This window comes from Heterodontus francisci, chromosome 4 (assembly GCF_036365525.1).
Source record: "Heterodontus francisci isolate sHetFra1 chromosome 4, sHetFra1.hap1, whole genome shotgun sequence".
In the NCBI taxonomy this organism is placed as follows: Eukaryota; Metazoa; Chordata; class Chondrichthyes; order Heterodontiformes; family Heterodontidae; genus Heterodontus; species Heterodontus francisci.
In genome coordinates, this window is record NC_090374.1 from 146,239,702 (window position 1) to 146,528,059 (window position 288,358).

The window sequence follows — 288,358 nt, forward strand, 5'->3', positions numbered from 1 at the left end:
CACAAAATTGGTGTCATATTTGACCCTGAGTTGAGTTTCCAATCACATATCCGGTCCATCATTAACACCACCTGTTTCCCCCTCCATAACATTGCTTGACTCCGGCCCTGCCTCAGCTCATCACTGCTGAAACCCTCATCCATGCTTTTATTACCACTAGACTTGACCATTCCAACACATTCCTGGCTGGCCACCCATATTCTACCTTCTGAAAACTTGAGTTCATCCAAAACACTGCTGCCTGTGTCCTTACTCGCACCAAGTCCCATTCACCCATCACCCCTGCACTCGCTGACCTACAGTGGTTCCCAGTCAAGCATTGCCTCAATTTGAAAATTCTCATCCTTTCTTAAAATCCCTCCATGGCCTCACCCCTCCCTATCTCTGTAATCTCCTCCAGCTGCACAACCCTCTAAGATATCTGCACTCTTCTAATTTTGACCTCTTGAGCATCTCCGATTTTAATCGCACCCCCCCCCCCCCCCCCCACATCGTTAATGGCTACACCTTCAGCTGCCTAGATCCTAAGCTCTGGAATTGCCTCCCTAAACCTCTCCGACTCTCTGCTTCTTTTCCTCCTTTAAAATGCTCCATAAAACCTATCTCTTTTGGCCATCTACCCTAATATTGCCTTACATGGTTTGGTGTCAAACTTTATAGCACTCCTGTGAAGTCGCTTGGGATATTTCATTATGTTATAGTGGTGGTGATCTGCCTAAGGGCAGGTTCTCTGCTCAACTTCTCCATGCCTCACAGACCTGCACTTTCCTCTTTAGATGCTCATAAGAGCCTCCCATTTTTAGCTTCCATGAGAAATCAGCAATATGGCTAGGGAAACAGTGCATGAGGTGTTTTCCCATTGTTTTCCTCATGCGTGCTTTAAAGAAAATACAAGTCCTCTTCCTGAAGGATCCTCTGCATGTAAGAGACCGTTGTCCCTCAAGGTTCTAGCCCTTCTGTCACCACCACTGAAAATTTGCTGGTTCTTTGTTTTATTTGTTTATGAGATGTGGGCATCGCTGGCAAGGCCAGCATTTGTTGCCTAACCTTAATTGCCTTTGACAACTGAGTGCCTTGCTAGGCCATTTCAGAGGGCAGTTAAGAGTCAACCACATTGCTGTGGGTCTGGAGTCACATGCAGGCCAGGCCAGTTAAGCTCGGCAGATTTCCTTCCCTAAAGGACATTAGTGAACTAGATGTTTTTTATGACAATCGATGAGACTAGCTTTCAATTCCAGGTTATTATTAGTTAATTGAATTTAAATACCACCAGCTGCTATGGTGGGATTTGAACTCGTGTCCACAGGGCATTAGCCTGGGCCTCTGGATTACTAGCTCAGCGACATTACCACTATGCCACCATCTCCCCTTGGTTGACCATGGCTCGTAACCCTGATAATTAAAGCCGGAGATCTGTAAAATACAGGACAGTTCCCCAGGCTAGGCGGAAGTGGCTTCGCCACCGACTTTCACGTCGGAATCCGGCTCCCATCCATCCACTGTAAAATTCCGGCCTATATGTTAAAGACACTATATAAATACCAGTTATTGTTGTTTCTGTCCACAGTGGATTATCCTGACTTCTGTCACTGCTAATGAAAGGCCTGGTTCCTCATCACACAGTGTGACTGAATTTGGCCTCCTGCCATTATGTTCACCGGGGGAAATCAGACACGTTCACTGAAAAGGTCATTATCACTTCACAGGATCAGTCCTGCATTTCAAATCTCTGAGCGAATATATGCCAAAGAAATCAGTCACCAGGTACCATTCAGAGTGCCAGAACAAGAAGAAACAACTCTCCAGAAAATAAGACAGAAAGGTAGTACATAATTTCAATTATAATTCTACTTTAGTTTCTATCAATATTGCTCTATCTACATGCTCCTCATGGAACAGGCTTGAGGGGTGGAATGACCTACTTCTGTTCCGATGTTTCCCCTCCACAGGAGCAATTTCATGCAGGTCTGTATAAGGTGCCAAGGGAGCTATCACAACGCTTTTATCGTGAGGCAGTTTACCATTCCCCCGCCAATATTCAACCCTGTGAGGAACGTGACAGGATGGCTGCAGAGGGACAAGAGATACTGTTATGGATGGGGGAGATGGGATGGATGACTTCCACTTTTCACTTCCCAATTGACCGTAGACAGTGTTTTTAAAAAAAAATATTGTTTTAGTCCCTGAGTGTTTCAGAGGTCAAATAAACAGACAAACGATACGTTTTCTCTTAGAATTAGAAGAAAGATAAATTATTTACTCAACAATACCTGAAAAAATTTGCTACCTTACCCACTCACACATGCACACATTCAAGAAGAGATAGAGATTAGAGGATAGCATGCATTTAAGTCTGACTGCAGAAAAAGAGTTTAATTTGAAACTTTCATGATTTTCTGGAAGGATTTTTTTAAACAGCAGTGTATGCCGGGTGTTCCTTTTCTTGATTCACTGAAATATTGCAGATTCCTTTAGTTAGAATTCAAATCAAACTCAGTGGCCAGAAATCCTGTTATGATTTCTCAAGTGGGGAGTTTCCAAGGGCACCTTGCAGTATCTGCCTCTGTGGTTTAAAGATGATATAGGCAGGGTTTTTGTCTTGGCTAGAATGGATCTCTCAGCTGCCTGGCTGGCTGGCTTTCTGACTCTGTCTTTCAGAGAGCTCTTAAGAAAAAGAACTTGCCAGGCTCCTTTTGGTCAGGTGACCATAGATGCTCTCCCCTGGTGTGTTCATACAATGGGCTGGATTTGGTTCTCCCCCAGGCGTCGGGTTTTGTGGTGGGGGAGGGGCCTGAAGATGACTCTGGATGAGGCTCGCCATGGACCTTGATGCTTTGAGGGCCCGGCCCAATCCTCCCTGTGGCAGCAAGGCCCAACGGCGGCTCCCCCCCCCCCAACCGCCGCTGGGTCACGGGACCTCAATTCAAATATTCAAATCAATAAAATGAATACATTTAAATAGTCTTACCTGTGATCTTGAGGGCTCAGCGGGATCTTCGGCACGGCGGCAGGCAATCCCGTGCCTTCAGGTCCCCGTCCGGGTAAACGCGGCGCAACACTGGTGGGGAGGTGGGAGGAGATAAGATTTTCAGTGCGGGAGGGGGGAGGGACAGGGTCAACTAAACGTAATGAGTGTAGGGGATGGTGGGAAGGGTTGACCTTTAACTTTTGTGCAGTGTGTTGGGGGTGGGGGAAGGTCAGATATAAAAGGTAACTGTTTTGGGGGGAAAGGGCAAACAGTTACTGTAATTGTTATTGGGGGTGGGGAAGGGGTGTTATGAATTTATTTATTGAATTTTGGTGGGTTACTGCTTTAAAAATCTAAATGTGCTGGCAGGGCTGTCTGCCCTGTAAAAATGGCGCCAATGCCTGTGCACAGGGAGCTAACGCCATTGCCAGTGACAAACAGCCCACATGATTGGGTGGGGGAGCGGGCCACTCTGGTTATTTAAATGAACCGCTGCACGGGAGACTGCGGCGGCTCTTTGGCGGGCCGTCAGTTTTTGAACCCGCTGCCGATCTCGGCAGCAGGCTCTTAAAATCCAGCCCAATGTCTTTGAGCGTGTGACCATTGTTACACAATGGGGATTGAATGTGGCTTATCTTGATAAAGTGGTGTTATGTCCCACCTATTATCTTGGCTTTGAATTTGGATTCTCCCTGTCTGTGAGGGCCTTTGTCAAAACAATTCTTAAAGGTAGGAGCCATTTATCATTGATTGGGCTGTTTAGCATCTTATGTGCTTTGCCCAGGACTAGTCCAGATGTGATGATGAGTTTATTCTCCATCAGTCACTATGTATATTTGCAGTACAGGATAGGTCACCTGACCTATTCCTCCATCTTGTTATGCAGCAAATGTGTGTACACTTTTTGGAGTTTAGTTCATCAGTTCATTTTTGCAGTTCATAATTGTTCCAGTTCACTTTAGTTCATAACTGTTCCTCGCGTGAGCATGACATTATCCCACTTACTGACCTGGCTGATGACACTCCTGAGCAATCCCACCACACCCGAGCAGCACATACAATTGAAATCAGGGTAAAACCAGGGTCATCATACAGCATACTAGATTGATGCTGAAGCAGAGCTTCTGGTGTCTTGATGACACAGGCAGGTCCCTGCAATTTGGCCCAGATATCTCACAGTGTAATGCATCACTGTAGTGTACTATATATTGCACAACATTGCATTGCAGGGAGGCCTAAATTTGAAGGAGGCAGTGCAGCAGCAGCAGTGCTCATTGGACAAGGAAGAGCATGAAAATGAGAGGAAACAGGAGAGGGAGAGGGAACTAGCTCAATGCTTTGCAGCAAGAAAGCTGAGAGAACAGCTCGTAGTTCAATGATTCCGCTGAGCAGCTTACACCTCTGTCCTAAGAGCTTAGGCAGCACATTCATGTGTTACAGTTCTTGTGATATCCTTCATCCCCACTTCAGCCTGCATTGAAGCATAGACACTATTCAAACAACTTCTATATCAATGGTATTCTGACAATTCATATCAGTAAGATGTGCAGGAGGCTAATGTGTTGTGTAATTGCCTTTAAGAGTGATGGCCCTTTAAGATCTTAGTATGCTAATGAGCTGAGTACCAGGGTGTAGTCCAGTTCCGAAGAAGGGTCACTGACCCGAAACGTTAACTCTGCTTCTCTTTCCACAGATGCTGCCAGACCTGCTGAGTATTTCCAGCATTTCTTGTTTTTATTTCAGATTTCCAGCATCCGCAGTATTTTGCTTTTATTATACCAGGATGTAGTCATCTGACTACATGCCAGTCTCACTCTGCTACTGTGATACCAAGCGGCAAGCCCTGTAAATAGATAGCACTGCACTGTATATACTTGTTAGCTGTTAATAAACCTGTTTGAGTTCTGAAATCAACTGAACTCCACGCATCTCATTTATGTTGCATCAGACAACCTATAAAGTTTCTCATTATATGATGGCAGTAGTGGGATTTTTCTTTAATAATACCGTAGAAATCATCCTGGAGGAAGTGAAGCAGAGGATGGGGCCCCTCTACAGCAGTAAGTGTTACAGATGCACAGCAAGAGTGGCCCAGGGCAAAATAAAAGCAGATGTGTAACAGCATGGATACCATGAGCAACATCCCACATACTGGGAGGCAACGTAGGGATTGATGGCATGCATTTTGCAGTCAGCAGTGAAGCAAGAATACTCGCCGTTGACCTTGAAGAAAGCCTTGCTGAATGACCCATGATTGCTGGCAAAAACTTTACCTCTCTCACCATGTAATTGATTGTAGTGTTCTTTAATTCTGAGCATGGAGCTGCAGTGATGTCATCAAGCTTTCCAAGCAGCCAATCTCACAGACAGCCAACCAGGAAATGAAAAGCACTTTTCAAAATTTTACATTGAGCAAAGTAACAATTGGGACATACACATGGGATTGAGATAGAAGGTAGGTTGAAAAAAATCTAGTAATTAATCAAATAGAGATATTTAGCAACACTCCACAACTATAAAATTATTTTTTTCTGGGCCAGGTCTGTTGTCAGAAATAGTTATTACTCAGATCACCATTAAAAACCCAGTTACACCTGATTGAAAAAGGCATAATTTTTTTATGGGATTTCCAACAGCAATGTGAGGGTGGAAAAGGGAAAGTTCGCACACATCAACAGATCTCAATGATTGCTGGCTCTGGGGGGTGGAGTGGGGGAGGGGTGTCTTTTACAGTGCAGTCTGTGGTGGAGCAGTAAGTGACAGCCCACAACTTCAGGATTTCTGTGTTAATCTGCCGCTGTCCTAAATCCGAAAGTTGCGATCACTTTCAGGGAGGGTAGTGATGGCGAATGCTGACAATTTGCCGTCAAGAACCTTCACAAAATCCCAGCTAATATAATGACCTTATTAAGTCAGCCAAGGTAGGAGAGAACACCTTTCACAAATATAGTGTAAGTAGTGCATGGAATTTACAATTACCGCACCTGGTATTGGAGCCAAAAATCTGTAATAATTTCTTTGCATTTCTGCAGCAACTCTGGTGGGGGTCTGGCAGAACAGTGGCAAATTCAGAGTAATCCAGCTCCCAGCCCTGCAATGAAACTGCACTGTGCAGAACAAAATGACAACCAATGACTTAATGGAAAACATAATAAATTCCTTCCATTCAGTTCTCATCCAGGTGACCACCTCATAGCACTTGCCTTTAAATAAGATTTTCTAACTCTACTGCTCCTAACAGGTGCTTCTGCAGTGGCTTGAGCTGAGTTGATGGAAGGGACTGTTCCTCATGTGGGGGCCCACAAGGTGATCATGCTGATGATTTCTGCCTGCTCAAACCTGTAGAAGTCTTGCTGCTGACTGCCGGATCTCAGCTGCCCCCGGAACAATCTGGCACAGCTGACTTGCCAGCTTCGTGGCAGGTTTTGATTGAGGTGGGGTGGGGGTGAAGGTGTTACTGTGCACATGTGCCGACATCCTGATGGATGCTAACATGTACATCAAACTATCAAACCCAGATCCCAAACATCTTGGTTTAGAAGTTACTCAAACATGCCTTGAAATTGTCCCCCTCCTTCCTCCCCAAGGAAACTACATGGATTTTTTTAATAAACGGAGAACTACAGGACCATCTCAGCTCTAAAATTTAAAAAACTGCAAAGTATTTGCTTTACAACCCATACTCTGAATTAAGTAATATTGTATGAATGGCGCTATTTCTCAATCTGTTTTATAATGCTCAATTTAGATGTTCCATGACAAAAAACAGCAAAGGACTCAATAATGAAAAGGTTGAGGAAACATGTTAAACCATGTGTTTCACAGACCCTACTATTTAATCTTTCTGAACGAACTATGAAGGGAGGCTAATGAAAATAGGGTGCAGTGATTGAAAATACAAGAACGCAACCTGAAGAGTTATAAAAATGGACTTTTATTTTAAAAGGTGGCAAGGTGCTTCAACATGGCCACCGAAGGTCAAAAGACCTGGCCTTGTATATTCAAACTGTCTACTGTCTGGCAAGGACAGGAGGATACAGTCCAAAGCTAAGAGGTGTCAATTACACCCATCCTGAACCCATCAAGAGACATTTTGAATTTAATAGGTTCTTCTGAAACAAAGAAGGTGTGAAGTAGCCACATCTTGGGCCATTGTCGATCACCACAGGGAGGAAGATCTGTGTCTCCCAACAGAGGCAAGAAACTTTTAGCTTAAAAGGTTGCTCTCTGGGGGGAGAGAGAGACCCAGAAAAACCATCACCAAACTTGTGCAGCTGAGAGCTGGAGAAAATCCAGCAAGCCAAACACAAGGCGCTCTGCTGTGAATTCTACATTACAACTTGTGCAGCAGAGAACTGGGAGTGATCCCCTGTCTTCAAACTGAACTTTCAACCAACAGAGAAATCTACAAACACCCAGGCCTGCAACTAAAGAGAAATTGACCTCTGAGAAAATTCAACAAATTTACCCTGAACCCCAAAACCCCCTATCTCATTTACCATCCAAGTATAAGAGGTAGGTTCATAAATTAATGCAACATTTATAAATTGTATTCCACAGGTAGACAATTTTGCAACCTTCCATTCTACCCCAAAATATGTTTTCACTGTGGCCAATTTTAATTTTTATTAATAATTTTAGACATAAGAGATATATTTCCTGTAACTAGAACATACCACCTGCATTGGTGACAGTTTTATTTTTATTTTTTTATTTAGAGATACAGCACTGAAACAGGCCCTTCGGCCCACCGGGTCTGTGCCAACCATCAACCACCCATTTATACTAATTCTACACTAATTCCATATTCCTACCACATCCCCACATTTCCCTACCACCTACCTACACTAGGGGCAATTTATAATGGCCAATTTACCTATCAACCTGCAAGTCTTTAGCATGTGGGAGGAAACCGGAACACTCGGAGGAAACCCACGCAGACACAGGGAGAACTTGCAAACTCCACACAGGCAGTACCCAGAATTGAACCCGGGTCGCTGGAACTGTGAGGCTGCGGTGCTAACCACAGCGCCACTGTGTTATCAGAGGACTGGGGCTTTTGTACCCTGAAATAAATCTTTTAATTTTGAAAATCATTTGAGTATCTTGAGTGATAAGAAGATTGGAAGATAGGAACAGGAGTAGGCCACTCAGCCCCTCGAGCCTGTCCCGCCATTCAATGAGATCATGGCTTATCCGCGGCCTAACTCCATATACCTGCCTTTGGCCCATATCCCTTAATATCTTCACTTAACAAGAATCTATCTATCTCAGATTTAAAATTAACAACTGTTCTAGCTTCAACTGCTGTTTGTGGGAGCGAGTTCCAAACCTCTACCATCCTTTGCATGAAGAAGTGCTTCCTAACATCTCTTCTGAATGGTCTGGCCCTAATTTTTAGACTATGCCCCCTAGTTTTAGAATCTCCAACCAGTGGAAATAGTTTATCTTTATCTAGCCTGCCTTTTCCTGTTAGTAGCTTGAAGACGTCGATCCGGCTCTTTCCCGGCTCCCAGCAGTGATGGCAGAAGAACGACCGAGGCCGGATTGAGGCCCTGAAGCCTCGACGATCGCCTCATGGGCACTCGGCCCACCTCTTTTTTTCAGCACAAGGTACTCCTTCAATAAAAGAACCATCCACTCCTCATCTTATTTGCTGATCGAGACTATAACTCATCTGTTGAAAGGAAAGTGGCTTCTGAACCCACAGTAATGCTCAAATCCTCACCAGCATTCAGATCATTGCAGGACAATGCTGGGAGCTGATGAAATATTTTATTACCTGCACCCCCTTCCTCCACCCCCGCTCCCCCTTCCCAGCTCCCCCCTCGTGCCCCCCTCCCAGCTCACCCCCCTCGCACCCCCTTCCACCCACCCCTTCGCATCCCCTCCCCCTAGCACCATCGTCCCCTCGCACCCCCTTCCCATGCACCCCATCCCCCACCTCCCTGCAGCCCCCTTTCCAGCTCCCCCTCACACTCCCTTCCCTCCACCCCCTCCCCTCGCACCCCCTCCCCCCCCCGCACCCTCTTCCCCCCACCTCCTCCCACCAGCATCCAACTATCCCTGAGAAGGAGCCCTAACAACCCCACTGCCGTGTGGGCGTCTCAGGAGAGACCAAGACTGAGGGAGTAAACCCTAACAGGAGCGGAACCCCAAAGGCGGTCATGTGTCACCTTTGGCATGTTTCCGGCAGTTCCTGCAGCCATACCGGTGCCAAACGTCGTGCTCTGCACTCCTTTGGACCCCACCAGGAAGGCCAAGAGGGGGGTTATGACGCTTGGGCAACTCACAACCTCCATACATCCGCCCAGGCATGCGCCATGGAGAGGTCACTCCATAGTCACCTCACAGCGACCAAAACAACACGGAAGGCAGCAGCTATGGGTTATAAGTCCAGCTCAATTGGCGTAGAGATTGGGCGTCATGGGTTGCCTTTGTTGGTGGGAGAGGTCATCGCATCTCACTGGGCAGCTACCGCCCGCCTCAAACTGGGCAGCCCCCTGATCAGTAAGGTTCTGTCCCGCCACAGTCCACCTGCTTCAATGGGTGCTTGGAGCTCAGGGTCATTGCCCGACAAGTGGACTGTAACACCACACCGAACAGCACGAAAAAAGGAAAGAAGGTACCAGCCCTTCGTTTTGCAAGCTGGAACATCAGAACTATGTGTCCTTGCCTGTCGGAAGACCTTACACAAATCAACGATTCTCGGAAGCTTGCCATCATTAACAATGAGTTCAGTAGACTAAATGTGGACATTGCAGCACTTCAGGAGACACGCCTCCCTGCGAGCGGATCTCTAAGACAGCAAGACTACACCTTCCATTGGCAGGGTAGGGATCCTGAAGAACCAAGACAGTTTGGAGTGTGCTTCGCCATTAGAAACTCTTTGCTCTGCATGATAGAGCCATCTTCAAATGGCTTGGAACGCATACCGTCCATCCGACTGCTCACCGCCTCTGGTCTAGTACACCTACTCAGCATCTATGCTCTAACACACTGCTCCCCACCTGAAGTTAAAGACCAGTTCTACGAGGAACTCCATGATATCATTAGTAGCATCCCCAATACCGAACATCTGTTCCTGCTGGGGGACTTTAATGCCAGGGTTGGGGCCGACCATGACTCATGGCCCTCCTGCCTTGGGCACTATGGCATTGGAAGGATGAATGGACAGAGACTGCTGGAGTTGTGTACCTGTCACAACCTCTGCATCACCAACTCGTTCTTTCATACTAAACCCTGTCACCAGGTTTCTTGGAGGCACCCAAGATCACTTCGTTGGCACCAGCTGGACCTCATCGTTACAAGACGAGTCTCTTTAAACAGGGTTCAAATCACACACAGCTTCCACAGTGCAGACTGCGACACCGACCACTCCCTGGTGTGCAGCAAGGTTAGACTCAAACCAAAGAAGCTGCATCACTCCAAGCAGAAGGGCCGCCCACACATCAACACTAGCAGAATTTATTATCCACAGTTGTTACATAAGTTTCATTTGAAAAAGCCCTTCAAAACACTTCTACAGGGGATGCAGAGACGACATGGGCCCACATCAGATGCGCCATCTATGACTCAGCAATGACCATCTATGGCAAACGTGTGAAGCAGAATGCAGACGGGTTTCAATCTCACTTTGAAGAGCTAGAACCTGTCATAGCCGCTAAGCATATTGCGCTGTTGAACTACAAGAAAGCCCCCAGCGAGTTAACATCCATAGTACTTAAAGCAGCCAGAAGCACTGCACAAGGAACAGCCAGGTGCTGCGCAAATGACTACTGGCAACACCTATGCAGTCATATTCAGCTGGCCTCCGACAACGGAAACATCAGAGGAATGTATGATGGCAGTAAGAGAGCTTTTGGGCCAACCATCAGGACGATCGCCCCCCTGAAATCTAGATCAGGGGACACAATCACTGACCAATGCAAGCAAATGGACCGCTGGGTTGAGCACTACCTAGAACTGTACTCCAGGGAAAATGTTGTCACTGAGACCGCCCTCAATGCAGCCCAGTCTCTGCCAGTCATGGATGAGCTGGACATACAGCCAACAAAATCGGAACTCAGTGATGCCATTGAATCTCTAGCCAGTGGAAAAGCCCCTGGGAAGGATAGCATTATCCCTGAAATAATCAAGAGTGCCAAGCCTGCTATACTTTCATCACCCCTTTCCAATCCTGAGTGGTGTGAAACAGGGCTGTGTTCTCGTACCTACACTGTTCAGCATCTTCTTCTCCCTGCTGCCCTAACTTGCTTTCAAGTCTTCAGAAGAAGGAATTTTCCTTCACACAAGATCAGGGGGCAGGTTGTTCAACCTTGCCCGTCTAAAAGCGAAGACCAAAGTATGGAAAGTCCTCATCAGGGAACTCCTCTTTGCTGACGATGCTGCATTAACATCTCACACTGAGGAGTGTCTGCAGAGACTCATCGACAGGTTTGCGGCTGCCTGCAATGAATTTGGCCTAACCATCAGCCTCAAGAAAACAAACATCATGGGACAGGACGTCAGAAATGCCCCATCCATCAATATCAGCAACCACACTCTGGAAGTGGTTCAAGAGTTCACCTAGCTAGGCTCAACTATCACCAGTAACCTGTCTCTTGATGCAGAATTAAACAAGCGCATGGGAAAGGCTTCCTCTGCTATGTCCAGACTGGCCAAGAGAGTGTGGGACACAAAACACAGAACACACAAGTCCAAGTGTATCAAGCCTGTGTCCTCAGTACCTTGCTCTACGGCAGCGAGGCCTGGACAACGTACGTCAGCCAAGAGCGACGTCTCAATTCATTCCATCTTCGCTGCCTCCGGAGAATCCTTGGCATCAGGTGGCAGGACCTCCAACACAGAAGTCCTCAAGGTGGCCAACATCCCCAGCATATACACCCTACTAAGCCAGCGGCGCCTGAGATGGCTTGGCCATGTGAGCCGCATGGAAGATGGCAGGATCCCCAAGGACTCATTGTACAGCGAGCTCGTCACTGGTATCAGACCCATCGGCCGTCCATGTCTCCGCTTTAAAGACGTCTGCAAACATGACATGAAGTCCTGTGACATTGATCACAAGTTGTGGGAGTCAGTTGCCAGTGATCGCCAGAGCTGGCGGGCAACCATAAAGGCGGGGCTAAAGCACGGCGAGTCGAAGAGACTTAGCAGTTGGCAGGAAAAAAGACAGAAGCGCAAGGAGAGAGACAACTGTGGAACAGCCCCAACAACCAATTTTATCTGCAGCACCTGTGGAAGAGTCTGTCACTCTAGAATTGGCCTTTATAGCCACTCCAGGCGCTGCTTCACAAACTACTGACCACCTCCAGGTGCTTACCCATTGTCTCCCGAGACAAGGAGGCCAAAGAAGAAGAACTCTACGAACTGCTTTGCCTGTGCTGGGATGAGGGAGCAGTACCACAGGACATGCGCAATGCCAATATCATCACCCTGTATAAGAACAAGGGTGACTGCGATGACTGCGATGACTGCAACAACTACCATGGAATCTCCCTGCTCAGCATAGTGGGGAAAGTCTTTGCTCGAGTCGCTTTAAACAGGCGCCAGAAGCTGGCTGAGCATGTCTACCCTGAGGCACAGTGTGGCTTTCGTGCAGAGAGATCCACCATTGACATGCTGTTCTCCCTTCGCCAGCTACAGGAGAAATGCCACGAACAACAGATGCCCCTCTACGTTGTTTTAATTGATCTCACCAAAGCCTTTGACCTGATCAGCAGACGTGGTCTCTTCAGACTACTAGCAAAGATCGGATGGCCACCAAAGCTACTAAGTATCATCACCTCATTCCATGTCAATATGAAAGGCACAATTCAGCATAGCGGTGCCTCATCAGACCCCTTTCCTATCCTGAGTGGCGTGAAACAGGGCTGTGTTCTCGCACCTACACTGTTTGGGATCTTCTTCTCCCTGCTGCTCTCACATGCGTTCAAGTCTTCAGAAAAAGGAATTTTCCTCCACACAGGATCAGATGGCAGGTTGTTCAACCTTGTTCGTCTAAGAGCGAAGACCAAAGTACGGAAAGTCCTCATCAGGGAACTCCTCTTTGCTGACGATGCTGCATTAACATCTCACACTGAAGAGTGTCTGCAGAGACTCACTGACAATGGACAACTTCCATTTGTCCAGCATGTTTTAGCAATAAGTGTATCTCCAACTTTGGTTAAATGCCTGCAGTTTTGGTATTTAATCAGCGAAGGAACTCTTTATTGCCTTGTATATACTGATACATGGAGGGTTATTGCATAATTCACTCAGCCCTTAGGATTCATGGAAAGATTGCAATTTTGCTGCTGAATTAAATTATTTGCTGATAGGAATTGTGCATGTTACTAGTAATTCCAAGGAGTCAGTATAGCTAATTTCAGAGAACCATAATTGATCATATTTTATGTTCAATGTGCGTGCTTTTAAAAAAGAACAATGAGCTTAAAATACAGAAAAATGCTAGTTATCCATGTATCAGTCAGCAGTATGACATCATATCTGGTGGCAAAAGATTCTTAATAATCTAATCAGTGATTGGTGTCACTGAAAGGAAAATGTCCAACTGGAAACTTATTTTAACTGTATATATGTTATAATAAAAAATATGTTATCAATGGAATTTCATGATAATGCAGTTGAAAGCAATAATCACAGTGTAGTCCCCTGGAACTCTGTCCCTTGCATCACTTGCAGGAGATAGTATTAGAGCATGGGCACTCTGTTGTCTGTAGTACCCAGTCCAATTCCTTGAAATCCTATTGTTTTCTCAACAATTTCATGAGATATCTATTCTTGTTCAGAAAAAAAGGCAAGTGAATCATGAATTTAACTAATACAAAAACAAAATAATGTGAATGCTGGAAATCTGAAATAAAATCAGAAAATGCTGGAAATACTCAGTCGGCATCACTGGACAGAGAATTTAACTGTGATAGATGCCAGCAACAAAGAAAGACAAAGAGAAATTGTAATGGATGCTCTAACAACTTTGTGTCATGAAGCGATAGTTAACTTTGCATATAAAGTACATACAAGGGAAAAAGTTTCAGGAATCTGACAGGGAGAACCAAGTGCAGGTAAAATGATTTCTGAAGCTTCACTGCTAATATTCCATGTGGACTTTTTAATTTGATATAGAAGGTGGTGTTGTGGTAATGTCACTGATCTAGTAATCCAGAGGCCCAGGCTAATGGCCTGGGTACACGGGTTCACATCCGATCATGGCAAATGGTGGAATTTAAATTCAATCAATTAATAAAAATCTGGAATTGAAAGCTCGCCTCAGTAAGGGCACTGTGAAACTATCATTGATTATCATAAAAACCTATCTGGTCTCTTTCAGAAAGGAAATCTGCTGTCTTTACCTGGTCTGGCCTACATATGATTATAGACCAACAGCAATGTGTTTGACTCTAACCTGCCCTCTGAAACGGCCTAGTGAGCCACTCGGTTGTCAAGGGCAATTAGGGATGGGCAACACATACTGGCCTTGCCAGTGATGCCAACATCCCATGATAGAGTAAAAGAAATTATGTGAAATGTTGCAGTGCTTGTTATTTTGTAAGATTCTGACCAATTGGGCCAATTAAATCTTTTGCATTCATATGTATTGATGGGTATTGATGACGCAACTGAAGCGTAGCAAAAAAGGGGTCTATTTAAAGGTGGGAAATCCACGATGCACTGTACTATCATTCAAGTGAGGAGGAAGGGTCTGCTCAAAAAGAGTTGCATTTGGACATGGTACACATACAAGAGCTCTTTTGTGCCAATAAGTCCTGTTCCAGAAATGTTAGTGTAGAAAGAAAGCAATGAGTAAGATTTAGATTTTTTGAGTCTTGGGCTATTGATTTTTAGTAGAATACCCACCTCCTAGTTTGTTTGTTTGATTTTGATGGACAAGGTACAAGTTGTTCATTCTGTCTGGAATGTAGTATATAATTGTTAGCTGGTGGCCTAAGCAGAGAAGCCATTGTGGCTTTTCCACCAAGTGAAGTTAACCGGAAGAAGAGCCAGGGCTAGGAACGCCTAAAGTGGTTAAAAAAAACGTTTTTTTTAAAAACTTTTCTTGCAGAGCCAGAAGGAGCAGAATTTCTCCTTTAGGCAAAAAAAGGAAAGTTTGGACCTCTCCTGTCCCATGTTCCCCCTTTCCTGATCTTGAGACTCTTCTAAAACTCTCTCCCTGTGATTTACCTGAGTGCTGGAGACCCTTCCTTCAGACCCAGTCTGCGATCTCCTGCCATCCAACATTCTGCTCACAGGCCTGCTGCCTGAGGGCATGCAGCTGAGGTCCGGAAGTTAAAAATGCCCAGTTCTTACGCTGTCGATCAAAGGATAGATTCTGCAAGTTGCCTTAATTGACTGATTGATTACAATATCAGCACTGCAGCTGTACCTCCTTCTAACCACTCCACCAGATGATGCCTCAGTGAACTTCTTTAGCCCAGCATGACTTTGTTGTAAAGCATCAGTGGAGTGAAAACAAATGAGCGCCAAACAATTACTTCCTTTTCTGAAAGACTATTGTGACCATCAATAATAATCAGTAATAGAGCATGACATAACTGCAAAGTGTATTTCTAACAAAACATTTCTTTTATTTACAGAAAACAATATTTGTGTCCAAACTATAAGACTCCCTGCTCTTTCTTAGAAGTGTGCTTCACCCTCATGCCTATCTGTGCTTTCCTATCTCCTCTTCTAGTGCTGCGTCTAAGTACTCCCTGAGGGGCTGTAGTTCAAGAGGTGTTTGGCTGCTCAGGCTGTACAATGACATTATGAGACTGAGGCAGGCCTTGACTCATGGCCACAAGCTCACAAGAGGGAGCTGCTGCTTGCTGCATTTTCAATCAGCCTGTTCTTGTCCACCACCATGTACAAACATACTCTGTGGGGAACTGCTGAAGTTCTGGTATCTTTTGATGTGCTGGGAGTTGGTATAATCGAGCACAAGGACTCCAGCCATCCCTGGATCTGCTGCACGCCCTGCCAATCAGTTGGATGGCTGGTCCAATGGCAGTTCTCAGATCTGTCCAGCCCCGAGACAAGTCAGTGGCCACTGTCTGGAAGCTGTGATCCACGCTCCCACTCCAATTAGTCCCCAGTTGCCTCCAGAGCTGCCTTTTGTGCCCAACTGGTCTCTGGCTTCATGTCATCTGAGGCTCTGCTGCAAGGCAAAGGCATTTTGGAATAAAGAAGTCTGCTGTGTTGTGGCTGCCATTTACTTCTTTTGCCTGTGAGGAAGAGAAATCTTTTGAGGTGTTGCTGCAAAAGAGAGCTGCAGATTCGACTGTCACACCTGCCAATTGCTGCACATCCTTTGCATTTGTCCTCAGCGCGCAGTTTGATATTCCTCGAAGATCATTTTTTTGAGGCAAGCTCTGGGTCCATTTTTATGAAGTCATCAGCAGCCACCAAGAGGAAGATGGCAGATGCTTGCTCATTTCCCACTTCACTGGTTCCTCCATGCCCAATGATTCAGTCAGTGGTAATTCTTCACTATCACTATCTAAATTCCCCGGATGAAATTCCCTGGGCTGGTTGCTGGGCAAGATGAAGCTAGAGATACTGTGGTAATCTAGGAGAGGAGTTTGAGAGGACTAGAGGTTCTCAGGCCAGGCCAGGATGGCTTGGTTTTCCCCATTGCAATAGCTTGTTGTCCTCCTCTATCTCTTCATAAGCATTACACTGCGAAGGAGGGGCACATTTCCCTCGTGGCTATGGATCAGATGTATAGCACTAGATCGCACTAGATAGGATGGTAGATGTTGAGAAAGAGTGAGGTTAACATTATTGGGATGAAGGAGAGAAGAGGTGGAGTGTGCGTGCTTGCATTCATATATGTGTGTTCAATTAGACCTACTAGGGCATCATTGCTGGTGCTGATTTTCTCAACTGGCCCTAAGGAACACTGATCTTTATCTCCAGCACATCTGCAATGGCTTCATCTCCATGATGCCTCATGGCAGATGAGATGACCCAGTTTTGGGATGCCGCTTCCAGTGGCCTGCCTCTGTCTTGAGTTGTGTGCCAGTTTCTCCTGCAACAACATAAGTAAATAGGGTATGGTTGACAGTGGAATAATGTGTGGTGAGTGTGATAGGAGTGGAGTGAAAGATATTGGGGAGTAAAGATATTAGAGTGAAGACCACCAAAAATTATATCATGGCAATGTTCTATTTTTTCTGAAGAACACACCAACAAAGAGCAAAAAGCAGGCTGCCTACCTGAAATGCCTGAGGAGACTGGACAGCAGTCAGCAAGAGACCCCACAACAGTGCAGTGAGCTAGACTACAGACAAGAGTTTCAACACCTCCCGGTGTTGAAACTCTGTGAGTACAGCAAGCAATTTGCCAGGAGACCAGAGCATTCACCTATCTTGCAGTGGGTTGAAAAATTTGAAAACAGTGACTGAAGCCATTACTGTTGTAGTTTTCCCAGTTGTTTTTTGCTTCATGGGCAATGTATAAGCTGAAAAGTGCGGGAGAACTCAGCAGCGCCACTGGAGTCCAGCACAAAGTAAAAGGCTGGTTATGGCAGCAGCCAGTACTGCAAGCTCCAGCCCTTTTTAACAAGGCAGCTCATAGTTTGAAAAAAAAGAACCAGCCCGTGAAAATATAGCTGTTGCTCTGTTTAAAAAAAATGATGTAGTCACACACCCAAAAGGTGCAAGTCTGTAAAAATGAATCTGTCTTAAAAAGGGAACAAAAAGAAAACCTGTGAAAAAGCCTGTATTTGTAAACACTTGGGGTCATTAAGACAGGTATCCAGGTATCCAGTTATGGACTGGAAGGTGTCAGACATAGCGTCTGAATTTAAACTGATCCGACAGCAAGTGGATCTGTGTTTCCTAGATCAAGAAGTGAGAGAACCAAAGAAACAAGCTACCAATATTAAGATCGCACTGTGCAACAAGGGCTTGCAATGGATCAGTATGTCAGGATTGTCAGCTGAGGATCTGAAGGACCCTAGCAAGATATGGGCATAACTGGAGCAGCAACTCAAATTGAAGTTAAATTTTCACGTACATAGGCTTGAGCCTTTGACTTACTGGCAAAGACAAGATGAATCCATTGACCAGTTTGTTGCAAGGTGCTGAGATAAAGCTCAATATTGTCGCAGATTTTGAATTATCGGAACTAGTAATCGCATTTACCTCACTACAGCCCTTTCAAAAAGACCTGCTAGAAAAGAAGAAAGGACACACCGTAGACGTATGACTTAATGATGGAAGAAAGCTTGAAGCCATCATGGCTGGGCACCAGCAGTTACGAGCAGTGGGGGCGGTTACAACAATTGGAATGGTAACCAAGGCTCAGAGGTCTGCTAAGCCTGATGGCAAATGTGGCTTGAATCACCCAATTTGCAGCTGTCCAGTGTACCAGAACCACTGCAAAGCTTGTGGCATGCAAGGACATTGAGCAAGGTAGTACAGAAGGCTGAGCTCAGATACTGTGCACAGGAATGGTGGCTGATCACATGCAGAGAGATTGTTTGCAAGAAAGAATGACCAGATTGTCGGGAGGACACAGCTGAAGAATGCACACGTGCGAACAGCGAGCAGCATTTCACACAGTCAATTTGGATCAATATGTCAATACTATTACGCACTCTGAGGCATTCGCCACGATTGGGATTATATGCCCACAGAAGTGACAAGCATAATCTGAGAGTGATGGTACAACCCACTACAGCTAGGCTGACTGTCCACAATGGTTCTCCAATCAAGTGCATGGGAACAATAACTTTACTGTGCAGCTATGGGAGCTCCGAATGGCTACCACAAATGTTTTATATTGTAGTCACAACTGGACCAACTGTCGCAGGACTTCCAGTATGCTGAGGTCTACAAATTGTCACAATACATTAGTTCAGTAACATACCAAAGATGGTAGGAAATACCCAGGTTGAGCATACCCCACATAAATACCACATAAGAGATTAGCATGTAAAATTAAAGCACATGGGATTGGGGGTAGTGTATTGCGATGGCTAGAAAATTGGTTGGCAGACAGGAAACAAAGAGTAGGGATAAATGGGTCTTTTTCTGAATGGCAGGTAGTGACAAGTGGGGTACCACAGGGATCGGCGCTAGGACCCCAGCTATTCACAATATACATTAATTATTTAGATGAGGGAACCAAATGTAATATCTCCAAATTTGCAGATGACACAAAACTGGGTGGGAGGGTGAGCTGTGAGGGGGATGCAGAGAGGCTTCAGGGTGATTTGGACAAGTTGAGTGAGTGGGCTAATGCATGGCAGATGCAGTATAATGTGGATAAATGTGAGGTTATCCACTTTGGTAGCAAAAAACAGGAAGGCAGATTATTATCTGAACGACTATAAACTGAGAGAGGGAAATATGCGGTGAGATCTGGGTGTTCTCGTACACCAGTCGCTGAAGGTAAGCATGCAGGTGAAACAGGCGGTAAAAAAGGCAAATGATATGTTGGCCTTCATGGCGAGAGGATTCGAGTACAGGGGCAGCGATGTCTTGCTGCAATTATATAGGGCCTTGGTGAGACCATACCTGGAATATTGTGTGCAGTTTTGGTCCCCTTATCTGAGGAAGAATGCTCTTGCTATAGAGGGAATGCAGCGAAGGTTTACCAGACTGATTCCTGGGATAGCGGGACTTACGTAAGAGGAGAGATTGGGTCAGTTAGGATTATATTCGCTGGAGTTCAAAAGAGTGAGGGGGGATCTCATAGAAACCTATAAAATTCTAACAGGAATTGACAGGGTAGATGCAGGAAGGATGTTCCTGATAGTGGGGGAGTCCAGAACCAGGGGTCATAGTCTAAGGATACGGGGTAAACCTTTCAGGACTGAGATGAGGAGAAATTTCTTCACCCAGGGAGTGGTGAGCCTGTGGAATTCACTACCACAGAAAGCAGTTGAGGCCAAAACATTGTATGTTTTCAAGAAGGAGTTAGATATAGCTCTTGGGGCGAAAGGGATCAAAGGGTAAGGGGCGAAAGCGGGAACAGGCTACTGAGTTGGATGATCAGCTATGATCATAATGAATGGCGGAGCAGGCTCAAAGGGCCGAATGGCCTACTCCTGCTCCTATTTTCTATGTTTCTGTGTTTCTATATCGGGTTGGTCCATGTAAAGGATGACACAAAGGCTGAGAGTCTTGACACGAAGAGGTGATATGACTGAAGTCTCTCCTCGGGCTTCAGTTCATTTCAGCAAGTACCCAGAGGTCAGTGGATTGGTGATGTTGCCAGTCATCATTTTCTAATCTTCTGAACAAGGGAAAAGGTTGACGATAACAAGATCGGGATGAATAAGAAAACCTCCTCTACGTTTTAGGGACTGTTAAATTTGCTTACCTGTAAAATATGTTTTGTTTTAATTACGTATAGTTTTTCCAAACTGCAAAATCATTGTTTATTGTACATATGTTTTAATCTTTGGAAAAAAGGGAGATTGTGTGGGACAAAGAGCAGACCCACTAAAGAGCTGTAAGTGAAGATCACCAGAGGAAGTGCTGTCATGTCATACATGACCAGTTAGTTGTGAGTGGAGCCATGTTTAGATGTAGCAGTAACTGTTTGTATCTTTATGTTCCAGTCAAAATTTAATAAAACCCACGTTTACTTTGGATATTACTGTAGTCCTGTGAGTCTTACAATAGATCGCACACCAAAGGAACAAGTAATATTACAATATCCACCCAGGGGCCTCGGGGAGAAATTCTCGAACCTGAACCTCAGTGAGGAAGAGTGTGTCAAATGTCACCACTTCACTAAGGACATCTTCACTGGATTCTACCACCTGCTGCAGCCACAACTGAAACCTCAGAACAACTTGAGGATGACATTGCGGTGGCTATGAAGGTGACCGTGGTGATAAACTTTTATTCATCGGGTTCATTCCCGGCTGGAGCTAGGGATATTTGCAGTTTCTCCCAGTTTGCCACCACTGTTGCATAAGAGTGGTCACTGAGGCTCTGTATTCTAAGAGAACTGAATATATTTCATTCTCTCTTACCAGAGAGAAGCAGATGGAACGAGCATGTGACATGGTGAGGATTGCCAGCTTCCCCATAGTGCAGCGTGCCATGGACCTCGCGCAAGTCACTTTGTGGGCGCCGTATGTCAACTATGCCTATGTGGTTCTTCATAATTCATGAATTTTTCAATGAACAGCAATAATCACTATCTTGCGCAGAGACTCCATCCCCATTAAATATAGTGCATCCGCCGTGGCTCTCCACCAGTTCTAAAGCCTCTTCCTAGGCCTGGCTTAGAGAATGGATATCAGTGACCCCTCCACGAGTCCTGGCCACCTCCCTCCTATAATGGGCTCTCTTCTGCTGCAAGAGGAAGGATGGATAAATTATAAACTGGCATAAGTATCACCATGACAGTTCTGCTACTATGGGCCCCTCGTCATCAACTGGGAGATCTGATGTATCTCATGCTCTCTGGAATTTACTGGGGTTGAGCTATGAATGAGGGTAGCGTGTGTCCCAGATGCAGCATGCATCTGTCATGATCAGGTTATAACCTCGCTGCCGTTGTGCTGGCAGTGGCAGCCTTACCATGTCGCACACCCTATAGTCACATGCAAACCCCAGAAAAGAGCATTGGAATGTACCACTCACCTTGGCCAAACGCAGGAGGTCGTGGACTGTTTTCCTGCACTGCAGCCAGTTGCGTCGGGTGACTCCATGGCTGCTGACCTCCTCTGCAATCTCCACCCAGGCTTGCTTGGTCAGGCGGGCGGACCTCTTCTTGCCATTGATGGTGAAGAGAACCTCCCGCCTTTCCCTTGCAGCCTGCAGGAGAATCTGCAGGAAGGAATCACATAAGCGTGGGGCCACCCTTGGCCTACTCTCTGCCATCCTGTCCACTCTTCCTAGGGGAGTTGGGTGGTGTAGAAAACAGTGCTGTGAATTTTTATGCCTCACAGAGCTTCTATTGACAGCAAGGCAGGAGTGATTGCAGAGCTGGCAGGCTTTTAAAGATGGTGCCAGCACATGATCCTCTGTCTGCTGCCCCCGCAATCGGCGTCTCGACTGCCACCCCACCACAGGAATGGGTGTGACCAGCACCTCCATTATGCTAAATGGTTGCCCAGATAATTGCGGCAGCATGGTTGCACACGTGACACACAGGAATGCCGCCCTATTCCGTCTCCTCTATTGGGTAACGACATGCAGCCGTACATGTCCCTCACTGGTTAGGTTCTGTTGCCTGTGGTTAAGTACTGAGTTCTCCCACACTTTTCGGCTTATACGTTGCCCAAGAGAGAGGGAAGTGTGTTAGTGAGTGGGGTGCAATGCGTTTGAGTGATGTGGCAGTCATGGTTGAATATCTGGCAATGTGTGAAATATGGGTATGAGGCTCAAAGCAAAGTTAAACAGGTGAGGGTGTATTGATACTTTGAATGTTAGGTATGAGTCATAATTGTTAGAGATTGTTGATGGGTTAGTACATTGAGCAGTGTCTGAGGCTCATGGTGCAGTTGGTGGGATATGGCATTTGAAGATACTGTTACGATCAGGTGAGGAGGGGTCAAAGGGCTCTCCTCTTGTCCCTCTCCTTGTTTGACCACAACAGATTTATTTCATTTTTAAGTGGATATACTTGCCAATTTAGTGAATGTTTAACTGTTTACATGCCATGATCATTAAAAGAGCCAATCGGACAGGGTTTCTCGAGTTTAACAAAGAAAGAGGTTAACTTTATTGTACTTAAACCGATTTTAGTAAAATAATAAAATACACTCCAACTTTCACACACTCACACACACAATAACACACACACAAATAGGTTACAGAGTGGGGAAGGATAGATTGGTTGAATTAGAGTCCAGAGAAATTAAAGGGGAATACAGTCTGTGGAGGTTGCTGACTCAGCTGGCTTCAGGCTGAATTTGATGGTCCTGGTTTGAAGAAGTGGGCACTAATTCAGTGATTCTCTGGGAGACAACAATGCAGTTGAATTCCTTCAAGGAAGGTCTCTGTCTGTTCTTTCTGGAAAGTTCTCTCTAAACTGTGTAGCTGAAAGAGGTTTCTGTCTGTTCTTTCCAAAAGGTTCTCTACTATGTAGCTGAAGGAGGTTTCTCTATGCTCTTTCCGGAAGGTTCTCTCTCTCTCCAGCTCCCTCCTCAGGCTTAAATGGAAGTTGGTGACTCGGCTGGCTTCAGGCCGAATTCATTGGTCCTGAGGCTTCTGGTTTGAAGAGGTGGATGCTGATTCAGTGGTTCTCTAAGAGAGAGCAGTGCAGCTGAATTTCTTCGAAGGAGGTCTCTGTCTGTTCTGTCCAGAAAGTTCTCTACTGTGTCGCTGAAGGAGACTTCTGTCTGGTCCTTCTGGAAAGTCCTCACTAAACTGTATAGCTGAAGGAGGTCTGCTCTTTCCAGAAAGTTCTCTACTGTGTAGCTGAAGGTGGTTTCTATCTGATCTTTCCAGAAAGTTCTCTCTCTAAAGCTCCCTCCTCAAGCTTAAGTACAGTCAGCAGATAGAGTTCAAAGCTTGCAAGGTTTGAGTGGTTCATCTCCACCAATTAAATAGTCAGGTTTCCAGCCAGTGGATTAAAAAAATCATCCTTCGACCTAGCACGTCTTCATGACAATACAATCACTGACCTTGACCACTAATATGAGGTCATTCAACTTTTTGCGGCACTGTATCCAGGTCTTTGGGGCTAGACTCCTGGCATTGACTGCAACAGCTATTGGGGTCACTGCCTTTACAAAGTTTGTTTGGAGGGCCTCCTGTGGATTTCTCACATCTTTCATCCTTTCCACTTGCTGCACCAAGGTCTCCAGTTCAGCATTGGAAAGTCTTAGACTTACTCTTTGCCATATAGTGCCATTATTGAATGTTCCCCACTTCAAAATCACTTTTATAATAACTTCCAGCACCTGCTCCAGCCACAATGTACCTCCCCTTTAAGAGTGGCAGGCTGGCTTGAATTCATGTTTGCCTCTCATGATCTTGTGCCCCCAGCTCAGGCAGGTAGCCATTCAACAGCACAATTAGCATAGGATGCATGCTACAATCTTATAAATTAGCAGGCAGCACAAAGTTGGCATGCTGCCTGCATCAGAAGCAACAGACAAGGAGTAATCCTGCATTGCGGTGCCTGCGCACATTTTTGGGCCTGTCCAATTTCACGCCCCCATTATCTTCTCTCTCCTAAGAGATATCAAGGTATTGCTCAGTGAAGTTCACTTTTCCTCTCCCAAACCTCTGTATGGTCACCTAATGGGCACAGATGCATTGCCATCCTGCTGCTAACAAAGAATAAACATGTGAATTAGAGATGCCATAGAGAGATTTGAGGACAAGTGAGAGAAAATGCTTTCTGCAACCTTACCTGTAAGTCTCCCATTTTGTGTTGAACACAGGAGTCTGCAGACTGCTTTTAAACAGTAACTTCATTATTGCACACAAGTTTCCTGGGGTTTAGCTGTTTACACTCATTTTACGATTTATGTTGCATTATGCCAGTTCATATGCAAATTAACTATCCAGCAAACCTGCCTGTATCTCTATCTGCTGAGAACTGACATAACTTTCCTGCTGAACTATGGTGTAACAACGGCTTTTTTTGGGTGTGGGTGAGGTTTTTTTAAGTGAGACAAACAGGAAACTTAGCGATTCAGCCCAATATACTTACGAAAGAAGCAACCAAAATGAGCAAAGGTCAGCAGACATAGATTTAATTAAGTATGGCACAACAATATTTCACTGCGGAACATGAGCAGGAAAGATGACTTTTTAACGTACAATGCAGTGATTGCATTAAACAAATTGTGCAAGCATTAGCCTAAGGCAAAGTTAGGTCTCTAACCATTGATGACTTTCTAGGACATTAACCAATATTATTGTGGTGCATTGCTATGGATGAGGTAAACTGAGTTCCAATTACTGAAGAACACGGTTTGTCTTTTGAGAATTATTAAATGCTGCCAATAATTTGGTGCAACTGTAAGTGCCTCTGCTGGGACTGGAGTACAAGAGAATGCTTCACAGCACAGAATTTTAATTGTGTGCTGTAAGTGGTGTTAAAGCAGATGGAAATGTTCATAACAAAAAGTGACTACTAAGCTCTGCGGTAGAGGGGTCATTTGAGAACTTTGAGAAACCTAGGACTGAAAACTGCCAACAACTTTTTTATTGCTGATACAGTGTTGAGTCTCAACTAGAAGTGAAAGCATTTCTGTGAATCTGCAAGACAAACAGAAACATTTTTATCAATTATTGAAAGATGGGCGGCACAGTGGCGGCACAGGCACAGTGGGCGGCACAGTGGTGCAGTGGTTAGCACCGCAGCCTCACAGCTCCAGCGACCCGGGTTCAATTCTGGGTACTGCCTGTGTGGAGTTTGCAAGTTCTCCCTGTGTCTGCGTGGGTTTCCTCCGGGTGCTCCGGTTTCCTCCCACATGCCAAAGACTTGCAGGTTGATAGGTTAATTGGCCATTATAAATTGCCCCTAGTATAGGTAGGTGGTAGGGAAATATAGGGACAGGTGGGGATGTGGTAGGAATATGGGATTAGTGTAGGATTAGTATAAATGGGTGATTAGTGTAGGATTAGTATAAATGGGTGGTTGATGGTCGGCACAGACTCGGTGGGCCGAAGGGCCTGTTTCAGTGCTGTATCTCTAAACTAAACTAAACTAAATATCAAAGTGCCATTGTAAGTGTTTGTAAATAAAAACATTCTGACAGAACTCAGAGGAAAAATACTTGCCAGCAATTCCTTGCAAGTCGTGATTTTCTGCAAGAAATAAGAAAATGTTCAAAGCAGCACAAGAAACAAGAGCTTTTTCATTTTTGTGAGAAACACAAGCATCACAAACCTCACAATGAATCCACGTAGGAAATGAGAATATTACTAAAATGCCAGTGAATCCATGCAAAAAATAACAATATCACTAACCAGAGACACAGATGAATCTCTGACAAAAAAAACTTGAACCTTACCAACATGGTGGTTGGTAAGTGGTTGGAAATGAAAGCCTAGTGATTAATCTCTCTTACTTGTTGAAAACAAGGTCATTTGGGGGAGGAATCAATTTTGCAGGAGTTTGAAAGAATCTTGCAATGTAAAAGAAAGGGAAGTTTTACATTTGCCACTTCTCAGCTTGACCAAATGTCCTGAAAGTTCCTTGTGTTGGCCTTAATTATATCCACAGACAAGCTCTCAGCCCCTATTGTGATTTTGCTGGAGCTCAACAAAGGAGGGGGAGAGGGGGTGGGTTTAAAACTGCAATCCAAAACTGACTGAAGGGAAAACTTAAGATAAGTGGGGTATACATTTGTTAACATTTTAAAGTCTGTAAGTGCTTTAAATTGATAGTTCGATCTTTCAAAAAGCTGCTTAGAGCAAACAAGTGGCTGACATGAAAAGGCAGAAAGCACAGTCTGTGGGAAAATGATGGATTGGAACAGCCCTTTTGATAGATAGCACACATGAGGTGGGTGCAAGGAGGGTTGTCCAGTGTGCTAATCTAGGGCACCCTCCCCAAAGGGCAAGAGCACAGTATGAAAGTAGTGGCAAAATGTTGAGGGCAAAGCTAACCTTGACCGTCACTGACCATGCCTTTATTATGATGCAGGTGTCTTTAAAGCAAATAGCCTAGAGATATTGGTTGCATAACTAGGGAGTCAGTTTGGCTCAGTTAGTAACACTGTTGCCTGCGTCTGAAGATCATGTGGGTAAATTTCCTCACTGTGTTTGTTATACTTACCGTGCAGGAATAGAGCAGGAAGCTTTTTTTTGGTGGAAGCTCTTTCTCGCTCCACAAGACTCTGTAGCTACCACAAGTGCACCGAGTTTCCAAGTGCTTTTTGAGCCTTCCTGTGATCTGCCCATTGTGTCCTCACTGGTTTCATTTGCATATGTCAAAGTGAGAGGCAGTGGCCTGACAGCTCTGGGTTTCCTGGGTTTGGGCCTGCTATTACACTCTGGCTAAGTTGGACTGAGATTTATGAGATGCAGAAGCCACCAAGATCAGCTGACTGAGGCAAAATAAGCATTTTTTGAAGTTGAAGAGTCTGAAAACTTTGCACAGTGATTTTGCAAATTGAAAATACTTTTTGAATTTGTTTTTTGCTGCCAAGACCTACACTTAATTCTATCCATTTCCCACTGGAACATTTTCAGCCTCAGCCTCAGCTGGGAAGGTAGCACAACTATCCCCACTTCCCACTCCTTTGGGTCCCTCCTGCTCTGTGTCTAATCTAGTACCTTCCGCCATCCTCACTGACACTGTCTAATTCCCCACCCAGGGAGAGAAAAGCGGAACTGGTGCCCGGGAGTGAGGAAGCAATGCTTGTAGTTGGCACTGGTTTGGACAGATGAAGATGGAGCAGGATGAAACAGCTGCATGTCAAGGGCCTCCAGTTTCCACACCCACTTGCTTCAGTGTTCTTAACATAAGGTGAGATGAGGGAAGCATTTGTCCCCAGCCCCTCCACCTCCTGCTCCTCCTATGTCCCATGTTGTTGTGAATGATCTGCAGGAGAAGAGGGTCAAAGTCAAGAATGGGTGAGCATCATTTCCTTGGAATTAAGGAGACAGAGAAGTTGGTGGAAGGTCATGGCTTTGTGGTGCTTCACAGGGGTGCCAGGGCAACAATGCAGTTGTTCACTAAAAAACCTGCTACTGGCAAGTTGACACCAAGAGCTGAGCAAGTGCCCAAGAGCTGCATGGGCTTGTCCCAAAAGGGAATGAGGGGTTTAAAGGTGGATATGTTCCTGCCTTTGTGGGGGCACTGTGCACCACATGTTTCTGAAAGAAGATAGAGTAAATGAGGAATGTGTGGAAATTCTTACTGCAGTGAAGGAAAAGATGTGGGGTATGAGGCTATTAAAGTGGAGGAAGGGGATTTTGTGTTGTGCATGCCAGTTCTTGGTCTTAGTAGAACTGTGTAGCCATAGTGCAGGATACAGAGATGGAGCCCCCCCATAACCAAAGTGCAATGTGAAGAGTTAGTTGTGTAAGTGTTGCTTTAAGAGGGTGAAGAATGTGTTGGTATCCAGGAAAACAAGGAGGAAAGAAAGACAGAGTCCAGTGTGATACCTTGCCAATCCTGGTGATGTCATTGAACTTTTTACAATGCTGGTCTGTAGTTCTGGGGATGAATGATGGACATTCAGGACAACAGGCAACACAATTTATACATCTGGTTGGCTTGGTGGAACCCACACCCTGGAGTCTGGATACCCTTCTATCAATCGCCTCGAGGAGGTCAAGGAGGTCCAAATCGGAGACTTCTGCTTCTCTGGCTTGATGCCTGGCCCTGCTGCCCTTTGGTTCCAGATGGTATGTGAAATCATAATTCTGTGAAAATGTAATTAAACTATTACTAAGGCATGCAGTGAAGATATTTAAGAGTGGAAGGAAAGAGACAAGCACTGTTGTTCTCTTATCTATTTTTCCCCACAGTCTGCTGCTGAGTAATGGGGTTGGATTTTCCCTCTGGGGGCGGGAAGCAGACATCAGGACTGTTTCTGGGTCCTGAACCTGCTCCAGAGGAAAACAGTCACTCATTGGGGTTTTGACGGGGGCATTCCCTTAATTGGTATGGAGACAGGTTCACTGTCCAATTAAGGATGATGGGTGGGCTGTTGAGCGGGAGAACCAATCAAAGGCTCAAAGGGGAGCAGCGGCCTGCAATGGATAATAAGTAACTGAGAGCGTTCTCACCAACATTTTTAGAACCTTAATTTAAAAAATGGTTCCTGCAGCCAGACCACCACTGTGGAGTGGAGCCTCTCTACTGCCCCTCTGCACCCAGACAGGCAGGGAGGGTCTCTAGGCCTGCCTGGAGTACTAGGTCCCCGGTTTGCCGCCGGGTGCTCACCTCCAGGCACCTAAACTAACCCCCGCCAGTGGGGGTTTTTATCATATATAGATTTATCTCGTTAGTAGTTAAGACCTATTTTTTCTTTTCTAATAAGTAGTTAATGTTGTTGTTGTTGTTTAAAGAAACCTGGTTTGGTGTGCTTTATCCTGGGGGGAAAACACAGTGTTTAATTTGGCTCTTCTTCAATAGGTGGGAAACTTTATTTGATATGCTATGACCTGTGGAGTAATGGGACTGAATTACCAGTGCATTACTCCCACCTTGGTCATAACAAATATTTAAAGGAAGCAGTGACTCATTTTCACTGAGAGCACTGTTGGCCTGCTGGGAAAACTGATTTCAGCACAAAAGAGATGCAAACCTGGGTACTATGGAGTTTAGCTGTTTTCCTGATTCCTCAGCACCTGTTTTGCTCCTGTGCCCCAGCCTTAGGACTAGAAAATCAACTCTATTGTGAAAAATGAAAATACAGTGAGTTGTCGTGAAAACTGAAAATGTCATAGCAGTAACTCCAGGAAGTAAGTGCACAGCTCCAAAACACTGTGAAAAATGAAGCTGTTATAAGTATGCAGAATCCCCAGAGATGGTAGCAACATGGTGTATTGTGAAAGGCGAATGTATCCCTGGAGGCTGTTGAAAAAAAAGAGCGCTTCAGTGAGTGATTGCCAAAAAAACATGACTCTCACAAGTGAATTATTGAATGCAGCTGAAAATCCTTGAAAAGTGATAAATTGTTATAGGGAGTGATAGTGTTAGAAGCATCCAAGGTACCAATGATGAACAGTGGAAACATTCTGTTATTTTTAAAAATGATCTAACATGATCAAAGTCAAATCTTCGTCCTGCTTCTTTGAATTCAAGATGCCAGCCAGCTCTGACCAGCTAAAATTTCTGAGTTAGAATTGGAGCATTGATTTAAAAAGCAGCTGTATTTGTTGAGTGACATGATTTTATTTCTATTCCTGTAGAGGCAAAAATGTTGTATGTTTGATGATAGAATTAGAGGACTGCGGATATCATGTGGGGCCGGAGGAGATTACAGAGATAGGGAGGGGCGAAGCCATGGAGGGAATTAAAAAAAAGATGAGAATTTTAAAATCAAGACATTGCTTGACCTGGAGCCAATGTAGGTGAGCGAGCACATGAGTGATAGGGGAACAGGACTTGGTGCAAGTTAAGACATGAGCAGCAGAGTTTTGGATGACCTCAAGTTTACCGAGGGTAGAATGTACATGGGAGAATAAGCGGGAGCGTGTTGGAATAGTCACAGGGTTGAAGTCAGGTAATGTTATGGAGGTAGAAATAGGCGGTCTTAGTGATCGCATGACCATGAGATCAGAAGCTCATCTCGGGGTCAAATGTGACACCAAAGTTGTGAACAGACTGGCTTAACTTTAGGATGTTGACAGGGGAGAAGGATGAAATCGGTACCTTGAGAATGGAGTTTGGAGGGGGGACCAAAAACAATGGTTTCAGTCTTCCCTATATTTAATTGGAGGAAATTTTTGCTCATCCAGTATTGGATGTTGGATAAGCAGTCTAATAATTTAGCAACAGTGGAGGGGTCGGGAAAGGTGAGGTACAGCTGGGTGTTGTCAGTGTACATGTGAAAACTAACACTGTGCTTTCGGAGGATGTCACTGAAGGGCAGCATGTAGATGAGAAATAGGAGAGGACCAAGGATAGATCTTTGGGGGACACCAGTGATCGTGGTGCAGGTGCAGGAAGAGAAGCCATTGCAAGTGATTAGATAGATAAGAATGGAACAGGTGAAAGCAGTCCCACCCAGCTGGACAACAGTGCAGAGGCGTTGGAGGAGGATGGTTTGGTCAACTGTGTGAAAGCCTGCAAACAGGTTGAGATGGGCGAGGAGGGAAAGTTTACCTTTGTCAGACTCACATAGGACTTAATTTGTGACTTTGATAAGAGCCATTTCGGTACTGTAGTGAGGCGGTGACCTGATTGCAGGGATTTAAACATTGAGTAACAGGAAAGATGGGCACAGATTTGGGAAGCAACACACCCTCAAGGCATTTGGAGGGGAAAGGGAGGTTGGAACAGTAGTTTGCAAGGACAGTGGGGTCAAGGGTTGGCTTTTTTGAGGCAAGGCGTGGCAACAACAGATTTAAAGGAGAGAGGGACAGCAGCTGAAGAGAGAGAAACATTAACAATATTGTGAAAAGAAGGATGTTTGAGGAACATTGTACCTATCTGAGGGCTGAGAGTTCAGTCACCGAGGATGCGCAGCAACTGACATTCAGGTCTACAGCTATCCATTGTGGCACATGCCATAAGCGTTTGTCATCCTTGGAGGTACCAATACAACAAATTGCAGGTTCATTGGAATCTGCAGCAGGCCTTCACCTTAGAAAGAGTAAAGGACCAGTCAGATGCCAACTCTTTTTATTTATTTATTCGTTCATGGGATGTGGGTGTCACTGGCAAGGCCAGCATTTATTGCCCATCCCTAATTGCCCTTGAGAAGGTGGTGGTGAGCTGCCTTCTTGAACCATTGTGGTCCTAGGGGTGTAGTTACACCCACAGTGCCATTAGGAAGGGAGTTCCAGGATGTTCACCCAGCGATAGTAACAGAATGGCGAGACAGTTCCAAGTCAGGATGGTATGTGGCTTGGAGGGGAACTTGCAGGTGGTGGTGTTCCCATGCATCTGCTGCCCTTGTCCTTCTAGGTGGTAGAGGTTGCAGGTTTGGAAGGTGCTGTCGAAGGAGCCTTGGTTAGTTCCGGTAGTGCATCTTGTAGATGGTACACACTGCTGCCACTGTGCATCGGTGGTGAAGGGAATGAATGTTGAAGGTGGTGTATGAGGTGCCGATCAAGCGGGCTGCTTTGTTCCAGATGGTGTTGAGCTTCTTGAGTGTTGTTGGAGCTGCACCCATCCAGGCAAGTGGAGAGTATTCCATCACACTCCTGACTTGTGCCTTGTAGATGGTGAATAGGCTTTGGGGAATCAGGAGGTGAGTTACTCGCCACAGAATTGCCAGCCTCAGACCTGCTCTTGTAGCCACAGTATTTATGTGGCTGGTCCAGTTCAGTTTCTGGTCAATGGTAACCCCCAGGATGTTGATAAGGAGAGTAAAGACCTGTCTGCAAAGCAGATTCCATATCAAGGTAGCTGAAATGCTTCTGTCTCTGAGGGTTTTCAGGATCTGGTAGCTGCCATTGGGCCAGCCATTTCCCTGTTCATTGGAGACATGGATCCAGGGCTCAGAGGAACAATGACAGTTGGAATTCACCTGCCTGATGATGCCCTCTCTTAAGATAACTGTACATGGCAGAGTTTCAGCTTTTTACCTTAGGGTGTCATACCAATGGAACATTAAGGCAGGGCAACACCAGGCTGCCCAGTCATAAGCTCCATGGATGCAGCCAATAGCATCTCTCCAGCAGGAGCAAACTGCCATAAGAGGACCATCTCAGTCCCATGACCCTTTTCTAGAACATGAATAACCAACCACTTATTGCGTAATTGGGCCTCAGGTTGTACCTAGGAGAAGCATTAGTATATGTGAAAGAAAGGCATGTGTACTCACCCAGGAGAAACATGGGGATAGGAAAGAATCAGTTGGCTACTGTTCAATTCAGAATTCATTGTAATTAGATGACATTGTGATTTGTTATTCATGGAGATTAGAGTTATACAGGAAAGGGCCCACTCATTTGGTACTGACCTATTCACTCAGATAATAATTATTGACATGCTCATGTAGGGCCAGAGGGCTAATGTACTGGTAGATTGTAGGATGGGTAATGGGTTGAGGGAATGTTTTTTATTTGAAAGTAATGCAAAAGCAGGTAAAGCTTGAATATTAAAGGTAGACGATTTTGCACCGAAGAGAAGACTTCAGTAATCAGCTGTGCTCTTATGCTCCTTGCAGGAGACGCTGAGGAGGCCTCTAGGTGTAGGTCATCATGGCGCTCTCCTCCATGTTGTTCTGGTTCTGTTTTGCTGGGGCCTCCTCACCAACAATGTCAAAGACCATATCAACTTGAATAACAATTGTATGAAGGGCACAACAAGCTAAAACTATTTATTTATTTATTATTTATTTATTTAGAGATACAGCACTAAAACAGGCCCTTCGGCCCACCGAGTCTGTGCCGACCATCAACCACCCATTTATACTAATCCTACACTAATCCCATATTCCTACCACATCCTCACCTGTCCCTCTATTCCCCTACCACCTACCTATACTAGGGGCAATTTATAATGGCCAATTTACCTATCAATCTGCAAGTCTTTTGGTGGTGGGAGGAAACCGGAGCACCCGGCGAAAACCCACACAGACACAGGGAGAACTTGCAAACTCCACACAGGCAGTACCCAGAATTGAACCCGGGTCGCTGGAGCTGTGAGGCTGCGGTGCTAAGTGGCACATGATCTGGAGCATATTGTAGAAAATCTCCCGACATGTTCAGGCAGCAAAAACATGCCTTTAAGACCCTAATGGTTCACCCAATGACCAAATTAGTAGTGCCTATTGCATTGCTTCTTTGTGGCTGTTTTAACCATTCTTAATGAGGTTATTATTTACGGGAGGAGAGGGTAGCCTTTGTCACACAGAAGCCATCTGTTGATCTGATTTTGTTCCCTGAAAAAGTCAAGATACATTTTGGTAGGAAAAATGAAGAGAGGCAATATAAAATAAAGGATACAATTCCAAAGGGGGTGCAGGAGCAAACGGACCTCTGGTTATATGTGCACAACTCATTGTGAAGATGGTGTGGTTGAGAAACCAGTTAATAAAGCATACGAGATCCGTCGGGAACTTGGTATCTTGCAGAGGTTGCTAGGATATGTGACCAGCCCAGATCGTACAAGCTCCAGACACCCAATGGTGCGATTCTCAGATAGAACCAAAGTCAACTCACAGAACTGTACGATAACACTACATGTGACAACCCTGTGGCATCACAGGCACATTCCACTTAAGGTCCCACATAACAGGTTAGTGAGCAAAATTAAAGCACATGGGATTGGGAGTAATATAATGGCATGGATAGAGAATTGGTTGACAAACAGGAAACAGAGAATAAGTGGGTCTTTTTCCGGGTGGCAGTGACTAGTGGGGTACCGCAGGGACCAGTGTTTGGGCCCCAGCTATTCACAATATATATTAATGACTTGGGTGAGGGAACTAAATGTAACATTTCCAAGTTTGCAGACAACACAAAGCTGGGGGGTAAAGTGTGCTGTGAGGAGGATGCAAAGAGGCTCCAATGTGATTTGGACAAGTTGGGTGAGTGGGCAAATGCATGGCAGATGCAGTATAACATGGATAATTGTGAGGTTATCCACTTTGGTTGTAAAAACAGAAAGGCAGATTATTATCTGAATGGTGATCGATTGGGAAAGGGGGAGGTGCAACGAGATCTGGATGTCCTTGTATACCAGTCGCTGAAAGCAAGCATTCAGGTGCAGCAAGCAATTAGGAAGGCGAATGGTATGTTGGCCTTCATTGCAAGAGGATTTGAGTACAGTAGCAAGGATGTCTTACTGCAGTTATACAGGGCCTTGGTGAGACCACATCTGGAGTATTGTGTGCAGTTTTAGTTTCCTTATCTGAGGAAGGATGTTCTTTCTATGGAGGTAGTGCAATGAAGATTTACTCGGCTGATTCCTGGGATGGCAGGATTGACCTATGAGGAGAGGTTGGTTCAACTAGGCCTATATATTCACTAGAGTTTAGAAGAATGAGAAGGGATCTCATAGAAACCTATAAAATTCTAACAGGACTAGACAGGCTAGATGCAGGGAGGATGTTCCCGATGGCTGGGGAGTCCAGAACCAGGAGTCACAGTCTCAGGATACGGGATATGCCATTTAGAACCGAGATGAGGAGAAATTTCTTCACTCAGAGGGTAGTGAACCTGTGGAATTCTATACCTCAGAAGGCAGTGGAGGCCAAATCATTAAATATATTCAAGAAGGAGATAGATATATTTCTTAATGCCAAAGGGATCAAGGGATATGGGAGAAAGCAGGAACACGGTACTGAATTAGTCAATCAGCCATGATCTTTTTTGAATGGCAGAGCAGGCCCGAAGGGCTGAATGGCCTGCTCCTGCTCCTATTTTCTATGTTTCTAAAGGCAAAGTCTGAATATGAATGTACAGAGACTACGAGCACAGAAGAAGAACATGCCAACCAGAGCTCTGAGTCACCAGAGCCTCAGAGGAATCATCAAGACGAGCTCAGCTCTGGAAAGAGGTTTACGATAGCAAGATTGGGAGGAATAAGCAAGCCTCCCCTACATTTTAGAGAGTGTTAAACTTACTCACTTGTAAATAACATTTTGTTTTAATCATGTATAGCTAGTTCGAACTGCAACATCATTGTTTATTGTACATATGTTGTTACCTTTGGAGAAAGGGGATGTTGTGGGATGACCTAAAGAGTGGACCACCTTTAGAAGCTGTAAGTGAAGGTCACCAGAGGAATTGATATCACATCACACATGACCAGTTAGTTATGGATGTAGCTCGACAGAGTGAGATATGTTTAGAATTGGCTTGTGCAATAACTGTTTGCACATATATGTTCCAGTTAAGTTATAATAAAAACCCACATTTTCTTTGGATATTACTTGTAGTCCTGTGACTCTTACAATTGTTCACACACCAAAGGAACAAGTAATATTGCAGTGAACCTTTATAAAACACTCAGCCTCAACTGAAGTATTATGTCCAATTCTGGGCACCACACTTTATAGAGGATGTGAAGGCATTGGAGAGGGTACAGAAAAGATTTACAAGAATGGTTCCAGGGATGCGAGACTTCAGTTACAAGGATAGATTGGTGAAGTTGGGGCTGTTCTCCTTAGAGAAGAGATGGTTGAGAGGAGATTTGATAGAGGTGTTCAAAATCATAAGGGGTCTGGATAGAGTAGATAGAGAGAAATTTTTCCCATTGGCGGAATGGTAGAGAACTAGACGACAGCAATTTAAGGTGGTTGACAAAAGAATCAAAGGCGACATGAGGAAAAACCTTTTTACGCAGCAAGTGGTTAGGATCTAGAATGCACTGCCTGAAAGTGAGGCAGATTCAATCGAGGCCTTCAAAAGTGAATTGGATAATTATCTAAAAAGAAAAAATCTGCAGGACTATAGTGAAAAGGCAGGGGAGTAGGTCTTGTAGAGAGCTGGCATGGACACGACGGGCTGAATTGCCTCATTCTCTGTTATAACCATTCTATGATTCTATTCTAACTGAGGCTGAATTCTGAAGAATGAATGCAGTATGACAAGTTTCAGCCTATCTGGTGTCAACTTGTAGAATCATCTGCATGTTCTCACGCACAATTGAGAGCGTGTCCTGTTGTGATATTTGAGGGTGTTTTCTGTGAGGGCTGGCAAAGCAACCTGGGTGCTGTCAGTTGTACTCTGGACCGTGAGGAAAGCAACAGCCCCATAAAGGTGGATGAGCATATCTTGTTGCTGCCTGTTGTGATGCCAAAGGAGATGAATTTGTTAGCTTCCCTGTAAAGTGCCTCAGTCACCTGATGAGTGCATTCCCAAATAGCAGTCTGGCTGATATCACTGAGATCATCTGCAGCTACTGAAATCAGCTAGTGTCATGAAAGTTGAGTGTTGTGGTCACCTTAAGAGCCACTGAAAGAGCAGTGTGGGCAGATGACTGTGGCTGCAGGTTGTCAAGCAGTAGGTGGCAGCACTGCCCTATTGCCTTTTTGATGAAGCGCAGAATGTTTTGGTTGTCTTAAGTTATTTGCTTGGTTATTGAATGGTTATAGATATTTGCTAAATAAATATAGACATGTGAACTGCATTTACTTGTATTGTGTGAATGTTTTCTGAGTGTGGAAGTAAGGTATTTTCTACTAAAATTAGTCATGTGTCGAAAGCAGTGCTGCCATAGCCGCACCTGTGGCTAGTCAGCAATTTCTATTGGACAATAACTGTCTGAAGAGACAATCCGAAATAGGCCAAAATAGTTTCTCTGTCATACACCTATTTTAAATTTGTGAGGTGCCTCCATCAGTCATATTTTGCCTAAATTTTGGATTTAAATGAGGCTCACACGTACCCAGAGTGCAGTCTGTTTGTTCACCTGAGATTGTAGCCCACAAAATGTTGAGCATTGTGTATGAGGTGTGTACAGTGAAAGGCACCAGCTTTCAATCAGGTACCTGGCACCAGTGAGACTCCAACAACCTTTTCAAATTGGGGCTAAAAATGTAATACATGGATCCTCTTTGTCATGCTCTCCAATTGGGAGGACAACATTCTCAAATTGATGCTACATGCCAGAGTGATTTTAATAATAGGATGAACGTTGGAGACCAAACTAAAGGCAGCCAACTCACAAAAAACATGCTGCGTTGATAATGATTTCCTTTCCAGGGTGGGTGGCTCAAGATCAGCCCCAGGCTGTTTCAACAGAGCAGCTCCCATCAAAATCAATGAAAATGCTCTGGGATACAAGCAAAAACCAGCTTTGTCTATTAAAAAATTGAAGTTAATTATTGTGAGCATCATAACTGCTCCAGAAGTCATCTAATTCATGCCTTAAAAATCAATGAGGAGTTTAAAAACACCTATATTTCATTCTGTGCTTCGGAGTGTGACCTCTGAAGTGACAAATTTAACTCATGATTTTATTTTTATTATGACCTGTCTGCTTTGGCTCTTTCACTGTCATAGGTTTTATGGAAATACTGCAGTCCCTAAAAGGTTTTCTTCTTTCAGAAGTGCCAGGACCTATCATGTTCACAGGACTTTTCCATAAAAAGTTTGGACATTTTTTGCAAAGGCTTCTTTCTGTCACATTGTGAAATAGTTCATGTTATGTCTGATGCAATGCTAGGATTAAAAGTGCTAAAACTAATGACGCAGCAATGGAGCAACTTAATGGACACAATAAGAGAGATGTACAGTTTCTGCCTAAGAACCCTTAAAGGAACAGACTTCTTTTGATTTTAGCACTTGTATGTGTTACCGTAGCAGTGATGTGTAGATTAATGCAACAGACTAGCAGTTGAGAAAAGTATGATCACTTGCTATGGAAAGTAAATGTTAAATTTTAGGAAAAGAAAGACTTATGAAATGGTTTGTGGAACTTCAACCTTAGCTTTTCAATGCATGCATTAACTACCAATATGAAGCACTAGAAACATATGTGCATTCACCCCTGTGAGAATGGTAAGGAGAGAAAGGACTGGCTGAGCTCTTATATATACTTGTAACTCTGATTGGGAAATTGCATTTCCGCTATTATGAAACTGAAAGTTTGTGAGTCAGTCACCCATTGGGATTGGAGCTCAGTGAAGATTGGCTAGTTTGATAGATTTTGATTGACAACATAGTGTGAGGTATAATGGCAGATGCAATCCAAAAGCTATGCTTTCCATCTTGAGCAGTATATTGAAGCTGCTTTTACATTATATGAGACTCAGGTCTTCTTAGCACCAAATCTGAGCAGTCCAAGCAGTTTTATATCCGGCTTGCAACCAGCTATGTGAGACTCGGAATTTTGGAATCAGCTGCGCTATCATGGGTCTCGTACAATGTAAAATCTACATAATGTTATAATTTACTCTGGTGCATTGACTCCTGAAGTGCTGTGGTCGCCCACTTGACAGCAATGTAAACTTGTCAGTTCCACCTAATACCTTCTTCTCTGGCCTCCTTGTCTCGAGAGACAATGGGTAAGCGCCTGGAGGTGGTCAGTGGATTGTGAAGCAGCGCCTGGAGTGGCTATAAAGGCCAATTTTAGAGTGACAGACTCTTCCACAGGTGCTACAGATAAAATTGGTTGTCGGGGCTGTTACACAGTTAGCTCCCCCCTTGCGCTTCAGTCTTTTTTCCTGCCAACTGCTACGTCTCTTCGACTCGCCACACTTTAGCCCTGCCTTTATGGCTGCCCGCCAGCTCTGGCGATCACTGGCAACTGACTCCCACGACTTGTGATCAATGTCACAGGACTTCATGTCGTGTTTGCAGACGTCTTTAAAGCGGAGACATGGACGGCCGGTGGGTCTGATACCAGTGATGAGCTCACTGTACAATGTGTCCTTGGGGATCCTGCCATCTTCCATGTGGTTCACATGGCCAAGCCATCTCAAGTGCCGCTGACTCGGTAGGGTGTATAAGCTGGGGATGTTGGCCGCCTTGAGGACTTCTGTGTTGGAGATACGGTCCTGCCACCTGATGCCAAGGATGTGTGTACCTTTAAAACATTCTTGCATGGCTTAAAGCGGGTAGATTGTGAACAGACTGCATGGTACCTTCATGAACGCTGTGCGGCCAGACACACCACAGCTTAAAGGTAACACTGGTCAGCATATTTTCATTGTGAAATAAAAGCAGGCATGGTGCAAGTGTGTGTAATGCACTGCCATTGGTTCAGCATCTTTATTATCCTTTAGCTCCACTTTTTTTGTAGAGCTACTGCACATGGGCAATAGGGTGAGTATTTTGTGTATAACTTCTAAATTTGGGCTATAGAACTAGAATAGAGGATAATTAAACACAGAGCAGCATATAGAAGTCATTTTGCCATCACTCTTCTGCACCTGAAATAAATAAGGCATATCATAACATAGCGTATGCTGATCATAGTGCAATGATGTGTCAATGTCATCCTGTAAATTTACAGTTCAGGCCCTAGAAGCATAACGATCATGCAGTCCTTTCCCTAATTTATTTTGCAATCTGTCACCTGTGCAAATCATGGTCAGATTTAGGCCAGTTTGCAAACTGGTGACCCTCTTAATTGTGCACGTATGCGACCATTTTACTATGCATGCGCATTACCTCTGGAATTGTCTTTTTTTATTAATTCATGGGATGTGGGCATCGCTGGCCAGGCCAGCATTTATTGCCCATCCCTAATGGCCCTTGAGAAGGTGGTGGTGAGCTGCCTTCTTGAACCGCTGCAGACCATGTGGGGTAGGTACATCCACAGTGCTGTTAGGAAGGGAGTTACAAGATTTTGACCCAGTGACAGTGAAGGAACGGCGATATAGTTCCAAGTCAGGATGATATGTGACTTGGAGGGGAAGTTGCAAGTGGTGGTGTTCCCATGCATTTGCTGCCCTTCTCCTTCTAGTTGGTAGTGGTCATGGGTTTGGAAGGTGCTGCCTAAGGAGCCCTTGTGCATTGCTGCAGTGCATCTTGTAGATGATACACACTGCTGCCACTGTGCGTTGATGGTGGAGGGAGTGAATGTTTGTAGATGGGGTGCCAATAAAGCGGGCTGTTTTGTCCTGGATGTTGTCGAGCTTCTTGAGTGTTGCTGGAGCTGCACCCATCCAGGCAAGTGGAGTGTATTCCATCATACTGCTGACTTGTGCCTTGTAGATGGTGAACAGACAATGGGGAGTCAGGAGGTGAGTTATTCGCCGCAGGATTCCTGGCCTCTGACCTGCTCTTGTAGCCACAGTATTTATATGGATACTCCAGTTCAGTTTCTGGTGAATGATAGCCCCTAAGATGTTGAATGTCAAGGGGAGATGGTTAGACTCTCTCTGGTTGGAAATGGTCATTGCCTGGCACTTGTGTAGCGCGAATGTTACTTGCCACTTATCAGCCCAAGCCTGGATGTTGTCCAGTTCTTGCTGCATTTCTACATGGACTGCTTCAGTATCTGAGGAGTCACAAATGGTGCTGAACATTGTGCAATCATCAGCGAACATCCCCACTTCTGACCTTATGATTGAAGGGAGGTCATTAATGAAGCAGCTGAAGATGGTTGGGCCTAGGGCACTACCCTGAGGAACTCCTGCAGTGATGTCCTGGAGCTCAGATGATTGACCTCCAACAACCACAACCATCTTCCTTTGCGCTAGGTATGACACCAGCCAGCGGAGGGTTTTCCCCCGATTCCCATTGACCTCAGTTTTGCTAGGGCTCCTTGATGCCATGCTCGGTCAAATACTGCCTTGGTGTCAAGGGACTCTTACCTCACCTCCTGAGTTCAGCTCTTTTGTCCATGTTTGAACCAAGGCTGTAATGAGGTCAGGAGCTGAGTGGCACTGGCAGAACCCAAACTGAGCATCACTGAGCAGGTTGTTGCTAAGCAAGTGCCGCTTGATGGCACTGTTGATGACTCCTTCCATCACTTTGCTAATGATTGAGAGTAGGCTGATGGGGCGGTAATTGGCCGGGTTGGACTTGTCCTGCTTTTTGTGTACAGGACATATCTAGCAGATAGGACTCGGCCAGCTCGGTCAGTAGTGGTGCTACCGAGCCACTCTTAGTGATGGACATTGAAGTACCCCACCCAGAGTTCATTCTGCACCCTTTCCACTCTCAGTGCTTCCTCCAAGTGCTGTTCAACATGGAGGAGTACTGACTCATCAGCAGGAGGTTTCCTTGTCCATGTTTGACCTGATGCCATGAGACTTCATGGGGTCCAGAGTCAATGTTGAGGACTCCCAGGGCAACTCCCTCACTACTGTATACCACTATGCCGCCACCTCTGGTGGGTCTGTCCTGCTGGTAGGGATGGTGATGGCAGTGCCTGGGACATTGTCTGTCAAGTATGATTCCGTGAGTATGACTATGCCTGACTAGTCTGTGGGACAGCTCTCCCAACTTTGGCACAAGATCCCAGATGTTAATAAGGAGGACTTTGCTTGGTCGACAGGGCTGGGTTTGCTGTTGTTGTTTCCGGTGCCTATGTCGATGCCAGGTGGTCCGTCCGGTTTCATTCCTTTTTATTGACTTCGTAGCGGTTAGATACAACTGAGTGGCTTGGTAGGCCATTTCATAGGGGATGTAAGAGTCAACCACATTAAAGGACATTAGTGAACCAGATGGGGTTTTTTTACAACAATCGACAATGGTTTCATGGTCATCATTAGACTAGCTTTTTAATTCCAGATTTATTAACTGAATTCTGCTGTGGTAGGATTCGAACCCATGTCCTCAGAGCAATACCCTGGATCTCTGGGTTGCTAGTCCAGTGACAATACCACTAAGCCACCGCCTCCCCTGAAGTTAAAACCACCTTACATAAGTGTGAGTGTACATTTGATGCAATGTTAATGTCATAGAGTGCCTGAAAAATATCACAGAAATGTATGACATTCATTTCTGTTAAAAGAAAATTATCCCTGAACTTATACCAGAGGCTCTCAGGGCAGTCCTGAGAATTGACACAGGGGGAATTCTGTGCATAGGATTGCTTGCATCATGATGGAAGGTGCAGAGACACACAAAACCAGCTCCACATCTGGTACAGTACTCTGGAGGTTATGATATTGAACTAGCAAGCAATTCTGTGAGCTTAAATTCCACAAAGGCAAGCTGCAAAATTAAATTCAATAAATCTGGTCATTTGAAAACAATAAAAACCTATAATGGTTCAGTACAGGAAAAGGAACTTGCCATCCCTACCTGGTCTTGTCTATATGTGACTCCAATCCCACATTATGTGATTGACTCTTATTGCATCAGGGCAACTAAGGATTGTCAATGTTGCCCACATCCATTGAACATTTTTTTAAAAGAATTGAGCAAATAGCATAGAAAACAGCTAATTTAACAGCAACCTGTGACAGTCATGAAAAAGTAAGCCTCTGATGTCAGTGGAACTTTGTATGTTTTTGAGACCCACTGATAAACTGCTTTTCTCAATGCTCACCCAACAGCTCAGTGATTAACTGAGTCATACAGAGCAGAAGGAACCAGGTTGGGTCAACTGGTGAAATTATCTCAGCCCGGTGGAAAAAGGGAACTACCCAGGGTTAGGGTGGGAGAAATCAACTGTGATTCCTGCTCCTGATCACTATCCAGTGACTCAAGCTGGATATGAGAGTCTGTGGATTTCAGAGAGGGATAGGAGAGTTCAGCTGTGGCTCTTTCTTTTGTAGAATAGTCTGCCAACACCTGCTTTCAATGTTCACAAATTAGTAACGACCATTTAGTCAAGATATTGGTGGTTGACTGGTGTCATCAGAAATATATCTCAGCAGGGAGAATATGCATTCAGGACAGAAATGAAGCAGTGAAAACTGTCAAAGAAAAGATAACCTGCTTTCTTCCTGCTCAACTGTGTCCATTGCTCTGCCTGAACCTGATAATAGGAAATAGGGCAGCCATATCTTCTGAAGATTTCCATCCATTAGGCTATGAAACATCCTGTTCCACTTACCCAAATAATCTATTCAGCTCCCTTGCCCACCCAGCCAAACCACCTCCAGTATCCTCTGTCTTAACTATGATCCTGTCTTTCTCCACTTTCTCTCCTATCTCCTTTCCTGCTCTCTTCAAGCTCATTTTCTCCATGAGACATACCTACTGTTTCTTTGACCCCATTCCCACTAACCTTCTGACCATCTACTTCCAGGCCCCTATACCAGCTGATAGGAAATGGTTCCTTCTCTTCAGGTACTGTCCCTTCCCCATCAAAATCACCAGTATCATCCTCCTTCTCAAAAAAATTACCCTTGACCCCTCTTCTTGCAAACAACTGCCCCATCTCAAATCTCCATTTCCTCACCAAAGCCCTTGAACTTGTCACCTTCCAAATTAGTGACCATCGGTTCATCAACTCCATGTTTGAATTTCTCCAAACAAGTGTCCATCCCTGCCACAGCACTGGAATGACCTTAAACAAAGTCAGAAATGATGTCCACTGTGAATGTGACCATGATGCGTTTTGCTTCCTCATCCTCCTCGACCACCGTGTAGCCTTTGACACTGTTGGCCACACCATCCTCCTGCAATGCCTCTCCTCCATTGTGTAGCTGAATAGGGTGGCTCAATTCTCCAATCTTGGCCACAACATCTCCAGCAATAGCTTCTCTTGCCAATGACATCCACACCCCGTGCCATTACCTGTGGAGTTGCCCATGGATCTATCCTTGGTCCCTCCTCTCCTCATTTACATGCTGTCCCTAGGCGATATCATCCAAAGATATGAGGTCAGCTTCCACATGTACGTTGATGACAACCAGCTTCACCTCTTGACAGCTTCTCTAAACTCCTGCACTGCCTCTGAGCTGTCAGACTGTTTGCCTGACATCCAGTTTTGAATGAGCTACAATTATTATCTGTGCCCTGCTACAAACTCTCTATCCTCCCAATTGATTCCATCCTAAGCTTTGCTGTTCAACCCCGAGCCGAGCTTCTAACCCCATATTCGCTCCATCAAAAATCCACCTACTTCCAGCTCTGTAACATCGTCTGCCTACAGCTGCCTCAGAACACTTGCTTCTGAAACTCTCACCCAAGGCTTTGTAACAGCCAAACTCAACTATTTCAATGCTCTCCTTCCATCCTCCACACTCTGTAAGTTTTAGCTTATCCAAAACTTCTCTGAATAGCCAATTCTTCACCAAGCCACTCTCACACATCATGTCAGTAGTTATTGCTGTACATTAGCTCCACATCACCCAGTGAATATAATTATAAATTCTCATCCTAATATTTAAATCCCCTCATTGCCTTCTTCTTTTCTCTAACTTCCGCTAGCCCTAAAACCCCTCAAAATACATTGTTCCTCCGACTCAGGTCTCTTGAATGTTCCCTCCCCCTCACCATACCATTGTCAGCTGTGCTTTCAGCAGTCTAGGCTCCACTCTATGAAATTCCCTTTCTAAAATCGTCAGCCTCTTCGCTTCCCTCTCCTCACTTAGGACCCACCTCAAAACCAAGCTCTTTGACCAAGTTTTTGGTTATCCACTCCTGATATCTCCTTTTTTGGCTTGGTGCCCATTTTTACCTAATTGTGCCTATTTTCTACATTAAAGATAAAGTTGTTGTACAACAAGTAAGGCTGCTTTTACTTATGGGCAAAAAGCCAGGATCTAAGTCTCAAACCTTCTCTTTTGAGCTTATATTGAAAAAATATCTTAAATCAATAAAGCCAGCGACGCCCACAACCCACGAACAAATAAAAAAAACTAAACTATTTATTTGTAATAAAACTTGCCCCTAAAGTATCTGTTTCATGCCAGAATACTTAAAGCAGATAGAACAAAGAACAAAGAACAAAGATAATTACAGCACAGGAACAGGCCCTTCGGCCCTCCAAGCCTGCGCCGATCCAGATCCTCTCTCTAAACATGTCGCCTATTTTCTAAGGTTCTGTATCTCTTTTCTTCCTGCCCATTCATGTATCTGTCTAGATACATCTTAAAAGACTCCATCGTGCCCGCGTCTACCACCTCCGCTGGCAACGCGTTCCAGGTGCCCACCACCCTCTGCGTAAAGAACTTTCCACGCATATCCCCCCTAAACATTTCCCCTTTCACTTTGAACTCGTGTCCTCTAGTAATTGAAACCCCCACTCTGGGAAAAAGCCTCTTGCTGTCCACCCTGTCTATACCTCTCATGATTTTGTACACCTCAATCAGGTCCCCCCTCAACCTCCGTCTTTCTAATGAAAATAATCCTAATCTACTCAACCTCTCTTCATAGCTAGCGCCCTCCATACCAGGCAACATCCTGGTGAACCTCCTCTGCACCCTCTCCAAAGCATCCACATCCTTTTGATAATGTGGCGACCAGAACTGTACGCAGTATTCCAAATGTGGCCGAACCAAAGTCCTATACAACTGTAACATGACCTGCCAACTCTTGTACTCAATGCCCCGTCCGATGAAGGAAAGCATGCCGTATGCCTTCTTGACCACTCTATTTACCTGCGTTGCCACCTTCAGGGAACAGTGGACCTGAACACCCAAATCTCTCTGGACATCAATTTTCCCCAGGACTTTTCCATTTACTGTATAGTTCACTCTTGAATTGGATCTTCCAAAATGCATCACCTCGCATTTGCCCTGATTGAACTCCATCTGCCATTTCTCTGTCCAACTCTCTAATCTATCTATATTCTGCTGTATTCTCTGACAGTCCCCTTCACTATCTGCTACTCCACCAATCTTAGTGTCGTCTGCAAACTTGCTAATCAGTCCACCTATACTTTCCTCCAAATCATTAATGTATATCACAAACAACAGTGGTCCCAGCACGGATCCCTGTGGAACACCACTGGTCACACGTCTCCATTTTGAGAAACTCAGTTGATATTAGAATATGCTCTACTCATAATACAAATGCAGGATTATGTTTTCTAAGCCAGGAAGATTAAACCAGAATGTTTCACAAACCTGTTAGAATCTGCTTTTGATCGTATGTTGGAAGTCCCATTATTTTTTCCATATGCTAAGCTTTAAAAGAGATTTTATAAATGGGCTCTTACTGATGTTCAGAAGTAGTTCACCAAGGATGATACAATACTGTGACTCTTAGTATAAAACTACTTCAATTGCTGTGAAACGGAAATAAAAATTATTCAGCTCTTCACATCAATATGCCTGACATTTTAGTACAATGGCATGAGGAGCACAGGGATTAGGGGATTTGTGAATAATTCATTCATTAGGATGGAGTAAAACCAAAGGCATATTTATATTTTTATATATAGAACGTATGGGGGTAGTTTCCTGTGTTCATGCTACTGTCAGGAAGTCTGCCTCCTGGCTGTATACACCAGAAAATCACAGATACATCACCACAGTTTCCACACTGGTCGAGGCGACAGACCTTGTCTGCCACCCACATTTATTGGGCACTCGTGTAACACTGCCTACCATTTTCCAACCATTAAATTTAATAGACTGGAAACCATGGGTGGTGAATCAGTGCGAACAGCAATTTTTGCTCACTGCCAATAACTCAAGTACAGGAAATCGGCTGACACACATGCAGATCTTCAATCTGGGCTTTCAACTGGGAATTATCATGCAGTATACTTACTTAAAAAAAATTTACCCCTCATCCCCTGAAGATGATGGCTTATGCCTCTGCACAATTCCACAGATACACAGACATTCATGTACAACAGACATTTTGCAGCATGTTTCACCAACTAGTAATCAGCCACAAGGACCCTGTTTGTTCCCTTCCTGAGTCAAGAACAATCAGTTTAGCTGTAGCACTGTCCCATCACACATAGCACAGACCAACAACTTCCTGATCCTACATAAAAGCAAAATACTGCAGATGTAGGAAATCTGAAGTAAAAACAGAGATTGCTGGAAATACTCAGCAGGTCGGCAGCATCTGTGGAGAGAGAAATAGAGTTAACAATGACATTTCAGCAGTACTGGAAAAAGTTAAAGATGTAACAGGTTTTCAGCAAGTACAGAAGCAGGGAGAGGGGGGAAAAGAAGAAAAGGGAAGATCTGTGATAGAGTAGAAGGCAGGAGAGATTAAATGATAAAAGGGATGATGCTGCAAGGCAAAGGCCTGAACTATTAATGGGCAAACATACAGACAAAGAGTGAGACGTATTCAAAGAAGTATTTACCTCTAAAAGTTGAGCTAAAGAGAGCATACACTGAAAGGCAGGATGTGACGTGTGGTGTTTCCCATAGGCCTATACTGAGGGCTCAACTTTTCACGATATACATCAATGGCTTGGGTGGATATTATGTGGAGTTTTATATCCAAATTTGTAGCTAACACTGAGTTAGGAGGCACAATATGTTGTGTAAATCGGAGCAGCAAGTTACAAAGAGACAGATTAAGTGTTGGGCAAAACTGTGGCAGATGGAATTCAATATGGGGAAGTGTGAGTTTGGATCTGAGAAATATAAATGTGAATATTTTCCAAATGTTATGAGACTAGAAGATAGCGAGGAGGGAATTGGGTGTACAGATGCACAAAACACTAAAAGCTATTGCACAGGTACAAATTGTAATCAAAAATGCTAATGAAATTTTGGCCTTATCTCAAGGGGCTGGAATACAGTGGAGATGAAGTTATGCTACCCTTGTGTAGAGCCTTGGCCAGAGCCCATCTGGAGCACTGCATTTAGTTTTGGGCACTGTATGTCAGGATTGGCCTTGGAGGGGTTACAGCACAGATTCCCCAGCGTATAGAGCTGAAAGGGATAAATTATGGGAACATAATTTGTATTCCCTTGAGTTTAGAAAGTTGAGTGGAGGAATAATTGAGGCTTTTAAAATGATCAAGAGATTTGGTAGGATAGATACAGTGAAATTATTTCCTCTGGAGGGGGAACCAAGAGGAAGGGAGCATTATCTTAAAATTAGAGCATTTAGTGATAAAGTAGTGATGAGGCAGGCGTTATGTGTCAAAGAATTTTGCAAGAGCTGGGCTATCAATCACACATTTTGGGTCAGTTCGGGCACTTCACTCAACAATTACCAGAGAAGCAACACTAGAGGATGTGCCTATCATACCGCTTCGGTCCTGTCCATAGAGCCAGGAAACAGCTGATGTGTAGTTGGTTGAGATCGCCAACTATTTATTGTGGCTCAGATCTTCTGCACATGTGCAACAATTCAATGAGTTGAATTGAGCCACGGTAGCTTATTGGACAAGTTCAAACAACTTCAGATCAGTGTATTTTGTAACACCATTGCAAACAGCATGAACTATTTTGAATATACAGCACAGAAAGAGGCCATTTGATCCAACTAGTCTGTGTTGGCGTTTGTACACCACTCAAATTTCTTCCAATTTCGTTTATATCATCTCAGCCTTTCAGCATATTTCCCATTTCTCTCATGTATTCGTCTAGTTTCCTTTTGAAAGCACCTAGCTATTTGCCTCAACCACTTTCTGTGGTTGCAAGTTCCACAATCTAACCACTCTCTGAGTAAAGAAATTGCTCTTTATTTCCCTATTGGATTTATTAGTAACTTGCCTGTAATTATGGCCCCTAGTTTTGGATTCACCCGCAAGTGGAAACATTCTCTTCACATCCACTCTATCCAACGCATTCATAATTTTAAAGACCACTATCAGGTCTCCTCTAAGTCTTCTCTTTTCTAAAGAAAAAAGCCTCAAACTGTTCAATCTTTCCTGATAGTTGTAATCTCTGAGTTCTGGTACCAACTTTATAAATCTTTGTTACACTTTCTACAGTTCTTCTATGTCCTTTTTGTAGTATGATCCATCTCCAAAGTCCTTGAACATGCTGTCACCTTTCAAATCTGTGTCCACCTTTCCCAGAACTGTATGTTTAAATCCCTCGAATTAGGTTTCTGCCCCTGCCACAGTAATGAAATAGCTGCTATCAAAGTAACAAATGACATCCAATGTGACTGTGACAAAGGAAACTATCCCTGCACGTCCTTCTCTACCTGTCTGCAGCCTTTGACACAGTTCACCACACCACCCTCCTCCAACGCCTCTTCTCTGTCAATCAGTTGGGTGGGACTGCACTCACCTGATTCCATTCTTATCTATCCACTCATAGCAAGAGAATCATCTGCAATAACTTCCCTTCCCCCTCCCACTGTTACGTCTGGAGTTCCCCCAAGGTGGCTCCCTCCTATTTCTCACCTACATGCTACCCCTCGATGACATGATCTGAGAACATGACTGAAGACATCCTGTTTTACCTCATCATCACATCTCTCAAGCCCTCCACGATGTCTAAATTGTCAGACTACTTGTCCAATTTGAGCAGAAATTTCCTCCAGCGAAACATTTGGCGGGCAGAAGTCATTGTCTTCGGTTCATTCCACAAACTCTGTTCCATGGCCACCAATTCCATCCCTCTCCTGGGAGACTGTCTGAGGCTGAATCCGACTGTTTGCAACCTTGGTGTCATCCAAAACTCTGATGCCCCTGTCCTAACTTGTCCCAAGTCCCATTCACCTATCACCCCTGTGCTATTGACCCACATTGGCTCCCAGTTGAGCAATGCTTGATTTTAAAATTCTCATCCTTGCTTTCAAATTCCTCCATGGCTTTGCTCCTCCTTATCTTTGTAACCTCCTCCAACCCTACAACTCTCAGAGATATCTGCCCTCCTCCAATTCTGACCTTTTGCACACCCCCAATTTTACTTGCTCTGCCATTGGCATGGCTTCAGCTGCCAAGGCCTTTAGCTCCAGAATTCCCTCCCTGAACCTCTCTGCCTCACTACCTCTTTAAAATGCTACTTAATCCTCACCACCCTGAGCAATCTTTTGACCATCTGCCCTAACATCACCTTATGTGGCTCAGTGACAGATTTGTTTGATAACATTCCTGTGAAGTGCTTTGGGATGTTTTACTATTTACAAAGCCACTATATAAATGCAAGTTGTTGTTGTTGGAGATTGGCACTGTGCACAGTACTCCGACCAGAGTTCTATTCAAGTTTAACATAACTTCACTACTTGTTAACTCTATACCCCTATAAATAAATCCCAGTGTTTTGTTAGCATTGTCATTGATTTGCTGACACGTGATGCTGCTTTTAATGATTTATTCACATGTATCCCCAGATTCCCTTACTGTTCTACCCCATTCAGTTTTAATTTTCGAAGGTGTAGGTGATGTTTCTGTTTCTTGTGCCAAAGTGCGTCACCTCACATTTATCTATGTTACAGTTAATTTACCACTTAACTGCCCAGTCTGCACATTTTCTCATGTCGTCTTGTATTATGTTGCATTCTTCCTCAGCATTTCCTATACCTCCCAGTTTAGTATCATCTGCAGATTTTGACATTGAGCTCCTTTTTACTAAGAAACACTCAGTAGGTCTGGCAGCATCTGTGGAGAAAGGAATAGAGTTAATGGGCAGAATCTTCTCACCTTAGTCCCTGCTAAAATGGTAAGGAACCCATTGAACTCTCCAGTGGGCTTTGCCGAGGCTCCTTAACTGAGCCATAGCATTATCATCTTGCTTCCACGTTTCCTAGTCAAACAAAGAGGGTGGGTGGGATGACACTTCAGTTCTGTCAAAGGATTTCTAATTAAAGGGACCACAGCATGGGTTAGAATGGGTTAACTGGACATTGAATTTTAAGGCTGCAGCAACCACAGGAATGGAGAAGAGACCTCACCTGGAAGCCCTGCTGCAGGAGCTGACGGGCTGCAGTGAGCTGAGCTCTTCCAAGGATGAGAGGAAGAGGGCAACCTCTTCAACCAAGCAGGCGTGGATGGAATGGCCGAGGAAGTCAGCAGGGAAGTGTAGTCCGTCCAATCTGGAGACAGTGCACTTAGAGGATCCAGGACCTCAGGAGGGCATAACAGGTGAGTGGCATAACACTTACAGGTTCCAAGCCCCACACTCTGATGCCCAGCATTCTCCGACACAGCACTCCTCAGCACAACATAGCTTGCAGTTCCACTCATTCCTCTGTCTCCAGGCATCTCACATCCCCATCCAAATAGCTGACACTCACTCTTGCCCTCACCTTATTCCCTCACAGTCATCCTCCACAATTACAAGAGCAAAATACTACGAATGCTGGGAATCTGAAATAAAAGCAGAAAGTGCTGGAAATACTCAGCAGGTCTGGCAGCATCTGTGGAGAGAGAAGCAGAGTAAACATTTCAGGTCTGTGACTTTTCCTCAGAACCCTCATCACCCTCCACAAATGTTGTCCTTCCCTGATACCCACATAAGCCTCTCTGCTTTCTGTCCCTAAGAAGACAGCACGGCAACCTCGTGGAGAGGCAGAGACCCAGGAGTGTGGTGGAGGGGTTGGCCTTCCAGTGACAGGCACATTATTAGCCACTGGCAATGCATAGCCATCTGGCCCACTGGGAAGGAGGTTTTTTGTTCCAGGAGGCTGCTGATGTTAGCAACGACCTGCCATGAAAACCTGATCCTCCTGAGACACTGGTGCTGACATATGTCGAGAGAGCTGATCCTCTGGGGTTCTTGTTTCCTTGGAGCTGGATCTCTGGATCTATCCCCTCTGCCCTCTGGAGCTACATGTGGCTGAGGAATAGGCAGCTGGTTCTGGTGTTGGTGTTGCTCCTGCTGGTGCTGTTGTTGGTGGTGTTCCTCTTCCTCATCAGAAGTGCAAGGCAGAGCTGCATAAGCTGTGGTGAATGCTGGCCTCAGGGGAGTGCACCTGAAGGTGAGTGAAGTACTAGACAGGTGAAGTGACTTCCAAGAAGTTGTCAATCACCTGTCAAGCAGTGATAGCACACTCTAAGAAGGAATGCAATGAACAGAAGCCTCTCACCTGGCCATGGCTGCAGCATTTCAGTTTCACTGGTCAAAGGCTCCCCAGCCTGTCAGTTTCACTGAAGAAGCTCTTCCTGCTGTGCAGTCATCTCGCTGACCCAGGCGAGTTGCTGACGGCTCGGAGAATAGGTCCACTGGCTGTTAAAGCCAGAATCTTTGGTTAAAACTCAAGTTAATGAGCTTTTGAATATTTAAATATCTGACCAGACAGCTGCACTGGTTCCCCGCTTGCCTTCATACCCGGCGGGAGAAGTTGGGATGATGTTAGGATCTCAAGCCGATGTTACTTTTAGGGGATTTAACTCCCCACAGGCACCCAAACCCATCTCCCCTTGCCTGGGAGAACTGCCCCCAATGTTTCATGTCGATGACCTTTCATCAGTACAGATGCTGCCAGACCTGCTGAATGTTTCCAGCATTTTCTGTTTTTATTTCAGATTTCCAGCATCAACAATATTTTGTTTTTGTACTTATTGCTAAGTTCAGATCGTAAATGTAATTTGTGAATAACGGTGGTCCAGAACTGGTTTGGCTGAAACAACTAGCCTCCCAATCTAATCCCACCTTCCAGCACTTGGTCTGTAGCCTTGCAGGTTACAGGATTTCAGATGCAGGTCCAGGTACCTTTTAAATGAGTTGAGGGTTTCTGTCTCAACCACCGATCCAGTGGTTGGGAGCTGAGGGTGCTGCAGACTGGCTGAAGGCAGACAAGTAGGTTAAAATTTTAACTTTTACACCCCTTTTCCCTAGAATATTTAGAGGCAATCGGACCTTCTGGCTGTTGATTTCCATCAAATTCCCTCCCCTTCTGCTGGTAGCACTCCCTGTAAATGACCGAGAACAGGAAAAGTTGGTGTTCTGGGCCTTAACAGTAACCATGCACTTCAGGTGTGCTGTTTCTGTCCAGTGCTGAGTAATGGGGACTAAAGAAAATAGAGTTATAGGGCATTTATGGCACAGAAGGAGGCCATTTGGCTCACTGAATGAATAACAATTCTCCACAGAGCACTCCAGCCAGTCCTATTCTCCCGCTCGATCCCCATAGCTCTGAAAGTTTATTTCCTTCAAGTGTCCATCCAATTTCCTTTTGAAATCGTTGATCCAGTGAATTCCAGATACCCACCACCCTCTGGGTGAAAAAGATTTTCCTCATGTCCCCTCTAATCCTTCTGCCAATTGCCCTCTGGTATTGACCTCTCTGCTTGGGGAAACAGGTCCTTCCTGTGTACTCTATCTAGGCCCCTCATAATTTTGTACACCTCAATTAAGTCACCCGTCAGCTTCCTCAGTTCCAAGGCAAACAACCCTAGCCGATCCAATCTTTCCTCATAGCTGCAACTTTCAAACCCTGGCAATAGTCTTGTAAATCTCCTCTGTACTCTCTCCAGAGCAATTATGTCCTTCCTGTAATGCGGTGACCAAGCTTTATGCAGTGCTCCAGCTATGGCCTAACCTGCAGAGATTCTTTACTACAAAGCAATGGAAAGGGGAATAAGATACTTCAGCACAGATGTACTCCCTTTTTCCCAGACCTTTGCATCTGGGTAAATTACAATTCCCCGAGGAACAAAAATCACCAAAACAGATCCCAAACACGTAGCTGCTGTAATACCATTTCATTAAAAATAATTCAGAGCACTTATATAATTGTGGTATCATCACCCATTTTTAATAACACTTTGTATTATTTTTGAAACTTTGTATTGCCAGTGAAAAAGGTGCCAAAATAACAAATGTTTTGCTGAATTTTACTGACGTTTTTAAACGGGTGTCGAGACATATGCAGGTCCCGGCCTGAATGGTATCCGAGTCTGCCTGCCTGCACAATAATCCCGGAGGTGGCCTGTTAATTGGCCACCTCTGGGAGCCCTGTTCAATTAGGGACAATGGGTATGCTATGCAGATGGGAGGACCAATTGGAGCACCTGAGGCTATGGGCGGTCGACAGTCCAACAGGAGAAGTGGGCGCTACTGATGTAGGTGGGAGACCATGAGGGCACCTCAAGATGGTGGCACCATCTGAAGACTTCAAAAGATAATAAAATTAAGTGTGGCCACAGCTGCCAGACCATCATTGCGGAGGGGAAACCTCTCCATAGGATGGTCTGCAGCCACAGATGTGGCCCTCAGGTATGTGCAGCTCCAGGGGGGGAGGGAATTAGAGGAGGTCTCGCTGGCCCCCAGCCTGCCGCAGAGAGGCCGCCTCCAGGTACCTGCCGGGCTTCAGCCTCAGTGGGGGGCATATCGGCCACCGGGAAGATCCCGGTGATGTCACCAATTTGCTCCCAAGTGGACACAATTGATCTTAATTAGCTACCTGTCGCTGCTGGGGGGAGTAGGGGCCAGGGTAGGCCATGCAAATCAGACCCCCACCTCCAGCAAGATCGCTCAGAGATGGGGTCTATCCGACACAGAACTTTCCGAAATTCCCCACCCTCCCACCTCCAAAGTCGCCTTTGTGCAGCTCATAAGTTTCCACCCATTGACATTTTGCAAAAAATATCATGAAACATTTTGTTACTTCTTTCAGGAAAGTGCATTAATCAGCATGGAACAAATAATGTATATAGAAGAAGCATTTAAGTTTTATCTGGCTAATTCATTTAATCATCAAATAATAACCAGCATTGGTTAATCAATATGGGCAGCACAGTGGTGCAGTGGTTAGCACCACAGCCTCACAGCTCCAGCGACCCGGGTTCACTTCTGGGTTAAGCCTGTGCGGAGTTTGCAAGTTCTCCCTGTGACTGCGTGGGTTTTCGCCGGGTGCTTCGGTTTCCTCCCACAGCCAAAGACTTGCAGGTTGATAGGTAAATTGGCCATTATAAATTGCCCCTAGTATAGGTAGGTGGTGTGGGGTTGTGGTAGGAATATGGGATTAATGTAGGATTAGTATAAATGGGTGGTTGATGGTCGCACAGACTCGGTGGGGCGAAGGGCCTGTTTCAGTACTGCATCTCTAAATAAAATAAAAAAATATAGAGAACACTTTCTGGTTTACCTCCACATAGGCTGTGTCTTTATAGTCTGTATTTACTTCATCAGTCGAACTCACCTGCCAGTGCAAGGAAAAGGATTAGCTTAGTGTGTGGATTCAGTGCCCCCTATAGCTCTAATGAATGTAATAATTTAAAATCCAGTTTTAATCCTCATATACTATCCCATAGAATGGAGATTGTGATTTTACACAGATTTTTGCTCTCAATTGTCTGGAATTCATCAATCATATTTCCTCTTTTCCCTGGCAATCGGTTTTGGCATATTTGTAGATTCACTTAACTTCTTATTTAATGGTTTTCATGACAATGTTGAGGAGCAAAATGCAAGAGTTAAAATTACCAACAGCCTAAGCTGTCCTGCATTACCGTGAATCAGGACTGAAAATGAATCACAAGGGGAGACCAAGTAGCGATAAAGGATGGCAGAAGCCTGGGAGCAAGTCAATTAAGATCAAGAAAAGAACTAAAAATTACCAGTGGATTTAACCTGATGATCATGAAACAACCATGAAACAACAGTAAACAAAATAAATAGAAAGGCCATCAACTTGAAACGTTGGGGACAATTTTTAATCTTGCCTGCCCACCCATTGGCAAACTGATAGGATTGGGTGCAACGCTGGATTTACACCCAACCCAATTTTTAATGATGTAAGTGGAAAGTAATATTGAGCTGTGTTGCTCCAGGACAGTTAGCTCCCTAGGGAGTTCTTTGCTGTGCAACTCTATCCTTGGCAATCTGCTGCCATCCTTTGCCCTTTCTCCTCTAATCCTCTCCTCCACTGTTTGAGTGCCCCTGCCTCTAATAGTGGGTGGATTTTAGCCTTAACTACAAATTAGCTGCTAGATTTAGAGTGACCTGGGGCAACTGCCTGATGCCCATTCCCCTGACCATGCCTGCTCTTTGCTTTTCTTAGTGAGCACTGGATCTTTTCTTAAACTTGACTTCCAAATTTCGGGACTTCTCTGAACATCAATACTATGCTTCTGCACTGGATTATACTGTAAGACAAAGCTGCTGTTTTTCTGACCTGCGGCTCAGTTGTTTAAAATGTAAACTACTTTTGTCTAGCCTACCATTCCGTCACCACTGCTGTCCCCTGCTGAAACTGTGACTGCCCTACTGGTTCTACTGGTTTTTCAGTGTTACGACCAGGTGAGGAAGGGGTCGCAGGCTCCCCTCTCACCCCTTCTCTGGTTTGGCCATAGCAGGGTTTATCTTTGATTTTAGCTTACCACCTCAGTGAGCAGTTCACTGCACTCTAATTGCAATTGCAAATGAACCAATCCGACAGGTTTTCTTGAGTTTAAACAAGAAAGATGTAAGTTTATTAGCCTTATCACTCTAACCCAGTTAAAATTACTGAAATACGCAACGCATCCACGCTCATGGGCATACGAGAGGCACACACACACACAGACAAATAGATACAGAGGGGAAGAAAGACCTGGGGGGGTTGCAGTAGAGTTTGTAATAAATGGAATACAGATATGGTTGTTAATGTCCTTGGTATAATGTCCTCAATTGAAGTTAAGGTCTTGGAGTCCTCGCTGTGGTCACGTGCACAATTCCAGGCTTGCTTCTCTGGTACCAGAAGGCCGAAGAGAGGCTTTGTCTGTAGTCTTGAAGTATAGAAGCTACCACCATGGTTTTCCTGAGACTTTGCAGGACAGAGAGACAAAGAGAGATGTCTTCTTCTTGAGGTTCAGAATTTCAGTCTGTTTCCTTTCTGTGAGGCACAATTTAAAAGCCCCAGTCTTCCCAGCAGGTAGGTCATGTGACCATGTTTTCAGCTGTTCAGTTCTGCTTTTTAAAAATGTTATTTGCAATGTCCAGCAAAAAGTTTCAAGCAGTGTCCCATATGATGAAATTAATATGTTTCCATTTGGCAGGTGTAATTTCTGTCACACCAGCTTCAGTTACAGACTGGTTGCGCAAAGGAGAAGAAGGTGCCAGGGGAGCAGGAGTACAGACCAGACGGCATGCTTTCCTTCATCGGACGGGGTATTGAGTACAAGGGTTGGCAGGTCATGTTACAGTTGTATAAGACTTTGGTTCGGCCACATTTGGAATACTGCGTGCAGTTCTGGTCGCCACATTACCAAAAGGATGTAGATACTTTGGAGAGGGTGCAGAGGAGGTTCACCAGGATGTTGCCTGGTATGGAGGGCACTAGCTATGAAGAGAGGTTGAGTAGATTAGCATTATTTTCATTAGAAAGACGAAGGTTGAGGGGGGACCTGATTGAGGTGTACAAAATCATGAGAGGTATAGACAGGGTGGATAACAAGAAGCTTTTTCCCAGAGTGGGGGATTCAATTACTAGGGGTCACGAGTTCAAAGTGAGAGGGGAAAAGTTTAGGGGGGATATGTGTGGAAAGTTCTTTACGCAGAGGGTGGTGGGTGCCTGGAATGCGTTGCCAGCGGAGGTGGTAGACGCGGGCACGATAGCGTCTTTTAAGATGTATCTAGACAGATACATGAATGGGCAGGAAGCAAAGAGATACAGACCCTTAGAAAATAGGCGACATGTTTAGATAGAGGATCTGGATCGGCGCAGGCTTGGAGGGCCGAAGGGCCTGTTCCTGTGCTGTAATTTTCTTTGTTCTTTGTTCTTTCTTTGGTTCCTGGCCGGAGATTCACTCTCCTGAGGTGAAGTCTGTGCCTTCGCTGGCTCTGAATCTTATGGTGACCTTTAACTTTGCCACCATCTTTCTACCCCTTGATTTTTCTGACTCTTCATTCCCATGGATATACTTCCAGCACTGTGTCCTCTGATATTCTACTCTTCAAACAGCTTCTTGTCCTCCACACCTGTCTCCAAACCTGGAGAACAGTTCGCCACTGCTTCATGCTGACTCCACCCTAACTACGTCAACTTTATCCTGCCACAGGACCTTCGACTGTAACTCTGGACTCCCTCCTCTTGTCTCCTTGCTATTCCTCATTTACCAGGATGTAGGTATCCTAATCTTACTATGTATCCAGGGCTATGAAACTTGAGTTTTCCCTCTGTCCATTGGCATGCTCATTTTGGTTGCCACTCCAGACCCCATCCCATCACTTCTATTTTCACTTTTTTCTTCGTCTTTTTTTCCTTCTTTTCTCTTTACCCCTGCTAAACTTCTCTCTCTTGTCATTATGCCCCCTTTCAGTTCTCCCCTCTAGGGTGCCCTTCCCTTCCAAATCCTTATCCGAACTTGTCAGCAGTCCTTGACCCTCCTACTCTCCTGCCACTGTTCCAGGCTTGACTCCCTCTTAACTAAGCCTGCCGCTTTCCTTTGTGTCTCTCTTGGCATCCTCCATAGGGCCCCATCAAGGCATTCATCACTGCCTCCTTACGAACAGGAACTTCAATTGCTTTATCCTACTCTCTCTCGATGACCTTCCTGCCCAGCACACCTGCTGGGAGCTAATCTTTCCTAACTCCTTCCCATCCAATTCACCCCTTCCAGTGATGCTCTGGTTCAGCTTACCCCATTCCTCTTTGCATCTCCCTCCAGAATGTCTGTTCAATTGCAAACAAGACATCCATGAGCTTATTGTAGATGATTGCATCAACATTGTGATTTTGACAGAAACCTGAGTGAGGAATGATGACACCTTCCCCCTAAGTGAGGCCCACCTACCTAGCTATACCATCCACCACTTGCCCCATCCAAACTGCCATGGTGGTCGTGTGACTCTTATTACCAAATCACACCGTGGTCTGTACTCCTGCTGCCCTGGCACCTTCTTCTCCTTTGCGCAGCTCAATTTGTATCACCTTTCTCGCTTCTCATTTAAAATCCTAGTTCTCTGCCACGCTTTCAAGTACTAAGAGAAACTTAAGGCACTAAAATCTGATAAATCTCCAGGACCTGATGACCTACACCCTAGGTTTCTAAAAGAGATAGCCACAGAGATAGTGGATGCATTAGCTATGATTTTCCAAAATTCCTTAGATTTGGGAACAGTCCCATCAGATTAGAAGTTGGCAAATGTTACACCGCTTTTAAAGAAAGGAGGGAGAGAAAAAACAGGGAACTACAGGCCAGTTGGCCTAACATCAGTCATTGGGAAAATGCTGGAATCTATTATTAAGGAAGTCTTAACAATGCACTTAGAAAAGCACAGTATGATTAGAACAAATCAACATGGTTTTTCTAAAGGGAAATCCTGTTTGGCAAATTAGTTAGAGTTTTTTGAGGATGTAATTAGTAGGGTCGATAAAGAGGAACCAGTAGATTTAGTATACCTGGATTTCCAAAAGGCATTTGATAAGGTGCCACACAAGATAAGAGCTCATGGAGTTGGGGGTAATATATTAGTATGGATAGATGATTAGTTAACAGACAGGAAGCAAAGAGTGGGCATAAATGGGGCATTTTCAAGTTGGCAGGCAGTAAATAGTGGAGTGCCACAAGGGGCCTCAGCTATTTACAATCTATATTAATAACATAGAAGAGACAGAGAGTAATGTAACTACATTTGCTGATGATACAAAGGTAGGTGGAAATGTAAGCTGTGGGGAGGACACAGAGGCTGCAAAGAGATGTAGGCAGGTTAAGTGAATGGGCAACAAGATGGAAAATGGAGTATAATGTAGGGAAGTGTGAAGTTATGCACTTTGGTCGTAAGAATAGAAAAGCAGAATATTTTTTAAAAGGTCTGAAACTTGTAAGTGTTGATGTTCAAAGAGACTTGGGTGTGCTTGTACAAGGAACGCAGAAAGTTAACATGCAGGTACAGGCAATTAGGAAGGCAAATGGCATTTTGTCCTTTTTGCAAGGGGATTAAAGTACAGGAATAAGGAAGTATTGCTACAATTGTACTGGGTTTTGGTGAGACAACATCTGGAATACTGTGTGCAGTTTTGGTCTCCGTATTTAAGAAAGGATATACTTGCATTGGAGGCAGTGCAGTGAAGGTTCACTAGGATGAGGTTCCTGGGATGAGGGGGTTGTCCTATGATGAGAGGCTAAGTAAATTGGGCCTATATTCTCTGGAATTTAGAAGAATGAGAGGTGATCTCATTGAAACAAGATTCTGAAGGGGCTGGATAGGGTAGCACTGAGAGATTGTTTCCGCTGGTCGGGGAATCTAAAACACGGTGACACAGTCTCAGGATAAGGGGCCGATCATTTAAGACTGAGATGAGGAGAAATTATTTCACTCAAAGGGTTGTGAATCTTTGGAATTCTCTACACCAGAGGGTTGGGGATGCTCCATCGTTGAATACATTTAAGGCTGTGATAGACAAATTTTTGGTCTCAGGGAATCAGGCGATATGGCGAGTGGGCAGGAAAGTGGAATTGAATCCTAAGATCAGCCATGATCATATTGAATGACGGAGCAGGCTCGATGGGCCATATGGTCTACTACTCCTCCTATTTCTTGTGTTCTTGTGTGGTCTTGTGACTCATCATCAAATCACACCGTGGTCTGTGCTCGTACTCCTTTGGCACCTTCTCCTCCTTTGCGTAACTCAATTAGTATCACCTTTCTCACCTCTCATTTAAAATCCCCGTTCTGTACCATGCACCCAAGTACTAAGCCCATTTTCATCCACCACGGTATTTCTACAGCTACGAATCTGCTCAACCACACCCTCACTTCCACTGTTGATATCCCAGTCTCCATTAAAACCATTACTCTCTCTCACCCTGGTCCCCATCCACATTCCCTTAAATCCAAGGGATGCACACTTAAATCCATATGGTGAACAACCGGTTTAGCCATTTATCAGCAGATCCGGCTGGACCACATAAAGCACTATCGGGTCCTACTTCCATCTGCCAAAAATCCTCATTCTTCCAGGATTATCCTGGAATGCAAAGATAACCCTGGCTTCTTTTCTCTACTGCAAACCATCTTCTAAAATTCCTCTCCCCGCCTCCTCCATCTTCACCTCCAACAACAAATTTGAGGAGCTCATGGACTTCTTTGTCACTACAATTGAGACCACCTATCAGCCATTTTGTTCTTCCCAAGCCCTGAAGTAATATCTTTCTGTAGTTTCTCTTCTATCTTCCCTCTTGGTTTCTCCAAGCTCATCTTGTCCATAAGACTCACCTCTTGCTCCCTTAACCCTATTCCCATAAGTTGCGAGCTATCCAACTTCCCTTCCTGGCCTCGATGTTAGCTGATGCTGTTAATGGTCTGTCTCCTCAAGTACTGTTCCCCCTTCCCTTCAAATCTGCCTTCATCAGCCCTCTCAAAAAAAAGCAAACCTTGGCCGCTCTGACCTTGCAAATTCCCACCCCATCTTCAATCTCCCTTTTGTCTCCAAAGTCCTTGAAAGTTGTGTCGCCTCCCAAATCTGTGCCCATCTTTCCGGGACTCCATGTTTGAATCACTTCAATCAGGTTTCTGCCTTTGCCACATGTAGGAAATTAAGAATTCCTTATTAAGTTTTTTGGGATACAATGTATAAGTAGGACATACTACAAACTAATGTCAAGGTTGAAGATATACCAGAAGTAATGCCAAGCTTCAAACCATGTGTGTCAGACAAAAGACCTTGCAGACTTCAATTGCGTATGTGGGCTGAAAACACAGAGAGCACCCGGCACTGGGCCGAAAAGGCGATGGTAATCCCGCCTCGCCCATTTGGAGCTCACCCAGTGCGATTTTGCGGTACCCGGGCAATTAACAGCCAGGTGCCAGGATCCCCAGCCCTTTAAAGATGGGGATCCCGCCTCCAAGAGCTGCCGCCAATCAGAGGGCAGGCAGTTCAGTAGGATTGGCAGCGCCACTGGGAGCAGTGGCCACTGCCGGTACTATAAGAGGCCTTAGAATCTGGCCCAGCACTGGAGACTCGGATCCAAGGGTCTGTTTTTGGCAAAGGTGAGACCTGTACAAGTTGGACAGGTTGCACCTGAACCGGAATGGGACCAACATCCTTGCTGGGTGGTTTACTAGTGCTGTTGTGGAGGGGTGCTGCGGTTTAAACTAATTTGGCAGGGGGATGGGATACAGAGTGGAGGTACCGTAGGGGGTGATGCACAGTCAAATATAAAAGAGAAACTGAGTCAGTCTGGAAGGCAGAGCAAATATAGACCTGTTAAGGCACAAGTGAAAAATACAAGGCTGGATTGCATCTATTTTAATGCAAGGAGTCTTACTAGTAAGGCAGATGAATTGAGGGTGATGATTAGCACATGGGATTATGATATTATTGCTATCACAGAGACATGGTTGAGGGAGGGGCAGGACTGGCAGCTCAATATTCCAGGGTATAGAATCTACAGGCGAGACAGGGGAGAGTGTAGAGGAGGAGGTGGCATTGCACTGTTGATCAAGGAGTCAATTACTGCAGTAAGGAGGGATGATATCTTAGAAGGTTCCTCAAATGAGGCCATATGGGTAGAATGTAAAAACAAAAAGGGAGCAATCACTTCACTGGGAGTGTACTACAGGCCTCCTCAGGGAGAGATAGAGGAGCAGATATGTAGGCAAATCCCAGAGAGGTGTAAAAATAATAGGGTAATAATAGTAGGGGATTTCAACTTCCCCAATATCAACTGGGATAGTCTTAGTGCAAAGGCTTAAAGGTGGTGGAATTCTTAAAATGCATACAGGAGAGCTTTTTGAGCCAGCACATAGAAAGTCCTACAAGAGAAGGGGCAGTACTGGACCTAATCCAAGGGAATGAAGCTGGACAAGTCGTAGAAGTGTCAGTGGGGAAGCATTTCGGGGATAGTGACCATAACTCTGTAAGATTTAAGGTAGTTATGGAAAAGGGCAAAGATGGACCAGAAATAAAGGTACTGAATTAGGGGAAGGCCGATTTTAATATGATAAAACAGGATCTGGCCAAAGTGGACTGGGAGCAGCTACTTGTAGGAAAGTCTACATCAGACCAGTGAGAGTCATTCAAAGAGGAAATAGTGAGAGTTCAGAGCCAACATGTTAAGGTGAAGGGTAGGACCAACGAGTCCAGGGAACCCTGGATGTCAAGGGATATCGAGGATTCGAGCATGAGAAAAAAGGAGGCTTATGGCAGATTCAGAGCGCTGAAAACAGCGGAGGCACTTGAGGAATATAGAAAGTGTAGGGGGGTACCCAAAAAAGTAATTAAGAGAGTGAAGAGGGGACATGAAAAACACTGGTGGGCAAGGTAAAGGGTGGCACAGTGGCGCAGTGGTTAGCACCGCACCCTCACAGCTCTGGCGACCCAGGTTCAATTCTGGGTACTGCCTCTGTGGAGTTTGCAAGTTCTCCCAGTGTCTGCGTGGGTTTTTGCCGGGTACTCCAGTTTCCTCCCACCACCAAAGACTTGCAGGTTGATAGGTAAATTGGCCATTATAAATTGCCCCTAGTATAGATAGGTGGTCGGGGAATATAGGGACAGGTGGGGATGTGGTAGGAATATGGGATTAGCGTAGGATTAGTATAATTGGGTGGTTGATGGTCGGCACAGATTCGGGCCGGAGGGCCTGTTTCAGTGCTGTATCTCTAAGTAAAAATAAAATAAAATAAAAATCCTAAGGTGTTTTATAATTTTATTAAGGGCAAGAGGATAAGCAGGGAATGAGTGGGGCCCATTAGGGACCAAAGTGGCAATCTGTATGTGGAGCCGGAGGACATAAGTGAGGTTTTAAATGATTACTTTTCATCTGTGTTCACTATGGAGATGGATGATGTTGGTGTAGAGATCAGGGAGGGGGATTGTGATATACTTGAACATATGAGCATTGAAAGGGAGGACGTATTAGCTGTTTTAAAGGGCTTAAAAGTGGATAAATCCCCAGGCCCAGATGAGATGTATCCCAGGCTGCTATGTGAGGCAAGGGAGGAGATAGCAGGGACTCTGACACAAATTTTCAAATCCTCTCTGGCCACAGGGGAGATACCAGAGGACTGGAGGACAGTGAATGTGGTACCATTATTCAAGAAGGGTAGCAGGAATAAACCAGGTAATTACAGGCCAGTGAGTCTAACATCAGTGGTAGGGAAACTATTAGAAAAAATTCTGAGAGACAGGATTAATCTCCACTTGGAGAGGCAGAGATTAATCAGAGATAGTCAGCATGGCTTTGTCAGAGGGAGATCGTGTCTCTAATACTTGATTGAATTTTTTCGAGGCAGTGACTAGATGTGTAGATGAGGGTAAAGCAGTTGATGTAGTATACGTGGACATCAGTAAGGCTTTTGATAAGGTCCTGCATGGGAGATTGGTTAAGAAGGTAAGAGCCCATGGGATCCAGTGCAATTTGGCAAATTGGATTCAAAATTGGCTTAGTGGCAGGAGGCAGAGGGTAATGGTCGAGGGTTGTTTTTGCGAGTGGAAGCCTGTGACCAGTGGTGTACCACAGGGATCGGTGCTGGGACCCTTGCTGTTTGTAGTGTACATTAATGATTTAGACGTGAATATAGGAGGTATGATAAGTAAGTTCGCAGACGACACGAAAATTGGTGGTGTTGTAAATAGTGAGGAGAAAAGTCTTAGATTACAGGACAATATAGATGGGCTGGTAAGATGGGCGGAGCAGTGGCAAATGGAATTTTATCCTGAGAAGTGTGAGTGATGCATTTTGGGAGGACTAACAAGGCAAGGGAATATACAATGGATGGTAGGACCATAGGACGTACAGAGGGTCAGAGGGACCTTGGTGTACTTGTCCATAGATCACTGAAGGCAGCAGCACAGGTAGATAAGGTGGTTAGGAAGGCATATGGGATACTTGCTTTCATTAGCTGAGGCATAGAATATAAGAGCAGGGAGGTTATGATGGAGCTATATAAAATGCTGGTTAGGCCACAGCTGGAGTATTGTGTATAGTTCTGGGCACCACACTATAGGAAGGATGTGATTGCACTGAAGAGGGTGCAGAGGAGAGTCACCAGGATGTTGCCTGGGCTGGAGCATTTCAGCTATGAAGAGAGACTGAAAAGGCCAGGGTTGTTTTCCTTAGAGCAGAGAAGGCTGAGGGGAGACCTGATTGAGGTGTACAAAATTATAAGGATAATTGATAGGGTAAATCGGAAGAAACTTTTTCTCTTAGCGGAGGGCTCAATAACCAGGGGGCATAGATTTAAGGTAAGGGGCAGGAGGTTTAGAAGGGATTTGAGGAAAAAATTTGTCACTCAGAGGGTGGTTGGAATCTGGAACGCACTGCCTGAAAAGCTGGTAGAGGCAGAAACCCTCACAACAGTTAAGAAATATTTAGATGAGCACTTGAAATGCCATAGCATACAAGGCTACGGGCCAAGTGCTGGAAAATGGGATTAGAATAGTTAGGTGCTTGATGGCCGGCACAGACTCGATGGGCTGAAGGGCCTGTTTCTGTGCTGTATAATTCTATGACTATGACTCTAAGTGAGGTGGGGTCACCGGGGCCAGACCAGCAGGCCCCGGCGGTGGGGATTGGGGAGGTTCAGGGAGGTGGGTTATTTGCCAGCGGGGGCCCTCCATGGGTCACAGATTGTCGACAGAGGAGGCCCCCCCACCAACAAGCCTGCAGAAATGCCTTATTTCACAGAAGAACTCCCCACATGGTTGAGGCCTCCAAACCTCCCGCCGCTGGCTTAATCCCAGTGGCGGTGGGAAGAGGCCCTTAAGTGGCTGATAACAGGCCTCATAAGGGCCTCAATTGGCCTCTGGGTGGGAAGGCCGTCATCCCCTCCACACCCCACCTCCCGCTACAATTCTATAGGCCCCCCAGCTTCCTAGCCTGTCTCCGGGGGCCCATTAAATTCAGCCTAAAATGTTCTGAGGCTGCTAAGAGATAAGCGACTGAAGGAATGAAGCAGACTGAGATAACGGAATGCTGAGACAATGATGAATGATAGGGTACCTGTCCTTCCACTCTGATAAATGAACTGGATAAGAACCAGGATAAACGAGGCCCTCCCAATTGAGCCTGCGTGGTGGAGAAGACAAGAACCAAGAAGTCAAGGAGAGAGTGAGAGAGAGGGAGAAGTCTGAAGACGGAAGACCAAAAGTTGCAAGGAAAAGATGTGCACTCTTCTGTCCGGAATTAATACAGAAAGTATATGGCCCACGTTAGACTGTAAATTGCTGCCCAAGTTTATTGCTTTAGTTTGAGTAAAACTTGATAAACTTGTTCTGACTTTGTATCAATAAATTAGTCTCACAACTGAACTTTGTCATGTCCGAACCTTGAACCCACAGATCACAGCTGACAGACAGAACTGAAATGGCTCTTATCAAAGTCTCAAATGACATCCAATCTGACTGTGACAAAGGCAAACTATCCCGCCTCATCCTTCTCGACCTGTCTGCAGCCTCTGACACGGTTGGTCAGACCATCCTCCTCCAACGCCTCTCCACCGTTTTGTCCAGCAATCTGTACTTGCCTGGTTTCATTCTTATCTATCCAGTCATAGCCACAGAATCCCCTGCAATGGCTTCCCGTCCCACTCCCACACTCTTACCTCTGCTGTCCCCCAAGGATCTATCCTTGGCCTCCTCTTAGTTCTCATCTACATGCTACCCCTCAGTGACATCATCTGAAAGCACAACATCAGTTTTCACATGTATGCTGATGACACCCAGCTCTACCTCGCCACCAACTATCTCTACCCCTCCACTGACTCTACGTTGTCAGACTTCTTGCCCAACACCCAGTACTGGATGAGCAGAAATTTCCTCCAACAAAAATATCGAGAAGGCCAAAGCCATTGTCTTTGGTCCCTACCACAAACTCATTTCCCTCGCCACTGACTCCATCCCTCTGCCTGGCAAATGTCTGACGCTGAACCAAACTTCACAACCTTGGTGTCAAATTTGATCCTGTCATTTTATTTTATTCATTCATGGGATTTAGGCATCGCAGGAAAGGCCAGCATTTAAGAGCATTCTAAAGTAAAAATACTAAACAGGAAGAGGGCCAATTTCAGTGGGGTGAGAACAGATCTGTTCCAGGTAAACTGGAATAAAAGGTTGGCAGGCAAAACTGTATGGAACAGTGCTCCTTGGATGATGAGAGAGTTAGAGAATAAGATGAAGCAGAAATAGGGGGCCACATGACAGATGTCAGGTTGATAATACAAGTGAGAAGCAGGCCGAATATAGGAAGTTCAGAGGGAAGTGGAAAAGGAAATCATACAGGCAAAGAGAGAGAATGAGAATAGACTGCCAGCTAACATAAAAGGGAATCCAAAAGTCGTTTATAAGCATATAAATAGTAAAAGGGTACTAAGAGCAGGGATGGGGCCAATTAGGAACCATAAAGGGGACCGACGCATGGAGGCAGAGGGCATGGCTGAGATACTAAATGAGTACTTCGCATCTCTCTTACCTAGGAAGAAGATGCTGCTGAAATCATAGTGAAGGAGGAAGTAGTTGAGAAATTGGATAAACTAAAAATTGAAAAAGAGGAGGTAGTAAAAAGGTTGTCAGGTTGATAATACAAATGAGAACCAGGCTGAATATAGAAAGTTCAGAGTGGTAGAGAGTCATAGAGTTTTACAGCACAGCAACAGGCCCTTCGGCCCAACGCGCCTGCGCCGACCATCAAGCACCCGTCCTAACTAATCCCATTTCCCCGCACTTGGCCCATAGCCTTGTATATTATTGCATTTCAAGTGCTCATCTAAATTTTTCTTGAATGTCGTGAGTGTTCCTGCCTCCACCACTCCTTCAGCCAGTGTGTTCCAGATTCCAACCACCCTCTGGGTGAAAAAATTCCTCCTCAACTCCCCTCTAAACCTCCTGCCCCTTACCTTAAATCTATGCCCCCTAGTTATTGACCTCTCCACTAAGGGAAAATGTTTCTTCCTATCTATCCTATCAATGCCCCTCATAATTTTGTATATCTCAATCAGGTCTCCCCTCAGCCTTCTCCGCTCCAAGGAAAACAACCCCAGCCTATCTAGTCTGTCTTCATAACTGAAATGCTCCAGCCCAGGCAACATCCTGGTGAATCTCCTCTGCATCCTCTCCATTGTAATCACATCCTTCCTATAGTGTGGCGACCAGAACTGTACACAGTCCTCCAACTGTGGCCTAACCAGCGTTTTATACAGCTCCATCATAACCTCCCTGCTCTTATATTCTATGCCTCAGCTAATAAAGGCAAGTATCCCATATGCCTTCCTAACCACCTGTGCTGCTGCCTTTGGTGATCTATGGACAAGCACCCCAAGGTCCCTCTGACTTTCTGTACTTCCTAGGGTCCTACCATCCATTTTATTTTCCATTGCCTTGTTAGTCCTCCCAAAATGCATTACCTCACACTTTTCAGGATTAAATTCTATTTGCCATTGCTCCGCCCAAGTACCAGCCCATCTATATCGTCCTGTAATCTATGGATTTCCTCCTCTCTATTTACACACCACCAATTTTCGTGTCATCTGCGAACTTACTGATCATACCTCCTATATTCCCGTCTAAATCATTAATGTACACTACAAACAGTAAGGGTCCCAGCACCGATCCCTGTGGTACACCACTAGTCACAGGCTTCCACTCGCAGAAACAACCCTCCACCATCACCCTCTGCCTCCTGCCACTAAGCCAATTTTGAATCCAATTTGCCAAATTACCCTGGATCCCATGGGCCTTTACTGTCTTAACCAATCTCCCATGCGGGACCTTATCAAAAGCCTTACTGATGTCCATGTAGACTACATCAACTGCTTTACACTCATCTACACCTCCAGTCACCTCCTTGAAAATTTCAATCAAGTTACTTAGACACGGTCTCCCTCTGACAAAGCCATGCTGACTATCCCTGATTAATCCCTGCCTCTCCAAGTGGAGATTAATCCTGTCTCTCAGAATTTTTTCCAATATTTTCCCTACCACTGGTGTTAAACTCAACGGCCTGTAATTACCTGGTTTATCCCTGCTACCCTTCTTGAATAATGGTACCACATTCACTGTCCTCCAGTCCTCTGGTATCTCTCCTGTGGCCAGAGAGGATCTGAAAATTTGTGTCTGAGCCCCTGCTATCTCCTCCCTTGCCTCACATAGCAGCCTGGGATACATCTCTTCTGGGCCTGGGGATTTATCCACTTTTAAGCCTGCTAATATTCCTTTTCAATGCTAATTTGATCAAATATATCACAATCCCCCTCCCTGATCATTCCACCTACATCATCCTTCTCCATAGTGAACACAGATAAAAAGTTATCATTCAAAACCTCACCTATGTCTTCCGGCTCCACATACTTTTTGCCTCTTTGATCCCTAATGGGCCCCACTTTTTCTCTGGTTATCCTCTTGCCGCTAACATACTTAGAAGATGCCTTGGGATTTTCCTTTATCTTGTCTGCCAGTGATTTTTCATGCCCCCTCTTCGCTCTCCTAATTACTTTTTGAAGTACTCCCCTACACTTTCTATACTCCTCTCGGGCCTCCACAGTTTTCAGCGCTCTGAATCTGCCATATGCCTCCTTTTTTTTCCTTATCCAATCCTCTATATCCCTGGACATCCAGGGTTCCCTTGACCTGTTGGTCCTACTCTTCACCTTTACAGGAACGTGCTGCACCTGAACCCTCACAATTTCCCTTCTAAATGACTCCCACTGGTCTGATGTAGACTTTCCTATAAGAAGCTGCTCCCAGTTCATTTAGGCCAGATCCTGTTTTATCATATTGAAATCTGTCTTCCCCAATTCAGTACTCTTATTTCCGGACCCTCTATGTCCTTTTCCATAACAACCTTAAATCTTACAGAGTTATGGTCACTATCCCTGAAATGCTCCCCCACTGACACTTCTACCACTTGTCTGGCTTCATTCCCTGGGATTCAGTCCAGTCCCGCTCCTTCTCTTGTAGGACTCTCTACGTGCTGTCTCAAAAAGCTCTCCTCAATGCACTTGAATCATTCCGCCCCCTTTAAGCGTTTTGCACTAATACTATCCCCTCCATCATAGGGGAAGTTGAAATCCCCTACTATTATTACCCTATTATTATTGCACCTCTCTGAGATTTGCCTCCATATCTGCTCCTCTACCACTGCCTGACTGTTTGGAGGCCTGCAGTACACTCCCAGCCAAGTAATAGCCCCCTTTTTGTTTTTAAGTTCTACCCATATGGCCTCATTAGAGGAACCTTCTAAGATATCATCCCTCCTTACTGCAGTAATTGTCTCTTTAATGAACAGTGCAATGCCACCTCCTCTTTTACCCCCGCCCCTATCACGTCTGAAGATTCTATACCCTGGAATATTAAGCTGCCAGCCCTGCCCTTCCCTCAACCATGTCTCAGTAATAGCAATAATATCATATTCCCATGTGTTAATCAACATCCTCAATTCATCTGCCTTACTTGTAAGACCCCTTGCATTAAAATAGATACAATCCAGGCTTGCATTATTTGCCTGAGCCTTAACAGATCTACATTTAATCTGACCTCCAAATAGACTTAGCTTCACATTTATATTTGATTGTACATCACCTCCTGTGCTTCCACTCTGTATCTCATCCCCATGCCAAATTAGATTAAACCCCCCACCCAACAGCAGTAGCAAAACTCCCAGCAAGGATGCTGGTCCCGTTCTGGTTCAGGTGCAACCCGTCCATCTTATACAGATCCCACCTTCGCCAGAAACAGGCCCAGTGATCCAAGAATCTAAAGCCCTCCCTCCTGCACCATCTCCCCAACCATGCATTCATCTGCTCTAACCTCTTATTCATATATTCACTAGCCCATGGCACTGGAAGAAACCCAGAGATTACAACCTTTGAGGTCCTACTTTTTTAATCTACTGCCTAGCTCCCTAAATTCTTTTTGCAGGACCTCATCCCTCTTTCTACCTATGCCAATGGTACCAACGTGGACCACGACCTCCGGCTGTGCACCCTCACCCTCCAGAATACTTTGTAGCCGCTCAGTGATATCCAAGACCCTTACACTAGGGAGGCAATATACCATCCTGGAATCATGTTTGCGACCACAGAAACACCTATCTGTTCCTCTAACCATAGAATCCCCTACCACTATTGCCCCCTTGTCCCTTTTTCTCCACCTCAGCACAGCTGAGTCAGCCATGACATTCCGGTCATGATTCTCGGTGCATTCTCCAGAGGAACCCTCTCCCTCATCGCTATTCAGAACTGAATACCGGTTAGAAAGTGGGATGTCCTCTGGCGACTCCTGCACTACCTGCCCTGACTTCTTTGTCTGTCCGGCAGCCACCCAATCACCCCCTGACTGTGCTCGCCTAGGCACCGGCTTGACTACCTCCTGAAACGTGCCATCCACGTAGTCCTCCAGCTCACGGATGCGCCACAGTGATTCCAGCCACCGCTCGAGCTCCGAAACCCGAAGCTCAAGCTTCTGCAACCGGAGACACTTTCTGCAGACATGTTCACCAAGGTCACATGGCACTTCCACGACTTCCCACATTGCACAGGAGGTACATTCCACTTGGTCAAGCTGCCCCGCCATTACTTACTTTTACAATGAGAAAAAAAAACTTGCTAGTGTAACAACTTACCAGCTATATACAATCAACTTTTATCCCCTGTACCTTTGAGGCTGAGAAAGAAAAAGAGCAAAAAGCACCTACCACCGCCCCCAGCCAATGAAAATACCCACATTTAACTTACAGACTCACTCCATGCAAACAGCACTTGAATAGCCAGTAAATACTAAAAAAATTACAGGTAGCTATCCTAGGGCTTTAATTTAAAAGGAACCTTTTTTTTTAACTCCAAATCAATCACAGTCATCCCCAGGCAATAACAGGTGCCACCCACATTTCAGTGATGTCACTATTCTTATTTTTTCACTAAATCCAAACAGGAAGAGTCAGAGAGTCCGCCGTTGCCCCGGATGTCAGGCAGGTGAAGGGCCTCGAGCACCCGCTGTTTATTTATAGTTTTTCAGCCCTGTTCCTTTCAGGTCCGTCGCTGCCCAGGTAGGTCAAAAAAGAAATCAGAAAGGCAACGAGAGAGTATGAGAAGAGATTTAAAGTTGATGTTACCAGGACCAGATGGGAGGCATCCGAGGATGCCAAGGGAAGTAAGGGTGGAAATTACAGAGACAATGGCCATAATCTTCCAATCATCCTTAGATAGAGAGAATTGCAAATGTTATACCCTTGTTCAAAAAACAGTGTAAGGATAAACCCAGCAACTATAGGTCAGTCAGTTTAACCTCAGTGGTGTGAAAGCTCCTAGAGTTGATAATTTGAGAGAAATTTAACAGTCACTTGGACAAGTGCAGATGCATTAGGGAAAGCCAGTACAGATTTGTTAAAGGCAAATCAGGTTTAATTAACTTGATTGAGTTTTCGATAAGGTAGTAGAGATATTTGATGAGGGTAATGCGATTGATGTTTAGTTTAGTTTTTTAGTTTAGAGATACAGCACTGAAACAGGCCCTTCGGCCCACCGAGTCTGTGCCGACCATCAACCACCCATTTATACTATTCCTAATCTAATTCCATATTCCGACCACATCCCCACCTGTCCCTATATTTCCCTACCACCTACCTATACTCGGGGCAATTTATAATGGCCAATTTACCTATCAACCTGCAAGTCTTTGGCATCTGGGAGGAAACCGGAGCACCCGGAGGAAACCCACGCAGACACAAGGAGAACTTGCAAACTCCACACAGGCAGTACCCAGAATTGAACCCGGGTCGCTGGAGCTGTGAGGCTGCGGTGCTAACCACTGCGCCACTGTGCCGCCCCTAGTCTTCCAAAGGCATTTGATAAAGTGCCACATAATAAACTTGCCAGCAAAATTGAAGCCCATGCAATAAAAGAGACAGTGGTAGCATGGATACAAAGTTGGTTGAGTAACAGGAAACAGAAAGTAGTGGTGAACAGTTGTTTTTTGGACTGGAGAATGGTATACATTCGGGTTCCCCAGGGGTCAGTACTAGGACCAATGTTTTTCTTGATATAAATTAATGACCTAGACTTGGATGTACAAGGCACAATTTCAAAATTTGCAGATGGCACAAAACTTGGCAGTGTTCTGAAGTGTGAGGATGATAGTGATAAACTTCAAGAGGACATAGAGAGGCTGGTGGAATGGGCAGTGTTACAACAGAGGTGGGAGGAGTGCACTGTCTTTTCTAGTTCCACTTCTCCATCGGTCACAACAAATATTTAAATGTTTACCTAGTTACCGATACGATCAATCATAGACTCTACCCTTCATCCCAAAATAACATACACCAACCAGGTTTCTTTATTAAACAACAAAATTATCAGTTTATTATAAAACAAGACTTAACCCGTAATGAAGCAAAGCATTAACACACAGATTGAAATATGAAAGTTCTCCTTTACCTTAGCCCCTCACAAATGCACGCACACACTGGTTAACCTCTTTAGAGCTCCGTTACAAAAAAAAGACAAAAAAGAATACTTTGGCCAAATACTTGCTAATTCTTGAAGAAACAAAGAGAAGATATGAAAAGATGTCAGTTGCCCTTTTTAGGTTTGGCGTCCCAAATACACGTAGATATGTCACTGGGATCTTTCTAGAGCAGTTTTTTTCAGGCAACTTTGAAGATCAGTTTGGCAGGCTTTTCAGGAGAAATGCAACATCAGTTTCTCTATTTCTTACACTTGATTCTCAGAAAGTTCTCAAAGAGATGGAAGAGGGTGCTGATGGTGACTGCTCTCTTGGCTGTTTTTTTTCCAACTGCCTTCAAAATAGTTGACACCCCAACATACTGTCCAAAGTGAAACCAAAATAATATCTCAAGAGTAAAACCTCCTGACCCCTATAAATCTTGAGTTGTCACTTCTCTGTAAACATCTCCCCAAATCAAAAAGCCGCTGCTGGGTATTTATCTGAAGACAGGTGACTTCCAGTAAACATTGTTTTCATATGGTGTCCTTTCAATGACCCCAGTGGAAAAAAGTCCAAGGACTCCTTTTCAGTTTTCCCAAATGAAACAATGTCCATAATTCTAAAATACAAGAGTCCTCAAAAAATACTTAACAAAAAATCTAGAAGCACCGTCATAACAGCGGACACATGGCAGATGAAATTTATTGCAGAGAATTGTGAAGTGGTACATTTTGGTAGGAAGAGTAAGGAGAGGCAATGTAAAATAATGGGCACAATTCTAAAGGGGTACAGAAACAGAGAGATCTGGAGGTATATGCACATAAATCATTGAAGGTGGCAGGGAAGGTTGAGAAAGTAGTTCAAAAGACATACGGGTTCCTGGGCTTTATAGATAGTGACATATAGTACAAAAGCAAGGAAGTTATGGTGAACCTTTATAAAATACTGGTTCGGCCTCAACTGGAGTGTTATGTCCAATTTTGGGCATCGCACTGTAGGACGGATGTGAAGGCTTTGGAGAAGGTGCAGGAAAAACTGGAATAGTTTCAGGGATGAGAGACTTCAGTTACGAGGATAGATTGGCAAAGCTCGGACTGGTCTCTTTAGGGAAGAAAAGGTTGAGAGGAGATTTGATAGAGGTGTTCAAAATAATGAGGGGGCTAGACAGAGTAGATAGGGAGAATCTGTTCCCATTAGCAGAAGACCCTGATTTAAGGTGATTAGCAAAAGAAGCAACGGCAAGATAAGGATTGTGACACAATGGTCTTGCTGCTGACCTCCTTGGCCACCTCCAACCCAAATCGAATATTACGTTTGCTTGGTATGAGTTCTATTCCAAAATGGTGACGTGTTTGTTGCCTGGATACAGCCAGAATTCTTTGGTACTTGTGATGCTGTCAGGTTCTGTGCTAATCGGAAGACGTGGTGATGGAGGAATAGATTTAACCTCGACAGAATTAGGTTTTAATATATTTAGACAGTTGTTGCATAAGTAAGTAATGGGTCAGTTGTGTGCTTTATTGAGTATTTTTGTACTCTTGATATTTCAGAATGTCTGGGGGCATTTATGACCATGGTTTAATATGTTAAGGCTGGGAATGAACTTTATTGCGATGTGATTTATTTTCTAACTGCTGCTAAATGATGTGAAAGAGAATGAGTTGTTGTCTTGCGTTCATGGAATATATTTCACATCTGTCTTTCAGGTAAGATGTTAGACCAAAGTCTTGTCTGCCCCCTCAGGTGGAAGTGAAAGATCCAATGGCATGTTTTGAGGAAGAGCAGGGGAGTTGTCCACCAACACCACCAAAACAGAATATCTTGTCAGCCTCAAGTTGCTGTTTGTGGGAGCTTGCTGTGCAAGTTGGCTGCTGCATTTCTTGCTTTACAAAAAATGACTAAACTTCAAATGAAAAGTACTTAATTGACTGAAAAGCACTGGGATGGCCTGACTTTGTGAAAGGTGTAAGACTGTCTTCCTTTCTTTCGACTTTTAAAACAAACAATGTCTTACAGTGTCAACCAATGTCAAACAGTGGCGCAATGGTTAGCACTGCTGCCTCATAGCTCCAATGACCTGGGTTCAGTTCTGGGTACTGCCTGTGTGGAGTTTGCAAGTTCTCCCTGTGACTGCATGTGTTTCTGCTGGGTGCTCTGGTTTCCTCCCACAGCCAAAGACTTGCAGGTTGATAGGTAAATTGGCCATTGTAAGTTGCCCTTAGTGTAGGTAGGGGGTGGGGATGTGGTAGAGAATGTAGGATTAGTATAAATGGGTGGTTGTTGGTTGGCACAGACTTGGTGGGCTGAAGGGCCTGTTTCAGTGCTATATCACTCGATATCATACCTTCTTTATAGCAGAAGCAGGTTTCTTCCTTCTGTTGCTGGGGAAATGCATCTCTCTCTGACTCTTCACTGCATGCATCAAGCCATCCATCATTAAATTGATGTGTAGTCCTTGATAATGCTGAATCCAGAATGAGACTTTTCTCCAAACTCCATCTTGGCTCTTTAAATACTCCAGTTGAGACAGTGACATGCCTGCTGCTGTGTATTCGATGCCAAACCCAGAAGTAGTATTATAATTAGATGGTTGCATTAAAATGCCACAGACAGATGCGCTGAATGTTCTTCAGGGTTGTCCACCCAATATGACTCTTGCCCATCATTGGCTGTCCGTCAATTCAAGCATGATGTCTCTCAGGGTCATGAGTTACTGCCATGGGTCTTCATGTGACTGAGCAGGCCGATTTTCGACCCACAGATCTTTGGGCACATGGGATAAGACGTCCCATGAGGTGTTGGGATCTAGACTGCAGAATTTGCTTCCTTTTCTTTCCTTCTCTGTCTTCTGTCTGCCTTATCATTAAGGCATTGGGACTGTTAAGCATGATGAAGCTTCGTTGACAAGTTGTCGCCATTCTGAGTGACTGATAGCAAGCTCCTCCCAGTTGTTAAGGTCAATATAGCTGTGCTTCAAGGAGAGCTTCAGAGTGTCTTTGAAACATTTCTTTGTCCTCTCTTTACTAAGTCCCTACTTCTTACGTTCAGGAATGTGTCCATTTGCCCAATATCTAATTATCTGATGGCTTAATCCCTTTTTGACCTGAACTGGATATTGTAGGGTCAATTTTTGTTCTTGTCATACAATGGGTGAGGGATGGACAGGGCAACTGCTTCACCTGCCCAATAACATGTATTTCTTCTTTCATGGGATGTGGGCGTCACTGGCAAGGCCAGCATTTATTGCCCATCCCTAATTTCCCTTTAAAATGTGGTGGTCTTCTTGAACTGCTGCAGTCCATGTGGTGTAAGTACACCAACAGTGCTGTTAGGAAGGGAGTTCAAGGATTTTGCCCCAGCGACAGTGAAGGAATGGCGATATAGTTCCAAGTCAGAATGGTGTGTGGCTTGGAGGTGTACTTACAGGTGGTGGTCTTCCCATGCATCCACTGCCCTTGTCCTTCTAGGTGGTAGAGGTCACGGGTTTGGAACATGCTGTCAAAGGAGCCTTGGTGAGTTGCTGCAGTGCATCTTGTGGATGATACACACTGCTGCCACTGTGCATCGGTGGTGAGGGAGTGAATATTGAAGGTGGTGGAATAAATCAAGCGGGATACCTGGGCAATTTTCCACATTGTCAGGTCGATGCCCCTGTTGTTGCTGTTCTGGAATAGTTTAGCTTGGGGCATGGCTAGTTCTGGAGTACAAGCCTTTAGCACTATAGCTGGGATGTTGTCAGGGCCTTCGCTGTATCCAGTGTGCTCAGCCATTTCTTGATATCACGTGAAGTGAATTGAATTGGCTGAGAAACTGGCATCTATGATGCTGGCGACCTCAGGAGAAGGCCGAAATGAATCATCCACTCAGCACTTCCACTAAAGATGGTTGAAAATGCTACAGCCTTATCTTTTACACTGATGTGCTGGACTCCTATGTCATTGAGGATGGGGATGTTTATGGAGCTTCGTCCTCCCATTCATTGTTTAATTGTCCACTACGATTTACACCTGGATGTGGCAGGACTGCACAGCTTTGATCTGATCCGTTGGTTGTGGAATTGCTTATCTCCATCTATAACATGCTGCTTCCACTGTTTAGTGTGCATATAGGTATGTAGTCCCATGTTGTAGCTTTACCAGGTTGGCTTCTCACCTTTGCCTGGTGCTGCTCCTGGCATGCTCTCCTACGCTCCTCATTGAACCAGGATTGGTCCACTGGCTTAATGGTAATGGTTAGAGAGGGGAATATGACAGGCCATAAGGTTACAGGTTGTGGTGGAATACGATTCTGTTGCTGCTGAAGGCCCACAGCACCTCATGGATGTCTAGTTTTGAGTTGTCAGATCTTTTCTAAATCTATCCCATTTAGCAGTGTGATAGTGTCACACACCATGGTGGAGGCTGTCCTAAGTGTGGCAATGGGACTTGGTCTCCATGAGTGTCATGGTCACTCTTACCAATACTGTCATGGACAGATGTGGCTGCGACAGGTAGATTGGTGAGGGCAAGGTCAAGTAGGTTTTTTCCCTCGTGTTGGTTCCCTCATCGCTTGTCACAATTCCACTCTGGCAGTTATGTTCTTCAGGAATAGGCCAACTTAGTCAGGCGTAGTGCTACCGAGCCACTCTTGGTGATGGGTAATGAAGTCCCCCACATAGCGTACATTCTATGCCCTTGCTACCCTCAGCGCTTCTTCTAAGTGTTGTTCAATATGGAGGAGCAATGATTCATCAGTTGAGGGAGGGCAGTAGGTGGTAATCGGCAGGAGATTTCCTTGCCCATGTTTGACTTGATGCCATGAGACTTTATGGGGTCTAGAGTCAATATTGAGGACTCCCAGAGCCACTGCTCTGGTGGATCTCTCCTGACGGTGGGACGGTGAGGAACCAGGGTCATTGGCTGTAAGATACAATTCAGTGAGCATGACTATGTCAGACTGTTGCTTGACTAGACTGTTGGACAGCTCTCCCAATTTTGGCACAAGTAAGATTAGTGAGAAGGACTTTGAAGCGTCGACTTGGCAGGGTGTGCTTTTGTCGTATCCGGTGCCTAGCTTGATGCCAGGTGCTCCATCTAGTTTTATTCTGCTTGAACTTTTCTGTAGCAGTTTGATACAACTGAGTGGCTTGCTAGGCTATTTCAGAGGGCAGTTAAGAGTCACCTATAGGCTAGACCAAGTAAGGACAGCAAATTTCCCTCCCTAAAGAACATTAGTGAGCCAGATGAGTTTTTACAACTAGTTGGTAGTTTAAAAATCATCATTACATAGACTAACTTTTTAAGTCCAGATTTATTTAATTGATTAAATTCAAATTCCCCTTGCTGCTGTGGTGGGATTTGAACTCATGTCTCCACAGCATTAGCCCGGGCCTCTGAATTACTAATCCAGTAACATTACTACTATGATACCATTCCCTTGCTTCCAAGTACATATCCACGCCATTACTAAGACTACCTATTTCCATCTGTGTAACGTAACATAAGGAGTAAAAACCCCATGGCAAAAGTGATCCAACTGTGGCTCACAAGAGAAATTGAAGTTAGTGTTAGATTAAACAAAGAGGCTTGTAATATCACAAAAAGAGCAGTAAGCCTGAGATTTAAGAGGATTTTAAAATTCAGCAAAGGATGACCAAGAAATTGAAAAAGAAAGAGAAAAGAAAGAGAGTAAAGTAGCTGGAGACATAAAAACAAATCATCATAGCTTCTATAAGTATGTAAAAAGGAAGAGATTATCAAGAGCAAATGCAGGAGAAATTACAATGGAGAATAAGGAAATGGCAGACACATTAAACATACAGTTTGGGATAACTTTTTAATTTTCAGATCCTCTCCCAACGTGGGAGCCCAGAAGGACTTGGGAACCCGAAAGTTTCAGCAGTGTGTTTGTCAGAGGCTTTTTAAACCAGCCACTGCATTTGCACCTGACTTCCAGGTTTCATGACCAATTAGAGTGAGCAGGGATGCTGATGATCTGCATCCGTCTATTTCAGCTCATCTATTTAAAGGGACCCTGCATGGATCAGTTTGAAGTATGGTAGAGCTATCCTGATATGGACCATGACCTTTGGCTGTTCATCTCCCTGCTCAGAAGATTTTGCAGCCGCTCTGAGACATACTGGACTCTAGCACCAGGGAGGTAACATACCATTCTGTGGAGCTGGAATCCCAAATCATCTTACTCTCTGTAGCCCAGGAATGCTGCCTGGGATTGCAGCTTCTGTCTCAGATCCTGTATTTGCATTTTTTAAACATTTCTGCAGTAAGTTGTTGCAGTGCAGTCTGCTGGAGTGAGAATCCACAGCTTCACATCCACTGTTCACCTCCTCTGTGATAATGTGAAGAGGTGTTGAGCAAAGACATTGTATGTCTCGACAGGGAAGAGGGGAGAACTTTATTCATCGTCATCCTATCCACAATCCCACTAAGATGAACTATAGTAGAAAACCTATCTACAATTTAGAAATGGCTTCCTCTATTTGAATGATATAAAATAGCCACCGACCACCTCCAGGCGCTTACCCATTGTCTCTCGAGATAAGGAGGCCAAAGATGAGATGAATAGAGGATATAATTAGCTCAACAGCTATATCTAAATAGTTTTATTCCAATTTCCCAGTTCTGTGCAAACTTGAAATAAAAGTAGAAATGCAGGTCAATCAGCATCTGTAAAGAGAAAAACAGCAGGTTAGCATTTTGGGTGTATATCTTTTTCTCTATCTAACCTCCTCTGGAGCCTGAGTTTCCAGGAGTTGGCATTAGGGCCTCTGTATGAAAAAATGTTTCTGGAAGGCACTCAGTAATTGAGAATACAGGAATGCTATTGTTTCCTCTAAGCATCTGATGTCCCCTTCTTGGGAAACCAATTATAACCAAAACCAGTTTACTACCTTAACAAGTAATCAATGAGCCTGCAGTCTATTAAAAACAAACTAGGTGTCCATGTAGCTGTGTGATCAGAAATGTTGCAGCCATCAATCTGAAACAACAGAAAAAAAACTCTGTATTCATCATTATCAAGAAGGTGCTGACAAAGGGGGATGCATTGTTTGGTGCAGGTGCAGGGGGTGAACCTTCCAGCAGAACAGTTTGAGGCACGTCACACTTTGATTTACTGCCACCAGGGGTCACCACTAAGCCCTCCAGCATTCTCTGAGCAATCTTTAATCCAAAATTAACTCCTGCTTCTCTTTCCACAGATGCTGCCAGACCTGCTGAGTGAATCCAGCATTTCTTGTTTTTGTTTCAGATTTCCAGCATCCGCAGTATTTTGCTTTTATTTTAGTGTTTAATTCACTGCCACTTCTCTTCCAGGAATGCCTACCTTGAAGAAGTTCTGCTCTTCTCTCCGACGGGATTTTCGTTTGTCTCTTTTACCTTGTTCACCTTCATTGATCTCTTGCCCAACCCCCACCTCACTTGTTTATAATCTGTGACTTTTCTAATATTTGTCAGTTCCGAAGAAGGGTCACTGACCCAAAACGTTAACTCTGCTTCTCTTTCCACAGATGCTGCCAGACCTGCTGAGTGAATCCAGCATTTCTTGTTTTTGTGTGAAGAGAACCCACCTTTCACCAGTTTATACCTCTTTTGATCCAAGAAGGTTGCCAATAAAGAGCAACTAAGTGCCCCTTCTGAAAGGGGCACCACTAATATACTGTAACAAAAAAACTTTAAAAGAAAATTAGCTAATCAGATTAAAGTGACATTACCAGGGTGATGATGTACTCCAGTGCCCCCCCCCCCCCTCAGTCACTGGAGGCTTGAAGTGTATCGGCGGACACCGCATCCTCCTTCTCCAGGGACATCCGGGTGCAGACGTAGCCGCGGAAGAGAGGCAGGCAGTCGGATCAAACAACCTCCTTGACCACCCGCTGCCTAGACCTGTTGATGGCCATGTTGTCCAGGCCCAGAAGCAGTCCCGTGGGGAGGTCCTCCAATCTGCCCATTCCCTTCCACACCAGGTGGCCAAATATCAGGAACGTTGGACTGAAATTGAGGAGCTGCCCCCTCAAGTTATGGAAGAAGGGCTGCAACCTCTCACACTCTACCTAAATGTGAAACATGGACTCCTCCAGGCCGCAGAAATTACGCTGTATTGCATGGGACAGCTGCATGTAGCAGCCTCTACTCCGAATCCCCAATGGACAAAGGGAAACTTCCGGACGGCAGGACGGAACGCCACAGTATGTCCACCAGTTTATAGTTACTACAAATAATTGTCTCCTTGGAGAATCTGAGCCCCATTTTTAAAATATGCTTTTTTTAAATATGACATCCTGTTCGTGGAAAACCTCTGTCTGAGATACAGTCTTCTAAGATTTCTGTACCTATGTGTCTCCACCTCCTATTGCATATCTGGAAGTATGATGGTAACTACAGCTGTGCTGCTGTTGTCCTGCTGTATTTGTTCTTGCTAATTCAAAGCTTCACTTGTGATAATGTGACAAACTCTAAATTGCCACAATGTGCAATGTTGCCTGCTTTAATTGAATCCATTGCCCACCTCTATTGAATCAGACAGTATAGATTTAACTAATTTACATGAAGCAGGATGATTATATGGAACAGAATGCCCAGAGGGCAGTGGATGTAGATTGGGTGGAAATATTAACAGAGAATTGGATAGACGTTAAAGAGAATGGATGAGAAAAGGCTATTAGGTATCAGCATGAACTCAGTGGTAGCCCCCTTGCTTCTAAATCAATAGGGTGTGAGTTCAAGCAACCCTCCGGGAACTTAAGCACATATTTGAAAGAGTTTATATTTATAATGAAACAGAAGTGCAATAATGTAACATTGGGTTAAACACCCATGTGCATTCCCCCATGCAACTGCAATTCCTTGCTCTTCCTTTTTCTCCTACTCCTATGTGTTGCCACCCCTGTGGCTTCAGCAGAGCTGAAGGCTGCTCATACCCCTGCTGTAACTGCTCAGATGCTCATATCGGACGTCCTTTGGGTTTTGGAGCCCGTGAGAGCCCCGCCAACAACTGTCCCACCTGCACCTGTGCAGGGGCAGACTCAGCCATCAGGGCAGGAGGCAATGTGTGGGGTACTGACTGAGGGGGTAGTGGGGGTGGGGCAAGGAGTCAGAAGTGGAGGCACTTTGAGCAGAGCCCCCACTTCCAGGTCCCCTTTCTCTAGCTTCCCTCTAATGGCCAACCCGCACTTCCCTGCTATCCAAGAGCTGGAGAACACTTTGCTGCACTTCAGTGAGGCACTGAATGACCAAGGCGAGGTTTTCTTCAATCCCATTTAAGATGGCATCTGAGGGCTGAATTTTGTGAGGCCGTTTGGAGTGGGAATGGAATCATGGGGGGGCTGGAGAATACCGTCAGACACTTCCACTCAGAAATCCGACGTTGTGACATCGGTTCCAGATTTAATCAAAGGTGGGAAAGCTCCAAGACGGCGACACTGCTTTGATGCGAACGGACAGCCCTTTGAATTCCTGAGCAGATAGTTATAATACATTAGCATGCAATTGATTGCAATTCAATGTGGGGCTTGGAATTAAGTGAATGGCGGGCGACCCCTACATACCTTCAGATCCGCAGCCATTGAAAGGTGGCAGCACCGAAACGAGTCCTCAGTGCCGCAACAGGAAGGCAGCCATGAGAAGCACTGGATAAGAGAAGAGGGAGGAGTGGAGGCCATTGTCAGCCTGCACTGCTGTACACTCTGCATGGGTGGGCTTGGTCTTGGGTGGTCTGCACGCGTGGACTTGGTCTCAGGTGGCCATACGATTGGTTGAGAGGATCAGGTGGCCATAGTACTGAGTGCTGGGCCGGCTGTCAGCAAGGCTGGGCACTGAGGGCCATTAGCGCATAAGGCGAGGGAAGTAGCAAAGACTAAGCTGCCAAGTCAACGTCATCTCTGCAAGGACAGTGCTCTGGAGGCATACTGATCGCCTGGCATGGGTCTCATACACCCTGTCTTTTTTGGACCCCCATGGCATTATGCAGTGCCTCTGACAGGGGGAGGGCAGAGATGCAGCTGCACCTGCCCATGAAGCTCCATGAGGAGAGCGACAGCAGCTGGCTGTGCCAAAAAGAGCCCACCTGCGCCAGAGCATACTGGACTCGACTCAGCTATCTCCAAATGCCAAAGCGGCAGTGTCAGCAAAGACTGCACCTCTACAAGGAGGCCATCACTGACTTATGCGCCATGCTGCAGGACGAGTCATGAGCTATGGGATTTGGTGGTCACCCAATGCAAGTGGCCCTAAAGATTACCGTGATACTAAACTTCTACACATCTGGATTTTTCCAGGGATCCGCGGGGGACATGTGTGGGGTCTCCCAGGCAGCAGCCCACCGCTGCATGAAGAAGGTGACCATTGCCCTGTTCAAGAGGGACTATGTGCACTACCAGACCAACCCTGACAGTTAGGTAGAGAGGGCCATCGGCTTTGGAGCTATCACTGGATTCCCCCAGGTGCAAGGTGTGATAGATTGCATGCATGTGGCCATCAAGGTTCCAACGGACCAGACAGTCACCTTCATCAACAGGAAGGGCTTCCATTCAATCACCATTCAACTAGTTTGCGACCACTGAATGCATTTCCCAGGAAGTAGCTACGACACCTACATACTTCAACAGTCCCCGGTGCCACAGCTTTTCAATCTCCCACTTGCCTTCAGGGATGGATTCTCAGCGACAAGGGCTACCCATTGAAGACATGGCTACTCATGCCTGTGAGAAACCCTTGCACTGCAGCAGAGGAGAGATACAACACTTGCCACGGCTCCACCCGAACAACCATCGATCAGGCCATTGGGCTGCTGAAGATGAGATTCCAGTGCCTGGATCGATCCGGTGGAGCCCTGCTGTATGCCCCAGCAAGGGTCTCGCATATCGTGGTGGTCTGCTGTGCTCTGCACAATCTATCAAGAGAGGGGAGAGGTCTTGCATGAAGAGGACGCCAGTCCTCAACCAACTAGGAGGACACGGAGGAGACTAATGAACAGGCAGCACTGGATTTTGAGCCCTTTGCACAGAGTGACGGGCTGCTGCTTCAGAATTGTCCTCTTCATTGGCGGCCTCTGAGGCACAGCATCTGCATCCAGCAAAGCAAAGCTTCGTGAGTCCTGTACCCTCTGACAGGGATTTTCCACTGCTGTCCCTGTCTCCACCACTTGCTCACTTGTGATGTATGAGCTACCATGTGACAGCCCAATTACTTGTCTTGCCAGTCTCACCCAGGTGTGTGTATTGGAGCTGGTGGATGATGTGCATTAGTCCTGTGACAGTGCATCCTCAGAGTGAGTCTTCAACCTCCTCCTGCACCACCTCCTGTGGGATGCTTGATGGACCTGTGGAAGATGAAAGACATGATTTAGAACTGTCAAGGTAAGAAAGTGCTAAGACATTATTGTGCATATTATCAGCTTTCAGTGACTGCTGATATCAAGTCAATAAGAATGAGTTCTGTTTGCCATGTGGCTGTGTGATATTTGATTCTGTCACCAGGTAGCTGGGAGACCCCTCTCTCTATCACCGACGGCCAGGCACGCCGAGACACAGCTTAACTCCAGTGCCTCCTCCCTGCAGCTGTCAGTATAAGAGCAGGAAATGTGGAAGGCAGGGTGACTTCGTAAAGCGGGAGTCGAAATTTATTTTTCCCGACGGTGGGTTGAGAGTCGGAGATTTAGTCAGCGGCATCTTTGTGGCGGGTCAGCCTTCACGCCGGCCTGTTGGCGGGTTCCAACTTTGAATACATTTGCATGCAATGAATACTCATTATCTTATAATTAATTGTAATTAGGTCCTACCTTCCAGATTAACGGAGGGTTGTACGGGAATCTCATGACACCCGCTTCACAGTCATTTCAAGGTGGTGTTTGTGCAGTTGTGACTGAGGTCAATGATTTAGTTTGTTGAACTCGGCGACACAAGGAAGGGCAACAAGAGAATGGCGGTTTGGATGGAGGCTCAGGAACAGCAAGGGTGAAACAGGTGGTGGGGGGGTGGGATTGGGTTTGGGTGCATGGAGGACTGGCAGAGGGATCCAATGGAGGACAGAGGGAGAGGTCAGGTGAACAGAGGAGTGAAGTGGGAAGGGCCTGGCATCCTGCGTCCTGGGTTTTGTTGAGGGGGGCGGTGGGAGCCAGTTAGTCAAGGTGAGGGAAATGAGGAGCCTAAATGGAGGGGTCAGTAGTGTCCACATTGCGGTCCTGTGAGTCAAACTTAGGGTGCTGGCTGGCAGAGGGAACGATCTCAGTCACAGGGGGAGTTCGATTCAGTAGCGGGGGGGGAAGGTCCAGCCTGAGGTTGGGAGCATCAAAGGTCTCGTAGGGCGGGTCAGGGGATCTATCAAATACTCTAAGAATAATGCAAGGATTGTCTAGGATCACAGAGGGAATGTCGATGGGGATGGGTGTAGGCTCGAAAGGAGAGAGAGGGCATGTCTAATTGGATGGTGACAGGGTCCAGGGTAATGGGGTTTGGTCGAAGGGTTAAAGAGGGAAGGCACAAGGTGATGTTGGGAGGGTCAAGGGTGATGGGGACAAGTGTGAGGGTGACAGGAGGAGGGTGGAGAGTCATGGCCTTGAGCTGAATGCTCACATGCACCATATTCTCACAATATCTCAAGACACATTAGGGGCTGCAAGGATTGCAGATCGAAGTGGGAGGAGGCCAGAGTGCGGTGGGTGGAGTGGGTAATGGGAGGAGTTTAGCAACTGTGCTCATCAATTCTGTGGATAAAGACAATGGACAAGGATGTTTTCATTTCCCTGTCTGCCTTATGAATACAGTTATATTGTTAGAATAACCTGGGTCTCAAATACCTGATTTTCGTAGAACCTCGGGGGCAGGTGGAGAGGGTGGTGCTGTCCTTGCAGCACAACAAGTGAGTTGGCAGCGCCAGCAGCAGGCATGACAACAGTGCACAAATAGGAGTGTCAGCTGAGTCTGCAGGTGCAGCCGTGTCCCACAGACTGTCAAGTACAAGACGGGACAGTAACATGAACATTCATTGAAATTTGATCGATGAAATTCAACATCATTACTGCCACATTAAATGCAATGTCTGCACCTCCTCTGTAACCATCAAAGTGTGCCAACCATGAGGCATGCTCTCCGATTAAGCTAGTCCAAACAAAATGAAGACAATGCACACATGAGCAATTTAAAACAGTTATGTTGTGAAATATTTATGTGAGAAATATAGTTGAAGGACACCTGTGCCATCTTTGTGCTCTCAATAACTCTTATGCTTACATTTACGATCACTACATCTTGGTGCAACCCCAACATCAGCAGCTAAGATGGAGGCCATCTGCTCAGTGCGCTGCCCCATTGCTTTTGACGACTGTGGCGGGCATCCTCTGGAGGACCGAGGCCTTGAGGGCTCCAGCCTAATGGAAGTCTCCTGCATTCGTGCAGGGGCATCCTCTGTGGCCTCTCTCCATGCTATACTACCTGTCCCTCATGGAAAAGTTTGTACAGTAAAACGCCTTTGAGAGGGATGACCTAAGTTCAGGAAATCAGGATGTAGAAGCAGTTTGGGTAGAGATGAGAAATGATAAAGGCAAGAAAACACTTGTGGGGGGATGTACAGGTCCCCTAACAGTAACCAAATGGTAGCACAGTTATAAAGGAAGAAATAATGGGAGCTTGTCAGAAAGGCGATAGTCATGGGGGATTTTAATCTATTTATAGATTGGAAAAATCAGATTGTCAAGGTTGCCTAGATGAGGAGTTCATAGAATGTTTTCGGGATAGTTTCTTAGAACAGCATGTTCTGCAGCCAATCAGAGAGCAGGCTCTACTATTGTGCAACGAGATAGGATTAATTGATGACCTCATAGTGAAGGCGCCCTAGGTTGCAGCAATCATAATATGATTGAATTTTACATTCAATTTGAGGGAGAGTAGAGTGGGTCTGAGACTGGTATTTAAAATGTAAATAAGGTCAATTATGAGGGCATGAAAGCAGAGCTAGCAAAAGTGAACTGGCAAAGTAGCTTAAGGGGTAAGTCAATAGAGATGCAGAGGCAGACATTTAAGGGGATATTTTAGAATACACAGAATAGATACATTCCAATGAGAAAGAAAAATTGCAAGGGAGGACCCACCATCCGTGGTTAACTAAAAATGTTAAAGATATTATCAAATTTAAAGAAAAAGCCTATAATTGTGCAAAGATGGGTGGCAGGTCAGAAGATTGGACAGAATATAGACCACAACAAAGAATGACTTAAAGAATAATAAGGAGGGAAAAATTAGAGTATGAGAGAAAGCTAGCTAGAAATATAAAACATAAATTAAGAGTTTCTATAGATATTTGAAAAAGAAAAGAGTTAACAAAGTGAGCATTGATCCTATAGAAAGTGGGTCTGAGGAATTAATAATGGAAAATAAGGCAGATAAATTGAACACGTATTTTGCATCAGTCTTCACGATAGAGAAGACAAGTAACGTCCCAAAAATAGCTGTATATCAGGAAATGGAAGGGAGGGAGGAACTCAAGAAAATTCCAATTAACAGGGAAGTGGTACTGAACAAATTGTTGGAACTGCGGGCTTACAAGTCCCCGGTTCCAGATGAACTTCATCCTAGGGTCTTAAAAGAAGTGGCTAGTGAGATAGTTGATGCGTTAGTTTTAATTTTCCAAAATTCCCTAGATTTGGGGGAGGTTCCTTTAGATTGGAAAATAATGAATATAACTCCTTTATTCAAAAAGGGAGGGAGACAGAAAGCAGGAAACTACAGGCCAGTTAACTTGACATCTGTCATTGGGAAAATGTTGGAAGCTGTTATAGCAGGACACTTTGAAAAATTCAAGGTAATCAGGCAGAGTCAACATGGTTTTATAAAAGGGAAATCATGTTTAACCAATTTGTTGGAGTTCTTTAAAGAAGTAACATTTGTTGGAGTTCTTTAAAGAAGTAACATTTGTTGGAGTTCTTTAAAGAAGTATCTGTGGATAAAGGGGAACCGGTGGATATACTGTACTTAGATTTCCAGAAGGCATTTGATAAGGTGCCACATCAAAGGTCATTGCAGAAAATAAAAGCTAATGATGTAGGGGGTAACATGTTGGCTTGGAAAGAATATTGGTTAGCTAACAGGAAACAGAGAGTAGGCATAAATGGGTCATTTTCTGGTTGACAAGATGTAACGAGTACTGTGCCACAGGGATCTGTGTTGGGGCCTCAACTTTTTACAATTTATATAAACGACTTGGAAGAAGGGACCGACGGTATGGTTGCTAAATTTGCTGATGACACAAAGATAGGTAGGAAAGTAAGTTGTGAAGAGGACATAAGGAGGCTACAAAGGGATATAAATAGATTAAGTGAGTGGGCAAAGACCTGGCAAATGGTGTATAATGTGGGAAAATGTGAAATTGTCCATTTAGGCAGGAAGAATAAAAAAGAAGCATATTATCTAAATGGTGAGAGATTGCAGTGCTCTGAAATGCAGAGGGATCTGGTTGTCCTCGTGCATGAATCGCAAAAGGTTAGCATGCAGGTACAGCAAAGTAATTAGGAAAGCTAATAGAATGTTATCATTTATTGCGAGGGGAATTAAATACAAAAGTAAGGAGGTTATGCTTCAGTTATACAGGGCACTGGTGGGACCACATCTGGAGTACTGTGTACAGGGCGGCACAGTGGCGCAGTGGTTAGCACCACAGCCTCACAGCTCCAGCGACCCGGGTTCAATTCAGGGTACTACCGATGTGGAGTTTGCAAGTTCTCCCTGTGTCTGCGTGGGTTTTCTCCGGGTGCTCCGGTTTCCTCCCACAGCCAAAAGACTTGCAGGTTGATAGGTAAATTGGCCATTATAAATTGCCCCTAGTATAGGTAGGTGGTAGGGAAATATAGGGACAGGTGGGGATGCGGTAGGAATATGGGATTAGTGTAGGATTCGTATAAATGGGTGGTTGATGGTCGGCACAGACTCGATGGGCCAAAGGGCCTGTTTCAGTGCTGTATCTCTAAATATAAAAAAAATAAAAAATAGTATTGGTCTCCTTATTTAAGGAAGGATGTAAATGCATTGGAAGCAATTCAGAGAAGGTTTACTAGACTAATACCTGGAATGGGCTGGTTGTCTTATGAGGAATGGTTGGACAGGCTAGGCTTATATCTGCTGGAGTTTTGAAAAGAGGAGACTTGATTGAAATATATAAGATCCTGAGGGGTCTTGACAGGGTGGATGTGAAAAGGATGTTTCCTCTTGTGGGAGAATCTACAACTAGGGGTCACTGTTTAAAAATAAGGGGTCGCCCATTTAAGACAGAAATTAGGAGAAATATTTTCTCTCAGAGGGTCTTGAGTCTTTGGAACTCTCTTCCTCAAAAGGTGGTGGAAGCAGAGTCTTTAAATATTATTAAAGCAGAGGTAGATAGATTCTTGATAAGCAAGGAGGTGAAAGGTTATTGGGGGTAGGTGGTAATGTGGAGTTGAGGTTACAATCAGATCAGCCATGATCTTGTTAAATGGCGGAGCAGGCTCGAGGGGCCAAGTGGCCTACTCCTGCTCCTAATTCATGTATTTGTATGTTCGTAGATTACTTTTTATTGCAATCATTTCACAAGGACTTCAGAAATCTGTATCAGAAAGTTGGTAAACCCCATTCAAAAACTGATATAATACACATAGCTCTGTTGTTTCCTGATGTTATACTGTCAGAAGCGTTATTAACACATTGAAAATTAACAATTGTGTCTGTGAATCAGTTTTATTCTGTTTTCTCAACTTTTCTTTGGAATAACAAAAGAGTGCTAAGTGATGGTAGGGATTGTGCAGAAGACCGAATAGGCATTCACTGACAGCAGTCACCGTCATCCTATAAAAAGGAGATTGAAAAATGTATTGAATTTCAACCATATATGAAACCGGACGGACCATCTGGCATCGACCTAGGCACCGGAAACGACAACGGCAAACCCAGCCCTGTCGACCCTGCAAAGTCCTCCATACTAACATCTGGGGGTTTGTGCCAAAGTTGGGAGAGCTTTCCCACAGACTAGTCAAGCAACAGCCTGACAGAGTCATACTCACGAAATCATACCTTACAGACAATGTCCCAGACACTGCCATCACCATCCCTGGGTATGTCCTGTCCCACCGGCAGGACAGACCCAGCAGAGATGGCGACACAGTGGTCTACAGTAGGGAGGGAGTTGCCCTGGGAGTCCTCAACATCGACTCCGGACCCCATGAAGTCTCATGGCATCAGGTTAAACATGGGCAAGGTAACCTCCTACTGATTACCACCTACCGCCCTCCCTCAGCTGATGAGTCAGTACTCCTCCATGTTAAACACCACTTGGAGGAAGCACTGAGGGTGGCAAGGGCACAAAATGTGCTCTGGGTGGGGGACTTCAATGTTTATCACCAACAGTGGCTCTGTAGCACTGCTACTGACCGAGCTGGCCGAGTCCTAAAGGACATAGCTGCTAGACTGGGTCTGCGGCAGGTGATGAGAGAACCAACACGAGGGAAAAACATACTTGACCTTGTCCTCACCAATCTGCCTGCCACAGATGCTTCTGTCCATGACTGTATTGGTAGGAGTGACCACCGCACAGTCCTTGTGGAGACGATGTCCCGCCTTCACATTGAGGATACCGTCCATCGTGTTGTGTGGCACTATCAGCGTGCTAAATGGGATAGATTTAGATCTAGCAATGCAAAACTGGGCATCCATGAGGCGCTGTGGGCCATCAGCAGCAGCAGAATTGTACTCAACGACAATCTGTAACCTCATGGCCTGGCATATCCCCCACTTTACCATTACCATCAAGCCAGGAGACCAACCCTGGTTCAATGAAGAGTGCAGGAGAGCATGCCAGGAGCAGCACCAGGCATATCTCAAAATGAGGTGTCAACCTGGTGAAGCAACAACCCAGGACCACTTGCATGCCAAACTGCATAAGCAGCATGCGATAGACAGAGCTAAGCGATCCCATAACCAACAGATCAGATCTAAGCTCTGCAGTCCTACCACATCCAGCCGTGAATGGTGGTGGACAATTAAACAACTAACTGGAGGAGGTGGCTCCACAAATATCCCCATCCTCAATGATGGGGGAGCCCAGCACATCAGTGCAAAAGATAAAGCAGAAGCATTTGCAACAATCTTCAGCCAGAAGTGCCGAGTTGGTGATTCATCTCGGCCACCTACTGAAGTGCCCAACATTACAGATGCCAGACTTCAGCCAATTCGATTCACTCCGCGTGATACGGGATTAGTGTAGGATTAGTATAAATGGGTGGTTGATGGTCGGCACAGACTCGGTGGGCCGAAGGGCCTGTTAAAGTGCTGTATCTCTAAACTAAAAAAAAAAAATATCAAGAAACGACTGAAGGCACTGGATACTGCAAAGGCTATGGGTCCTGACAATATTCCGGCAATAGTACTGAAGACCTGTGCTCCAGAACTTGCCGCACCCCTAGCCAAGCTGTTCCAGTACAGCTACAACACTGGCATCTACGCGGCAATGTGGAAAATTGCCCAGTTAAGTCCTGTACACAAAAAGCAGGACAAGTCCAATCTGGCCAATTACCGCCCCATCACTCTACTCTCAATCATCAGCAAAGTGACGGAAGGTGTCATCAACAGTGCCATCAAGCAGCACCTGCTTAGCAATAACCTGCTCAGTAATACCCAGTTTGGGTTCCGACAGGGCCACTCAGCACATGACCTCATTACAGCCTTGGTTCAAACATGGACAAAAGTGCTGAACTCAAGAGGTGAGGTGAGAGTGACTGCCCTTGATATCAAGGCAGCATTCGACCGAATGTGGCATCAAGGAGCCCTAGCAAAACTGGGAGTCAATGGGAATCAGGGGGGAAACTCTCTGCTGATTAGAGTCATACCTAACGCAAAGGAAGATGGCTGTGGTTGTTGGAAGTCAATCATCTGAGCTCCAGGACATCACTGCAGGAGTTCCTCAGGGTAGTGTCCTAGGCCAAACCATCTTCAGCTGCTTCATCAATGACCTTCTGTCAATCATAAGGTCAGAAGTGGGGATGTTCGCTGATGATTGCACAATGTTCAGCACCATTCGTGACTCCTCAGATACTGAAGCAGTCTGTGTAGAAATGCAGCAAGACCTGGACAATATCCAGGCTTGGGCTGATAAGTGGCAAGTAACATTTGCACCACATAAGTGCCAGGCAATGACCATCTCCAACAAGAGAGAATCTAACCATCTCCCCTTGACATTCAATGGCATTACCATCGCTGAATCCCCCACCATCAACATCCTAGGGGCCACCAGTGACCAGAAACTGAACTGAAGTAGCCATATAAATACCGTGGCTACAAGAGCAGATCAGAGGCTAGGAATCCTGTGGCGAATAACTCACCTCCTGACTTCCCAAAGCCTGTCCACCATCTACAAGGCACAAGTCAGGAGTGTGATGGAATACTCTCCACTTGCCTGGATGTGTGCAGCTCCAACAACACTCAAGAAGCTCGACACCATCCAGGACAAAGCAGCCTGCTTGATTGGCACACCATCCACAAACATTCACTCCCTCCACCACCGACACACAGTGGCAGCAGTGTGTACCATCTACAAGATGCACTGCAGCAATGCACCAAGGCTCCTTAGACAGCATCTTCCAAACCCGCGACCTCTACCAACTAGAAGGACAAGAGCAGCAGATGCATGGGAACATCACCGTCTGCAAGTTCCCCTCCAAGTCACACAATAATCCTGACTTGGAACTATATCGCCGTTACTTCACTGTCACTGGGTCAAAATCCTGGAACTCCCTTCCTAACAGCACTGTGGGTGTACCTACCTCACATGGACTGCAGCGGTTCAAGAAGGCAGCTCACCACCACCTTCTCAAGGGCAATTAGGGATGGGCAATAAATGCTGGCCTAGCCAGTGACGCCCACATCCCTGAATGAATAAAAAAATATATAAACGCTCCTATGTGCATCTTCAGGTATGTCCCACTGCAGCTGGAAAGAAGGAAGAAAAGGCACATCATTTTGTTAAGCTTCATATACCCTTAATATCCCTACTGTTCACTTTACCTATAAACTTGGCAGTTTCATTACTTTAAGAGGAGATCAAAGTGATAAAAGCCTGTGGGCAAATTAGTGAGTGATACCAGGGTAGTGTGAAGAATGTGTGTTCAGGAAAGCCAGAGGAGAAATTGAAACATTCCAGATCCACTTGTAGCAGAAAGCAATACAAACAGAATATCAGGATCAGTTTCAGTGCTATTCAAAGAACCTGAAGGTACGTATTGGGAAGAATGTGAATTCCCTTCACTTCATCTAACTGGTGATGGTAAAGTGGTTACAGAACAGCAGTACAAACTCCACACTTCCAGAATTCCTTCCCTCAGGACATTGAGAAACTGGAGAAGTTCCCCATTCCCTCTCTATTTACAGTTTAACTAGGTCAGACTATTCCTGATGTGATTGTTGTCAATTTCTCACAAAGCAGCAGTCTTTGGTGTGTTACTTCCAGTTCAGTGAAAATGCCTGTGCAATAGCCTTGGGATAAACATACAATGTGGTGTAGCACTAAGCAATACAAGACCAGAAGGTTCCTGGTGCATCTGATCTCAGCCACAGTGTAACTCAGCCAGAGAGGGGAGAGAAAATCAGACACCATTCATATTCCTGATTGTTATCCAGTGAAACCCAATGCTTCCTGTAAGCTGCACGACTGTGCAGCAACCCGAAAGCCCCTGCGTAGGCCGCGCACACGTCGGTCCCTTTAAATTGCCTTGCAAGTGCGGCTGTGCAAAACACTTTTTAAAAAAAATCACCTGCGCACTCCAAAAAAAAAATTAGAGGCAATATTAATGACACCTGCTGGAAAGTGGATGTTGGGTGAGGCTTGGTTGCTGTGTCTTTCATGATCACTGTCTGTAAACCTTCACAATCTATGCTCAAATAACAAGGTGAAATTCTGGAGGATCCTGGCCTATGAAGCCATATCTGTGAAGGCCAATAACAACAACAACCAACTTGTATTTATAAAGCACCTTTAATGTAATAAAACAGCCCAAGGCGCTTTACAGGAGCATTATAAAACAAATATGACACAAAAAGAAATATTAGGTCAGATGACCAAAAGCTTGGTCAAAGAGGTAGGTTTTAAAGGAGGAGAGCAAGGTGGAGAAGTGGGGAGATGTAGGGAGGGTATTCCAGAGTTTAGGGCCTAGGCAGCTGAAGGTGCAACCACCAAAGGTGGAGCGATTAAAATCAGGGATGCACAAGACAGAAGGAGACCAGCCAGGAGTGCATGGGCATAGTTAAGTCTAGAGGTAACAAAGGCATGAATGAGGGTTTCATCAGCAGATGAGCTGAGAGAGGGGCGAAGTTGGGCGATGCTACAGATGTAGAAATAGGCAGTCTTAGTGATAGCCCGAATATGAAGTTGGAAGCTCATCTCGGAGTGAAATGTGACACCAAGCTTGTGATCAGACTGGCTTAATCTCAGACTGCTGTCAGAGAGAGTAATGGAGTTGGTAGCTAGGCACAGAACTAGGAGCGGGGACCAAAAACAATCACTTCAGTTTTCCCAATATTCAATTGGAGGAAATTTCTGCTCATTCAGTACTGGATGTCGGGTACACAGTCTGATAATTTAGCAACAGTGAAGGTGTGGAGAGAAGTGGTGGTGAGGTAGAGCTGAATGTCGTCAATGTACATGTGAAAACTAACAACGTGCTTTCGGATTATGTCGCCAACGGGTAGCATGTAGACGAGAAATAGGAGGAGGCCAAGGATAGATCCTTGGAGGACATCAGAGGTTTCGGTGCTGCAGCTTAAAGAGAAGCCATTGCAAGTGATGCTCTGGATATGATTAGATAGATAAGAATGGAACCAGGTGAGAATAGTCCCACCCAGCTGGACAACGGTGGAGAGGCGTTGGAGGAGGATGGTGTGGTCAACCGTGTCAAAGGCTGCAGACAGGTCCAGAAGGACAAGGAGGGAACGTGTACCCTTGTCACAGTCGCATAGGGTGTCATTTGCGACTATGATAAGAGTTGTTTTGGTACTATGGCAGGGGTAGAAACCTATTTGGAGGGATTCAAACATGGAGCTCTGGAAAAGATGGGAACGAATTTGGGAGGTGACAACACATTCAAGGACTTTGTAGAGGAAAGGGAGTTTGGAGATGAGACGGTAGTTTGCAAGGGGCGCAGGCTCACCTCTCTATTAAATATCCAGACTGTTTAGTATTCAAAATGCAATTTCTCCTCCTCCTCTGATTCACTATGTCACCGTCCATTTTATCTTCACAGATTATTCATCTCCAGTGGCCAATTTACACTTCAGTCACTCCAATGGCACTGCAGCAATTCAATGAGGAGCCAGTTCAAATCTCCATCCCACCACTCCTCTTGTATCACACATTGATACTGTCACATGCTGTTCCAATCTAATCTATTCCCTCCTTTCTTAAAGTAATGAAACTGCAGGATGTATAGGTAGAGCGAGCAGTAAGAATATTAAACAGTGGCGCAATGGTTAGCACCGCAGCCTCACAGCTCCAGCAACCCGGGTTCGATTCTGGGTACTGCCTATGTGGAGTTTGCAAGTTCTTCCTGTGACTGCATGGGTTTTCGCTGGGTGCTCCGGTTTCCTCTCACAGCCAAAGACTTGCAGGTTGATAGGTAACTTGGCCATTATAAATTGCCCCTAGTATAGGTAGGTGGTAGGGGAATTGAGGGGAGGTGGGGATGTGAGAGGGTAATGGGATTAATGTAGGATTAGTATAAATGGGTGGTTAATGGTCGGCACAGACTCGGTGGGCCGAAGGGCCTGTTTCAGTGCTGTATCTCTAAATACAAATAAATAAATACACAAAGCCAAACAAAGTAATGTTGTTGCATTGGACACCACTCTAGACATCTTCTTTAGGCAGTGGAGTAGGGTAAATTTTCTTCTTGCAGACAAAACCATATAAAAGTTGCACGAATGATTGCAGATGGATGCAAGACATTACCTGAATTGATCCTAATTACGCTTCATAGGATAAGTTTGTTCCATAATGACACAGGGCACCACATGACCTTAGAGTCATAGGTTTATACAGCACAGAAACAGGCCCTTCGGCCCATCATGACCGTGCCGGCCATCAAGCACCTATCTATTGTAATCCCATTTTCCAGCACTTGGCCCATAGCCTTGAATGCTACCAGCCTCCCCCAGTAGCAAATTATTTTGGGGGATGGAGGGGGGGGTGGGCTGGTGATCTGATTTTTTTTTCTCTCTTTTCTTCACATCTCATTATATTCCAACCATTGACTTGCTTTAAATCTGCTGCCAATCCCATTTCCAGGTGACAGGGAAATGTGCCAGAGTAGCCGAAGGTGACCTATCTTGTAACATTTCTGTATTTTCCTATGGGCAAAGTGGCTGCTCTGATGGCAAACTCAAGTTGGTTGTCCTTTCATTTCTTTTACCTCAGTGCTATTAGCATTATGAGGTCAGGTGATGAATCCATTCCAAGACCCATCTCTTGTAGGATGAGGAGGAGAGACCCTATTAAATAAACAATCAACTGACAAAAAGATCATTTCCTTAGAGGCAGGTGGGGAAATATATTTGCCAAGTCACAATAGGCTGTTCTTAATCTTCTTGTGGCATTGGCAGAAAGCGGATGAACCAGTTCACATTCTCTGCCAGTAACAGTGCATGACTTTGGGAAAACCTGAGAGAATGCAGAAAAGGACATTTTCAAACAGAGGCACAACTAGGGGGAAACCATCCAAATTTTTTTAAAGATGGTGACAATCAGAAATCTATTTAAATATAATTCTTATTCTATTTGAATCCTCATGCATAAACTTTCTGATTGAGTGTTAAAATATTTAAATAAATCATTAATGATCAACCAGAAATGCTTCATATTATAAAAATCCTTTATTAATTATTTTAGATAAGAAATGTATAACTTTTAGTCAGTAACACTGAATTCTAAAAAAATGGCAAAGTACATTTACAAATACAAGCTCCTTATGTAGAGCTTTAGTTTTTTAACTATATAAATGCAGTTTTCCATATTAATCCATCATTACTTTCTTGAAAAATAAAAAGATCTGAAATAACCCATTAAGAACGAGAGCAGCATCTATGCATTCACAATGAAGGACAGTACATTACAACTTATCATTTTTTGCACAGTCATTATTAGAAAGTACATTAATCCTGTTCTGTACCTTGCTGTGAATTGCGTTGTAATATTAAATGGGACAGTGCTGCACTGGTGCAGAGAAGAGGAGCAGTAATTCAATACCGTTTGCACCAGTAACATTATTGCTTCTTAGTTTTAATGTAAAACAGGGGAGGTGGAACAGGGTTTTTGGAGCTTGAATGCAATCCTTACATTTTATGGTGTAAAGTAAGCTGTTAGCTGCCATTCCCTATTCTCACACATGTCATTGTGGGAAGCTGGCTGAGGAGCAGGAAATCTGAATCCAAGCCTGAAGGAATGCTGGTGGAGGAGAACCATTCCAGGTCACTCTCCTGTAACTCTCAGGAGCCAGTAACACAGCGACATTGGGGTATGTTGTGGATCATGGTAATATCTAGCATGGGAAGAGACAATAAAATATCTTAGGGAAAAAATGAAGCCTGAAAACTGCATTAGAAAAGTTGCAAATTCAGAGCTTGCAACACCATCCTGTCAGGTATTCTAGCAATTTTAAGTAACTAAACATTAAAAAAAAATATTTTGAAAAATACTCTAAAAGTTATTAAGTTAACCAGGATCTCATTGATTACCAAGCATTCCATTCCAACCATCCTTTATATGGATGTACAAAAATATGTGGGCGCATTTCAGTCCAAATGGATCATAGCATATGGATTAAAAGTTATGATTAATGTCTCATTAATGTTTATTTATATTCAAAATTAGATAAGTAGCTACTAAAATAACTTCTAATTCATAACTAAATCACTATTTGCATAATATACTTTATAAATACCAATTTCTTAAAAGAAAAATATACTAGATCATAAACCATAGCTAGTTATTTAAAATACCTGAAGGAGAATTCACATTTTAAGTACAAGAATTTTATTCATCAAAGCAGCTTAATAACCTACTATTGGAGGACATGGTTCTAACTGGCATTACTGTGCAGAGCTAACAGTGGTGAGAAAGCAACTATCGAAAGTTGCAACACCTAATAGGGAGAAACTGTTCCCATTGGTGGAAGTTAGAGAACTAGAGGGCACAGATTTAAGGTAATTGACAAAAGAAGCAATGGCGACATGAGGAAACTTTTTCACACAGCGAGTGCTTAGGGTCTGGAATGCACTGCCTGAGAGTGTGGTGGAGGCAGGTTCAATTGAGACATTCAAGAGGGAATTGGATAATTCTGTGTTGATCACTATATGATCAGTAAGTTATGGAATAGGCCCACGAGTGACACAGATTAGTCCTGGTTAGTCCTGTAGCTGTATCTCTACAAAAATTATGCATTTGTGTGTCCATCAAGTGAAAAGATTTTTGTTCACGACTCTAACCCCTCATCCCTGGCAACAGCCGAGTAAAACTGTGCTAAATCTTTTACATTTTCATACTCTTCGCATAATGGGGTGATCTGAACGATAATTCGTCTGAATCTAACTAAGGTCGAATACAAGTTTAGTTTTCCATTCTATGCCTCTGGATACAGAACCAAAGATTCCATCCATATAGACACCTAGCATGGGGCCTGGGGGTTTCATATATAATTTAAATCCATGTTACCATTAATTTGCATGTATTCCAAATTTCTGATACTAACTGATACTTGGGGCTTGACTTTCAATCCTGGGTCAGGAACCCAATGCTGGGATAATTCCAGTCCTGATCCCACACCTCCACTGCATCACTCACACGACGCTATTTTAAAATGCCAAAGTCCTGATTGGGCAGGAAGCAAGCTCGGTGCCCAATTAGTAACACCAAGTGCCTCCAGGAGGCAAGAACCGCCTTCCTAGCACCAAAGGCAAAGGCAAGCAGCAGCCATGATGGGGCCTGCCGCTGCCTTGCAGAGGAGAGCAAACAGCTTCTCAGAGGGACGACACCAAATTGTGGTGCCGACCTCACTGGCCCATTAACAACCTCCTAAAGGAGCTTAATGGGCCCTTAATTGGAGGTGAGCAGCTTCCCTGTTCCCTTGCCCCTGCCCTGTCATTGAAAATCGTGGACTGTTCTGAAAGCGTCGGGTTCCGGAGACAGTCTCTGAAACCGTAATTTTCAATCAGCTCCAGTTCCCAACACTGCAACCCTTTGAAAATCCGACCCCTGGTGTTCTGATTTAGGATTTATTCACTTCTGATGCAACAGCACTAAGATGATCCTTTTCCAAACCTTCACAAAGTACAAACAGGTCAAACCAGTGAATAAGAAAATAGGATTGAGATGCTTGGGCTTCACAGGCTGGATTGGCAAGGATCGGAAGTCAAAAACAGCCCCTAGTTTATGGGACTATTCCCAAAAATCAGTTTCATAATGTAAGAGATTTTAAAAATGGGAGATGGGAGGAGAAAGAGTGTTATCTATGATTCAGTTGGTAGCACTCTCGCCTCTGAGTAAGAAGGTTATGGGTTGTGTGTATGTGCACTTGAGCACAAAAATATAGACCGATATTCCAGTGCCATACTGAAGGAGTACTGCACTGTTGGAGGTGCTGTATTTCAGATGAGACATTAAACAAGGCCTTGCCTGCTCTCTAAGGTCGATGTAAAAGTTCCCATGGTATTATCTCAAAGAAAAGGATGTGAATTAGTCCCGGTGTCCTGGCCAATATTTATCCCTCAATTAACATCACCAAAACAGTTTATCTGTCATTATCATATTGCTGTTTGTGGGAGCTTGCTGTGCACAGACTGGCCACCATGATTCCTACATTACAACAGTGCCTACACTTCAAAGGTACTTCATTGGTTGTAAAACACTTTGGGACATCCTGTTATCGTGAAAGGTGCTAGATAAATGCAAGTCTTTCTTTAAAAGAAATGGTTTGCACATATCACCAGAGACTGGAATGGCAACAAGTCTGCATCTGACTGTATATAAGTGTAAATGAACATCAAATTGCAGATGACAGTGTGACATTGCATTTGAAAATAGTCCCTTCAGTTCCAGATGTAAGATTAAAAAATTCTATGTGGTCAATATGAATCTACCTTCCCTATTTGCCATTTATAATGTATAGATTTGTTCCAACTGGAAAACTAATGATTGTTGTTATGACAGTGCTTCGATATTTTTTGTTAGTTTTTTTTTGAGGACTCATGTATTTTTGAATTATGGACATTGTTTTATTTGGGAAAACCGAAAAGGATTCTATGGATGTTTCTTCACTGGGGTCATTGAAAAGAGGTCATTGGAAGGTCTTTTGGACTTGGTTTGTAAACAACCCTTATTGGAAGTCACCTGTCTTCAGAAAAATACCCAACAGGGGGTTTTTGACTTGGAGAAGATCTTTACAGAGAAGTGACAGGTCAAGATTTATAGGAGTCAGGAGGCTTGACTCTTGAGATATTGTTTTTGGTTTCATTTTGGACAGTGTGTTAGAGTTTTAAAAAGCAGTCAAGATAGCAGTCACCCCAGCTCAGCCTTTTCCATCTCTTTAGAAAGCCTGCTAGTTTTTCCATCTCTTTGAGAAGCTCTTTGAAGCGAATGTAAGAAATAGAGAAATTGATGCTGCATTCCTCCTGAAAGGCCTGCCTGAAACTCCTGATGCCGTATTTCACCCGGTAAACCTGCCAAACTGACCTTCAACATTGCCTGAAGAGAACTGTTCTAGAAAGATACCAGTGACAGCTGTCTATGCGTATTTGGGATGCCAAACCAAAAATTGGACAATTGACATCTTTCCATATCTTTTCTTTTTTTTCTTCAAGAATTAGCAAGTATTTGGCCAAAGTATTCTTTTTTTTTGTAACAGAGCTCTAAAGAAAAAAAAAATCTATTTTTCAGTTAACCGGTGTGCGTCAGTGTGTGTGTGTGTCTGTGTGTTTGTTTATGTTTGTGTGAGGGCTAAGGTAAAAAGGGAACTTTCATATTTCAATCTGTGTGTTAATGCTTAGCTTCATTACTGGTTATGTCTTGTTTTATAATAAACTGATAATGTTGTTGTTTATTAAAGAAACCTGGTTGGTGTATGTTATTCTGGGATAAGGGGTAGAGTATATGATTGACCACATCGGTAACTGGGTAACCATTTAAATATATGTTTTGAACCGTGGAGAAGTGCAACTATAAAAGACAGTGCACTCCTCCCACCTTGGTCGTAACATTGTTGATACTTTGTAGCCTTTAATGGTCAGGCAAAAGCTGAAACTTAAAGACTGCGTAGTAGGTTGCCCAAGTGGATTTAAACTTTAAAGTAAAAGTTAAACTAAGGTGGGTGTAAACCTGGATGAGATGGTTGAGCTACCAAACGCAAAAATTGTGTTTTTTGTGAAATGACTGTATTATCCTGCATGTTGTGGTACAAAAAAGCTCATCACAATGATACCAAGTAAAGAGTATAACAGCAACAAACAAACTCAGTCAGTGAGCTTGACAGTACAAGCCATGAAATCAATCTGTTATCTCATTCAGATTTTGTTTTACCAGTGTAAAATAGAAAGGGCAATGCTGGGAGAAATTTTAATTTTATTCACTTGGTGACAAAAGTTAAAATTTCCTCCATTTTTATATACTTTTAAATCAGCTTTGGTTCGATATATCAGAGCCCTGATCTTTGAGGAGCTTTTTCTTCAGATAATAGTTAATTAAAAAAAAGATACTGCAGCTTTGTATTCTGAAGCTGAACAAAAGAGAATTACATCTCAAGATGAGCTTCTTCAGTAGCTTACATGCCATTTGTACATTCTATTATTTTACCCAGCATTATAATAATTGTGCATTTCAAATACTAACTAGTTAAAAATATTAATTCTTTCGAAATAATAAAGGTCTTAACTTCATGTTATAAATAGGTTGCTGAGCACCCAGTTTGTAATGACAGAAAAGTAGAAATAATATCATTGCTGTTACCTGACATTTAGGCCAGGATTTTGTGAGGCTCCTTGAGGCGGGGTCAGAGGTGGGGGGGGGTGCATGCAGTATCAGGACAGGTGGCGGGGGAGGGGGGGCCGCTCCCCATCACCCAGTGCTTGTCCTGGGGGCAGGAAAGGCCGACGACGGCCTTCCCGCCCAGAGGCATAAGTGGCCTATTAATGGCCAATTAACAGTCTCTTCCCACCACCATTGGGATCTTACCAGAGCGTAGGGAGGATACCTTGTAAAGCGAGGCACCCTCCCTGTGGGTTTGGTGGAGGGGTCCATCCTTCATGGCCAATTTGTGCCCACACAGGATCCCCACTGAGAACAACGACCCCCCCGCAGGATATCCCTTCCCATGGACTGCATGACTCCCACCCCCCCCTCCAAACACCACCTCCCCTTGCCGGGTCCTTCTGGATTGGTCCCGTCTCAACTACCTCTGTTCTGGGGTTCCAATGCTTGGTCTGGGTCTGAGGCCTCTACAGTACCAGCAGTGGTCACCGCTCCCTGTGGCGCTACCAATACTGCTGAGCTGCTGTCCCTCTGATTGGCCAGAAGCTCTTGGAGGCTGGATCCCTGTCCCTTTAAAGACTTTAAAGGGAAGGGGATCCCACCTCCTGAAACTTTGATTTAAAAAGATCGGAGGCCTTTTCGGCCCAGCACCAGGTGCCCCGCCTCCAGCACAAAATCCAGCCCATAAAGTGAATCTGCTTAAATAAACCGCATGTCATGGCACAAATCAGGTGGGTGGATTACCTGCAAGTACTGACAGCCTCACAAGGACCCCTTGTCGTAATACTTACCAAAGGACATAATACAACGCAATTTGAAAACTGTAAATAATGCTCTTTAGTATTGAAATTTATATTTCTACCATTATTTGTCTACAGTAGTTTTTCATCACATTAATTAAACATTTATAAAATCAACACCTCTTGAAATGCATCCATTTCACACTGTCTTTCTCCTAGTTGCCAGACCCCCTCCACTCCCTCAATGCATCTCAAACTCTGTATTTCAGGTACAGTTTCCACTTCCTCTTGTCATTGTTGATCCATTTTGACTCAGCTTTAGCAAAAATGAACTTACACCTGTACAGCTTCTTTCCCATATTGGCAAGAGTATTGAAAGATTCATTAAGTACTAGGGAGGTTCTACTTGCATCAATACCAGGAAAATGATGGAATCTGAACTCGTGAATAGGTGTCACTTAATAGTTAGCATGAATTAAAGACAACCAGGTCCTAGTTTGGTTAGCAACTCAACTGCCAATGTCCAGGCAGCAATACTCAGGGGCCGGTCAGAGGTCAAACTTTTGTCTTCTAGCTCAGGGAATTGTTACACATTCTGCTGACAGCTGGTAAGGAAACGTAAGCTTCATGTTGAACAGTTGTAGGGAAATTGGTGGTCAGAAAGAATGGATTTAGACTAATGGGGTTTGTGTAATGTGCTTTACGTTCTATAATCACAAAATAGATTAAAGTTCATTACAAATATTATTCATAAATTATTTGTGATGTAAATCTGCCTGTTATCACACTAAGGCGTTCCGGGTGCAGAAACAGAGACACCTGGGGGCATATGTACACAAATCGTTGAAGGTGGCACAGCAGGTTGAGAAAGTGTGTACAGAATCCTGGGTTTTATAATTAGAGGCAGAAAATTATAATGAACCTTAATAAAACACTGGTTTGGCCTCAACTGGAATATTGTGTCCAATTCTAGGCACTGCACTTTAGCAAAGATGAGATGGCTTTAGAGAGGGTACAGAAAAAAATGTAGAATGGTTCCAGGGATGACGATCTTCAGTTATATGGATAGATTGGAGAAGCTGGGGCTGTTCTGTTTAGAGGAAAAGGTTGAGAGAAGATTCAACCAAAGTGTTCAAAATCATGTGAGGTTCTGTTAGAGTAGGTAGAAAGAAACTGTTCCCATTGGGGGAGGGGTCAAGAACCAGAGGACATTGCTTTAAGGTGATTGGCAAAAGAACCAATGGCGACATGAGGAAAAACGTTTTTCTGCAGTGAGTGGTTAGGATCTGGAATGCACTGATTGAGAGTGTGGTGGATGCAGGTTCAATCGTGGCTTTCAAAAGGGAATTGGATAATCTCATGAAGAAAGAAAATTTGCTTGTTATAGGGAGAGGACAGGGGAGTGGGAGTGGCTAAATTGCTCTTGCAGAGAGTCGACATGGACACGACAGCCCAAATGGCCTTCTTCTGTGCTGTAACCAATCGAGGATTTGATGATTCTATATCCTCAAGATGTCCCAAAGCACTTTACAAATGATGAATTACTTTGAAATGCAGTCACTGTATTTCAACAGCCATCTATGCACAGCAAGGTTTTACAAACAGGAATGAGATAAATCACCACATAATCTTTTTATTTTAATTGTACAAGAGAAAAGTACTGTGAATGCTGGAAATCTGTAACAAAAACAGGAAATGCTGGAAATACTCAGCAGGTCAGGCAAAATCTGCGGAGAGAGAAACAGAATTAACATTTCAGGTCATTGACCCTTTACCAGAGTTCTAAGTATTTCCAGCATTTTCTGTGTTTTAATTGTGCTAGTTGAGAGATAAATATTGACCAGAACATCAGGAGAACTCCCCTGCTCTTCGAATAGTGCCACCTCAGTTTAATGTCACCTCCAAAATGCCAGCCTAAATAATTTGCTGAAATCTCTGCAGTAGGACTTGAATGATCTTTTGACTTGGAGTGCTACTACTGAACCAAGGCTGATACTTCGCAGTTATGACGTTGCAGATTCCTTGAGAACTGAATTGAACATTCTGGATTATGAGACAAATACCCGCTGCCAGTAACTGTGTGAGCAAAAGAGGGAATGAGAGCAATATAATTCTGCCCTTGGAGGCAGGCATGGTGGGGCGGGCAAACAAAATGGCAGGGGGTGCTGTTCCCAACATTGCCTGGGTCCCCTGCCATTTTGTCTGGGCAGGGTAATTGAGGCCTTTAAGTGGCCAATTAATGACTACTTGAGGGCTTCTTCCCACATCCACCTCAATTTTGTTGAAGGTGGAGGGGCCCGCCACTGCGGGGAAATGCCAACAGTTAAAGCCTGGCAGCCTCCTAGTGGAGGGTCCCTCCTTTGGGGGACAATCCAGGACCCTCGGGGGACAACCCCAGCAGAGATTGCCACTCCTTGGGAAGAACCCCCCCCCCCCCACCCTCACCAACCAACCCTCCCCCCCACCCACCCCGTCACCGGAGCCTGCCTGAATGGCCCCAGAAACCCTAACCCCACTCATCTGTCCCGTGGTCTTCTCTCTCCTCAGTAATACAGGGCGTCCTTCAGTACCGGCAGTGCCACTGCTCTGGTGGCGCTGCTGGTACTGTAGAGCGGCCAGCCTTCTGATTGGCCGGCAGCGTTAGAGGCGGTAGCTCATCCCTTAAAGGGACAGTGTCCCCGACGGTGCCTGCCCACCATCAGAATAGAATGCAGCCCAAGGAAATGAAATGAGAGAAAGAAGGAAGAAGGGAAGAAATAAGAGGGTTAAAGGAGAAAGGAAAGAGATAGAGGGAATGAGAAACTGGAAGGAAAAGAAAATGAGAGAAAACTGGAGGGAGAAATGAGGGACAGGGTATGAGGGAAAGGAGGAAAGAAGAAATAAGAGAGATAAGAAGCAAAGAAATGAGAGCAAAGAGGAGAGGAAAGAATGAGAGAAACAATGAAAAGGAATGAGAAAGAGGCAGGGACAGAAGAAATGTAAGAGGAATAACAGGGTACAATCCAAATTGCAAAATAGTTGTCATTCCAGTGAGAATATCAAGTGTGTTATATTTATAACAAATAGCTCTTTTTTGTTGTACAATTTTTTTTCTCCATCTCTTGAGCCATAGCCTAAAGCAATTGTCTGCAATCCTTCTTTGCTATTTTAGCAGAGCTGTGCAAAGTGGGTATATGGAGTTAGGTCACAGATCAGCCATGATTTCATTGAATGGCGGAACAGGCTCGAGGGGATAAATGGCCTACTCCTGTTCCTTTGTTCCTACAGCTTATTTTAAAATAGGTTAACATCTCTGCTAACATATCCAAGAAAATAATTTCAGACAAATGGATTAAGTATTCTTTCATTAACATCCTACAACAGCATTTCTGAGTGTCCTTGTGTCGACTTTCAACGCTATTGGTTTGTTGTCAAAGTTTAGAAGGTCAAAGCCCTCCTCTCAGAAAACTGATTGTGTGGCATTGCATATTTGGGGAAAATGATTTTTCTTAAAAACATTCTTATTAATTAATATAGATACACATAAAGTGACACACACCAAGAATTAATAACATGCTGTCAAAGCTTTTTGTCTTGTACTCATCAGGACAATCCGCAAAAATAACCAATGTAAGGGAAAGCAACGACTTATACTGCATGAGAGTGCTGATTGGTTGGCAAGTGAACTTGGATTGGTATGGGCATTGCCAAGGAGAATGCACCAGTTTATGGTGACTTGGCAGTTAACTGCCAAGCTTTGTTTGAAATTTAAACCAGGCAGCATGACTCTGATTGGTCAAGGCATTGCCCTGAGGAATGAACCAGCGAATGGCTGTCACTTATTTTGTTCAGCTGAAACAGGTGCAGTGTTTGTACATATTCTTTCAGTCTGCAAAGAACAGGGCCCTGTGTATTAATATATGTAGCTTCCAGTACGTGCAAATGGCCAGGATGGAAGATTGGAGGCATCGTAGGGAAGGTCGAGGAAAGATCGGTTGGGTCGGAGGATGTCCAGTCACAGGGGTTTGCTCAGGCATGCATGCTGGATTCAGCAGGAAAGTGAAAAGGCACTCACCTCCTGGATCAGGTAGTCTGTGCCTGGGTTTAGTTGTTAGGTTCCCTGAGACTTGGGAAAAACAGCTGTCCAGAATTAAATTTCAAATCTTGAATAACAATGAGGCACACAGCCTCATCATAATATCCAAAGGGCCAACTCTTCAGAGCAGGTTGGTCACTCACCCACCGTCCCATCTCCGTTAAAGCAGCAAGTGGATAGGTTGAAGGTAGGTGTGGGTGGGCATTCAGGTTTTATTACTTCTGCCTCCCACCTAACCCAAACCCACAAGTTTTTTCAGGTTATAATTCCCCCCACCGCACCCCCCCCCCCCCAGGATAGCTGACATTTAGCTGAAGGAAGTTCCGTTGTTCCATCCTTAAATATCAGGTAACTAATTGCAAAGGCTGGCAACAGCCTTGGATTTATTGGAGGAAGCAGACTGCTGGAGCTGAGTAGCAACAGTGTACTTGTGGACCCTGACCGCATCGGTTCAGGTGTAACACTCTCGCCTCTGAGTCAGAAAATTGTGGATTCAAGTCCCAATCCAGAGACTTAAGCACTTCATCTCGGCTGATACATCGGTGCAATATGGAGGGAGGACTGCATTGTCAGAGGTGCCATGTTTTGGATGAAATGTTAAATCAAAGCCTCATCTGCCCTCTAACGTCAACATAAAAAATCCCGTAGCACTATTCGAAGAAGAGCAGGGGAATTTTCCCTTGTGTTCTAGCCAACATTTATCCCTCAACAAACATCTGAAACAGATTATCTGGTCACTACCTCATTAATGTTTGTGGAACTTGGTTGTGTGAAAATTGACTGCTGTGTTTCCTACATTACAACAGGAGGAAAAATGAGGAGAAATGTTTTTATGCAGTGGGATGTTATGATCTGGAATGCACTGCCTGAAAGGGCGGTGGAAGCAAATTCAATAGTAACTTTCAACAGAGAATTGCATAAGTACTTGAAAGCAGCAGATTTTCAGGGCTGTGGGGAAAGATCAGGGGAGTGGGACTAATTTTCAGCTGTTTCAATGACCTGGCACGGGCATGATAGGCCGAATGGCCTCCTCCTGTACTGTATCACCCTATGATTTGACACCATTGCCTACACTTCAATAGTACTTGATCAACTTTAAAGCACTTTGAGATATTCTGAGGTTATTAAAGGTGCTTTATAAATGCAAGTCCTTTCTTTTCCAGCTTACGTTGCTAAGGGTAGCACCAGAGATGCGCACATTACAGAACCAAATTCAGTGGTGGTTCTCTCCTTGCCATGGTCAAAACACCTGTCAGTATGCACAATCAAACCTCAGACACAAATAATGGCAACTTGAACAAGCTATGGAGGGCACTGAACCATTGTTGTTCTGTACCCATCATCATCAACAACAACAACAACTTACATTTATGATAGCGCCTTGATGAAGTAAAATGCCACCTTCAGGAGAGGAGCATACAGAAAATGGACAAGATAAAAAACTATGGAAGAAAAATTTGTTTGTGTAGCACCACTACGCAGACAATGCTGCCAGCCGCAACCTTTGCAGCCCATGTTGGATTCTTCCTGCCCGACCCCCGGGGAATTAACGTAAGTCTGCATAGCCCGTGCAAACAAACTTTTCCCTCTCAGTTTCCCAACCCCAAGTACAGGTCTACTCTGAACATCGGAGTGTTAGGCAGCTGGGTCACTAAATTGATCACAAATAAAAATGGTGAATATGTGGGGCCTTACATAACAAAGCATTTTGTAAGTCATTTGGCAAGAGCTTCAAATAAGATTGCTAGGAGGTGACATCAAATGGTGAAAGAACTTGAGACTACTCTCCTGAATTAGTTATTAACATTGCAGAATTTGATATAGGTGTTCAAATTGAACTGGCATAATCACAAAAGTATTTCAAATTTGTAACTTCAAAGTTCTGGTTCTAAGTATTAAAATATTGTCCTGAGGAGTAGAATGTAACTTCAGACTTGCAATAATGGCATTAGTCTTTGGCTGGGGATTTCCTCCCCTTTACAATGCGTCAATGTGGTTTCCACCACATTCCAAATGAAGTTATGGCAGCAAAGCAGAAGGAACTCTGAGAAAATGCCCGACCTTTGACTTTAAATATCTTGCAGAATATCATATCGGATAACCATATTAACTAACTGACATTGAAACTGGAGGCCTTTATAAAATTAATAGTAAATAAATCCTTGATAGAAATCTCAGTAAGTCCCATTGCGTGATCAAATAATAAAATAGAATAATTTTCCTCCTGAAGCAGACTTTAAAAGTCTTAAGGTTTCATCGAAAGATGATTTCCTGATGCAAAGTGTGGCAACACATTGGTTTATATGTCTTCAAGCATGTGCATTAAATCATATTCCAAGCCTGGCCTCGGCTAAAAATAACCCTATTGAGAGCTGAATTTCCCTTTCAGCTTTCAAAACATGCACAGGTTTTTCTTCAGAATACTTTTCAGAAGTTAAACTTTGAGTGCTGTGCTAAGAAATCTATTGAACTCCCAAATATTTCATAGTATTTTCTGAAACAGCTTTTTTTTTAAAAAAAGCCTATAATCCTGCTATAATTTACATTTGGATACAAAAGCAACTTTCACCCTCACCTAAAAGGTTCATTTCGACCTATTTAAAGTATAGTCTCTTGAGGGAGAGTTAGTGTTATAAGCAGGAAGACATATTTGTTCAAAGGTGCAAAATACATAACCCAGAAATCTGGAAGGCACCCCAGCCTCATGGAATAAAGTTTTCCCAAGCCTGTACTCAAAATAATGTGCACTCAAATCTGTCACTTTTAAGTAACTTTTAGCTGAGACTTATTTTCTGCAAATAGGAGAGAAACATATGGCACACCAATGAAGGCCCACTTCTCACTAGGCCAGAACTTGATGACTGGGCCCTGTTCAGGGACTTCCGAGACAGCATCAAAGTAAGCAAAGCAGACACAACCGAGATAAGCAGCCAGACAGATCAAGATATGCCTAGAACAAAAACAGAAGGGAAAAATAATGAGAATACATTCAGGATTTTTCAAAAGACTGTTCTTACAGCCACTGGACAACATTTTTCATGAGTCAGTCCATATGTTACACAATCCAACAGTCCGTCATAGTAACCCATTCTCTATTGATTCATGAAGCTTTTTCACAAGGTTGTCAGTATTATTGTCAATTTGACTAAAGATAAAGAGTACAATACTAATTTATGCTACAGATTTTCATTTCCTTTACATTTACAGATAATGCTTCACGTGACTATTAAATTAACAATAACACAGTTTGCAGGGCATTGCAAAGCTATCATGCAGTTTAGGGTTGAGATAACATTGACAGAACACTTGAATTTCTTTCCTGCAGTTTACAACATTATTTCAATCTTCAGATGAGTCACTGCCTTTGACACAAAGGCATGTTATTCGTTATGGCACATGCAACGTATCATCACTTACTGTTATTTACAGATACTTTTTTTTTGTTTACAGAGTTGTGTTGTGGTTAACAATAATGAGCAGCTAGTTTCCTGATTTGAATTACTTGGTTTGAACAGTAATAATACCATAAATTACTGCCATGTATATTACAGATATTGAATATAGTATATATTGGATATTGAATTTTTAGGTGTTTCAATTCAGACTTTTCTTTCCAACATTTTTTATGTATCAATCTCGGTTCTAAAAGTATCAATTCTCCCAACATCCATAGCCTTTTAGGGAATTAAAACTTTTAGAACATAGATTGATACATAAAAAATGTTGAAAAGAAAGTCTGAAGTGAAACACCTACAAATTCAATATCCAATATATGTTATATCCAATATCTGTAATATGCATGGCAGTAATTTATGGTATTATTACTGTTCAAACCAAGTAATTCAAATCAGGAAACTAGCTGCTCATTATACACACATTGTAAGGAAAAAATGGTTCCTGATTTCACTCCCAAATGGCAGAATGCAAATTTTATGTTTATGCCCTGTTGTTTTGGATTCCCCCAGGAAATAGTTTCTGTTTATCTTCCCTATTGAAAGCCGGTATCACTTTAAAAACTTTGATTATATCATTATAACTTCCTAAACTTAAGGAAATATAAGTCAAGTTTATGCAACCTGCTCTTATAGTTTGATCCTTTAAACCCTGTTATCATTCTGGTGAATCTGTGCTGCGGCCTTTCAAGGCCAATATGTCGTTCCTGAGTTTCTGTGCCCAAAACTGAACGCAGAACTCAAAATGGGGTGTGACCAAGATTCTGTACAACTGAAGCATGGCTTCCTCTTTTGTGGACTCCAACCACCTGAGTTAAACACCAATACTCCATTAGCCTTTGTGTTTCCTTTTAGGGATTGTGCACTCGCTATTAGTGTGCCTCTCCACAGCTCTGTCACCACTAAAAGATATTCTGATTTGTCTTTCTCAGATCCAAACCTCACACTTTCCCACAATGAACACCATTCACAATAGTTCTGTCCACCCAATTATATCCCTTTGTAACTATTTGCTCCCATTCACATAGTTTACCAAGCCTCGTAACTTAGTGCCATCTGCAATGTGGATATACAGGGGCTCTCTAGACCTAAGGCAACCAGAGAACGACTGCCACAGTCATCGAAGCAATGCAGCAGAAAGGTGAGCAGCCTGCCTCCACATCAGCTCCTCACGCTGGGAGAGCACAACTTAGGAGACCCACAAGCACCTGCGTAAATCCACCGAGCTGCACATGGGTATCACTGGGTGCCACTTTATTGTATAACGTCCTTTCATTGCATTAAAGTGTGAAATAAAATGTTATGTGTCCCACAACTAAGTCATTCCTATTCTCATTTCAGCACTATTGGGTCCTTATTAGCTGGAGCGCTCTTAAGAGGAATGTGAAGGAATGATCCGAGCCATGTTAGGTCAAAGGGTTATTAATGACTTGACCTGATGGCATGACAGGTCCAATGAGATCATAAGGGAATCCAGGGAAAGGCCAACAGGATTATACAAGGGAGATGATTTACTTTATCACATGGATGTCTACGGGAAGCTCACGAGAAACGTGTCTGTATTAATGACTTGCAAGCCTCCCTGGTGTGTATGCCAATGCACCTTGCCTGCTGTTCCCCGATTGCATTGCCATTGTCCCCCTGGCCTGCAGCCCCTTCCAAGTCTTCCACGGAGGTAGAGGAGGTATCATGCTCCAAGAGGTCCTCACTCTCCAAATGCTCTCCCCTCTGTTAAGTCAGGTTGTGCTGAGCACAGCACACCATAACAATGCGCGAGACCCCTGCTGGGGCATATTGAAGTGCTTCATCAGATCTATCCAGGCATCTGAATCTCATTTTCAGAAGTCCTATGGCCTGCTTGATGGTCACCCTTGTTGTCGGGTGGCAGCTGTTGAAAGACTCCTTGGCATCTGTGCTGGGGTTCCGCACAGGCTTAAGGAGCCATGTTTTTAGTGGGTAACCTTTGTCACCCACTAGCATCCTTGAAGGCCTGAAAAGATCGAGCACCTAGGCCTGCCTTAGTGTATAGGCAGTGTGACAGTTTCCCAGGAACCTTGCACAGACCTGAAGGAAGTGTTTGTGATGGTCACACACTAGTTGCACATTGAGGGAGTGAAGCCCTTCCTGTTGATGAAGGCTGGTGCCTGGTCTGCAGGAGCCTTGATGACCCCACGTGTGCTGTTGAATACACTCTGAAGCTGGGGAATCTTGCGATGGCCCGAAAAGCTACAGGCCTCTCTGCCTGACTGGCTGGATCAGTGCTAAACCGCACGTATTGGCTGGCAAAATTGAACTCCGCTTTCTTGTTTCTGCAAACAATATTTTTGAATACTTTATAGTTTTTAATGATTTCAACACATAATGATTTAATTTCCAGTACAAGAATATAAATTTTTTTTGACAGGTTCGAAAGGGCAACATAGGCTTTGAATTACTGTTGCCAACAATAATCCATTAATGCTTAACTTGTTCATTTGGCATTTCTCCATCCACTATTTTAACTAAGGGCGTTGACTTAATCATTTTAACCTCATCCTGTAAAGTTGTATTGAACTCTATACAACTATCGTTATTTTCATATTTAAAATATTTATAATCCCTCCAGGAGAAATGATACTTGGATTGAAAGATAGAATTATTGTATGTCGCAAAATACCAGAAAGCTCACCAAGGGCCGGATTTTACTAGCACACAGCAACTCGCGGCAGTGCGCTTTGAAGTTGGTGGTCCGCCTGCATGCAGCGGCTACCACTGAGCCCCCGTTCAAACTATCGCTCATTTAAATGGAAGGCGTGGAGTGATTGCCCCCAATGACATAAAAGAGGCGGCCACTCTGTACCCGCGCAGGTGCCATTTTTAAAGGGCTGCAAGCCCTTCATTAGCATTTGCATTTTTAAAAGGAACAAAAGTTCAAAATTAAAGTTTGTAGTAATTTTCACTCCCCTCACCCACATCCCCATGGAAGAATCAATTTATTCAATGCCCATTCCCCCCCACCAAAACGTTTATGTAGATTCCAAACTTCTCCCTGACCTTTTTTAACTTTAAACTTTAACCCCTTCCCACCATCCCCCCCACCACCAATCAAAAGACTGTTCCTCGCTCCTCTCCCCCTCCTGCCCTGAGAATTACACTCCCCCTCCCCACCAGCATCTCACCTCGGTTCCCCAAATGGGGATCCGAAGGCATGGGACTTCCAGTCACCAGCCGGAATATCAGTGTGGGACGGCTGCCCGGTCTAGGTGGGTTTATTTACATTTATTTGAATACATTTTCCAATGCAATGAAGGCCCCATGAGGGGGCCGCACCGAGGCCTCGCTGCCACAGGTAAAATGCAACAGGGCCTTCTTGGCGTCAGGCGTCGAGGCAGGCCTCTCCTGGCAGAATGTGCCGGGCACCCACTATAACCCCCGACGTTAGAGGGCTGATATAATCCAGCCCTATCTGTTTCTCTTTCCAAATAGATGTAACAGACTAATCACCAATGATGTAGATCCTTTGTGAACTTGGAATCCTGCTATTCCAGCACTATTTGCAAGTATAAAATAGTTGGTTGCATCTCATTTCCTAGCATATTGTAGTGGAAACCCTGCAATCAACTGCTTCCATCTCACATTTTAAATCTTCAAGGTATAAGTGTTTATCAAATACGAACATACGAACATATAAATTAGGAGCAGGAGTAGGCCACTTTGCCCCTCCAGCCTGCTCTGCCATTCAATATGTTCATGACTAACTGATTACCCCACATTTCCACCTACCCCCAATAACCTTTCACCCCCTTGCTTATCAAGAATCTATCTACCTCTGCCTTAAAATATTCAAAGACTCTGCTTCCACCGCCTTTTGAGGAAGAGAATTCCAAAGACTTACGACCCTCTGAGAGAAAAAATTTCTCCTCACCTCTGTCTTAAATGAGCGACCCCTTATTTTTAAACAGTGACCCCTAGTTCAAGATTCTCCCACAAGGGGAAACATCCTTTCCACATCCACCCTGTCAAGTCCCCTCAGGATCTAATATGTTTCAATCAAGTCGCCTTTTATTCTTCTAACTTCCAGCAGATACAAGCCTAGCCTGTCCAATCTTTCCTCGTAAGACCATTCCAGGTATTAGTCTAGGAAACCTTCTCTACTGCCTCCAACGCATTTACATCCTTCCTTTAATAAGGAGACCAGTACTTTACACAGTACTCCAGATGTGGTCTCACCAATTTCCTGTATAGCTGAAGCATAACCTCCCTACTTTTGTATTCAATTCCCCTCGCGATAAACAATAACATTCCATTAGCTTTCCTAATTATGTGCTGTACCTACATACTAACCTATTGTGATTCATGCACTAAGACACCCAGATCCCTCTGCAACTCAGAGTTCTGCAATCCCTCACCATTTAGATAATATGCTTCTTTTATATTAGTCGTGCCAAAGTGGGCAATTTCACACTTCCCCACATTATACTCCATTTGCCAGGTCTTTGCCCACTCACTTAACCTATCTATATCCCTTTGTAGCCCCCTTATGTCCAGTATTGCCACTATAACCCAATGGAAACTCTGTAAGATTTATTTATTTTCTATAGAGATCTGAGAACATGCCTTCCTCCAAAAACATTTTGATTTTTCATACTTCACATTGTGAACTTTCTGCTATTTTGGGACAAACAATAATCCTGTTCCATTCACAACACCTCAAATGATGAAGCAGTCCGTGCCTGCATGCAGAAAGACCTGGACAACATTCAGACTTGAGCTGATAGGTGACAAGTAATATTCATGCCATATAAGTGCCAGGCAATGACTATTTCCAACAAGAGAGAATTTACCCACCTCCCCTTGACATTCAATGGCATTACCATTGCTGAATTCCCCCACCATCAACATCCTGTGGATCACCATTGACCAGAAACTTAACTGACCAGCCACATAAATACTGTGGCTACAAGATCAGGTCAGAGGCTGGGAATTCTGCAGTGACTGACTCCCCAAAGCCTGTCCACCATCTCCAAGGCACAAGTCCATTTGTCTGGATGTGTGCCGCTCGAATAACACTCAAGAAGCTCGACACCGTCCAGGACAAAGCAGCCTGCTTGATTGGCACCCCATCCACAACCTTTAACATTCACTCCCTCTACCATCGGCACACTGCAGCAACTCACTAAGGCTCCTTCGACAGCATCTTCCAAACCTGCGACCTCTACTGCCTAGAAGAACAAGGGTAGCAAGCACATGGGAGCATGACCCCCACCTGCAAGCTCCCCTGCAAGTCACACACTATCCTGACTTGGAACTACATCGCCATTCCTTCACCGTCACTGAGTCAAAATCCTGGATCTCCCTCCCTAACAGTGGGTGTACCTACGTCCCATGGTCAGCAGCAGTTCAAGGTGTGGATGTGGACATAGAAGGCAAGGTCAACATTTATTGCCAAACCTGGCAGAATTATTATTACTTCAAATTATAATTTTGTTAGCGTGTAACTCACCAGATGCAATGTAGGTATGGAAAGTTGAATGCAGACCAAAGTTCACAAAAAAGGTTATCACTAATCCAGCAGAGTAGAGCTAGAGCCCACCAAAAACCTGCTAAGAGACCCAACTTGTACACACGAACATTTTCACACCTGAAAAAGCAAAAAACACACATGAAGGAATTGAAGTAAAGTTTGAGGTGAATGTACATACAGCAGAACCATAGGGCGGAATTTACAACCGATGGTCCTTGCCGAAACAAGAGGACCTGTAGTGGATCAGTAATCTACCCACCTCCAGGTTCCCCAGCTGATCAGGGATGGCAGGCGGGAAGACGCATTGATTCTGTCAAAGGAAGGATTTCCAATTAAAGGGACCACAGCATAAGATAGAATAGGTCAACTTGACTTGGATTTTTGAGACTGCAGCAATCACAGCAATGGAGAGAAGCCCTAAGAAGGCTGCTCCCAGGGTCTGTCACTCTTACCTGGAGGTCCTGCTGCAGGACTTGAGGGAGTGCCAAGGACGAGAGGAAAAGTACAACCTCTCCAACTAAGCAGACGTGGATGGAAGCGACCAAGGAAGTCAACAGCAGATGTATGGTCCTTCCAACCTGGAGACAGTGCACCAAGTGCACCAAGGACCTCAGGAGTGCAGTTAAGGTGAGTGGTGTAACAATTTTAGGTGCCAAGCCCCAAACTCAAATTTTCCCAGCATTCCTCTACACAGCACTGCTCAGAACAACTCACCTTGCAGCTCTACTCATTCCTCTCTCCTCAGGCACCTCACATCCCCATCTGAACAGCCAACACTCACACTCACCCTCATCTTGTTATCATCTCACACCCATGCCTCATAGTCACCCTCCACATATGTTGTCCTTTTCTGCTATCCAGACAAGTCATTACTCTCATAACTCTCTGCTTTCTCCCCTTGCTGTAGGAGATCACATAACCTCAGGGAGAAGCAGAGAACCAGGGAGGGGAAGGGTGTGAGGTGGTCTTCCAGTGACAGGCACCTTATCGGTCACTGGCTATGCGTGCCCACCTGGCCCACAGGGAAGGAAGTCTTCTTCCAGGAGGCTACACATGTCAGCAGCAACCTGCCATGAGAGTCTGAGCCTCCTGAGGCTCTGGTGCTCACACATGTCGAGAGAGCTGATGGGCGTCTCACCTCCTTGGAGCTGGATCTCTCTATCCATCCCCGCTACCCTCTGGAGCCGCATGTGGAGAAGGCAGCTGGTTCTAGTGCTGGTGTTGCTCCTGCTGCTTCTGGTTCTGTTGGTGTTGCTGCTCCTCTTGTTCCTCATTAGAGATCCAAGGTGGAGTTGCATAAGCTGCTCCCATGCCGTAGCAGGGAAGTGCAGCTGAAGGTGAGTGAAATGCAATGCAGATGAAGTAACTTCCAAGAAGTTGGCAATCACCTGTCAAGCACTGATAGTGTCTCTGAGAGGAGTACCGTGAGCAGAAGCCTCTCACCTGACCACAGCTGCAAAGCTTCAGTTTCACCGGTCATTGCCTTCCCAGCTTGTCAGTTTCACTGAAGAAGCTCTTCCTACTGTGCACTCACCTCAGTGACCCTGGCAAATTGCTGGCAACTCGGGAAATAGGTCTGCTGGCTGTTAAAGCCAGAATCCTTGGATAAACCAGAACTTAATAACATATTTGAATATTTAAATAACTTATCTGACAGATGCACTGGGATTCCGTGCTTGCCTTCAAACCTGCCGGCATGAAAGCCAGAAGAGGGCGAGATGATTTTGGAATCCCAACCTGATATCATTTTTTAGGAATTTAACACCCTGCACGCACCCAAACCCACCTCCCTTTGCCTGGGAAAATTCCATCTATTGTTTCTCCTGGGGACAGGGGGTGGAATTGGAAGAATGATAATTCAACAAAAGGCTGTTCTGACATTTGTACTTTGATAGTGAGAAAGTAACAGTTGACACACTTACAAACAGATGCACATTTCTTCTAACATGCTCTCTCTCCCTTCTGTTAATTTCCTCTACACCAAGTAGTGACCCAGAACATGGTATGCTGAAAGCTTCAGCCAATGCTGATCTTGAACTAGCAACTAGATGGCGTGTGAAATGTTGACCAATTTTCACTTCATTTTGAGGAGCCATCACACTTCTCAGCACTTCCAGGAAGCTCAACTGAGTTCAACAAATGTGACACACACTCCCATCATTTCAAATGATATTCGGAAAATCACAAATTATATTTTTGTTCTTTACCCTTGAGGGTTAAAGTTTTGTTTTAATAAAGCTTATACTGAAAGAAATGAAAACATATCAGGGCTCTCAAAATAGTGGAATATTGCGAGTGACAGTTACATGAATAGTAACAATAATAGTTTGAAAATTCATTTAAATATGGGAGCGACATTAATGTTTCAGAGTGACATTCATCAAAATATGCCAGTTTTAAATTAATTTGGATGTCTGACACACCCAAAAAAGCTTGACAGGCAGGACCTCATGAATTCATGCAAGAAGTGGTCCTCTGTTGAAATTAGGACTCAACACCATCCAGTGTCCAAACCGCCAGTAAAACCTTAAACCAACAGAACCTGCTGCTTACTGGAACAGGGGCATGCTTTGTCAGTGGCTGTCAAAGTCACCACAGTCCTTAATTTCTTTGCCCCTGATTCCTTGTAGTCTTCTAGACGAAACATATCCTACATCTACCAGTCTGCAGTACACAACTGTATTAAGTAGACCACCAATGCCCAGGGCTAACTAGTACATCATCTTCCCCATTGATCTCAGGAGTCAACACAAGAGAGATTGGGAATTTTCTGCAGTGGCTCGCTTCCCTTGCAAATGTTTTCATTAGGACACAAGAACACCAGCCAGTGGCATTTGTGAATAGGAAGATTTACCATTCCATCCAGCTATCATCTAACTAATCTCCAATGACAAAAAAAAGCATACAGCTTTGTGCAAGGTACTCCAAATTTGCAGATGATACAAAACTGGGTGGGAGGGTGAGTTGTGAGGAGGATGCAGCGAGGCTTCAGGGTGATTTGGACAAGTTGAGTGAGTGGGCTAATGCATGGCAGATGCAGTATAATGTGGATAAATGTGAGGTTATCCACTTTGGTAGCAAAAACAGGAAGGCAGATTATTATCTGAACGGCTATAAACTGAGAGAGGGAAATATGCAACGAGACCTGGGTGTTCTCGCTGAAGGTAAGCATGCAGGTCCAACAGGCGGTAAAAAAGGCAAATGGTATGTTGGCCGTCAAAGCGAGAGGATTCGAGTACAGGAGCAGGGGATGTCTTGCTGCAATTACACAGGGCCTTGGTGAGGCCACACCTGGAATATTGTGTGCAGTTTTGGGCTCCTTATCTGAGGAAGGATGTTCTTGCTGTAGAGGGAGTGCAGCGAAGGTTTACCAGACTGATTCCTGGGATAGTGGGACTGAAGTATGAGGAGAGGTTAAGTCGGTTAGAATTAGAAGTTCAGAAGAGTGAGGGGGGATCTCATAGAAACCTATAAAACTCTAACAGGACTTGACAGAGTAGATGCAGGAAGGATGTTCCCGATGGTGGGGGAGTCCAGAACCAGGGGTCATAGTCCAAGGATATGGGGTAAACCTTTCAGGACTGAGATGAGGAGAAATTTTTTCACCCAGAGAGTGGTGAGCCTGTGGAATTCGCTACCACAGAAAGCAGTTGAGGCCAAAACACTGAATGTTTTCAAAAAGGAGTTAGATATAGCTCTTGGGTATAAAGGGATCAAAGGGTATTGGGCGAAAGCGGGACCAGGTTACTGAGTTGGATGATCAGCCATGATCATAATGAATGGCAGAGCAGGCTCGAAGGGCTGAATGGCCTACTCCTGCTCCTTTTTTTTCTATATTTACTCAGGTAGCTATCAAAATGCATTTATCCTTGACACTTAACCATCTGCCCAATATTTGACTGTTACAGCCAGGATGGCTGTTGAGAGACAAAGGCTACCCCTCCATACATAGTCCATGACATACCTCCACAACCCAACCATGCCTGAACACATATATATGATAAACAGTATGAGACCACCAGGATCATCACTGAGCAGACCATAGAACTACCAAAATCATAACTGAGCCAATGGTCACTACATCCAGACAGAAATATCCCACTAAATGTCAACCCTATATTTAAAAACCATATTTTATTCCCCACTTGCTGGAATGGGACTCAAACACATCTCAGAGGCAGGAGTGTTACCATTAAGCCAAAGGGTCAGTCCTATTGAGATAGAAAGTTCTTGTATATAGAAACACCATATGACATTGAATTATTCCATTTTTAAGAGAAGGGGAAAGAATTGACATGTTCCAGCCAATCAGATATACCTTTCTAAAAACATTTTTATTTCATTTGATATTTTTTCCCATTCCAACATTTATTGCCCATCCTTATCTGCCCTTGAGAAGTGGGTGATGGGCCACCTTCTTGACAACTGAGTGGTTTGCTAGGTCATTTCAGAGAGCAGTTAAGAGTCAACTACATTGCTGTGGGTCTGGAGTCACCTATTGTCCAGATGTGTAGGGACAGTAGATATCCTTCTTTATAGGACATTAGTGAAGCAGATAGTTTTTTTAAAAATGACAATCCAGTGGTTTCATTATCATCATTATTGACACTAGCTTTTTATTCCAGATTTATTTAATTAAGTGAATTTAAATTCCCCAACGACTGTGGTCTGATTTGAACTCATGTTCTGGGTTAGGTCAGGGCTCTGGATTACTATTCCAGTAACATAACCACTATGCTACCAATCCCAAACAGGCACTCTATTCTGCGTAATTTATATGAATATCAGATACCTACTACCTCCAAAGAAAAAATCTACAAAAATCTGTCACATAAAGGCAAGGACTAGTTTGGTGAACCAGTAGGAAGAAGAAAGCATTCTGGCTCCATGCTGGCCCATCGTAGCTTTCTGCAACCACCTAACAAAATGATTTGCCTGTTGTCTGCCTACTTACTTTGACTGATGAATGGTGACAGGCTGAATTTAGTGTGAGTCTAAAAAAAGTTCAAAAAATGTGGGAATGACATACTGTACTCTAAAGGGAAGGTAATGAATAGTAATTGCATATGTTGTGGCATATTTCCATTTTTGTTTCTTTTTAATAGCAGCTTTCTCTATTGGATGCCATACAGCTTCAAACGTGGCTTGAAACTCCATATACCCTGTAAATAACCCTTTTAGCTTGGTTAGCCTCATAGGCTGCCTAAAAAATTCTAAGCCAAACAGTTCCCATTCCTCTCTTTCCTACACAAATTATACTCCTGACTAGAACTGGAAGTTACAAAAACAGTTATTTTTATTACCAAATACCAGTTGCATCAGTTACAGTCCTATTAGCCAAGGCTTATCCATTGTCTTTTACACATTAAGGATTAATTTCTATGTCTAACATCCGATAACATACTAAGCTGATTCTATGCAGGACATCCTGAGACCTATTATTGTGGCTGAGGGAAGTGACCTTTCCATTCCTGCAGCTTCCTCTTGAGGTCATTCAATGCCAGCTAAACCTCCTACAAAACTGTACAAAAATTACAAAAATGACTGGTTGGGCATAAAGTTAGAGCATGTAGGTTCAAACTTAATAAATGTGATCCCTACTCCCTCTCCTATTCTCACAAGTATCTGAATTACATTCCCGTGAAGACTGCTGCCATGCACAATTGGGAAGCAGTGTATGAGATTAGAGATATTAGAAGGGATTACACATTTGCTTCTCGCTTTGAGAGAAAGCTACTTTAATTAAAGGCAGGGTTAACTACGTGTGATGAAGTGGCTGTATATATGTCCGAGCAAAGTACAAAGCTTTTGTAGAGCTACTGGTAAACAAGGCATCCCCATAGTTTTCAATAAAAAGCATTTAATCCTGGAGCTCTAAAGTCATTAGAAAAACACAGCAACTTGTTGAAGGTAATCTAATGTAATATTTTTGGGAACCATATTGGAATACGCCAGATTCAAGATTATAATTGAACAAAAACAGAATTTTAATTTGCAACAACAACTTGCATTTATATACTGCCTTTAATGTAGGAAAAGATCACAAGGCACTGCACAGAAGTTTAATAAGACAAAAATTGGCACCAAGCCAAAGGTTTTCCCATATGATCCACTATCCACAGCTGAAATGTGGACTCCCTCCACCAATGCTTCTTGATGTTTGGCTACTCAGAATTGTGCAACACTGGTTCAGGATAATCAGCTTCCCTCCCTGTTGTCTTCATGTGGCAGCATGGTAGAAACTGGGATCCCCAAATTCTTCCAGCATGTGATACAGCAACACTACTTGTAAAGCAATGAATCTGGAGGTCTTTAGTAGCTTCCTCCATGTTGCTGAAAATAAATTACATTACTTAATGGTGACTACTATGACTTCTACCTTGTCTAAAACTCAGCCCAATCATGCCTCAGCATCTTGCAATTGCTTCCCTAACAAGAGTGGAGGAAATGACTGCAGGATGTTGATATGTCACCTGGTAAGCATTTTAAGTGTGATATTTTAAGCAAGGTTAATTAAGTAGCAGTAACTCACCACTGGCAATCTAGATGTGAAGTAACTAGGGAAATTTTTATGTCAAAAGCAGCAAGTAAATTTGTACAGGATTTCCAATTTCCTGATATTGTGAGAGATGCTATATAAATGCAAGTTCTTTCTTTCTTTTCAATATTGTCTGAACAATTAGTCAAAACCAAAGCACATACACACATTCATGTAAAGTGCATTACTTTGTAGAGGCATGTGTGTATATACACAATCAATTCTTCACATATTTCCGCATACTTAGATATTGCACAATGAAGGGCAACCTGGCTGCCAGTTGTAATCATGGAAGTAATAACATGCAAGTGAAGGCCATTTTTACCTCAGCATAGTAGGGTGGTGTTATGTAAGTCATTGCTGTTCTGGGTTTTTGAGGTTTAGCATTGTTTGTATTTGCTTCTCTGATAATTTGGTGTGTGCCAGTTCTAAGAAAAATTCATATATTTATCTGCTCAAAATATTTACTGTGTGGAGAGGGTGAGAAAAAGCGAAGTATCTTGTTGCTGGGAATGAAATGGAACTTGTCACTGCAGCTGTAAGTTGTAGCAACTTTTATTTAATGTTTAAGTAGGTTTTAAAACTTTATGGGATTTCAAAAGATAACTGAATAAACAGAGTACATGGGCAAGGTTTTAACTCATTCAAAACCCACCCATTTACATAAAGTTGAAATCAGGCCCCATATTATAGAAATCTAGGCTCCAATGTCAATGTAATGGTAGGCTCCAGAAGCAGGGGTAAGTGTAAGTGGCAGGGGGGGTTGTAGGGTGGATTATGAGCACAAAACCTGTAAATAAATTAATGTGTCGCATTCTCCGATTTTGACTTGATTCAATCTTTAAATTTTTCCTTCTAGCTTTCACATCACCAAGCTACATAGCAGGTGTCATATGAACCTCCATGTAGCAATCTCTATTCCACTATTTAAAGGGACAATGCAAAAAGGTAATTTGGAGGAGCCAGGAGATGCTTAAAATGGACTCACAAAGAGAAAGGGCAGCACCTCAGGTTTAATGATGCTTCTTTGGAATTATTGTTAGGTGCAGGCAGAAGCAAGAAAGACATACTTCTCCCCAGCAATGGGAGAGAGAACTCTGCTGCTGTCACCAAGAAGGTGTAATTGGAGGTAGCTAAGGAAGTAAGCAGCAGAAACGTTGTGCCCTGGTCTTCAATGCAGTGCAGGAAGTGGATTAATGACCAGGTCAGGAAGAGTGAGTACGTCAGCTGATTCACTACTTCCTGTGGTGTACAACCCCACTCCTCTCACTCTGTCTTGCCAAGTGTACTCCATCACATCACTCCTCACACCCACTTAAGATTCAAAATCAGCCTTTCTTCACTTCCTATGCATTTACTCACCTCCACTGCTGCCACTGATGATGCACCCTCTGAAGAAATGAGTATATGATTTGGGGGAACCCAGGATTCTGTTCATTTTGCCTTCAATGCACTCCAAGAGGCCTTGGAGGTCTGAATGAGTGAAGTTGTGAATTCTTCTTTCATGGCTTGATTCCCCCAGGCACAGATTGCGCATGAGTGTTTGTAATTCCGTACAAGTGCAGCAAAAATATTGGCAAGACATGCAGTGATGTGAAGTAAAACAGCAAGAACTTCTTCTCTCTTACCTGGCATGGTAGCATAATGGTAGGATACAGGTTCATGCCCATGATGCTCTACTGACAGTTACCAATCCAAGCCCTACTGCTGTGGGAAGTATGCAGCAAAGGCAGAGGAAGGCAAGTAAAATCAGCTCTAAGCAGCTCCCACATACATTCTAGCAATGGATTTCTATAAGACAGTTTTTGCTTCAACCCCTTTAACCAGGAGATTTTGCAGAGGGATCTTACACAAATTTATTATGTGTGCCTACTGATAAAAAGTGTTATCCCACAGTGTCACTGTATTTTTAATTTTACAATAGAGGTCATTTTGACTTTATGTGATAATGTAAAGTGGATGATAGTGAATTGCAGCCTGTTCTTTATCTCTCCGCATATTTATTTCCATTGACTATTGCACAAAGTCTAAATTCCCCACAATATTTACCCTGTCCCTGCATAGCAAAATCTGTTTATTTTGTAGAGCACCATAATATTTCAGGGTTAACAGAAAATTTATTGTTAATACAATTTATTGGTCCTTCACATGACATACAAAATTCCTGCTGTGTGTACATATTCATATCTTACAGAAGATTGGTGAAATGGCACAATGACATTCCTACCCTTACACTGTGGAGGATAACAAACTTTTCAGCACATCCATATTGTTTGGGCAGTTTACTTGATGGACCTGTGTTATGTGGGCAGAATGTGATGCCAATTTAGTGTCAATACTGCAAAATGAGACCCTTTGCCAGAGTTTTAGGAGACATGCTTCCTCAGAGGCATTCAAAAGACTATTAACAACTTGTGATTCACTTCATTTTTCTTGACACACCATGTCCAAAACAAGTGCAGTTAGAGAAAAAGGTTGACCGAGCAATGTTCGCCTCTTTTCCCAGGATCTGCTTATCTACTTCTCATGTCAGGACCATGTGGGTGTGGTACATGATTATTTTAGAACACCCTGCTCCTGAAAACAGTCATATTATGGACCAACTTTCGAATTTGTAGTTAATGTATGTCTTTTTCAGGATTTAGAAAACTAAGGGTGGAATTTTAACTCCTAAGAACGGGTGGGTTGGGATCGAGTGGGAAGTAGAATTTGCAGAAAATTTAAGCAAAACTGCAACCTGGCTTGAACATACCCATTTGCAGCTTTAACTGAGGCTCGTTTAGTTGCATGTGAGGTAAAGGCTCACTGGAGTTGGTGTGGTCATTAGGACAGACTAGGTGGTATTTACGACAGCTGTTAACATCATCAGCACATGATAACTAGGGGATTTTCAATTGAATTAAACAGGCATTTGAATTTAATATCTCTGGGGTTTCCAGGGCTTGGGAAATTTGCCAGCGAAAAGTAGGCAAGTTTCGGGTGCACTTCATAGGGATATATCGACTCCAGATTGCTTGAACTTAATAAAGGCCCAGTTCTTACAGCTGCTTTGTCAGTTCCCTCTGGCAAATATTTCACTGAGGGTTCTTGTCAGCTTAGACGTTTTGGAGAGGTTTGGAGGCTATCTAACAAATACCAGCAGGATGGGAAGAACCTGGATGGTTTCAACACTACATTGGCTAATGAAGACAATGACCAACCACTGCAGCAACAATGTTCTGTGTTGGGTTTAGCAGGTGCACAGGAGACAGGTGCACAGGATAGAAGGTCAGAATAGCAGAGAGGAGAGCAACAGAGAACTGTGGTCACAGGAAGCACTACACACGTGAGAGGGTCTACCGACAGAGGCTCAGCTTCCTTGACCTATATGAAGGGCACTGTTTCTGCAGGCTCAGATTGACAAGGCAGGTGGCTGCAAACATCTGTAGCCTCCTCCCGGCTGGACATGGTGGCCATACATTGCCCTCTGCTGTCAAAGTCTCCACCTCCATCAATTTCTTTGCCATCAGAGATATCCCAAGGGTCTCTCTGTCATCTGCACATAAATGTATAAGGCAGGTCACTGATGGGTTGTTTGTCACAGTGTTGACTTATATCAATTTCCCCTGACAATAGCCAACATTGGGCATTCAGATTCACGTTGCTGGCTGCCTCTTGTGGCCATTCGAGCACCACCACATCAGCCAGGAGTTTTGATCAACCACAAAGGATTTTATTCCCTCAGTGTGCAACTAGTGTGCAACCACAAGGAAAGGTTCATTCAAGTGTGTACCAGATTCCCTGGGATCTGTCATGATGTCTTCATACTGTGGCAGTTCAATATTCCAGAACTTTTCATTCCGGGAAGCAGACTTAAGGGTTGGCTTGTAGGTGACAAGGGATAACCCTTCAAACTTTGCTCATGATACCTGAGAGGAACTGCACACATGAGATGCAGGAGTGTTACGACAAGAGCCACATGACTGCAGGGTGTGTCATTGAGCAAGTTATCAGAATGTTGAAGATGTGTTTCCAGTGCCTCAATCGTTCTGCAGGCATCCTTCAGTACTCACCAACGAGCGTCTCCAGAATGATAGTGATGTGCTGTGTCCTGCACAACATTGTGCAGCAAAGAGGATTGCAGGTTGGCGAAGATGAAAGTGCTCATCAGACATCTTCTGACAAGGAGAAGATTGAAGAAGAGGAGGAGGAATGATATGAAGATGGGGCACCCATCGCCAGGACAGCCATGTGTATTGCTCCCAGGGAAACCCTCATAGCTTGAAGGTTCACTTCATTATTCCGACTGTACAAGTAATAATGAAAACAACACCGCACCCACCCCCCCAACCAATTCCACCCCCACCACAAATCTCCCCCCCCTCCCGACCTTTGCACAATACAGATCTTTATCTGCTCATCCATCTACTGCCCCTTTGCCCAGTGCAACTCGCCATATATTGACATTTATCATTAAACAAATGAATGGCGAGTTGGCACCTCAGGGCGCAATAAAGGGCAAGACTTGGAAATGGTTCTAATCAATTAATTTTTGGTGGCATTATAGAAAAGGAAAATTAACATGACATTTTGTCAAACACCCATGTGCACAAACTAGGTAAATTATAATTTCTTCAATTTATTCTTCCTGTGTGGTTTCAGCAAAGATTGAAGCAGGCTGCTCCGATCCCTGCCCTGACTGCTGAGATGCTTTTTGCCCACACCCTCTGGGATTTGGAGCCCTTGAGAGTCCACCAAAGACAGTTCTACCTGCACCTGTGGAGGGGCAGACTTGGCCATTGGAGGACAAGGCAGCATGTTGGGTACTGGCTGAGGGGGTCAATGGGTGAGAAGTGGGAGCACTTTGCATGGAGTTCCAATTCTCCATCATCCCTGTCTTGGGCCAGCACCACATCACTCCTACCACTCTGCTGCAGACCAGCTTGGTGAGGATCAAGGACGTGTTTTATGGCTGCTGGTAATGTACCTGTCATTCTGATTAAGGTGGAAGACATGTTGGCATCCAAAGTCTGCCCAGCTGTGGTCAGGTGTCTGCATGGACTCACCTGAGAGCTGGGCTTGAATCTTTCACAATTACCTGCACCACCAATCCACTACTGTTCAAGTTGGACTCCTCCATCCTCTTTGCTATTGTGGACAGTGTGAATGGCACGTTAGTCAGTACCTGGGAAAGTTGCTGATGCACCTCTATTGTTCTCCTTTTCATTGACGCTTCTGCGGCTCTGCATCTATGTCCAGCTGAGCATAGTTTGGAGAGGATTGTGCCACCACCACCCCCCTGGCCCCGCCTACATGTACTCCCTACAGCTGTCCCTGTCACCGGTATCTGCTCATGCTTTCTTGTGAATTTTGAATCAGCAGACAAAAATCCAACCAGCTGTCTGAGTGAACCCATCGAAGTGCAGGTGCATGGCTATTCGCATGGGAGGGAGAAATCTGCTGCTGTCACATATTGGCAATGACTGCCAATAGCCTCATCCCCAGAAAGGCAGAAGAGTGCTACAAATAATTCCAAGTCCTCAGCAGGGCAGGCAAGGTAAACCATTGCACATCTGTTCCTTTTTTTTGTTCTCCACCGTGAGCACAAGCACACTCTTCACAACCTTCTTAAAACAACACTTGTCCAACCAACCCTTCATAGTGCTTTCTGGTAAAGGGTTTGGCTCCAACTCAATATCTTGTACTATGGCTACTCAGCTCCCCTCTCAACAATTACTTACATGCAAATCCCTAAATCCATTTCATTTAACAGCCTTATGCCCCTACTTTGTTTACTGCACCTCTCCCACACTACTTGGCACACACTCCTCAACTGTTAGCCTTACCCTCATTCACTCTAACTCTTGCAAGACAAATTGGTGCACAATGCCAGTCACAAGCAGGGCACTGGATGGTGGGTGCCAAACCTTAAGTACCTCCCTGCTTCAAGGAAAAGGCCATGGAGTTTGTGGGGAAGCTCTCTGCTCTTGCTGTGGGAGATGTTGCAGTTAGCGGCATCTTGCTGATGCAAGGTAACTGACTGAGCAACTACACTGTTTTCCTGCCATCCCTGTGACTCACCACATAGCCAACCTTCCACCCCATTTTCTGTTTCCTTAATCCCAACAGGGTGATGCTCAACCATTTTTGGATTCTACTCTTCTTTCTTGTAAATCTACCATCTACCACAGCAACAGGTGGCACAGGAGGAGGAGGATGATGATGAAGAAGATGGTCAGAGCCAGGGCACACAGGAATCACAGCTGCGTAACAGTGTTATTTCTCAGGTGGCAGCACATGTCAGGCATCCAGCCACCACCCCTGACAGCACTACACCAGTGGAATGTAAGAGGCGGCACCAAATTGCCAAGGGGCAAGCTGGCATGAGACAAGGGCAACCTCAATCCCATGAGCCTTCAGTACAGCACAAGTAACCAACCATATCACATGATACTAGCCCTCAGATGGCACCTAAAAAAAGCTCGAGAATAAGTTAAAAAAAGTCATGTGTAGACACCCAGTGGGTGCAGAATGTCAAGAAAGAGTAGGTTGACTGTGAGCCCTTCGGATTTCACTATAGTAAATTGGAATATGCACTGACATGGCACTAGTATTGATGGAGGTTAGAGTCATAAGGACATAAGAATTAAGAGCAGGAGTAGGCCATTCGGCCCCTCAAGCCTGCTCTGCCATTAAATAAGATCATTTGATTGTGGGCTTAACTTAATTTGCCTGCCTGCCCTCCATAACCCTTGACACCCTTGTAGATGAAAAATCTGCCTAACTCAGCCTTGAATATATTCAATGACCAGCCTCCACTGCTCACAGGGGAAGAGAATTCTAAAGACTAACGACCCTCTGAGAGAAGAAATTCCTCTTTATCTCTGTCTTAAATAGGAGATCCCTTAATTTGAAACTATGTCCCCTAATTCTAGATTCCTCCATGAGGGGAAACATCCTTTCAGCATCTACCCTGTCAAGCACCCTCAGAATCATATATGTTTCAATAAGATCACCTCTCATTCTTCTAAACTCCAATGAGTTTAGGCCCAACCTGCTCAACTTTTCCTCCAAGACAAACCCGTCTTCCCAGGAATCAACCTAGTAAACCTTCTCTGAATGGCTTCCAATGCAAGTATGTCCCTCCTTAAATAAAGTGATCAAAACTGTACACAGTACTCTAGGTGCAGTCTCGCCAATGCCCTGTACAGATGTAGCAAGATTTCCCTACTTTGATACTCCATTCCCTTTGCAATAAAGGCCAACATTCCATTTGCCTTCCTAATTACTTGCTGTACCTGCATGCTAACTTTTTGTGATTCATGTACAAGGACACCCAGATCCCTCTCTACTGCAGCATTCTGCAGCCTCTCTCCATTTAAGTAATATTCTGCTTTTCTATTCTTCCTACCAAAGTGGACAAACTCACATTTTCCCACATTATACTCCATCTGCCAAATTTTTGCCCACTCATGTAACCTAATTATATCCCTTTGCAGACTCTGTGTCCTCTTCACAAGTTGCTTTCCTACCTATCGTCGTATTGTCAGCAAATTTGGCTACAATACAGCCAGTCCCTTCATCCAAGTCATTAATCTAGATTGTAAACAGTTGAGGACCTAACACTGATCCCTGTGGCACTCCACTAGTTACAAGTTTCCAACCTGAAAATGACCCATTTATCCCAATTCTGTTTCCTTTTAGTTAGCCAATCCTCTTTCAATGCTAATATATCACCTCCAACACCATGAGTTCTTATCTTGTGTAGTAACCTTTTATGTGACACCTTATCGAATGCCTTTTGGAAATCCAAATACACTACATCTACTGGTTCCCCTTTATTCATCCTGCTCATTACATCCTCAAAGAATTCTAATAAATTTGTCAAACATGATTTCCCTTTCACAAAACCATGTTGACTCTGCCTGATTGCATAGTGATTTTCTAGATGTCCTGCTACTAACCTCTTTAATAATGGATTGTAGCATTTTCCCAACGACAGATGTTAAGCTAACTGGCCTATAGTTTCCTGCTTTCTGTCTCCCTCCTTTCTTGAACAAACGTGCTACATCTGCGATTTGATGTGTTGTCATATAAAAGGATGGGGAGTGGTTTGAAGAAATGCCTCTTTAGTTGAAAGTGGTTGAGAAAGAAGTCGGGCTGTGATGTCAAAGGGAAGACATCAGTGATGATATGTGCTGTGATGCCTCTTGCAGTAAAATGGTACCTGAGCTTCCTTTGCTTCATCGTGTGATGTTGCACCCTTTCCATGATAATAACAAACAAAGTATGCCCATAGGGAATGCTACATCTACTCCTCAGAAGATTTGACTGTGGGAAGGGGGTAGCGGGGAAAGGTGCAGTAGGTGGTCTGAAAGTTTGCTGATGGTCTGACCTGATGAAAAGCAGTCATAAGTAAGTACAGGTGTCTTGTGGTCAGAATGGCAAAAAATATTGCTTTTAAAATAGTTTCCTGACTGCTGAAATCTGTAATCAAAGATCTCCAGACTCTTCTGTGTTAGGAACACCTCACTTACACCTTGATCCCGCTGGTGGACCTCATAGTAATCAATGTAACTAACTGGGGAACGGCTTGACTTTGTACAAAGTTGTAAAACTAGTAATAGCGAGTTGCCAGTCTTTTACGTCTCTCTCCATTTTTAATTCCATTGAAATCAGTAGGGAGAGATGCCAACTCGCCATCACATGTTTTACCCTTTGCAAAAAGTCAAGATGCCCCACAATGCTGGAGCGATCCAACCCCAGGAAACTCAGAGCTGCTTCGCTACTGGCTGTCACTTTGATGTATTCATTTGAGGTAAGTGATGGCTCAGCAGGTAGAAGTGCAATGGTGCAAATAAAATCTCTCATGTTCCTCCTAGTATTTGAATTAAGAGCAGTTATTGGAAGAAATCGGGAAACAGGTTTCCCACTTCCCTGTTCAGACTGAGAACAGTGTGGGGATATCCAAGTGATAGAAAAAAAATTGGAGGAGCCTGGGGAAAAAAATAAACATTAGTACACTGTAATAGATTCTACATTAAAGCTTCTAAACACATTTGTAGTCTGAGACCAAAGTGTCGTCGTAAATCCCACCACAGTTTGTCATTGCTAAAAGACATGCTAGAAATTTAATTTGAGATTTTTTCTTGTAATAATGACAGCACAGTTCATTGCAAATTAGTGAGAACAGGATTAATATTGGTTAACATATGGAGGGCAATTTAGTGCCACAAAAGCAAACGTAAACACATCTGTGCCTCCTAATGGCAGTGTATTAAACATCTGTGTAAGCCTCCTGAACTGGGAGGCGGAGAATGGGTCAGGTACTGCTCTGACTTCCAAATGGGCTGAAGCCAAGAGATATTGGGCTTTCTTTAGTAGATAGTCTCAAAGCCCTTCAGTTTGTACCGGATGTAATATAAATCCAAATAAATTTCAGAAATGTCCAGTCAGTGACTGACATGTTTTAGTTTAGAGAAAGCCAAAGCTGCCACCCAGTCTAGCGTAATATTAAAGATGAAATGGCCAGGCAGCACAGCAGAACTCTTGGGACATTTATAACCAAGGGTGGTGGGGGAGGGGGGGTGGTAAAATTGTACTTGGGCAGTAACACAAAATTGGCAATGGTGATTTGGTAGCCGCAACAGAAAAGAAAATTGTGCAGCATGTAACACCCAAGACCAATTCCACCGCTATGCAGCATAAAGTTATCTTTTTCCTGGGTAGTGTGTGAGGTGCTGCCAGTAGTGTAATTCAGGTCTGTCAGTTACACATCACACCCTACAGATATCAGTCTAGCATAATTACCTATAGCATTACAGCATTCTTACTTCACTCTTCTCCAGACCATAACCACACATTATTCTATTTCCCACACATTAAGGTTGGCCAGATTTCCTGTTCCCAGTCATTTCTCAATGCCACTCTGGAATCAGTCACTAGAAATCACTAGGTGTGAGTTGACTACTTATCTGGCTGTGCAGAAACAATTCCTCATTGTTTACTATTTTCCCCTAGATGACACAACTGAGACTAAGAGTGGATTTTATTTCGGTGATGGGGGTCCCAGCGACAGGCCAAAAGGCATGCCCTTTATTGGACCCCCAGCCAAATTCAATGGCAGGCAGGTAATTAACACTCCACCATCAGGGATGCCATCCCCTTCAAGGGACAAGATCCTACCCCAAGAGCTGCCGGCCAAATAGAGGGCTAGGAGCTCAGCAGCGCCACCAGGTGCCACTGCTGGACCAGGAGCAGCATGGAGCCCCGGACTGCAGGTTAGTGGGGGTGGCTTCACTGGGGCCAGACAGGCAGAGCCGGCAAGGGATTGGTGGGGGGAGGTGGTGGTTGCTTAGGGCGGGGGTGGGTGCAGGCGCAGGGGTGCAGCCTTTGCCACTGGGAGCCCTCCATGGGCCACAGATTACTCTGGCAGGAGGGACCTCACTCCTCCCCCCCCCCCCAGCCACCAGCCCACACGAAGTTCACCTGGTGTTACTGGGTGGCCTCCCCATGTGGCGGAGGCCCCCCCACCGCTGCTGGTTAAAAGCCAGTGGGGATGGGCAGAGCCCTTAAGTGGTCATTAATTGCTTACTTAGGGGCCTCAATTGGCCTCTGGGCAGGAAGGCCGTCCTCGCCCCTGACAAAATTGAATGGCACCAGGAAAGTGATGGGCACTCCACTTCCTGCCTGCCCTTGCCTCCCTGCCCGTCCCTAGAGAGCTGATAAAATTCAGCCCTAAGAATTCAGCTACCTGATAATTTAATGAGATAGGAAAAGGCCATTCTGCCCTCAAGGCTCATCATCCTCATCGATCTCGTCTCTGAGTCAAAAGGTTCCGGTTCAAGTCCCAGTCCAGGACCTGAACACAAAAATCAAGGCTGACACTCCAGTACTGAGCGAGTGCTGCACTGTCTGACCCTCTCGGCGGGACATAAAAGGTCCCATGTCACAATATCAAACAAGAGCAGAGGAGTTAACCCTGGTGGCCTGGCCAATATTTATCCTTCAATCAACATCACAAAAACAGATTATCTGGTCATTATCACATTGCTGTTTGTGGGAGTTTGCTGTCTGCAAATTGGCTGCCGTGTCTCCTGCATCATAACAGTAACTACGCTTCAAAATACTTCATTGGCTATAAAGTGCTTTTGAGACGTCCAGTGGTCATGTAAAGTGCGATATAAATGCAAATCTATCTTTTTTCCTTTTTCTATTATGGCAAGCAGTTGCATTCTAAATAATCCCAATGTTTTTCCCCTATTACACCACTTGCTAGATTATTCAATATATTTATCATTCTGTGGCTAAAGCTACTTGTTCTAAATTTATTTATTTAACTGATTTCCATTTATATCTCAGCTTCTACTTTCTTGTTGGTATTTTAATGCACCAATGCACTCAACTGTGAGATCAGGTACATAGGACACAAATGGGCCCAGCTTACTGTTCTCTGCCCTGATCATATGCAACATAGCTTAACTTTACATCAGGCACGAGAATAAAAGATGGATATGGAAACGTGACTTTTCAGAACATAAACATTGCCACTGGGACTTTCCTCAAAGATTCTCCTAATCAACCATCATAACTTAAGCTGAAAATGGCAAGTAAACAAGATTTCTGCCAAAACTATGGCAGGTGATCACACAAGGAAATTCACAACAGGTATTCTAAATAGTTCTTGATCCACAAATCCGGATGAATCTCACTGAAAATTTGATGTTGTGATATTGAACATGTTTAAATAGGCAAGGATGCATGACTGTCTGGGTAGTCTCTTCTCAGTGAAACTATCAACAGGAACATGTAAAATCTCATTTGCTACCACAGTGATTGAGACCACATATATAATTAGGGAATTGACCTCACTGGTAAAAAAAAATAAAATGTCTTGCCTATAAATGTAGGATGGATATAAAGCAGTGCTTTATATCTTCATAAAGATGGCTTTTTTCAGGTCATCTCCAAGAACCAGGTTCAGAAAAATGGGCTTCAAAGAGGATTGAGAGAACATTGGCCATTTCCAGTTCTCACCTTCAGACAGAACAGACCTTAAAAATCTATGATCCATTTTACAATACAATTGTAAAACATGGGTCTTCAGACAATAAACATATGAACATATGATAACAGATCAACTGTTTCAACAAATTTAAGTCAAAATGAAAGCATATTACTTACTGTAAAGAGGGCAGTTATATTTGGCTGTTTGTAATGACTTACCTTTTTAATTCAGCAATAAGTAGAGCTGTACAGGGGACTCCCAGTGTCATCAATGAAATGTTATTGATTGCTGGCTTCACAAATGCAAGACACGTGGCTACACCAGATAGAATGCCAACAGCAGCCTTAAATCGGCTCCTAGGATAAGAACCAGATATTATAGATGGGCTCTTCTCCAACTGAGAGTAAACTCAATGCACAGAGTTCTCCCTCTCCCCCAATACCCTGTTTAATCTTTGCCATTTTCCACTGTCTTACCGCGAATATTTGCGAGTAGCATAAAGCCACCTTATGTTGCCCAGTAGCCTTCACTGGTATTTAGAAATTATTAGCTCATGGATATAAAACAGAAGCCTCAGAAGTAGGTTTGTGAACAGTTTATTAGGAATAAAATTAGATTTGTCCAAATATTATACATATATACATACAAGTGAGGAGGATAGTGATAGACATCAAGAGGACATAGACAGGCTGGTGGAATGGGTGGACAAGTGGCAGATGAGATTTAATGCAGAAAAGTGTGAAGTGATTCATTTTGGTAGGAAGAACAAGGAGAGGCAATATAAAATAAAGGGTACAATTCTAAAGGGGGTGAAGGAGCAGAGGGACCTGGGGGTATATGGGCACAAATCATTGAAGGTTGCAGGGCAGCTTGAGAAAGTGGTGAATAAAGCATAGGGGATCCTGGGCTTTCCAAATAGGGGCATAGGGTATGAAAACAAGGAAGTTATGATAAATCTGTATAAAACACTGGTTTGACCTCAGCTGGAGTATTGTGTCCAGCTTTGGGCATCACACTTCAGGAGGGATGTTAAGGCATTAGAAAGGGTGCAGAAAAGATTCACGAGAATGGTTTCAGGGATGAGGACCTTCAGTTACATGGATAGATTGGAGAAGCTGGAGCTGTTCTCCTTGGAGGAGAAGATTAAGAGGAGATTTGATAGTAGGGGTCTGGACAGAGTAGATGGGGAGAAGATTGGTGTAAGGATTCAGAACCAGAGGACACCAATTTAAGGTGATTGACAAAAGAAGCAACAGCGGCATGAGGAAAAACATTTTTACGCAGTGAGTGGTTAGGATCTGGAATGCACTGCCTGAGAGTTTTGTGGAGGCAAATTCATTCGAGGCCTCCAAAAGGAAATTGGATGATTATCTGAAGAGAAAGGTTTGCAGAGCTACAGAGAAAAATCAAGGGAATAGGACTAGGTGAATTGCTCTTGCAGAGAACCAGCACAGACACGACTGGCCGAATGGCATCCTTCTGTGCTGTAACCATTCTATGATTCTATTCTATCATTCTAAGTAATTATGTAAGACTAAAGAACCCCATTTCCGAATGCAAGAAAGCATGGAATGGTATAAGCTGAAAGCAAACATGATTCCGCGAACATCTGAACCAAATCAGGTGTTCAGAGACTTTGATATAAGTATATACATTGGACATGCCTTTTGTTCAGTTTCTGGAACTGAAAAATACACAGAGAAACTCGGTAAACATATACATCCCTTTAGGCACCAACACTATGAACTTATTTTGGTCCCAATTCAGTTCCTACCGACGTTCTTGAAATAACATACTTGACCCGTACTCAAACCAGATGTTACATTGATTTAATTCAAAAATTTGCTTTTTTCCTGTGAAATAATTTCATTGTATTTAAAAATAAAACTGGACTTCCCTGTGTCCCCAGTGAGTTTGTCCAACGAATAGATAAACGGTACAAACCAGGAAGTTGATTCAACAACTGACCTCAGTGCTGCTCATTGGAGAGAAAATTGGCTCGTGCTCCTATCCAGCAATCTCTGCTAATTTAATTGAGATACCAGAGGATAATCAGTGTCGGTGGAACCCTAGCCCAGAAAGTAAATAATGTCTTCAGATGAAGGAGGAGGAAAACTGGCAGGGCAAAATGGAAATTTTTAAGAAAATATTCCCATCATCATTTTTCACCCATTTTTAAAATGTTGAAATAAGAAAAACAAAACAATTCACAGCATATTTTAGGCTTCTATATTTGCAACAATTACATTGTTACTAATATACCATGTTGTTTTGAAACAATTTGTAAAAGTTGAAAGATGAATTGTAAATGAAAACAATTACAGTTTATGCAAATTTTTTGTTTGCATTTAATACATTATATTTGCAAAGAACCTGCTGGTTTTAGGCCAAGTTCCTTTTACATAACAAAGAGAAAACTAGATAACACATTGGATTATCATAGCACAATACAATTTTCAAATGCAAAGCCCCTAGTTGGCCTGTTGGCGAGGTCACACCCAATTAGAGGCGCTGGGAGCAGCTTGGAGGCAGGACCTAGTAAAGGAGGGTGATTTTAAAAGGCAAACGGCAGCCATGACTGGGTTTGCCCCTGTCTGAAGTAACAGAGCTACAGGGAGCGCAGAGGGCCAGCGCTGGCTGGGCAGGTATCCCGGGCATCCCCTGGAGGCTTTGAGAGATGCTGTGTCCGAGAGGAGAGATGTGCTCTTCCCTCCATCCGGAAGAAGAAATCCTCCAAAAGAGACCAAGAGGGCATGGATGGAGGTGGCCACAAAGGTCAGCAGCTGGAGAGTCACAAGAGGGATGTGGGTGCACAAAGCACTTCAATGATCTGATAAGGTCTGAAAAGGTGAGTGGCAAGCGACAACCGGGTGACAGGCCTCTAACTCTGTATAAACCAGTATGCACACGAGCTGAGTAGACTGAGTGCCCATTCTTCTCCTTCACATTGTCAGATCAAGTGGCCAGTTGCATCGCTGAGACATCAGCCTCACATATGGAATGCAATTGAGCCGGGGCATCACTGAGGAGCACAACATTTCATGTGTATGTCATGCTGGAGTAGTGAGGGAGGGCAGCCTTCTCATAAATCTGCCTCAGGTGTCACACACAAGGGGCTGAATTTTCTTCTTCAGCCGCTGAGAGCGGCGGCGGGCAAAAAAAAGGCACCCCCACCATGTCGCTGCGATCTTCTTCACGGCAGCCAAGGATAATGGGCTGATCAGGCCACACCCTCCAATCCCATGGAGGAGGTGGGCTCTCCAACGCCGCCAATGGCATCAGCTGCCTGTGCACAGGCACTAGTGCCATTTTTAAAGGGCAGCCAGCCCCGCCGGTCATTGAAATTTTTATAGGGCTACCGCCCCCCCACCCCGAATCTACCGCCCCCGAATCTATCAGCCCTTCTCCCCCCAATAACAATTAAATTCAAAATTTTTCTTCTCCACCCCAAAACACACTTTCAACACTTGACCATCCTACCCCCAAACCGATCAAAGTGCAGAGGTCTCCCCTTCCCACCCTCCCCTACATCAGTAATTTGCACTAACGCCTGTTCTTCCCCACCACCCCCAACACTGAACTAAAAACCATAAGTTCCCCTCTTCCCCACCACTGCAGCACCTGCTTTCCCTGGATAGGAAAGTGAAGGTGCATGAGTGCCGGCCGCCGCTTGGAAGATCGCAGCCCGAGGGTAAGATCACTGTTGATTTTATTTAAATGTATTCATTTTATTAATTTTAAAATGTGAATCTGGATCCAATCACCCAGCGGCGGGGGGGCCGCCACAGGGAAAATCGGGCCCGGCACTCCCAGCGTCAGATTCTGTGGCAGGGTGTTGCCAGAATGATCATCTGGCCCCGCCCTGCCATGAAGCCCGATATCGGGAGCTCAGTAAAATCCCAGCAAAGGAGGGTCTTCCTGGAGCATCAGAAGCAGATGAGTAGGCAGTGGCGTAGTGGTATTATCACTGGACTAGTAACCCAGAGACCCAGGGTATTTCTCTGGGGACATGGGTTCGAATCACACCACAGCAGAAGGTGGAATTTGAATTTAATTAATAAATCTGGAATTAAAAGCTAGTCTAATGATGGCCATGAAACCATTGTCGATTGTTGTAAAAACCCATCTGGTTCACTAATGTCCTTGAGGGAAGGAAATCTGCTGTCCTTACCTGGTCTGGCCTACATGTGACTCCAGACCCACAGCAATGTGGTTAACTCTTACATGCCCTCTGAAATGGCCTAGCAAGCCACTCAGTTGTACCTAACCAATAAAAAGGAATGAAACCGACCTGACCATTTGGCATCGACCTAGGCACCGGAAACGACAACGGCAAACCCAGCACTGTCGACTCTGCAAAGTCCTCCGTACTAACATCTGGGGGCTTGTGCCAAAGTTGGGAGAGTTGTCCCACAGACTAGTCAAGCAACAGCCTGACATAGTCATACTCACGGAATACTACTTTACAGACAATGTTCCAGACACTGCCATCACCATCCCCGGGTATGTCCTGTCCCACCGGCAGGACAGACCCACCAGAGGTGGCGGGACAGTGGTATACAGTAGGGAGGGAGTTGCCCTGGGAGTCCTCAACATTGACTCCAGACCCCATGAAGTCTCATGGCATCAGGTCAAACATGGGCAAGGTAACCTCCTATTGATTACCACCTACCGCCCTCCCTCAGCTGATGAGTCAGTACTCCACCATGTTTAACACCACTTGGAGGAAGCACTGAGGGTGGCAAAGGCACAAAATATACTTTGGGTGGGGGATTTCAATGTCCATCACCTAGAGTGGCTCGGTAGCAATACTACTGACCGAGCCGGCCGAGTCCTAAAGGACATAGCTGCTAGACTGGTTCTGCGGCAGGTGGTAGGGGAACCAACACGAGGGAAAAACATACTTGACCTCGTCCTCACCAATCTGCCTGCTGCAGATGCTTCTGTCCATGACTGTATTGGTAGGAGTGACCACCGCACAGTCCTTGTGGAGACGATGTCCCGCCTTCACATTGAGGATACCGTCCCTCGTGTTGTGTGGCACTATCACCGTGTTAAATGGGATAGATTTCGAACAGATCTAGCAATGCAAAACTGGGTATCCATGAGGCACTGTGGGCCATGAGCAGCAGCAGAATTGTACTCAACCACAGTCTGTAACCTCATGGCCTGGCATATCTGCCACTCTACCATTACCATCAAGCCAGGAGACCAACCCTGGTTCAATGAAGAGTGCAGGAGGGCACGTCAGGAGCAGCACCAGGCATACCTCAAAATGAGGTGTCAACCTGGTGAAGCTACAACACAGGACTATCTGCATGCCAAACTGCATAAGCAGCATGCGATAGATAGATAGATAAATACTATTGTATTTTTTATTTTTTTTTATTTTTTAATTAGAGATACAGCACTGAAACAGGCCCTTCGGCCCACCGAGTCTGTGTCGACCATCAACCACCCATTTATACTAATCCTACACTAATCCCATATTCCTACCAAACATCCCCACCTGTCCCTATATTTCCCTACCACCTACTTATACTAGGGGCAATTTATAATGGCCAATTTACCTATCAACCTGCAAGTCTTTGGCATGTGGGAGGAAACCGGAGCACCCGGAGGAAACCCACGCAGACACAGGGAGAACTTGCAAACTCCACACAGGCAGTACCCAGAAATGAACCCGGGTCGCTGGAGCTGTGATGGAAGGTGTCATCAACAGTGACAAACTGCGTAAGCAGCATGCGATCGACAGAGCTAAGCGATCCCATAACCAACGGATCAGATTGAAGCTCTGCAGTCCTGCCACATCCAGCCGTGAATGGTGGTGGACAATTAAACAACTAACTGGAGGAAGTGTCTCCACAAATATCCCCATCCTCAATGATGGGGGAGTCCAGCACATCAGTGCGAAAGACAAGGCTGAAGCATTTGCAACAATCTTCAGCCAGAAGAGCCGAGTTGATGATCCATCTTGGTCTCCTCCTGATGTCTCCAGCATCACAGATGCCAGTCTTCAGCCAATTTGATTCACTCTGCGTGATTTCAAGAAACGACTGAAGGCACTGGATACTGCAAAAGCTCTGGGCCCTGACAATATTCCGGCAATAGTACTGAAGACCTGTGCTCCAGAACTTGCCACGCCCCTACCAAGCTGTTCCAGTACAGCTACAACACTGGCATCTACCCTGCAATGTGGAAAATTGCCCAGGTATGTCCTGTACACAAAAAGCAGGACAAGTCCAACCCGGCCAATTACCGCTCGATCAGCCTACTCGCAATCATCAGTAAAGTGATGGAAGGTGTCATCAACAGTGCCATCAAGCGGCATTTGCTTAGCAATAACCTGCTGAGTGACGCTCAGTTTGGGTTCCACCAGGGCCACTCAGCTCCTGACCTCAATACAGCCTTGGTTCAAGCATGGACAAAAGAGCTGAACTCAAGAGGTGAGGTGAGAGTGACTGCCCTTGACATCAAGGCAGCATTTGACCGAGTATGGCATCAAGGAGCCCCAGCAAAACTGAGGTCAATGGGAATCAGGGGCAAAACCCTCCGTTGGCTGGAATCATACCTAGCGCAAAGGAAGATGGTTGTGATTGTTGGAGATCAATCATCTGAGCTCCAGGACATCACTGCAGGAGTTCCTCAGGGTAGTGTCCTAGGCCCAACCATCTTCAGCTGTTTCATCAATGAACTTCCTTCAATCATAAGATCAGAAGTGGGGATGTTCGCTGATGATTGCACAATGTTCAGCACCATTCGTGACTCCTCAGATACTGAAGCAGTCTGTGTAGAAATGCAGCAAGGCCTGGACAATATCCAGGCTTGGGCTGATAAGTGGCAAGTAACATTCGCGCCACACAAGTGCCAGGCATTGACCATCTCCAACAAGAGAGAATCTAACCATCTCCCCTTGACATTCAACAGCATTACCATCGCTGAATCTCCCACTATCAACATCCTAGGGGCTACCATTGACCAGAAACTGAACTGGAGTAGCCATATAAATACCGTGGCTACAAGAGCAGGTCAGAGGCCAGGAATCCTGAGGCGAGCAACTCACCTCCTGACTCCCCAAAGCCTGTCCACCATCTACAAGGCACAAGTCAGGAGTGTGATGGAATACTCTTCACTTGCCTGGATGTGTGCAGCTTCAACAACACTCAAGAAGCTCGACACCATCCAGGACAAAGCAGCCCGCTTGATTGGCACCCCATCTACAAACATTCACTCCCTCCAGCACCGACGCACAGTGGCACAGTGTGTACCATCTACAAGATGCACTGCAGCAATGCACCAAGGCTCCTCAGACAGTAACTTCCAAGCCCGCGGCCTCTACCAATTAGAAGGACAACGGCAGCAAATACATGGGAACACACCACCTGTAAGTTCCCCTCCAAGCCACACACCATCCTGACTTGGAACTATATCACCGTTCCTTCACTGTCGCTGGGTCAAAATCCTGGAACTCCCTTCCTAACAGCACTGTGGGTGTACCTACCCCAAATGGACTGCAGCGGTTCAAGAAGGCAGCTCACCACCACCTTCTCAAGGGCAATTAGGGATGGGCAATAAATGCTGGCCTGGCCAGTTTCGCCCACATCCCATAAATTAATTTTAAAAAAGTTTCCGTCCGTTGGAGATCCCAGGGTTTTGCGGAGCCATGGGCAAACAATGGAGGAGCCCATGCAACGCATGTGCTCCGTGATGAATGGCGGAGCAGGCTCGATGGGCTGAATGGCCTACCCCTGCTCCTATGTTCCTATGACTCAGGGTTTGGAGTGCATGAGCTCCTCCATTGAGAGAGTGTCCAATCTCTTGGACAGCCATTTGCAGCTCAGCGTGTGTGCAGGAGCAGCACACTGACATGCACAGAAAGAGTGCAACTCCCTGTAGCATTGACTGCTCAGTGTCGCTGATGGCGCAGATTTGCTAGGAGTGGATGCCAGATGCGTCCCAGCCAGTCGCCACATCCTGCATGCAAGGGCACCATGAAAGGGCTGAGGCAGTCGAAGAGGCTGATGAGGTGTCCATCCCTCAGGGAGAACAGCATCATCCTTTGCCTCCTCTGTCCCTCCGACTAAGGAACCGACCATGCAGCAAGGCCCTGTGACAGAGGCTGCCCTTGCAATGATGCAGGTGCAGCAGCCTGTGGAGGAGTCCCACAGGCACCTCCACGATAAGGATGGAAGCAATGGACATCTCAGCCATGAGTAGAGACAAGGGAAAAGCTGACTCCACCTCATCCTCAGCCACAGAACCCTTCAGTTCTGATAAAGGGTCACTGACCTGAAATGTTAACTCTGCTTTTCTCTCCACAGATGCTGCCAGACCTGCTGAGTATTTTCAGCATTTCTTGTTTTTATTCAAGAGGCCAATGGTCTGTTCAATGCAGACCAGCAGAATATTCAATGAGTGGAAGCCTTTTCTGTTCAGAAATCTGGCTGGCTGGTCTTGATGGCTATGTGGGTGCAAATGATGATTCCATAGACCTGAAGGAGTCCATCGATGGCAGCAAAGTCCAATGCCCTCTGTGTCTGCGCGGGCCTATCTGTTTCAAAATGGATGTAATCCCCACCCTCTGGAATAGGGCATCCGTGACCTGCCTGATGATTTGATGAGTTGCCGACTGCGAGATGCCACCCAGGTTGGCGGCTGATCCTTGAAACGACCTGGATACATCAAAATTCCGGGTAATAACGACCTTGATGGCTGCAGGTAGGGAATTGTCATGGGGACCGTGAGTCATCAGGTCACTTGGACCAGAGCGCAAATGTCTGAGGCCATCTGCCTGGATAGGCGCAGTCTCTTACAGCACTGGCGCTCTGTCATTTGCAGGTAGCTGACTCTTAGGTGGCACACCTGATATCTTCGGTAGTGCCTTCTTGTCCTTGCAGCCTCTCTCTGTCCTCCTCTTGACCGGGTGGATGCATCTGCTAAAGTTCCTCCTCACTACTCCATCCAATGTTGGAGTAGCTGCTCCCATCTGAACTCCCTCAATTGCACTTGTTGTTTCGTTGGTTCACCAGGGTTTCCTCTGCCCACCTCTGATGCTCAAGTGATGCCAGCTACTTCACGTCCCTCTCGAGTCCAACCACTCACTGTTTACAAATACAAGCCTCTCAGCACCAGCGATGGCAACTCTGTGCCACTGGGTGAGCAGCTGAGTTTATCTCCCATCTCTCACAACTGTTGACCATTAGCACTCAGTGCTCCCTGCTGTGTTCACAACAGCTGCTCCCTAATATGTCCCAGACCCTCCGTCTTCCCCATGCCACCAGATTAAAAATCTAAAACTGCTGCTCCAATTACTGTTAATGTTCTCCAAAACAAGCTCAACAAACTGTTAATTGGAGGCGTGTGGGTTACTGGCACTCCCCCTCCCCCCCACCCCACAACCTCCCTTTGAAAATTGCATCACATTCCAAATGCGTCAGAATCCACTGATGCCAATTGAGATTGTGATTTTCAAAGTGTGCCCACACCCGACCTCACCCTCACATGCTTTTGAAAACCCAGCTGAGATGAATGTAGTGCTGCCTCCTCTATACACATCAGAAAGCTTAGTGGGTAATACCAATTAATACGGAAAAGCCATTTTGCCCAACAAACCCACTTGTTCCACAAACCATATACAATCAACTCTATTGCGGATGCTATTCCACCCTTCAAATCTCCAAGGAAAAGTTCTTCACAATAGCTCCATGATCCATTTACAATTCATATCAATGACTTAGATGTGGGGAGTGATGGCATGGTAGCTAAATTTGCAGATGACACAAAGTTAGGTAGGAAAGTATGTTGTGAAGAAGACATAATGAGGTTGCAGACTAATATAGACAGGTTGAGTGAGTGGGCAGAAATCTGGCAGATGGAGTATAATGCGGCGGTGAGAGGAGCCGGGGTATAAAAGCAGCGGAGAGCGAGGTCCGACACCAGAAGCAGCGGCGGCAGCGGTGAGAGGAGCCGGGGTATAAAAGCAGCGGAGAGCGAGGTCCGACACCAGAAGCAGCGGCGGCAGCAGTGTGAGGAGCCGGGGTATAAAAGCAGCGGAGAGTGAGGCCTGATACCAGAAGCAGCGGCGGCAGCAGTGTGAGTGCTTTGTTCTGTTCTGTGGATCTGCTTGACCAGCAAAATTCGAAGTGTGACGTCACAGGAGGGCTGCCAGAAGTAACGCGAGGGGTGGAAATGGCAGTCAGTGGGGTAGTATGCTCCTCCTGTGAAATGTGGGAGATCAGGGAGAAGTCAAATGTCCCTGATGACTGCGTTTGCCGGATGTATGTCCAGCTGCAGCTCCTTTCAGATCGCATGGATCAGTTGGAGCGGCAGTTGGACTCACTGAGGAGCATACAGGAGTCGGAAAGTATCATAGATAGGAGTTTCAGGGAGGTAGTCACACCGCAGGTTCAGCCAGATAGATGGGTGACTGCCAGGAGGGGCAGGCAGGTTGTGCAGGAGTCCCATGTGGCTATTCCTCTCAATAACAAGTATGCTGTTTTGGATACTAGTGGGGGGGATGGCCTCTCAGGGAAAAGCAGCTGCAGCAGCCAGGTCAATGGCGCCAAGACTGGCTCTGTTGTACAGCAGGGAAGGTCAAAGTGTAGACGAGCGATAGTGATAGGGGACTCGATAGTCAGGGGCACAGATAGGCTATTCTGTGGCCGCGAGCGAGAATTCAGGATGGTGTGTTGTCTCCCTGGTGCCAGGGTCAAGGATGTCTCTGAGCGGGCACAGGGCATTCTGAAAGGGGAGGGTGAGCAGCCAGAGGTCGTGGTCCATATTGGTACTAACGACATAGGCAGGAAGAGAGATAAGGTCCTGCAAAGTGAATATAGGGAGTTAGCAGAAGGTTAAAAAGCAGGACCTCGAGGGTTGTAATCTCAGGATTACTCCCTGTGTCACGTGCTAGTGAGGGTAGGAATAGGAAGATAAGGCAAATGAATGCGTGGCTGAAGAGCTGGTGTAGGCGGGAGGGCTTCAGCTGCTTGGACCATTGGGATCTCTTCTGGTGCAGAGGTGACCTGTACAAGATGGACGGGTTGCATCTGAACTGGAAGGGGACCAATATCCTTGCGGGGAGGTTTGCTAGTACTACTCGGGAGGGTTTAAACAAGTCTGGCAGGGTGGTGGGACCCAAAGTAGTAGTCTCTCCGATAAGATAGTTGAGGCAAATGTAGAGGTTAACGCAAGCAAGTCCAGTAGGCAGGCTGGGCAGGGGCAAGACAGGGAGCGTGGAAGGTCTGGTAGGCTAAACTGCATTTGCTTTAATGCAAGAAGCCTTACGGGTAAGGCAGATGAACTCAGAGCATGGATTGGTACACGGGATTGTGATATTATAGCTATTACAGAAACGTTGAGGGATGGGCAGGACTGGCAGCTCAATGTTCCGGGGTATCGATCCTTCGGGCGTGACAGAAGTGGAGGTAGGAGAGGAGGGTGAGTTACACTATTGATTAGGGAGGACATTACGGCAGTACTTAGAGAGGATATCCCAGGGGGAAACGTCCAGTGAGGCCATATGGGTAGAACTTAGAAATAAGAAAGGGGTGATCACTTTGATGGGATTATACTATAGGCCCCCCAATAGTCAGAGGGAATTGGAGGAGCATATATGCAGGGAAATCACAGATAGGTGTGGGAATTATAGGGTTATAATAGAAGGTGATTTTAACTTCCCTAATATTGACTGGGACTGCCTTAGTGCTAAGGGATCAGATGGGGAAGAATTTGTTAAGTGTGACCAGGATAGTTTTCTGAAGCAGTATGTGGATGGCCCGACTAGAGAAGGGGCTGCACTCGACCTCCTCTTAGGAAATGAGACTGGGCAGGTGGTTGATGTGTCAGTGGGGGAGCACTTTGGGACCAGGGACCAGTGACCATAACTCTCTTAGCTTCAAGATAGTTATGGAAAAGGATAGGACTGGTCCTCAAGTTGAAGTCCTAAATTGGGGGAAGGCTAATTTCGATGGCAGCAGACAGGAACTCTCAAAGGTTGATTGAGAGAGGCTGTTTACAGGTAAAGGGACGTCTGGCAAGTGGGAGGCTTTTAAAAATGAGATAGGAAGAGTTCAGGGCCGGCATGTTTCTGTTAGATTGAAGGGCAAGGCTGGCAAGTTTAGGGAACCTTGGTTGACGAGGGATATTGAGGGTCTGGTCAGGACAAAGAAGGAGACATATGTCAGGTCGCTGGGTCAAAATCCTGGAACTCTCTTCCTAACAGCAATGTGGGTGTACCTACCCACATGGACTGCAGCGGTTCAAGAAACAGCTCACCACCACCTTCTCAAGGGCAATTAGGGATGGGCAATAAAAGCTGGTCTGGCCAGCGACACCCACATCCCGTGAATGAATAAATAAAAAGGTATAGGCAGCTGGGATCAAGCAAGTCACTCGAGGAGTATAAGGGATGTAGGAGTACACTTAAGAAGGAAATTAGGAGGGCAAAAAGGGGTCATGAGATTTCCCTGGCAGATGAGATAAAGGAGAATCCTAAAAGATTCTATAAGTATATTAAGAGTAAAAGGGTAGCTAGGGAGAGAGTAGGTCCCCTTAAGGATCAGTGTGGTAATCTATGTGTGGAGCCATGGGAAATGGCGAGGTCTTAAATGAATACTTCTCGTCTGTATTTACCGTGGAGAAGGTCATGGAAGCTAGTGAGTTCAAGGGAGGGAACAGCGATATCTTGGAGCATATCAACATTACAAAGGAGGAGGTGTTGGAGGTTTTGAAGCGCATTAAGGTGAATAAATCCCCAGGGCCTGACCAGGTGTATCCTACATGCTATGGGAAGCAAGGGAGGAGATTGCTGGGGCCCTGGCAGAGATTTTTGTATCATCGTTAGCCATGGGTGAGGTACCGGAAGACTGGAGGATAGCTAATGTTGTGCCTTTATTTAAGAAGGGCAGCAGGGATAAGCCAGGAAACTACAGGCCGGTGAGCCTTACATCAGTGGTGGGAAAGTTATTGGAAGGGATTCTGAGAGACAGGATTTATATGCATTTGGAAAGGCAAGGTCTGATTAGGGATAGTCAGCATGGCTTTGTGTGTGGGAAATCATGTCTCACGAATTTAATTGAGTTTTTTGAGGAGGTGACCAAGAGTATAGACGAGGGCAGGGCGATGGACGTTGTCTACATGGACTTTAGCAAGGCCTTTGACAAGGTCCTGCATGGTAGGCTGGTCCGGAAGGTTCGAACACATGGGATCTAGGGTGAGCTAGCCAATTGGATACAAAATTGGCTTGGTGATAGGAGGCAGAGGGTGGTAGTGGAAGGCTGTTTTTCAGATTGGAAGCCGGTGACCAGTGGTATGCCACAGGGATCGGTGATGGGCCCTCTGTTGTTTGTCATATATGTTAATGACTTGGATGTGAATGTAGGGGGCATGATTAGTAAGTTTGCAGATGACACCAAAATTGGTGGTATAGTGGAGAAGGTTGTCTAAGGTTACAACAGGATATAGATAAACTGGGAAAGTGGACAAGGGATTGGCAAATGGAATTTAACTCAGACAAGTGCGAAGTGATGCATTTTGGGAAGTTAAACATATACAGTGAATGGCAGGGCCCTGGGGAGTGTTGTTGAGCAGAGAGACCCTGGGGTGCAGTACATAGTTCCCTGAAAGTGGCAACACAGGAGACAGGGTGGTGAAGGCGTATGGCATGCTTGCCTTCATCAGCCGAGGCACTGAGTACAAGAGTTGGGACGTCATGTTACAGTTGTACATAACATTGGTTAGGCCGCACTTGGAGTACTGTGTGCAGTTCTGGTCGCCGCACTACAGGAAAGATGTGATTAAGCTAGAGAGGGTGCAGAAAAGATTCACAAGGATGTTACCTGGTTTGCAGGGATTGAGTTATAAACAGAGATTGGATAGGTTGGGTCTGTTTTCCCTGGAGCAAAGGAGGCTGAGAGAGGACATGATAGAGGTGTATAAAATTATGAGAGGCATAGATAGGGTAGATAGCCAGAGTTGGATTCCTATGGTAGGGGTGACTAAAACTAGAGGGCATAGATTTAAGGTGAGAGGGAGGCGGTTTAAAGAGGATCAAAGGGGTAAATTTTTCACACAAAGAATATTGGGTATCTGGAATGAGCTGCCAGAGGAGGAGGTGGAGGCAGGAACAGTTGCGACATTTAAGAGGCATCTGGACAGGTACTTGAATGAACAAGACATAGAGGGATATGGAATTAATGCAGGCAGGTGGGATTAGTATAGATAGACATTATGGTCGGCATAGACACGGTGGGCTGAAGGGCCTGTTTCTATGCTGTACGACTCTATGACTCTAATGTGAAGTTGTTCACTTTGGCAGGAAAAATCAAAAAACGGAGAGCGACTGAAGAATTCCAAGGTGCAGAGGGATTTAGGTGTTCCAGTGCATGAGTCACAAAAAGTTAGTATGCAGGTACAGCAAGTAATGAACTAATGGAATGCTATCCTTTATTACGGGAGACATTGAAAATAAAAGTAAGGATGTTATGTTTCAGTTATACAGGGCATTGGTGAGACCACATCTCGAATACTGTGTGCAGTTTTGGTCTCCTTATTTAAGGAAGGATATAAATGCGTTGGAGGCGGTTCAGAGGAGGTTTACTCGATTGATCCCTGGTATAAGCCTTATGAGAAAAGGTTGGACAGACTGGGCTTGTTTTCATTGGAGTTTTGAAGAGTGAGGGGAGATTTGATTGAAGTTTATAAGATCCTGAATGGCCTTGTCAAGGTGGATGTGGAAAGGACGTTTCCTCTAGTGGGTGAGTCCAGAACTAGGAGACACTGTTTTAAAATTAGGAGTCACCCTTTTAAGACAGAGATGAGGAGAAATTTTTTCTCTCAGAGGGGTATGCGACTTTGGAACTCTCTGCCTCAGAAGGTGGTGGAGGCAGGGTCATTGAATATTTTTATGGCGGGGGTAGATAGATTCTTGTTAGGCAAGGGAATCAAAGGTTATCGGGGTAGATGGGAGTGTGGAATTCGAGACACAAACAGATCAGCAAAGATCTTATTGAATGGCAGAGCAGGTCCGAGGGGCCAAATGGGCTACTTCTGCTCCTAATTCATACGTTCATATGTTCCCTAGTTGTAGGGAAACAAAGCCTTGCACATCCTCTATTAAACTCGGACCTGAAAGAACCCAGGAGATGGGTTTGCTTTGCATTGGTACCCAGTTTTGTCCAAGTTACATTGTCCTAAAAATAATTTTGCTTAGAATAAATAGTTGTGTTTTGGTTGATTTATTTCCATGCATTGATAAAATACGCACTGTTAAATGATATGGTTATCATCATCAACAATGCCTGCTAATGGAGCAAAAATTCAGGAAACCATTGCATCCAGGACAACTTTGAATTTCAACAAGAAATTCTACTAGCAGCACATGGAGCATGAAGTTAAGAACAATATGGTATGGTTTTTCCTGATGGTCACTGTCAAAAACATTCCAAAAATACCTGATACTTACATCCCATCAAAAAACATTACCACATGAAGAACTACCACTAGAGAGCTGCCGGTACCTATGGAATTGCCCCCCAAAGTGAGTTAGTCCTTAGACAAGAGGAGAAAACTTGGGTGTATAGGACATTGACTTGCATATTTAAATAACTCCCCCCCTCCATAATAGTCAGGCATACTGTTCACCCATTTATAGGCCCACCTGTAAATTGCATCAGGCAAACACCCAAGGTGCTGGCTCCCACTCTGATTTTTAACTGCCAGCCACTGTTCCTCAGATAAAAAACGAGCAGACAACAGCTGAAAATCACCTCCAATGATACATAACAGAAAATGTGCTGAACCACAGACTAACACATGTTGTTGAGATATTCTGTAAATGAGTGATTGTAAGAAGAGAAAAAAGGGAACAGTAGCAAGTTTTAACCTCTTTGATTTCCGTTTCGCTATCCAAATCTCTAGTATTCTACTACGCATATGTTTAAAAAATTACACAACAAGCATTAATATTCTTAAGAATCTCTGAAATACATTAGCATAGCACCGATTACATTATAATTTCTGTAAGTTATCTTATTGCCTTAACGCCTTAACCAATAGGTTGTGGGTGAGTATAAGCGCAAGTGAATTCATTCAGAATCCTCTTCCCCTTCATAATTGCAGTAAATGTTACACCAGACCATCTATTTACAGATTGATTATATCAGCAAAATGACGAACTAGCTGGGCAGATCTGATGCAATTAAACCTTGCAGATCAGATAAAAAGGGTAAACAGTCTTCATCATGAATTACTGCCAGTGATGTTTCCAATCTGATGAGGTTTCAAATATAAAAAAAAATCAACAATTTTTAAAATTCATTTATGGGATGTGGGCGACACTGGCAATGCCAGCATTTATTGCCCAATCCGAATTGCCCTTAAGAAGCTGTTGCTGAACTGTCTTCTTGAATTGCTGCAGTCCATGTCGTGCTGTTAGGAAGGGAGTTCTAGGAATTTGACCCAGCAATGAAGGAAGACAATATATTTCCAAGTGTGCGACTTGGGGAGAACTTAGAGGTGGTTATGAATCCATGTGCTTGCTGCCTTTCTCCTTCTAGGTGGTAGAGGTTACTGTCAAAAAAAACCTTGGCAAGTTGCTGTGGTGCATCCAGTAGATGGTGCGCATGGCAGTTATGGTGCATCAGTGGTTGGGGCAGTGAATGCTCAAAGTGGTGGATGGGGTGCCGATCAACTGAGCTGTTTATCCTGGATGGTGTGAAGCGTCATGACTGTTGTTAGAGCTGCACTTATCCAGGTATGAGGAGAGTATTCTATCACACTTTTGACTTGTGCCTTGTTGATGGTGGAAAAGCTTTGGAGAGTCCGAAGGTGAGACATTCCCCCAGAATACCCAGCCTCTGACCTGCTCTTGTAGTCACTATGTTTATGTAGCTGATCCAGTTAAGTTTCCGGTCAACGGTAGCTCCCAGGCTGCTGATGGTGTAGGATTCTGAGATGGTAATACCACTGAATGTCTAGGAGAGTTTGTTAGACTCTCTCTTCTTGGTTATGGTCATTGGCTGCACTTATGTGGCACAAATATTACTTGCCACATAGCAGCCCAAGCCTGAAATGTTGTCCAGGTCTTGTGCATGTGATCATGGACTGCTTCATTACCTGAGGAGTTGTGAATGGAACTGAACACTTCAATCATCAGCGAACAACCCCACTTCTGACCTTATGATGGGGGAAAGATCATTGATGAAGGTGTTGAAGATAATTGGGCCTAGGGTACTGCCCTGTGGTACCCCTGCAGCAATGTCCTGGGGCTGAGACGACTGTCTTCCAACAACCACAACCATCTTCCTTTGTGCGGGGCATGACTTTAGCTGATGGGGTTTTTCCCCCGATTGCCCTTGTCTTTAAGTTTACAAGAGCTCCTTTATGCCACATTCGGTCAAATGCTACCTTGACATCAAGGGCAGTCACTCTCACCTCACCTGTGGAATTCAATTTTTTTGTCCATGTTTGGAACAAGGCTGTAATGAGGTCTGGAGCCAAGTAGTCCTGGCAGAACCCAAAGTGAGCATTGGTGAGCAGGTTAATGGTGAATAAGTGCCACTTGATATCACTGTTGACAACACCTTCCATCCCTTAACTATGATTGGAAGTAGGCTGATGGGGAGGTTATTGGCCGGATTAGATTTATCCTGCTTTTTTGTGGACCGGACATACCTGGCAATTTTCCACTTTGTCATCTAGTGTTGTAGTTGTACTGGAACAGCTTGGCTAGAGGCACTCTTTGTCTTGGAGCACAAGTTTTCATATGTTGTCGGAGCCCTAGCCTTTGCTATATCCACTGCACCCAGTCATTTCTCGATATCATATGCAATGAATCAAATTGATTGAAGACTCGCATCTGTGATGGTGGAGTTCTTAACAGTAGGCCGAGATGGATCATCCATCCACTCAGCACTTCTGGTTGAAGATGGTTGCAAATGCTTTGACCTTGTCTTTTACACTCACATGCTGGGCTCCTTCATCATTGAGACTGTTAATGGAGCCTCCTCCACCTGTTAGTTGTTTAATTGTCCACCATCATTCACACCAGATGTGGCAGGACTGCTTTGATCTGATCTGCTGGTTGTGGGATCGTTTAGCTCTGTCCATAGTGTGCTGCTTCTGCTGTTTAGCAAGCTTGTAGTCCTGTGTTGTAGCTTCACCAAGCTTTTAATTATGCCTGGTGCTGCTCCCGGCATGCTCTTCTACATTCCTTAAATTGTGGTGGAATACATTTCTGCCACTGCTGGTAGCCCACCTCATGAATGCCCAGTTTAGAGCTGCTGGATCTGTTCTGAATCTATCCCCTTTAGTATTGTGGTAATACCACACAACATGATTGAAAGTGTCTTCAATGTGAAGACTGGACTTCATAAGGACTGTGCAATGGTCACTGCTACAAATACTGTCATGGGCAGTTGCATCTGCAACGGATAGATTGGTGAGGACAGGACATACCCAGGGATGGTGATGGAAGAGTCTGGGACATTGGCTGTAAGGTGAGTATGACTATGTCAGGCTGTTGCTTGACTGGTCTGTGGGACAGCTCTCCCAATTTTGACACAAGTCCCGAGATGTTAGTGAGGAAGACTTTGCAGGTTTGTCTGAGCTGGGTATACGTTTGTTGTGTCCAAATCTGATGCTAGGTTTATGCTGGGTGGGTGTGTCTGGCTTTATTCTTATTATACTTATGTAGAGGTTTAATACAACTGAGTGGCTTGCTAGGCCATTTCAGAGGGCAGCTAAGAGTCACCTATATTGCTATGGGTCTGGAGTCACAGTAAGGACAGCGGATTTCGTTCCCTAGCAGACATGAGTGAACCAGATGTTATTTTAAGAAAAACAATTTGGTAGTTTCGTGGTCACCATTACTGATACTAGCTTCTTTTTTGTTCAAGATTTATTTAATCAATAGAATTTAAATTCCCCAGGTATCATGATGGGATTTGAACTCAAGTTTCCCAATTATTAGTCCAGGTCTCTGGATTACTAGTCCAATAACACACCACTCTGTTACCATACCCATGTTGATAACATGGTAACGTACATAGTTATAAATTACTAGTGTACACATTTAGGAGGTGAAAACTATTGTACCACAAAGGCATTTAACAAAAGGCATTCAATCAGGAAGTACACTTTGTTAAGCTTTTGGAGGTTTTTAAATAATACATCTGAGATGGAAGCTGGAAATGTGAATATCTAATGTTCAGCTTATCTGAAACAACAATAATGTAATAACCTGAAATTGTTTTTCTGGTGCCATTACCATTTGGAACATTCTTTCTGTATAATAAATCGGCAGGACTTCCCTTCCTCAGTTAGGGCTCATATACAGTAGCAATTGTTGCTGATAATTCTGGTGCTGTAACTCTTGCCCCCTCCCTCTTATTTTGTTGACAGTATTATCTCTTACAATCTTATTTATCCTTTATCTGTAATTGCTGTAAATGTAATAAACATAATTCTGTTAGAAATTCAGACTTGAGGGCTATGGATGTGTAGTTTATGTTACATTAATTTAACTCTGGTGTATTACAAATTACTGTGAAGGAAATAGCAGTGCAAATATTTTTCAATTGCTACACATACAAAATGACTATTGCTTAAAGTAATTCCAGCATTGGCACCCGTTTGGAGCATAAACAAATAATTTGTTAAGACTACAGTATTTCCTGCTTACTGTGCTCAAATAGGGTCAAAGGGTTAGGAAGGACCAGGATGGTAGAGAGAAGTTAAGATGCTTTTCGTCCACAAAAAGTCCCATACACCCAGCATCTCAAATGGCCTTTCCTAATCAAACTCCTACTGCTCGGCTACATGTACCAATTCCTGTTTAGGACTGCGGGCACAGGTTTGAAAGCAAGTGTCTGGCACTTCAAAACCAGATAGTTCCAGGCAGGTGGGGCTCATCAGTCATCCGTCTTAGTTGGCAGCTTACCTTGGAGAAGGAAAACTCTGATTTTAAACCCCCAGCTATGGGCAAAATAGTAAAGTCTGCAACAGCTGGCAGTGTGGAAGAACAAAGACAGTGCCAATGGACTGGATGACGATGTAGAAAGGGCAGGTGTGGCTCGCCAGCTTGCTTAGCAGTTCATCTAGGAGAAGAACAACTCCAAAATTAAAACCTGCATCTGTTCAGCTGCTGTGCTTGTGGCACATGTTGCACCAGTGCTGCATTAGCTGCCTCGGACAAGAGAGTGGGAGTGGCTCTGCACAAACCTCACCCACTTAAATATAATCAATGCGCAGGTTGTTCAGCAACAAGTCAACTAACATATCAGACTACCAAGCCCTGTGACGATGGGGAAATGGTGACGGGCACAGGTAGAAGGTGCTACTGGCAGTCTTCAGTCACAAACCTGCACACAGGAGGCCTCAGGGTGATGGTCACTCTCCACAGACTGGGGCAGTTGTGGAGCTTGTATCCTCTGAAGGTGACACAGCAGACCTTTTTAGGTACACTGCTGCTCTCTCCAATCCAGGGAAGGGGAAGAAAATAAACCCTGAACACAGCTTGCCCTCCCTGCACCAGCCAGCTCACTGCTCCTGGCTGGTCACCAATCACTGCAGTTGAAACATAAAGAAAACTCAAGCTCAAAGGACAACTAACTATCAGAAGACACTTGTCTCATGGAATATCAGAGCACTTTTAGACAACAATACAAGACCAGAGCGTAGAACAGTCCTCATAGCCAGAACTCTGGGCAGGTACAATATTGACATAGCCATTCTAAGTGAAACAAGGTTTGCAGAGGAGTCTCAACTTGAGGAAGTAGGTGCAAGCTACACATTCTACTGGATTGGCAAGTCCAAGGACCAGCCTCGACAGTCAAGTGTGGGATTTACCATTCAATCTGAACTGACACATAAACTCAACTCACTTCCCAAGAGTATCTCATGGTACTTCGAATAAATCTTGTTAGAAACCAGTACGTAACACTCATCAGCACCTATGCACCAACAATGACAAAAGAAGAAATGCCAAAGAAGCATTCTACGATGATCTCAGCAGAATCATCAGAAGAGTAGGACACCAGGACAAACTCATCATTTTTGGTGATTTCAATGCCTGTGTCGGTACAGACTGTAATACATGGAGGGGAGCACTGGGACACCAAGGCATTGGTAGAGTAAACTCCAACAGCCAGTTTCTTCTCTCTAAGTGCAGCGAGGTTGACTTCACCATCACAAACACCATCTTCCAACAAGCTGATAAATTGAAAACAACATGGATGCAGCCCAGATGTAAACACTGGCACATGTTGGACTACATTACTGTACGACAGAGACACTTCAAGGACGTGCGCTCTACCCACTGTCTTAGAGGTGCTGAATGTTGGTCAGAGCATCAGCTTGTCAGGAGCATCATGTCCTTGAAGATAACACCTAAAGCGCTATGACACTTCAAACCATAAAGAAAGCTTGACATAACTATCCTAAAAGACTTGGCCAAGAGTCAGGAACTGGAACAAAAAGTAACTGTAGAGCTTGCTGGTATCCCAGAAGATAACACAGACATTGAAGATTCTTGGAATCACCAACAAAAAAAGCCAGATAACATCAAGCAAAACACAAGCTGCAGGCCAAACTAAGAGAGATGAAGAGCCGATGGTGGAAGAACAAGGCTGCAGACCTTCAGGAACCTGCAGATAAGCGCAACCTGAAGGCCCTGCATGAAGGTCTCCAAACTGTCTATAGCCCCAAAACCAATGGTACATCCTCTCAGCAGATGGTAATCAACACTTTACGAACAGGCATGAGATTCTGAAATAAAAACAGAAAGTGATGGAAATACTCAGCAGGTCAGGCAGCATCTGTGGGGAGAGGAACAGAGTTAACTTTTCAGGTCTGTGACCTTTCATCAGGTGAAGCAGCAATTTACTTGTACTTCTTTCAATTTAGTATACTGTATTCGCTGCTCACAACGCTGTCTCCTCTACATTGGGGAGACCAAATACAGATTGGCTGATCGCTTTGCGGAACACCTCTGCCCTGTCTGCAAGTGTGACCCTGAGCTCCGGTTATTTGCCATTTTAATTCATCACCCTGCTCTCACACCCAAATTTCTGTCCTCGGCTTGCTGCTGTGTTCCAGTGAAGCTCAATGCAAGCTCGAGAACAGCACCTCTTCTTCCGATTAGGCACACTACAGCCTGGACTCAATAGTGAATTCAGTGATTTCAGACCATGAGCCCCATTATTTATGTATTTGTTTGTTTGTTTATTTTATTTTATTTTTTAACCATGTGCCAGTCTTAAACTAGTTTTTCATGTTTTGCATTCAGAGCTGTACATTATTCTGCCATTAGCACTCTCTCTGGACAAATACTTTGTCTTTTACGTCAACTATATAGCACTCCCTTTGCCTTTTATTCTCTGACATCTCTGTCATTTAATCTCTCCTCCACTCTATCCTATCACAGACTTTCCTTTTTGTTCTTCTTTCCCCCTCCCCCTTTCACTTGCTCAAAGACAGTTAGTTACATTTCTAACCTTTGCCAGTTCTGATGAAAGGTCACAGACCTGAAACATTGGCCGGAATTTTATGCCACTCCAGCGAGCCGGATGGTGGTGGAGCGGTGGTGTAAAATGAAGCTGGAGGTCTTCCTGACCCACTCCTGCCTCCGCCCCACTTTACATAGGGCGGGGGGGGGGGAGAAAAATGGGCCGCCCGCACCAGGCCAATCAAGGCCCTTAAGTTGCCAATTAACGGCCACTTAAGGGCCTTCGCCTGCCTTCATAGGGATTTTACCCGTGGCAAGCGGGTGTCCTGGAGCCGGGTAAGGCCGCCCAGTGAAAGCTGGTGGCCTCTCAGCGCCCCAGGGTTGACAAAGGGGCACAGAGTGCCCGATTGAGGGCCGCCCCTGCTTCTGCAACCACCCCCAGGACCCAAGACACCCCCCCACTTCCCCCCATAGGACCATCCTTGCCTCGCCGGGGCACAACCGATTACTCCTGGCGAGGCAAACCAAACTTACCTGCACTCCTGGCTCCACATCCTCAGCTGGGCTGCAGTCCCAGCAGTGGCCACCGCTCCCGGTGGCACTGCTGGGGCTAAGAGCTGCTGGCCCAATGATTGGCCGGCAGCTCAATGAGGCAGAACTTTCTCCCTCAAGCGGATGGAAGTCCCACCTCAGAACAATTAAAGCCTGGGGGACCGTAAAATGCGGGACAGATCCCCAGCTAGGCGGAAGCGGATTCGCCACTGACTTTTACGTCGGTGGCCAGCTCCCATCCGCCCGACGTAAAATCCAGCATGCTAACTTTGCTTTTGTCTCCATACTTTCTGTTTTATTTCAGATTTCCAGCATCTGCAATATTTTGCTTTTATTTAACCAATCAACTCTGTTTGCATGAAAATAAGACAGATATTCACACATGGATGTGAGCTATACACAAACAACCTAAGACAAAGGCCTTCCCCAGACTTTTTGTCTATAACTAACCTTCACTACAATGGGGTATGAACAGCCCTCATATCTTCAAACTGGGGCCATCCAAAAACCATTGTGCAGCCCAGCAAGAATTTGAAACCTAAAGACACATGGGCAAAACTAACAATTGTAAGTTCACCTTAAAAGATAATCGTTTTGAGGAACAAAGGAGGTCTGGCCAGTACAGAACTTCAGACGGCAAGATTGTGCTCCTCTCTCCTCAGCCACACAGAAAAACATCTAAAGCCATCTTGAATTCCAGCAAGGCTGAGAGAGAGAGAGATCAGTTCCAGTCAACATCATTGATCCCTGCTGAGACAATTGGAAGCCAGCTACAGCAGAGACAAGAGAGTGCCTTTGCAAAAATTACTCTTCTACCTGTGAGAATTTAACTAAGCTATCAGCACCATCTTCAACCTTATTATTCTTTTCATTCCTATGAAACAGCTGTAACTCAACAATCTCTTTTTTCCTGGTTAACCATTTTTTGGGGATATATGTGTGTGTGCATGAGGGCCAGTAAAAATAAGGAGCTTTAATATCTCAATTCATATATCAATTTGCTTCATTATTGGTTAAGATTTGGTTTTATAATAAATAGTTAATTCTGTTGTTGATTAAAAGAAACCTGGTTGGTGTGCTTTATTCTGGGGACAAATAGAGTATCTAATTGGCTGCTTTCGATAAGTGGGAACATTATTGATATGCTGTGACCTGTGGAGAAGTGGGACTGAATTAACAGTACAGTCCTCCCGCCTCAGTCGTAACAACCCTAACTTCCTAGCTCCCTGCTCCGCCACAGGTAAGTGCAGCAGGGCAAGACTTCTGGCCATCTCCTGAAAGTGCCATTGACCCTGTCCTAAATACTGGGAGTGGATTCATTTCAATATTTAGGGTGTGCAGCCCATACGTAATCCGAGGTGCCACCCCTGATGGGGAGGAGCCTGAGGCCCTTAATGGGCCAAACATGAAAGTTAAAAAATTTTTATTCCCCGGCAGAAAATCCTTTGGCATCAATTATCTTTGTATCTTGACATTTTTGGAGCCTTCACTAGGCCCACAGTGGAACCCCACACCTGTTCTCAGCAGACAGTGGGCGTAAGGAAAGCAAGATCATTTGGTGTGAAGACAAACTTTGCAAACCTACAGTCACAGTGCCAGGGCCAGAAATTAATGACATTGCATTGGTGAGGCCTTTTTCTTTCAGTTCTAATAAGGAGCTTAATATTTTACCAAGGTCTGTCACATGATATATTGCCTCAGCAAAGTTGCTGTTTAACAGCAATGGGGAAAGCACAGTTGTACTTAGGTTGAAGCAGTATCACAGTGTACTTGTAGCATGGGTCCCTGATAAACTTGTGAGTAACACACTGCAGACTAGTATTTAAAGCAAACTTCCAATTCAGCACTATATATTGAACACTACAGAATACAAGTAATGCTGCCTCCCATATTTGTGTTTTTTTTAAACCTTTCTTAGCCCCTTTCCTGAAGTCACTGTTTATTCTAAGTGTGAAATTCCATAGGTGTTAGGTGTCCTCTATTTCTCACCAAATGGCCATGATTCATATATACACTGAGCCAGGCAGTGTCAGCAGGCTGTCCAATTGTGTGGCACATCGCAGTCAAAACAAATTGTGTCTCACCTATACACATGCATTTATCAATAAAGGCTGTTGGATAGCGGTTAGCAATTAGCTCTGGATGATTTTTCCAGACCTAAATATTGTTCAGTTCCACACTAGACAAATGAAAAAAGAGAGAAAAAACAGCAAATACTGGAAATCTGAAATAAAGTCAGGAACGGCTGCAAGTACAAAGCAAGTTTATCAATATCAGTACAAATACAACAGATGCTGACAGATATACAATGTATTTCCAGCATTTCCTGTTTTCATTCATTACTGGACCATGCATTTGTCGACTGAGCCATCAGGAGAAGCTCATATTTACACAGTTAACTACCATTTCCTACAACTCTTCTAGATACACATTAATTTTCCATTGCTGCAGGATGAAAGTCTTAATCAGTCCAAATGTTTTGTCAGATTCATCAATAGGCAATGATTAAAAGTGTTTTTTTATATCCATACCACAATAAGAGTATATACTTTACTGTACCATGTTTACAAAAACAAAGTCAGTTCATGAAATTCCATGGGCAGCGTGTTTTGGAACTTTTTAAAGAATTAATTATCAATTGGATTTCGGACAAGTAGGCTGACAACACAAAGGCAGTGAGGGGTCAAAATACTTGGTGGTTAAGTACAGCTGGGGGCCTCAAAGTACATGTGGCATTGTGTTTTCAAATGATGTCACTGAGGAGCAACATGTAGATCAGAAATGAATCTACACTCTGTATGTTCTCTGTTTCCATTTTACTATACCATCTCAGATCAGACTCCATAGCTAAGGCATCTTGTCAAGGTTGACAGCTTCCTCTCTTTGTTTATCTTTGCTATATTCAAGAGTTTTAAGTCATTGTAATTGCAGTGTAAGGATGGAAAAGGTTAATGCTGAAGACAGTGACAGCAACCCCGCCCAATGTAAGAGTGATGATATCATAGTCATATGAGATTAGGCTGGAGAGAAGAGAGTAGCACAAAAGATGCCAGCTTAGGAGGCTTGTTGAAAGTGTATATAGTATTATGTAAATAATAAACAGTTCTTAGTTGACCTTATCCTGAGTCTGAGACTTTCTCCAGAACATCCCTGTTACGCTACTAAATACAACAACACACAATATAGTGACACTGGTTTAAACGACCAAGAAAATTTGAAGATATCCCTACCTCGTGGAAAAGTGCCAGGAAAACAGCAGATTTAGTCAGGCACCTGCAACAAACTCTGGAGCTGCTCTGTAGCCACAGAAGACACAGACAGTCGGTGAGAAAGTCCTGCAGCCTCTCAGACTGCACCACAGAAGCGCAGGGTCTGCATAGGTACATTCAAGTCCCAGCAATCTGGTCTGAGTTTCAGGACCGGGTGATGGTCCAGGATCAGGTAAGAGATTTGTACGAGGGCCAGTAATGGTTAATGGCACACTGGGACAAAAACACAGGTAGAGATGTTGATCTCGAGCAAGGAGACCACTCGAGTCGTGTGGAGTTGGCAGCCATTGCTTAGCCAGACCGCGGAAAGCGCGTGAAAGGTCGGAAAGCACGGGAAATCTCCAAAAGACCATGAAAATCTCCATTCAAGCCTGTAAGATTTTTAAAAAAGGGGAACACCCAGAAAACGTACTAAAGTGAAGAAAGTAATACGGGATTCAAAATTTGGAATTCCAGAAAGTTTTCAAGATCTAGAAGGACCCAGTCAGGTTCAAAATTGGCCTATTTGGAGGAAGAGGTTCCTAAGGCTTCAGATTGCTTCCAACTCCATACAAAGTCCGGAGTTGAACAGGTCAACAACCTTTTATATTCAGTAGGTGCAGTTGCAGACGACGTAATTGTGAGGCAAGGGGTAAACGAGGCTTCTGATAAATCTGAAGATGTCATTCAAGCTTTTGATAAATATTTTAATTTTTGCAGCAATAAAATCCTGCAGCGGGCCAAATTTAATAAACGGGTGCAGAAGATAGGCGAATCCGTAGATTCTTATATTAATGATCTGTACTGTTTGGCAGAGGAATGCAATTATGCTGAATTAAAGGCAGAGCTAATCAGAGACCGAATAATTGTTGGCATTGCTGATGAATCTTTGTCAGACCTTTTGCAGTCGAAGCAGAATCTTACACTTGAAAAGGCCATTTAGATTGTAAGACAAGCTGAAGTTCGCAAACAAAATAGGGCCATTCTGCAGGTTGAAGACAAGCCGTGGATGAGAAGCAGTCCAGTGACGGTACAGTTTGTGAAGCTTACATCTGAGGAACACTTTGTGGAAAAGAAGACCCACACAGGTGAGGAGGTGCATGAAACTGGGAAACTGTGCCAACGCTGTGGAGCCAGGAAGACCAACAGACAGGAACAGTGTCCAGCAAATAAAGCTGAGTGCTTCAATTGTAAAAAGGCTGGACATTATGGGAAAATGTGCCAGAGCAAAACTTCTTCACTCAAGAGTGTAAAGCAGAAGGCTTTCACACAGAGAGCAGTGAATCAAGTGCATCAATATCCAGAAGATAAAATACCAGGAGATTTCCGAGGAGAAATAAATGACCCAAATCAAAGATTCTGAATGGCGGACATTTCCGTACATGGACACCTCACAAATTTTAAACTGGACACAGGTGCTAGAGTTACAATTCTGTCAGACTAAGAGCCATGGTTGATGAGACATTGCATACAACCAGCAGATACACAGTTGCATGGTTCATGCAGGACACAACTGAGAGTAAAAGGCAAACTGCACGCAACTCTCCAACACAGAAGGAGACAAATTGTGGAGACCTTATATGTCTCACAAAATCAAGAATTTTCCTTACTAAGTAGAAAAGCATGCTTAGACCTGCATTTGATCAAGAAGATTTACAAAGTCAAGCAAACAGGGGTAAAGAATCGCTTCCAAGCAAAATAATTGAAACTGTTCACAGAGCTCGGAAGACTCAAGACAGAGTATAGAATCACTCTAAAGGAAAGGGCCAGGCCAGTGTGTATCTTTACACCCAGAAAAATACTTCATCCATTATTAAAGTCAATAAAGTCAATAAAAAGCAATGAAACCAGACAGACCACGCGGCATCGACCTAGGCACCGGAAAGCACAACTGCAAACCCAGCCCTGTCGACCCTGCAAAGTCCTCCTTACTAACATCTGGGGGATTGTGCCAACGTTGGGAGAGCTGTCCCACAGACTAGTCAAGCAACAGCCTGACATAGTCATACTCACGGAATCATACCTTACAGACAATGTCCCAGACACTGCCATCACCATCCCCGCGTATGTCCTGTCCCACCGGCAGGACAGACCCACCAGAGTTGGTGGCACAGTGGTATACAGTGGGGAGGGAGTTGCACTGGGAGTCCTCAACATCGACCCTGGACCCCATGAAGTCTCATGGCATCAGATCAAACATGGACAAGGAAAACTCCTGCTGATTACCACCTACCGCACTCCCTCAGTTGATGAGTCAGTACTCCTCCATGTTGAACAGCACTTGGAGGAAGCACTGAGGGTGGCGAGGGCACAAAATGTACTCTGGGTCGGGGACTTCAATGTCATTAATCAAGAGTGGCTCAGTAGAACCACTACTGACAAAGCTGGCCGAGTCCAAAAGGACATATCTGCTAGACTGGGTATGCGGCAGGTGGTGAGGGAACCAACAAGAGGGGAAAACATACTTGACCTCGTCCTCACCAATCTGCCTGCCACAGATGCATCCGTCCATGACTGTATTGGTAGGAGTGACCACCGCACAGTCCTTGTGGAGACGAAGTCCCGCCTTCAGATTGAGGATACCCTCCATTGTGTTGTGTGGCACTACCACTGTGCTAAACAGGATAGATTTCGAAAAGATCCAGCAATGCAAAACTGGGCATCCATGAGGCGCTGTGGGCCATCAGCAGCAGCAGAATTGTACTCAACCACAATCTGTAACCTCATGGCCCAGCATATCCCCCACTCTACCATTACCATCAAACCAGGAGACCAACCCTGGTTCAATGAAGAATGCAGGAGGGCATGCCAGGAGCAACACCAGGCATACCACAAAATGAGGTGTCAACCTGGTGAAGCTACAACACAGGACTATCTGCGTGCCAAACTGCATAAGCTGCATGCGGTAGACAGAGCTAAGTGATCCCATAACCAATGGATCAGATCTAAGCTCTGTAGTCCTGCCACAACCTGCCATGAATGGTGGTGGACAATTAAACAACTAAATGGAGGAGGTGGCTCCACAAATATCCCCATCCTCAATGATGGAGGAGCCCAGCACATCAGTGCGAAAGAAAAGGCTGAAGCATTTGCAACAATCTTCAGCCAGAAGTGCCGAGATGATGATCCATCTCGGCCTCTTCCTGAAGTCGCCAGCATCACAGATGCCAGACTTCAGCCAATTCGATTCACTCCGTGTGATATCAAGAAACAACTGAAGGCACTGGATACTGAAAAAGGTATGGGCCCTGACAATATTCCGGCAATAGTACTGAAGACCTGTGCTCCAGAACTTGCCGTGCCCCTAGCCAAGCTGGTCCAGTACAGCTACAACACTAGCATCTACCCTGCAATGTGGAAAATTGCCCAGGTATGTCCTGTACACAAAAAGCAGGACAAGTCCAACCTGGCCAATTACCGCCCCATCAGCCTACTCTCAATCATCAGTAAAGAGATGGAAGGTGTCATCAATAGTGCCATTAAGCAGCACTTGCTTAGCAATAACCTGCTCAGTGATGCTCAGTTTGGGTTCCGCCAGGGCCACTCAGCTCCTGACCTCATTACAGCCTTGTTTCAAACATGAACAAAAGAGCTGACCTGAAGAGATGAGGTGAGAGTGACTGCACTTGACATAAAGGCTGCATTTGACCGAGTATGGCATCAAGGAGTCCTAGCAAAACTGAGGTCAATGGGAATCGGGTAAAACCCTCCGCTGGCTGGAGTCATACCTAGCACAAAGGAAGATGGATGTGGTTGTTGGAGGTCAATCATCTGAGCTCCAGGAAATCACTGCAGGAGTTCCTCAGGATAGTGTCCTAGGCCCAACCACCTTCAGCTGCTTCATCAATGACCTTCCTTCAATCATAATGTCAGAAGTGGGGATGTTCGCTGATGATTGCACAATGTTCAGCACCATTCGTGACTCCTCAGATGCTGAAGCAGTCCATGTAGAAATGCAGCAAGACCTGGACAATATCCAGGCTTGGGCTGAGAAGTGGCAAGTAACATTCGCACCACACAAGTGCTGAGCAATGACCAACTCCAACAAGAGAGAATCTAACCATCTCCCCTTGACATTCAACGGCATTACCATCGCTGAATCCCCCACTATCAACATCCTAGGGGCTACCATTGACCAGAAACTGAACTGGAGTAGCCATATAAATACCATGGCTACAAGGTGTGATGGAATACTCTCCACTTGCCTGGATGGGTGCAGCTCCAACAACACTCAAGAAGCTCGACACCATCCAGGACAAAGCTGTCAGCTTGATTGGCACCCCATCTACAAACATTCACTCCCTCCACCACCGATGCACTGTGGCAGCAGTGTGTACCATCTACAAGATGCACTGCAGAAATGCACCAAGGCTCCTTAGACAGCACCTTCCAAACCCTTGACCTCTACCAACTAGAAGGACAAGGGCAGCAAATACATGGGAACAGCACCACCTGCAAGTTCCCCTCCAAGTCACACACCATCCTGACTTGGAACTATATCGCCGTTCCTTCACTGTCACTGGGTCAAAATCCTGGAACTCCCTTCCTAACAACACTGTGGGTATACCTACCCCAAATGGACTGCAGTGGTTCAAGAAGGCAGCTCACCACCATCTTCTCAAGGGCAATTAGGGATGGGCAATAAATGCTGGCCTGGCCAGCGACGCCCACATTCCATGAATGAATTTTTAAAAATTAAGCCAAGTTCAAGACCAATTGGAAGAGATGACAAGAATGGGCATTATCTCTTCTGTAAAACAACCACGGAGTGGTGCTCGGTCATTGTTCCTGTCCTAAAACAGAATGGAACTCTGTATTTGCATGGATTTAACACAGCTCAACAAAGCAGTAGCACGTGAGATTCACCCAATGTCCACAGCTGATGACAGTTTAGCAAAACTCTCTCAGAGCACCATGTTTACAAAACTTAATGCCAATAGTGAGTTTTGGTAGGTATCACTAGATGAAACCTCAAGATTACTGACTATATTTATAACGCCTTTCGGGAGATTTTGTTTTAATAGGTTACCATTTGAAATAACATCTGCATCAGAGATCTTTAGAGGTCTACGTCTCACATCTTAAAAGGGCTCAAAGGAATTATCTGCCACATGTATGACATCCTGATACATGGACGGACAGTAGAGGAACACGACCAAAGAGTTCGAGCGGTTCTATAGAGACTTCAAGATACAGGATTTACTCTGAACGAGAAGTGCGAATTTTCCATGAACTCAAATTGTTTCTTGGGACACATAGTGAGCAGAAAAGGCAGAATGGCAGATCCACAGAAGACAAGGGCCAATACAGAATTTCCCACTGCTACTACCGTTCAGCAGCTCCAGAGATTCCTGGGAATGGTAAAACAACTAGCAAAGTTTCTAACTCATTTAGCACTGATAACTGAACTACTGAGACAACTCCTCAGAAAACAGCAAGCATTTTATTGGAATTCCCACCAGGAACAAGCATTCAGGAGAATAAAAGAGATGCTTATATCACCGGACATCTTGGCTCACCTTACCCTATTAATGACAGTAGCGGCAGACGCCTCCTCAACTGGGTTAGGAGCAGGAGCAACCTGATGGTTCCTGTAGACTGATAATCTATGTGTCAAGAGCTTTGTCAGACACAGAGACAGGATATGCAGTAATAGAAAAAGAAGCGCTAGCAATTACTTGGGCATGTGAAAAATTTTCCAACTACATCGTTGGATTGAGTGTCATCATCAAGCTAGGCCATAAACCTTTGATATCTTTGTTAGACAAGAAGGAGATTGCAAAGATGCCTCCACGAATACAAAGATTCCATCTAATGTTGATGCAGTATACATATGAGACAGTATATGTCCAAGGGAATTTGCAATTGTCCATCTATGCGCTTTCTAAAGCGAAGGTCGACCATCCAAAGCAGCAGGATGTGAATTTTGTATGCGGGATAGAATCATATTCCCAACTTTCAGCACAAGAGTGGCCAGTGAGCACAAAGGAGTAACAGGAAATACGCCAAGCCCAAAAGTGTGACAAAGACTGTCGTTGAGTAAAGCAGTATTGCATGCAAGAAGAACGTTAGGGTGGGAGAACAATGAAAACATTTTATGAGTATTAGAAATACTTTACCATTAAAAATGACTTGTTAGTTTACAATGACAAACTAGTCATTCCTAGTCCACTGAGATCAAAGATCTTAGATCGTTTACACCAAGGCCATTTGGGTATAACCAGGTGCAGGCAGAGGGCACAATCTTCAGTATGGTGGCCTGGAATATCTAAGGATATTGAGAACGTGATCCAAAACTGTCAGACATGTGCAGTACAGAGATCAGAACAACGTGAATCCCTGTTAACCACACGGTTTCCAACCAGGGCATGGCAAAGGCTGGGTATGGATTTATTGTATGTTCAGCAGGAAGTCATACATGATCACCACCGATTACTTCTCAAGGTGGATAGAAGTCAGACAATTGCATTCTACGACAACAGAAACGGGCATCAGAACTCTTCAAGACATCTTTGCGATGGACGGTATCCCTGATGAAATACTGTCAGACAATGGACCACAATTCGCAAATGAATATTTTTCTCAAACTGCAATAAAGATGGGATTTCGACATCTCACGAGTTCGCCAAGGTACCCACATTTGAATGGCGAGGCAGAAAGAGGCCTCAGAACCAGTAAGTCATTCCTGAAAAAGAATAAAGATCTTCCAATTTCACTTTCAATTTATAGATCTACGCTGCTGATGAGTTGATTATCACCAGCAGAACTATGGATGGGCAGGAAGATAAGAACACAGCTTCCTATGTTGCGGAAGAACTTGCTTCCCGGATTGAATGTCCAGGATTACAAAAATGTAAGAGACAGGAAGGACTCTTGCAGAAGGCAACATACCTAGAATTATAATAGAAGATTTCAAGCAAGAAACTTACCTGAACTAAAAAATGATCAAAGAGTATGGATATGTGACCTGGAAAGTGAAGGTACAGTAATCCATTGTTACGAGTGCTTCGATTTTTTTGTTAAATTTTGAAGATTTGGGTTTCGAAACTGAAAAAGAGTCCATGGATGTATTTTATTTCAAGGGTCACTGAGAGGTCTGGACTGTAAACAGTTACTGGAATGCACCTGTCTTCAAATAATTACCCAGCAGGGGTTGTTTTTGACTGGGGAAAGATGTTTACAGAACTGACAGGTCAAGATTTATAGGGGTCAGGAGGCTTGATTCTTGTGACATTAGTTTTGGTTTCGTTTTGAACAGTGAGTTGGGATATGGACAATAATTTGAAAAGACAGTTGGAGAAAACTTGCCAAGGAAGCAAAACCCCAGCTCAGTCTGTTCCAGCCCTTTGAAAAAAACATGTTAGTTATCCATCTCTTGAGAAGCTGAGAAGCAAGCGTAAGAAACTGCCTGAAATCCCTGACTGCATTTTCCCTGGAAAGCCTGCCAAGCTGATCTTCAACGTCGCCTGACAAGAACTGTTCTAGGAAGATCCCAGTGACAGCTGTCTATATGTATTTGGGACGCCAAACCAAAAAGGACTGCTGACATCGTTTCATATCTTCTCTTTTTTTTCTTCAAGTATTAGCACTTATTTTGGCCCACGTATTCTTTTTTTGTTTTATGTACTAAAGGGTAAATGTCTTTATTTTTCCGGTTCACCAGTGTGTGTGTGTGTGTGAAGGGCTAAGGTAAAAAGGGAACTTTTATATTTTGAAACCTGGTTGGTGTACTTTATTCCAGGATAAAAATAATTGACCATATCAATAAGTGGGAAAAAATTTAAATATATGTTGTGACCTGTGGAGAAGTGGAACTAGAATAAACAGTGCACTCCCCCTGTCTTGGTCGTTACACCATCTACTACTATGTTATACACACATAATTCATTCCTTACAATGTTCCAAAACATGTTGCCCATGGAATTCCATTAACTGTCTTTGTAAATGTGGTGCAGTAAAGTGAGAAAACATTTGGACTGTTTAAGACTTTCATTCTGCAGTACTGAAAAATTTATGTGAATCTAGAAGGGTTGTAGGAAATGGTAGTTAGTGTAAATATGAGCTTCTCCCAGTGTCTCAGATGACAGATGCACTGTCCAGTAATGAATAAAAACAGGAAGTGCTGAATTTTACACCGCCCCAGCGGGTCAAATGGTGGCATGGGGGTGGATGGGGGCTGTGTAAAATTGCGTGGGAGGCTCCGGAGGCCTTCCTGCCCCGCTACCGCCTCCAGCCAACTTTATGGCAGTCGTGCGGTGGGGGGGTGGGGAGGAACGGGGCACCCGCCCGAGGCCAATCAAGGCCCTTAAGTGGCCACTTAACGGCCACTTAAGGACCCTTGCCTGCCACCATGGGTATTTTATCTGTGGCAAGCCGGCGTGCTGGGCACATGAAAGGCCGCCCAGCGATAGCTGCCGGCCTTTCCGCATGCCGGGGGTGGGGGGGGGGGGGGGTGGTGTCATGGCAGTCGGGCACAAGGTGCCCGATTGAGGGCCGCCCCCGCCTCCCAACCCACACCCGTGACCGAAGATGTCCTCTTCCCCCCAAATGACCACCCTTGCCTCGTTGGGGCATGCCCGATTCCCTCGGCGAGGCATCAACAACATACCTTGGATCCTGGCTCCATGGCATCCTCCTCGGTCGGCGGGCTGCAGTCCCAGCAGTGGCCACTGCTCCCGGGTGGAAGTCCTGTCTCCGGACAACTAAAGCCTGGGGACCCGTAAAATGTGGGTAGGATCCCTGGGCTAGGCGGAAGCAGGTTCGCCACCGAATTTTACGTCGGTGGCGCAGTCCCGTCCGCGTATGGTAAAATCCAGCCCAATGGATCTGTCAGCATCTGTTGAGAGAATTGCTGCATATTTGTACAGATATTGACAAACCATTGCAACCATTCCTCAATTTATTTCAGATTTCTGGTATTTAACCTCAACATAGCATTATGGTTATGTTACTGGATCAATTATCCAGAGGAGCAGTCTAATGATCCAGAGCCAGGAGTTTAAATCCCACCACAGCAGCTGGGGAATTTAAATTCAGTTAATTAAATAAAGTCTGGAATAAAAAGCTAGGGTTGATAATGGTGACCATCAAACTACCGGATTGTTGTAAAAATCCATCTGCTTCACTAATGTCCATTCGGGAAGGAAATCTGCTGTCCTTACCCAGTCTAGCTGGTATGTAACTCCAGACCCACAGCAATGTGGCTAACTCTTAAATGCCCTCTAAAATGGCCTAGCGAGCCACTCAGTTGTAGCAAAGCTAGAAACAAACAATAAGAATAAAACAGGATGGACCACCAAGCATTGACCTCAGCACTAGAAAAGACAAAGACACACTCAGTCCAGTCGACCCTGCAAAATCCACCTCACTAACATCTGGAGACTTGTGCCAAAATTGGGAAAACTCTCCCACAGACGAGTCAAGCAACATTCTGACTTAGTCACAGTCACAAAATCATACCTTACAATGTCCCAGACTCCTCATCACCATCCCGGAGTATATCCTGTCCCACGGGGATGGCAGACCCATCAGGGGCGACAGCACAGTGCTATACAGTCGGGAGGGAGTGGCTCTAGGAGTCCTAAACATTGACTCTGGTCCCCATGAAGTCTTGTTGCATCAGGCCAAATATAACCAATGAAACCTTCTGCTTATTGCCACTTAGCGCCCTCCCTCAGCTATGAATCAGTACTCCTCCATGTTGAACAACACTTGAGGGTATGTACTTTGCGTTGGGGACTTCAACGTCCATCACCAAGAAAGTCTTGGTAGGATCACCATTGACCATGCTGGCCGAGTCCTGAATGACATGTCTGCGGCAAGTGGTGAGAGAACCAACAAGAGCGAAAAACCTACTTTACCTCACCAATCTACCTGTCTCAGATCCATCTGTCCATGACAATATTTGTAGGTTGATCACTGCACAGTCCTTGTGGAGATGAAGTCTTGATTTCACACTGAGGACACCCTCCATCCTTTGTGGCACTACCACCATGCTAAATTGGTATGATTCAGGACAGATCTAGCAGCTCAAAACAGGGCATCCATGAGGCACTATGGACCATTAGCAGCAGCATTGTATTCAACCACAATCAGTAACTTCATGGCCCAGCATATCCCTCACACTACCATTACTATCAAGCAGGGGACCAACCCTACTTCAATGAGGAGCGTAGGACAACATGCCAGAAGCAGCATCAGGCATACCAAAAAATGAGCTGCCAGCCTGGAGATGCTACTACACAGGACTACATGCATGCTAAACACCTGAAGGAGCACACTATAGACAGAGCTAAGCATTCTGCCACATCCAGTCATGAATGGTGGACAATTAAACAATGAGCAGGAGAAGGAGGAGGCTTCATGAACATTCCCATCCTCAATGACGGGGGAGCCCAGCACACCAGTGCAAAAGACATAGAAACATAGAAAATAGGAGCAGGAGTAGGCCATTCGGCCCTTCAAGCTGCACCGCCATTCATAATGATCATCGCTGATCATCCAACTCAGTAACCTGTTCCCGCTTTCTCCCCATACCCTTTGATCCCTTTCGCCCCAAGAGCTATATCTAACTCTTTCTTGAAAACATACAATATTTTGGCCTCAACTGCTTACTGTGGTAGCGAATTCCACAGGCTCACCATTCTCTGGGTGAAGAAATATCTCCTCATCTCAGTCCTGAAAGGTTTACCCCGTATCCTTAGACTATGACCCCTGGTTCTGGACTCCCCCACCATCGGGATCATCCTTCCTGCAGCTACCCTGTCAAGTCCTGTTAGAATTTTATAGGTTTTTATGGGATCCCCCCTCACTCTTCTGAACTCCAGCGAATATAATCGTAAGCGACTCAAGCTCTCCTCATACTTCAGTCCCGCCATCCCAGGAATCAGTCTGGTAAACCTTCGCTGCACTCCCTCTATAGCAAGAACATCCTTCCTCAGATAAAGAGACCAAAACTGCACACAATATTCCAGGTTTGGCCTCAACAAGGCCCTGTATAATTGCAGCAAGACATCCCTGCTCCTGTACTCGAATCCTCTTGCTATGAAGGCCAACATACCATTTGCCTTTTTTGCTGCCTGTTGCACCTCCATGCTTACCTTCAGCGACTGGTGTACGAGAACACCCAGGTCTCACTGCATATTCCCCTCTCAGTTTATAGCCGTTCAGATAATAATCTACCTTCCTGTTTTTGCTACCAAAGTGGATAACCTCACATTTATCCACATTATACTGCATCTGCCATGCATTTGCCCACTCACTTAACTTGTCCAAATCACCCTGAAGCCTATCTGCATCCGCCTCACAACTCACCCGCCCACCCAGTTTTGTGTTATCTGCAAATTTGGAGCTTTACATTTAGTTCCCTCATCTAAATCATTAATATATATTGTGAATAGCTGGGGTCCTAGCACCAATCCCTGTGGTATCCCACTCGTCACTGCCTGCCATTTGGAAAAAGACCCGTTTATTCCTACTCTTTGTTACCTGTCTGCCAACCAATTTTCTATCCATCGCAATATATTACCCCCAATCCCATGTGCTTTAATTTTACATGCTAATCTCTTATGCGGGACTTTGTTGAAAGCCTTCTGAAAGTCCAAATAAACCACATCCACTGGCTCCCCCTCATCAACTCTACTAGTTACATCCTCGAAGAATTCTAGTAGATTTGTCAAGCATGATTTCCTTTTCGTAAATCCATGCTGACTCTGTCCGATTGTCTGATTCTACCACTGTTCTCCAAGTGCTCTGCTATAAAATCTTTTATAACTGACTCTAGAATTTTCCCCACTACTAATGTCAGGCTGACTGGTCTATAATTCCCTGTTTTCTCTCTACCTCCCTTTTTAAACAGTGGGGTTACATTAGCTACCCTCCAATCTGTAGGAACTGTTCCAGAGTCTACAGAATCTTGGAAGATGACCACTAATGCATACACTCTTTCTAGGGCCACTTCCTTAAGTACTCTGGGATGTATATTATCAGTCCCTGTGGATTTATTGGCCTTCAATCCCATCAATTTACCCAACACCATTTCTCTACTAATACTGATTTCCTTCAGTTCCTCTGTCTCACTAAGCCTTGTGTTCCCCAACATTTCTGCTTTGATATTTGTGTCATCCTTTGCGAAGACAGAACCAAAGTATGCATTTAGTTGGTCAGCCATTTCTTTGTTCCCCATAATAAAGTCCCCTGTTTCTGACTGTAAGGGACCTACATTTGTCTTCACCAATCTTTTTCTCTTCACATACCTATAGAAACTTTTACAGTCAGTTTTTATGTTCCCCGCAAGCTTGCTCTCGTACTCTATTTTCCCCTTCTTAATCAATCCCTTGGTCCTCCTTTGCTGAATTTTAAACTGCTCCCAATCCTCAGGTCTGTTGTTTTTTATGGTGAATTTGTATGCCTCTTCCTTGGATCTAATGCTATCTCTAATTTCCCTTGTAAGCCATGGTTTGACTACCTTTCCCGTTATACTTTTGCGCCAGACAGGAATAAACAACTGTTGCAGTTCATCCATGCGTTCTTTGAATGTTTGCCATTGCCTATCCACCGTCATCCCTTTAAGTAACGTTTCCCAATCCATCATAGCCAACTCGTGCCTCATACCAAGGCTGAAGTGTTTCCAACCATCTTCAGCTAGAAGTGTCAAGTGGATGAACCATCATAGCCTCCTCCTGAGCTCCCCACTGCCATGGAAGCCAGTCTTCAGCTAATTTGATTCATTCCAAGTGATTTCAGGAAACAGCTGAATGCACTGGACACAGCAAAGGCTACGGGACCAGATAACATGCTGAAGACTTGTGCTCCAGAACTAACTGCGCCTCCAGGAGGGACAACACTGGCATCTACCAGACAATGTGGAAAATAGCCCAGGTATGCCCTGTCCACAAAATGGACGGCACAGTGGTGCAGTGGTTAGCACCGCAGCCTCACAGCTCCAGGGACCCAGGTTCAATTCTGGGTACTGCCTGTGCGGAGTTTGCAAGTTCTCCCTGTGACCGCGTGGGTTTTCGCCGGGTGCTCCGGTTTCCTCTCACAGTCCAAGACTTGCAGGTGATAGGTAAATTGGCCATTGTAAATTGCCCCTAATGTAGGTAGGTGGTAGTGAATATGGGATTACTGTAGGGTTAGTATAAATGGGTGGTTGTTGGCCGAAGGGCCTGATTCAGTGCTGTGTCTCTAAATAAAATAAATTAAATAAAAATGCAAGACAAATCCAATCTGTCCAATTACCACTCCATCAGTCTACTCTCAATCATCAGCAAAGAGATGGAAGATGTCATTGACAGTGCTATCAAAGCAACACTTACTCACCAATAAGCTGCTTACCGGTGCTTAGTTTAGGTTCCAGCAGCACCACTCAGCACCTGACCTTAATCAACTTTGGTCCAAGCATGGACAAAAGAGTTGAATTCCAGAGGTGAGAGTGGCAGCCCTTGACAACAAGGCAGCATTTGACCAAGTGTAGCATCAAGGAGCCCTAGTAAAATTGAAGTCAATGGGAATCAGAGGGAAAACTCTCCACTGGCTGGAGTCATACTCAACACAAAGGAAGATGGTTATGTTTGTTGAAGGACAATCTTCTCAGCCCCAGGACATCACTGCAGGAGTTCCTCAGGGTAGTGTCCTAGGCCCAACTATCTTCAGCTGCTTCATCAACGACCTCTCTGAATCATAAAGGTCAGAAATGAGGATGTTCACTGCTGATTGCACAGTGTTCAGTTCCATTTGCGGCTCCTCAGATAATGAAGCAGTCCTTTCTGCATGTAGCAAGGCCTGGACAACATTGAAGCTTGGATTGCTGAGTGGCAAGTAATATTCCCTGCCACACAAGTGCCAGACAATGACAATCTACAACAAGAGAGAATCTAACCACCTCCCCTTGATCTACAATGGCATTACCATTGCCACATCCCCCACCATCAACATCACTATGGATCAAAAATTTAAATGGGCCAGCCACATAAATAATGTGCCGACAAGAGCAGGTCAGAGGCTGGGAATTCTGCAGTGAGTGACTCCCATCCTGACTTCTCAAAGCCTTTCCACCATCTACAAAGCACAAGTCAGGAGTGTGATGGATTACTCCTCACTTGCCTGGATGGGTGCAGCTCCAACAATACTCAAGAAGCACGACACCATCCAGGTCAAAGCAGCCCACTTGATTGGTACCCCATCCACCACCTTAAACATTTACTCCTTCAACCATTGGCACACAGTTGCAGCAATGTGTACCATCTACAAGATGCACTGTAGCAACTCACCAAGGTTTCTTTGACCTCCCAGGCTCTAACCCTAGAAGATCAAAGGCAGCAGGTGCCACCACCTCCAAGTTCCTAAGTCATACTCCATCCTGACTTGGAAATATAATGCTGTTCCTCCATTGTCACTGGGTCAAAATCCTGGAACTTTGTGGGTGTACTTACACCACATTGTGGGTGTACTTACACCACATTGAAGACTGTGTTTCAAGAAGGCGACTCACCATAGCTTCTCTAGGGCAATTCAAGTTAGGCTATAAATGCTGGCCTTGCCAGCCATACCCACATTTCATGACCAAATTTTTTTAAAAGTCCTGAATAAGCAGCAATTTCCTTCAGTTAAACATTGGGAAGACAGAAGGCACTATTTCCAGTCCCCACCACAAATTCCATTCTCTTGCAACCAATTCTATCCTTCTCCCTGGTAGCTGTCTCAGGCTGAAGCAGGCTGTTCATGACTTTAGTGCCTACCTGACCCTGAGCTGAGCTTTCAACTCCACATCCCTTCCATCACAAAGACCAACTGTTTTGAACCCCGAATATCGCCCATCTCCAATCCCGCTCATCTGCTGCTGAAAACATCATTCATGCTTTTGTTTCCTCCTTATTTGATTATTCGAATATTCTCCTGACCAGTCTCCCATCTTCCATCTTCCATCAATTTGAGCTCATCCAAAACACTGCTGTCCATATCCTAACCTGCTGCAAGTCCCATTACCCATTACCCCTATGCTTGCTGACCTAACTTGGCTCTCAGTCCAACAACATGAATTTAAAATTCTCAAGCTTGTGTTCAAAGTCCTCCAATGCCTTGCCCCTCCCTTCAGGAATTCCACATTCCTCCAACACTGGACTCTTATGCATCCCCCATTCCCTTCTCCCCACTATTGGCAGCAATGCCTTCAGCCGTCTAAGCCTAAATTCTGAAATCCCTAAACTTCTCTCTCCCCATTTAAGGCCCTCCTTCAAACCTACCTCTTTAATCAAGCTTTTAATCAACCCTCCCAATATTACCTTTGACTCGGTGTTAACTTTCATCTATTGTGCTCCTGTGAAGTGTCATAGTCATAGAGTCATAGAGTTATACAGCAGAAATAGGGCCTTTGGCCCATCGTGTCTACGCCGGCCATTAAGCACCTATCTATTCTAATCCCATTTTCCAGCACTTGGCCTGTAGCCTAGTTTGGTATGGTGTTTCAAGTGCTCATCTAAATACTTCTTAAATGTTGTGAGGGTTCCAGCCTCTACCACCTCTTCAGGTAGTGTGTTCCAGATTCCAACCACCCTCTGGGTGAAAAAACTTTTCCTCAAATCCCCTCTAAACCTCCTGCCCTTACCTTAAATCTATGCTCCTTGGTTATTGATCCCTCCGCTAAGGGAAAAAGTTTCTTCCTTTCTATCCTATCAATGCCCTTCATAATTTTGTATACCTCAATCAGGTTCTGCCTCAGCCTTCTCTGCTCTAACGAAAACAACCCTAGCCTATCCAAGTGCCCTGGGATGTTTTCCTAAGTTAAAGGTGCAATATAAATGCAAATTGTTGTTGGTGCTGATACACTGATGAGGTCAGATTTGAGACATTGGGACTATTTTGATTGGAACAGAGGCAGCTAAGAGGAAATTAAATTGAGGTTTTTAAAATTATGAAGGGTTTGATAGGGTGAATCGCAAAAAAACAATTTTCTCTGGCTGGGGAGTCAGTGATAATTTTAAAATGGTCATTAAGAAAGTGAGGAGAAGGATCAGTTGAAATTTCTTTACATAGAAACTTCTTGCAATGTGAAATTTTTTGCCATAGGGAATAGTTGAGGCTGACATCGTTGCATATCTTAAGTGAAACTGGATAAATATGTGAAACAAAGGAAGATAGAGGGCTATCGAGAGAGACCAGGAGCAGGAATTTTAGCACCCACCATGGCCAGGAAAGGAGGCGGGCAGGTACTAAAAATGGCACCGCCAGTCAGAGTGCAAGTTTCCAGGTTCCATCCTGCTCCTGACCCATTTTCCCACAGGTAGGATGGGGGGTAGTTTGTTGTGGGAGGGCTACCTTTCGCCAAGTGGTGGGTAGCCAATTGAACGAATTTAAGGCTACTGAGGCCTGTTGTCGGAGGCTGACTAGGATTTTCCCGTTGGCCTCCAGGACCTTGCAGGTGGCGGGGGACAGTACAACTGCCTGGAGGTGGCCTCCCGGCGGCAGACCAGGGAGGCCAGCGCTCCAGGGAGATTTAGAGAAACCCCTGAACCTGCATGGATCAGCAACAGCTGCAGGCTGCCATGTGGAGGGAATCCCCACACAATAGTGGTCGCCCAGTTGCAAAGGACATTTTTGGTTTAAATCTGAAGAAGTTGGAGAGAGGACGCCTCTCTCTCACATACCTGCCTAGACAACCTGCTGCTGCTTTCATGCTGGAGGGCCCTCTATTGGCCTGCAGCTTTGAAAGTACCCCCACCGTCCTTTATTGGATGGTGAGCGAGCACCCGGCCACTAATTGGCCAATTCAGGGAAAATCACAAATGCGTGACTGTTTCCGAGGCTCCTGTCCCCCATTTGAGCCTGACGGCAGAATCCCGAAGCCCGCAGGAAAATCCTGCCCGTGGATCGGAATTAGTTTTGGATTGCTCTAGCAAAGATCAGGCACAAACACGATGGACGGGGTGGCCTCCATCCATGATTTAAACTTGCTCTTGTAGTCTGTCCTCCTATTTATAAAGCAAAAAATAATTTTGGCTTTTTTAACACTTTTGGTCCTAAGTAGACCACAGTCTACTCAGCTGTTAAATTTATACCAAAATTGCTGAAAAGTCAACAGAAGTACTGTGTGAAAAGACTCGCCCCAATTTGAGGAAATGTACACTCCTGGCCCTAGGTCAATGGTAGAGAGATGGACACTCCCCTCATGGTAAGCTTTTGATTAAGGATTATCTGTGAGATACTTTAAATTACAGATCCAACATATATAAGGCAGTATTTCTTTCTTTCTTTGGCCTCCTTGTCTCGAGAGACAGTGGGTAAGCACCTGGAGGTGGTCAGTGGTTTGTGAAGCAGTGCCTGGAGTGGCTATAAAGGCCAATTCTAGAATGACAGACTCTTCCACAGGTGCTGTTGATAAAATTGGTTGTCAGGGCTGTTACACAGTTGGTTCTCCCCTTGCGCTTCTGTCTTATAATAAAAGCAAAATACTGGAGATGCTGGAAATCTGATATAAAAACAAAAAATGCTGGAAATACTCAGCAGGTCTGGCAGCATCTGTGGAGAGAGAAGCAGAGTTAACGTTTCAGGTCAGTGACCCTTCATCAGAACTGTTCGCCGTTCTGATGAAGGGTCACTGACCTGAAACTTTTACTCTGCTTCTCTCTCCACACAGGCTGCCAGACCTGCTGAGTATTTCCAGCATTTCTTGTTTTTATATTATATGTATTATATATAAGGCAGTGCTGGGGAACAGGAAACCTTGAGCTGAGTGATGTTTCCAATGTCCCATTATATATTTATAGGCATTTTACAAAATAGATGACCACAACAATTACTATCTCTAAAATGCTTCAAAGACTATTTCATTATAAAATGTTGATGTCTTAAGGAATGTAAAAGGAGATACCAATAGAGGTTTTACTTAAGAACACAATTTTAAAAATCTTTCATACAACATTTGACGGGTTCTCATGCTACATTTTGATTCCAAATGTATTATATCAAACTGCATAAAGGTCATTGGCCCGAAAAGTTAACCCTATTTCTCTCTGCACAGATGCTGCCCGACCTGCTGAGTATTTCCAGCATTTTCTGTTTATGTTTCAGATTTCCAGCATCCGCAATATTTTACATTTGCATAAAGAAATATATCCTGACTACACAAAAGCTTTTCCGATGGGTCATCAATGCAAGAAATAATTTTTATTGCTTTTAGCTGATTCTATGGAATACACACTTTAACACTTTTGTATCCAGGGTTACCTGTCTCGTCGAAAAATCCGTGGTAAATATCGTCTGGGGAACCACATAGCCAGGGCGCACATTAGAACCCAAAGGATTGCTAGTTCATCCAGCATCTGGCCGAGGAAGCTCAAAGTTGCATGAAAGTAAACTGATCCTATACCTGAAAGGCAAAATTTGACAGGATTCTGACTGGTTACAGGCAGCAATAATATGTTGGCTTAGAGGACATCATTGCCTTACATACAGTATATTTCAGGTATGTTAATAACAATTTCATCTCTCACTCAGTTACTTTTCTTGAAAACACAGCCACAATCTACTTCAAGTCACGTTCTCTTAATTACTGATCTGGATTAAAGGGTCTAGGTAGATGGTTTGAGAAACCGTATACATCTGAGAATATGAGGTTCAAATCATTCATGCTATCCTTTGAAACAAATGGAAATTGATGTTTATTTAATTTGGCATACTGCTGGGCACATCAGCTTATGCAGAATTTGACAGAACCACGCCTGCCAAATGGAAATATATTAATTTCGTCATATGGAATACTGTTTTTGAACTGTTACTGGACATTGAAATAACTTGTTTAAAAAGACCACTGGACTGAGTGGCTGAAAACATGGCTGCACATTTGTATTCTGAGAGACAGTTGCCTAGAGAGACAATGGAAGTATTCCCTGATCCAATTAGCCAGATTGGGTTTTGTCAATACTGATGATCATGAGACATTGAGAGTCATTAAATATGTAACAGTCAGCATTCCCGCCCCCCCAAACTGAGAGTGCCTGGTAAGCCTGGATTAATCCATGAACCACGCAGGCGAGGCTGTTTCAAACAAGGAGCTAGTCACATGACTAACTGGCTGGCCAAGCTGGGTTTTTTTTAATTTTGCCTGACACAGAAAAGGCAGTGTCATGCTCGGCCCCCACCTGCCAAGTATGAGGCACATTCATTTTGTCATGAACATTGATTTTTAAACTGTTGCTGGAGTGAAGAAAGGACTTGTTAAACAGACCAGCCGTGGCTGGAAAAGACATTTGCATATTAACAGACAGTGTTTGGAAGGACAAAGCAGCCATTCCCTGACACATTCAACCCAAAACGGACTTTTGATCACCAGGCATTGAAGGTGGGGGAGCTCACATTCCAGGTTGACTGCTAAGATGGCTGAATACACAAACGGACATGGTCAAACCAGCTAGTCACATGACTGACCTGCTGGGCAACCTGAGTTTTTTGAATTTGTACAGTTTAGGCAGAAAGTCTGTTTGCACCTGGACTGAGAAGATCTCTCTCCTGTCTGCTCCCATCTCTTTCTCACAAACCTCTGAATCCACTGAAGACACATGAACCCCAAGAGAGAATAGTCTCCTACTGCAAACAAGGTTTAAGAAGAATACTGGGTCCCAACAAAAAGCAAGATCTACCTACAAGGACTCTACAATGAGCTCGAGGAACCTTAACAACAACTCTTCAGATATTGCCTCAAACTTTTCCACTTTATTTTTCTTCTGCTGTTTTCTGTCTCTATATGCATGTGTGTATCGCGTATGCATGCTAGTGTGGGGCGCTTTGTGTATACGTAGGCTTTAACTGAATTAGAGTTAAAGCTCAAGTTTAATAAATTTCAACTTTTCTTCTTTAAACCTAAGAAAGCCTGTTTGTGCTGGTTTCTTTGCCTTGTAATTGGAAAGCGGTGAATAAAGATTTGCCAAGGGGCAGCCAAAAGCACGGTGCATTTAAAATTAAACCCTGTTATGATAAGACCAGGTGAAGGCTGAAAGAGAACCCTAGACCTCTTTATCACCTGTTCGTAACAGGCAGACTGCAATTGAACTTCAAGAAGAGAAGCAAGGCCTCTCTGTCTCTCTCTCTCACACAAAGTTCCAGGGACCCTTGGAAGTAACTTAAGCCTCAAGACAGAAGACCAGCAAAACAAATTTGAAAGTGTGCACTGGGCCCCAACGAGAACTGCAAGACTTAACTTCAACGACTTTACATCCAACTCAAAACCAGTAACTAAATTCCAGATATTACTTCAAACCTTCCCCACTTTAATTCTTTCTCCTCTGTATCTATTTGTGTGTGTTTATCATGTATGCATGCTCGCATGGTCACATCACATATTTTTTAGTAGTTTTAACTGAATTAGAGTTTTAAAGTTAATAAACTTACCCCTTTCTTGTTTAAATCTGAGAAAACCTGTCTGCTTAATTTCTTTACAATTACAATTTGAGAGCAGTGAGCAAGGACTCACTGAGGGGAAGCTAAAAATATTGGTGTTTTAACAATTAAATCCTGTTATGGCCATACCAGGAAAAGGCCAAGACAGGAGCCCTACACCCCTTCTTCAACTGGTCGTAACAAGAATTAAAAGCTGGGAGTGAATTACAAGACTACAAGTGCACCAGATGACGTCAAGCCTTAACGGCATGTCCGGAAAGGTTTCTGATTATCTGAGTGCAAATTGATTGACATCCTCTATCTCAAATCCAGAAAAATTGTATGAAATAGCATATTTAGCAATTAAACAGCTAGTTAATTTAGTAAAACAAAGGTGTGCAAATGTGGCTTATTTAATTACCAAATTATTGCATGTGAGGCACAGATTCTTCAACTTCACTCACTTCCTCCCAATAAAAGGTGTTGTTATGGGTACCTGCATAGGTCCTACTTATGCCTGTCTTTTTGTGGGGTATGTCTAACATTCCTTGTGCCAGTCCTACTCAGGCCCCCCTCCCAACTTTTTTTCTGGTACATTGATGACTGTATCAATGCTGTTTCCTGCTCCCGCTCCAAACTGGAAAACTTTAATTTTGCTTCCAATTTCCACCCTTCTCCCACCTTGACATGGTCTATCTCCCAACACTTCCCTTCCCTTCCTTGACTTCTCTGTCTCTATCTCTGGAGATAGGCTGTCTACTAATATTCATTATAAGCCTACCGACTCCCACAACTACCTCGAATACACTTCCTCACACCCTGCCTCCTGTAAGGACTCCATTCCACTCTCCCAGTTTCTCCATCTCCATCGCATCTGTTCTAATGCTGCAACCTTCCACAGCAGCACTTCTGATATGTCTTCCTTTTTCCTCAACTGAGGATCTCCCCCTCCACTGTGGATGACAGGGCCCTCGACTGTGTCCAACCCATTTTGCGGACTTCTGTCCTCACCCCTTCTCCTCCCTCCCAGAACCGCGACAGGGTTCCCCTTGTCATTACTTTCCACCCCACCAGCCTCCACATCCAAAGGATCATTCTCCTCCATTTCTGCCACCTCCAATGTGATGCCACCATCAAACACATCTTCCCCTCCCCTCGCTTGTCAACATTCAGAAGGGACTATTCCTTCTGCGACACCCTGGTCCACTCCTCCATCACCCCCGACACCTCATCCACTTCCCATGGTACCTTCCCATGCAATCGCAGTAAGTGTAACACCTGCCCTTTTACCTCCTCTCTCCTCACCATCCAAGGCTCCTTTCAGATGAAGCAGCGATTTACTTATACTTCTTTCAATTTAGTATACTGCATTCGCTGCTCATAATGCGTCTCCTCTACACTGGGGAGACCAAACACAGATTGGGTGACCGACCGCTTTGCGGAACACCTCCACTCAGTCCGCAAGCATGGCCCCAAGCTTCCGGTTCCTTGCTATTTGAATTCCTGCTCTCATACTCACATTTCTGTCCTCGGCCTGCTGCAGTGTTCCGGTGAAGTTCAGCGCAAGTTTGAGGAACAGCACTTCATCTTCTGATTAGACACTTTAAAGCTTTCTGGACTCAGCATTGAGTTCAACAATTTCAGATCATGAGCCCCATTTTGATTATGGATTTAAACTTGTTTTTCATGTATTTGCTTTTGGACAAAGCTGTATATTATTCTGCCATTAACACTCTCTCTGGACAAATGTTTTGTCTTTTACTATAACTATGACCACTCCCTTTGCCTTTCATTCCATGACATCTTTGTCATTTTAATCTCTCCTGTCCTCTACCTTATCACAGACTTTCCCTTTTGTTCTTCCTCCTCCTCCCCCCTTTCAACGGCATAAAACCCATCACAATTCTACCTTCCTTCAGTTCTGAAGGAGACTCATATCTGACTCGAAACATCAACTCTGTTTCTCTCTCCACAGATGCTGACAGATCTTTCTGTTTTTAGTTTGATTCCCACATTGTCTGATTTCCCCATGTCAGCTGAGGTATTATGGAAGTACAATAAATTTGACAGGAATTGATTAGCTGCCTACAGCACATTTGATTTTATGATAAGGCATGAGGTATAATAAAGCCTGAAAGCTTTCAAGTACTTTGACCAGGGTTCCTACAATGATGAAGTCATTTTAAACACAGTCTTTAAAAGTTTAATTGAACCAGTCCCTATTTGTGACATCAATTGATTTTAATGTTTTAATGAACAATATTCTCCCTCTTTTGAGTGATCTCAAGATATGCATGCTCTGTAGGAAGGAACATCCATGCCCAATTTAAAATTAATGTAGTATGCTAGTTGCATACTGCAGTTTTGGGGGAAAAAGAACAATGAATATATTGATATACTCAACAAAGTAGCATCTAAAAAGAGAAAACATGAGTTAAAGATTTTAAAATTTTAATTAACAGTAAATCATGGGGATCGTGGGCCTGAACCTTTGGTAAGTGTTCCTGGTGCTGCGAGGCTTCTTGCCAGGAATGCAATTTCATAAAATGACTTTTCCTTGGAACTGAAAAATGAGGCAAGTGAGGTTTTCTGTGGAGCAGACAGAGAAGGAAATAAAAATCAATGGTTCCAATGTAAAACATTAACCTATATTTCCTCTTCTCAAGTATTGTGCTGCATATTATTAGCTTTTTCTGTTCTTATTTCACATTTCCAGTATTTGCAACTTTTTTTTTAATCTTTACTGAAAAATAATTAGGTCTGGGGAACGACTTAGCCTTGGAATTTAAAATCAGCCAGTAGTTAAATAAAATAAAGTTAGGCTGGCTTCAGTTGTTATTATGCTAATAAAATTAGGCCAAGTGATAGTTGGCAGTTGAAACTTTTTTAAAAATGACATTTTCGATGTCAATACTTTTTTATTAACTGCCTTGGTTTAGTGAAACACTCTTGCCTCCGAGTCAGAGGATGTGGATTCAAATCCCACTCCGGGGAGTTGAGTACATAATCTAGGCTGACACTTCTGACAATAGTGTTGCACTGTCCAGAGTGGCAAATTTTGGATGAAGCATAAATATGTTATGCCTGCTCTTTCAAGTGGACGTAAGGTTGCCATGGCATAATTTGAAAAAGAGCAGTGAATTCTTCCAATATATTGGCCAATATTAATCCCGCAACCAACACCACTAAAAGAGAGACGGAATTTTACATTGGCCAAAATGTTGGGGGATATTATGTGGCGCAGGCCCTTATTTGGCCTCGGGCAGGACTTCTACCCCTCTGAGGCAGTAAGTCCTGCCTCCAAGAGCTGCTGGCCAATCAATGGGCTGGCAGCTCTTGAGTCCCAGCAGCACCACCTGGAGCAGTGGCCACTGCTGGGACTGCATCCAGTGAGAGGAGCAGCAATCGACAAAGCTCTGGAATTAAGGTTAGTGTGTGAGCTATCGACAGGGGCAATCGGCTTGGCCCTGCCGAGGTGGGGTGGGGTCAGATTGCGGGGGGCAGGGGGGAAGGTGCTCCAGCGGGGGCAGATGTGCCACGGGGGATGACCCTCCATGGGCACAGGGTGCCTGATCAAGAGGGCCCCACAGCCCATAAGGAAGCCACCATGTTTAATTGGGTGGCCTTCTCAGCTGGCAATTTGGCTGTCCGCTGCTGGTAATATCCCAGCAGTGGCGGAAGGAGGCCCTTAAGTGGCAATTAATTGGCCACTTAAGGGCCTTACTTGGCCTGGGGAGGGTGGGCCATTTGTCACCTCCCCCCACAGCTCATAAAATTGCAGCGGGGGTGGGAAGGCGATGGGAACAGCACACTTGCCTCCCACTCAATTTTATTCCCCTCTCCCCCGCCTCCAGCCCGCTCCTGGCAGGGGTGGTGGGGTCAAAAAATTCCAGCCAGAGATTATTGCCCATTTATCTCATTGCTGCTTGTGGGACTTTGCTTTACATGAACTAGCTGCCACATGTCCCTGCATTACAATGGTGATTACACTTCAGAAGTAATTCAAGGCTGTGAAACACTTTAGGACATTCTGCGGTCATGAAAGGTGCTGTATAAATGCAAGTTCTTTCTATTCTGGCTTCAAGCAGTGTTATCCTTTCTCCTCATTAACATATTATAATCACAGACCTGCCACTCCGGAGTGTTAATCTGTTAATTGTGTGTCAATGATTTGATTATATGCAGGTGAAGGGTGTTAATTGGGGTCTTAGTTGAGCACTTATAAGTAGACACTCACTGAGACTGGTGGAAGGGTTGAGTGAGGAGCTACATGTTTGTAATCCTTTCAGTCTGCACAATAAATGTGAAACTGAGCAAATATAGGCTCCAGCATTATCCTTCCATAACAAGCTTTCTGGGATTTTACAAAGAGCATGTTACACGGATGCCCCCAAACAGAAGTAGGTACTTTTGCAGTAGGTTGTGAGAACTGTGAGGAAGATATTAAAGAACTTCAAAAGGACATAGACAAGTTGGTGGAATGGATGGACAAGTGGCTGATGAAGTTCAATGCAGAGAAATGTGAAGTGATTCATTTTGGTAGGAAGAACATGAAGAGACATTATAACAAAAAGGGGGTGCAGGAGCTGAGGGACCTGGGTGAATATGTGCATAAGTCATTGAAGGTGGCAGGACAGGTTGAGAGAACGGTTAATAAAGCATACAGTATCCTCGGCTTTATTAATAGGGACATAGAGTACAAGAGCAAGGAAGTTATGTTGAACTTGTATCAGACATTAGATCCGCCTCAGCTGGAGTACTGTGTCCAGTTCTGGGCGCCGCACTTTAGGAAGGATGTAAAGGTATTGGAGACAGTACAGAAAAGATTCACGAGAATGGTTCCAAGGATGAGGAACTTTTGTTATGAAGATAGATTGGAGAAGTCGGGACTGTTTTCCTTGGAGAAGCGAAGGTTGAGAGGTGATTTGATAGAGGTATTCAAAATCATGAGGGGTCTGGACAGAGTAGATAGGGTGAAACACTCCCACTCATGTAAGGATTGAGAACAAGAGGGCAAAGATTTAAGGTAATTGGCAAAAGAAGCAATGGCAACATGAGGAAAAACCTTTTCACGCAATGAGTGGTTAAGTTCTGGAATGCACTGCCTGAGAGTGTTCAATTCAGGCAGGTTCAATTGAAGCATTCAAAAGAGAATTAGACTGTTATCTGAAAAGGAAGAATGTGCAGAGTTATGGGGAGAATGTGGGGGAGTGGCACTAGGTGAATTGCTCATTCAGAGAGCCGGGGTGTGGACACAATGGGCTGAACAATTCTGTAATTCCATGGTTGGGTTCAGGTTTTTCATATTTGCCAATTTAACCCCAACCCCAACCCTCCTGCCCATCGTGGGGGGAGTTAAATTCCTCCCATAGTCTCGGAAGGCTTCAGATTTGATCTAGTCGATGCCAAGTTAATTTATATCAACTGTGACAATAGTATTGGTATGACAATTGGTCTCATTGCCCCTGGGTCAAGGGGAATGAAGGTTTTGGTAGGTTTCTTGTTCCTGGACACTATCCTGCAAAATCTGCTGGAAAAGTGCATGTGGGTACATCAGATGAGTGAACAATCAGGCACGGCTTTGATTCCTCCTCAACTCAAATAATCTGCTGGCACTTTCTGTAAAAGTTCAGACATCAATATTAGCCACTTGAATAAATTCTGGAGGTCACCTGGCACCTGAGGAACCATACTTCAGCAGGAAGACAGACAAATTATAAAACTCTAAAAAGCACATATTTCACATGCCAATGTGTTCATCAGAGCTCCAGCCAATTACTTACCAAATACAGCATGTAGTATCCATGGCCAATTTCTCCATCTGTTGCTATATATTTTAAACAAAATCCAATTCATTCTGCATCTCCACATAATCTTTGACTTTATAGTTTCTAGCAATCTGTCCCCTTTCTTTCCCTGAAGTTTTCATTTTGTGTCATTCTTATTTATTTCATTTCTCCATGTAATTTGTGGACTAGACTTTCTCTTATTTCTCTGTCATTTTCATTTCAATTATTCATTTGATCATTTGTTCTCAAGTAGTTGTATTAGTAAAAGGATTTGAAATTTCACACTGCTATGGTGACTGAGATCATACATTAAATTTTCCCCCAACTGGGAACTCTAATTAAGTTAGTTTGCACAAAGGCCCAAATCAGATAAGTAAAGTGCACTGTGACAAATACAAAACGAATTCTTCCCTACTTATGAGACAAGTATGTCACATGCAGATAAATCAATCTAAGACTACTTCATGAAGAGCATATAGTTAACATTTACAGCACAGCAGCTAGTCTCACTGTGACTTCAGCACAAAGCTTTTTGTGTGATTGTACATCTTGTGTTAGTTCTGCCTCAGATGAAACAGAACCTCATTGGAATAGGGTACAGGCTTGTTTTCCACACTGAATTATACTCCAAGGATAATACATGAGCCCAGGGATTAAATCTTGAAACAATATTCACTTTGATACAAGGGGTTGGATTTTATTATCCCGTCAACATGACTGGCAACAGATGTGCAAAATGGCTGCTGTCCTGCCTGTGATGTTTGCGGCCACGCCACTGCGATTACGCGACGGGTGGCCATTTTGCAAAATGACGGTGGCCATCCCCCCAATCGCGTGGCCCACGAGCGTAAAGACACACGATTGACACAGCCATTCCAGTGATGGGAAAATCATAGCGTAATGATAGCAGATGACTGACTGCATAAGTAAGACCAGCCTCCCTCGTTTCTATCTTAGCCCAATTGAGATCCATGACAGATAGAGTCAGTTTGAAAGTAGTGACATCTCCCAGCTGCAGAAGAGGGGCCCATGTTAGCATTGACATGATGTAGAGACTTTTGGAACTTAACAAAAACTGCATCCTTAATCTTTCAGAAGAAGAGGGCCCGCAGCAGCAGGGAGGCGACCTGGATTGATGGCAGGGTACCCGACCTGCAGCCTCTGTCTCAGGCTGAAGAGGAGACACTCGAGTTAGCCGGGAGCCAAGGAGGACGTGCCACATCCAATGTCGAGCTTGGGGTCCCAGTTGAAGAGAGTGATTACATCAAACACAGAATGAACTGAAATTACATTTTATAGAGAAACGTAATGCTGTCATCAATGTGACATGTGTACCATAACACCTTAATGTCTGTTCTTTACATTGTATTTTGCAGGGGAGCACTCACAAATGCTTAGAGACAATGAGGAAACAACAACAACCTCTGAGGACAAGGAAGGCTTAGAGGATACACTGTCCCATGACTCTCCTGCACTTTCCACCAGCACTGATACTCTCAACTCGGTGGGTTTCCGATCGGCATTAGATTCAGGGTCACAATCTGGTGAGAGCATCACACATGTACCCGAGCTGGCTGAGGCTGAAACAGCTGAGGCCTCTGACAGTCGTAGGATTATGGGTGTCCAGGCCCCATGCTGAGCCCCAGGCTGATGACGAGCCTCTGGTGTCGACAGAACAGGGCTTGCCGGAGTTGCAGAGAGAGGTAAGACAACAAAGATGCCAGAGGCCATTCGCAGCCACGAGCGGACAATGGAGGAGTCCATCCATGTCATGATGGCTACTATATCCCAGGCGTATGACTGCAAAGCTTCATGCATCGAGAGGTTGGCGACCCTCATGGAAAGCCACATTCCACAGATGTGCCATGGCCTGCACACCCTCGCCTTGGCCATGACTTCAAATCAGCTGTGGCTGGATGAGAGAAAGACCAGGAGCATGGAGAGTATTCTCGCTCCTAATCCTTCTCCAGAGAGCAGGGAGGTTCCAACGAGCCTTGAGAAGGAAGAGGAAAGGCTGTGCTCCACATCTGGGTTCTCCCCTCAGGGCAATTCGAGTGTGGACATGGGCTCCTCAGCCCCTCTGCCAGTGAGCCAAGCTCCAGCAGCTGCGATGCCTGAGGACAGTCCTGCACCAAGTGCAGGAAGCCTTCAGGCAGCCAGGACCCTCCATGCCTCAAGCACCCAGAGGACAACCGCTGAAGCCTTCCCAGGCCAAGGAGCCTCCTGATCAGCAGCCTGCCCTCCAGTCCAGCTGCTAGCGCAGAGGTAACTAGGAAGTAGTCATGTGACTACAAGCCAGGTTCTTTCTGCAACTGTAACACCTAGAGGAAGGTTCTGTAAGTAGTTTGCTTTATACTGTATATACCTGTTTAGCTGTTAATAAATCTGTTAGAGATCTTCAGCAAACTGGACTCCACGCATCTCATTTATGTTGCACAAATCAACATAAAGAACTCATTACAAACACGGTGAAGGAGCACCCGCAAACATATTAAAAAGACACTTACAGGTATTCATGGGTGAGATAGATATGTAATGTTTACTTTAATTAAATGTGGTTTCCTGCCAATCATCAGCCTTTATTGTCTGAAAACCACATTCCACCATGGAGTGATTATGTGTCTTTTGATTCCATCATCAGCCTTATAGCATTACCAATGTGACCACTGACATTATTAGCATGCCAATATGCATGATGTTTAATTGTATGAATGATGTCACATGGGTAATGGCACAGTTAGTTGCTAACATTTATGCTGGAGAGATAGGAGGCAGAGAACTTGAAACTAAATGCATGATGGTGAGTTTTGTGAGCGAACATATTTATTGAAATTCATGGATTGTGGAAACGCTCAATTATTAGTCTCTGCCTTGCCTCCCTTGTGCACTGTTCACCATGTCTGGCCTCCATCACTGCTCTCTGATTTCCCATGTGTACTTGCTCTTTAGTGCCCTCTATGTTCTCATTGTCAGAAGATGTCTCATGCTCTCGTACTTCTTCATCTTGCAAGGCCTTCCCCTTCTGTAGTGCGATGTGTAGAAAGCAGCAGACTACAACGATACTTGTAACTCTGTCTGGTGCATACTGAAGGGCTCCACCAGATTTATCGAGGCAGCGGAACCAAATCTTCAGCATACCAATGTCCTGCTTGATGGTCGCTCGGGTGGAGTCGTGGCAGGCATTGTAACGCTCTTCAGCATCATTGCTGGGGTTCTTTACTGGTATCAGAAGCCTTGTCATCAAAGGGTAGCCCTTATCCCCAAGAATCCACCCCTGAAGGTGAACGGAGGGAGTGAAAAGCAGTGGCATCTGGGAGTGGCGAAGTATGTATGAGTCATGGCAGCTGCTCAGGAAGCGGCACACATTGGTAGGAAGCACTTTCTGTGGTCGCATACTAGTTGGATATTAATTGAATGAAACTCCTTTCTGTTTATGAAGGCGGCTGGTTGGCCCGTGGGAGCCTTGATAGCCACAAGCATGCAGTTAATCACTGCTTGGACCTTTGGGAATCCCTCAATGGCCCCAAATCCAGTGGCCCTCTCGGCCTGACTCTCAGCGTCTGTCCTGTAGCGTACATAGTTGCCAACCCTCCTGAACAGAGTATTCTTCACCTCCTTGATGCAGCGGTGCAATGCAGATTAAGAGAGCCCACACATGTCGCCGGTGGATCCCTGCAATGATCCAGAGGCATAAAAGTTTAGGGCCACAGTAATTTTGAGGGCCACAGGCATAGGGTGACCATCAAAACCCATTGGTTGTAAATCATCATTTAGCAGTGCGCAAAGGTGTGTGAAGGCCTCTCTGGACATCCGCAGTCACCTCTGGCACTGGTGCTCAGACATTTGCAGGTATGTCACCAGTGTCCTATAGACTCGCTAGCATATCTGGGCTCTTCTTCGCCTTGCAGCTGCTGCTGTTCGCATCGAGAGGCTTCCTCTTGAGCCGCAGCTGCATCTTGGGCCCACCTCCGGCGGAGATGCCTCATCACAGCAAAGGGATCCAGGAAAACAGGGTGGATTATACCCATCTCTATCCTCCTTGTAACGTCGGCTTCCTTCAAAAGGTCAAGTACTCCTATCTGGGCAAAGATTTGTGTTAATTTTGGTACTGCAGGCTTCCGGCATAAGCTCTGTGGTATAGTTTGATGTTGCTCTCACAACATCTTCAATAAGTGCGAGCCATCATGACCATACCAATACCATTTGAGTTGCCTGCACTGAAACCCGAAAAAAACAATCTATACAGTTGCCGGGTTCTGCCCACCTGCCACCCCCCCCAACAGTATACACTTGTAGAGCTCCCCCCTTCCTCCCCGCCAACAATATTAACTTGCCAAGTTCCAACCTTTCCACACATCTGCAGATTGAGCTTAGTGGCAATGTCCGATACGAAAAGAAATTCCAAAAGATAACAACAGATAACTTTCTAAACTTTGCAGGCACCGAGGACTCTCACCTTGGCAGCGCCAGCTTTTCAAAGACAGAAAGGTGAAGCCACGTGAGTGCTGCACGTCATGCAGAAGATTGCAAACGCCTGGTTGGATCCCAGCAAGTTAGATACAACATGCAAAACAGTATTTAATATATTTAAACTATGATCCCATCACATCGCAGCGGAGGTGCCACCACGGAACTGCACCGCCTCCGAGAAAATCGGAAACCAGCATTATGGCGGACGAATCCATGCCGATTCTCTGGCCCACCCCTGCCAAAACACCCACCTTGCAATGGAGCATAAAATCCAGTCCAAGGTCTTTGCACAATTCCAGTTTCTATTTTTGTTCCATGTCATGGCAGTGACACCTGGCTATCAACTTTATTCAAGGACATATTTTAACATTTAAAAAAGCAGAAACATATTCACAGGAAAAAGAGACATAAATATATTGATTGAATGTGTGTCTCAAAAACAATTTTACTATCAGCCTTTCTGCTGATCCGAACCCCTAGAGCAATAAGACTTGTAACAGGCTTAAGTTACCACAAGTGAGATCCAATTCCTCTCACTGATAATTTTAATAAAACCACATGCTCACTATTTCAATAAAATTTTCAACTGGATGGATTTCGTCACAAGGGACTGGATTTTGTAGAGACCGCAAAGGTCCCGCTGCTGGGGCCAAAAGCAAGAGATGACCCTGATTCAGACCTGGGGCGACATTTTGCCAAAGGCGGCCAATTAAGTGGCCGCCATCGGCGCTGCCATCCAATTAAGGAGGGCAGCCCGCCCCCAAGAGCTGCCAACCATTCAGGAGGCCGACAGCTCAGCAGGCTCAGCAGCACTAGTGCCAGCAGTGTCCATTGTTGAGGCTGCAGCTGCAGCTGTAGGAAGTGGGCACCTCAATTGCCGTCACCCTCGAAGACAGGTAAGTGGGGTTCAGAGATGCCAGGGCCAAGCAGGCAGGCTCCAGCCATTGGTGGGGTGGGTCACTGAGCGCCGGTGGCACTGTTGCCATGGGGACAGCCATTACTGCTGGAGGGCCCCTCCGTGGGCTGGAAGGCCACCAGGTTTCACCCAGCGGTCTTCCCACATAGCAGCACCCCCTCCCAATTTGGGAAAAATGCCTGCAGAGGCAGGACATGACCCTCAATTGGCCACTTAAGTGGCTCATTTGGCCTCCCGGCGGGCAGCCAATCTGCCAACTTTCCCACCTCTGACAATATGACATGGCGGCGGGAAGACATCTGGCAACATCCACCCCCCCCCCACCCTCCTGCCGCCTTTCCGTGCTATTTTGCCAGCCTTCCTGCCTCCCAGCCCATCCCTAAAGGGCCTGGAAAATTCCAACCAAGATCTCAGAAACCTCCTTATATGGAAACATTCAGATGAATAAATCACAGGGATTTAAAACCCATTTATTTTTAAGACTCTTCATACTCTTGTAGGAGCAGATGGCTTCTGCAAAGCAACATAATTTATGGTCCCCTATTTTTCTGATTGAATACTTATCCATGCACACTAAGAGCTGTAGCTGTATCAAATGACTCCATGCCCATAGTCAGACATTCACAGCATCCATAATGACTTCAATGAAGCATAAAATCAGGGTCTCAAATTATGCCATTTTAAAAATAAGATAATAGAGCTCTCTACAAGCAGACAAAACAAAGATAGGAACTATATATATATATATATATATGTATAGCAGCGCAGTGACATAGCACACTGGAGAGATATGACATGGCTTTATGCCCATAACCCTCCACCTACTATTATCAACTGGACCTGAGCCATATCATGTGAAATTTGATGCTTCTCACATATTCACTACATCTATGTGCCTCTACTTTCCATCAGTGTAGATATTATACTGGCAAACCATACCGGAACGGGTAAATGGTTAAGGCTGCTTCTTAAATCTTCATAGTCAACTGACTTCAACAACAACAACTACTTACATTTATGTGGTGCCTTTAATGTAGTAAAATATCCCAAGGTGCTTCACAAGAGTGTTATCAAACAACATTTGACACCGGGCCGTATAAGGAGATGTTAGGGCAGGTATCCAAATACTTAGGCAAATAGATAGGTTTTAAAGAGTGTCTTAAAAGAGGAAAGGGAGGTAGAGAGCTTTAGGGAGGTAATTTTAGAGCTTAGTTTCTCGCAAATGAATGCATGGCTGCCAATCATGGAACAATTAACATCAGGGATGCTGAAGAGTCCAGAATTAGAGGAGCGCAGATATCTCAGAGGGTTGTGGGGTTGGAGGAGGTTACAGAGATAGGGAGGGGCGAGGCCATGGAGGGATTTGAAAACAAGGATGAGAATTTTAAAATCAAGCCGTTGCTCAACTGGAAGGCAATGTATGTCAGCGAGCACAGAGGCGATGGGTGAGCGGGACTTGTGATAATACAGACAGAAGAATTTTGGATAAGTTTATGTTTATGGGGACTTCCCTAAAAACCCAATGTTCTGTCTAGTTATTTGAATTCATCCCATTTACACTTCGGGATAGAACTCAGAGCAGTGGTGTAAACAATGAAATTTATGATAAGGGATGATTCCTACAGCCTGATAATGTTTATATTTGCAGCCTGTAGTTCTATATTTCAAGAAAAGACACTTTTTAGGTGAGTCTCTGGTCCATTGCAAGCACCAGCAGTGCGTTCTTTATACCACAGCACTGCCACTCGAATTCAGAGCTGCGTTTGTCACCAGCCCCAAAAATATAAATGTGACATTAGCATGTCAGGCAAGTAATAGCTGCAGTGATGTTATGGGGAGCACATGTTACTCAGGGTCCCTGTCACTGATTGCTGCAAATCAACAATCACACCATATTAATATACCACAAATCAAATATTTTTTCTGCAACAAATTAAAAAATACAGATGTATTTTATTTTTGCTAGACAATATTATTGGAAGGTAAACAGGATTTGAAGTGTTAGATCAACTTCCTCAATCCTATTTGAGTGCAACTAAATGATAAAGGCGTGGCAAAAATGAGTCAGCAATAAAGGTGTCTGTGGTTGATTGAAATATCATGAATTGCCATTGCTTTTAAATTTAGAGGAGCATAAAAACATTTACAAACCCTCCTCCACCAAAATTCCTATTGCTGCCCTATCAAAATTGGGTGTCAAGATGCACCTGCATCCCTTCCGCGTGTCAGCATGTACACTATGGGCTATCAGTGCCATACATATCACACATCAGATGCACACACATCTCTGGGACTGATATTTGAATTTAAAAAATGGGGATTTGCATTTATCTATTTTGGCTGCAAATCTCAATTTTGATGTGTTAAGTTGTGTTTTCTACATTTCTGCAGTCAGTGCCAAAGAGAATGGCTGATGGCAGGAACTTTGAAACTGTAAAAATGGATTCTGGGATATGCCTTCCCACAACCTACCTTTTTTAGCACACCTTTGGTCACGTCACATAATTTCTCCCCACTACCTGCTCAGTGCTCTCTTCGTTCTTGTAAAATGCCTTTGGCTATTTATTACATAAAAAACTAAGTGTATGTTATTGTTGCTGTTCACACGTGCTCTTCCATAAGGAGTGGTAGGATAGGGATTAGCAGCAAGAACCCTGGCCAATTTTCCCTTCTCTAGCCCATGGGCACTGTGTCTAATTGGGGTATCATCTCAACTGAAACCAGCATGAACAGAAGATCAAATCTTGCAAGTTCCAGGTCTGTATGGTTCAGATGCTCATTGGATAGACTCACTGAGCCAATGGCAGAGGTGGATGTATTACTTTTAGAAAAGTCTAATATTCTTTCTCCTCCCCTCCCCATAATATTGCCACAAAGAAGGATGGAATCATTTACAACAAACTGATATAACTTGGTATTCATAAGGAAATCTACCAGGGATCAAGAATGCATGGAAAAAACATATTCTTGATGAAACTGTTGAGAAAATCTTAACATAAAGATGTATCAGCATGATTTTAAAAACAAAGTTGAAGTATAAAAGTGCAAATTATATAACCAAGCAGTTTGTAACTATTTTGTAGAATGCTTTAAGTGTTGTTTGATCACATCAAATCATCTTCTGGATAAAATCTTTAATAGTTAACAATACAGTAACTGAAACAATTTACAATTCCATGCATTCATTGGTTCATGAAGTAACCAGCTGCAAGACTTTAAAAAACTCTTATTTTAAAGAGCAAACTTCAGAAATACAACTGAAACAATAAAACTTACCTACAACAACAAGCAGAGTCCAAATTAGATATATCCCACTGTTGAAACATGTTGCATATTGTCGAAATAAGTACATGCATATAGGCGGCAACACAAAAAATAAAACATTGCTGATCTGCAAAATAAAAGTTAAAAATATATATGGTATGTAAATAATGCAAACACAATAAACTCAATATGATTGATATTACAGTAAAACAATTGGTCTTGAAACATCTAGCAGCAGTCGGACAATTGTATCAAGGACAGACCCTACCAGAGAACAGAAAATCTTTGAGAAATGGTACCATGGTACTAACGACTAAGTCTCAGAGTTCCCATAATATAATATATGAACAACATAATCTATACAATTATGGCTAACAAAGAAAATCACAAGTTAAGTATTGCTACAAAACGCTGTTTGGATCAGTTTAACTCATCCATGTAGTAAAACCTAAAAGTCCCTTCATTACATCATCCACCCGTGTCTTACGAACTTTAAAGTTTTTGCACCTATTTCACAACCTGAAAGACCATTCCATGTGCAAAACACACTTTGCATGAAGGACTTCCATACACTGGTTCTAAATTCTTCTTTCATCACCTATGGGCCTAGCATATGGATTGAGCCTGAACCAGGTCACAATCCTTATGCAACATCCATTGCACACACCTAATGTAGCTGATGGTATGGCCTTGGAAAATTGGTCCATCTTTATTGATACTTTATTCATAAAATTTGTAAAAGTATATTATGTAACAGTTCAAATATGACTACATAAAGTGCAATACAGTTCAATTTCCTTCAGTACAGTACATGGCACTCTGTGGTGCTTCACTACACTTACAATTACAGGTTATATTTACAATTTATATTTACATATCATGTTAAATTTTGTCTGGTGCATCCAACCCGATGGGCTTTACATGGGTTCCAACTTCTCATTGTACTACGGTTGGAGGGCCGTTGTCTGTGGCCTTTCCCCATCGAGCCTTTGCAGCGGCTGCCCCAAGCTTTAGTGCGCCCTCGGTACCTAGTCCTTGGAATTTGCCAGTCTATAACACTCGGTCATGGACAGCTCTTTGCACTGGAAGACCAACAAGTTTCGGGCAGATCAGAAAGCATCTTTTACTGAGTGGATGGTCCTCCAGTAGCAGTTGATGTTTGTCTCAGTCTTGGAGATACATTCATTGGAGATCTAAAGAACAGTAAAATCCAGGCCAAGCTTTTGAGTAAAGCAATACATTGACATGGAAGAAGGCCTGTGATGAGGCCACAGCCATGGAAATGGCAGGAAGAGATAATTGTAAATTGCAAGGAACTTCTTTTCCAGAGCCGGCATGGAAGGTCCACTAGATTCAAATTTCAGTGGGAACCAGGTCACGGCAACCATGTTCACAAACTCAGAGTCAGAAATTTAGATGCTACTGTTGCCATGGTAGCCACCAACCACCTAAATGCCCCCATTTCCAGTCAAAGTGCTATGCCTGTGAGAAAGTCGGTCATATCCAAACGGCATGCAGGAGCAGAGGAAACAGTAATGCTGCAGGTCACGGTAAAGATCCAGGTCACAGCAAGCACTAGGTTGAGGTTGTGGTAGATCTAAAGCTAGTTCAGGAGCCTGGAAATCCTCGAATGCACATATGATAGATATGGAAACAGAAGTTGATGTTATTGAGAAGGAAGAGTTGCACTCAGTCAGAGAGCAAAAAAAAAAGCACACGGAAGATGAAAGTAAAAGGGCTGAAGATATTATTCCAGCACCACAGTAAAAATGTAAGTCAGAGATTCACAACTTATTTTCATCATTGATGCAGCCGCAGCAGTGTCTGTTATCTCGGAAAGAGAGTACAAGAAGTTCCTAAGTCACATTCCCTTATGCAAAACTGGTGTGAAACTGTCTAGTTATTTCAATAACAGTATCCCAGTGTTAGGTGCAGTTAGTGTTAGGGTGGAATACGATGATGCATCCTATTACTTGCCATGGTGGTATTACGAGGGAGAAAAGTTTCCCTGATGGGAAGAAATTGGCTTAAGAAAATATAGTTAAACTGGGCCATAGGGATACAGTAGGGATCAGTAAGAATATGTCTGACATTGAGGAAGTGCTAAGAGAGCATAAAGTGGTCATTGAGCAAGGAGGACCAAATGATAAAATTAGGCATCACGAGGCCGGAGTCAAGATAAAGGACAATATACAGCCAACATTTTGCAATACTAGGCCAGTGCTTTATACACAGTTCGAAGCAGTAAAGTAAACAGCTGGACAGATTAGAAAGAACAGGGGAAACTAAGAAGGTGAAGAGCAGTCAATGGGCCACGCTCATTGTGGTAGTTCAAAAAGCAGTCAGGTCCTTTCAGATTTGTGGACATTATAAACAAATGGTAAATAAGGTGACTGGAAATTATGCTTACCCACTGCCTACTAGTGATGATTTGGTTCCAATTTAGCAAATGGGAAGGTGTTCGGTAAGATAGATCTGTCAAATGCATATTTATAATTAGAATTAACTGACAAAAACAAGGAATTTCTTGCCATTTATACACACAAAAGGGTTGTACCAGTACAAAACGTTACCATTTGAGGTGTCTACTGCTCCTGCAGTATTCAAGAGCGTCATGGATCGGGTACTAAGTGGGATGAAAGGAGTGTGCTGCTTCTTGGATGGCATTTTATTTAGCAATAAGAAGAGAAAGAGCACATTTTAAGGTTGAACAAAGTCCCAAGTCAACTTCAAGAGTATGGCATCAAAGCAAAAAAGCACAAGAGTTGCTTCATGATGTCAAGTATAATATACCTTGGTCACCAAATAGATGGTGAAGGTTGAGGGGATTGAAAACAAAGAGACCAGAGAACAAGAAGAACTTAGAACATTCATAGGAATTGTTATGGAAGTTCATCCTCCACTTAGCTAATACATTCACTCCATTGGATCAACTGCTCAAAGACAGAATAGATTGGGAGCGGTCTATGGGGTGTCAGAAAGCATTTGAAGAAGTGAAGAAAGTACTGACTAGTGATGCTGTTTTGACCCACTATGATCCCAAGAAACAATTGATTTTAGTATGCAATGTCTCGTCACAGGGGATAGCTATGCTGTTATCTCACATAATGGAAGACGGTGTGGAGAAGCCTGTAGCATATGCTTCACATATCTTAAAGAAGTCAGACCAAGATTATTCACAAGTTGAGAAAGAGGCATTAGCAATCATATATGGTGTTACAAAGTTCCATAAATATTTTGTTAACTGACCACCAAGCCCTTACGATCATATTTGGTTCAAAGAAGGGAGTACCATCTCTAGCGGCAGCATGGCTTCAGAGATGGACGTTGATTTTGATGGCCCATCAGTATGATAGTAAATATCATAAGTCAGCAGATCATGCAAAGACAGATTCATTTTTAGCCAGTGAGTTACCTATAAATTACTCTACATGCACAAATGACATGCTAGTGTCTGCCAGAGAAATTAATGAAGAAGCTCGCCAGGATGTGGTGCTCAGTAAAGTGCTCAATTATGTCATAAATAGCTGGACTAAAGAGTGTGATGATAAGAAATTACAAGTGTATTTCACATGTAGAAATGAACTGGGTGTAGATCAAGCTGGGGTTTAAGAGTCATTATTCCGCCAAGGTTTAGAGAGACGTTGTTAGAGGAGGTTCATCAAGAGAACACAGGGATAGTCTGTATGAAAGCAGTAGCAAGAAGCTATTTTTGGTATCCAAAGGTAGATAAGAGATACTGAAGAGTTGGCAAAAATTTGTGTAATATGTCTCAGAATGAGAAATGATCCAATAATGGTTCCTTTCATTTCATCGTCAAACACAAGAAAATGGTGGGAATGAGTAAATGTCAATTTCTTTCACGTAGAAGGGAAAGAGTATTTTGTTTTGGTCGTTAGCTATAGCAAATGGACAAATGTGCCCAATACCACAAGTGCCAAAACTATTGAGGTTCTGAGAAGTTGGTTTGTAATTTATGGATTGCCTGAGCTGTTGCTGTCTGATAACAGTCCACATTTTACATCAGAAGAGTTTGAAATATTTCTGAGTAAGAATGGAATCAAACACACCCTAATACCACCATATCACCCAGCATCGAATGGTGCTGCAGAAAGAAGTATACAAATTATAAAGAGATATTTGCAGAAGTATTTGCTAGATTGCAAGCTAGGCAGTAACATCCATGCTTCTTTTTGACACAGCCTAGACAATTTTTTGTTCTCTTACAGAATAAACTCACAGTCTACAACAGGTTGCTCACCTTGGGAGTTAGGTGTTTAAACACGCTCTTAGGACAAGGTCCAGTTTGCTTAGCCTGACATCAATAGCAAAGTAAGAGAAAAGAAAGACAGAGTGAAGATGAGTCAGGATGCACGAGGCATGAAACTTAAAGAGTTCAGTGCTGGTCAGAAGGTCATGGTTAAAAACCACTGAGGTGATAAGAAGTATGTATTGGAGTTGTTGTAAGAAGACTAGGTGCATTCACATATTTAGCGAAGATTGAAGAGAGACTCTGTCAGTCATGTAGATCATTTTCTTGAAAGAGGAAATCTGACTAATTGAGAGCATGAGAAACCTCCTATCATCCAAATTCCTACACTTCCAAGTGAAAGTCAGAAAGAAATCAGAAAGAAAAGGGCACAGAGGGGACAAAATTCTTGAACTGCTTTCAAGAGAACTTTTTTAGCCAGTACATAACATGCCCAATGAGAGGGGGCGCAATTCTAGATTTAGTCTTCGGTAATGAAGCTGGGCAAGTGGATGAAGGAACAGTGGGTCACCATTTTGGAAATAGTGACCATAATACAGTTAGTTTTAGCATAATCATGGAAAAGGACAAAGATAAAACAGGAGCACAGCTTCTAAATTGGGGGAAGGCAAATTTTACGAAACTGTGTAGTGACCTGGCGAAAGTGGACTGGATACAGCTACTTGAAGGAAAATCAGTGGCAAACCAGTGGGAAGCATTCAAGAGCAATATACCACAGGCACAGTGTAGGCATGTCCCCACAAAGATAAAAGGTGGTACTGCCAAATCTAGAGCTCCCTGGTTACCTAGGAGCTTACAGGGTAAGTTAAAGCAAAAAAAAAGAAAGCTTACGATGATCATAAATATCTTAATACTTTAAAAAGCCTAGAGGAGTTTATAAAGTGCAGGGGTGATGTAAAAAAGGAAATTAGAAAAGCAAAGAGAGGACATGAAAAATTATTGGTAGGTAAAATCAAGGAAAACCCAAAGATGTTTTATTGGTACATTAAGAGCAAGAGGGTAACTAAGGAAAGGGTAGGGCCTATCAGAGATGGACAGGGAAACTTATGCCTGGATGCAGAAGATGTGGGCAGGGTTCTTAATGAGTTTTTTGTCTCAGTCTTCACAGAGGAGAGGGTTGATGCAGACATTGTAGTTAAAGAGGAGGAGTGTGAACTACTAGAAAGCATAGTGAGAGAGAAAGTGTTCGAGGGTCTGACATCCCTGAAAGTGGATAAATTGCCAGGACCAGATGTTTTGCATCCCAGGCTGTTAATGGAAGCCAGGGAGGAACTAGCAGATGCGCTGAGGATCATCTTCAAATCCTCATTAGATACAGGCGAGGTACCAGACATCTGGAGGTCTGCGAACATTGTACCATTGTTTAAAAAGGATGCAAGGGATAAGCCAGGTAATTATAGGCCAGTCAGTCTGACCTTGGTGGTGGGCAAATTGTTAGAATCTATTCTGAGGGACAGGATAAACTGTCACTTCAGGCACAGATTAAAAAGGGATAGTCAGCATGGAATTTTTAAGGCAAGGTCGTGTCTTACTAACTTGATTGAGTTTTTTGAGAAAGTAGTGGGCGGCACAGTGGCGCAGTGGTTAGCACCGCAGCCTCACAGCTCCAGTGACCCGGGTTCAATTCTGGGTACTGCCTGTGTGGAGTTTGCAAGTTCTCCCTGTGTCTGCGTGGGTTTTCTCCGGGTGCTCCGGTTTCCTCCCACAAGCCAAAAGACTTGCAGGTTGATAGGTAAATTGGCCATTATAAATTGTCACTAGTATAGGTAGGTGGTAGGGAAATATAGGGACAGGTGGGGATGTTTGGTAGGAATATGGGATTAGTGTAGGATTAGTATAAATGGGTGGTTGATGTTCGGCACAGACTCGGTGGGCCGAAGGGCCTGTTTCAGTGCTGTATCTCTAATCTAATCTAACAAGGAAGATTGATGAGGGTAGTGCAGTGGATGTGGTTTACATGGATTTTAGTAAGGCATTTGACAAGGTTCCACATGGCAGACTGAACAGTACAATGAAAGCCTATAGGATACAGGGGAATGTGGCAGGTTGGATCCAGAATTGGCTTAGTGACAGGAAACAAAGGGTAGTAGTCGACGCATGTTTTTGTGAATGGAAAGCTGTTTCCAGTGGTGTTCCTCAGGGCCCAGTGTTGGGTGCCTTGCTGTTTGTGGTATATAATAATGATTTTGACTTAAATGTGGGAGGCTTGATTTGGAAATTTGCTGATGACACAAAAATTGGGCGTGTAGTTGACAATGAAGAGGATAGCTGTAGACTCCAGAATGATATCAATGGTTTGGTTCAGTGGGCAGAAAAGTGGCAAATGGAATTCAATCCGGAGAACTGTGAGGTGATGCATTTGGAGAAGGAAAATAAAGTGAAGGAATATATAATAAACGGGAGGATATAGAGAGGTGTAGAAGAAGTGAGATACCTTGGAGTGCATGTCCATAGGTCCCTGAAGGTAGCAGGACAGGGGGTAGATAGAGTGGTGAAGCAGGCATATGGATTGCTTTCCTTTATTGGCCGTGGTATAGAGTACAAAAGCAGGGATGTGATGCTGGAGCTGTATAGAGTGCTGGTTAGGCCGCAGCTGGAGTATTGCATGCAGTTCTGGTCACCACATTACAGGAAGGACATAATTGCTCTGGAGAGAGTGCAGAGGAGATTTACAAGAATGTTGCCAGGGCTTGAAAGTTGTAGCTCTGAGGCAAGATTGGATAGGCTAGGATTGTTTTTCCTGGAATTGAGGAGGCTGAGGGGTGACTTGATTGAGGTGTACAAAATTATGAGGGGCCTAGATAGACAGAAAGGACCTGTTTCCCCTGGCAGGGAGGTCGGTTATCAGAGGAAGGATTAGAGGGGTCATGAAGAGAAGCTTTTTCACCCAGAAGCTGGTGGGTGTCTGGAATACACTGCCAGGCTCGGTGGTGGTAGCAGAGACCCTCAATTCTTTTAAAAGGTACCTGGACATGCACCTAAGGTGGTGTAAGCTGCGGGGCTATGGACCAGGTGCTGGAAGGTGGGATTAGTTTGAATGGATAGCTTAGTCGACCGGCGAGGACACAATGGACTGAATGGCCTCCTTCTGTGCTGTATTTTGTTCTATGTTCTATGAAAGTAAAAGTCACAAAGAAACTGAAAGTTAGCCAGTTTCATAGAATCCACCACTAGGGCAAAGTAAATCAAGGTTTTGACTAAGACTCATCAATCAATTTCACAGTCCAAACCATTAAGTGGATTTGGTTCAAAATTCAAGGTTGACACAGTCTGAGATGTTAAGAGAGCAGAGTCAAGGTAATGGAAATGAAAGAAGACATCCAGACAGAGAAAGAAAGAAGACAGATAGGTTAATTAAAAGTATGTAAGACAGTAGAAATAAGTTGTTCTTTTCATTACTTTTTGTCAAATGATGATATTTTTGTTAAAGACGTATTGGTGTTAAGGAAAAACCTTTTTTTACATGTAAATTACTCTGGAAATATTGGTCATACAGATTTTCATTGTGATTGCAGTAACAACAAGCATGTTATATTTCAGGTATTGTTATTGTATTCTAAAAAATTATGTACATGTACCATTTTACATTTTAATGTATGGTTTTTTTTAATGTAGAGAGGGAGCGTAGTATATTGGAATAGCTGAGCATTTTATATACTAACCTCTTTGCTATCCTCCCTGTTAAGGAGGTGTAAATAAAGTACATAATGGCTGCTTGCTGTGAGTCCACGTTAGTCTTACTCAGTGAAATACACAACCGGGGACTCGGCTGCTCTGCAAGGTGGGGGGCTTGGGTGACCAAACTATTGTGTGAGATGTTTGGTTGTCCATACTGCTGAATGAGATGGTCGGCTATCAGCAAGGGTCCACCAGGACATGTGTGGGGTCTCTCAGGCAGCAGCCCACCGCTGCATCAAGGAGGTGACCAAACCTGACAGTCAGGTCGTTCAATCTGCTGGCCTCCGGTGAAAAGGCTTCAACATCCAGTGGCGCTTTCTCCTCTTCCCTCCTCTACATCCTCCTCGTCAGTAGAGGAGTGATGTTCCGGCATCTCAACATCATGTAAAGCCTCCCCCTTATGCAGGGCTAGATTGTGCAGAGCACAGCAGACCACCACAATATGCCATTGGATTCGGGACCATCATTGGCTTTCCCCAGATGCAAGGTGTGATAGATTGCACGCATGTGACCATCAAGGCTCCCACGGACCAGCCAGCCACATTCATTGGGCAGCACAGTGGCGCAGTGGTTAGCACCGCAGCCTCACAGCTCCAGGGACCCGGGTTCAATTCTGGGTACTGCCTGTGCGGAGTTTGCAAGTTCTCCCTGTGACCGCGTGGGTTTTTGCCAGGTCCTCCGGTTTCCTCCCACTGCCAAAGACTTGCAGGTGATAGGTAAATTGGCCATTGTAAATTGCCCCTAGTGTAGGTAGGTGGTAGGGAATATGGGATTACTGTAGGGTTAGTATAAATGGGTGGTTCTTGGTCGGCACAGACTCGGTGGGCCGAAGGGCCTGTTTCAGTGCTGTATCTCTAAATAAATAAAAAATAAATCAACAGGAAGAACTTCCATTCCCTCAACAGTCAACTAGTCTCATTCCTACAGGAAGCACCCATGACGCCTACATACTTCGACAGTCCCAGGTGCCACAGTTTTTCAAGCCCCCACTCATCTTCAGGGATGGATTCTCAGGGACTAGGGCTACCCATTGAAGACATGGCTACTGACACCTGTGAGGAACCCTTGCAATTCAGAGAAAAGGTACAACACTTGCCACGGTTCCACCCAAGCGACCATCAGGCAGGCCATCAGGCTGCTGAAGATGAGATTCTATTGCCTCAATCGATCCAGTGGAGCCCTGCAGTATGACCCAGCGAAGGTCTCGCGTATTGTGGTGGTCTGCTGTGCTCTGCACAATCTAGACCTGCATAAGGGAAAGGCCTTACATGATGATGAGATGCCGGAACGTCACTCCTCTATTGATGAGGAGGACGCAGAGGAGGGAGAGAAGAAAGCACCACTAGATGTTGAAGCCTTTGCACTGGAGGCCAGGCAGATGCTAAGGAGGCAAGAGACAATCTAATACTTACCCGCTTCTAGCCACCCTGATATCCATTCACAGAGAAACCAATCCCAATGCTGCTGTTAAGTCATCTCTTAGTCACTTTGTCAAAACACATCTCTTAATATTTCATAGAGCCATAGAGTCATTGAATTATACAGCACAGAAAAAGGTCATTCAGCCCATCGTGTCCGTGCCGGCCATCAAGCACCTATCTATTCTAATCCCATTTTCCAGCACTTGGCCTGTAGCCTAGTTTGGTATGGTGTTTCAAGTGCTCATCTAAATACTTCTTAAATGTTGTGAGGGTTCCAGCCTCTACCACCTCTTCAGGTAGTGTGTTCCAGATTCCAACCACCCTCTGGGTGAAAAAACTTTTCCTCAAATCTCCTCTAAACCTCCTGCCCTTTACCTTAAATCTATGCCCCCTGGATATTGACGCCTCCACGAAGAAAAAGGTTTCTTCCTATCTACCCTATCTATGACCCTCATAATTTTGCATACCTCAGTCAGGTCCCCCCCTCAGTCTTCTCTGCTCTAAGGAAAACAATCCTAGCCTATCCAGTCTCTCTTCATATCTGAAATGCTCCAGCCCAGGCAACATCCTGGTGAATCTCCTTTGCACCCTCTCCAGTGCAATCACATCCTTCCTATAGTGTGGCGACCAGAACTGTACACAGTACTCCAGCTGTGGCCTAACTAATGTTTTATACAGCTCCATCATAACCTCCCCGATCTTATATTCTATGCCTTGGCTAATAAAGGCAAGTATCCCATATGCCTTCCTAACCACCTTATCTACCTGTGCTGCTGCCTTCAGTGATCTATGGTCAAGTACACCAAAGTCCCTCTGACCCTCTGTACTTCCTAGCATCCTACCATCCATTGTATATTCCCTTGCCTTGTTAGACCTCCCAAAATGCATCACCTCACATTTCTCAGGATTAAATTCCATTTGCCACTGCTCTGCCCATTTTACCAGCCCAACTATATCATCCTGTAATCAATGGCTTTCATCCTCACTATTTACAACACCACCAATTCTCGTGTCATCTGCGAACTTACTAATCATACCTCCTATATTGGCGTCTAAATCATTAATGCACACTACAAACAGCAAGGGTCCCAACACCGATCCCTGTGGTACACCACTGGTCGCAGGCTTCCAATTGCAAAACAACCAAAGAAAGAACAAAGAACAAAGAAAATTACAGCACAGGAACGGGCCCTTCGGCCCTCCAAGCCTACGCCGATCCAAATCCTCTATCTAAACCTGTCGCCTATTTTCTAAGGGTCTGTATCTCTTTACTTCCAGCCCATTCATGTATCTGTCTAGATACATCTTAAAAGACGCTATCGTGCCCGCGTCTACCACCTCCACTGGTAATGCGTTCCATGCACCCACCACCCTCTGCGTAAAGAACTTTCCACGCATATCCCCCCTAAACTTTTCCCCTTTCACTTTGAACTCGTGTCCCCTTGTAATTGAATCCCCCACTCTGGGAAAAAGCTTCTTGCTATCCACCCTGTCTATACCTCTCATGATTTTGTACACCTCAATCAGGTCCCCCCTCAACCTCCGTCTTTCTAATGAAAATAATCCTAATCTACTCAACCTCTCTTCGTAGCTAGCGCCCTCCATACCAGGCAACATCCTGGTGAACCTCCTCTGCACCCTCTCCAAAGCATCCACATCCTTTTGGTAATGTGGCGACCAGAACTGCACGCAGTATTCCAAATGTGGCCGAACCAAAGTCCTATACAACTGTAACATGACTTGCCAACTCTTGTACTCAATACCCCGTCCGATGAAGGAAAGCATGCCGTATGCCTTCTTGACCACTCTATTGACCTGCGTTGCCACCTTCAGGGAACAATGGACCTGAACACCCAAATCTCTCTGTATATCAATTTTCCCCAGGACTTTTCCATTTACTGTATAGTTCACTCTTGAATTGGATCTTCCAAAATGCATCACCTCGCATTTGCCCTGATTGAACTCCATCTGCCATTTCTCTGCCCAACTCTCCAGTCTATCTATATTCTGCTGTATTCTCTGACAGTCCCCTTCAGTATCTGCTACTCCACCAATCTTAGTGTCGTCTGCAAACTTGCTAATCAGACCACCTATACTTTCCTCCAAATCATTTATGTATATCACAAACAACAGTGGTCCCAGCACGGATCCCTGTGGAACACCACTGGTCACACGTCTCCATTTTGAGAAACTCCCTTCCACTGCTACTCTCTGTCTCCTGTTGCCCAGCCAGTTCTTTATCCATCTAGCTAGTACACCTTGGACCCCATGCGCCTTCACTTTCTCCATCAGCCTACCATGGGGAACCTTATCAAACGCCTTACTGAAGTCCATGTATATGACATCTACAGCCCTTCCCTCATCAATCAACTTTGTCACTTCCTCAAAGAATTCTATTAAGTTGGTAAGACATGACCTTCCCTGCACAAAACCATGTTGCCTATCACTGATAAGCCCATTTTCTTCCAGATGGGAAGATGGGAACCCTGGACCATCACCCTCTGCCTCCTGCCACGAAGCCAATTTTGGATCCAATTTAACAAATTGCCCTGGATCCCATGGGCTCTTACCTTCATGACCAATCTCCCATGTGGGACCTTATCAAAAGCCTTACTGAAGTCCATGGAGACTACATCAACTGCTTTACCCTCATCTACAAACCTAGTCACCTCCTCGAAAAATTCAATCATAATTGTTCGACATGATCTCCCCCGACAAAGCCATGCTGACAATCCCTGCCTCTCCAAGTGATTAATCCTGTCCCTCAGAAATGTTTCCAATAGTTTCCCTACCACTGATGTTAGAGTCACTGGCCTGTAATTACCTGGTTTATCCCTACTACCCTTCTTGAATAATGGTACCACAATCATGGTCCTCCAGTCCTCTGGCAGCTCTCCTGTCGCCAGAGGGTTTGTAAATTTGTGTCAGAGCCCCTGCAATCTCCTCCCTTGCCTCACATAGCAGCCTGGGATACATCTCATCTGGGCCTGGGGATTTATCTACTTTTATGCCTGTTAAAACCGTTTATACCGCCTCCCTTTCAATGCTAATTTGTTCAAGTATATCACAATCCCCCTCCCTGATCTCTACACCTACATCATCCTTCTCCAGATGAAGAGTAATCATTCAAAGCCTCATCTACATCCTCTGGCTCCACACACACATTGCCACTTTTGTCCCTAATGGGCCCTACTCTTTCCCTGCTTATCCTCTTGCCCTTAATATACTTATAAGGTGCCTTGGGATTTTCCTTTATCTTGCCCACCAGTGTTTTTTCATGCCCCCTCTTTGCTCTCCTAATTACTTATTTAAGTACCCCCCTACACTTTCTATACTCCTCTAGGGCCTCCGCTGTTTTCAGCCCTCTGACTCTGCCATAAGCCTCCTTATTTTCCCTTAGCCAACCCTCCATAAGCCTTGACATCCAGAGTTCCCTGGACTTGTTGGTCTTATCCTTCACCTTCACGGGAACATGTTGGCCCTGAACTCTCACTATTTCCTTTTTGAATGACTCCCACTGGTCTGATGTAGACTTTCCTACAAGGAGTTGCTCCCAGTCCACTTTGGCCAGATCCTGTTTTATCATATTGAAATCGGCCTTCGCCCAATTCAGTACCTTTATTTCCGGTCCATCTTTGTCCTTTTCCCTAACTACCTTAAATATTACAGAGTTATGGTCACTATCCCCGAAATGCTCCCCCACTGACACTTCTACCACTTGTCCGGCTTCATTCCCTAAGATTAGGTCCAGTACCGCCCCTTCTCTTGTAGGACTTTCTACGTGCTGGCTCAAAAAGCTGTCCTGGATGCTTTTTAAGAATTCCGCCCCCTTTAAGCCTTTTGCACAAAGACTACCCCAGTTAATATTGGGGAAGATGAAATCCCCTACTATATTACCCTATTATTTTTACACCTCTCTGAGATTTGCCTACATATCTGCTCCTCTATCTCTCCCTGACTGTTTGGAGGCCTGTATTACACTCCCAACAAAGTGAATGCCCCCTTTTTGTTTTTACGTTCTACCCATATGGCCTCATTTGAGGAACCTTCTAAGATATCATCCCTCCTTACTGCAGTAATTGGCTCCTTGATCAATAGTGCAATGCCACCTCCTCTTTTACAACCCCAACCCCCCCCCCAACGCCTGAAGGTTCTATAACCTGGAATATTGAGCTGCCAGTCCTGCCTTTCCCTCAACCATGTCTCTGTGATAGCAATAATATCATATTCCCATGTGTTAAGCAACACCCTCAATTCATTTACCTTACTTGTAAGACTCCTTGTGTTAAAATAGATGCAATCCAGCCTTGCATTATTCGCTTGTGCCTTAACAGGTCTATATTTGCTCTGCCTTCCAGACTGACTGAATTTCTCTTCTATATTTGGCTTTGCATCACCCCCTACAGTACCTTCACTCTGTATCCCATCCCCCTGCCAAATTAGTCTAACCAACCCCCCTCCCCCACAACAGCACTAGCAAACATCTCTGTAAGGATGTTGGTCCCATTCCAGTTCAGGTGCAACCCGTCTGACTTGTACAGGTCCCACCTTCGCCAGAAACAGACCCAATGATCTAGGAAACTAAAGCCCTCTCTCCTGCACCATCTCTTCAGCCATGCATTCATCTGCTCTATCCTCCTCTTCCTATACTCCTATCCTCCTATTCATGTCCTATATTCCTATACATTTGTTATGGAATACATCTGTTCTTCCAATTCTGTAGAGCCTACAGATCTTCCATCAGACTCCATTAAAATAATGCTGTCCACTGGAATAGAGAAACCAATAAAGACTCAGCGCAATGCACATAGTCTGTCGTCTCCTTTCCATTTGTGTTCACTGACTTGTTGCAATCCGCGCTAGTGCCCATGGACGATCAAATGTTAATGGGGCTGTGGTTACATTGGCATTCCACTGAGGGAGATGGATAAAGTCAGCAGCTCGCAATTAAGGTATGATAGAATAATGACTTTTACACAATGATCATTGATCATTTGAACAAAATAACCTTATTTTAATCATTACATGTCATTTATCAGACTCCCGTGAATCCCCAAGTGTGTCTAGGTGGTTTTCTTTATACATTTGCGGGTGCTCTATGAGGTGTGATCCCTACGGCAGCAGCTGGAGGCAGGCTGCTGATCAGTCTGCCCCTTGACCTTTGATGACTTCAGTGGCTGTCCTCTGACTGCCTGAGAGCAGGAGGATCCTGGCTGCCTGATGGTTTCCAGCACAGGTGCAGGACTCTCCTCAGCTATTGCGGCTGCTGGAGCTGGGTTCACTGGTGGAGGGGCTGAGGTGCCAATGTCCACACGAGGAGCAGCACCCAGAGGGGAGCAGCCAGCTGTGGAGGTGAGTCTCTCCTCCTACCTTTTAAGGCTTGCTTGAACCTCCTTGCTGACCAGAGAAGGACGAGGACCTGGAGAATATTCCATGCACCTTGTCCTTCTCTTGCCTTGCCACTGCTGCGTTGAGAGAATGGCCAAGACGAGGATGTGCACATCTACATTTGTGGGATCTGGCTCACCATGAGGGTCACCAACTGCTCAATAGAGGAAGCTATGCAGTCACATGCCAGGGATATGGCAGCACTGATAGCATGGATGGACTCCTCCATTGTCCGCGCATGGCCTCTGGCAGCTCCGCAAGATGTTGCCTTACCTCCATCTGGAACTCCAGCATGCCCTGTACTGTCAATACCAGAGGTTCATCATCAGCCGGGCTCTCAGCATGGGCCTGGCCACCCATCCTCCAACTGTCAGAGGCCTTGGCTGTCTCAGCCTCAGCCAGCTGCTCAGGCTGTGTGCAGTTCTCTCACCAGTTTGTGACCCTGATTCTACAGCCAAGCGGAAACCCACCAAGGCGAAAGTATTTGTGCTGGTAGAAGGTGCAGTAGTCATGGGACAGTGTATCGTCTCACTGCTAATGCTCCTCAGAGGTGAAATTTTGTCCCCCTTCCACTGGAGTCTCATGTGGACACAAACATGTGTGGGTTCGTATAAGCAGATCTTGTCATGCCAACCATGCATGATGGGGATCGATGAAAGTCAATCCTTATTCCCTTGTGTGGAGACTCTAGTCTCACCATTCGCTACTGAGCGGCTGCCCTATGACCCGCTAGTTCAAGTGCCTCCTCCTCAGCCATGGAGAGAGGCCTGATGTCTGGGATGCCTCCGCCAGTCCGTGATGTCTCCCGCTTGTCTTCAAGTGGAAAAATGGTGGTTGTCATACTTCCCATGACATCAACATGACAGTTCTGCTAGTGGCAGCCCCTCATCCCCTACTGGGGATTCCTATGTAGCTCATCCACAGATTTTTGGGACACAGATTTAAAGTGAATGGTAGAAGGATTAGAGGGGACACAGAGGGTGGTGGGTGTCTGGAACTCACTGCCAGGAATGGTGGTGGAGGCAGAAACCCTCAGTTCTTTTAAAAGGTACCTGGACATGCATCTGAAGTGCTGCAACCTGCAAGGCTATGGACCAGGTGCTCGAAGGTGGAATTAGATTGGACGGCTAGTTTTTTGGCTGGCACAGACACAATGGGCTGAATGGCCTCCTTCTGTGCTGTGGTTTTTTTATGGAGATTTGCATGCTAGCAGACAATGTTGGAACAAAGGACCCAGTCACTGCTTCTCTAATACACAGAAGACCTGGTCAGGCCAGTTTAGTCACATGACTAACTGGCTGTTTGAATTTGTACTTGCTGAGAGAAAGAAAGGCTGAAAGCTGTTTGCTCCTGGACTGAGAACACCTCTCTCCTGTCTGCTCCCATCTCTTTTTCATGGAACGGAAGACCCATTGAGGACAAGTGAACTCAAAGAGAGAAAAGTTTCCTACGTGAACAAGGTTTAAGAAGAATACTGGGCCCCAATGAAAAGTAAGGGCTGTCTACAATCAAAGACTCTACGGCGAGCTTGAAACACAGAAACAGTAACAAGAAACACCCTTCAGAGACTCCCTCAAACCTCTCCATTTACTTTTTCTTCTGCTCTTTTCTGTCCCTATTTGCATGTGTGTATCGCGTGCGCATGCTAGCATGGGCGCATCGTATATCCGTAGGCGTTAACTGAATTAGAGTTTAAGTAAGTTTAATAAATTTCATTTTTCTTCCTTAAACCTAAGAAAACCTGGTGTGCTCATTTCTTTGCCTTATAATTGGAAAGTGGTGAACAAGGATTCACCAAGGGGGAGCTCAAAACACAGTGTGTTTAAAAATTAAACTCCGTTACAAAATAAGAACAGGTGAAAACAGTAAAAGACCCCGAGACACATTTCTCACCTGGTTGTAACAGAAATTTGGGGGCTCATCTGGGATTTCACCACAGACAAATGAGAGAAATTGGAAGTGGGAAGCCAAATTACTCCCAATCAAAAAGAACAAGGTTTTAATACAGGTTTTCTTGTGGTTGTGTGTGATTGAATACTAACATGTCTGCAACTGAAGCAAGTAGCTCTCCAAGCCAGCGTGAAATAACCTGGGATAAGTTAAAAGCACCGTCTATGGAGGAGTTGAGAAAAATGGCTGAGCCATGTGGGATCACTGTACATGGCAAGGCTAGGAAGTCTGAACTCCTAAGGCTAGTTGCCAACCATTTTTCCCTTGAATCTGAAGAAGCAGAAGCAGTGTTAGAAGCAGACCCAGTCAGGGTATTGTTAGCAAAGATACAATTGGAATGAAGGAAACTTGAATTTGAGGACAGAGAGAGGGAGAAAGAGAGAGCCTTCAGAAGGAACGTGAAGAAAATGAAAGGCAGGAGAGAGGGAGAAAGACAGGAGAAGGAACGAGAGAGAGAAGAGAGAGAGAAAGAGAGAGAGAAAGACTATTCCAGAAAGAATCCGAAGACAGAGAGCTGAAGCGGCTTGAGTTAGCTAGGGGGCGAAAGAGTAACCCCAGTGAAAGCATGGCCAATATGGAGGAGCAAAATTCAGGGCTGGGTACAAAATTGCTAAAACTCGCTCAATTAATTCCAAAATTCAATGAGGAAGATGCGGAAGCATTTTTTGTGTCTTTTGAGAAACTGGCAAGGCAGCTAAAATGGCCAGCTGAGACCTGGTCTCTTTTACTGCAAAGCAAGCTAACTGGAAAAGCCCATGAGGTTTGTTCCTTGTTGCCAGATGAGAATTCATCAAATTATGAACTGACCAAAAATGCTATTCTCAGGGCATATGAATTAGTACCTGAAGACTACCACCAAAAGTTTAGAACCCTCAAAAAGCAAGCTAATCAAACTTATCTGGAGTTTGAAAGAAGTACGCAACTGACTTTTGACCAGTGGCTGAGGGCTCTTAAAATGCAGCTCAGCTATGAGACTCTGAGAAGTAATCGTGTTAAGAGGAATTTAAAAACTCTCTCCCACTCTCAATAAAGACACATGTAGAGGAGCAGCAGGTTCAGGGAGCCCAGCAAGCGGCCATTCTGGCCGATGAGTTTGCTTTAATTTATAAGTCGGTTTCCCAGGGAAGAACCTTTCCTAATCACCCCCCCAAACCCAAAAAAGACAAAGGGTGGGAAGGTGATATCCATCCAGGCAGTCCTGGAAGAGAAATAAAAGCAGGGAACACAGGGGGTCCTCCTCCAGCCAAAAAGGAAGGTGCTGTGAGCAAGAGTGAGACCCGGAGATCTGTGTGCTTCCATTGTAATAAAGCAGGGCATTTAACAGCTGACTGCTGGAAACTAAAGGGAAAACCTGTAGGGTTAATCAGGGCACACCCACTCAGTGAAGACAGGACACTGATGGAAAACACAGAACAAGCTGTGGCCTTAACTGTAGTAAGAGTGCGACCTAGGAAGCTTACTACAGCCAGTGCAGGATAAGGTAATAGGATTCCTGAAGGTTATCAGGGTTTAGTATCTGAAGGGAAAGTAATCCCATACCCCTCGAGTGGGGCAAGCAAGCCTATAGTGATTCTCAGGGACACAGGGGCGACTAGATCCCTTTTACTGGGAAAATGCCTGACCTTTCCCCCAGAGAGAGCATCGCTCCCACATGCCCATTTTCTGTTTCACCGTGGCTACACATTTCTCCCAGCTTTTGGCGCACGCCCTAGCCCCTCCGAACCATATCCCAGCACCTTCAGGTAATCTGACTTGACAGTGAAGGGGACAAAGGACCGGTCAGCCCAGTTCCCAAAGAACATGGCCTGACTCTTGTTGCAATTTACTTTGGCTCCTGAAGCCAGTTCGAACTGGCCACAGATGTTCATCAGTCAACAAACTGACAGCAGATCCGAGCAGAAGACAGTGGCGTCGTTCATGTACAGGAAGGCTTTGACCTGAGTGCCTCCACTGCCCGGGATCATCATCCCTCTTATACCCGCATCCTTACTCAGCAAAGGTTTGATACAGCACTGGAACAAGGCAGAAGAGAAAGGATTGCCCTGCCTGACTCCAGATTTGATTGGAAAGCTTTCCCATTCCCACCCATTGGTTGAAACTGTGCTACTAATGTTTGTGTAGAGCAATTGGATCCAATTGCAGTTTCTCCCCCCAAATCTCATTTTGAAGAGCACATCCATCATGTAAGTGTGCAATATCCTGTCAAAGGATATCCTGTCCGAAGAAGGGTCACTGACCCGAAACGTTAACTCTGCTTCTCTTTCCACAGATGCTGCCAGACCTGCTGAGTGAATCCAGCATTTCTTGTTTTTGTTTCAGATTTCCAGCATCCGCAGTATTTTGCTTTTATATTATCCTGTCAAAGGCCTCCTCCTGGTCCAAGCTGATGAGGCAGGTGTCCACCCTCCTATCAGGCACATAGGCAATCGTATCCCTATGCAGCGCAAGGCTATCAGACATCTTCCTGCTGGGTACAGCGCTGGTCTGATCAGTGTGGATCACCAACTCCAGAGCAGACTTGACACAATTAGCGATGACCTTGGACAGAATTTTGAAGTCCATGTTAAGCAGTGATATGGGCCATCAATTTCTAAGTTCCTCCCTCTCCCCCTTCTGCTTGTAGATGAGGGTGATGATGCCTTTCCTCATGGATTCTGACATGCTGCTGGCCAGAAGCATAGTCTCGTGCACTTCCAGTAAATCTCGGCTAATCCAGTCCCACAAAGTCGAATACAACTTGGCCAGTAAGCCGTCACTTTCGGGAGTTTCACTCTTCTTGAAGGACCTGTCAGCCTTTGTCAGTTCATCCAGAGTTAGTCGTTTGTCCAGACTCTCCCCCGTACTGTCATCTAAGACCTCCATGATAGAGGACAGGAAGGACTGGGAGACCGTGCCGTCTGTCGGCTTCATGTCTTACAGCCTGGTATACAAAGAATTTGTTGATTCTTAGTATGTCAGGCTGGGATGAGGTTACTGAGCCGTCCTCTTCCTTCTGGCTGCTGATCACAGAGCTCTCTCTGTGTACCTTTTAGAAGAAGAAATGTGAGCACATCTCATCATGCTCCATGGAGCGGACTCTGGACTGGAAGATGATCTTGGAAGCCCCTGCAACAAAGAGCGAGGCCTGCTGGCTCTTCACCTCTTGGTGATCCTCCTTGACACCAACCCCCATCAACTGCAGCAGGAGCAGATCCTGCATGCTTTTCTGGAGTCGGGACATTTCCCTCTGTCTCTGTCTCACCATCTGAACACCCTTGAGGATGAAGAACCTCTTGATGATCGCCTTGCTCACTTCCCCCCAAAGCATCAGGGACTCAAAGAGGGGTTTCACGGTTCTCCAATCTTTGTGGTCTCTTTTGAGTTCCTCAATGTTTTCTGCATTCAACAGTTTCATGTTCAGCTTCCATGTCCCCTACCAACCCTCTGGTCTTCCTGACAGTATCCAGTAGGAGGCAGTGATCAGAGAAAAAGACAGCTTGACATTGGTGGATCTGACTGTGAATGCTGGAGACATAGGAAATCTATCCTGGAACAAACGGACCTGTCTGGTCCCAACAAGCGACGCTCCAACTGCAGGGTTGCTGAAGATGTCATGCAGCTTAGCATCTTTTACGGTTTCCATCACGAGTCCGGAAATGGCGTCCAGTTTCGTTCAGCTGCATCCATGATGTAGCTGAAGTCACCACCTAGAATGACCGACCTGGATGTTACCAGTGGGAGCTGCTGCAGGATGGTCAGCCACTCGTTCTTTAGAGCCGGGGAGTACACATTAATTGATTGGAGCGGAGTGTCTTTGTACAATACGTCTGCCATGAGGAGGCGGCCTCATGGTGAAGTTGCCTCCCTGCAGCAAAGGGTTGGAGGAATGGCAATAATTTCTCATGACCAGATCAATGGCCCATGGGACCACCATCGCGACCATTGCCAGTAGGTGGCTGGGCTGTGGCATTCCGCACTCCTGCAGAAACAGCAGGTCGGCTTTGACCTTGGCAAGATACTGCAAGGTCAAAACACATCCCGTGGTGGTCCTAACACTACACATGTTAATAGAGGCAATCTTGAGACCCATCTTAACTATGCATAGTTTACCAGACCAATTGTCTATGCTAGTCCCAGCCCGTGGGTATGTTCCTGCATACCCATAGCATTCCAAACTGTTGCACTGTCGCTGGGCTGAGATAACTGTCCTGGTCACCCCTAGAAGCATTGTTCTGCCTGGGTGACATCAATGGGGTCGTGTAACCGAGAAAGTTTGGCTTGTCCCCATTTGGTGCTGTTATTTCCCCTCTGCTCCTTGTTGAGGACTTTGCTGCCCGACACTCTGGGGCTGGGTGCCTTGGGCTGCATGCTGCCCCCAGTTTTTGAGGCCTGGGGTGTGCTCGGCCCTTCACAGGTTTCAGTATTTTGGAACTGGGGGCCCTTTGTCTCCTTTACCTCCTTCACGTTTTACTGCTTTTTCTATTGGTGGTGGCTTTCTTGCCCTTCTCATCCAACGAGGAGCATCCGCTGGTGTCTGTTTATAACATCAGCCGCTTCTTGCCACTGATTTGGATGCCAATTTTTTCCTTCTTTTGTGTCTTCTTTCTTGTGGTTCTTCTTTTAACCACTTGCCATTCTCCTTGTCCTGCTGCTGCTTCCTCGTCTTTTAATTCTGTCTGCTCTAGAGGAAGCTGAAGGGTGATGGTCTGGCATTTTACTGAAGTGTCATTCCCTTTTTATCACTCGCCATGTCTTCTCTCTTGCTGTCTTGTTTGCTGAGGGTCTTGGTGGAGGACGGGATGTTAATTTCCTTTGAAGCCTCCCTGTTTGACGCTCATTCTTCAATCACCTGTGCATGGGTAGCACTGTGCTTTCGGCAGGCCTTGTAGAGGTGGCCAGCCTCATCTCACAGGTTGCAGCAGTTGCTCTCTTTGCATTCCTTCGTCTGGTGACCTTCCTGATTACAGTTTCTGCAGAAGGTTGCGCTGCAGTTGCTGGCCACACATCCAGCTTTGCCATAGGTGCAACATGCTCTGGGATTCCCCGCATATACCACGAAGACTGGGCTCCCTCCAATGCCGAAGCTGAAGGGAGGGTGGAGGATGGCTCCCTAGGTTTCCATCTTCAAGGTTATCTTGACCCGCTGCTTGCTGGTGCAAATCCCGAATGGGTCCTTGACCTCAGCCACCTCGACATACCTGGCGAGGAATGTGAGCACATCCATGACAGGGATATGGAGGTTACACAGATGGATTGTCACAACATGATTCCATTATGACAGCAGTGTAACCAGAGGCTTCGCAGTAGGGATTGATACCGATATCTTATTTCCTCTTTCTTTGAATTCCTTCAGAAGTTTCAGGTACCCTGCAATGTTTTTAAATGTCATATCAAAATATCTACAGCTGGGGAAATCTTGCAGGCAGATGTCCACAGCTTGAAATCCACAGCAGTCTAATAAGATTTTCTTCAGTAAGAAGGCTCGGTCGGTGGCAGTACCTTCTTCACTGTTTTTCACTGTCACCCTGAGGGTATTACGCATCCTTTGGTTTGGAGCTTGAGTGTTGGTTGCAGCCATAGTTGAATGTTGAGCCTTCACAGTGTGGGTGTTAGGCCTGAGCCACTATGATGATCCACCAATCACAGGTAAGCTCATACGGCATTGGGGCATGATGCCAAAGCCAGCAGTGAGAGCCACTCAAAAACTAAAAAAAATGAAGGACTCACAACTCAGAACTTACACTTGATCTTAGCCAAAAGGCCAAAAAGCATCAACCTCATTATTATAGTAGCGGCAAGCTATGGACACTAGTCATGAGGTGAGGACCAAGTGGTCACCAGCAGTGGCCCTCACCACAGCAGTTTCTCCGAGCTTCACATAAAGGTAAGATTTTTTTAAATTGCATACAATACTCTGTCACCTAACCAATGATTTGTATAAATTCATTGGCCGGCATGGACATGACAGGCTGAATGGCCTCCTTCTGTGCTGTAATTTTTCTATGGTTCTATGGTTCATTGTTACTTCTTTACACTCATCCACTATGTCCCTATTTTTAAAATCTCAAATTCTATTGGTCTTTTTGTGGTATTAACGCACCTACACTGTCAAGAAATTAAATAATTGAACCCAGTGTCTCTTTTTATCCACACTCTTCAGTGTCTTTCCATTAAGGGTTTACTCCCATTCCTTGTTTCTTTCTCCCAAAAGAATTACCTCACAGTTATCCACATTGCATTGTATTGCCTACCTGTTGGTTATCTTAGATGGCTAGTGTATGCTGAAGATGTCAACAGTGTGGGTTCAACTCCTGTATCAGCTATGGTAGTTCATGGAGACCTACCTCGTTGCCTTACCCCACGCTTGAAGAGTGGTGACCCTCAAGCTATACATCACCAGCTGTCTTTCTAATGTGGAGAGATGCCTGTGGTCCTTTAGGGCGATAGCTAAAGCCCATTCTACTAACGCATCTACGTCTCCCAGAATGTTTTAAAAGTTCTGTTCGTTATTTGCCAACCTTCTACTTTTGAGTAACCAGCAAACTTTAAGATTGTGTTCCATATGCCCAAATCCAAATCATATATACACCAAGTAAACGTGGACCCAGACATGACTCCGAAAACAGCCAACCACGCAGAGTAACTTAGCAATAGCCAGAAGGAGCCTCTGAGTATCAACACACAATCTGGAAATACCGCCCGAAATCAAACTGAAATATAAATACTGCGCGGAAATGAAGTGTGAATAAGTATTCACTGTGATGTAGTGGAACGCACAGAGCGCCTAACTTTAACACTCTGAATGTTATTAAAAGCTCAGTAAATTGTTTCTTTGGAGAAGAGAGAAATTTTAAAAAGCGGTAAGAATGAGTGTTGAGGGCGGGCATACTGTGGAAAGATAAAGAAAATGAAGTCTACCCTATTATTATTGACCAATTACAGATGAAGCAACATGCTCTTAGATAGTACAAAGTGCAAGATTAGGCTGGATGATTCCTTGTCGGCCAGCGTGGACATGATGGGCCGAATGGCCTCCTTCCATGCCGTAAATTTCTATGTTTCCCGAAGCAGAACAATCTTCGCTGGCTACTGATCTGTAGGGGCCACGCCGAGAGTCATTCTACAAGAATGCAACATAGGGTTTATTTTAAAAGGACTTGCACCAAAACGGCATCACTGTGCGCACGTTTTAGGATGCCCCGGTGTAAAGGAGTTTATAGTTTCGTCCTGTTATGCAAATACCTGGGGCAGAGAGGACCAGTCTGGAGCTTTATTGAAGGGAGCGTCAGAATGTGCAGCACAAACTTCCGCATGGACCAAAACAACAAGAAACTCCACTCAAGTTGGTTTCCTGCTCCATCCGCTTCTCTCCCCCACCCACCCCCGAAAGTTCACAGCCACAGCACTCAATCCGCAAGGATTAAAATTTCCTAAGAATAAATATTGTATCTTATTTCGTCTCAATGCAAAACAATAACAAACTTTTTTTTAAAAAAAGCTAAAACCTGATACAAACCGTGTTGTAAAATTCAGCAATGTTTGAGACGATCATGTAATTCCCCTCACACCAGTCCACTTCAGAGCTGCCAGCCTCCAACTGGTTCCAAAATCTGCTCATAGTTTGACTTTATTGATCTAGGTTGATTTCTAGTTAAAGCTCCAAAGTGCCGGCGATCATTTGTTCTCTTTGCTCTCCCTCTCTGCAGATTCAGCTTCAACAGCCTTACAATGTTTACATGACCCCTTCAGAGCTCAAGAGCAGGCTCAGTAATGAGCTATTTCTCCCTTTTCCTGCAATGTCACGCAGGGTAGTCCCGGTTGTTTTTTGTTTTCCGGGTGGGTTTCCCTTCACGTGAATCATACTGCGCTGTCAATGGGACGGCGTCTCTCCTTCAGTCGGGTCTCCTACTCAGATTGCCTGGGTCACCCGGCTCACCTCCCCTCAATTTCGCCTCTGCTGGATACTGAACCGCCTGGGCGTCTCTCTGCTCTTCCTGGATCGGAACGGGCTAAACTTTCCCCCACACGAAAAGAGCAAACGCTGCGTCGGACGAAAAGGTTGAACCATACAACAACGATATACAGTAACACCATTATCTGGTTATTAGTATCAGTATAACACCCCTCCCCCACCCCCTTAAACGGGAGCCTCCACCTGTCGCCCACTCCTGCATTATCTCTCGTCTTATATTTAGTATCTACCCGCTGTAATTTCTCCGTACTAAACTCAATCATTTTTCATCAGCTTATATTAGTGGTGCATGACATTCTAGTTGAGAAGTTAATGCACACAATGGAGAACAGCGCTGCGGTTTAACAGAGTAAAAGGACAGTTTAAATCCTGAATTGTGATTAAATACTAAAAACTAGTTTTTAAAATCTGAAGCATGTAAGAGGAAGGAAAAACTGAAAGATGTAAGGAGTTCCACAGTTTCGCGGTTCTGGAAAGTATTGAGTTGGAGGGCTGCATTGAGTCCTAGTGAAGATATAGGTAAGATCAAAATATAATGGTGAATCTGTATAAAACCTCGGTTAGCCGACAGTTGGATATTGTGTGCAGTTTTTGGCTCCACATTATAAGAGGATTTTGAAGTAATAGAGAGGATACAGTTCAGATGCACTAGGATGCCACCTGGTGTGATGAATGGCAAATACAAATAAGACTTGAAAATGTGAGACTTAGTTAATACAGAGGAGATTATAGATGATTTAATATTATAAAAATACAGGCGGTGTAATTAAAACAGAGTGGATCTAAAATAAAAGGACATAGATGTAAGGGTAAATGTGAAAGATTTAGGGCAGGGTGTAAGAGGAACCTTTTTTTTTTAAAGAGTTTAGTGAGGTTGTGGAATGCACTACCAAAGATAATGATTGAAGCAGAGACCATGTCAACATTTGAGAATATGTGTAATAAGTGTCCAAGGAACAGGAAATTAAATGATATGGGAACAGGGTGGGCACATAGGATTAGCAATACTGCTTTGGGTTTGGTTTGAAGGGCCTGTTTCTAGTAAGCCTGTATAAAAATTATTAGCCTGTCATGCAGAATGAGGCATATTAATTTCACCACGTGGACATTAAATTTCAAATTGTTGCTGGGAAGAAGAGAAGGCCTGTTACAAGGGGTTGCCAAGCCCCTGGCTGGAAAGACATTCTTGCACATTAACAGACAGTGTTTGTAGACAAAGGACCATTCCCTGACACACACAATACACAGAGCCAAGACATGGTCAGACCAGTTAGTCACATGACCAATCTGCTTGGCAACCTGGGGTTTTCTGAATTGTACAGTTTTGAACTAGCCACAGAGACTTCAGAAAGCTGTTTGCTCCTGGATTGAAAAGACCACTCCTGGTTGGCTTGCCACAGCCTCTCCTGTCTGCTCCCATCTCTTTCTCACGAAACTCCACAACCCACTGAAGACACATGAACCCCAAGAGAGAAAAGTCTGCTACAGTGAACAAGGTTTAAGAAGAATACAGGGCCCCATGAAAAGCAAGATCTACCTACAATCAAGGACTCTAAAATGAGCTCGAAGAACCGTAACAACTCAAACTTGTTATTTTTCTTCTGCTCTTTTCTGTCTCTATTTGCATGTGGGTATCACATATGCATGCTAGCGTGGGCGCGTCGTGTATCCGTAGGCATCAACCGAATTAGAGTTTGAGTTTAATAAAATTTCACCTTTCTTCTTTAAACCTGAGAAAACCTGTTGTGCAGGTTTCTTTGCTTTATAATGGGAAAGCGGTAAACAAGGATTCACCAAGGGAGAGCTAAAAACAGTGTTTAAAAATAAAACCCTGTTACAGTTAGACCAGGTGAAGACTGAAAGGGACCCTTAAACCTCTTTCTCACCTCGTCATAACAGTCCAAACATCTGGATTACTAGTCAAATAACATAGTGGCCTAATAATCCAGAAAATGTGAGTTCAAATGCCAACATGACAGTTTAAGAATTTAAATTCAGGTTAAAAAATCTGGAACTAAAATGTTGGCATCAGTAAAGTTAACCATGAAACTGTCAAGACTGTCACAAAAAAACAACTGATTCAGTAAGGAAGGAGAAGGCCCCAAACACTCCTTTCAGGTGATGCAGTGATTTACTTGTACTTCTTTCAATTTAGTATACTGTATTCGCTGCTCACAATGTGGTCTCCTCTACATTGGGTAGACCAAACGCAGATTTGATGACCGCTTTGCGGAACACTTCCGCTCTGCTCTACCCACTGTTTTTATTCATGTTTGTGCTTTGGGCCAGGGCTGTTAATCTTTCTGTCTATTAACACCCTCTCTGCACTAATGCTTTATCTTTCAGCACACCATTAACATACAGTTTGCCTTTGCTCCATGACCTTCTGGTCAGTTATTCTCTATGTCCCTCTGTCCTATCAACACCCCTTTTGTTATCTCTTGCCCCACCCCCGCTTTATTTGCTTAAAACTTATTACACTTCTACCATTTGTCAGTTCTGATGAATGGTCACTGACCTGAAACGTTAACACTGCTTCTCTCTCAACAGATGCTGCCAGACCTGCTGAGTATTTCCAGCATTTCTTGTTTTTATAACTGATTCACTAATATCCTTTATGGGAAGAATCTTGTCATCCTTACTTTGCCTGGCCTATACATCACTCCAGTCCCACACGAAAACACTTGGCTCTTACTCGCCTTCTGAAGTAGCCTATATCCAACCACTCTAAAGAATAACAATGAGGGAGCACCTTCACCACATGGAAAGCAGTGATTCAAGGCAAAGGCCCACTAGCACTGTCTCAGGGAAACTAGGATTAGTAATAAATGCCAGAATTGCCAGAGATGCCAAATTTCCAAAAATGTGTACTTTCAAAAACAAAATTCAGAAAAATTAACCATAGTAGCACTGATAAAATCAAGAGAGATGTTGAAGACTAGAGATATGAATGGCTCACACATTAGACAAATAAACTTTTTCTTATATACATGTCTTCCTGAGCTACCCCACGGAGCTAATCAACATGTACGCGAACACAACTGAGAACAGAAGGATCGAATGAAAGCAAATGCAGATCAAAACATGAAATTTAGAGCAATGCTGCTAAAGCCAGGAGATAAAGTATTTGTGAAACGTGATGGTCAATGTTGGAAAGTAAACAACTCCTTATAACATCCAACCATTTGTTGCGACCAACACAAAGGGTCAATGATCACTGCTAAGTGCGATTCACAAATCATCACACAAAATGTCATTCTTCAAAGCACTGAAAACACGATTCGTAAGCACTGAATCCAATTCCAAAATCGACATCTCAATTGAAGGATACAAATCAAATAAGACTGCACCTGATATCAGACGATATCCTACTCTTGAGAGAAAATGTCCATCATAGTTTTTTTATTCGTTTGTGGGATGTGGGCGTCGCTGACAAGGCCAGCATTTCTTGCCCTTCCCAAATTGCCCTTGAACTGAGTGGCTTGCTAGGCCATTTCACAGGGCACTTAAGAGTCAATCACATCGCTGTGGGTCTGGAGCCACATGTAGGCTGGACCAGGTAAGACCAGCAGATTTCCATCCCTAACAGACATTAGTGAATGAGATGCTTTTTACAACAATTGACAATGGTTTCATTGTCACTGTTACACTAGCTTAGCTTTCAATTCCAGAAATATTGATTGAATTCAACTTTCACCATCTGCCTCTCACTCCTATCCTGACACACTCTCACTCTCTCCTATTCTGACACTCTCGCTCTCCCTCCCGCTCTCCTATCCTGACATTCTCTCTATCTCCTATCATGACACACTCCCTCCTATCCTGACACTCTCTCTCTCATCCTGACACTCTCTCTCTCTCTCTCCGATCCGAACACACTCTCTCTCTCTTTCCAAGCCTGACACACACACTCTCTGTCTCTCCCATTCTGACACACTCTCCTATCCTGACGCACACTCTCTCTCTCTCTCTCTCTCCTATCCTGACCCTGCCTCTCTCTCTCTCTTATCCTGACACACACACACTCTCTCTCTCTCCTAACCTGACATTCTCTATCTCCTATCCTGACCCTGCCTCCTTCTCTCTCTTATCCTGACACTCTCTCTCTCCTATCCTGACACTCACTCTCTCTCTCCCTTATCCTGACTCCCTCTCTCTCTCTTATCCTGACACACTCTCTCTCTCATCCTGACAACCACTCTCTCTCTTATCCTGACACTCCCTCTCTCTCTCCTATCCTGACACTTTCTCTCTCTCTTATCTTGACATTCACTCTCTCTCTCCCTTATCCTGACTCCCTCTCTCTCTCTTATCTTGACACTCACTCTCTCTCTCCCTTATCCTGACTCCCTCTCTCTCTCTTATCCTGACACACTCTCTCTCCCATCCTGACAACCACTCTCTCTCTTATCCTGACAACCACACTCTCTCTTATCCTGACAACCACTCTCTCTCTTATCCTATCTTGACACTCACTCTCTCTCTCTCCCTTATCCTGACTCCCTCTCCCTCTCTTATCCTGACTCCCTTTCTCTCTCTTATCCTGACTCCCTCTCTCTCCCTTATCCTGATACTCTCTCTCCCCGATCCTGAAACTCCCTCTCTCTCCTATCTGATACTCACTCTCTCTCCTCTCCTGACACTCACACTCTCTCTCTCCTTTCCGAACACTCACTCTCTCTCTCTTATAGTGACACACACTCTCTCTCTCTCTCTCCTGACACACTCTCTCTCTCTCTCTCCTATCCTGACACTCACTCTCTCTCTCCTTTCCGAACACTCACTCTCTCTCTCTGATAGTGACACACACTCTCTCTCTCTCTCCTGACACACTCTCTCTCTCTCTCTCCTATCCTGACACACACTCTCTGTCTCTCTCTACTATCCTGACATTCTTTCTCTCTCCTGTCGTGACAAACTCTCTCCTATCCTGACAAACTCTCTCTCTCTCTTCTCTCCTGACACACTCTCTCTCTCTCTTCTCTCCTAACACACTCTCACTCTCTCTCTTCTCTCCTAACACACTCTCACTCTCTCTCTTCTCTCCTGACACACTCTCACTCCCTCCTATCCTGACGGACTCTCTGTCTCCCCTATCCCAACATTCTCTCTCTCCCTCCTATCCTGACACTCTCCCTCACTGCTATCCTGACACTCACTCTCTCTCTCTCCTATCCTGACACACACTCTCTCTCTCCTATCCTGACACACACTCTCTCTCTCCCTCCTATCCTGACACTCTCCCTCTCTGCTATCCTGACACTCACTCTCTCTCTCTCCCATCCTGACACACACTCTCTCTCTCCCTCCTATCCTGACACTCTCTCTCTCCTATCCTGACACTCTCCCTCTCTGCTATCCTGACACTCACTCACACTCTCTCTCCTATCCTGACACACACTCTCTCTCTCGCTCCTATCCTGACACTCTCTCTCTCCTATCCTGACACTCTCCCTCGCTGCTATCCTGACACTCACTCTCTCTCTCTCTCTCCCTCCTATCCTGACACTCTCCCTCTCTGCTATCCTGACACTCTCTCTCTCTCTCCTATCCTGACACTCTCTCTCTCTCTCTCCTATCCTGACACTCTCTCTCTCTCTCCTATCCTGACCCTGCCTCTTTCTCTCTCTTATCCTGACACTCTCGCTCTCTCTCTCCTATCCTGACCCTGCCTCTTTCTCTCTCTTATCCTGACACTCTCTCTCTCTCTTATCCTGACACTCTCTCTCTCTCTTATCCTGACACTGCCTCTTTCTCTCTCTTATCCTGACACTCTCTCTCTCTCTCTCTTATCCTGACCCTGCCTCTTTCTCTCTCTTATCCTGACACACTCTCTCTCTCTCTCTCTCTCCCCTATCCTGACACACTCTCTCTCTCTCTCCTATCCTGACACTCTCTCTCTCCTATCCTGACACACACACTCTCTCTACGATCCTGACACTCTCTCTCTCTCTCTTATCCAGACACTCTCTCTCTCTCTCCTATCCTGACACTCTTTCTCTCTCTTATCCTGACACTCTCTCTCTCTCTTATCCTGACACTCTCTCTCTCTCTTATCCAGACACTCTTTCTCTCTCTTATCCAGACACTCTTTCTCTCTCTTATCCAGACACTCTTTCTCTCTCTTATCCAGACACTCTCTCTCCTATCCTGACCCTGCTTCTTTCTCTCTCTTATCCTGACACACTCTCTCTCTCTCCTATCCTGACATTCTCTCTCTCTCCTATCCTGACCCTGCCTCTTTCGCTCTCTTATCCTGACACTCTCTCTCTCTCTCTTATCCTGACACTCTCTCTCTCTCTCTTATCCTGACACTCTCTCTCTCTCTCTTATCCTGACACTCTCTCTCTCTCTCTTACCCTGACACTCTCTCTCTCTCCCATCCTGACACTCTCTCTCTCTCCCATCCTGACACTCTCTCTCTCTCTCTTATCCTGACACACACTCTCTCTCTCCTATCCTGACAATCTCTCTCTCTTATCCTGACACTCTCTCTCTCTCTCCTATCCTGACACCCTCTCTCTCTCCTATCCTGACCCTGCCTCTTTCACTCTCTTATCCAGACACTCTCCCTCTCTGCTATCCTGACATTCTCTCTCTCTCTTATCCTGACACACTCTCTCTCTCCTATCCTGACACTCTCTCTCTCTCTCCCCTATCCTGACATTCTCTCTCTCTCTCCTATTCTGACATTCTCTCTCTCTCTCCTATTCTGACATTCTCTCTCTCTCTCCTATTCTGACATTCTCTCTCTCCTATCCTGACCCTGCCTCTTTCTCTCTCTTATACTGACAATCTCCCTCTCTGCTATCCTGACACTCTCTCTCTCTCTCTCTCTCTCTCCTATCCTGACACACACTCGCTCTCTCATATCCAGACACTCTCTCTCTCTCTCCTATCCTGACACTCTCTCTCTCCTACCCTGACATTCTCTCTCTCCTACCCTGACCCTGCCTCTTTCTCTCTCTTATCCTGACACTCACTCTCTCACTCTTATCCTGACACTCACTCTCTCACTCCTATCCTGGCACACACTCGCTCTCTCTCTCCTATCCTGACATTCTTTCTCTCTCCTTTCCTGACATTCTCTCTCACTCTCTCTTAGCCGGACATTCTCTCTCTCTCTCTCTACTATCCTGACTTTCTCTCTCTCTCCTATCCTGACTTTCTCTCTCTCTCCTATCCTGACTTTCTCTCTCTCTCCTATCCTGACTTTCTCTCTCTCTCCTATCCTGACGTTCTTTCTCTCTCCTATCCTGACGTTCTTTCTCTCTCCTATCCTGACGTTCTTTCTCTCTCCTATCCTGACGTTCTCTCTCTCTCCTATCCTGACGTTCTCTCTCTCTCCTATCCTGACATTCTTTCTCTCTCCTATCCTGACATTCTTTCTCTCTCCTATCCTGACATTCTCTCTCTCTCTCTCTCTTAGCCGGACATTCTCTCTCTCTCTCTCTCTCTCTTAGCCGGACATTCTCTCTCTCTCTTAGCCGGACATTCTCTCTCTCTCTTAGCCGGACATTCTCTCTCTCCCCTATCCAGACGTTCCTTCTCTCTCCTATCCTGACATTCTTTCTCTCTCCTATCCTGACATTCTCTCTCTCTCCTATCCTGACATTCTTTCTCTCTCTCTCTAAACCAGACATTCTCTCTCCCTCCTATCCTGACATTCTCTCTCACACTCTCCTATCCTGACATTCTCTCTCTCTCCTATCCTGACGTTCTCTCTCTCTCCTATCCTGACGTTCTCTCTCTCTCCTATCCTGACGTTCTCTCTCTCTCCTATCCTGAAATTCTCTCGCTCTCCTATCCTGACATTCTTTCTCTCTCCTATCCTGACATTCTCTCTCTCTCCTATCCTGACATTCTCTCTCTCTCCTATCCTGACATTCTCTCTCTCTCTCTATTAGCTGGACATTGTCTCTCTCTCCGATCCTGACATTCTCTCTCACTCTCTCCTATCCTGACATTCTCTCTCCCGTAGCCGGACATTCTCTCTCTCTCCTATCCTGACATTCTTTCTCTCTCTTATCCTGACACTCTCTCTCTCTCCTATCCTGACACTCTCTCTCTCTCCTATCCTGACACTCTTTCTCTCTCCTATCCAGACACACTCTCTCTCTCCTATCCTGACACTCTCTTTCTCTCTCCTATCCTGACACTCTCTTTCTCTCTCCTATCCTGACATTCTCTCTCTCTCTCCTATCCTGACATTCTCTCTCTCTCTCCTATCCTGACATTCTCTCTCTCTCTCCTATCCTGACATTCTCTCTCTCTCTCCTATCCTGACATTCTCTCTCTCTCTCCTATCCTGACATTCTCTCTCTCTCTCCTATCCTGACCCTGCCTCTTTCTCTCTCTTATCCTGACACTCTCTCTCTCTCTCCTATCCTGACATTCTCTCTCTCTCTCCTATCCTGACATTCTCTCTCTCTCTCCTATCCTGACCCTGCCTCTTTCTCTCTCTTATCCTGACACTCTTTCTCTCTCTTATCCTGACACTCTCTCTCTCTCTTATCCTGACACTCTCTCTCTCTCTCCTATCCTGACACTCATTCTCTCTCTCTCTCTCCTATCCTGACACCCTCTCTCTCTCCTATCCTGACCCAGCCTCTTTCACTCTCTTATCCTGACACTCTCCCTCTCTCCTATCTTGACACTCTCTCTCTCTCTCTCCTATCCTGACACACACTCTCTCTCTCTCCTATCCTGACACACACTCTCTCTCTCTCCTATCCTGACACACACTCTCTCTCTCTCCTATCCTGACACACACTCTCTCTTATCCTGACACTCTCTCTCTCTCTCTCCTATCCTGACACTCTCTCTCTCTCTCCTATCCTGACACTCTCTCTCTCTCTCCTATCCTGACACTCTCTCTCTCTCCTATCCTGACACTCTCTCTCTCTCCTATCCTGACATTCTCTCTCTCTCCTATCCTGACCCTGCCTCTTTCTCTCTCTTATCCTGACAATCTCCCTCTCTACTATCCTGACACTCTCACTCTCTCTCTCTCCTATCCTGACACACACTCGCTCTCTCATATCCTGACACTCTCTCTCTCTCTCTCCTACCCTGACACTCTCTCTCTCCTACCCTGACCCTGCCTCTTTCTCTCTCTTATCCTGACACACTCTCTCTCTCCTATCCTGACACTCTCTCTCTCCCCTATCCTGACATTCTCTCTCTCTCTCCTATTCTGACATTCTCTCTCTCCTATCCTGACCCTGCCTCTTTCTCTCTCTTATCCTGACAATCTCCCTCTCTGCTATCCTGACACTCTCTCTCTCTCTCTCTCTCTCTCCTATCCTGACACACACTCGCTCTCTCATATCCTGACACTCTCTCTCTCTCTCCTATCCTGACACTCTCTCTCTCCTACCCTGACATTCTCTCTCTCCTACCCTGACCCTGCCTCTTTCTCTCTCTTATCCTGACACTCACTCTCTCACTCTTATCCTGACACTCACTCTCTCACTCTTATCCTGACACTCACTCTCTCACTCCTATCCTGGCACATACTCGCTCTCTCTCTCCTATCCTGACATTCTCTCTCTCTCCTTTCCTGACATTCTCTCTCTCTCTCTCTACTATCCTGACTTTCTCTCTCTCTCCTATCCTGACTTTCTCTCTCTCTCCTATCCTGACTTTCTCTCTCTCTCCTATCCTGACGTTCTTTCTCTCTCCTATCCTGACGTTCTTTCTCTCTCCTATCCTGACGTTCTCTCTCTCTCCTATCCTGACGTTCTTTCTCTCTCCTATCCTGACATTCTTTCTCTCTCCTATCCTGACATTCTCTCTCTCTCTCTCTCTTAGCCGGACATTCTCTCTCTCTCTCTCTCTTAGCCGGACATTCTCTCTCTCTCTTAGCCGGACATTGTCTCTCTCTCTTAGCCGGACATTCTCTCTCTCTCTTAGCCGGACATTCTCTCTCTCTCTTAGCCGGACATTCTCTCTCTCCCCTATCCAGACATTCTCTCTCTCCCCTATCCAGACGTTCCTTCTCTCTCCTATCCTGACATTCTTTCTCTCTCCTATCCTGACATTCTCTCTCTCTCCTATCCTGACATTCTTTCTCTCTCTCTCTAAACCAGACATTCTCTCTCCCTCCTATCCTGACATTCTCTCTCACACTCTCCTATCCTGACATTCTCTCTCTCTCCTATCCTGACGTTCTCTCTCTCTCCTATCCTGACGTTCTCTCTCTCTCCTATCCTGACGTTCTCTCTCTCTCCTATCCTGACGTTCTCTCTCTCTCCTATCCTGACATTCTCTCGCTCTCCTATCCTGACATTCTTTCTCTCTCCTATCCTGACATTCTCTCTCTCTCCTATCCTGACATTCTCTCTCTCTCCTATCCTGACATTCTCTCTCTCTCTCTCTTAGCTGGACATTCTATCTCTCTCCGATCCTGACATTCTCTCTCACTCTCTCCTATCCTGACATTCTCTCTCCCGTAGCCGGACATTCTCTCTCTCTCCTATCCTGACATTCTTTCTCTCTCCTATCCTGACACTCTTTCTCTCTCTTATCCAGACACTCTCTCTCTCTCCTATCCTGACACTCTCTTTCTCTCTCCTATCCTGACACTCTCTTTCTCTCTCCTATCCTGACACTCTCTTTCTCTCTCCGATCCTGACATTCTCTCTCACTCTCTCCTATCCTGACATTCTCTCTCCCGTAGCCGGACATTCTCTCTCTCTCCTATCCTGACATTCTTTCTCTCTCTTATCCTGACACTCTCTCTCTCTCCTATCCTGACACTCTCTCTCTCTCCTATCCTGACACTCTTTCTCTCTCTTATCCAGACACACTCTCTCTCTCCTATCCTGACACTCTCTTTCTCTCTCCTATCCTGACACTCTCTTTCTCTCTCCTATCCTGACATTCTCTCTCTCTCTCCTATCCTGACATTCTCTCTCTCTCTCCTATCCTGACATTCTCTCTCTCTCTCCTATCCTGACATTCTCTCTCTCTCTCCTATCCTGACATTCTCTCTCTCTCTCCTATCCTGACATTCTCTCTCTCTCTCCTATCCTGACATTCTCTCTCTCTCTCCTATCCTGACCCTGCCTCTTTCTCTCTCTTATCCTGACACTCTCTCTCTCTCTCCTATCCTGACATTCTCTCTCTCTCTCCTATCCTGACATTCTCTCTCTCTCTCCTATCCTGACCCTGCCTCTTTCTCTCTCTTATCCTGACACTCTTTCTCTCTCTTATCCTGACACTCTCTCTCTCTCTTATCCTGACACTCTCTCTCTCTCTCCTATCCTGACACTCATTCTCTCTCTCTCTCTCCTATCCTGACACCCTCTCTCTCTCCTATCCTGACCCAGCCTCTTTCACTCTCTTATCCTGACACTCTCCCTCTCTCCTATCTTGACACTCTCTCTCTCTCTCTCCTATCCTGACACACACTCTCTCTCTCTCCTATCCTGACACACACTCTCTCTCTCTCCTATCCTGACACACACTCTCTCTCTCTCCTATCCTGACACACACTCTCTCTTATCCTGACACTCTCTCTCTCTCTCTCCTATCCTGACACTCTCTCTCTCTCTCCTATCCTGACACTCTCTCTCTCTCTCTCCTATCCTGACACTCTCTCTCTCTCCTATCCTGACACTCTCTCTCTCTCCTATCCTGACATTCTCTCTCTCTCCTATCCTGACCCTGCCTCTTTCTCTCTCTTATCCTGACAATCTCCCTCTCTACTATCCTGACACTCTCACTCTCTCTCTCTCCTATCCTGACACACACTCGCTCTCTCATATCCTGACACTCTCTCTCTCTCTCTCCTACCCTGACACTCTCTCTCTCCTACCCTGACCCTGCCTCTTTCTCTCTCTTATCCTGACACACTCTCTCTCTCCTATCCTGACACTCTCTCTCTCCCCTATCCTGACATTCTCTCTCTCTCTCCTATTCTGACATTCTCTCTCTCCTATCCTGACCCTGCCTCTTTCTCTCTCTTATCCTGACAATCTCCCTCTCTGCTATCCTGACACTCTCTCTCTCTCTCTCTCTCTCTCCTATCCTGACACACACTCGCTCTCTCATATCCTGACACTCTCTCTCTCTCTCCTATCCTGACACTCTCTCTCTCCTACCCTGACATTCTCTCTCTCCTACCCTGACCCTGCCTCTTTCTCTCTCTTATCCTGACACTCACTCTCTCACTCTTATCCTGACACTCACTCTCTCACTCTTATCCTGACACTCACTCTCTCACTCCTATCCTGGCACATACTCGCTCTCTCTCTCCGATCCTGACATTCTCTCTCTCTCCTTTCCTGACATTCTCTCTCTCTCTCTCTACTATCCTGACTTTCTCTCTCTCTCCTATCCTGACTTTCTCTCTCTCTCCTATCCTGACTTTCTCTCTCTCTCCTATCCTGACGTTCTTTCTCTCTCCTATCCTGACGTTCTTTCTCTCTCCTATCCTGACGTTCTTTCTCTCTCCTATCCTGACGTTCTCTCTCTCTCCTATCCTGACGTTCTTTCTCTCTCCTATCCTGACATTCTTTCTCTCTCCTATCCTGACATTCTCTCTCTCTCTCTCTCTTAGCCGGACATTCTCTCTCTCTCTCTCTCTTAGCCGGACATTCTCTCTCTCTCTTAGCCGGACATTCTCTCTCTCTCTTAGCCGGACATTCTCTCTCTCTCTTAGCCGGACATTCTCTCTCTCTCTTAGCCGGACATTCTCTCTCTCCCCTATCCAGACGTTCCTTCTCTCTCCTATCCTGACATTCTTTCTCTCTCCTATCCTGACATTCTCTCTCTCTCCTATCCTGACATTCTTTCTCTCTCTCTCTAAACCAGACATTCTCTCTCCCTCCTATCCTGACATTCTCTCTCACACTCTCCTATCCTGACATTCTCTCTCTCTCCTATCCTGACGTTCTCTCTCTCTCCTATCCTGACGTTCTCTCTCTCTCCTATCCTGACGTTCTCTCTCTCTCCTATCCTGACGTTCTCTCTCTCTCCTATCCTGACATTCTCTCGCTCTCCTATCCTGACATTCTTTCTCTCTCCTATCCTGACATTCTCTCTCTCTCCTATCCTGACATTCTCTCTCTCTCCTATCCTGACATTCTCTCTCTCTCCTATCCTGACATTCTCTCTCTCTCTCTCTTAGCTGGACATTCTATCTCTCTCCGATCCTGACATTCTCTCTCACTCTCTCCTATCCTGACATTCTCTCTCCCGTAGCCGGACATTCTCTCTCTCTCCTATCCTGACATTCTTTCTCTCTCCTATCCTGACACTCTTTCTCTCTCTTATCCAGACACTCTCTCTCTCTCCTATCCTGACACTCTCTTTCTCTCTCCTATCCTGACACTCTCTTTCTCTCTCCTATCCTGACACTCTCTTTCTCTCTCCTATCCTGACACTCTCTTTCTCTCTCCTATCCTGACATTCTCTCTCTCTCTCCTATCCTGACATTCTCTCTCTCTCTCCTATCCTGACATTCTCTCTCTCTCTCCTATCCTGACATTCTCTCTCTCTCTCCTATCCTGACATTCTCTCTCTCTCTCCTATCCTGACCCTGCCTCTTTCTCTCTCTTATCCTGACACTCTCTCTCTCTCTCCTATCCTGACATTCTCTCTCTCTCTCCTATCCTGACATTCTCTCTCTCTCTCCTATCCTGACCCTGCCTCTTTCTCTCTCTTATCCTGACACTCTTTCTCTCTCTTATCCTGACACTCTCTCTCTCTCTCCTATCCTGACACTCATTCTCTCTCTCTCTCTCCTATCCTGACACCCTCTCTCTCTCCTATCCTGACCCAGCCTCTTTCACTCTCTTATCCTGACACTCTCCCTCTCTCCTATCCTGACACTCTCTCTCTCTCTCCTATCCTGACACACACTCTCTCTCTCTCCTATCCTGACACACACTCTCTCTCTCTCCTATCCTGACACACACTCTCTCTTATCCTGCCACTCTCTCTCTCTCTCTCCTATCCTGACACTCTCTCTCTCCTATCCTGACACTCTCTCTCTCCTATCCTGACACTCTCTCTCTCTCCTATCCTGACATTCTCTCTCTCTCCTATCCTGACATTCTCTCTCTCTCCTATCCTGACCCTGCCTCTTTCTCTCTCTTATCCTGACAATCTCCCTCTCTACTATCCTGACACTCTCACTCTCTCTCTCTCCTATCCTGACACACACTCGCTCTCTCATATCCTGACACTCTCTCTCTCTCTCTCCTACCCTGACACTCTCTCTCTCCTACCCTGACCCTGCCTCTTTCTCTCTCTTATCCTGACAATCTCCCTCTCTGCTATCCTGACACTCACTCACTCACTCTCTCACTCCTATCCTGACACACACTCGCTCTCTCTCTCCTATCCTGACATTCTCTCTCTCTCCTTTCCTGACATTCTCTCTCACTCTCTCCTATCCTGACATTCTCTCTCTCTCTCAGCCGGACATTCTCTCTCTCTCTCTCTTAGCCGGACATTCTCTCTCTCTCTCTCTCTCCTATCCTGACTTTCTCTCTCTCTCCTATCCTGACGTTCTCTCTCTCTCCTATCCTGACGTTCTCTCTCTCTCCTATCCTGACGTTCTTTCTCTCTCCTATCCTGACATTCTCTATCTCTCTCTCTCTTAGCCGGACATTCTCTCTCTCTCTTAGCCGGACATTCTCTCTCTCTCTTAGCCGGACATTCTCTCTCTCCCCTATCCAGAAGTTCTTTCTCTCTCCTATACTGACATTCTCTCACTCTCCTATCCTGACATTCTCTCTCTCTCCTATCCTGACATTCTCTCTCTCTCCTATCCTGACATTCTCTCTCTCTCCTATCCTGACATTCTCTCTCTCTCTCTCTTAGCCGGACATTCTCTCTCTCTCTCTCTTAGCCGGACATTCTCTCTCTCTCCTATCCTGACATTCTCTCTCACTCTCTCTCTTAGCTGGACATTCTCTCTCTCTCCTATCCTGACGTTCTCTCTGTCTCCTATCCTGACGTTCTCTCTCTCTCCTATCCTGACGTTCTCTCTCTCTCCTATCCTGACGTTCTCTCTCTCTCCTATCCTGACGTTCTCTCTCTCTCCTATCCTGACGTTCTCTCTCTCTCCTATCCTGACGTTCTCTCTCTCACTCTCTTAGCCGGACATTCTCTCTCTCTCCGATCCTGTCATTCTCTCTCACTCTCTCCTATCCTGACATTCTCTCTCCCTTTGCCGGACATTCTCTCTCTCTCCTATCCTGACATTCTTTCTCTCTCTCTCTCTCTCTTAGCCGGACATTCTCTCTCTCTCCTAACCTGACATTCTCTCTCTCTCTCTCCTATCCTGACACACACTCTCTCTCTCCTATCCTGACATTCTTTCTCTCTCCTATCCTGACATTCTCTCTCTCTCTCTCTCTTAGCCGGACATTCTCTCTCTCTCCTATCCTGACATTCTCTCTCTCTCTCTCCTATCCTGACACACACTCTCTCTCTCCTATCCTGACACTCTCTCTCTCTCTCCTATCCTGACACTCTCTCTCTCTCTCCTATCCTGACACTCTCTCTCTCTCTCTTATCCAGACACTCTCTCTCTCTCTCTTATCCAGACACTCTCTCTCTCTCTCTTATCCAGACACTCTCTCTCTCTCATATCCTGACACACACTCTCTCTCTTATATCCTGACACTCTCTCTCTCTCTTATATCCTGACACTCTCTCTCTCTCTCTCTCTCCTATCCTGACACTCTCTCTCTCTCTCTCTCTCCTATCCTGACACTCTCTCTCTCTCTCCTATCCTGACACTCTCTCTCTCTCTCTCCTATCCTGACACTCTCTCTCTCTCTCTCCTATCCTGACACTCTCTCTCTCTCTTATCCTGACACTCTCTCTCTCTCTCTCCTATCCTGACACTCTCTCTCTCTCTCTCCTATCCTGACACTCTCTCTCTCTCTCTCCTATCCTGACACTCTCTCTCTCTCTCTCCTATCCTGACACTCTCTCTCTCTTCTCCTGACACTCTCTCTCTCTTCTCCTGACACTCTCTCTCTCTTCTCCTGACACTCTCTCTCTCTTCTCCTGACACTCTCTCTCTCTTATCCTGACACTCTCTCTCTCTTATCCTGACACTCTCTCTCTCTTATCCTGACACTCTCTCTCTCTTATCCTGACACTCTCTCTCTCTTACCCTGACACTCTCTCTCTCTTATCCTGACACACTCTCTCTCTTATCCTGACACACTCTCTCTCTCTCCTATCCTGACATTCTCTCTCTCTCTCCTATCCTGACTTCTCTCTCTCTCTCCTATCCTGACATTCTCTCTCTCTCTCCTATCCTGACATTCTCTCTCTCTCTCCTATCCTGACATTCTCTCTCTCTCTCCTATCCTGACATTCCCTCTCTCTCTCCTATCCTGACATTCCCTCTCTCTCTCCTATCCTGACATTCTCTCTCTCTCTCCTATCCTGACATTCTCTCTCTCTCTCCTATCCTGACATTCCCTCTCTCTCTCCTATCCTGACACTCTCTCTCTCTCTCTCCTATCCTGACACTCTCTCTCTCTCTCTCCTATCCTGACACTCTCTCTCTCTCTCTCCTATCCTGACACTCTCTCTCTCTCTCTCCTATCCTGACACTCTCTCTCTCTCTCTCCTATCCTGACACTCTCTCTCTCTCTCTCTCTCCTATCCTGACACTCTCTCTCTCTCCTATCCTGACACTCTCTCTCTCTCTCTCTCTCTCTCTCTCGTATCCTGACACTCTCTCTCTCTCTCCTATCCTGACACTCTCTCTCTCTCTCCTATCCTGACACTCTCTCTCTCTCTCCTATCCTGACACTCTCTCTCTCTTATCCTGACACTCTCTCTCTCTTATCCTGACACTCTCTCTCTCTCCTATCCTGACATTCTCTCTCTCTCTCCTATCCTGACATTCTCTCTCTCTCTCCTATCCTGACATTCCCTCTCTCTCTCCTATCCTGACATTCCCTCTCTCTCTCCTATCCTGACATTCCCTCTCTCTCTCCTATCCTGACACTCTCTCTCTCTCTCCTATCCTGACACTCTCTCTCTCTCTCCTATCCTGACACTCTCTCTCTCTCTCCTATCCTGACACTCTCTCTCTCTCTCTCCTATCCTGACACTCTCTCTCTCTCTCTCCTATCCTGACACTCTCTCTCTCTCTCCTATCCTGACACTCTCTCTCTCTCTCTCCTATCCTGACACTCTCTCTCTCTCTCTCTCTCCTATCCTGACACTCTCTCTCTCTCTCTCGTATCCTGACACTCTCTCTCTCTCTCTCTCTCTCATATCCTGACACTCTCTCTCTCTCTCCTATCCTGACACTCTCTCTCTCTCTCCTATCCTGACACTCTCTCTCTCTCTCCTATCCTGACACTCTCTCTCTCTCTCCTATCCTGACACTCTCTCTCTCTTATCCTGACACTCTCTCTCTCTTATCCTGACACTCTCTCTCTCTCCTATCCTGACATTCTCTCTCTCTCCTATCCTGACATTCTCTCTCTCTCCTATCCTGACATTCTCTCTCTCCTATCCTGACACTCTCTCTCTCTTATCCTGACACTCTCTCTCTCTCTCTCCTATCCTGACATACTCTCTCTCTCTCTCCTATCCTGACCCTGCCTCTTTCTCTCTCTTATCCTGACACTCTCTCTCTCCTATCCTGACACACACTCTCTCTCTCTCCTATCCTGACACACACTCTCTCTCCTATCCTGACACACACTCTCTCTCCTATCCTGACATTCTCTCTCTCTCCTATCCTGACCCTGCCTCTTTCTCTTTCTTATCCTGACACTCTCTCTCTCTCTCCTATCCTGACATTCTCTCTCACTCTCTCCTATCCTGACATTCTCTCTCACTCTCTCTTAGCCGGACATTCTCTCTCACTCTCTCTCCTATCCTGACGTTCTCTCTCTCTCCTATCCTGACGTTCTCTCTCTCTCCTATCCTGACGTTCTCTCTCTCTCCTATCCTGACGTTCTCTCTCTCTCCTATCCTGACGTTCTCTCTCTCTCCTATCCTGACGTTCTCTCTCTCTCCTATCCTGACGTTCTTTCTCTCTCCTATCCTGACGTTCTTTCTCTCTCCTATCCTGACATTCTTTCTCTCTCCTATCCTGACATTCTCTCTCTCTCCTATCCTGACATTCTCTCTCTCTCCTATCCTGACATTCTCTCTCTATCTCTCTTAGCCGGACATTCTCTCTCTCTCCTATCCTGACATTCTCTCACACTCTCCTATCCTGACATTCTCTCTCACTCTCTCTCTTAGCCGGACATTCTCTCTCTCTCCTATCCTGACATTCTCTATGTCTCCTATCCAGACGTTCTCTCTCTCTCCTATCCTGACGTTCTCTCTCTCTCCTATCCTGACGTTCTCTCTCTCTCCTATCCTGACGTTCTCTCTCTCTCCTATCCTGACGTTCTTTCTCTCTCCTTTCCTGACATTCTCTCTCTCTCTCTCTTAGCCGGACATTCTCTCTCTCTCCGATCCTGTCATTCTCTCTCACTCTCTCCTATCCTGACATTCTCTCTCCCTTAGCCGGACATTCTCTCTCTCTCCTATCCTGACATTCTTTCTCTCTCCTATCCTGACATTCTCTCTCTCTCTCTCTCTCTTAGCCGGACATTCTCTCTCTCTCCTATCCTGACATTCTCTCTCTCTCTCTCCTATCCTGACACACACTCTCTCTCTCCTATCCTGACATTCTTTCTCTCTCCTATCCTGACATTCTCTCTCTCTCTCTCTCTTAGCCGGACATTCTCTCTCTCTCCTATCCTGACACACACTCTCTCTCTCCTATCCTGACACTCTCTCTCTCTCTCCTATCCTGACACTCTCTCTCTCTCTCCTATCCTGACACTCTCTCTCTCTCTCCTATCCTGACACTCTCTCTCTCTCTCCTATCCTGACACTCTCTCTCTCTCTCCTATCCTGACACTCTCTCTCTCTCTCCTATCCTGACACTCTCTCTCTCTTATCCTGACAATCTCTCTCTCTTATCCTGACAATCTCTCTCTCTTATCCTGACACGCTCTCTCTCTTATCCTGACACGCTCTCTCTCTCTCTCCTATCCTGATATTCTCTCTCTCTCTCCTATCCTGACATTCCCTCTCTCTGTCCTATCCTGACATTCCCTCTCTCTCTCCTATCCTGACACTCTCTCTCTCTCTCCTATCCTGACACTCTCTCTCTCTCTCTCCTATCCTGACACTCTCTCTCTCTCTCCTATCCTGACACTCTCTCTCTCTCTCTCCTATCCTGACACTCTCTCCCTCTCTCCTATCCTGACACTCTCTCCCTCTCTCTCCTATCCTGACACTCTCTCTCTCTCTCTCCTATCCTGACACTCTCTCTCTCTCTCTCCTATCCTGACACTCTCTCTCTCTCTCTCCTATCCTGACACTCTCTCTCTCTCTCTCTCTCCTATCCTGACACTCTCTCTCTCTCTCTCTCCTATCCTGACACTCTCTCTCTCTCTCTCTTATCCTGACACTCTCTCTCTCTCTCTCTCCTATCCTGACACTCTCTCTCTCTCTCTCCTATCCTGACACTCTCTCTCTCTCTCCTATCCTGACACTCTCTCTCTCTCTCTCCTATCCTGACACTCTCTCTCTCTCTCTCCTATCCTGACACTCTCTCTCTCTCTCTCTCCTATCCTGACACTCTCTCTCTCTCTCCTATCCTGACACTCTCTCTCTCTCTCTCTCCTATCCTGACACTCTCTCTCTCTCTCTTCTCCTGACACTCTCTCTCTCTCCTATCCTGACATTCTCTCTCTCTCTCTCCTATCCTGACACACACTCTCTCTCTCCTATCCTGACATTCTTTCTCTCTCCTATCCTGACATTCTCTCTCTCTCTCTCTCTTAGCCGGACATTCTCTCTCTCTCCTATCCTGACACACACTCTCTCTCTCCTATCCTGACACTCTCTCTCTCTCTCCTATCCTGACACTCTCTCTCTCTCTCCTATCCTGACACTCTCTCTCTCTCTCCTATCCTGACACTCTCTCTCTCTCTCCTATCCTGACACTCTCTCTCTCTCTCCTATCCTGACACTCTCTCTCTCTTATCCTGACACTCTCTCTCTCTTATCCTGACAATCTCTCTCTCTTATCCTGACAATCTCTCTCTCTTATCCTGACACGCTCTCTCTCTTATCCTGACACGCTCTCTCTCTCTCTCCTATCCTGACACTCTCTCTCTCTCTCCTATCCTGACACTCTCTCTCTCTCTCTTATCCAGACACTCTCTCTCTCTCTTATCCAGACACACACTCTCTCTTATATCCTGACACTCTCTCTCTCTCTCCTATCCTGACACTCTCTCTCTCTCTCTCCTATCCTGACACTCACTCTCTCTCTCTTCTCCTGACACTCTCTCTCTCTTCTCCTGACACTCTCTCTCTCTTCTCCTGACACTCTCTCTCTCTTATCCTGACACTCTCTCTCTCTTATCCTGACACGCTCTCTCTCTTATCCTGACACGCTCTCTCTCTTATCCTGACACGCTCTCTCTCTCTCCTATCCTGACATTCTCTCTCTCTCTCCTATCCTGACATTCTCTCTCTCTCTCCTATCCTGACATTCCCTCTCTCTCTCCTATCCTGATATTCTCTCTCTCTCTCCTATCCTGACATTCCCTCTCTCTGTCCTATCCTGACATTCCCTCTCTCTCTCCTATCCTGACACTCTCTCTCTCTCTCCTATCCTGACACTCTCTCTCTCTCTCTCCTATCCTGACACTCTCTCTCTCTCTCCTATCCTGACACTCTCTCTCTCTCTCCTATCCTGACACTCTCTCTCTCTCTCTCCTATCCTGACACTCTCTCCCTCTCTCCTATCCTGACACTCTCTCCCTCTCTCTCCTATCCTGACACTCTCTCTCTCTCTCTCCTATCCTGACACTCTCTCTCTCTCTCTCCTATCCTGACACTCTCTCTCTCTCTCTCCTATCCTGACACTCTCTCTCTCTCTCTCCTATCCTGACACTCTCTCTCTCTCTCTCTCTCCTATCCTGACACTCTCTCTCTCTCTCTCTCCTATCCTGACACTCTCTCTCTCTCTCTCCTATCCTGACACTCTCTCTCTCTCTCTCTCCTATCCTGACACTCTCTCTCTCTCTCTCTCCTATCCTGACACTCTCTCTCTCTCTCTCCTATCCTGACACTCTCTCTCTCTCTCTCCTATCCTGACACTCTCTCTCTCTCCTATCCTGACACTCTCTCTCTCTCTCTCCTATCCTGACACTCTCTCTCTCCTATCCTGACACTCTCTCTCTCTCTCCTATCCTGACACTCTCTCTCTCTCTCTCCTATCCTGACACTCTCTCTCTCTCTCTTCTCCTGACACTCTCTCTCTCTCTCTTATCCTGACACTCTCTCTCTCTTATCCTGACACTCTCTCTCTCTTATCCTGACACTCTCTCTCTCTTATCCTGACACTCTCTCTCTCTTATCCTGACACTCTCTCTCTCTCCTATCCTGACATTCTCTCTCTCTCCTATCCTGACATTCTCTCTCTCTTATCCAGACACTCTCTCTCTCTTATCCAGACACTCTCTCTCTCTTATCCAGACACTCTCTCTCTCTTATCCAGACACTCTCTCTCTCTTATCCTGACATTCTCTCTCTCTCCTATCCTGACATTCTCTCTCTCTCTCTCCTATCCTGACATTCTTTCTCTCTCCTATCCTGACATTCTCTCTCTCTCTCTCTCTTAGCCGGACATTCTCTCTCTCTCCTATCCTGACATTCTTTCTCTCTCCTATCCTGACATTCTTTCTCTCTCCTATCCTGACATTCTCTCTCTCTCTCTCTCTTAGCCGGACATTCTCTCTCTCTCCTATCCTGACGTTCTCTCTCTCTCTCTCCTATCCTGACGTTCTCTCTCTCTCTCCTATCCTGACGTTCTCTCTCTCTCTCCTATCCTGACGTTCTCTCTCTCTCTCCTATCCTGACGTTCTCTCTCTCTCTCCTATCCTGACGTTCTCTCTCTCTCTCCTATCCTGACGTTCTCTCTCTCTCCTATCCTGACATTCTCTCTCTCTCCTATCCTGACATTCTCTCTCTCTCCTATCCTGACCCTCTCTCTCTCTCTCTTATCCTGACACTCTCTCTCTCTCCCATCCTGACACTCTCTCTCTCTCCCATCCTGACACTCTCTCTCTCTCTCCTATCCTGACACACACTCTCTCTCTCCTATCCTGACACACACTCTCTCTCTCCTATCCTGACACTCTCTCTCTCTCCCATCCTGACACTCTCTCTCTCTCTCCTATCCTGACACACACTCTCTCTCTCCTATCCTGACACACACTCTCTCTCTCCTATCCTGACACACACTCTCTCTCCTATCCTGACACTCTCTCTCTCTCTCCTATCCTGACACCCTCTCTCTCTCCTATCCTGACCCTGCCTCTTTCACTCTCTTATCCTGACACTCTCCCTCTCTGCTATCCTGACATTCTCTCTCTCTCTTATCCTGACACACTCTCTCTCTCCTATCCTGACACACACTCTCTCTCTCCTATTCTGACATTCTCTCTCTCCTATCCTGACCCTGCCTCTTTCTCTCTCTTATCCTGACACTCTCTCTCTCTCCTATCCTGACACTCTTTCTCTCTCTTATCCAGACACTCTCTCTCTCTCCAATCCTGACACTCTCTTTCTCTCTCCTATCCTGACACTCTCTCTCTCTTATCCTGACATTCTCTCTCTCTCTCTCCTATCCTGACCCTGCCTCTTTCTCTCTCTTATCCTGACACTCCCTTTCTCTTATCCTGACATTCTCTCTCTCTCTCCTATCCTGACCCTGCCTCTTTCTCTCTCTTATCCAGACACTCACTCTCTCACTCCCATCCTGGCACACACTCGCTCTCTCTCTCCTATCCTGACATTCTCTCTCTCTCCTTTCCTGACATTCTCTCTCACTCACTCTTAGCCGGACATTCTCTCTCTCTCTCTCTCTCTCTCCTATCCTGACTTTCTCTCTCTCTCCTAACCTGACTTTCTCTCTCTCTCCTATCCTGACATTCTCTCTCTCTCTCCTATCCTGACGTTCTTTCTCTCTCCTATCCTGACGTTCTCTCTCTTTCCTATCCTGACATTCTTTCTCTCTCCTATCCTGACATTCTCTCTCTCTCCTATCCTGACATTCTCTCTCTCTCCTATCCTGACATTCTCTCTCTCTCCTATCCTGACATTCTCTCTCTCTCTCTCTCTTAGCCGGACATTCGCTCTCTCTCTTAGCCGGACATTCGCTCTCTCCCCTATCCAGACGTTCCTTCTCTCTCCTATCCTGACATTCTTTCTATCTCCTATCCTGACATTCTCTCTCTCTCCTATCCTGACATTCTTTCTCTCTCTCTCTTAGCCGGACATTCTCTCTCCCTCCTATCCTGACATTCTCTCTCACACTCTCCTATCCTGACATTCTCTCTCTCTCCTATCCTGACGTTCTCTCTCTCTCCTATCCTGACGTTCTCTCTCTCTCCTATCCTGATGTTCCCTCTCTCTCCTATCCTGACGTTCCCTCTCTCTCCTATCCTGACGTTCTCTCTCTCTCCAATCCTGACATTCTCTCTCACTCTCTCCTATACTGAGATTCTCTCTCCCGTAGCCGGACATTCTCTCTCTCTCCTATCCTGACATTCTTTCTCTCTCTCTCTTAGCCGGACATTCTCTCTCCCTCCTATCCTGACATTCTCTCTCACACTCTCCTATCCTGACATTCTCTCTCTCTCCTATCCTGACGTTCTCTCTCTCTCCTATCCTGACGTTCTCTCTCTCTCCTATCCTGACGTTCTCTCTCTCTCTTAGCCGGATATTCTCTCTCTCCCCTATCCAGACGTTCTTTCTCTCTCCTATCCTGACATTCTCTCTCTCTCTCCTATCCTGACACTCTTTCTCTCACTTATCCTGACACTCTTTCTCTCTCTTATCCTGACACTCTTTCTCTCTCTAATCCTGACACTCTTTCTCTCTCCAATCCTGACACTCTTTCTCTCTCCAATCCTGACACTCTTTCTCTCTCTTATCCTGACACTCTTTCTCTCTCTTATCCTGACACTCTTTCTCTCTCTTATCCTGACACTCTTTCTCTCTCTTATCCTGACACTCTCTCTCTCTCCTATCCTGACACTCTTTCTCTCTCCTATCCTGACACTCTTTCTCTCTCCTATCCTGACACTCTTTCTCTCTCCTATCCTGACACTCTCTCTCTCTCCTATCCTGACACTCTCTTTCTCTCCTATCCTGACACTCTCTTTCTCTCTCCTATCCTGACACTCTCTTTCTCTCTCCTATCCTGACACTCTCTTTCTCTCTCCTATCCTGACACTCTCTCTCTCTCCTATCCTGACACTCTCTCTCTCTCCTATCCTGACACTCTCTCTCTCTCCTATCCTGACACTCTCTCTCTCTCTCTCCTATCCTGACACTCTCTCTCTCTCTCTCCTATCCTGACACTCTCTCTCTCCTATCCTGACACTCTCTCTCTCCTATCCTGACACTCTCTCTCTCCTACCCTGACCCTGCCTCTTTCTCTCTCTTATCCTGACACTCACTCTCTCACTCCTATCCTGGCACACACTCGCTCTCTCTCTCCTATCCTGACATTCTCTCTCTCCTTTCCTGACATTCTCTCTCACTCACTCTTAGCCGGACATTCTCTCTCTCTCTCTCTCTCTCTCTCTCTCTCTCTCTTAGCCGGACATTCTCTCTCTCTCTCTCACTCTCCTATCCTGACTTTCTCTCTCTCTCCTATCCTGACTTTCTCTCTCTCTCCTATCCTGACTTTCTCTCTCTCCCCTATCCAGACGTTCTTTCTCTCCCCTATCCAGACGTTCTTTCTCTCCCCTATCCAGACGTTCTTTCTCTCCCCTATCCAGACGTTCTCTCTCTCTCCTATCCTGACGTTCTCTCTCTCTCCTATCCTGACGTTCTCTCTCTCTCCTATCCTGACATTCTTTTTCTCTCCTATCCTGACATTCTCTCTCTCTCTTAGCCGGACATTCGCTCTCTCCCCTATCCAGACGTTCCTTCTCTCTCCTATCCTGACATTCTTTCTCTCTCCTATCCTGACATTCTCTCTCTCTCCTATCCTGACATTCTCTCTCTCTCCTATCCTGACATTCTTTCTCTCTCTCTCTTAGCCGGACATTCTCTCTCCCTCCTATCCTGACATTCTCTCTCTCTCTTAGCCGGACATTCGCTCTCTCCCCTATCCAGACGTTCCTTCTCTCTCCTATCCTGACATTCTTTCTCTCTCCTATCCTGACTTTCTCTCTCTCTCCTATCCTGACTTTCTCTCTCTCTCCTATCCTGACGTTCTTTCTCTCTCCTATCCTGACGTTCTCTTTCTCTCCTATCCTGACATTCTTTCTCTCTCCTAGCCTGACAGTCTCTCTCTCTCTCTCTCTCTCTTAGCCGGACATTCTCTCTCTCTCTTAGCCGGACATTCTCTCTCTCTCTTAGCCGGACATTCTCTCTCTCTCTTAGCCGGATATTCTCTCTCTCCCCTATCCAGACGTTCTTTCTCTCTCCTATCCTGACATTCTTTCTCTCTCCTATCCTGACATTCTCTCTCTCTCCTATCCTGACATTCTCTCTCTCTCTCTCTTAGCCGGACATTCTCTCTCTCTCTCTCTTAGCCGGACATTCTCTCTCTCTCCTATCCTGACATTCTCTCTCACACTCTCCTATCCTGACATTCTCTCTCACACTCTCCTATCCTGACATTCTCTCTCACACTCTCCTATCCTGACATTCTCTCTCACTCTCTCTCTTAGCCGGACGTTCTCTCTCTCTCCTATCCTGACGTTCTCTCTCTCTCCTATCCTGACGTTCTCTCTCTCTCCTATCCTGACGTTCTCTCTCTCTCCTATCCTGACGTTCTCTCTCTCTCCTATCCTGACATTCTTTCTCTCTCCTATCCTGACATTCTCTCTCTCTCTCTCTCTTAGCCGGACATTCTCTCTCTCTCTTAGCCGGACATACTCTCTCTCTCTTAGCCGGACATACTCTCTCTCTCTTAGCCGGACATTCTCTCTCTCTCTTAGCCGGACATTCTCTCTCTCTCTTAGCCGGACATTCTCTCTCTCTTAGCCGGACATTCTCTCTCTCTCTTAGCCGGACATTCTCTCTCTCTCTTAGCCGGACATTCTCTCTCTCTCTTAGCCGGACATTCTCTCTCTCTCTTAGCCGGACATTCTCTCTCTCCCCTATCCAGACGTTCTCTCTCTCTCCTATCCTGACATTCTCTCTCTCTCCTATCCTGACATTCTCTCTCTCTCCTATCCTGACATTCTCTCTCTCTCCTATCCTGACATTCTCTCTCTCTCTCTCCTATCCTGACATTCTCTCTCTCTCTCTCCTATCCTGACATTCTCTCTCTCTCTCTCCTATCCTGACATTCTCTCTCTCTCTCTCCTATCCTGACATTCTCTCTCTCTCTCTCTTAGCCGGACATTCTCTCTCTCTCTCTCTTAGCCGGACATTCTCTCTCACACTCTCCTATCCTGACATTCTCTCTCACTCTCTCTCTTAGCCGGACATTCTCTCTCTCTCCTATCCTGACGTGTTCTCTCTCTCCTATCCTGACGTTCTCTCTCTCTCCTATCCTGACGTTCTCTCTCTCTCCTATCATGACGTTCTCTCTCTCTCTCCTATCATGACGTTCTCTCTCTCTCTCCTATCCTGACGTTCTCTCTCTCTCTCCTATCCTGACGTTCTCTCTCTCTCCTATCCTGACGTTCTCTCTCTCTCCTATCCTGACATTCTCTCTCTCTCCTATCCTGACCCTGCCTCTTTCGCTCTCTTATCCTGACACTCTCTCTCTCTCTCTTATCCTGACACTCTCTCTCTCTCTCTTATCCTGACACTCTCTCTCTCTCCCATCCTGACACTCTCTCTCTCTCTCCTATCCTGACACACACTCTCTCTCTCCTATCCTGACACACACTCTCTCTCTTATCCTGACACTCTCTCTCTCTCTCCTATCCTGACACCCTCTCTCTCTCCTATCCTGACCCTGCCTCTTTCACTCTCTTATCCTGACACTCTCCCTCTCTGCTATCCTGACATTCTCTCTCTCTCTTATCCTGACACACTCTCTCTCTCCTATCCTGACACACACTCTCTCTCTCCTATTCTGACATTCTCTCTCTCCTATCCTGACCCTGCCTCTTTCTCTCTCTTATCCTGACACTCTCTCTCTCTCCTATCCTGACACTCTTTCTCTCTCTTATCCAGACACTCTCTCTCTCTCCAATCCTGACACTCTCTTTCTCTCTCCTATCCTGACACTCTCTCTCTCTTATCCTGACATTCTCTCTCTCTCTCCTATCCTGACCCTGCCTCTTTCTCTCTCTTATCCTGACACTCCCTTTCTCTTATCCTGACATTCTCTCTCTCTCTCCTATCCTGACCCTGCCTCTTTCTCTCTCTTATCCAGACACTCACTCTCTCACTCCCATCCTGGCACACACTCGCTCTCTCTCTCCTATCCTGACATTCTCTCTCTCTCCTTTCCTGACATTCTCTCTCACTCACTCTTAGCCGGACATTCTCTCTCTCTCTCTCTCGATCTCCTATCCTGACTTTCTCTCTCTCTCCTAACCTGACTTTCTCTCTCTCTCCTATCCTGACTTTCTCTCTCTCTCTCCTATCCTGACGTTCTTTCTCTCTCCTATCCTGACGTTCTCTCTCTTTCCTATCCTGACATTCTTTCTCTCTCCTATCCTGACATTCTCTCTCTCTCCTATCCTGACATTCTCTCTCTCTCCTATCCTGACATTCTCTCTCTCTCTCTCTCTCTTAGCCGGACATTCTCTCTCTCTCTTAGCCGGACATTCGCTCTCTCCCCTATCCAGACGTTCCTTCTCTCTCCTATCCTGACATTCTTTCTCTCTCCTATCCTGACATTCTCTCTCTCTCCTATCCTGACATTCTTTCTCTCTCTCTCTTAGCCGGACATTCTCTCTCCCTCCTATCCTGACATTCTCTCTCACACTCTCCTATCCTGACATTCTCTCTCTCTCCTATCCTGACGTTCTCTCTCTCTCCTATCCTGACGTTCTCTCTCTCTCCTATCCTGACGTTCCCTCTCTCTCCTATCCTGACGTTCCCTCTCTCTCCTATCCTGACGTTCTCTCTCTCTCCAATCCTGACATTCTCTCTCACTCTCTCCTATACTGAGATTCTCTCTCCCGTAGCCGGACATTCTCTCTCTCTCCTATCCTGACATTCTCTCTCTCTCCTATCCTGACATTCTCTCTCTCTCTCCTATCCTGACACTCTTTCTCTCTCTTATCCTGACACTCTTTCTCTCTCTAATCCTGACACTCTTTCTCTCTCTAATCCTGACACTCTTTCTCTCTCTAATCCTGACACTCTTTCTCTCTCTAATCCTGACACTCTTTCTCTCTCTAATCCTGACACTCTTTCTCTCTCTAATCCTGACACTCTTTCTCTCTCTAATCCTGACACTCTTTCTCTCTCTTATCCTGACACTCTTTCTCTCTCTTATCCTGACACTCTTTCTCTCTCTTATCCTGACACTCTTTCTCTCTCTTATCCTGACACTCTCTCTCTCTCCTATCCTGACACTCTTTCTCTCTCCTATCCTGACACTCTTTCTCTCTCCTATCCTGACACTCTTTCTCTCTCCTATCCTGACACTCTCTCTCTCTCCTATCCTGACACTCTCTTTCTCTCTCCTATCCTGACACTCTCTTTCTCTCTCCTATCCTGACACTCTCTTTCTCTCTCCTATCCTGACACTCTCTTTCTCTCTCCTATCCTGACACTCTCTTTCTCTCTCCTATCCTGACACTCTCTTTCTCTCTCCTATCCTGATACTCTCTTTCTCTCTCCTATCCTGACACTCTCTCTCTCTTATCCTGACACTCTCTCTCTCTTATCCTGACACTCTCTCTCTCTTATCCTGACATTCTCTCTCTCTCTCCTATCCTGACCCTGCCTCTTTCTCTCTCTTATCCTGACACTCTCTCTCTCTCCTATCCTGACATTCTCTCTCTCTCTCCTATCCTGACCCTGCCTCTTTCTCTCTCTTATCCTGACACTCTCTCTCTTATCCTGACACTCTCTCTCTCTCCTATCCTGACACTCATTCTCTCTCTCTCTCTCTCTCTCTCTCTCTCCTATCCTGACACCCTCTCTCTCTCCTATCCTGACCCTGCCTCTTTCACTCTCTTATCCTGACACTCTCCCTCTCTGCTATCCTGACATTCTCTCTCTCTTATCGACACACTCTCTCTCTCCTATCCTGACACTCTCTCTCTCTCCTATCCTGACACTCTCTCTCTCTCTCTCTCCTATCCTGACACACACTCTCTCTCTCTCTCTCCTATTCTGACACACACTCTCTCTCTCTCCTATCCTGACACACACTCTCTCCTATCCTGACACTCTCTCTCTCTCCTATCCTGACATTCTCTCTCTCTCCTATCCTGACAATCTCCCTCTCTACTGTCCTGACAATCTCGCTCTCTACTATCCTGACACTCACTCTCTCTCTCTCTCTCCTATCCTGACACACACTCGCTCTCTCATATCCTGACACTCTCTCTCTCTCTCTCCTACCCTGACACTCTCTCTCTCTCTCTCCTACCCTGACACTGCCTCTTTCTCTCTCTTATCCTGACAATCTCCCTCTCTGCTATCCTGACACTCACTCTCTCTCTCTCTCCTATCCTGACACACACTCACTCTCTCACTCCTATCCTGACACACACTCGCTCTCTCTCTCCTATCCTGACATTCTCTCTCTCTCCTTTCCTGACATTCTCTCTCACTCTCTCCTATCCTGACATTCTCTCTCTCTCTCTCTTAGCCGGACATTCTCTCTCTCTCTCTTAGCCGGACATTCTCTCTCTCTCTCTCTTTGCCGGACATTCTCTCTCTCTCTCTCTCTCTCCTATCCTGACTTTCTCTCTCTCTCCTATCCTGACTTTCTCTCTCTCTCCTATCCTGACGTTCTTTCTCTCTCCTATCCTGACGTTCTTTCTCTCTCCTATCCTGACGTTCTCTTTCTCTCCTAGCCTGACATTCTCTCTCTCTCTCTCTCTTAGCCGGACATTCTCTCTCTCTCTTAGCCGGACATTCTCTCTCTCTCTTAGCCGGACATTCTCTCTCTCTCTTAGCCGGACATTCTCTCTCTCTCTTAGCCGGACATTCTCTCTCTCCCCTATCCAGACGTTCTTTCTCTCTCCTGTCCTGACATTCTTTCTCTCTCCTATCCTGACATTCTCTCTCTCTCCTATCCTGACATTCTCTCTCTCTCCTATCCTGACATTCTCTCTCTCTCTCTCTTAGCCGGACATTCTCTCTCTCTCTCTCTTAGCCGGACATTCTCTCTCTCTCTCTCTTAGCCGGACATTCTCTCTCTCTCCTATCCTGACATTCTTTCTCTCTCCTATCCTGACATTCTCTCTCTCCTATCCTGACATTCTCTCTCTCTCTCTCTTAGCCGGACATTCTCTCTCTCTCCGATCCTGTCATTCTCTCTCATCTCTCCTATCCTGACATTCTCTCTCCCTTAGCCGGACATTCTCTCTCTCTCCTATCCTGACATTCTCTCTCTCTCTCTCTCTCTCTTAGCCGGACATTCTCTCTCTCTCCTATCCTGACATTCTCTCTCTCTCTCTCCTATCCTGACATTCTCTCTCTCTCTCTCCTATCCTGACATTCTCTCTCTCTCTCTCCTATCCTGACATTCTCTCTCTCTCTCTCCTATCCTGACATTCTCTCTCTCTCTCTCCTATCCTGACACTCTCTCTCTCTTATCCTGACACTCTCTCTCTCTTATCCTGACACTCTCTCTCTCTTATCCTGACACTCTCTCTCTCTTATCCTGACACTCTCTCTCTCTTATCCTGACACTCTCTCTCTCTTATCCTGACACTCTCTCTCTCTCTCCTATCCTGACATTCTCTCTCTCTCTCCTATCCTGACATTCTCTCTCTCTCCTATCCTGACCCTGCCTCTTTCGCTCTCTTATCCTGACGCTCTCTCTCTCTCCCATCCTGACACTCTCTCTCTCTCTCCTATCCTGACACACACTCTCTCTCTCCTATCCTGACACACACTCTCTCTCTTATCCTGACACTCTCTCTCTCTCTCCTATCCTGACACCCTCTCTCTCTCCTATCCTGACCCTGCCTCTTTCACTCTCTTATCCTGACACTCTCCCTCTCTGCTATCCTGACATTCTCTCTCTCTCTTATCCTGACACACTCTCTCTCTCCTATCCTGACACACACTCTCTCTCTCCTATCCTGACACACACTCTCTCTCTCTCCTATCCTGACACACACTCTCTCTCTCTCCTATCCTGACATTCTCTCTCTCTCTCCTATTCTGACATTCTCTCTCTCCTATCCTGACCCTGCCTCTTTCTCTCTCTTATCCTGACAATCTCCCTCTCTGCTCTCCTGACACTCTCTCTCTCTCTCTCCTATCCTGACACACACTCGCTCTCTCATATCCTGACACTCTCTCTCTCTCTCTTATCCTGACACTCTCTCTCTCTCCTATCCTGACACTCTCTCTCTCTCCTATCCTGACACTCTTTCTCTCTCTTATCCAGACACTCTTTCTCTCTCTTATCCAGACACTCTTTCTCTCTCTTATCCAGACACTCTCTCTCTCTCCAATCCTGACACTCTCTCTCTCTCCAATCCTGACACACTCTCTCTCTCTCCTATCCTGACACTCTCTCTCTCTTATCCTGACATTCTCTCTCTCTCTCCTATCCTGACCCTGCCTCTTTCTCTCTCTTATCCTGACACTCCCTTTCTCTTATCCTGACATTCTCTCTCTCTCTCCTATCCTGACCCTGCCTCTTTCTCTCTCTTATCCAGACACTCACTCTCTCACTCCCATCCTGGCACACCCTCGCTCTCTCTCTCCTATCCTGACATTCTCTCTCTCTCCTTTCCTGACATTCTCTCTCACTCACTCTTAGCCGGACATTCTCTCTCTCTCTCTCTCTCTCTCTCCTATCCTGACTTTCTCTCTCTCTCCTAACCTGAATTTCTCTCTCTCCCCTATCCTGACTTTCTCTCTCTCTCTCCTATCCTGACGTTCTCTCTCTCTCCTATCCTGACGTTCTCTCTCTTTCCTATCCTGACATTCTCTCTCTCTCCTATCCTGACATTCTCTCTCTCTCCTATCCTGACATTCTCTCTCTCTCCTATCCTGACATTCTCTCTCTCTCTCTCTCTTAGCCGGACATTCTCTCTCTCTCTTAGCCGGACATTCGCTCTCTCTCCCCTATCCAGACGTTCCTTCTCTCTCCTATCCTGACATTCTCTCTCTCTCCTATCCTGACATTCTTTCTCTCTCTCTCTTAGCCGGACATTCTCTCTCCCTCCTATCCTGACATTCTCTCTCACACTCTCCTATCCTGACATTCTCTCTCTCTCCTATCCTGACGTTCTCTCTCTCTCCTATCCTGACGTTCTTTCTCTCTCCTATCCTGACGTTCTCTCTCTCTCTCTCCTATACTGAGATTCTCTCTCCCGTAGCCGGACATTCTCTCTCTCTCCTATCCTGACATTCTTTCTCTCTCCTATCCTGACATTCTCTCTCTCCTATCCTGACATTCTCTCTCTCTCTCCTATCCTGACACTCTTTCTCTCTCTCCTATCCTGACACTCTTTCTCTCTCTTATCCTGACACTCTTTCTCTCTCTTATCCTGACACTCTTTCTCTCTCTTATCCTGACACTCTTTCTCTCTCTAATCCTGACACTCTTTCTCTCTCTTATCCTGACACTCTTTCTCTCTCTTATCCTGACACTCTTTCTCTCTCTTATCCTGACACTCTCTCTCTCTCCTATCCTGACACTCTTTCTCTCTCCTATCCTGACACTCTTTCTCTCTCCTATCCTGACACTCTCTCTCTCTCCTATCCTGACACTCTCTCTCTCTCCTATCCTGACACTCTCTCTCTCTCCTATCCTGACACTCTCTCTCTCTCCTATCCTGACACTCTCTCTCTCTCTCCTATCCTGACACTCTTTCTCTCTCCTATCCTGACACTCTCTCTCTCTTATCCTGACACTCTCTCTCTCTTATCCTGACACTCTCTCTCTCTCTCCTATCCTGACCCTGCCTCTTTCTCTCTCTTATCCTGACACTCTCTCTCTCTCCTATCCTGACATTCTCTCTCTCTCTCCTATCCTGACCCTGCCTCTTTCTCTCTCTTATCCTGACACTCTCTCTCTCTCTTATCCTGACACTCTCTCTCTCTCTCCTATCCTGACACTCATTCTCTCTCTCTCTCTCTCTCTCCTATCCTGACACCCTCTCTCTCTCCTATCCTGACCCTGCCTCTTTCACTCTCTTATCCTGACACTCTCCCTCTCTGCTATCCTGACATTCTCTCTCTCTCTTATCCTGACACACTCTCTGTCTCCTATCCTGACACTCTCTCTCTCTCCTATCCTGACACTCTCTCTCTCTCCTATCCTGACACTCTCTCTCTCTCTCTCTCCTATCCTGACACACACTCTCTCTCTCTCCTATCCTGACACACACTCTCTCTCCTGTCCTGACACTCTCTCTCTCTCTCCTGTCCTGACACTCTCTCTCTCTCCTATCCTGACATTCTCTCTCTCTCCTATCCTGACATTCTCTCTCTCTCCTATCCTGACCCTGCCTCTTTCTCTCTCTTATCCTGACATTCTCCCTCTCTCCTATCCTGACACACACTCTCTCTCTCTCCTATCCTGACATACACTCTCTCCTATCCTGACACTCTCTCTCTCTCTCTCCTATCCTGACACTCTCTCTCTCTCTCCTATCCTGACATTCTCTCTCTCTCTCCTATCCTGACATTCTCTCTCTCTCCTATCCTGACCCTGCCTCTTTCTCTCTCTTATCCTGACATTCTCCCTCTCTACTATCCTGACAATCTCCCTCTCTACTATCCTGACACTCACTCTCTCTCTCTCTCCTATCCTGACACACACTCGCTCTCTCATATCCTGACACCCTCTCTCTCTCTCTCCTACCCTGACACTCTCTCTCTCCTACCCTGACCCTGCCTCTTTCTCTCTCTTATCCTGACAATCTCCCTCTCTGCTATCCTGACACTCACTCTCTCTCTCTCTCATATCCTGACACTCACTCTCTCACTCCTATCCTGACACACACTCGCTCTCTCTCTCCTATCCTGACATTCTCTCTCTCTCCTTTCCTGACATTCTCTCTCACTCTCTCTTAGCCGGACATTCTCTCTCTCTCTCTTAGCTGGACATTCTCTCTCTCACTCTTCGCCGGACATTCTCTCTCTCTCTCTCTTCGCCGGACATTCTCTCTCTCTCTCTCTCTTAGCCGGACATTCTCTCTCTCTCTCTCTCTTAGCCGGACACTCTCTCTCTCTCTCTCTTAGCCGGACATTCTCTCTCTCTCTTAGCCGGACATTCTCTCTCTCCCCTATCCAGACGTTCTTTCTCTCTCCTATCCTGACATTCTTTCTCTCTCCTATCCTGACATTCTCTCTCTCTCCTATCCTGACATTCTCTCTCTCTCTCTCTTAGCCGGACATTCTCTCTCTCTCTCTCTTAGCCGGACATTCTCTCTCTCTCTCTCTTAGCCGGACATTCTCTCTCTCTCCTATCCTGACATTCTTTCTCTCTCCTATCCTGACATTCTCTCTCTCCTATCCTGACATTCTCTCTCTCTCTCTCTTAGCCGGACATTCTCTCTCTCTCCGATCCTGTCATTCTCTCTCATCTCTCCTATCCTGACATTCTCTCTCCCTTAGCCGGACATTCTCTCTCTGCCCTATCCTTACATTCTTTCTCTCTCCTATCCTGACATTCTCTCTCTCTCTCTCTCTCTTAGCCGGACATTCTCTCTCTCTCCTATCCTGACATTCTCTCTCTCTCTCTCCTATCCTGACATTCTCTCTCTCTCTCTCCTATCCTGACATTCTCTCTCTCTCTCTCCTATCCTGACATTCTCTCTCTCTCTCTCCTATCCTGACACTCTCTCTCTCTTATCCTGACACTCTCTCTCTCTTATCCTGACACTCTCTCTCTCTTATCCTGACACTCTCTCTCTCTTATCCTGATACTCTCTCTCTCTTATCCTGACACTCTCTCTCTCTCTCTCCTATCCTGACATTCTCTCTCTCTCTCTCTTAGCCGGACATTCTCTCTCTCTCTCTCTTAGCCGGACATTCTCTCTCACACTCTCCTATCCTGACATTCTCTCTCACTCTCTCTCTTAGCCGGACATTCTCTCTCTCTCCTATCCTGACGTGTTCTCTCTCTCCTATCCTGACGTTCTCTCTCTCTCCTATCCTGACGTTCTCTCTCTCTCTCCTATCATGACGTTCTCTCTCTCTCTCCTATCATGACGTTCTCTCTCTCTCTCCTATCCTGACGTTCTCTCTCTCTCTCCTATCCTGACGTTCTCTCTCTCTCCTATCCTGACGTTCTCTCTCTCTCCTATCCTGACATTCTCTCTCTCTCCTATCCTGACCCTGCCTCTTTCGCTCTCTTATCCTGACACTCTCTCTCTCTCTCTTATCCTGACACTCTCTCTCTCTCTCTTATCCTGACACTCTCTCTCTCTCTCTTATCCTGACACTCTCTCTCTCTCCCATCCTGACACTCTCTCTCTCTCTCCTATCCTGACACACACTCTCTCTCTCCTATCCTGACACACACTCTCTCTCTTATCCTGACACTCTCTCTCTCTCTCCTATCCTGACACCCTCTCTCTCTCCTATCCTGACCCTGCCTCTTTCACTCTCTTATCCTGACACTCTCCCTCTCTGCTATCCTGACATTCTCTCTCTCTCTTATCCTGACACACTCTCTCTCTCCTATCCTGACACACACTCTCTCTCTCCTATTCTGACATTCTCTCTCTCCTATCCTGACCCTGCCTCTTTCTCTCTCTTATCCTGACACTCTCTCTCTCTCCTATCCTGACACTCTTTCTCTCTCTTATCCAGACACTCTCTCTCTCTCCAATCCTGACACTCTCTTTCTCTCTCCTATCCTGACACTCTCTCTCTCTTATCCTGACATTCTCTCTCTCTCTCCTATCCTGACCCTGCCTCTTTCTCTCTCTTATCCTGACACTCCCTTTCTCTTATCCTGACATTCTCTCTCTCTCTCCTATCCTGACCCTGCCTCTTTCTCTCTCTTATCCAGACACTCACTCTCTCACTCCCATCCTGGCACACACTCGCTCTCTCTCTCCTATCCTGACATTCTCTCTCTCTCCTTTCCTGACATTCTCTCTCACTCACTCTTAGCCGGACATTCTCTCTCTCTCTCTCTCTCTCTCCTATCCTGACTTTCTCTCTCTCTCCTAACCTGACTTTCTCTCTCTCTCCTATCCTGACTTTCTCTCTCTCTCTCCTATCCTGACGTTCTTTCTCTCTCCTATCCTGACGTTCTCTCTCTTTCCTATCCTGACATTCTTTCTCTCTCCTATCCTGACATTCTCTCTCTCTCCTATCCTGACATTCTCTCTCTCTCCTATCCTGACATTCTCTCTCTCTCTCTCTCTTAGCCGGACATTCTCTCTCTCTCTTAGCCGGACATTCGCTCTCTCCCCTATCCAGACGTTCCTTCTCTCTCCTATCCTGACATTCTTTCTCTCTCCTATCCTGACATTCTCTCTCTCTCCTATCCTGACATTCTTTCTCTCTCTCTCTTAGCCGGACATTCTCTCTCCCTCCTATCCTGACATTCTCTCTCACACTCTCCTATCCTGACATTCTCTCTCTCTCCTATCCTGACGTTCTCTCTCTCTCCTATCCTGACGTTCTCTCTCTCTCCTATCCTGACGTTCCCTCTCTCTCCTATCCTGACGTTCCCTCTCTCTCCTATCCTGACGTTCCCTCTCTCTCCTATCCTGACGTTCTCTCTCTCTCCAATCCTGACATTCTCTCTCACTCTCTCCTATACTGAGATTCTCTCTCCCGTAGCCGGACATTCTCTCTCTCTCCTATCCTGACATTCTCTCTCTCTCCTATCCTGACATTCTCTCTCTCTCTCCTATCCTGACACTCTTTCTCTCTCTTATCCTGACACTCTTTCTCTCTCTAATCCTGACACTCTTTCTCTCTCTAATCCTGACACTCTTTCTCTCTCTAATCCTGACACTCTTTCTCTCTCTAATCCTGACACTCTTTCTCTCTCTAATCCTGACACTCTTTCTCTCTCTAATCCTGACACTCTTTCTCTCTCTAATCCTGACACTCTTTCTCTCTCTTATCCTGACACTCTTTCTCTCTCTTATCCTGACACTCTTTCTCTCTCTTATCCTGACACTCTTTCTCTCTCTTATCCTGACACTCTTTCTCTCTCTTATCCTGACACTCTTTCTCTCTCTTATCCTGACACTCTTTCTCTCTCTTATCCTGACACTCTCTCTCTCTCCTATCCTGACACTCTTTCTCTCTCCTATCCTGACACTCTTTCTCTCTCCTATCCTGACACTCTCTCTCTCTCCTATCCTGACACTCTCTTTCTCTCTCCTATCCTGACACTCTCTTTATCTCTCCTATCCTGACACTCTCTTTCTCTCTCCTATCCTGACACTCTCTTTCTCTCTCCTATCCTGACACTCTCTTTCTCTCTCCTATCCTGACACTCTCTTTCTCTCTCCTATCCTGATACTCTCTTTCTCTCTCCTATCCTGACACTCTCTCTCTCTTATCCTGACACTCTCTCTCTCTTATCCTGACATTCTCTCTCTCTCTCCTATCCTGACCCTGCCTCTTTCTCTCTCTTATCCTGACACTCTCTCTCTCTCCTATCCTGACATTCTCTCTCTCTCTCCTATCCTGACCCTGCCTCTTTCTCTCTCTTATCCTGACACTCTCTCTCTTATCCTGACACTCTCTCTCTCTCCTATCCTGACACTCATTCTCTCTCTCTCTCTCTCCTATCCTGACACCCTCTCTCTCTCCTATCCTGACCCTGCCTCTTTCACTCTCTTATCCTGACACTCTCCCTCTCTGCTATCCTGACATTCTCTCTCTCTTATCGACACACTCTCTCTCTCCTATCCTGACACTCTCTCTCTCTCTCTCTCCTATCCTGACACACACTCTCTCTCTCTCTCTCCTATTCTGACACACACTCTCTCTCTCTCCTATCCTGACACACACTCTCTCCTATCCTGACACTCTCTCTCTCTCCTATCCTGACATTCTCTCTCTCTCCTATCCTGACAATCTCCCTCTCTACTGTCCTGACAATCTCGCTCTCTACTATCCTGACACTCACTCTCTCTCTCTCTCTCCTATCCTGACACACACTCGCTCTCTCATATCCTGACACTCTCTCTCTCTCTCTCCTACCCTGACACTCTCTCTCTCTCTCTCCTACCCTGACACTGCCTCTTTCTCTCTCTTATCCTGACAATCTCCCTCTCTGCTATCCTGACACTCACTCTCTCTCTCTCTCCTATCCTGACACACACTCACTCTCTCACTCCTATCCTGACACACACTCGCTCTCTCTCTCCTATCCTGACATTCTCTCTCTCTCCTTTCCTGACATTCTCTCTCACTCTCTCCTATCCTGACATTCTCTCTCTCTCTCTCTTAGCCGGACATTCTCTCTCTCTCTCTTAGCCGGACATTCTCTCTCTCTCTCTCTTAGCCGGACATTCTCTCTCTCTCTCTCTCTCTCCTATCCTGACTTTCTCTCTCTCTCCTATCCTGACTTTCTCTCTCTCTCCTATCCTGACGTTCTTTCTCTCTCCTATCCTGACGTTCTTTCTCTCTCCTATCCTGACGTTCTCTTTCTCTCCTAGCCTGACATTCTCTCTCTCTCTCTCTCTTAGCCGGACATTCTCTCTCTCTCTTAGCCGGACATTCTCTCTCTCTCTTAGCCGGACATTCTCTCTCTCTCTTAGCCGGACATTCTCTCTCTCCCCTATCCAGACGTTCTTTCTCTCTCCTGTCCTGACATTCTTTCTCTCTCCTATCCTGACATTCTCTCTCTCTCCTATCCTGACATTCTCTCTCTCTCCTATCCTGACATTCTCTCTCTCTCTCTCTTAGCCGGACATTCTCTCTCTCTCTCTCTTAGCCGGACATTCTCTCTCTCTCTCTCTTAGCCGGACATTCTCTCTCTCTCCTATCCTGACATTCTTTCTCTCTCCTATCCTGACATTCTCTCTCTCCTATCCTGACATTCTCTCTCTCTCTCTCTTAGCCGGACATTCTCTCTCTCTCCGATCCTGTCATTCTCTCTCATCTCTCCTATCCTGACATTCTCTCTCCCTTAGCCGGACATTCTCTCTCTGCCCTATCCTTACATTCTTTCTCTCTCCTATCCTGACATTCTCTCTCTCTCTCTCTCTCTTAGCCGGACATTCTCTCTCTCTCCTATCCTGACATTCTCTCTCTCTCTCTCCTATCCTGACATTCTCTCTCTCTCTCTCCTATCCTGACATTCTCTCTCTCTCTCTCCTATCCTGACACTCTCTCTCTCTTATCCTGACACTCTCTCTCTCTTATCCTGACACTCTCTCTCTCTTATCCTGACACTCTCTCTCTCTTATCCTGACACTCTCTCTCTCTTATCCTGACACTCTCTCTCTCTCTCCTATCCTGACATTCTCTCTCTCTCTCCTATCCTGACATTCTCTCTCTCTCCTATCCTGACCCTGCCTCTTTCGCTCTCTTATCCTGACGCTCTCTCTCTCTCCCATCCTGACACTCTCTCTCTCTCTCCTATCCTGACACACACTCTCTCTCTCCTATCCTGACACACACTCTCTCTCTTATCCTGACACTCTCTCTCTCTCTCCTATCCTGACACCCTCTCTCTCTCCTATCCTGACCCTGCCTCTTTCACTCTCTTATCCTGACACTCTCCCTCTCTGCTATCCTGACATTCTCTCTCTCTCTTATCCTGACACACTCTCTCTCTCCTATCCTGACACACACTCTCTCTCTCCTATCCTGACACACACTCTCTCTCTCTCCTATCCTGACACACACTCTCTCTCTCTCCTATCCTGACATTCTCTCTCTCTCTCCTATTCTGACATTCTCTCTCTCCTATCCTGACCCTGCCTCTTTCTCTCTCTTATCCTGACAATCTCCCTCTCTGCTCTCCTGACACTCTCTCTCTCTCTCTCCTATCCTGACACACACTCGCTCTCTCATATCCTGACACTCTCTCTCTCTCTCTTATCCTGACACTCTCTCTCTCTCCTATCCTGACACTCTTTCTCTCTCTTATCCAGACACTCTTTCTCTCTCTTATCCAGACACTCTTTCTCTCTCTTATCCAGACACTCTCTCTCTCTCCAATCCTGACACTCTCTCTCTCTCCAATCCTGACACACTCTCTCTCTCTCCTATCCTGACACTCTCTCTCTCTTATCCTGACATTCTCTCTCTCTCTCCTATCCTGACCCTGCCTCTTTCTCTCTCTTATCCTGACACTCCCTTTCTCTTATCCTGACATTCTCTCTCTCTCTCCTATCCTGACCCTGCCTCTTTCTCTCTCTTATCCAGACACTCACTCTCTCACTCCCATCCTGGCACACCCTCGCTCTCTCTCTCCTATCCTGACATTCTCTCTCTCTCCTTTCCTGACATTCTCTCTCACTCACTCTTAGCCGGACATTCTCTCTCTCTCTCTCTCTCTCTCTCTCTCCTATCCTGACTTTCTCTCTCTCTCCTAACCTGAATTTCTCTCTCTCCCCTATCCTGACTTTCTCTCTCTCTCTCCTATCCTGACGTTCTCTCTCTCTCCTATCCTGACGTTCTCTCTCTTTCCTATCCTGACATTCTCTCTCTCTCCTATCCTGACATTCTCTCTCTCTCCTATCCTGACATTCTCTCTCTCTCCTATCCTGACATTCTCTCTCTCTCTCTCTCTTAGCCGGACATTCTCTCTCTCTCTTAGCCGGACATTCGCTCTCTCTCCCCTATCCAGACGTTCCTTCTCTCTCCTATCCTGACATTCTCTCTCTCTCCTATCCTGACATTCTTTCTCTCTCTCTCTTAGCCGGACATTCTCTCTCCCTCCTATCCTGACATTCTCTCTCACACTCTCCTATCCTGACATTCTCTCTCTCTCCTATCCTGACGTTCTCTCTCTCTCCTATCCTGACGTTCTCTCTCTCTCCTATCCTGACGTTCTTTCTCTCTCCTATCCTGACGTTCTCTCTCTCTCTCTCCTATACTGAGATTCTCTCTCCCGTAGCCGGACATTCTCTCTCTCTCCTATCCTGACATTCTCTCTCTCTCCTATCCTGACATTCTCTCTCTCCTATCCTGACATTCTCTCTCTCTCTCCTATCCTGACACTCTTTCTCTCTCTTATCCTGACACTCTTTCTCTCTCTTATCCTGACACTCTTTCTCTCTCTTATCCTGACACTCTTTCTCTCTCTTATCCTGACACTCTTTCTCTCTCTAATCCTGACACTCTTTCTCTCTCTTATCCTGACACTCTTTCTCTCTCTTATCCTGACACTCTTTCTCTCTCTTATCCTGACACTCTCTCTCTCTCCTATCCTGACACTCTTTCTCTCTCCTATCCTGACACTCTCTCTCTCTCCTATCCTGACACTCTCTCTCTCTCCTATCCTGACACTCTCTCTCTCTCTCCTATCCTGACACTCTCTTTCTCTCTCCTATCCTGACACTCTCTCTCTCTTATCCTGACACTCTCTCTCTCTTATCCTGACACTCTCTCTCTCTTATCCTGACACTCTCTCTCTCTCTCCTATCCTGACCCTGCCTCTTTCTCTCTCTTATCCTGACACTCTCTCTCTCTCCTATCCTGACATTCTCTCTCTCTCTCCTATCCTGACCCTGCCTCTTTCTCTCTCTTATCCTGACACTCTCTCTCTCTCTTATCCTGACACTCTCTCTCTCTCTCCTATCCTGACACTCATTCTCTCTCTCTCTCTCTCTCTCCTATCCTGACACCCTCTCTCTCTCCTATCCTGACCCTGCCTCTTTCACTCTCTTATCCTGACACTCTCCCTCTCTGCTATCCTGACATTCTCTCTCTCTCTTATCCTGACACACTCTCTGTCTCCTATCCTGACACTCTCTCTCTCTCCTATCCTGACACTCTCTCTCTCTCCTATCCTGACACTCTCTCTCTCTCCTATCCTGACACTCTCTCTCTCTCTCTCTCCTATCCTGACACACACTCTCTCTCTCTCCTATCCTGACACACACTCTCTCTCCTGTCCTGACACTCTCTCTCTCTCTCCTGTCCTGACACTCTCTCTCTCTCCTATCCTGACATTCTCTCTCTCTCCTATCCTGACATTCTCTCTCTCTCCTATCCTGACCCTGCCTCTTTCTCTCTCTTATCCTGACATTCTCCCTCTCTCCTATCCTGACACACACTCTCTCTCTCTCCTATCCTGACATACACTCTCTCCTATCCTGACACTCTCTCTCTCTCCTATCCTGACACTCTCTCTCTCTCTCCTATCCTGACATTCTCTCTCTCTCTCCTATCCTGACATTCTCTCTCTCTCCTATCCTGACCCTGCCTCTTTCTCTCTCTTATCCTGACATTCTCCCTCTCTACTATCCTGACAATCTCCCTCTCTACTATCCTGACACTCACTCTCTCTCTCTCTCCTATCCTGACACACACTCGCTCTCTCATATCCTGACACCCTCTCTCTCTCTCTCCTACCCTGACACTCTCTCTCTCCTACCCTGACCCTGCCTCTTTCTCTCTCTTATCCTGACAATCTCCCTCTCTGCTATCCTGACACTCACTCTCTCTCTCTCTCATATCCTGACACTCACTCTCTCACTCCTATCCTGACACACACTCGCTCTCTCTCTCCTATCCTGACATTCTCTCTCTCTCCTTTCCTGACATTCTCTCTCACTCTCTCTTAGCCGGACATTCTCTCTCTCTCTCTTAGCCGGACATTCTCTCTCTCACTCTTCGCCGGACATTCTCTCTCTCTCTCTCTTCGCCGGACATTCTCTCTCTCTCTCTCTCTTAGCCGGACATTCTCTCTCTCTCTCTCTCTTAGCCGGACACTCTCTCTCTCTCTCTCTTAGCCGGACACTCTCTCTCTCTCTCTCTTAGCCGGACATTCTCTCTCTCCCCTATCCAGACGTTCTTTCTCTCTCCTATCCTGACATTCTTTCTCTCTCCTATCCTGACATTCTTTCTCTCTCCTATCCTGACATTCTCTCTCTCTCCTATCCTGACATTCTCTCTCTCTCTCTCTTAGCCGGACATTCTCTCTCTCTCTCTCTTAGCCGGACATTCTCTCTCTCTCTCTCTTAGCCGGACATTCTCTCTCTCTCTCTCTTAGCCGGACATTCTCTCTCTCTCCTATCCTGACATTCTTTCTCTCTCCTATCCTGACATTCTCTCTCTCCTATCCTGACATTCTCTCTCTCTCTCTCTTAGCCGGACATTCTCTCTCTCTCCGATCCTGTCATTCTCTCTCATCTCTCCTATCCTGACATTCTCTCTCCCTTAGCCGGACATTCTCTCTCTGCCCTATCCTTACATTCTTTCTCTCTCCTATCCTGACATTCTCTCTCTCTCTCTCTCTCTTAGCCGGACATTCTCTCTCTCTCCTATCCTGACATTCTCTCTCTCTCTCTCCTATCCTGACATTCTCTCTCTCTCTCTCCTATCCTGACATTCTCTCTCTCTCTCTCCTATCCTGACACTCTCTCTCTCTTATCCTGACACTCTCTCTCTCTTATCCTGACACTCTCTCTCTCTTATCCTGACACTCTCTCTCTCTTATCCTGACACTCTCTCTCTCTTATCCTGACACTCTCTCTCTCTCTCCTATCCTGACACTCTCTCTCTCTTATCCTGACACTCTCTCTCTCTTATCCTGACACTCTCTCTCTCTTATCCTGACACTCTCTCTCTCTCTCTCCTATCCTGACATTCTCTCTCTCTCTCTCTTAGCCGGACATTCTCTCTCACACTCTCCTATCCTGACATTCTCTCTCACTCTCTCTCTTAGCCGGACATTCTCTCTCTCTCCTATCCTGACGTGTTCTCTCTCTCCTATCCTGACGTTCTCTCTCTCTCCTATCCTGACGTTCTCTCTCTCTCCTATCCTGACGTTCTCTCTCTCTCTCCTATCATGACGTTCTCTCTCTCTCTCCTATCCTGACGTTCTCTCTCTCTCTCCTATCCTGACGTTCTCTCTCTCTCTCCTATCCTGACGTTCTCTCTCTCTCCTATCCTGACGTTCTCTCTCTCTCCTATCCTGACATTCTCTCTCTCTCCTATCCTGACCCTGCCTCTTTCGCTCTCTTATCCTGACACTCTCTCTCTCTCTCTTATCCTGACACTCTCTCTCTCTCTCTTATCCTGACACTCTCTCTCTCTCCCATCCTGACACTCTCTCTCTCTCTCCTATCCTGACACACACTCTCTCTCTCCTATCCTGACACACACTCTCTCTCTTATCCTGACACTCTCTCTCTCTCTCCTATCCTGACACCCTCTCTCTCTCCTATCCTGACCCTGCCTCTTTCACTCTCTTATCCTGACACTCTCCCTCTCTGCTATCCTGACATTCTCTCTCTCTCTTATCCTGACACACTCTCTCTCTCCTATCCTGACACACACTCTCTCTCTCCTATTCTGACATTCTCTCTCTCCTATCCTGACCCTGCCTCTTTCTCTCTCTTATCCTGACACTCTCTCTCTCTCCTATCCTGACACTCTTTCTCTCTCTTATCCAGACACTCTCTCTCTCTCCAATCCTGACACTCTCTTTCTCTCTCCTATCCTGACACTCTCTCTCTCTTATCCTGACATTCTCTCTCTCTCTCCTATCCTGACCCTGCCTCTTTCTCTCTCTTATCCTGACACTCCCTTTCTCTTATCCTGACATTCTCTCTCTCTCTCCTATCCTGACCCTGCCTCTTTCTCTCTCTTATCCAGACACTCACTCTCTCACTCCCATCCTGGCACACACTCGCTCTCTCTCTCCTATCCTGACATTCTCTCTCTCTCCTTTCCTGACATTCTCTCTCACTCACTCTTAGCCGGACATTCTCTCTCTCTCTCTCTCTCTCTCCTATCCTGACTTTCTCTCTCTCTCCTAACCTGACTTTCTCTCTCTCTCCTATCCTGACTTTCTCTCTCTCTCTCCTATCCTGACGTTCTTTCTCTCTCCTATCCTGACGTTCTCTCTCTTTCCTATCCTGACGTTCTCTCTCTTTCCTATCCTGACATTCTTTCTCTCTCCTATCCTGACATTCTCTCTCTCTCCTATCCTGACATTCTCTCTCTCTCCTATCCTGACATTCTCTCTCTCTCCTATCCTGACATTCTCTCTCTCTCTCTCTCTTAGCCGGACATTCTCTCTCTCTCTTAGCCGGACATTCGCTCTCTCCCCTATCCAGACGTTCCTTCTCTCTCCTATCCTGACATTCTTTCTCTCTCCTATCCTGACATTCTCTCTCTCTCCTATCCTGACATTCTTTCTCTCTCTCTCTTAGCCGGACATTCTCTCTCCCTCCTATCCTGACATTCTCTCTCACACTCTCCTATCCTGACATTCTCTCTCTCTCCTATCCTGACGTTCTCTCTCTCTCCTATCCTGACGTTCTCTCTCTCTCCTATCCTGACGTTCCCTCTCTCTCCTATCCTGACGTTCCCTCTCTCTCCTATCCTGACGTTCTCTCTCTCTCCAATCCTGACATTCTCTCTCACTCTCTCCTATACTGAGATTCTCTCTCCCGTAGCCGGACATTCTCTCTCTCTCCTATCCTGACATTCTTTCTCTCTCCTATCCTGACATTCTCTCTCTCTCCTATCCTGACATTCTCTCTCTCTCTCCTATCCTGACACTCTTTCTCTCTCTTATCCTGACACTCTTTCTCTCTCTAATCCTGACACTCTTTCTCTCTCTAATCCTGACACTCTTTCTCTCTCTAATCCTGACACTCTTTCTCTCTCTCCTGTCCTGACACTCTTTCTCTCTCTAATCCTGACACTCTTTCTCTCTCTAATCCTGACACTCTTTCTCTCTCTAATCCTGACACTCTTTCTCTCTCTAATCCTGACACTCTTTCTCTCTCTAATCCTGACACTCTTTCTCTCTCTAATCCTGACACTCTTTCTCTCTCTTATCCTGACACTCTTTCTCTCTCTTATCCTGACACTCTTTCTCTCTCTTATCCTGACACTCTTTCTCTCTCTTATCCTGACACTCTCTCTCTCTCCTATCCTGACACTCTTTCTCTCTCCTATCCTGACACTCTTTCTCTCTCCTATCCTGACACTCTCTCTCTCTCCTATCCTGACACTCTCTTTCTCTCTCCTATCCTGACACTCTCTTTCTCTCTCCTATCCTGACACTCTCTTTCTCTCTCCTATCCTGACACTCTCTTTCTCTCTCCTATCCTGACACTCTCTTTCTCTCTCCTATCCTGATACTCTCTTTCTCTCTCCTATCCTGACACTCTCTCTCTCTTATCCTGACACTCTCTCTCTCTTATCCTGACATTCTCTCTCTCTCCTATCCTGACCCTGCCTCTCTCTCTCTCCTATCCTGACATTCTCTCTCTCTCTCCTATCCTGACCCTGCCTCTTTCTCTCTCTTATCCTGACACTCTCTCTCTTATCCTGACACTCTCTCTCTCTCCTATCCTGACACTCATTCTCTCTCTCTCTCTCTCTCTCTCTCTCTCCTATCCTGACACCCTCTCTCTCTCCTATCCTGACCCTGCCTCTTTCACTCTCTTATCCTGACACTCTCCCTCTCTGCTATCCTGACATTCTCTCTCTCTTATCGACACACTCTCTCTCTCCTATCCTGACACTCTCTCTCTCTCTCTCTCCTATCCTGACACACACTCTCTCTCTCTCTCTCCTATTCTGACACACACTCTCTCTCTCTCCTATCCTGACACACACTCTCTCCTATCCTGACACTCTCTCTCTCTCCTATCCTGACATTCTCTCTCTCTCCTATCCTGACAATCTCCCTCTCTACTGTCCTGACAATCTCGCTCTCTACTATCCTGACACTCACTCTCTCTCTCTCTCTCCTATCCTGACACACACTCGCTCTCTCATATCCTGACACTCTCTCTCTCTCTCTCCTACCCTGACACTCTCTCTCTCTCTCTCCTACCCTGACACTGCCTCTTTCTCTCTCTTATCCTGACAATCTCCCTCTCTGCTATCCTGACACTCACTCTCTCTCTCTCTCCTATCCTGACACACACTCACTCTCTCACTCCTATCCTGACACACACTCGCTCTCTCTCTCCTATCCTGACATTCTCTCTCTCTCCTTTCCTGACATTCTCTCTCACTCTCTCCTATCCTGACATTCTCTCTCTCTCTCTCTTAGCCGGACATTCTCTCTCTCTCTCTTAGCCGGACATTCTCTCTCTCTCTCTCTTAGCCGGACATTCTCTCTCTCTCTCTCTCTCTCCTATCCTGACTTTCTCTCTCTCTCCTATCCTGACTTTCTCTCTCTCTCCTATCCTGACGTTCTTTCTCTCTCCTATCCTGACGTTCTTTCTCTCTCCTATCCTGACGTTCTCTTTCTCTCCTAGCCTGACATTCTCTCTCTCTCTCTCTCTTAGCCGGACATTCTCTCTCTCTCTTAGCCGGACATTCTCTCTCTCTCTTAGCCGGACATTCTCTCTCTCTCTTAGCCGGACATTCTCTCTCTCTCTTAGCCGGACATTCTCTCTCTCCCCTATCCAGACGTTCTTTCTCTCTCCTGTCCTGACATTCTTTCTCTCTCCTATCCTGACATTCTCTCTCTCTCCTATCCTGACATTCTCTCTCTCTCCTATCCTGACATTCTCTCTCTCTCTCTCTTAGCCGGACATTCTCTCTCTCTCTCTCTTAGCCGGACATTCTCTCTCTCTCTCTCTTAGCCGGACATTCTCTCTCTCTCCTATCCTGACATTCTTTCTCTCTCCTATCCTGACATTCTCTCTCTCTCCTATCCTGACATTCTCTCTCTCTCTCTCTTAGCCGGACATTCTCTCTCTCTCCGATCCTGTCATTCTCTCTCATCTCTCCTATCCTGACATTCTCTCTCCCTTAGCCGGACATTCTCTCTCTGCCCTATCCTTACATTCTTTCTCTCTCCTATCCTGACATTCTCTCTCTCTCTCTCTCTCTTAGCCGGACATTCTCTCTCTCTCCTATCCTGACATTCTCTCTCTCTCTCTCCTATCCTGACATTCTCTCTCTCTCTCTCCTATCCTGACATTCTCTCTCTCTCTCTCCTATCCTGACATTCTCTCTCTCTCTCTCCTATCCTGACACTCTCTCTCTCTTATCCTGACACTCTCTCTCTCTTATCCTGACACTCTCTCTCTCTTATCCTGACACTCTCTCTCTCTTATCCTGACACTCTCTCTCTCTTATCCTGACACTCTCTCTCTCTTATCCTGACACTCTCTCTCTCTCTCCTATCCTGACATTCTCTCTCTCTCTCCTATCCTGACATTCTCTCTCTCTCCTATCCTGACCCTGCCTCTTTCGCTCTCTTATCCTGACATTCTCTCTCTCTCTCTTATCCTGACGCTCTCTCTCTCTCCCATCCTGACACTCTCTCTCTCTCTCCTATCCTGACACACACTCTCTCTCTCCTATCCTGACACACACTCTCTCTCTTATCCTGACACTCTCTCTCTCTCTCCTATCCTGACACCCTCTCTCTCTCCTATCCTGACCCTGCCTCTTTCACTCTCTTATCCTGACACTCTCCCTCTCTGCTATCCTGACATTCTCTCTCTCTCTTATCCTGACACACTCTCTCTCCTATCCTGACACACACTCTCTCTCTCCTATCCTGACACACACTCTGTCTCTCTCCTATCCTGACACACACTCTGTCTCTCTCCTATCCTGACACACACTCTCTCTCTCTCCTATCCTGACATTCTCTCTCTCTCTCCTATTCTGACATTCTCTCTCTCCTATCCTGACCCTGCCTCTTTCTCTCTCTTATCCTGACAATCTCCCTCTCTGCTCTCCTGACTCTCTCTCTCTCTCTCTCCTATCCTGACACACACTCGCTCTCTCATATCCTGACACTCTCTCTCTCTCTTATCCTGACACTCTCTCTCTCTCTCTTATCCTGACACTCTCTCTCTCTCCTATCCTGACACTCTCTCTCTCTCTCTCTCCTATCCTGACACTCTTTCTCTCTCTTATCCAGACACTCTTTCTCTCTCTTATCCAGACACTCTCTCTCTCTCCAATCCTGACACTCTCTCTCTCTCCAATCCTGACACTCTCTCTCTCTCTCCTATCCTGACACACTCTCTCTCTCTCCTATCCTGACACTCTCTCTCTCTTATCCTGACATTCTCTCTCTCTCTCCTATCCTGACCCTGCCTCTTTCTCTCTCTTATCCTGACACTCCCTTTCTCTTATCCTGACATTCTCTCTCTCTCTCCTATCCTGACCCTGCCTCTTTCTCTCTCTTATCCAGACACTCACTCTCTCACTCCCATCCTGGCACACCCTCGCTCTCTCTCTCCTATCCTGACATTCTCTCTCTCTCCTTTCCTGACATTCTCTCTCACTCACTCTTAGCCGGACATTCTCTCTCTCTCTCTCTCTCTCTCTCTCTCTCCTATCCTGACTTTCTCTCTCTCTCCTAACCTGAATTTCTCTCTCTCCCCTATCCTGACTTTCTCTCTCTCTCTCCTATCCTGACGTTCTCTCTCTCTCCTATCCTGACGTTCTCTCTCTTTCCTATCCTGACATTCTCTCTCTCTCCTATCCTGACATTCTCTCTCTCTCCTATCCTGACATTCTCTCTCTCTCCTATCCTGACATTCTCTCTCTCTCTCTCTCTTAGCCGGACATTCTCTCTCTCTCTTAGCCGGACATTCGCTCTCTCTCCCCTATCCAGACGTTCCTTCTCTCTCCTATCCTGACATTCTCTCTCTCTCCTATCCTGACATTCTTTCTCTCTCTCTCTTAGCCGGACATTCTCTCTCCCTCCTATCCTGACATTCTCTCTCACACTCTCCTATCCTGACATTCTCTCTCTCTCCTATCCTGACGTTCTCTCTCTCTCCTATCCTGACGTTCTCTCTCTCTCCTATCCTGACGTTCTTTCTCTCTCCTATCCTGACGTTCTCTCTCTCTCTCTCTCCTATACTGAGATTCTCTCACCCGTAGCCGGACATTCTCTCTCTCTCCTATCCTGACATTCTTTCTCTCTCCTATCCTGACATTCTCTCTCTCCTATCCTGACATTCTCTCTCTCTCTCCTATCCTGACACTCTTTCTCTCTCTTATCCTGACACTCTTTCTCTCTCTTATCCTGACACTCTTTCTCTCTCTTATCCTGACACTCTTTCTCTCTCTAATCCTGACACTCTTTCTCTCTCTTATCCTGACACTCTTTCTCTCTCTTATCCTGACACTCTTTCTCTCTCTTATCCTGACACTCTCTCTCTCTCCTATCCTGACACTCTTTCTCTCTCCTATCCTGACACTCTTTCTCTCTCCTATCCTGACACTCTCTCTCTCTCCTATCCTGACACTCTCTCTCTCTCCTATCCTGACACTCTCTCTCTCTCTCCTATCCTGACACTCTCTTTCTCTCTCCTATCCTGACACTCTCTCTCTCTTATCCTGACACTCTCTCTCTCTTATCCTGACACTCTCTCTCTCTCTCCTATCCTGACCCTGCCTCTTTCTCTCTCTTATCCTGACACTCTCTCTCTCTCCTATCCTGACATTCTCTCTCTCTCTCCTATCCTGACCCTGCCTCTTTCTCTCTCTTATCCTGACACTCTCTCTCTCTCTTATCCTGACACTCTCTCTCTCTCTCCTATCCTGACACTCATTCTCTCTCTCTCTCTCTCTCTCCTATCCTGACACCCTCTCTCTCTCCTATCCTGACCCTGCCTCTTTCACTCTCTTATCCTGACACTCTCCCTCTCTGCTATCCTGACATTCTCTCTCTCTCTTATCCTGACACACTCTCTGTCTCCTATCCTGACACTCTCTCTCTCTCCTATCCTGACACTCTCTCTCTCTCCTATCCTGACACTCTCTCTCTCTCTCTCTCCTATCCTGACACACACTCTCTCTCTCTCCTATCCTGACACACACTCTCTCTCTCTCCTATCCTGACACACACTCTCTCTCCTGTCCTGACACTCTCTCTCTCTCTCCTGTCCTGACACTCTCTTTCTCTCCTATCCTGACATTCTCTCTCTCTCCTATCCTGACATTCTCTCTCTCTCCTATCCTGACCCTGCCTCTTTCTCTCTCTTATCCTGACATTCTCCCTCTCTCCTATCCTGACACACACTCTCTCTCTCTCCTATCCTGACATACACTCTCTCCTATCCTGACACTCTCTCTCTCTCTCTCCTATCCTGACACTCTCTCTCTCTCTCCTATCCTGACATTCTCTCTCTCTCTCCTATCCTGACATTCTCTCTCTCTCCTATCCTGACCCTGCCTCTTTCTCTCTCTTATCCTGACATTCTCCCTCTCTACTATCCTGACAATCTCCCTCTCTACTATCCTGACACTCACTCTCTCTCTCTCTCCTATCCTGACACACACTCGCTCTCTCATATCCTGACACCCTCTCTCTCTCTCTCCTACCCTGACACTCTCTCTCTCCTACCCTGACCCTGCCTCTTTCTCTCTCTTATCCTGACAATCTCCCTCTCTGCTATCCTGACACTCACTCTCTCTCTCTCTCATATCCTGACACTCACTCTCTCACTCCTATCCTGACACACACTCGCTCTCTCTCTCCTATCCTGACATTCTCTCTCTCTCCTTTCCTGACATTCTCTCTCACTCTCTCTTAGCCGGACATTCTCTCTCTCTCTCTTAGCCGGACATTCTCTCTCTCACTCTTCGCCGGACATTCTCTCTCTCTCTCTCTTCGCCGGACATTCTCTCTCTCTCTCTCTCTTAGCCGGACATTCTCTCTCTCTCTCTCTCTTAGCCGGACATTCTCTCTCTCTCTCTCTTAGCCGGACATTCTCTCTCTCTCTTAGCCGGACATTCTCTCTCTCCCCTATCCAGACGTTCTTTCTCTCTCCTATCCTGACATTCTTTCTCTCTCCTATCCTGACATTCTTTCTCTCTCCTATCCTGACATTCTCTCTCTCTCTCTCTTAGCCGGACATTCTCTCTCTCTCTCTCTTAGCCGGACATTCTCTCTCTCTCTCTCTTAGCCGGACATTCTCTCTCTCTCCTATCCTGACATTCTCTCTCACACTCTCCTATCCTGACATTCTCTCTCACTCTCCTATCCTGACGTTCTCTCTCTCTCCTATCCTGACATTCTTTCTCTCTCCGATCCTGTCATTCTCTCTCACTCTCTCCTATCCTGACATTCTCTCTCCCTTAGCCGGACATTCTCTCTCTGCCCTATCCTGACATTCTTTCTCTCTCCTATCCTGACATTCTCTCTCTCTCTCTTCGCCGGACATTCTCTCTCTCTCCTATCCTGACACACACTCTCTCTCTCCTATCCTGACATTCTTTCTCTCTCCTATCCTGACATTCTCTCTCTCTCTCTCTCTCTTACTTAGCCGGACATTCTCTCTCTCTCCTATCCTGACATTCTCTCTCTCTCCTATCCTGACATTCTTTCTCTCTCTCTCTTAGCCGGACATTCTCTCTCCCTCCTATCCTGACATTCTCTCTCACACTCTCCTATCCTGACGTTCTCTCTCTCTCCTATCCTGACGTTCTCTCTCTCTCCTATCCTGACGTTCTCTCTCTCTCCTATCCTGACGTTCTCTCTCTCTCCTATCCTGAAGTTCTCTCTCTCTCCTATCCTGACGTTCTTTCTCTCTCCTATCCTGACATTCTCTCTCACTCTCTCCTATACTGAGATTCTCTCTCCCGTAGCCGGACATTCTCTCTCTCTCCTATCCTGACATTCTTTCTCTCTCCTATCCTGACATTCTCTCTCTCTCTCCTATCCTGACACTCTTTCTCTCTCTTATCCTGACACTCTTTCTCTCTCTTATCCTGACACTCTTTCTCTCTCTTATCCTGACACTCTTTCTCTCTCTAATCCTGACACTCTTTCTCTCTCTTATCCTGACACTCTTTCTCTCTCTTATCCTGACACTCTCTCTCTCTCCTATCCTGACACTCTCTCTCTCTCCTATCCTGACACTCTTTCTCTCTCCTATCCTGACACTCTCTCTCTCTCCTATCCTGACACTCTCTCTCTCTCCTATCCTGACACTCTCTCTCTCTTATCCTGACACTCTCTCTCTCTTATCCTGACACTCTCTCTCTCTTATCCTGACACTCTCTCTCTCTTATCCTGACACTCTCTCTCTCTCTCCTATCCTGACCCTGCCTCTTTCTCTCTCTTAACCTGACACTCTCTCTCTCTCTCCTATCCTGACATTCTCTCTCTCTCTCCTATCCTGACCCTGCCTCTTTCTCTCTCTTATCCTGACACTCTCTCTCTCTCTCTTATCCTGACACTCTCTCTCTCTCCTATCCTGACACTCATTCTCTCTCTCTCTCTCTCTCCTATCCTGACACCCTCTCTCTCTCCTATCCTGACCCTGCCTCTTTCACTCTCTTATCCTGACACTCTCCCTCTCTGCTTTCCTGACATTCTCTCTCTCTCTTATCCTGACACACTCTCTCTCTCCTATCCTGACACTCTCTCTCCTATCCTGACACTCTCTCTCCTATCCTGACACTCTCTCTCTCTCTCTCTCTCTCTCTCCTATCCTGACACACACTCTCTCTCTCTCCTATCCTGACACACACTCTCTCTCTCTCCTATCCTGACACTCTCTCTCTCCTATCCTGACACTCTCTCTCTCCTATCCTGACACTCTCTCTCTCTCTCCTGTCCTGACACTCTCTCTCTCTCTCCTGTCCTGACACTCTCTCTCTCTCTCCTGTCCTGACACTCTCTCTCTCTCTCCTGTCCTGACACTCTCTCTCTCTCTCCTGTCCTGACACTCTCTCTCTCTCTCCTGTCCTGACATTCTCTCTCTCTCCTGTCCTGACATTCTCTCTCTCTCCTGTCCTGACATTCTCTCTCTCTCCTATCCTGACATTCTCTCTCTCTCCTATCCTGACATTCTCTCTCTCTCCTATCCTGACACTGCCTCTTTCTCTCTCTTATCCTGACAATCTCCCTCTCTCCTATCCTGACACACACTCTCTCTCTCTCCTATCCTGACACACACTCTCTCCTATCCTGACACTCTCTCTCTCTCTCCTATCCTGACACTCTCTCTCTCTCTCTCCTATCCTGACACTCTCTCTCTCTCTCCTATCCTGACATTCTCTCTCTCTCTCCTATCCTGACATTCTCTCTCTCTCTCCTATCCTGACATTCTCTCTCTCTCCTATCCTGACATTCTCTCTCTCTCCTATCCTGACATTCTCTCTCTCTCCTATCCTGACATTCTCCCTCTCTCCTATCCTGACACACACTCGCTCTCTCTCTCCTATCCTGACCCTGCCTCTTTCTCTCTCTTATCCTGACAATCTCCCTCTCTGCTATCCTGACACTCACTCTCTCTCTCTCTCCTATCCTGACACACACTCTCTCAATCCTATCCTGACACACACTCGCTCTCTCTCTCCTATCCTGACATTCTCTCTCTCTCCTTTCCTGACATTCTCTCTCACTCTCTCTTAGCCGGACATTCTCTCTCTCTCTCTTAGCCGGACATTCTCTCTCTCTCTCTTAGCCGGACATTCTCTCTCTCTCTCTCTCTCTTCGCCGGACATTCTCTCTCTCTCTCTCTTAGCCGGACATTCTCTCTCTCTCTCTCTTAGCCGGACATTCCCTCTCTCTCTTAGCCGGACATTCTCTCTCTCCCCTATCCAGACGTTCTTTCTCTCTCCTATCCTGACATTCTTTCTCTCTCCTATCCTGACATTCTCTCTCTCTCCTATCCTGACATTCTCTCTCTCTCCTATCCTGACATTCTCTCTCTCTCTCTCTTAGCCGGACATTCTCTCTCTCTCTCTCTCTCTTAGCCGGACATTCTCTCTCTCTCCTATCCTGACATTCTCTCTCACACTCTCCTATCCTGACATTCTCTCTCACTCTCTCTCTTAGCCGGACATTCTCTCTCTCTCCTATCCTGACGTTCTCTCTCTCTCCTATCCTGACACTCTCTCTCTCTCCTATCCTGACGTTCTCTCTCTCTCCTATCCTGACGTTCTCTCTCTCTCCTATCCTGACATTCTTTCTCTCTCCTATCCTGACATTCTTTCTCTCTCCGATCCTGTCATTCTCTCTCACTCTCTCCTATCCTGACATTCTCTCTCCCTTAGCCGGACATTCTCTCTCTGCCCTATCCTGACATTCTTTCTCTCTCCTATCCTGACATTCTCTCTCTCTCTTCGTCGGACATTCTCTCTCTCTCCTATCCTGACATTCTCTCTCTCTCTCTCCTATCCTGACACACACTCTCTCTCTCCTATCCTGACATTCTTTCTCTCTCCTATCCTGACATTCTCTCTCTCTCTTATCCAGACACTCTCTCTGTCTCTTATCCAGACACTCTCTCTGTCTCTTATCCAGACACTCTCTCTGTCTCTTATCCAGACACTCTCTCTCTCTCTTATCCAGACACTCTCTCTCTCTCTTATCCAGACACTCTCTCTCTCTCTTATCCAGACACTCTCTCTCTCTCTTATCCAGACACTCTCTCTCTCTCTCTGCTATCCTGACACTCTCTCTCTCTGCTATCCTGACACTCTCTCTCTCTGCTATCCTGACACTCTCTCTCTCTGCTATCCTGACACTCTCTCTCTCTCTCTCTCCTATCCTGACACTCTCTCTCTCTCCTATCCTGACACTCTCTCTCTCTCCTATCCTGACATTCTCTCTCTCTCCTATCCTGACACTCTCTCTCTCTCTCCCATCCTGACACTCTCTCTCTCTCTCTCCTATCCAGACAATCTCTCTCTCTCTCCTACCCTGACACTCTCTCTCTCTCTCTCTCCTACCCTGACACTCTCTCTCTCTCTCTCCTATCCTGACACTCTCTCTCTCTCTTATCCAGACACTCTCTCTCTCTCTTATCCTATCCTGACATTCTTTCTCTCTCCTATCCTGGCATTCTCTCTCTCTCCTATCCTGGCATTCTCTCTCTCTCCTATCCTGGCATTCTCTCTCTCTCCTATCCTGGCATTCTCTCTCTCTCCTATCCTGGCATTCTCTCTCTCTCCTATCCTGGCATTCTCTCTCTCTCCTATCCTGGCATTCTCTCTCACTCTCTCCTATCCTGACATTCTCTCTCACTCTCTCCTATCCTGACACTCTCTCTCTCTCTTATCCAGACACTCTCTCTCTCTCTTATCCAGACACTCTCTCTCTCTCTTATCCTATCCTGACATTCTTTCTCTCTCCTATCCTGACATTCTCTCTCTCTCCTATCCTGGCATTCTCTCTCTCTCTCTCCTATCCTGACACTCTCTCTCTCTCTCTCCTATCCTGACACTCTCTCTCTCTCTCTCTCTCCTATCCTGACACTCTCTCTCTCTCTCTCTCTCCTATCCTGACACTCTCTCTCTCTCTCCCATCCTGACACTCTCTCTCTCTTATCCTGACACTCTCTCTCTCTCTCTCCTATCCTGACATTCTCTCTCACTCTCTCCTATCCTGACACTCTCTCTCTCTCTTATCCAGACACTCTCTCTCTCTCTTATCCAGACACTCTCTCTCTCTCTTATCCTATCCTGACATTCTTTCTCTCTCCTATCCTGACGTTCTCTCTCTCTCCTATCCTGACGTTCTCGCTCTCTCCTATCCTGACGTTCTCGCTCTCTCCTATCCTGACGTTCTCGCTCTCTCCTATCCTGACGTTCTCTCTCTCTCCTCTCCTTACGTTCTCTCTCTCTCCTCTCCTGACGTTCTCTCTCTCTCCTCTCCTGACGTTCTCTCTCTCTCCTCTCCTGACGTTCTCTCTCTCTCCTCTCCTGACGTTCTCTCTCTCTCCTATCCTGACATTCTTTCTCTCTCCTATCCTGACATTCTCTCTCTCTCCTATCCTGACATTCTCTCTCTCTCCTATCCTGACATTCTCTCTCTCTCCTTTCCTGACATTCTTTCTCGCTCTCCTATCCTGACACTCTTTCTCTCTCTTATCCTGACACTCTTTCTCTCTCTTATCCTGACACTCTCTCTCTCTCCTATCCTGACACTCTCTTTCTCTCTCCTTTCCTGACACTCTCTCTCTCTTATCCTGACACTCTCTCTCTCTTATCCTGACACTCTCTCTCTCTTATCCTGACATTCTCTCTCTCTCTCCTATCCTGACATTCTCTCTCTCTCTCCTATCCTGACATTCTCTCTCTCTCTCCTATCCTGACATTCTCTCTCTCTCTCTTATCCTGACATTCTCTCTCTCTCTCTTATCCTGACATTCTCTCTCTCTCTCTTAGCCGGACATTCTCTCTCTCTCTCTCTTAGCCGGATATTCTCTCTCTCTCTCTCTCCTATCCTGACTTTCTCTCTCTCTCCTATCCTGACGTTCTTTCTCTCTCCTATCCTGACGTTCTTTCTCTCTCCTATCCTGACGTTCTCTCTCTCTCCTATCCTGACGTTCTTTCTCTCTCCTATCCTGACATTCTTTCTCTCTCCTATCCTGACATTCTCGCTCTCTCTCTCTCTCTTAGCCGGACATTCTCTCTCTCTCTTAGCCGGACATTCTCTCTCTCTCTTAGCCGGACATTCTCTCTCTCTCTTAGCCGGACATTCTCTCTCTCCCCTATCCAGACGTTCTTTCTCTCTCCTATCCTGACATTCTTTCTCTCTCCTATCCTGACATTCTTTCTCTCTCCTATCCTGACATTCTTTCTCTCTCCTTTCCTGACATTCTCTCTCTCTCCTTTCCTGACATTCTCTCTCTCTCCTTTCCTGACATTCTCTCTCTCTCTCTCTTAGCCAGACATTCTCTCTCTCTCTCTCTTAGCCGGACATTCTCTCTCTCTCTCTCTTAGCCGGACATTCTCTCTCTCTCTCTTAGCCGGACATTCTCTCTCTCTCCTATCCTGACGTTCTCTCTCTCTCCTATCCTGACGTTCTCTCTCTCTCCTATCCTGACATTCTTTCTCTCTCCTATCCTGTCATTCTCTCTCACTCTCTCCTATCCTGACATTCTCTCTCCCTTAGCCGGACATTCTCTCCCTGCCCTATCCTGACATTCTTTCTCTCTCCTATCCTGACATTCTCTCCCTCTCTCTCTCTTCGCCGGACATTCTCTCTCTCTCCTATCCTGACATTCTCTCTCTCTCTCTCCTATCCTGACACACACTCTCTCTCTCTCCTATCCTGACATTCTTTCTCTCTCCTATCCTGACATTCTCTCTCTCTCTCTCTCTCTCTCTTAGCCGGACATTCTCTCTCTCTCCTATCCTGACACACACTCTCTCTCTTATCCAGACACACACTCTCTCTCTTATCCAGACACACACTCTCTCTCTTATCCAGACACACACTCTCTCTCTTATCCAGACACACACTCTCTCTCTTATCCAGACACACACTCTCTCTCTTATCCAGACACACACTCTCTCTCTTATCCAGACACACACTCTCTCTCTTATCCAGACACACACTCTCTCTCTTATCCAGACACACACTCTCTCTCTTATCCAGACACACACTCTCTCTCTTATCCAGACACTCTCTCTCTCTCTCTTATCCAGACACTCTCTCTCTCTCTCTTATCCAGACACTCTCTCTCTCTCTCTTATCCAGACACTCTCTCTCTCTCTCTTATCCAGACACTCTCTCTCTCTCTCTTATCCAGACACTCTCTCTCTCTCTCTTATCCAGACACTCTCTCTCTCTCTTATCCAGACACTCTCTCTCTCTCTTATCCAGACACTCTCTCTCTCTCTTATCCAGACACTCTCTCTCTCTCTTATCCAGACACTCTCTCTCTCTCTTATCCAGACACTCTCTCTCTCTCTTATCCAGACACTCTCTCTCTCTCTTATCCAGACACTCTCTCTCTCTCTTATCCAGACACTCTCTCTCTCTCTCCTATCCTGACACACTCTCTCTCTCTCCTATCCTGACACTCTCTCTCTCTCTCCTATCCTGACACTCTCTCTCTCTCTCCTATCCTGACACTCTCTCTCTCTCTCCTATCCTGACACTCTCTCTCTCTCTCCCATCCTGACACTCTCTCTCTCTCTCTCTTATCCTGACACTCTCTCTCTCTTATCCTGACACTCTCTCTCTCTTATCCTGACACTCTCTCTCTCTTATCCTGACACTCTCTCTCTCTTATCCTGACACTCTCTCTCTCTCTCCTCCTATCCTGACACCCTCTCTCTCTCCTATCCTGACATTCTCTCTCTCTCCTATCCTGACATTCTCTCTGACTCTCTCCTATCCTGACATTCTCTCTGACTCTCTCCTATCCTGACATTCTTTCTCTCTCCTATCCTGACATTCTCTCTCTCTCCTATCCTGGCATTCTCTCTCTCTCCTATCCTGGCATTCTCTCTCTCTCCTATCCTGGCATTCTCTCTCTCTCCTATCCTGGCATTCTGTCTCTCTCTCTCCTATCCTGACACTCTCTCTCTCTCTCTCCTATCCTGACACTCTCTCTCTCTCTCTCCTATCCTGACACTCTCTCTCTCTCTCCCATCCTGACACTCTCTCTCTCCCATTCTGACACTCTCTCTCTCTTATCCTGACACTCTCTCTCTCTTATCCTGACACTCTCTCTCTCTCTGTCCTATCCTGACACTCTCTCTCTCTCTTATCCAGACACTCTCTCTCTCTCTTATCCAGACACTCTCTCTCTCTTATCCAGACACTCTCTCTCTCTTATCCAGACACTCTCTCTCTCTCTCCTATCCAGACACTCTCTCTCTCTCTCTCCTATCCTGACATTCTCTCTCTCTCCTATCCTGACATTCTCTCTCTCTCCTATCCTGACATTCTCTCTGACTCTCTCCTATCCTGACATTCTCTCTGACTCTCTCCTATCCTGACATTCTCTCTCTCTCTCTCCTATCCTGACATTCTCTCTCTCTCTCTCCTATCCTGACACTCTCTCTCTCTCTCTCTCCTATCCTGACACTCTCTCTCTCTCTCTCCTATCCTGACACTCTCTCTCTCTCTCCCATCCTGACACTCTCTCTCTCTTATCCTGACACTCTCTCTCTCTCTCTCCTATCCTGACATTCTCTCTCTCTCTCCTATCCTGACATTCTCTCTCTCTCCTATCCTGGCATTCTCTCTCACTCTCTCCCAGCCTGACATTCTTTCTCTCTCCTATCCTGACATTCTTTCTCTCTCCTATCCTGACATTCTTTCTCTCTCCTCTCCTGACATTCTCTCTCTCTCCTATCCTGGCATTATCTCTCACTCTCTCCTATCCTGACATTCTCTCTCACTCTCTCCTTTCCTGACATTCTCTCTCACTCTCTCCTTTCCTGACATTCTCTCTCACTCTCTCCTTTCCTGACATTCTCTCTCACTCTCTCCTATCCTGACATTCTCTCTCACTCTCTCCTATCCTGACATTCTCTCTCACTCTCTCCTATCCTGACACTCTCTCTCTCTCCTATCCTGACACTCTCTCTCTCTTATCCAGACACTCTCTCTCTCTTATCCAGACACTCTCTCTCTCTTATCCAGACATTCTCTCTCTCTTATCCAGACACTCTCTCTCTCTTATCCAGACACTCTCTCTCTCTTATCCAGACACTCTCTCTCTCTTATCCAGACACTCTCTCTCTCTCTCTCCTATCCTGACACTCTTTCTCTCTCCTATCCTGAGGTTCTCTCTCTCTCCTATCCTGACGTTCTCTCTCTCTCCTATCCTGACGTTCTCTCTCTCTCCTATCCTGACGTTCTCGCTCTCTCCTATCCTGACGTTCTCTCTCTCTCCTCTCCTTACGTTCTCTCTCTCTCCTCTCCTTACGTTCTCTCTCTCTCCTCTCCTGACGTTCTCTCTCTCTCCTCTCCTGACGTTCTCTCTCTCTCCTCTCCTGACGTTCTCTCTCTCTCCTCTCCTGACGTTCTCTCTCTCTCCTATCCTGACATTCTTTCTCTCTCCTATCCTGACATTCTCTCTCTCTCCTATCCTGACATTCTCTCTCTCTCCTATCCTGACATTCTCTCTCTCTCTCTTATCCTGACATTCTCTCTCTCTCTCTTAGCCGGACATTCTCTCTCTCTCTCTCTTAGCCGGATATTCTCTCTCTCTCTCTCTCCTATCATGACTTTCTCTCTCTCTCCTATCCTGACGTTCTTTCTCTCTCCTATCCTGACGTTCTTTCTCTCTCCTATCCTGACGTTCTCTCTCTCTCCTATCCTGACGTTCTTTCTCTCTCCTATCCTGACATTCTTTCTCTCTCCTATCCTGACATTCTCGCTCTCTCTCTCTCTCTTAGCCGGACATTCTCTCTCTCTCTTAGCCGGACATTCTCTCTCTCTCTTAGCCGGACATTCTCTCTCTCCCCTATCCAGACGTTCTTTCTCTCTCCTATCCTGACATTCTTTCTCTCTCCTATCCTGACATTCTTTCTCTCTCCTATCCTGACATTCTTTCTCTCTCCTTTCCTGACATTCTCTCTCTCTCCTTTCCTGACATTCTCTCTCTCTCCTTTCCTGACATTCTCTCTCTCTCTCTCTTAGCCAGACATTCTCTCTCTCTCTCTCTTAGCCGGACATTCTCTCTCTCTCTCTCTTAGCCGGACATTCTCTCTCTCTCTCTTAGCCGGACATTCTCTCTCTCTCCTATCCTGACGTTCTCTCTCTCTCCTATCCTGACGTTCTCTCTCTCTCCTATCCTGACATTCTTTCTCTCTCCTATCCTGTCATTCTCTCTCACTCTCTCCTATCCTGACATTCTCTCTCCCTTAGCCGGACATTCTCTCCCTGCCCTATCCTGACATTCTTTCTCTCTCCTATCCTGACATTCTCTCCCTCTCTCTCTCTTCGCCGGACATTCTCTCTCTCTCCTATCCTGACATTCTCTCTCTCTCTCTCCTATCCTGACACACACTCTCTCTCTCTCCTATCCTGACATTCTTTCTCTCTCCTATCCTGACATTCTCTCTCTCTCTCTCTCTCTCTCTCTCTTAGCCGGACATTCTCTCTCTCTCCTATCCTGACACACACTCTCTCTCTTATCCAGACACACACTCTCTCTCTTATCCAGACACACACTCTCTCTCTTATCCAGACACACACTCTCTCTCTTATCCAGACACACACTCTCTCTCTTATCCAGACACACACTCTCTCTCTTATCCAGACACACACTCTCTCTCTTATCCAGACACACACTCTCTCTCTTATCCAGACACACACTCTCTCTCTTATCCAGACACACACTCTCTCTCTTATCCAGACACACACTCTCTCTCTTATCCAGACACTCTCTCTCTCTCTTATCCAGACACTCTCTCTCTCTCTTATCCAGACACTCTCTCTCTCTCTTATCCAGACACACTCTCTCTCTCTCTCTTATCCAGACACTCTCTCTCTCTCTCTTATCCAGACACTCTCTCTCTCTCTCTTATCCAGACACTCTCTCTCTCTCTCTTATCCAGACACTCTCTCTCTCTCTCTTATCCAGACACTCTCTCTCTCTCTCTTATCCAGACACTCTCTCTCTCTCTCTTATCCAGACACTCTCTCTCTCTCTCTTATCCAGACACTCTCTCTCTCTCTTATCCAGACACTCTCTCTCTCTCTTATCCAGACACTCTCTCTCTCTCTTATCCAGACACTCTCTCTCTCTCTTATCCAGACACTCTCTCTCTCTCTTATCCAGACACTCTCTCTCTCTCTTATCCAGACACTCTCTCTCTCTCTTATCCAGACACTCTCTCTCTCTCTTATCCAGACACACTCTCTCTCTCTCCTATCCTGACACTCTCTCTCTCTCTCCTATCCTGACACTCTCTCTCTCTCTCCTATCCTGACACTCTCTCTCTCTCTCCTATCCTGACACTCTCTCTCTCTCTCCCATCCTGACACTCTCTCTCTCTCTCTCTTATCCTGACACTCTCTCTCTCTTATCCTGACACTCTCTCTCTCTTATCCTGACACTCTCTCTCTCTTATCCTGACACTCTCTCTCTCTTATCCTGACACTCTCTCTCTCTCTCCTCCTATCCTGACACCCTCTCTCTCTCCTATCCTGACATTCTCTCTCTCTCCTATCCTGACATTCTCTCTGACTCTCTCCTATCCTGACATTCTCTCTGACTCTCTCCTATCCTGACATTCTTTCTCTCTCCTATCCTGACATTCTCTCTCTCTCCTATCCTGGCATTCTCTCTCTCTCCTATCCTGGCATTCTCTCTCTCTCCTATCCTGGCATTCTCTCTCTCTCCTATCCTGGCATTCTGTCTCTCTCTCTCCTATCCTGACACTCTCTCTCTCTCTCTCCTATCCTGACACTCTCTCTCTCTCTCTCCTATCCTGACACTCTCTCTCTCTCTCTCCTATCCTGACACACTCTCTCTCTCTCCCATCCTGACACTCTCTCTCTCCCATTCTGACACTCTCTCTCTCTTATCCTGACACTCTCTCTCTCTTATCCTGACACTCTCTCTCTCTCTGTCCTATCCTGACACTCTCTCTCTCTCTTATCCAGACACTCTCTCTCTCTCTTATCCAGACACTCTCTCTCTCTTATCCAGACACTCTCTCTCTCTCTCTCCTATCCAGACACTCTCTCTCTCTCTCTCCTATCCTGACATTCTCTCTCTCTCCTATCCTGACATTCTCTCTCTCTCCTATCCTGACATTCTCTCTGACTCGCTCCTATCCTGACATTCTCTCTGACTCTCTCCTATCCTGACATTCTCTCTCTCTCTCTCCTATCCTGACATTCTCTCTCTCTCTCTCCTATCCTGACACTCTCTCTCTCTCTCTCCTATCCTGACACTCTCTCTCTCTCTCTCCTATCCTGACACTCTCTCTCTCTCTCTCCTATCCTGACACTCTCTCTCTCTCTCCCATCCTGACACTCTCTCTCTCTTATCCTGACACTCTCTCTCTCTCTCTCCCAGCCTGACATTCTTTCTCTCTCCTATCCTGACATTCTTTCTCTCTCCTATCCTGACATTCTTTCTCTCTCCTCTCCTGACATTCTCTCTCTCTCCTATCCTGGCATTATCTCTCACTCTCTCCTATCCTGACATTCTCTCTCACTCTCTCCTTTCCTGACATTCTCTCTCACTCTCTCCTTTCCTGACATTCTCTCTCACTCTCTCCTTTCCTGACATTCTCTCTCACTCTCTCCTATCCTGACATTCTCTCTCACTCTCTCCTATCCTGACATTCTCTCTCACTCTCTCCTATCCTGACACTCTCTCTCTCTCCTATCCTGACACTCTCTCTCTCTTATCCAGACACTCTCTCTCTCTTATCCAGACACTCTCTCTCTCTTATCCAGACACTCTCTCTCTCTTATCCAGACATTCTCTCTCTCTTATCCAGACACTCTCTCTCTCTTATCCAGACACTCTCTCTCTCTTATCCAGACACTCTCTCTCTCTTATCCAGACACTCTCTCTCTCTCTCTCCTATCCTGACACTCTTTCTCTCTCCTATCCTGAGGTTCTCTCTCTCTCCTATCCTGACGTTCTCTCTCTCTCCTATCCTGACGTTCTCTCTCTCTCCTATCCTGACGTTCTCGCTCTCTCCTATCCTGACGTTCTCTCTCTCTCCTCTCCTTACGTTCTCTCTCTCTCCTCTCCTTACGTTCTCTCTCTCTCCTCTCCTGACGTTCTCTCTCTCTCCTGACGTTCTCTCTCTCTCCTCTCCTGACGTTCTCTCTCTCTCCTATCCTGACGTTCTCTCTCTCTCCTATCCTGACATTCTTTCTCTCTCCTATCCTGACATTCTCTCTCTCTCCTATCCTGACATTCTCTCTCTCTCCTATCCTGACATTCTCTCTCTCTCCTATCCTGACACTCTTTCTCTCTCTTATCCTGACACTCTTTCTCTCTCTTATCCTGACACTCTCTCTCTCTCCTATCCTGACACTCTCTTTCTCTCTCCTTTCCTGACACTCTCTCTCTCTTATCCTGACACTCTCTCTCTCTTATCCTGACACTCTCTCTCTCTTATCCTGACACTCTCTCTCTCTTATCCTGACACTCTCTCTCTCCTATCCTGACATTCTCTCTCTCTCTCCTATCCTGACATTCTCTCTCTCTCTCCTATCCTGACATTCTCTCTCTCTCCTATCCTGACATTCTTTCTCTCTCCTATCCTGACATTCTCTCTCTCTCCTATCCTGACATTCTCTCTCTCTCCTATCCTGACATTCTCTCTCTCTCCTATCCTGACACTCTTTCTCTCTCTTATCCTGACACTCTTTCTCTCTCTTATCCTGACACTCTCTCTCTCTCCTATCCTGACACTCTCTTTCTCTCTCCTTTCCTGACATTCTCTCTCTCTCTCTTATCCTGACATTCTCTCTCTCTCCTATCCTGACATTCTTTCTCTCTCCTATCCTGACATTCTCTCTCTCTCCTATCCTGACATTCTCTCTCTCTCCTATCCTGACATTCTCTCTCTCTCCTATCCTGACATTCTCTCTCTCTCTCTTACCCTGACATTCTCTCTCTCTCTTACCCTGACATTCTCTCTCTCTCTCTTATCCTGACATTCTCTCTCTCTCTCTTATCCTGACATTCTCTCTCTCTCTCTTATCCTGACATTCTCTCTCTCTCTCTTAGCCGGACATTCTCTCTCTCTCTCTCTTAGCCGGACATTCTCTCTCTCTCTCTCTCCTATCCTGACGTTCTCTCTCTCTCCTATCCTGACGTTCTCTCTCTCTCCTATCCTGACGTTCTTTCTCTCTCCTATCCTGACGTTCTTTCTCTCTCCTATCCTGACGTTCTCTCTCTCTCCTATCCTGACGTTCTTTCTCTCTCCTATCCTGACATTCTTTCTCTCTCCTATCCTGACATTCTCGCTCTCTCTCTCTCTCTTAGCCGGACATTCTCTCTCTCTCTTAGCCGGACATTCTCTCTCTCTCTTAGCCGGACATTCTCTCTCTCTCTTAGCCGGACATTCTCTCTCTCTCTTAGCCGGACATTCTCTCTCTCTCTTAGCCGGACATTCTCTCTCTCCCCTATCCAGACGTTCTTTCTCTCTCCTATCCTGACATTCTTTCTCTCTCCTATCCTGACATTCTTTCTCTCTCCGATCCTGACATTCTTTCTCTCTCCTTTCCTGAAATTCTCTCTCTCTCCTTTCCTGACATTCTCTCTCTCTCCTTTCCTGACATTCTCTCTCTCTCTCTCTTAGCCAGACATTCTCTCTCTCTCTCTCTTAGCCAGACATTCTCTCTCTCTCTCTCTTAGCCGGACATTCTCTCTCTCTCTCTCTCTTAGCCGGACATTCTCTCTCTCTCTCTCTTAGCCGGACATTCTCTCTCTCTCTCTCTTAGCCAGACATTCTCTCTCTCTCTCTCTTAGCCGGACATTCTCTCTCTCTCTCTCTTAGCCGGACATTCTCTCTCTCTCCTATCCTGACATTCTCTCTCACACTCTCCTATCCTGACGTTCTCTCTCTCTCCTATCCTGACGTTCTCTCTCTCTCCTATCCTGACGTTCTCTCTCTCTCCTATCCTGACATTCTTTCTCTCTCCTATCCTGTCATTCTCTCTCACTCTCTCCTATCCTGACATTCTCTCTCCCTTAGCCGGACATTCTCTCCCTGCCCTATCCTGACATTCTTTCTCTCTCCTATCCTGACATTCTCTCCCTCTCTCTCTCTTCGCCGGACATTCTCTCTCTCTCCTATCCTGACATTCTCTCTCTCTCTCTCCTATCCTGACACACACTCTCTCTCTCCTATCCTGACATTCTTTCTCTCTCCTATCCTGACATTCTCTCTCTCTCTCAGCCGGACATTCTCTCTCTCTCCTATCCTGACACACACTCTCTCTCTTATCCAGACACACACTCTCTCTCTTATCCAGACACACACTCTCTCTCTTATCCAGACACACACTCTCTCTCTTATCCAGACACTCTCCCTCTCTCTTATCCAGACACTCTCTCTCTCTCTTATCCAGACACTCTCTCTCTCTCTCTTATCCAGACACTCTCTCTCTCTCTCTTATCCAGACACTCTCTCTCTCTCTTATCCAGACACTCTCTCTCTCTCTTATCCAGACACTCTCTCTCTCTCTTATCCAGACACTCTCTCTCTCTCTTATCCTGACACTCTCTCTCTCTCTTATCCAGACACTCTCTCTCTCTCTTATCCAGACACTCTCTCTCTCTCTTATCCAGACACTCTCTCTCTCTCTTATCCAGACACTCTCTCTCTCTCTTATCCAGACACTCTCTCTCTCTCTTATCCTGACACTCTCTCTCTCTCTTATCCTGACACTCTCTCTCTCTCTTATCCTGACACTCTCTCTCTCTCTTATCCTGACACTCTCTCTCTCTCTCTCTCCTATCCTGACACTCTCTCTCTCTCCTATCCTGACACTCTCTCTCTCTCCTATCCTGACACTCTCTCTCTCTCCTATCCTGACATTCTCTCTCTCTCCTATCCTGACACTCTCTCTCTCTCTCCCATCCTGACACTCTCTCTCTCTCTCTCCTATCCAGACAATCTCTCTCTCTCTCCTACCCTGACACTCTCTCTCTCTCTCTCTCCTACCCTGACACTCTCTCTCTCTCTATCCAATCCTGACACTCTCTCTCTCTCTTATCCAGACACTCTCTCTCTCTCTTATCCTATCCTGACATTCTTTCTCTCTCCTATCCTGACATTCTCTCTCTCTCCTATCCTGGCATTCTCTCTCTCTCCTATCCTGGCATTCTCTCTCTCTCCTATCCTGGCATTCTCTCTCTCTCCTATCCTGGCATTCTCTCTCTCTCCTATCCTGGCATTCTCTCTCTCTCCTATCCTGGCATTCTCTCTCTCTCCTATCCTGGCATTCTCTCTCTCTCCTATCCTGGCATTCTCTCTCTCTCCTATCCTGGCATTCTCTCTCTCTCCTATCCTGGCATTCTCTCTCTCTCCTATCCTGGCATTCTCTCTCTCTCCTATCCTGGCATTCTCTCTCTCTCCTATCCTGGCATTCTCTCTCTCTCCTATCCTGGCATTCTCTCTCACTCTCTCCTATCCTGACATTCTCTCTCACTCTCTCCTATCCTGACACTCTCTCTCTCTCTTATCCAGACACTCTCTCTCTCTCTTATCCTATCCTGACATTCTTTCTCTCTCCTATCCTGACATTCTCTCTCTCTCCTATCCTGGCATTCTCTCTCTCTCTCTCCTATCCTGACACTCTCTCTCTCTCTCTCCTATCCTGACACTCTCTCTCTCTCTCTCCTATCCTGACACTCTCTCTCTCTCTCTCCTATCCTGACACTCTCTCTCTCTCTCTCTCTCCTATCCTGACACTCTCTCTCTCTCTCCTATCCTGACACTCTCTCTCT

At 45.3% G+C, this 288,358-nt stretch overlaps 1 protein-coding gene across 3 annotated transcripts; it reads right to left on the minus strand.

The window, feature by feature from the left end:
- Positions 1-96,870: 96,870 nt before the first annotated feature.
- acer2 (alkaline ceramidase 2) lies at positions 96,871-219,979 on the minus strand. 3 transcript variants are annotated; one of them, XM_068030275.1, is made up of 7 exons: positions 219,507-219,979; positions 195,317-195,431; positions 178,718-178,859; positions 134,473-134,610; positions 115,710-115,847; positions 109,598-109,725; positions 96,871-97,482 (listed from the first exon to the last, which is right to left on the minus strand). In XM_068030275.1, the coding sequence occupies exons 1-7, from the start codon at positions 219,606-219,608 to the stop codon at positions 97,430-97,432; spliced, it is 816 nt and encodes a 271-aa protein (XP_067886376.1). In that variant the 5' UTR covers positions 219,609-219,979; the 3' UTR covers positions 96,871-97,429. The 3 variants fall into 3 exon arrangements, with proteins under 3 accessions (XP_067886376.1, XP_067886375.1, XP_067886377.1); XM_068030274.1 differs by lacking the exon at positions 96,871-97,482 and having other exon boundaries at positions 107,081-109,725; XM_068030276.1 differs by lacking the exons at positions 96,871-97,482; positions 134,473-134,610 and having other exon boundaries at positions 107,081-109,725.
- Between the last annotated feature and the right edge of the window lie 68,379 nt (positions 219,980-288,358).

What these genes read in the sequence shown, in the direction of transcription:
- acer2 (XM_068030274.1), bottom strand. Translation starts at nt 219,608, where the DNA reads ATGAGCAGATTTTGGAACCAGTTGGAGGCTGGCAGCTCTGAAGTGGAC. An exon ending in GACTCTGCTTGTTGTTGTAG is followed by an intron (nt 178,860 to 195,316) that starts GTAAGTTTTATT and finishes TTTGCCTTTCAG; the next exon opens with GTATAGGATCAGTTTACTTT. An exon ending in CGGATTTTTCGACGAGACAG is followed by an intron (nt 134,611 to 178,717) that starts GTAACCCTGGAT and finishes TTCTTATCCTAG; the next exon opens with GAGCCGATTTAAGGCTGCTG.